Genomic DNA, 288358 nt, shown 5'->3' with positions numbered 1-288358 from the left:
AAAAAGATGACATCATTTGCAGCTGACACCACAAGCCCTCTCAAGGATTAAAAGCAATTAGCATGTACCGTAATTATGTTCATGACAAAATGTGGCCAAAAAACCCCTGAGGTGATCAGTATTTGGAATGTGGCAAAGCACAGAAACCACCATATTAAAACATGAGGTCACTGCCTGACCAAACCCCAGGGTTTTAATTGAGTTACACACAGAACACATGGACTGCCCCCACCCTGTGCAGCATGAACCCCTTGGCCTGGCAACAGAGAGCCTCAAGAGAAAGAAAAACAGCCGAAGAAGGGCACAGGGAAATACCGGTGAACTAATTACAGTAATTTTATTTTGTTTGGCGTGAAAACCTTGCGCCTTTGTTAATTGCAAGTATAATTCGAGACATAAATGTCAATGGTAATGAAAGTGCTTTAAGCAGATTAGTGCAGCGCAGCCTAGTAGAGCTGACACTATGTAGAGAATGATTGTGTGTGTGTGTGCGTGCGTGTGTGTGTGTGTGTGTGTGTGTGTGTGTGTGTGTGTGTGTGTGTGTGTGTGTGTGTGTGTGTGTGTGTGTGTGTGAGGGGTGGGTGTATTTGTGTGGGGGAGAGGAGGGTTCATGGCCAATCTAAGCTTGCACACAGATAACTTCCATTACTTCAGGGCGTCACGTCTGTACTTGTTTAAAAACATTAAAAACAGCTCCGCTCACAGCCCAGGGAGAGGAATTTGGAGCTGGGACAACACGCAAGGTCTCACTGCCCCTGGGTCAAACAAGTATGTTTGCAAGAGTTGCAGACGTGGACAAAAAAAAATTTCTTGTGTTTTAACTTGTGTTTCAGGGGTTTTGGAAAATCTGAGCATGAGAGGACGAGAAAAAAAGAGACAGAAACAGGAAGAGAACAGAAACAGAAGATATCGTGTGTTATTGTGTTCACGCAACAAAATACAATGGAACTACTACGGAGCTTGATATAGCTTGTTATTTCAAAAATGGTAATGGATTAACACAGCCTGTTCTCTTGATTGCAGTGATATGATGCAGTTCAAAGAGTGAGACTGGGAAGTACTACAGAGTGGGTACATATTGTGACCGGAAGTAACCCTCCCCACCCCACACCCCCCCAACCCCCTACACGCCCCCATCCCCAAGTATAACGTTGGCCCTGTACTGTTATTGAAACAACAATGAGAACAGGGCATAAAGGATCAGAGAGATAAATACTTAACATTCTCTGTGAGCGACAAAATTGACCAAACTAATTTGAAATCTCAATTCTGAAAATCAGACCACTGTATCTGAACACCTGAAAAACAAACCACATCCAGTCTCTTGCAACGCCCACACAAACGAGTACTCTCCAGTGTAATTGCTGAGGAACGCCCACCTATTCTCAATTTTGTGGGAACACCACAGGTAACAATACAGGTACTGTGTGCGAAAGCACCCCCTGGCTATCACACATTTGTCTCTATTGTGTGATGTGCATGCTTTGGCAGCCTAGGAAATGCAATTCTGCAATAACAAAAATGACATACATCATTAAACCTTTATTATGACAGAGCAAATACTCATTTACAAATACACCCTTATCTGTATATGTATGAAGCTATGCAGATATGTATCTATAGATGTATAGATACATTACATTACATTACAATCATTTAGCACATGCTCTTATCCTGAGCGACTTCCAGCACAATAGAACATCCATTCAACTTAAATGAGCATATGTATCTCTACAGTATAAGCCTTTATGTGTGTGTGTGGGTGTGCGTTTGTTACTGCAGTGGGTGGGTGAGTCGCTACTTACTCATTTCCCTGTCTCTCCTGCTCTCTCTTTTTCTGGTCCTCTCTTTAGCAATTGTGACATCATTCTCCAGGTGGGTCATGACCCCCACATCTGTCTCCACCTTGAGGCTGCTCCTTGGCCAGGTGTTTTCCATGGCAACCTGTGACTTTCCAAGGTCACCTTTCCGTAGGGGGGGGGGGGGGGGGTTGGGGGGATGAGGCCTCGGAGAGTATTTACAACTGCTGACAAACGGCAAAAGCCCAGAACCGAATGAGCAGCTATCGAGCAGGCATGTTTTTATTAGTTCGGTGAAAAACGCATGTGATCTGGTCCATAATTGAAACAATAAATCTCCAAGCTCTTTCCCTGAAAAAGTGCCACCGTCAGCGAAAAACACAAGTGGGGAATAACTCACTGTGTGCGCGATTTATTTTATTGGAGGAACGGAGCCAGTCAAGCTGAAATTATGTCTCGCATTATTCTACCTTTATGGGTGTGGCAACTGTTAATCAATAAAATCGATAACGAAGATGTACAATAAATATACATTTCGTTCTAATACAAACCCACGGCACGTGCCCAAACATAAAAGAAATTACAAAATGACCACAATGACCTCAAAGAAGCAAACTGGAAGCACAAACTAGCCACCGAGATCGGGGAAACGGGAGAGAGGGCGAAAAGCTCATCGTATCTCCGATTAGTCTTTTCAAGCCTGGCCCGAAGTCAGACACGCACATATGCGCGCTGACGCGGAGGCGCATACGCAAGCTGTGTGAGGGTGCTGCAATTCGGAGACAGCCTTTTCATGCCGTGTGCGCTTACGCCGGGCGAAGCGCTAGCCTCGCTTAAAGGTCTCCTTGCGCTACGAGGCACCCCGGCACTTGACTGGCAGCGACGCGACGGGGAAGCTGACTAAGTCGTTCATTAAAACGATTACACGCGCGACGTGCCCCCTTTACCTCCGGGCGGTGGAATAACGAAGCGGGCAGAGCGGAGCGGACGGAGCAGTAAAAGCAAAACAACGCGAAGTAACCGTCGCCGTCCCGCCGGCGCAGAATTTTGGCGACCCGCACCTGTGGCTGATTAATGAGGCTTCTCTGTGCGCCGCGGCGGAGCGGGGGGAGCTGTCTCCCCTGGCGACCGCAGCAGCCTCGCGCGGCTACCTGACTCACGGGTCCCGACGGGCTCCTTCGGGTTCACTGGCCTTTGAGCGCGCGGGACCTTGCCAAAGAGGCAGCTGGGAGATTTGCTCCGCTCCATTAGTCACAATGGGCCGCGTTAAGTGCGCTGGCAGAGGGGCGCTTTGTCAAAGGTTGCGAGCGAGAGGTTGTGACAGTCGCTGAACGGGGGACGGAGAGGCTACGTGTCTCTGGGGCGCGGATTGTTCTGTCCTCATCCAGCTGACGACTTTAACCTTACAGCTGAACTAATTGCACAGGACATCCGAAGAAATAGGGACAATTGAATCGCATTGTCACATAGATGCGCATGTAAGCACCTCCATCAAATGCTAAAAACGGTGCAGACCAGTGAAAACATATTCATAAATGATGATTCTTTAGGAGGTAAAGTGGGGATTAAAAGAAAAGTACCACGTCTGTTTGGACTCCCAACTTCATAACGACCTTTTGCATCATGTAATGACCCACATGTGGGTAAATGTATGAAGGCTAAGGGCACATCAGCCCCAAACAGCAGTTCAAAGTGATGATTCAAAAGGGAACCCAGGGCAGTCATCTGGAAAAGAAATGACATTACAGTTATCCTTGCAGTAATTTGATTGGACCTCTAAATTGTGAGTTTTTCAAAAAAAAAAAAAAAGATTTGCAAGTGAACACCCAAGAAGGTTGACTATAGCTGCATGCTTAAACTCATCCACGTTTTCTCTTCGTCTTTGTTTGTTTATTTATTTATTATTTGGCAAGTGCTCTTATCCAGAGCTGCTTTCTGTGCAAGGCCATTGTGATGACATACATTAAATACACATCACAGGAGCATCAAGAACAGCACCATCACAGGTACATAACAGTCAGTAATGCAGTGATTAAGCATCAAACAGAAAACAGTGCTAAAGGTTGAGTGAGCAACAACAATACGTCTGCAGTGGCTGTGAATCAACCTTAAGAGGATCCTGAATGCATCACAACGACAACACCGTAGATCCTATCAGTGATCCATGAGCGTAATCTTACGTAAAACAGAACCCACTCTGAACACCTTCTTAATGCGTAAAGCCTTTAGGGGACCTTCAGTGAACCTTCAAGAAGTAGTGTCTCCTTTTTACTCTTGCACCAGTTAAAAACCTCAGCTTCTTAATGTGAGTCTTTCAGTGGTGCCTGTGGTTTAAGACGACTGTGTGAATTTTTTTTAGTCTTTCTTGGGAAACAGAGGTTAACCAAGTGGGAGATAACATCAAATTCCCCTGAGAAGGAAAAAACAACATCTGTTGTGGAAACAAAATGCTTCCAGAGAAACTTTGAACACTCCCTTTTAATACCCCCCCCCCCCCCCCCCATACACACACACTTTGCATTGGCAGTGTTGCTGCTGTGTGGAAAACTTGTTTTATGAGCATTTACCTTGCCTTGAATAACCAGAATTCCAATCAGTTTGTGGTCATGAATGTGTGCTTAAGTTTGATTTATACAGAGACCCTTCTGCAAGTTTGCTGACATAGCTCAAAACTGTATATATAATCCATTTAGACAGCTGAAGCTTTGCTGAAGTTCACCAGGGTACAACAGCTGTGCAAGTGGTCTCACAAGGCTTTGAAACCTGGAACCCTCTCATTTCAAGTCTGTAAGCCCTTAACCACTGTCATACTGCTGCCATTGTGTGTGTGTGTGTGTGCTGTAGTGTAACATAATTGTGATTGGCCCTGGTGCAAATATTTTTTTTGCCCCCCCCCCTTGCCCCAAACACAAGCGCATACTCGTGCACACACACACACACAGCCACTCCAGACGATTGCAAAGCAGGCAATTGCTATGTCACCATGGACAGAAGGTGGTATATAGGCTATAGCTATCACAATTACAAGTAATTTTAGTGATATCATTGAATGGTTACTTTGAAGACTGCATGAAATGAGCAATGTGCGAGAGGGCCCACCTACAATAGTAAACAGCAAAAAATTGCCTTCCTACATGGGCCCCTGACAGCTTCTGGGCCCAGTGCACTTCACCAGCTGCACTATTGATATTTATGCCAGTGTGTGTGTCTTGGGGGGTGGGTTGGTAAATAAGAAACCATACCATGCCTCTACCTCATCCTTATTTCCATACCTCTCTCTCTACTCTCACAATGTGTCCCTGCTCAGTTGAGCAGTTTGTTGTGGGTCTTCACGTACTAATGGGTAATAAATGGATTTAACGGGAGCTCCAAAAACACTGCCATAGGATTTTTCTCATAGCGAATTTCCTTCTATGTGTTTCATTAGTTTTGTGTGTTCTGTGTAGTGCCTGTTCAATGTTACAGTCCCTAAGCTATTTGAGTGCCCCCCCAAAATCTTTTTACACCAAACTACACGGGAATGACATTGAAATACCGCAAACAGGATAACTGGGCGAATTGCATGGCGGGTGTCATGTTTAGTGTCCCGGCTGAGCAGGGGGCCTCTCCCTGAGGACCCCTGTGCAAGCCGCTCTTTAAAAATCTTCCAATACACACATAAGCTAATGTCGTAACTTTTCACACAACAAGGGCACCAGGAGGATAGATGCATGCCCCTGATGATATCCGAGTAGCCCACAGGCACCCAAGCAAGTCACCAAAGGCACCAGTGGTGTGACAAGCAAACCCTGGCTGACCTATGTACCTGTGTCCTTGACAGAGCCACCATTGCTGGCAGACAGTTACAGCCAGTTTTGAACCCAGCCTGTAGAGTGAGCACTAAGGACAAGTACCTTGACTGTTGAGCTGCCTGAGAGCTCATCTGAGGTCCTCTTGAGAGGGACACTTGAACACCATTCAGAGGCTCACTAAATTTACTCATCTCTCTCTTTAAGGGCCATATTCTTTCCTTCTGGTTGTCTTTGGCCATTTTTAGAGGCCTCTGTTTCTCCACTGCTCATTGGCCTCCCACCATCCCAGGCTTCAAATCGTTTTTCCTTCTTTATCTTCTCCGTAGCCATTAATCATTGTTTTTTTTTCCTCCACGTGTCTATCTCCACAAAGACCACCACTCTGTCGGCCCATATCATCATCTTGCTTAGAAAAATGCCACGTTTAGCCTGTATGGACCATGTAAGAGACTGAGGCAGGGGCTTTGACAGCATAGATATGACAGACCCAGAAGAATCTTCTTCTACAGTATGAAACAGACCACTCTAGACAGTCCTGGCTTACACAGGCCCATCAATCAAAGAGAATCAATGTGCATCTTCTCATTGGCCTGTTTTTGAGATGTTGTATTTCTCATTTCTGCTTGATCGTATTGGATGGCAACATGCAGCCAGGCCCACACATTGTATTTGAGCTGTGGTGATTTCCACCATCCAGTCCAAAAGTGCAGCACAGAGTATATTTTGGTAGGACCCTGGGACCCATGTCCCTAAACTAGAGTAATATGAGAGGTATAGATGGGGCTGTCAAATGGAATGGAAAATGTGACCAATGACTGTGTAAAATATCCACATCAACTGCACCAATCAATCATCCATGGCACAGTACAGTGCATACTTTCTCCAAACTACTAATATCCAGGGCATCAAACAAAGCCCATTCAAGCCAGAATCATGGGAGCATGACTCCTCAATTGTAGGTCAGCTCAATAGAAGCCACACTATACCACGCAAGGCAGCAAATATATATATAAAAGCCGCCCATTGTTTCTAGATGATGACATTAGGTCAAGAGTGCTAGTGGAGTGGGTGCCCTCTTGAACTCTGGTTACAAATGACAACAATAGGTCTAGACTTATGTATTTTGCTCTCTGAAGCTGGTTTCTTTCTCTTTCTGACTCTCCTAATCTGAAGTTTCTCTCTGTTTGTTCCTCTTTATCTCTTTCTGTTAAGCTTCTCTCTCGCTTTCTTTCTCCGAAGTTTCTCTCTCTTCAGGGTTTCTTGTTGTCCTTTCTCTCTCGCTCTCACATTCAGAGGCCCCTTCTGAAATTTAATGACTAATCCTGCTGTTTGGAGTTTGGAGGGCAGCTGGAGATCCTCTGCCTTGGGCCCAAGACTTTGACCTCTTGAGTTATGGTCCCCTGACCATGGGCAGGTGGAGGTGGGCAGGCAAGAAGATTTGAGCAAGTAGGACACAATGACATTATTTACATCAAGCAACTTACCTCTTTCCTTCTACCCACCCTCATTCAACCTGTTTTGGAATTACCAATTCTACGTGATGCTTGTGTCACCAGGGCAACCTCTAAACTCGTACAGAGGAGCAGAGGCAAGGGCAGTGCAATCCTCTAATACAATCACACACAGCCAACAGGTTTTTTTCACAGTGTACAACAGTAGTGTAGGTGCTCAATGAAGGACAGACTGCACTCTACTGACATCATCCAAGCAATTCATAGGCACCTGATGAATGTCTGTGAGTAGTAAGATGAGGAAGCCATGGCCAGCCTGTTCTGCTGCTATGATATCTCCGTCACTTGTGACAAATGGCGCAGCTGGTATCAAATCTAGGCCATGGGGCTCAACCTCTGCCCATAGCAAATGCCTTGCTGACTAAGCCACTTGGAGCCTCCGTGCTGTTTACTTTTACAAGCTAACAGTCATACAGTGCTGATGTGGTAAGTCTATGTGATTTATTTTGAAAGGAGAACAATGCACACAAAAATCTCCATGCCCAGCTAATGGTGACGTTAAACGTGGTAACATAGAAGATGTGTAGATGATAAGCTGACAAAATAAAATGGCCATCCCAAAACGATTGATTTCTGGAATTATGTTGCAGACTTGTCACTGTCAATTCAGAACAAATACGTGCAAACATGCACACACACACGTGCCCATACAGACAAACACACACACATGCATGCACATCCAGACAAACACACACAGACACACACACATGCATGCACATCCAGACAAACACACACAGACACACGCACATGCATGCACATACAGAGAAACACACACACACACACACACACACACACACACACACACACACACACAGACACACACACACACACACACATGCATGCACATACAGAGAAACACACACACACACACACACACACACACACACACACACACACACACACACACACACACACACACACACACACACACATTTTTTTCAGTTTCTTACCGTAAATGACTGCTACCCCTGAGGCCTGTCTTTCCCAAACGTATCAAGGAGCAGGAGCAGGCTACACTTCATTGTTTTTGGCACAGACTCCTGTAAACCTTTGGGTGAAAAAGGTGTCTTGTGCCAAACGTGCCAAAACACACTCCTTCCTCTGCACACACAGTAGATATGGACAGAACTTTCTGAAAAAAATCTTCTCAGAAAAAGATTTTAGCCAACGACATTGTGAAACTGTCCATATTTCCGAAGAAATGAAGTTGGCTCAATAATGGTAACACTAACTGGAACTGAGGATTGAGTTACAGTTTGTGAACACAACCAGCACAATTTGCCCGTAAGTCACTGTATTTTTATTCCAAAGTTAAAGCTGCAAAGGTCTATTTGAACTCGCCTGGATTTTGGTATGAGGTTTGTACCCCATTAACTGCTCAAGATAAATGTCAGCCCCTGTTCATCAGTCAAAGAGTGTGTTATTAGTGTGCTTGAGACTATACAGGATTCATCGACTGTGCAGTTATTGCTTTTCAAGGTCAGGTTCACAACCTGACAAGGCTGACAGGTTCACAAATTTGTCCCGTGAGGTGATGAATGAACAGGATTCATTTTTAGTTATCGGTTAGTTCACAGTCAGAAGTAAGGGCAAAAATAAATGGTGGTGGCATTTCTCTACCACACACTGACACACAAACACACACGTGCGTGTGCGAACACACACACACACACACACACACGCACACAAGCACTGCCCACACTTGGGTAAATTTATGATGTGGTCGTGGCACTGTTCCCTGGCGTCACGCCAGCTCTGATGAGTGTTACAGTAAATACTCACATGTTGCACCCCGCCGAGCAACAGTGCCAACTGAGAGAGGCACTGTGACGTCAATGTTTCAAACCAAAAACCACACGGAGCAGACCGCAAAGGCGACGTACAGCGACCTTCATAGGTGGCATTCTGGGGGTGTCATATTGCCGGTAACTGCTGTTCTCCCTCAGGCCCGGTTCCATGGATCGAAGCCAAAATGCAAAAAACCCAAGCCGGATCAAGGGGGAGGAAGTGGTGCACAGTGGCTAAGGAGTGGAGGTTGTAACCAGAAGGTTGTGGGTTCATAAACCTGCTTCAGTAAATATCCAGCTACAGAAATGTGTGGCACATAAAATGTGAAACCTGGAAGATAATCAACAACCATTCATAATTAACCCTGAATTTTGGTGACCACTGAACTCACCAAACGGTGTTTGTGAAAGATAAAAATCTCACACGTACCTTCAAATGTGAGTAAGAGTTATGGAAAAATGCTGACCGAAGCCAGACCTAAACTTGAGTCCCCTGTGGATGAGGGCATCTCACAAGAATATGAATTAAATATAAATAACAGCACCAAATATGACCACAAACGAAACACCACTGGGTGTATTAAGACAAGGTAGCTCCTGCAGCTAAAGCTCAGTATTAATGGAAGACGGGAGATTGTGTGCTCTTGCTTTATATTCTGGACAACTTGGCAGTGTTTACAAAGCAATACACTGATCGCAACTGCATTAATTGTAGGCATAATTATGGGTCATTTTGTTATTGTATACATGTCATATGCTATTCATATGTTATCATGGAATAGAATGCTGGATGTGTATGTTTTGTCTTAATTTCCATGTTAATGTCAACCACTTCAACTGCAGTGGCCAGCGAAGGTCTGTAAATGTTGAAAAATAATGACAATGTGGTGCTAGTGGCAACCACATCAGAGGGTGACAGAGAGTTACAGTCTAGAAAGTGAAAACCCATGGGAGGTAGACATACGGATAAACCAAAATTGCATGACTAACATTGGGGGAACAGGATACCACAGGAGAGATGATGTCAGTGCAACACAGTAAGGTCCACTGGACCAGATAAAACAGGATAAGAGGTTCATGTTCTTTCTGATAGACAAAAAAGATGTGCAGTGTCGACAGTCTGGGGGAAATATTTAAATGTTAGATTTACAGACAGCAGTGGGGTCATGTCATACCTTGTTATTGGGTTGGAATCATGCAATGAGTGACACCTGGATGTTGTAATAAAAATATCGGTCTTGGGCAGGTTTCTGGGTGTGACTCAGAGCTCATTACCTTACCTTTGAGACAGGAGCACTTTTATTTTAAAACAGGTGTTCTGTATAAGAAGTAATAGCCTGTTTGTCTGTGTGCACGGGGGGAGTGCCGGGTAGCACCTGCTTGAATTCCCATCAGATGTTTTTCGTGATTAAATTCAACTTGAAACTAAGAATAATTAACACAAAGGAAAAGACTGCCATTGGAAATAAAATGAAAGTATCTCCAGTTTAAGTACTTGACACTGACAACCACCTTGACTTTGGATACAGCTGTCCTCTGCGGTTTCTTTCATTTAATTAACCCAGACCTTTCCAGTGATCTTCAGGCAACACTCTCGGAACTAACCAATGTCTGATAATGAATCAGAGAGGCCTAGCCACAGACAACAGCTAAGTTGTGGTATGGATAGAAGAGGGTATCATATTCCAGGTGAAAACACTTTGGTTTAAACAGAACTAGGACTGGTATCTGGGAGTACAAAAAATGAGAAAAAATGTAATTTAATCCAAACATTGTTTTCTTTTCTGGCAAATTATTACTGTGTCTTCACCTGGGATATACCATGCTCACAAAAAAGAGAAGAGTGGTGGAGTATAATATAATATAGCATAACATTTTGTGGGCTTTTGGGAGGGAAGCAGGAGGGAAGCTATTTGCAAATTAAACAGAACCCATAACTCTTATCTAGGCACTCCAGACCTGGGTCCAGATTTCAGCTGACATGATTAAAATGTCACTTAAGGAACGGCAGCAGTTTACAACGTGTCTGTGCGGTGCCAGACTCATCACACTGGCCTGACCACATATTTTCGAAACAACTTAAATTGTGAACAAAAAAAAACATTGATACGGGCAATTGGGAGGGGATTATGTGGTTAAGAGAGGCAGCGATCTCATTGTTTTAAAATGCACGCCTTTGTGTAACACGTTCCCAGTCGTTAAAGGGCTTTGGCTGGTGATACATTCATGTGACCTGTCAGGAGGCCTTGCCGTTCAGGTTCACAGGAAAGACGCGGCCGCTCCCTCTCTGTGATGGATTTTTTTTTTTTAAGTCATCAGTGGGGACCCTGTGCAAGCACCACGCAGTCACATGGGTTGGCTTCTGTCCTCGCCGCCCTGTTTGCGCAGTTTATTGCCACCGCCCATCTTTAAATGTGTGTTTCATTTCTATTCACACTGATGTTACAAATGATGGCCAAAATTTTCCCTCAGTGCTCAGCGCATGCATGCATGCGCACACACACACACAGCAGACATGGCAACATTGTCCAAAAACTGCTCTCTCAAAGATAAAAGGGCAAAAGATCATTTTCCTTGTTTCATTTTTTTAAGAACAACACTTTAATAATAGAGTGTATGTATTATAAAGAATGAGTCAGATAAGCCAGCACAAGTCTCTGATCAGTCAAAATATTGAAAAAAAACATAGAGATTTCACGTAATGTAGCACATAATTGGCTAGCTAGTTTGCCAAGTTGGAGGACTGCTGGCCCTTGACAAGTATCTTGTCATTCTGAGCAATTTATTGGCTGTAACAAATGTCCTTCAAATTATTATCGTTTTAGTCTAATGTTCAAAGGAATATGTTCTTGCTATCATAACCTTTGTCACCTAAAACATTTACATTCAATAAATACTTTTGTCATTTAAGCTTTTGATTTTCAAATCATAGCCTATCGACAAGGCCTTTTTCTGGGTCCAAGCCACCACAGTGCCGTGGTGGCTGGCAGGGAATAGGGCGGAACCAGCGAATGCCGGTCTAAAAGGGTGGGACAATCTTCCCGGTTTTTCCTCACACAGAGGAAATGATGCCCATATAAGGATCGCGAGCTTCCTCCACTCAAAAAAACGCTCCTGGGATAACTTCAGTGATAGGGTCCAATCGCGAGTGCGCGCGGTTGTCTCACAAAAGTTACAGGGGTTTGGCTTTTTAGACTTTTTTGTATTAAATGAGAAAAGGAAAATACGGGTGGGTTGGACTAGCGAATTACAAAACCAAATTACAGGTGGGTATGGATAAAAGCAACGTTTAACCTTTCAACTCGATTCTGATGTATAGTTGCTGTACTACTGACAGGATACCTCAGCGCACGTGCCCCTAGCAAAGGACACACCCTTTTCTTAAACGAATAGCCCGGCGAAATAACAAACGATATGGTGGTAGTCAGCTTTGAACCCAAACCATGAGCGACAATCGGTTCAAGTTGCTCGCCTAAACCCTAGCTAATCAATCTAACCATACCTATCCAGCGAACTCACAAATCCTAGAGCCCATCCGAAAATCAGTACTATCCGAACCTCACGAAAGAAACGAATTTAACAGTGGTGAGATCGGAGCCAGTTCTTATAAATTACCCTATGCCAAGCAGCACCAACCTGAAAGGCGTGCAGTCTGATTCAAGATAAAATTCATATCAATATCTCAATATGAATATACCAGGAGGCAATTGTCGAGACTGTTACCGCATCCAGAGAGCTAATGGATCTCGCGACCGTTAAATGTAGCCTTAAATCCCTGTGCTAACATTCCACATCGCGATTCAAACGATAACAGTTATCTTACGTTAGACAGTTGCTGATAGTAACTGACACATTTTCAGACCACCTGTGTGTATCGGAAAGGACGAAACTTTGAAAATACATGCTATTTTTACCTTGCTAACCCGTATCGTACGATTATCCTGGTTAGCCCGCTGCCTCCACAGATCAACAGTAACAAAGCATTTCAATAAACTACGGCGCGATTAAACCTGGTTGTGCGTTACTCTGCACTTTAGAAAAAAAATGAGCATAACAGCTGGCCCGGGTGTTTTAATCCCCTCACTTCAAAAAAGAGCATTTCATCTGTGATGCCGCTAGCCTCAAGCCAAGCTTGTTTACAATCCAAAAGTTACTGGCAATAACGTCACCGATTGTCTGACGTTTCGTAGTGTGGGGGGTGTGGAACGAAGCATTTACGCCCTACACTCTGAATTCTAACCAATCAGTGGGCGCTACCAATCCTGGCAGTGTGCGTGCTGTCAGTCTGTATATAATGGCATGTGGTAACCAGACAGAAACAGAGAAAACATGCTCCTCTGAGTAGAAGGAACAATCAACCTTTCCAATACAGATCTGTATGCTATACATATAGCCTACTCCAGACGAGAAGAGGATTCAAGAATCAAACAGTGGACACTTTGATACGACTGTAAGAAAAACTACATCTCTTCAACTAATCTGATGCAGTCGTCTTCAACTTGCTAGCTGGAAGTATTGGCGTTGCGGGACATTTGTAAGGAGACATTCAAGAAGATTGTTGTTTGCACTTGTTCAGCGAAGTTCTGAGACCAAAGACTGGTTCCGTTGGACTTTTATCGCTGTAAGGTATTCGTGTTATTTTCAGGTTTCCAGATACATCTTAGAAGCCACTACTTTCTCTGCTTCCACCAAAGCACTCATATTTGTGCTGGCAATTAGCTGTATGTCTACAAAAATGGAACAGCCGTTTTATCACGATGATTCGTTTCTTTCTCCGTACGGCCACTCGGACGCAGGTCTGCACGACTTCAAGCTCCTTAAGCAGAATATGACTATGAACTTGGCCGAACCTTATCGGAACCTCAAGTCCCAGCTGCGAGCCGAGGCTGACTTTTACCCGTCGGCCAACCCAGATGTCGGGTCCCTGAAACTTGCTTCTCCTGAGCTGGAGAGATTGATCATCCAGAACAGCAACGGCGTCATTACCACCACACCCACCCCGAGTCAATACTTTTACAATCGGGGAATCACAGATGAGCAGGAAGGATTCGCAGACGGTTTCGTGAAAGCACTGGACGAGCTCCACAAGATGAACCATATGCCTCCGCCCAACGTGTCTATTGGAGCCGGTGGTGTGACGACGTGTACGGCGGCGGCCTCTAGCGTCTTCGGCTCCTCCCTGCAGCCGGAACCTCCCGTTTACACAACACTGAACGCTTACTCTCCGAACACTACCCTGGCGTCCGTATCCAGCTATCCCACCGCCACGATCAGCTATTTACCGCCTCACCACCAGCAGCCGCAGCACCAGCAGACGACGGCGCCCGTCTCGCATCACTTCCAACATTCACTACCCGGCGCTGGGCTTCACACGCCGCGGCTTGTAGCCCTAAAAGAGGAACCGCAAACTGTTCCCGATCTGCACAGCAGCGACGGCTCGCCCCCGATGTCTCCCATCAACATGGAAAACCAGGAGCTCATAAAGGCCGAACGCAAGAGGCTGAGAAACCGACTAGCAGCGACGAAATGCCGACGACGCAAACTGGAGCGCATCGCCCGCCTGGAGGACAAGGTTAAAAGCCTAAAGTCGGACAATGCCGGGCTCTCCAGCACAGCTTCGCTCCTGCGTGAGCAAGTCGCTCAGCTTAAACAGAAAGTCATGACTCATGTCAGCAGCGGCTGTCAGCTAATGCTGACAAGCAAGATGGAGTCGTTTTAAGCAGAGAGACTGCCTATTGGACATTGATTTAAGTAAGAACACTGGAAGGTTATTCCTAATGTAATGTTGTTGTTTTTTAACAACTCGACAGCACTGGATTCTTATTGTTGATGATACATATCGAGCCATGTACATGTTTCATTTTGAAAATGAAAGTCATTTCATGTTTTATCGTTTGAAGTATGGGTAGCCTATCTTATGTATTTGTATGGATTATCAATGGTACTTCCGGTCGCAAAGCACTGGGACCATGTTGTGTAATACACAACCGTGGAGTAGCCTAGTATCCTGGACTCTTCAGAAACACTCGCAGAGATTATGTGTTAAAATGGGTATTCGGCTAATTTCAGTCGTGTTTGGATGATGGTGTGGGAGGGGGGGGAAGGTGTACTTCATGTGTATTTTGTTTGTCTTTTTTAATACTTTTGATATTGTCATGCAATGCTGCATCAAGAAATTTAAATTATTCTATATTTGTCAGGTTGATCCCGACGAACCTTTACAATGTCATATGTTTACGTTTTGTGCACGATATATTTAAGTAAAAACTTTTAAAATTACTTTATGCTTGTGTGTACGTCAGTCTTTTAAATCGAAATAGAAACAGGTTTGGATACAACCTTAATAGGCTATTGAATTTTAATTCGATCTTAAATTCAGAGGGCAACGATATCTTGATTGATATTGATCTATAATAAGAAGTGTTAAGATGTTAACTTAGGCTAATGCATTGATTTGTCATGGGATTATTCTAATATTTTGCCCACATATGGGTTGTCAATTGACCCTATTTCCTGAAAGATCTGGAAATAAATAATAGATAAGTACAGCAAAACAGAACGCGCAGAACTATACGGCGGTCCTGACGTTTGATTCGAGAGCGTCGGGGTCTTTTCCTATTGACGCACAGGAGTATGTCCATATATGGTCATTTATGGTGCTAAGACGTCACAGCGAGGGACGCTTTCCGGGAACCCCCGCCCACGCTGCCAGTTAGAGGGGTTCAAAGTTTTTTTTTTTTTTTTTTTTTTTTTTTTCTTGTACCTCGCTGTCTCCGTGTCGGCGAAGTGAGTGTTAAATGGCAGTCAAAATAGCAACGGGGGAGTTTCCCACATTATACACGGGTACTGCTGTTGTCCAGTTCCCAAAACAACCGCTTCGAAAAACAGAACTGTGATAGATATGTAATACCGAGCAAATTTCCAGCCACTGTTTAGAAAGTAAATAAACAACCGCGAATGCTGTACAAAATGAAGAAAGAAATGCCGAAATATACACACTCAAATATGACGAAAATATTCCAAGCGGTAGCATGAATTCAGGTGCAGCTGTTATTTATATATTAGGTTTCAACTTTACACAAAAGGCCGACAGTTGTGATGCCCTTAAATTACCGTTTTATAGGTATGTAGCCTACATTTGATTTATCCAATATCCAATATCCAACTACTGCCATTGTTACATATTCCCTTATCCAGAGCGTCCATCCAGGGAAGGTCTACACGACATATATACACGTTTTCACGATATCCATTTATACAGCTGGACATTCACTGAATAAATTCAAGTTAAGCACCTTGCTGAAGGCTACAACACCACTGCCCCACCTGAGAATTTAACAGTTGGAACTCCTAAAAGCCCACTGGGATTTTAGTAGCTCTTTGGTAATATGCCAACATGCATCATTCATTTATGTTCTTAGTAACTGAGAAGTAAAACTAACCAGATTGGCTGGTAGAGAACTTAGAGAGGGCAAACAAGGTTTAGACTTTATCAAGGCCAGTAACTATTTGGAGCCAACTAACACCTGAAGCAATCTGTAAAGCACAAAGGATTGTGCACAAGGATTGTGAGTCTACTGCAGATTTGGAGGTAGGCCTATCAGATCAGAAATCACATTACTACAGTGAACATCCCGGTTGATCAAAAATAACAGAAATGAATATCATGTACACAACATACAGGTACGTACACACTTGTGGCAAATGTCCAAGACACCGGATGGACAAACATACACGGGGTGTAATGCCAAAAATGTTGCAGAGGGTAAAGTCGTGAAGTATGCGTTTGTTTGGCTAAAACGAGGCCTCGATATTTATAACATTGCACCCAGAACATTTGGAGGGAAGTGACAGTTCCGCGAGGAATGCTGGGGATTTCTGCTCTGCCAAGCCGCTCGCGGGGCAGCGTGCGAGTGGGCGTCTGGTATGCATGTGCGCATCTTCAGAGGGTGGTGGGATCGGATAGAACTTTGTGCCAGCAACATTCTGGCGGTGCGTCGACCCGCAAAAATGCACATATACTTTCCCTTCATCCGGCAGCAGGAAAGTAGCGTCTCTCTAAGAAAAAAAAAAAAAAAAAACAGTCTTCCAGCATCCCCCTTTCCACATGTAGCCTTACAGTGCACCAAGTCCCTCGAGCTGTCGTGAAATCGCAATGAAACGTCTCACTAAGATGTGTAAATACAGTTTACTAATTTGTGTATCTGAGGGTCAAAGACTTCAAAGAAGTGTTGAAAATACGGCATATCCCAGAAACGGCGAGACGCATTCCGCCTTCCCGCCTAGCTATTACAGACACATAGCTGTGCAGCTTCGCACAGATGTTTGGCCTCTAACGTCGTTGTACTCGACATGGAAATCAAAGCAGAACCCACTTCAAAAGACCGCTGAAATCTGGCGCGTGTACACTTTCACACCTTTTCTGTACCGTTTTGGAGCGAGAGTAGTTATAGATGTAACGCTGTCATCTGACACGTATTCACGAAGCGTACAATTTCCAACAACGTCTTTTGTGTTTTTTTTTTTTTCTCTGGCGGAAAATAATCTATCTCACCTATTTGGTTACGTCACGTAAGGTAGGTTTCTGGCGCTAACAACAGATTTGTCTCCATATCCTGGTGAATGCGCGCGTCAGAAATTTTGCGCGGTTGAAGTATGCACCGTTGCAGCTCCTGGAGCGTTCACAGTAACGAAGATTCTTAATATTACCGAGTAGAAAGCAAAGACAATCTGCCAGTCCTTCATTTGTTAGATTTTCTCTTCATTTCCTCCAGGGTCATATTCACTCAAGTCCCACCACTCTATTTTAACATTTTCGCCGAAGCACAAAAATAACAGAGCAAATAATGTGCAACAGCCACTGCTTTAGCGAATAATTCGTCTTTGTAGAGCCACATTGCACAGTGTAGTAATTCTGCTGTATGTCTGGACACAAACCACTAGTGCAGGAAAAACATGTACATTTTTTGTTATATCATTTAATTTGTCCCTGTCTTAAATGTTGATCTTTTAAGTGTATGAGATATAACTTTGTCCCCTTCCAGTGTATGAGATATAACTTTGCCCCCTTCCTTCATATGTGTATGTCCTTACTGTATGTTTGTAAATCTTTTGCAAGTCTACCAATGCAATAAAACAAATCCCCCTTCCAAGGGATAATTACATATTCTTTTCTGTTTAAATGTGTTCCATACCTTCATGGTACCCTATGTCACACTCTAATATCCCATCTGAGCGGAAGACACTCACACAAACACAGCCTGCCCCTGCATACAGGCACACACGTACACACACATACACACATGCCGCGCGCACTCTACCCACAACCCACATGGAAAAGCGTCTGTGATGTTAGTAATGACGTTTGAAGAAGGGGTGGGGGTGGGTTTTATTCTTCTCGCCCGTCTGCTGTCGCCCCCCCAACCCACCCCGCGAGCCATACGACTGTTCCTCCCACTCGACCCTCAAAGCTGCCTCATCATCACGACCCCCTCCATGACCTTTTGACCATTACGTCATCTGCACTCAGAGAGCCCCCTGTTTTGGGTCACCCACAGGAAGTTACTGCGTATCACACAGACCACGCACGTCCCATGCACCTGAACACGTAATCCTTTCATCTTAAAAGAGTGAAGTGTTTTTGACCAGGATAAGTGCTGTCACAATTTCTGCTGATGTAAAATAACCTGCTAATGCAACCTCAGTAACTAACTGGGCCATCACTCAGCAGTGTCTTCAGAAATAGGATTTTTTTCAGTTGATTTTTTAAAGATTGTATTATTTTGCCTGTGGTGTTTTGGCTATCAGTTTGTGCAATCAAAAATTTATCCACCACTTTGCAGAACTGATTCGATCATTTCCAGTCCTTGAATAAATCGTATGTAAGAGAAATCCATGAGATGCAGTAAGGTTTGTGAGGGTATAGTGGGATGAGGGTGGGTTACAATGTATTTGCCAAACACACAATACACCAGCATGAATGATACTCAGCAAAGTGCATGTGTTATATTTGCTTAGCAGATGCTCTTATCCAGAGCAGACTCTACCATTTTCTTTTTTTACTTTGTCCATTTATATAGCTGGGTATTTGCTGAGGGAATATGGGCACCATATAGCACAGCCACAGTAGTCCAGGGAATTGAACAAGCAGCCTTTGCATTATGGGTCCTGTTCCTTACCACTGCATCACAAATGTCTGAGTTTCTTAAATTAGGGAACCTGGCAACGAAGTCTAATCATTTCTTTCCTTTTTTCCAAAGGAAAATCATTTCACAAAATTTCATCAAAAGCTATTTATGACCTTTTGAGGTACCTTGCAGATACATTAAGCAATCACACGACCTGTGCTCCAGTAATCACTGGCAGAGGTAATTAAAGACCGAGTCCCTCAATAATACAAATTGCTCTAGGAGACCAGGAGCAGCCAACAAGACTGCTCCCCAGTTTCCATGACAAGTTCAGAAGTGCAAGCTTGTAGTCCGGAGGCCAGTCTCCATGGGAAGTATATGTAGAATGTAGAAAATAGCATACATAGTTAATGAGCATCATAAATAATTTGCCATAGTGTCAATATGAAAACAGACACTGAACTGCACAGCACACACTATGGTGCATAGACCTGCATATATATTTTTTGATATTATTGCTATTTTACGCTTACCGTTGGAGTCATTTTCCAGTGAAGTGATAAAATCAGCAATACACCCTGTTTCTTGGAAAGTAATTAATTATCTATCGCTGTCGGAACATCTTGTTCATTGAGGTTAATTGTAACCAACGTCCGAAGTATCCCATTAATGTGCGTGCGGCGCCATCTAGTGGTTAAAAAAGAAAATAATTTCCATCCCTGCAAATCATTAGAAATGGTTAGCTTGCTATCACACAAGTTCATAAGCGCACCTCAAGATATTTTTCAGGAGATTTTACTTAAAATAACTGAAGATAATGCGGCACTCATGATAGCTATCTATATAGGGGTTGTATGTGCAGGACGTATGCTTTAACCATTATATTCGCCCCATCTGATGATAGCATGTATGATCAAGTGAAAGCAACAGGAAGTATGCAATCTGGCCTGTACCAGAATTTGTGTCCTCCTGTGCAGGAGCCTCGAAGGGATGAAAGAAAGACTAATGTTTCAAAACTACTAGTATCAGTGGAGGAGACGAGTGCAACAAACCCATGCAAATCACACATAATTACACGAACTATCAACGAGTCTCTAATGCAGGCTTGGCGCAAGGAGAAAACACAGAAGGGTGCAATTACAATCCACGGGGGGGGGGGGGACACAAAAAGTCATGAATACTATGTAGACGTCGGGATATAAGGAGAAATCTGGGGGTTCACCGAGTTCCGTCTGGGGGTGCAATGCATCCCCTAAGCACCCCCATAACACCGGCCTGACGTAAGGTTTTTCAGAGTTGGCATTCGCATGCGGCTTTCGACAGTCAGCGAATCCTTCAATAAACCAAACGCCTATGTGTGCATAATTGTGTAACCGTGGCTCCCTCTAGTGGCCATGGACAAATCTCACCAATCGGTATAGCTGGTGTAATGCCGCATCCTTCAAATTTACAGCTAATACCCATGCTCAATGGTGAAAAATTTGATAGCTCCCCGTTTATGCTTGAGACAAACTGGCAAACATGTCAACAATTTTCCATTTGTAGGATTGAAAAACACACCCTTTCAGATCCAACACAACCTTTTTTTCCCAATAGTGGAAACAGTCATATTTGTGTTTTTTTTTCATGACTAGTTTGTGGTAAACCACTGCTTGGTCATTGAAAAGAAAAGAAGAAGACCAAATTGAATTTTGGTCATCTACAGAATTCTGATCTGAATGGCATTTTTGATCAGTGTGGCAGATGTCGTTTTTGTTCAGTAAAAAATAAGCAAAGGAACTTCTGCTTATTCACTTGGCTGCGTTTCTACTGCAGTTATTTGATGAAAGCACCAAATAAAGGAAAAACTAAAGCACAGCATATAGGGAGTCCATTTTACACCAGACCTACAAGACTGTAACATACACTGAAAGCTATGTTGCTCTGAATAACAGCATCTGCTAAAAAGATGTACGGTAATGTTCAAAATGTATACAGCATGTTCTGCACAGATCTTCAGATGTGGGGAAACTACAAGTGAACTGAGCCTAATTGAAGCTGCAATGTGAAACCAATATTATTCTGGTCTGTGTGACATCATTTACAAATAAATTCATTCTGGGCCACACTTTGCAGTCATAGTCTGAAACAAAGCAACCCTAAACTGAAGAACAATCAGACAATTCATTCGAGAGCGCAGCCAAGAGTGCAGATGAGCAGTGGTGAATTTGAGGTGACAGAGACGGTGATGAGGCCAGAAAAATGGCCTCATCACTGCCACCTGGAGGACACAACAGCACATCACCTGCTTTCTACTCAGAAGAGACAGGACTCCTCCGTATAAACATGATCACCCCAGCCTGCAGCTGATCACCATTTTGGTCTTGTGGCTTTCTTTGCTACAAGATGGATTTGAGGCAGGATCCATTATGTTACTTTACACCATACTGGATCCACAACTACAGGACCTACTCCTGGGGACAAGTTGACATTTTGTTGTAACTGACCTTTCTTTTGATTAACACACACACTACTCCAATCACACATTTCACAGAAGATAAAGGACATAACTACATGTTAAATCCAGAACAGCATGCAATTAGCAGCTTAATCACATTAATTAAGACTAACAGCTAATTATTCTGAACCGAAGCATCCCAATCTGAGACCAGAAATGGGAGGAACATCATTCAGTACCCTATTTTCACTTTGCCGTAATGGAACCCCTCCTAATAAGTTATGCCCGAGAGCTCCACTAACATCCACAGTATGTTTCATAGACAGGATTATCAGACAGTACACTTAAAATTCGGTTCCATTTATTTCTTAATCCACAATACACTGAAATTAGTTCAATCATAACTGTCAGTTATCTTGCCACAGCAGACTGATTCAAAGCTTGACAGGCTCAAAAATATTCTTTTTTGTACTTAGAAACTTCTAGAAGGGAACAAAATGACTCATACTATAACTCTCAGTGCCTTTGAGAATTCAAACACTGCCGGTTTATTCAGACAGGGGGCAGAGTTCTGCTAAAGGAAGGAAGTGCCTGGGACAAGTGCTCTGATGGTGGGGGAGGTCAGAACCAGACAGTGGTTCGGCGAGTCACTGAGGAACGGTAAGTGCTTAAGTTAACGGTAAGTTAATGTCAGGACAGGAGTATGGAGAGGGACGGCCTTCAGTTCTGCTTGGAGAAGAACTCCTTGCTCTTCTGGACATCTGGGACGATGGTGTCGCTGCCCGGTTTCCAACCGGCGGGGCACACTGCAGAGACAGAGAGGGAGGGACATCACTCGTTTTGATGACATTCATTAGGCACACGAACTTTCCCAGAAACAGAAGATGCTTTTCTTACATATCCTATAGAACGCTGGCACACCACAGTGGGGGGCCTACGCCTTTAATGGGCTGCAAAATTATGGATCGATGTGGGGGAGTCACGCCTTACAACAGACGTCACACAGTGGCTTGCACTTGATCCCCCAAAAAACCCGTAGGCAACCCCTCTGCACCCCCTGGGCCCACCCTCTCACCTTCCCCAAACTTGTCTGTGTGCTGGAAGGCCTGGACCAGGCGGAGGGTCTCGTCCACAGAGCGGCCCACCGGCAGGTCGTTGATGGTGATCTGTCTCAGCAGGCCCTTGTCGTCAATCACAAACAGGCCCCTGAGCAGTGAGACAGACAGACATTTCATTCAGACAGACACACAGCCCCAATATCTGCTACTCTGTCACACAGAAATATAGTGGCCACCTGAGGTCTATGTATGCATATACATATTGACTTGTATTGTAACCAATATACGTATTGGTTAGAATACTGAAAGTTCTTTTGTGGGATGGGATTCATAAAATGTTTTTTTTTTGATCCGGTCAAACTGAAAGAATAAAATGTTGGAGATTTTTTTCAGCGACCACACTGATCGCTGTACAGGCCTGCGCCCGATCTCCTCGTCCTCCACTCCTGCTTACACTGATCTCAGTGCACACCTTTATGCGATCCGGAAATGAGCTACTGTGACACCAGACTGATCTCAGTACATACCTGTATGCGATCCCCTCATCCTCCTTCAGCACTCCGTAGTCGCGGGAGATGGACTGGGTCAGATCTGCCAGCAGTGGGATCTGCATTGGGCCCAGCCCCCCCTGCTTCCTGGCTGTGTTGATCCTACAAGAGGACAGGACAGCGATTTCAAGTCACATGACACAGGGGTCACATCAGTCACACATCACAAACTGGTTACTAGGGGTGCAACGAATAATCGACGTAGTCGACTAAAATCGATGACCAAATTAGTTGCCAACGAATTTAATTTTTGATTAGTTGGTGACGCCATCGCATGCGTTTTTTGTGCTGACTCAGAACGCTCAGACATGTAGCCTAAGCTATGTTGCTTTACTGGAGTGAACAATAGAGATGGCAACACCTTCACGACCAAAGACCTCAAAATATCAAAATATTTTGATGTTAAATCGTTGTTTCCTTAAAGCTAAAATTAGCTACAATCTAGTTTTCTAATTGCACCGGTTTTAGCATACGCGCTAAACGGCAAATCACACCAGTGTGACCGTACACGCAAAGGGTTAACTCTGCCAAGAAGGTTGTGAACATGTGCAACATTTGCAAACCTGACTTTGCCTGGCATGGGAGCACATTAGTTATGCTTGAGCATCTGAAGAGGTGGCACGTTGGCTCTCTGGATGATGAAGACTCATCTCGTTAAGTTAGTTAGCTAGCTAGCATAGCTAATGTTAATGTTAAAAACCATGTTACTTCATGTTATGAGCTGTAACACTTTCTATTTTGAAATACATTTTCTCTTGATCAATAAATTATTAATGACGCTGAACATACAGCGTAGCAAATAACCTATTATTCACAAAGATCCTGTTCACATTCCAAATGTGCCCTAACTTTGTTAAACCAGAGCCCGTCTGCCATTTAGAAATTGTCTGCTTAAACGTTGCATCGTTGTCATGGCGACGTTTATGGCTGGAGATAGTGTTGCTACTGAGTGCACAAGGTTAGAGAACACCGGAGAATTTGATACTTTCTAAATCGCGAAAGATTTCTACAACTCGTGTCTATGTGTGTGTGCCCAATGTGGGGTGCATTCAAATTAATTTGAATGAGTTATGGTTTGTTGGATCTCGTAATGTTACCATGGATGGCTTTCTTCAAAGGAAGCAGACTTGTACTCCCCAGCAAGCAACTGCCCTCACTGAATTAGTCCTAGTAACCATTCATTAAAATACTTATTTTTGAATGAAGATCTCAAGTTCTCACAACCTCAAGCTAAATTTAAAAGCTGATAGATAACAAGCCATTGAGTGTGCGATTCATAATCCGAATAGTTGATCATTTGTTTCAATAATGGATAGCTTATTCAACTATCAAAATAGTCGTTAGTTGCAGCCTAACTGGTTACACTTACTATTGGATGGAAAAGTCATGTTTACAATTGTTTATCAACATCACAGTGGTGTGTGGGTAGGATTCTGGCAATTAGAAGTAGTTCCTTCTTTGTAAATCTCTGGGTAAGCACTTCCCAGCATTAAGGAACTTTTTTTCCCCTCTCTGCATTCATTTTTGTGGTCAATGAAAGAGCAATTTTTCAAAAAAAAAAAAACAAAAACATGTTGCAACCATAAACACAGGTCAAATGTCGTTGTTCATCGACATACTTTTAAACATCATTGTAATAAACAAACCCATTTCTGACACAAAACATCTACTGTTATCAGTTGTCAAACTGAAAATAATAGAAACAATAACTCAAAAATAATTTGAGTAATAGTAAGCGTCTGATTAGCACTAGTTGTAGTTTAAATAAGCAGGCAATGCGCAGTCTGACTGATGGGACAGGGAAGAGAAAAACTTACAACTCAGTTTAACACAACTCAACAACACATCACAGGGGTACACAGCCCTGCCCTGAAAAGTGACCGTTATTGTTTCTCCGTATCTGTGAGGCCCAGTCACATTCCAGAGCTCTGATCAGCGCCCCCGAGGACTACTGGGCCAGGGGAGATAACAGCTAGGTGGAATGACACACAGAAACACACATACACATGCACGCACCCACATATGCATTCAAAAACGCGCACATGTGCAAACACTCGCACACACACAGGTGGTGCTTAAGTACATATGCACCCACACACACACTTTCTTCTGTATTCTATCAAATCTGCAGCTTGAACGCGGCACCCTCTGGGCAGTTGGCACTTGGCAAAGCCTGCACCCCCGTGCCCTTACCAGGCCAGGTGGCTGAAGTGCGAGTCAGTGGAGGCAGCAATAACCTCACAGCCGATCTGACGGAACTCCTCCACCCGATCACTGAAGGCTATGATCTCAGTGGGGCAGACGAAGGTGAAGTCCAGCGGATAGAAGAACAGCACCACATACTTCCCTAAAAAAGGATCAAAGAGGGAGGCAGGGAATGCTTTATTCTGCTCCATCTCACACAAAGCAAGAATTCTGAAAGCCTTCAATAGAGGAACTCAAAATTCACAATTTCCTGCACTGTTACTTCTAGTTTGTTCCAGAAACAGACAAGCATATGCAGACTGTTTTATCTGCACATCAGTTGAAGAAGTATCATCTGAACATTCACACACTGCATCTTGCAAAGTATGACTACTTCTAAGCCACTACAGTCTTACAGACTTTGCCAGAGTATGCTACATGACAGGACCTATGGTCACATCCCAAGCAAGGTGGCATTTCTAGTCAGTCAAACAGAATTTGTGTTGTTCTGGGACAGTGCGTACCATGTAAAAATGGGGACAGTAAGGCTCTATGAACTTTGTGCTGAGGCTCACTAATTCTAACCAATCACAGTGTTTTACCGTGAAGAGCAAAGTCTCCATTGGTTCTGACCTTTTTTAACAGCTTTTGCTTTTAGGTGAGCTAAAACAGTGAACTGAGCATGCACTACATTCCAGCCCTAATGTGGACTAAATGCTCATGCATACTTTAGTGTGTGTGTGTGTGTGTACATACTCAGATTTGAAAGCCAGGAAAAGGCCTCTGTTCGCTAAGGACAAAATGTGTGTCATTACCTCTGTAGTCGGAGAGCTTGATCTCTTTAAATTCGCCGTCAACTACCGCCGTGGCTTTAAACTGAGGGGCCGGCTGTCCGATCCTGGCGTTGCCCGCAGACATGGTTAAGACGGATTACTGCAATGGAGGGGGTGAGCAAATAATAAGACTTTGGACTTGGAGGGAAAATAAAGGGGTAGAGTTAATGAATGCACAGCCCTGCTGGCTCTCTGGGTGACGCAAGTCAGAGAATGTCACCAGTACGCGACACTGCATTATGAGGTAGTTATTAACTGAATATTTCCGAGTATTTGTTTAAACCCTCGCTGATGTTTTAGCGACCATATGTCTAAAAAGCTATGAGCCATCAGTTCGGTTTCAAGCATCACTAGCAGCGTGGATGACAGAGCAGAAAAGCCCGCACAAACAACTCATTGTTCCAAGTTCACATAAGACACAAGAACCAGAAATAATCTCCTTTGGAATTTCCTATACAGCTTTAGGCGGTAAATGTGGCCATGAAATTTGCTCGCCAATTAGTGTACATAAACTACATGGGTAGCTAGTCTAGATTACCTAAAAAGATAAAGCAGTTAGATAGCTAAGTCTGCTAGCAAGAATTACAAATGCACACTTCTAGACGTGGCAACTACATGTGCAGCTATTTGCAAGACTATTTCAAAATGTGTACTACCATCCTATTCTCATCAATTGCTTAGATGTAACGAACACATTTGCTCGTGCTAGTCTAAAATTAGCCATCTGCGTCAGATGGTGAAGGCATTGTTCCTGCGCAATGCCGGTTTCATAGCTAAGACACTTTGCTAGTTACTAAGCTAGCTCGACATGCAAAGACATGAGCGCTCGGACAGTCCTGAGCTTAAAAATGGTAGCGTAGATGACCCTAACCATCAACGCAAAAAGGCATACCATTGGCATTACCAAAACTGCAGCACAGCGCTAGATCGCCAACTTATTTCAAAGAACTAGACCGAGAAGCGTCTCGATTCGAGATGCAGAGCGCAAGCGAGCTAACTCGATTCGAATCCAACTAGCGTACGTACACCTAGCTAGCTATATATTAAAATAAAATAAATGAAAATATCAAACAGACTTCACATTTGGCACCTCAATCGGTAAAGGCACAATACATCCTTGCATCGCAGTACTAGACTAGATAGGAAAGTTAAGGATCGTCTTGCGACTTGTCTTTGCACTAATTCAGGGGCTTCAGTTAGCACGCCAACGCTAGTTAACAAGCGAACTCTATACATTAAAGTACTGCTCATGTGAGAATAGAAAGCTAATACTCATATCGGGAAACACACTTGCAGATACCGGCACCTTTTCACTACCAGCATAAAACTCACGTGTATTTTGGGTAGACTGCAGCAGCCCGGTGTGGTCTGTGTGTGTGAGCCACTGAACGCGGGAGCTCCCCTTGTTCACAGTTTCTCACGCCATCGGTAGAAAAAAATTCTGCATATTAGCGCCTCCTAGTGGTGGGAGGATCAGAGAGGGGCAGCCGGCATACCCATAACCCCCTGCGCGGATGGCCGAACGGAGCTGCCGAGCGCAGTCTGATGTGATGCAGTCAATGTGTGTAGAATACACCTCTACTGGACACAAGAAAAGATGATTAAGTTAGATTTAGAATTTTTCCATCGATGTGTTAAATTTTCACAGAAGCATTGACAGAGTTCACAAAATTGAATGTATGAACTTTCAGCAGTTATTGGCCTTTCTCAAAACAGTATTGACAGGTAATCAATTTCAATTGAAAACCGACCGGGTGGCAACCCTAGAGGTGCTAGCCTTTTAAATAATTCAATGGCGTCATATGATATATCCAAAAGTAGAATGTGAGCGTTGATGAGTTTCATGAATTCCTGGCACTGATTTACCATGTACGTGTAAAACGCATGTTTAAGAAATGAGCTTTTGGATCAAAAACTATTTTTTTATGTTTTAACCATTAGCTTTGATTGTTTTGAAAGTCATCTCTTTGTTTCTAGAGCAAAGTTATTTTGACCTGACGCCGAATTAATTAACATCGGTGCAAGTGTGCTGTTTCTTTTATTTGTTGTGATGTCACTGTGCACGTTCTTGTTATTAATTTCACTTTTTCACACACAGAATGGAATGGAACCTTCAACAGGATTGACCTCCAGTGAACTCAGCCCCAAGGCCTCGCCCGACTCGGCCAGCGTGACCCTCGCCTCCAACAAGGACAACGCTGCGCCCGTTCCTCGCCCAATCCGCAGGCCCAGGGCTGGCACTTCCACCCAGCCTGGAAGGGCGAGTGTCTGGTTGGCTTCTAGGGGCACAAGGACATTGCTCCGAGGGACCTCCACAGTCACAGGGACTGCTACTTAACCAGTGTGCTCGCGCGGTGCGCCACAGAACATTTAAAACCAGTGTTTGCTTCTCAAAGCTACACCCAGTGGATCTGGGCCTAGCACCAGGGGTGCTGCAGCGATCCCTCCTGCACACGGGCCAGGAGCAGGGGTGGCGTCGGTGGAAGCCTTCTGTTCCTGCCTCCCAGCCGCAGCCAGCAGTACCTCCACTCCCACACAATCACTGCCTCCTTTATATTTCTCGCCTGCTTGCTCATAGCATCACCCAGTCAGGAGAAAACAGTGCAGCGCATGTCAAAGTAGCTTTTACTGTGGCGCAGCATATTTTCAATGCCTCCTGTCTGCCTTGAACCTATTTCATATATATACACTTATGTTTTGCTTACCAGGAGCTCTTACCCAAATGAACTGACATAACTTGCAATTTTGTATGTCTATATATAATATCTATTCATACAGCTAGATATTTACTGAGAAATTCAGGTTAGGTACCTTGCCTCAGGGAACAACAAAAGTGGCTAATCAACCAGGAAACCTTTGGGTTACAAGCCCTGCCTCCCAGCCACAACACTAAAGTGCCCCTTTCTTTTAGCCCCGTAATTCAAGCTGATTAATAAGAACAATGATGATAGTAATAAATATAAATAATTTGCCATCATCATAATCCGGAGTTAAATTCTTCTGTTATCTGTAATTCGTTTCAGTGTCTCTGTTTCACTCGCTCCTGGCCCCGTCCCAGCAGGTCCCTCCCACGCCCACCCACTCGCTCCTGACAGCTGAACCGGCAGAGCAGCCAGCGTTGGAGCAGAAAGGGCCTGACGGAGCGTGCTTGCTCTGCCTCGCCACCCACCCCTCTGGCGCTCTTTTTTTCACGTCAGGTAAATAATTACTTATTTATGTTTTTCCATCTCCCCGTCCTTTGTCTCTCCACGCAGGTGCCCGGGGGCCGGAGGCCGACAGGAGCGGGCAGGATGCCTCCTGGGCCCCTGAAGGATGGCAGCCGTCTCCCCTAGGCCGCAAGCGTCCCCCCCCGGGGGGGAGATCGGGACGTGAGCGCGCAACCAGCGACAGCTTTCCGCTCCGAGTGAAGGAGACATTAACTTTCAGGAGTGGTCGATTTTATCTGTCTGAGCGGAAGGCAGGCGAGCCTGCTCAACTTTTGGACGACCTCCCTGAAAGGGACAAACAGTGGCTCACCCGCCTCGCCTGTCACAAGGGCAAGCTGCCTTGCGGGCAGCTGAAAGCCTGCCGTGCCTGGACACCGAGAGCCTTGAGCTGTGAAATAGTAGAGTCCGACCGAACACGTTTAGAATGTACATGTGTTATCTCACAGCCTCTATATGTATGTATTTTGTGCTGTACCTGCACCCGCGTGTGTCCTGCCCAATATTTCTTATGTCCGCCGCCCCACGGAGGCCATCTGCCTTGAGCGCTGTCGCGCTGACCTCATGTTTTGGCCCTTCAGGCACGGCGCCTATGAGAGGGAGCAGCCCTGCGCCAGGGAACTGGCCGAAGTCCCCTTTCCGGAGCCCCCCGGCCCCTGTCCCAGCCCCAGCTACCGGAGTCGATCACATGACTTGGAATAAGTGTACTTTTCATTTTCGGCAACGCAAGAGGCAAAGAACCATTGTGTGATGACACAATGAAATAAGACTGAGAGTGTCGGTGTCCAGTAGAGCCCAACCAATCACGTGCAGACATTTTATTAGACAGTTATAATGATGAAAACAATTCCTCACCATGGATGTGTAAATTTGTGCATACTAAGTTAATTCTTAATTTGCTAAATTATCAGTGATTAGGCCAGTAGAGGGCACTCAAAGTGCACAAAGAGTGATCTGATGAAGTGGTGTAGCAAACAATGCTATGGCTAGCAGGGACATAGCTGGTGCATAGCTTCTTTAAAGTAAGGTCATTTGCTTCAGTAGCACTGTTGTAGTTCAGCTTGAAAAATTGAGTTTGCTTGCAAAGCTCCAGCATCTAGTGCTCTGAAAGTGTCAGTTTGTATTCATACAGTTTTGACATCAAGTTACTTGTTGTTTGAGGCCCGGAATCGAAACAACACGATTGCCGAGGGCATCTCCATGTGGATTCAGTTGACTTCCTGTGATCAAGCAGAAAAAGTAACAACTCTTCCCCTTTACATATCAGTGCATTCCCTCTGAACAGAAATCAAAAGTGTCTGTTTCATACATTTAACCTGACACGTATCAAGTGTTTTGCTCAACAGCTGTACAGGCCTATAGCACTGTAGCAACATAGTTCAGAAATACTGGTGCAACATTAAAGCTGTACATTAAAGTTGACTGAATCAGCTCATTCTTGGCTGTAAAATAATTATCTAATTAAATAAATTAATATGGAGAAATGCCTCATACTTCAGTAGCCATTGTGCAGTCTTACAAATGCCTCACAGTTTTCTCAGATGCTACTACTGCTAATTATCAATATTGTTAGTAATATTGGTAACTAATACTAATGGATTGCATATATATTGCACCTTTCAGTCTGTCAAGGTTCTCAAAGTGCTTTATGGGGCATGGGGGTGGGGTGGTGACTCATCTCGGACCACTGCTAATGTATAGCATCAACACGGGTGAAGCACGGCAGCCATTTCACCACACATCAGCTGAGTCAGGGAGGGAGAACAGTATTTAGTCAATTACATTAGGAGAGTATTAGATGGCCAGAATGAAAGGGCCTGATTGGGAGTTTAGCCAGGGCACTGAGGAACCCCCTGCTCTTTATGAGAAGTGCCATGGGATCTTTAAAAACCACAGAGTCAGGACCATGGTTTAATGTCTCATCCTAAAGATGGTGTCCCCAACAGCACAGTGTCCCCAGCACTGCAATCAAGCATTGGTCTCCTGTAAGGACCAGAGGGAAGACCCCAAACTGCCCCCTACTGATCCACCACCACCACTTCCAACAGCAAACTGGTTTTCATATGAGGTCTCCCATCAAAGTACTAACCAAGCCCAACCCTGGTTACCTTCAGCCAACAGGTATGGTGTGACTGTTGGCCAATAAGAATACTAGAAAAGAACAGAAAAACTGAACTCTACTGTGCTGGTTGCTGTTTCACCTACATATGATGGCACTCCAATACTTTAATTTACAAGTATTTGCTCTGATCATACTTCAAGTCATTTAATGAGTACAAAGTAGCTATTTATGTTGTTTTCTTTCTTATAAATTAAATGTTCAAAATGTTACACATTTAATAAATTTGAAATTTTAAGTTACACACACCCTCACACACATACATATTTAATGGTGTTTACCAAATGACAATATCAGCAGATACATCTATAATCAGTGGGCTTTGTGGAGACACAAATATCAATACTGGACCCAAAAATCTAGTATTGGTCAGGTTCTAGTGTCAAGAAGCAAATCAGTGCTTTTTTCAAGAAAAACATCCATTGTCTTGTATTCATTAACACTGCTATATCTGCACATCACAGAATATGCATGTGTTTCAGTATAATGCTGTTTATTAATTAAATATAGCAAGTCATCTTAAGGGTCTGCCTTTGTCAACGTATTTCATTGCTGGGGGTGCTCTGAGACAGCAGGTGGTCTAAACAGGACACTGTAAAGGAAAGGCAATGTACACAGCATAGAGTTACTGTAGCGAAGGGCAAGAGCAGTCACCCCACCGGGCCTCAAACCCAGGTCTATGGGGTACTAACCATGTGACTTTGACCGCGACGCCAAAGAGCCAGGCTCATTGGTATGGCAGTCAGAGCGCATACTCAACCGTAGTGACAGCACTCACGTTACATTCAGGAATGTGTTCACTGAATGCTTAATATACAATTAATTCACACTTTTTGCACACTTTACACACTTAAAACACACTGTTCGTCTTCAATTCTACTGAAACCTTAAACCCGTAAGAGTTTTAGTAAAATATCTGTTGTTCCTAAGACAATCTTAATATGAAAATGTTTTAATTTAGATGCAGAGGATGCTGCAGTGAGGTCACAGTTCCACTTCCAAGGCCAAGGAGCAAACAAGAATGGAGAACGCTACAGTTTTTAAAAAGTTATCAGGAGGGTTTAACAAAAGTATTTAACAAAACATAGGCCACTGCACTTTCTTAAAAACTGTCTTTAAAAAGTACTCAAAATTACAAAATATCTTTTTTCTTGAATCTTGTTTGCACCTTTGGGCCACAATATTTATAACACACTTTTAAAGATGAAAAACAGATCTTAAACACAAGTTTTTTGAGGATTTCCGGCATTAATTGTGTGACATCTCTTCAGCAACACATGGCAAGTCTCCAGGAGTTTGGGAACACAAAGTAACAAAGGAAAAGACAGAAGAAATCTGTGGGTGAATATTGGCCTCTCAGGAGTATGGCGAGGCAGTCAGGCAGCAGTGAAGCATGATGGGTAGGGAGCATGTCCTGTAAACCAAGGTTCAGGTTGCTGATTCAGGTCTCTGGGGGAAAAGTACTATTGTACCCTGGTGCAACATACCTAATTCATATTTCACTCTGGACAAGGGTGTCTGACAGGCAACTAGTGCCCTGTTCTGAAACAGCAAAAGCTTTTGCAGAGTACGTCACCACAAAAAAGCACATCACCAACACTGACAGCAACATTGGTGCCCCCATCTGGGGAACATTCACAATGAAGGTTTCACTTCTGGATAATGTGCATATAGTCATTTGCAGCAGTTTTCCTTATTTTATACATTGGGGAAACTCAAAATCTCCAACTGACATCACAACAGTTTTGAATAACTGCTTCCAGCAGCATCCATTTCCATAGAGTGACTCAACCTGAAGCCTGGAGGCTTGTTCCAGATGGTCTAAGGGGTGGAGGAAAAGAACACGGTAAATGGATTTTTTTTTCATTTAAAGACAATGGTACTATTGAGCCTGAAGGCAAAAGTGGAGTAATACATTTTAAAAAATTATGAGGTTAATGGGTTGTATCAATATACCTTGTGAAAAAATGAAATATTCAATTTTAAATCTGCTTTGTTTATTTTGTCTACTGATGCTTACTACACAATCAATTGTGTCTGCAATTTCTGTCTCAAATCTTTCTGATATAGTTATACATCTTGAAGTATATATTTATCTCGGTATATGTGTTTGTGTGTGTGTGTGTCTTTATTTGTTGTTAATTTCTCATGAACAAGTTTCACATTATGTGTATTAGTTTCATATTATGTGCATTTAGTAAGGTTATTATTTAACAGAGGTTTTATGTTGTTGCCTGAGACAATGACTCAGGCTCTTTTTTGCACAAAGGGACTGGATTACCCGTAGTCCTCTGTCATTTCAATAGATCTTAATATATCCCATGATCTTGCGGAGGACCTGAAAACCATGAATCTAAACTTAACAGTTACAGGCATTGAATGATTCATAGTCCCTGGGGCCGTCATTTGCATGTATGCATCAGCAGCAATCATGCATGTCCCAGGGATATGGAATGGAAGACCAGGTCTTACTTTACACAAGAAAAGGCAATATTAATTCACGTCATAACTTTTCCACAAAAGTGTTTTTCTTTCTTGGAAATAAGCAATTTAACTATGAGATAGTGGGAGGCATATTTGAAAAGTTGCCAGAATATGTTTGAGCATTTTAAATAGGATAGTAAAATGATATGACCCCATAAAAAGATAATCTTAACCCTAAAACTAACTCACTTTGCTATCGCCAAGGGGCTCATGGTTTTCTGCAGCCTAGACCCTAAGATGCAATAGTCCAATGACTGCTTGGGGAATGAGAATGGGTCTTTCTTGCCTCCTTGCTGTCCTTCCTCAGCCTTGCCTCCTTTTCCTTCATCTAAAAAAATACCCATGTTTGAGTTGAGATGCATCTTTCTTGGGCAGTACGACATGGGTTAATTTCACACACAAGACACATTCACATAGTTAATTTAGCTTACTTACCCAGAACAACTGGCATGGTTTAAACATCATACATTTATGAAGTTGAATATTTAGTTAAGTAATTTTGGTGAAGTACCTTGCTCAAGGGTTTAGCAGCAGTGCCCTGCCAAGAATTTGAAAAAGCAACTGCATTTCCAGCACCCTGAATCTGAACTCCCGTCAGGGGGCAGTGGTGTAGGCCTCCCCAGCTAAGATGCACCCTTTCTAGGCAGCAGGCAGCGGGCAGTGGCAGGATAATGGCCCTCTGTGTTGTGGCCCTAAGGAAGGGCAGCTGCAGCCAGGGCCTGAGCAGTGGCAGCTGTCTGTCTGCTGCTAGTGGATGTATCAACTGAGTGGCAGGTATCTTTTGCTGACTCTCTCCTACATATTGACACTTTGAGGTGTCACAAAGTCTGAAAGACAACGTTCTCTTTCAGATCGACTTACACGAAAAATAAACACTTTACATGAAAGAAATAAGCTATCGTTAGGTAGGTTTGTTTTGGAATAGTGCTTGTTCAGTTTGTGTGAGATAATGTGGCCCAAATAGTCTAGTGTAACTTGGCCTCATTTTGATATGAATCACTTTAATGGCAGACCTATTTTTGCAAATGTCTCTACTGACATACAGAAAAGTGCTTTGTATCTGTTGAGCAACTTGGCATTTTTGTATGCTGAAAGCAATTTTATAGAGCTTCTCTATATAGTTTCTCTTCTTTATATAAGCATTAAATTTTTGCAAGGGCTTGAGATTTTTCAGCCAACTAGGAATATTTCCACACAGGCTATCATGTGTTTTGACAGATCAAACCTCAGTATATGCAAATGTTAATCTCTCCCAAGGATGCTCAACTACCAGTTGATGTTTCTGCAAAGGATTTTGTAATATTTGTGTCTTTGAAAAGCTTGTGTCTGGCCCCAAATCTCACACTCCAGGCATGTAATGATAAAAATTGGAGGGTAGTTGAGACACGCTGTGTTCTTTTTGGATTTTGAAAAAGTTTTCCAGCTCTGGCTGGCATACACCTTCTCTGTGATAGGGCACGGAATGTCTCTGGAACCAGTTGTTGAATGTTATTCTTTTTTGTTACAGAGAGGGTCTGCATTCTGACTTTCTTCCTTCACTGTTTTCTCTTCTCCAGACTCACTGGCCTCCCAACTAAGCACTAGTAGCTAAGCACATCATCTGGATTGGAATGGTCATTTGAGCATCACTGGAACGATATTGTCGTTCGGTTTTCATTATAGCTCTCTTTAAGCTGAAGCCTGCTTGGTAAGTGCAGTTTGTTTACTATCCAATCAACTTGAACCAATCAGTTCAGAGTTTTCAAATGCCAGCTGCGGGCATCATAAGCTACAGCAACCAAGTCCATCGTGCGTAACTTACCAATACATCTTGAAAGCAAGGTCTCTTAAGTCTGCAACAACTAATGATATAGCATTATTTACTATTAGCATCACAGCTCTGTAACATGACAATAACTGATGCATACGTATCTTTGGCTTCCTCTCTTTTTTAATGCTGTTATCGTAAGAGGTCTGAGGGCATTGAAATAAGATAATCTGCCGTTATTATGACAAATAGTATGACTGAAGGAGGCTGTAAACAAACACTGTCAATGGAAGATCTTCACAGTATAGTATTACCAGCACATTCTCCATTTTCATGGACACTATTAAGCCGCTTCCTGATACAAGCATATATGGAAAACTGATGCCTATATCCCTCTTGAGCAAAAAAACCAATCAAAATTTTGTTCCTAGAAGGTCCCCATGCTCTATTCTAAAATATGTTAGGAATAAAAGGTGTGCAGTTCCTGGCAGTTAAAACACTGCAACATGTTTTATCCCAGATATGCTCGTGAAATTGGATCGCATCACTATCGTGCTACTTCTGAGAATCAGTCTTCCACTGATAACTTAGACAGCTTCTAGAATTAGCCTTGGAATTACACTCCTCGTAATGGCTCTATTTACCTTTGGATCAGGGGCAACAGTGTGGGGAAGTGGAAAGGACAGGGGCTTGTACCCCAACAGTTTCCAGTTTGATTCTCTGGTGAGCCCCTGCTGTTGTAACCCTGGGCAGGTAACCGAAACCAGAATTGCCTCAGTAAATATCCAGCTGCATTATATGTAATAGGTATAAGCTACATAACTCATTCTAGATAAGGGTGTCTGCTAAGAAAGATGTAATGAAACAGTAAGGTATCCATCTCCTCAGGATCATAAATATGTTCCACCAAAGTTTCAATTTAAGGAAAATCCTGTATTTTAAGTACTATATTCACAGCAGGGTAGCCTCTTCCATGACATCATCATTCCAACATTGTAAATGGATGTAGAATTTTCACTTAGCCCTTCAGGTAAATCAGATCTGTGAGAGATAGGAAGACACACAGAGCATACAGTTCTTTCTTTTTTGGGGTGGTAAAACATTCTGATCTAACAGTTACATTCATATCAATGTGAAACATTTTGTCTCAATGAGTATAAATGTCAACAAACAGAGCTTAAATTCCCACCCCTTAAAAATCGAGTTATTTTAAACTGGCAAAAATTCAAGACACCTCCCTGCACTTCTGTCACATTGTCCAGCAACACGTTCATTATCTGTCTCCCAGGGCAGCCGAACTGTGAGCCTGTCCTCGAGTATTTCTCTCCTTCAGGGGTGCACTGCCAAATTTTTGGACCATCTAAAGTCAGACCAGTTATGGAGGCAAAAATTCAACTTCAAGAGGGAACAGAAAGACATTATAACAAAAAACAGATGTCACAGTACCTGTTCTGCTTCTGTCTCCTCATTGCCAAAGGAGATATGAATGCAAGAGTTTACATTTCCCACAGCTCCTTGCACTGAAAACATCCCTGTTGTTATTAATCTTTGTATTTGGTGCTGAAGACAATCTGCAGACCATTTTGAAGTGAGTCTATTAATTCCTACTAATTTCAGTTTGATGATGATCCACACATGCGGTACCGCATCAAACACTTTTTAAAACTCCAAACTCCATGTAATAAGCCCGATTTGAGGCGACACATTTAGTAATGTCCTCAAAGACGTCCAGGAGCTTTTTAAAGGATGGTCTCCCTCTGTGAAAGCCATTTGACTCTCCCTATGGTACATTTTTTTCCAGAAATGAATGTAACATATCCCTTGTGGTACCTTTCAAAATCTCACATGAGATGAAAGTTAGGATAACTGGCCTTTAATTCCCTGAATCAGAATGTTCCCCTTTCTATATGTGGGTATTCCTGTATGTACCATCAGGTCTGCTGACTTTTTTTGCTTTAAGGTTTTTTAATTTAATTTTCAGTACTTCCCAGTCCCATATGAGTTCCTTATTTTGATATTAGCTAATAAGTGCTGGTTATCTGACATATATTTATAACTACTTGTTTACAATTGGAAGATATTTTACAATATGCTAACTTTTCACTCTTTGGGCCTTTTTTACTCTTTTTTGCATGTTCTATACAGTTTCTTCTTCTGTATTAATCTGTTCCGCAAGGATTTATTTGTGGGGGTTGTTTGTTTAATTTATTTTACCTTAAGTTTTGGAATTAATTTATACTGCATGTGAAGAGTATTTTTTTACAATTTGTGCTCAGTTTTTATTCACTGTTCTATAGTCTAAACATGTACCCAGTAAATGTTGCTTAAACATTTTATTCAAATTAAGTCACCTAAAACTGACACTCTACACCAGATGTGGCACTGACTTGCCTATATACACGAAACAATGTGGTCACTTGACGCCAGTAAGTCAACTACACCAGCAATGAAAATTCACACTGTAAACAGGGTGTGGTACCAGCAGAGATCCTACGCATACCCTTTGTTGCTAAAATCGACAAATTTGTCCTGCAGAGCCTCACACCTCCCCCTACTGTGTCATTAGCTCTTTTGTGACCCCTGACCTCTGATTTCCACCCCCACTCTTGCCAGCAGCTTGTCCACATGCTCTGGGAGGTCTCTTCCTCCAGGCAGGCAACACACTGCACAAGGCTCCTTTTCACATGCACACCACGTGCTGTCTGCACCTTTAATAATACCTTTAACAGAGTCTCCCACTATCACTAACTCAATTTTCTTGGATGATGTGACCTCCTGGGTGCCCTGAGGCTCATCAGTCTTCCTGCTCTCAGAATTGTGGCCCAGGTACTCCGTCAGTTAGGACTAAACATGCCTGGACACCACAATTTCTGGAGTTGTTGCCCCCCTAACGGTGTGCCTCCTTTACTACGATTTTGTCCTGCAACCACCCAACTCTCCAGAGTAATCTAGCTCCAATGACTCCCCCTTCCCCCTTGTGGCTTCCACACAATAGCCCTAAAAGGCATACTAACCACTTCCTGGAACTGTATTAATTTCTTATTACAGTGGAGGACCCCAAGATCAACAGTCTTGTTATCCAGGTGCTCAACCAAATTAAACAGGGAAAGAATGTTTTGTGTCATTTAGCTTAGCTAGCTAGGTGCCTGAGTATGAATCATTTCCTTCCAACGTGACAAAACACTTTTTAATCATACTTTTAAAAATTTTTAATAACTTGTGCAAGGAAACCTGTAATTATCTGACTACATTGAATGATATTGCCCTGACATTAGCTTGTTTGATATCCAGGTTAGTAACTAGCTAGCAAGCAAGTCAAAATAACAATAAGTAATATTTCTGTAATGTAATTAAGACCTAAGATTTGCTCAAGAGCCCCAAAAACTCCTGTCCAGAAAAAAGTTGACCCGTTGAAAAAAATCCTGTCTATCCCTTAAATGGCAAAAGTATAACTTTCATAGCAAATGTGGCCTACCCTCCTGTAAATTGAACAGCCCAGCTAACCTGCTCCAAAGCAAACCAATTTGTATTTGAAGGGCAAAAAAGCACAGAAGTACATGCCTTGCTAAAGCAATGAGTTAATCAGTGTCAGCTAATGATGGCAGAAGTAATCAGGCAGTCAAGTAATGAGACTCTTTACAACGCAAATCAAATCAAAATGTCTTTTAAATGGTAGGAAAACAAACTGTTATAGAGCTAGCTAGCTAACTGAAACTACATAAGAAAAACGGTTAAATAAATCAACAGTAATAGCTATCTAATTTTCTAGTTTGCTAGCTGAACAGAAACAGAAAGTAGCAAACTAGCTAGCAAAAAGCTAATGTTTGTGCATCATAAGCCATTCATATGAAACAATGAGTGAATCTGTTCAGTGTCTGCTGTAAATTGATTCTAAAATTCATCGCATTTGTTTGTATTTCATCTATTCAGAGCGTTGGACCAGCCTGTATGGGGTTCACCTTCAGTGCTAGATGCAGATCACGTCTGGAAATTTGTTGTTAATGCTAAAAAGCATCCAAATAAACATGCCAGCTTGCTTCATAGCTTTAGTACCAATCATACATTTCCTAAATGTCAGTGTAGTCACATCAATAAAATGCTAACTCACAAGCAACAAATAGGCAGGGCTCCTGGCTGGATCAGACAATTAAAGTGTTTATTCCCAGCTCAGGATGAGCCCTATTGCCTAGGTTTCAATTAAGCAGTGTCATATGCTGACAAAGAGCAGGAGCCAGGAGGAGGCCAGGAGGAAAACAAGATGGCTTGGTTCTGCTGGAATAGGGGTGGGTAGATTAGCCAGGGTGTCCTTATCAAACCACTCTCAGCACCTTGTGACTTCATTGTGGCTCAGATTCACCTGTCTTCCATTTGGCTGCTACCTGGTGCACTGTGGGACTTATAGTATGAAAAAATAGATGCGATAGGCATGTGTTTCAGAGGATTGCATTGACTAGACTCCACAGTCCTATTTGACTGCAGAAGTTGTCACAGTGAGATGAGCCTTATATACAACAGACAGTATTCGACATGAATGCTATCCAATTCTTCCTCTTTACTTTCAATTAATTTATTAAGTTTGTGTGCTGCTGTTAGAGACATCAAAACTTTGAGTGCTAGATCTGGTTTTTTAAATGTGTATTTACTGACTTACCATTTGTGCTTGTGCCTAAATTGGCCTTTTGTATGCAGAGAGCCTTTTTGTTACAGATCTAAAAGACAGCTCAGAAAGTATCAGGTTAGCATGTGGTAAATTGCGCACCACTGTTAAAAAATAAATAAGCGTGCCTTAAAGGCTTTTTGAGGAGCAAATCACCAAAGATGCAAAAAAGTGATCCTAAGTGCTTTGTACAGCCTTGTAGTGGAAACAGGAAAGTGAAAGCGAGTGAGGAAAGGGTGAAAGTGAGGAAAGAGGTTAGGTTAGAGGAGGTTAGGTGTATCAAAAATAGGGAAAGGTTTTGCTTCCTAACAATAAAGGTATTGCAGATTCACTCCACAGCTGTTTGGCAGAGAGCCTCACCAGGGAATAGACTATATATATGGCTACAGCTGCATGTGATTCCCAGGAAGTACTAGATAATATTGACATAAGTGACAGTATAGTAGTGGGAGAATGACAAAACCTTAAGTCAAACAAGTCAGCAAGCCTTCATGGTATATTCCCAAGAGTACTTAAAGAAGGAGAGATTATACATCATTTATGTTTATGCTATATCTAGAAGCTGGAGAAATTCCCAAAGAGTGGAAACAAAAGAGTATATTGCCTACACTATATGAAAAGGGATCTCTCTGATCCAGGTAGCTATTGGCCAGGAATCTATCGTAAAGGATAGGTTAGAGCTGTTCCTGGAAAAGAGCTACCACAGAGGACAGTTGAAACTCTTTTCACAGAGGGAGAATGTTCTTAACAAAACTCCTTTAAGGAGATAATATAATTTGAAAATAAAAAGACTGAAGCTATAGACAAAACAAGAAGCTATATTTCATCAGAGCAAGGAGTCATGAGAAGTGGAGGCCGTAAGTGACTGGTTTGCTGTTATTTACAAAATGACCTTGATAAAAACATAAGAAGTAGATAGATTTGCCAATAGCTTTAAGCTCAGGGGAGAAGCAGTTTAGACGTACTTAAGTTATTCAAACATATTTAAATACATTTCAGAATTCTGCAGACATTTGGCAAATTAATGTATAATGTTGCCATATGTAAAGTTCTAGATGTTGGCAATAAAATGTAAGGTAGGATTATTTCAAAAGATATACTGAATCAGAGCATGTGCAAATAGAAAAAGACTTGGATGTAGTACCTGACCTATGACTATGAGGATGTAGATATTACAGAGGCCATAGAGGTAAATAGTGTGCTGTGATATGTAGTAAAATGTATGGATTACAAAGGAGTTTATACTGGTGTCATACAATGTCTTTATCATACTACACTGTGTGAGTCAGGACCTAGTTATTGTAGGTATGTGTTGTACTGTGGCTAGCTATCGCAATGATGCATACTGCTGTGAAAATTTAGCCCAATAATGCCACTGTTATCCTTTTAGCGGTACAGTACTACATAAGCAGACTGATAAGTCTTCACATGCAGAAAGACCAACAAATATTTATATTTGCCATTATTTAGCCTTTCTTATTTTTGTTGTCTTTCTATTGAAATTCAATTCAAATTCAAATTATTAAAACTAAGTCTTATTCTAATGCACATCATTCACTACAGATATAAATCATTTTATTACTCAGATAACGCGTTTGTGTGAGTGCATCTGTGTGTCTGTTTGCTAGATTTACTTAAAATACTACTGTTCCTTCACCGAGTGGTGTATTTCAATACTGTTTTCTATTTAGTCTTTCCACAGAGAAGTAAGTGGTTAACAGGAAAATATATTCAGTAGGGGAAATAACACCACGTCCCTGCATTGGTCTCAGTTTGTTCTCCCCAACAGGCCGTTTTGGGCTCCTTTATAAAGTCCTACCTTCGGGCGATGTGGGTTCAGCCACTCCAGCGTGTCATACATGTACTTAAAACCATCCTGTTTATCATTCACCTAAAACAAACTACAGCTCCCTGGTTGGCATGGAAAGCGCCGACTGATTACGCTCTGCGGAGAGACATTGAAGCGAAAAGGGCGGAGGGGGAGGGGCAGCAGGTAAAGTGATAGAGATGGAGCGAAGAGGAGCGCGCGTGCGCAGGAGAGTCTCATCCCTCTGCATCGCTTCTTTTTTCATCTTTTTTTTTTTTTTTTGCAGCATCAGTACCGCGCTCGTATCACATTCATTCGCTGAACACGGAGCGCGCTGCGGGGCGACACTGCACCGCTTCGGAGGACACACAAACATCGTATAAGGGGGAATAGAGGAAGAAAAAAGGACAGCGAGATAGTGCATTGGGGAAAAAACCCCAAAGTCAAACATCAGCCGAAAATATAACAGACGGACACTAGGAAAAAGGAGAAACGGACAAGGCAGCAAAATCCAGGCGATAACATTTTAGCCGACACGGCGGGGAAACAATGAAGGACCGTACGCAGGAACTACGAAGTGTAAGCTTACATATTTCTCCCATCCGTGCCCTCCTCCCATAATCTCCATTTTCCTCCTCCCTTTCCTCCCGAATCTTCACCGCAATCGGGCGTCCACATCTGACATCTAACTGCTAGCTCACGGTTTATAACATGTATGCATTCGATTGTCGACGTTTACAGAGAGCGGCTAACCCAGATGTCATATCCAGTGCCATTTTACGCATTTTGCTGCGTGTTTCCATGCACGTATGTATTAGAATTACCGGGTTTGGGTGCCCATTGTTACACAGATTACATGGGCGAAATAATTGCATTCGTTGTGGATGATCAGTCAAAATGCAGTGATTTAAGGAACATGCATCCCAGCCACACGCGCCGAAACACCATTGCTTTACAAATCATGGTGGAAATAACGCTATTTATAATAACAGCTGTATGCACAGTCACATTCATTTGATTGTGAAGGATTAACGGTACAGATGTGATCCCCACTTGCCATCAATTCCCCCGTCAGCCGGTAAAATCTCACGGCAAGATACAGAATGAAATTATCGTACAAATAAATATACTGCCAGCATTATTTCAGTCCTTGCATGTCTGTTACCGACTAGTTGGTTATCGTGAGTGTGCTAAAGGAGTGGGACGGGGTCGACAGCGGAAAGGGAGGGGGTCACAAATTGAGACTGTGGATTTTAATTAAAGACAGTCTATTCCAACGAGAGCGAGGAAGAATGTAAAGGTACTATATTTTCCGGTGTGCATATATATGTACATACATATGTTAAACGGTCATAAGGGTATAAGTATGTTTTATAATAATGATTGCTACTTTTCATGCCCAAATACTAACGTGAAAGAATTTTGAGGATACGCGCACGTCTACAAATAAATGGTGACTCTTCCATTTACTCACGGCAATAATCGCCAATGTAAGGCCCGATGACTCTTTTGCGTTACCCAACCTCAATCTGTGAACGTTGATCAATAAAAGATTCGCGTAGAAACGCCTGGAACGGTTCTTCTGCAGCTTTATTTTAAGATGTGTGAATTGTCCTGCAACGTTGTATGGCGAATGTAGGATATTGCTAACTACGCTGCGATGTTTGCAAATATAATGATTACTGTTATCCTCATTATAACCGTTGGTAAGTGGATGGACCCCAGGGAATTTTTGAGCATTTGGAATAAAACGTACAGCGTCACTCTCAGTCTGACACTGTAAGGCGCTTGCCTCGGCGTTCACTGCAGATTCATCGACTAAAATACAGCTATGGCGTTTGCGTGTATAATGCAGCACACAGCGATTTCCCTTTACGCGTGTTAATTCGGTGCGGTTAGACAGATTCTATATTCGACTTTAAGTGAAGATAAGTCTGGTGTCAGTACAGCAGCCCCCACGTCATTTTCCTTTGATAATGTGTCAAATGTATGTGCAAACGAAACTGAAATTTATACGAGGTTAAAAAATCGCTGTAGGTTTGTCACTATTAACGAGATTAAAACTATAAAGACGATAATACAATTTCTAGTTGTAATTCTTGCAGTAATGGCTGTACAATTGGCTGGTAATTACATATAATCATATAATCATCAGCCTTGTGACGTATTTATCGTCCCTCTGTGTGCGAACCTTAATTGAGGATGGATGCGTATATGTTACTGCGAGGGCAACTGACTGTACGCAGTGTGTGTTTCTGTGCAAGTCGAGGAGACGGATGTTACACAGTCGTGTGCGAGTGCGGGTGTGCATTGCAGCACAAATTCTGCCGTCTGTTCCAATCTCATTGATTACAAGATGGGTGGGGGTTGTTTGGAGAGCAACGGCAGAGACCAGAACTCAAACTCGATCGCACACACGAACAGACACTTAAAATGCATACAGCCGAAGCCTCACAAGCAAAAGAATACTTTGCAAGCATATTTATGGAACACTCCAATCTCAAACGCACAACTAATATTGATTAATTGCGCATAGATGCCTGAAATGGGTCCCAATGCATACACACATCAAGTATTTCCCAGTCTGTGAACGATGAATCAATATACTTTATTTTAATAGTTCACCTGTAGAAAAAGGGCTCAGTATTGCTTATTACCATTGCTGAGATGGACGTGCTCTTGACTTAATGTGACAGCAGGAACACAGAACCAACCAACGGTCTATAAAGGGAAGAGAACTGACTGCTCTGTAGGAAAGCCACTCATGTCGTATTTAAATATTCAGTGGCTAATTCAATAATTCTGTGGTGCAGGCAGGCATATGCCATTTAGTAGAAGACATTGCTGTTATAAGAAAATGGCAAGTATAACAGAAATGTTCATATGCAAGGACAGGGTTACCAGCAAAACTTCTTTCTCTGTAGCTTGAAGGCCAGTGTGCGGCATAGGCTGTGAGTCGGTTGCAGACCTGTCAAGAGCCTCTTTTATGTGTTGCCAAGGTCTTGCTCTTCCCTTGGTCCTCTGACACATCTGCAGTGTTCTGGTAGCTAGCTAGCTACCCATTGACGCCTGCATTCCAGTTAAGCGACAGTGCCAGAACTGTGAGAGCTTTCCACATGTGTTTAAAAAAGAATGGTCTATTCTGCAATTGAACAACTTTCTTCCTTTTATCAGTCTTTTGAATCTAGGGATGGATTGCATTTATTATGTATTTTTCTGCAAGAGTGTAGCTTGGACAATCCTTCTTTTTTCCCGTGTTAATTTCCCCAACCAAAGTGATGTGTTGCTAATTTACATTGAAACAGTTATAGAGAAGAATGTCTAAGGAACATACGTCTGCCATTTATTTTTGTTTGGTTTTCCCATAATAATGCTTTATCTCTGACAAGACTCCGTTAAGAAGTAAATTATTGCCAGGGAAAGGCACCTGTCTGAAATTTTATTGGATAAAACTTTGTTTGGCAGCCAGCTCCAGAGAGAACAGAGATTAAGGCATGCAAGATGTTGTGGAGCCTGCAATACCAGGCAGAGGAGTCTCATATTTTTTCAGTCCCAGTATTACAATCAGTACCTATAGCTAAGTATTTGCTGAATATGACTATAAATGTGAATAATTTGTAGCTATAACATACAATCATACTAGCTATGGTGAGTATTTAGCCAGTCTACACTTTGTTTACTGTTTTTTGCTGTAACCATAGTTTCACCATGTACCTAGATGTTATGTGTTGAATGTCTTGAATTTAAACCATGTTTTCTTTAATAGTTCTACATAAAATTTGGTATACAATTTAATGGCTAGCCCGCAAGCTAGCTACTACTGAGCATTAGTTCTTGCTACTGTAGATAGCTGTATCTGGTGGTGTATCTGCCTGGCACTGTACCAGTTGTGTAATATTAGCCACTGGGGGTTCCTGAGTGGATCTGTTGGCAAGGCTCTTGTCTCGAGTGCAGGCTGAGCTCTACTGCCAGGGCTCTAGCACAGCCATGCCATCAGCTGGCAATGACTGGGAGCACACAATAGCGAATTTGGCTTTGTTCTTCAGGGGTAGCAGTGGGGTTATTAGAATACTCTTAAGACAACCTTGTGATTTATAAAGCACCTTAAAGTTGCTTACTGGAGAAATGACTATCCTTCACATTGTGCCCACTTCACTGTGGTGCACTCTGTGATTTGTAGTGTGAAAAAGAGGCATTGGTTGCATGCGAGTGTATTAGAAGATTAAATTTGTCTTGCTTAAGTGCTTCTTTATGATTGCAAAGATTGTTATGGGATTAGCTAGTTAATAATGTTAGTTATTAGAACAACCAGTAAGTTACAGTAGTCTCATTCAAGGAAACTGAAGAGAAGAGACAGCATAACAGTTGACTGACAAGGGAGTTTAGCAATTAGAGTTTAGAGTTTAGTAATTAGACTTTTTGTAAGGGAATTTAAACCAAGGGGCAGCAGTGTGACAGAGGGGTAAGGAAGCAAAAGGGTGCCCTGCTGGGGCACTGCTGTTATATCCTTGCGCAAGCTACTTAACCCACAGTTGCCTCAGTTACTATCCAACTGTATAAATGGAAAAAAATATATAATCTATGGAAGTCACTCTGGATAAGAGCATCTGCAAAATGTAATGTAATGTGATGCCCTGACAAGGGCATGTAATACCTCTGACCTCAGCAACATCATTTTTGGGATTAAACTCAACAACAATAAGGGTAATGACACTAACACAGGTATTGAGATAGCAAGCTACCAGTACGATATGAGGCCAGGCTTTCACTAACAAGCAGATCTGGTGTGGCAAAACAAGCTAACTGCCTAAGTACAACTTCCAGTTAGCTTGCTAGACTTTTTGATAATTTCCGTGATGCCCATTGGGTAAGCTAGGTTTGCTACTTATCAGTAGTGTGACAGATAGTTGCTGTAATTAGCTACTATCTGGAAAATGAGGTAGCTACCAAACAGTATTTGTATGTTCAGTGTTTTTAAGAATTATAATAATAAACATATTATTATTACTTATTATGAACCTTTTTTGTCCTCTACCTTTAAATAAAAGAAGCTGTGAAGCCTTCAGTAGTCTTCAATAGCCTTCTGTCTTAATGCTGCAGAATTACTGTAAGTCGCAGCATATTGGCTGTATTGACTGTGGGGACATTTTCTGGGAATGCCTTGCCTTCTTTAAGAGGGATGATCGCACCCTAATAGAAAAGGTATGGCCATTCTTGCCAAGCATATTGGCAGCGTGTACACCTTGTCAATATTTCATTACCTGATTATCTTATCCTTTTCCCAAATTAGATGAAAATTTAAAATGTCTTTTAGACATGTTTTTGGATTTGGGAGCCAGGATGAAAGATGACTGCAGTGACATCATCAGCATTGCTGAAATTTGTCATAGCAAAGAGGAATGGGATGAGTACAGTATAGTTGGTTACAAAATGCTCAGAAAGGTACAGTTCACACAAAAGAGGAGCCTCATACCTGAAGGAAAGACTCAGCATGCAGGAATTTGTAGTTTGTGATCCTCTGAACCGCTGCAAGGATACTTGGATCAAAGTACTGCAGCAAAAAGGGCAGGGTCTTATTGTTGGAGTGTGCTGTAGGACTGCAGTAATATTCATACTAATTTTCATGACATCAAAGAGGATAATGTGTTTGGCAGCACAGGCCAGCCAAACAGTTGTTTGTGCGTATTATTAGTGGTCATCATGTTTTTATAGGTGTTTTTTTCATTATTGCATTTTTTGTTGAATTGTTCAGATGTAACAAATACTGGTACAAATCTCATACTAATTATTTACTCTTTCAAAAATTAATTAGTGGTGTGGCACAAGATGGGGACTCAGGGATAATAGTATTTTAGCCAGGGCTAGCAAAAATTACAGTCTATTTGGGCATTGGCCAAAATCCCTAATTTCAGTCCATGTCTCCATTTCTTAATTGGTGCTGTGTATGCTGCAATGCCTTGGTGCAGTGTCTGTTAGATTGCAGACTTGTCCAGTGTGACTTGCACCACCTCAGTCATAGGTGCTTTGCTGATGTGCTTTCTTTATCTGTCTCCTTCATTCTTCATGATGCTCTCCCTGTCTTTTAGAATAAACTGGAATGCCCAATTGCTCAGCTGCATCCCTTTGGTTGTCATAACGAAGGATATTATAAGGCTCAGGAAGGTTGCATTTTTGATTGCACGTGATGCCTAAATGCACTGATGCATTTTGAGTCCACTTCATTTGTGACAGCCAGCCATTTGAAATTTCAATCAATTTGTTTTTCACAATTGTTGAAACATTTTTAATTGATTTGTTTGAATAGTTTGAATTGGCATTGCTGAATTACTCCATTGATGATAATCTGTACAAATGCAGCCATCACTAGCCTTCCATACAGGAAAACTGCCGTACAGCCATTTCGGATAAGATGGATTGATCTGCTGGTTACTATTCACACCAGGGACTGTGCTCCACCAATAAGCCAGCTCTGTGCTGGTGTGGCAACTTTCAGAATGCAATGAGCAAAGCAGCCTCTAACCAACTCTTGAACAGGGTGTGATGTAATGCACTGCTGTGCACTGCCAAACATACTGGTGAATATGTGGCACCAAGTTGATGGTAAGGTTGGAGATCAGTTAATTGTTATTAAACACAAGGCTCTGATTTATGACAAGACATAAGAGAATTGGGAATGAGAATGAGAAAAGTAAAAAAGGAACATTCCTCCCCATTAGTCTTTGTGTTTTTTTCTTTCTCATTTTAGTTTGTTTTTTTTTTTTCATTCAGTGAATTTGTGAGGTGAGGCTCAGGAAGATTCATTTATTTGAATCTGAGTGTGTTCACGGTCTTGTCAGCCCTGTAAATAAACAGCTATGATTATTTGTCTAGCCATTCTCCTTGTCCTGTCACTTGCGAATAGTCTCACCATGTGTCACAATACTTATTTGTGCTGTACTTCATGTGTGAGTATATTTAAATGTGCAAATATTTATACAGGATTATAGAGCATTAATATCTTATCGGGGTGGAGCCGATGGCTCATTGCAGAGGGGGCGAGGACCTGAGGTGGGCCCTTATACAGCCTTTGCTGTATGGAGCTGTATGGAGATGCAAGACAGATCCAAGGGGAAACTTACGGAGACGGAAGGGCGGAACGGAGGGAAATGTGGATTACGTGAGACCATTTTTAAATACTGCAGCTCCGTCAGCAGTGATGGCGATGAAATAGAACAAGATAGCCGGCGATCGCTTAGTTCCTACTTTGGGACTCGAGCAGAGGGTGTAATTTTTTTGTTTGTATACTTACACAAGGACACGGACGGGGAATAAAGTTTTCTGTAACTCTATTGTGTCTCTGCTCATTCAGAATAAATATCGTTGTGAGAAACTTAGCTAGGGGTCGGTCGAAACCATTGCGCCCTCAGTCTGAATTTTTTTTTTTGCCGCAATCAAGACACACAAACAAACTTTATTCAAAATATTCAACTACACAAAAAAATGCTTATTCAGTCAGGCAGATTGGGCCCAAGGTGGGTCCCTTTGTAACTGGAAGAACCGTGGGCCCGGGACAGCTGCACCCTCTGCCCCTCCTCGCTCCGCTACAGTGTCCTATTGATATTTGACTTAATCCCATATTTATCAAGGCTTTTAATTTTTTGACACCTAGCCTGTCTTCAGAAATATAACCCCTACTTTATTACGCTTCTGTGGGGAAAATGACATCCAATTCCTAGCAGTCCAATTTTACATACAGGCTGTAGGTATACATTTTACTGTGAATAGGGGGGAGGGGAGGGGAGTAGAGGTGGGAGGGAACTGGTTAAATCCACTGGTGTACTTCACGCATAATTTTATGCTGAGTGTGCATGCCATAATTGACCTCATACATCCCCCTGCCTCATTCACACCACAGCCAATCCAGTTTATCTCTGGCCGTACAGCACTTAGGTAATGGAACCTGCTAGGTTCTCAGTGGTGCTGCTGGTTTGGTTCCACAGTGCAGTGAAGGCAGCTGGATTGGTGGGGGTAATGCAGTGACTTACTCTGCAGAGTGAAAGAGATTGCTGTGTGTAGAACTCTTTGCTTACGCCAGGTCTGTCAGCACCCACTATCAACCCTTGGTCAGCTGAGGGTTTTCAATTCATGAACCGATAATTAATCTGCTTGGGACTCAAACTGAGGACTGGATGCATGCATTATGGGACTGAGGGAGATCTTGCATTCGCATTGGTGCGCAGGTTACAGGATAGAGCCATGTCATTAATAACAATGTCATGTTATCTTCTAAATGGGATGTGACATGCTAAAAGCCCCAAATGCTATGGCCGCAGGATGATGCAAGCACTCAGTTGTCTGACACACATGTGTAGTTACTCCTTTCACTAAGGCTCCTTTTAAATGCACAATTATGGCAGTATTCATCGTGTTTTTTTTTTCCTGGAACAGTCATATAACACAGGCCATTTTCTCAACGAATTTATAGAGGTCCATAGTAACCCTTCTGTTGACCTTGTTTGTTTTCATTCCACCCAAAATGAGTTTCAACCTTCCTACCATTTCTAAATGCCTGCTGCGAGCTATCTGCATGACTTTATCGGCCTTTCTGTTTTGTTTTGCTCGTTCGTTCATCACTGCACCTAGTTCTTTATCAGCCTGATGAGAAGGAATAGTAATAAGACTGTTCTGCAGATTTGACAGACTGTCCTCTGTCGCGTTGAGTCACTGGTGTGCAGAGTACACAGGAGCGGTCGCGGGAGCACAGGTTTCTGGAAGAGAAAAGCTCATTCAGCTATAAACTACCCCGAAAGGACAGAGAAGCCTCGCTGTCTTTAAAGATTATACTGGGACTTTTTGCAAGAAAGAAACTATGTTTCATACACATTAGCAGCGGCAGTTTGCAGTGCTGGCCTTGACCTTCCCTTCGATTCCCAGAGATGCGAAAAGTACAGTAACATGTACATGTGTAAGTGGTACAGCAGTTTGGTGAGATTTTGATGAATGTGCCACATCTCCCAACAAAGGCCAACTGAAATGGTGCATGTAATTCTTTTCCAGACTCTGACTAGCCTCCTTCAGACAAAGTAAAAAAACAAAAAAAGAAAGAAAAGCATAATCAAACCCAAACATAACTCAGTAGTCCATGCTTCAGATTTACAGGTTTAGATCTGGTGGTAAAGTGGTTATGCTGTGACTACTTCTCTGAAGACAGAGGAGAGTGCTGGAGAGTGACATTCCTGTCAAACCAGTTTACAGTGTCGATTTTTCAGTTAGCACTACATTGTGCACAGCACCTGAACGAAGCAGAGTCATAAGTTAACTGGGCTCCCTGTGTATTTTTACAGGACAGCAAGTTAATATTAACTATCAATAAAGAAGTTAATGGGTTCCACTCAAATTGCTGAAAAAGGATGGGACATCCCTGCCCTTGATAGTTTCCAAATTGTTTCCCTGAAATTCCTGTAAACGTTTTCTCATTCGCCTTCCTTGCATCCTTATATTACTCACCACTGTATGGCTTGAGTCATGTCTATTATTCACCTAATACGAAGCCAGAAGTTTCTCGTCAATTTCTCCCCAGTTCCAGTCTTAGTATGGTGATTATATGACTCAGCAACGCTGATGTCAGCCAATCATGCACCTGCAAGAGCTGGAGGGGTTTCTGGAGGGGGGGGGGGCGTTGTATACTGAAAGACCTTGCCATTGTTCATTTCGTTCAGCTTGTCAATCAATCTCGGTTCCTATTGGCTGTTGGGAGTGTCTGTAGGGTGATCTCTTCATAGGTTGTCCCACAGTTCACAATCACATGCAGACAGACCCTGAGTTACCTAAGGGTTTTTTCTGAAACTCGCTACATAAGTTGGGTTTTAAGAAACGTGTATTTAACTTTTAAGCCATATGTTTATCAAAGCATCCCCTACCAATCTTACGCTGGTGTTCTGTGCGTTCATACAGCACCTTTCATATTGTGTTTTTTATCCACTGCCTATATCATGAATAGAGAAAGTAGTGCTGCAGTAAATTTTACTCCTGGTCATTTATGCATGGTTATATTTTATGGGGGCTGGTGTGAGGCCTGTCAAGTGATCCTTAACCTGGGGACTGTCTGCATAGTGGTCAGAGATTGAAAATTTTGGACCCACTCATACCAACTGACTCGAGATAATCCCATACTGTGCAGTGATGTCCAGATTTCATCCTGATCTTGAAAATTGGTCAGTGGGTCGCAGAGGTTGAGAACCATGGTTAAATCATGCAGTGAAGACTTGGCATTTTACGAAGAGTGACCTAAACCTGTATTTCTCCCTGTCTCTCAGCACAGGAAGGCTCATGGGATGCTTCACTGAAGTGTTTCTGATTTAAAAGGGGTTAATAAGGTGTACCACAGAATCTATTTTAAGCATTAAGCTACTTTTTCAGCTTTAAAACCTGTGAAATAGACAGAGGGCACAATCGGAATTTAGCTAAAAGTACATTTCACACTAGCATGAGAAAGAATGTCTTCACACAGGGAATTATTAACATATGGAACAGATTACCAGCATATATAGTGGAGACTAAGATTTTATGATCATTCAGGAGCAAATTGGACACCTTTGAAGCCTTTCCTGTTGTTGTATAGTCCTTTTACTTCATTATTAATTGTATTTCTCATTGCTTTGTGGTTGTCTTTATGTTTTTTTCTTAATACAGCAATTGTATAGGCTGTATTTGTTACCATTAGTTTTAATTGTTTTTGATACATGGGCAGCACCATGAATAAAGTGTAATATTATTATCGTAGATATAGGGAACATAACTTGCTAAGATGGGCTGGATGGCTTGATGGCCATCAGTAAAACTGTCTCATATTTACAGCCATGACCAGGCGTGATTACATGGCTTCATGTCTGGATCCACTGCACGTGCCGGCTGGAGTATGGCTTCCCAGAAAACAAATAAACACTCTTGTGCTGTTGATGCAACATCAGGTGCCAATGTAGCCATAAAATGGAGGACACAAGAGACATTGAACTCACCCATAAAAGAACAGACCCCTTTGAGTGCTTCTCCTCCTTTGATTTGATAAAAGGTTTGAACATCGATGTGTCAGAACAGCCCCAGCATTCAGCATTAAGTTCAGTCTGTTATCTTCTGCCTAATGAATAAACCAGTCTGTAAGGTGTTGGTGTTCAGGTAAAAAAAGGCCAAATTATTTTTTGCAGTTTTAATCATTTGGTACAGTTTTAATGCCTCTCAGCAGATTACACATGATGCTGCATTTATGAATGTGCTCTGTGTTTGTTTGATATTCCAGGTAGACGGTGCTTCATGAGCCTGTGTCAGAAAGGCCCAAAATAGTGCTAGCTAATGCGGATGAAGCAGTTTTTCCACTATCACGCTAAGATATGCGATAGGGTTCAGAAATGTGGGAATGTCACAAGGCGGACATCGGGACACCAGGGTTCACCTCAGTCCACAGGAACATTCTGTTAAAGCTTTCAGTAGAGGAGCAAATGCAGGCTGCCTCAAGGACTTCATTACACGCACTGGAGAGAAGGCAAATTATTTATTAAAAGGACACAATTGTTGACAGTCTGTGTATAGATCTATTAGCTTTTGTTTAGATATGATTTCAAAAAACATGAAATCTATTTGATTTCTATGTTTCTTCATTGTGAAAGGGGACTGGATTATTTATACTGGTCACCCTGCAGTAACATGGGTCCAGCGGGATACCTGCAGTGTGTAAGGCCTGGATCTACAGTGAAACGGCTGGGAGTCACCACTCTCACCAGTCATGCAGGGGGTGTCTGAAAATGGAGGGGAATCTCCATGAGTGCACAACTGGTGTCATACACATGACACATTATGTGGCTGAGGCACAAATTACCATTCATGCATTTCAGGATTTTGTCTTAACCTCTTAGTTTCTGGGTGGTTGAAGTGCTGTCAGGGGCCCAAACACTGCAGGGCTAGAGGGCTGGATTTTTGTTTAGAATTATTTTTCTGTTTGCAGTTTTTAAGCATGTACTTTAATAGATTGATCAAAAATTACTTTGATTTTTCATTTCATAGAAGCCAGTGGATCGCATCTCATCCTCTTCTGGATACAGGTTCTGTGATTTATTTTCTCAATATTATATTTTCTCAGTATTTCTCAACTCAATATGGCAGCAACATTTTGATTTTAAAGTTGAAGGAAACAGATATCCAATCCAGTTAATCAATTGTGAGTAAGTTCTCTTTTTCATTATTTAAGCTAATATCATATCCAATCCAGTTAATCAATTGTAAGTTCTGTTTTTCATTATTTAAGATAATATTGATCGCTAGCTAGCTATGCACTGGATTAGCTATTCAGCTAGCTAGTAGGCTAGTAGGTAAAGGTTAAAGCTAACTAGCTAATGAGTAGATACAGTGTCAAAACAAGTGAAATGTCACATGTTCAAAACTGGAGTTGGATTACTCCAAGAGTTTTACACTACACATATTATACATTAAATTAAGCTACTCCTTTCTTACTCACAATGGGGTGAGTTTGGGGGGCTTAGGGTGGCTAGTGCCTTTTCTTACTCATATTTTCGTGTAATGTACACTTTTTGAATTAACATTTACAATTCTGAAGAAACTGTGATGAAATGCCCATAGACTTAACATGGGGGTGCCAAAATGTTATCCACAACAATGCTAAGTGAACATTCTAAAAATAACTGTTCAGAACCTTAGGCAGATGAACATTCTTTAAAAAAACCGTTAAGAATGTTCTTCGGATTCCATCCATGGCTTCTGTATTTCAGTAATGAGAGAAATTTTATTTAAAAAGTATATTAAAATATTTTGAAAACTACTTTTAATGTACTGTTGTGATCATTTCATGCACCTGTTTGTGTAAATGTGAAAAGTTCAGTAAAATAGACTTTTTAATTAGTCTTTGTCCTTCATCATAAAACATATTGGTAATGAGAATTATACTGGTGCACATCCTTATAAAACTTTCATAAAACGCTTTAAATGTTTTTTTTTTTCATGTGAAATGTTATCATAATTAAAAATATAGACTGTATTTTATGTATTGCAGTAAAAAAATCACTCAAGTTTAGCTATTTAGATTTTGACATCACTTGAACATAGTTTGTGAGAATCACCCAACCAGTATATGCCACATTCACACTTTTACTTATATACTTTTAAAAATTAAAAACACAGTGTTCAGAAAGTAATCCAAAGAATTTACATTACGTTACTTACTTGGAGTGATCTAACAGAATACGTTACAAACTACGTGTTAGGGCAAGTATTCTGTAATCTGTAGTGGCATAGGCCTACATATTAAAAGTAACGCTCCCAACCCTGCTGGTGAATATCTGCTCAATACCGTAAACAAAGCCTGTCCGTTTAAAATAAAATATGTATATTCAGATATATATCATATGTAGGTATTTATTTACTTAATGGTTTGTTTCTTATGTTTGCTGGGGTGAAATACATTTGGTTGATGAACTTGACATGTTGTCATATTATATTTCTTTCCCAATCAAAGTCTGGGAAATAACCAGATCATTTTGACAACTGTTTAATACTTGAAGCTAGTGAGTTTGTGCACAGTGGTTTCAATAGAAACCTCTTAGTTATAGCATTGGGAGACTCATTAATACCATTGAACATCTCCTAGATGAATTTGAATGACCTTCTTATGACTTTGGTTTTAATTGCCATTTTACTTTTTTATTAACTCAAATCAGTTCATTTAGGTATTTTTAATGATATTTGAGTATTTTAGTATGTTTTATTAATTTTTGTGTCATGTAAATGACTATGACATGTATCATGTGAAATGTTGATAATAATTATTCTTGCTCTGCTTTAGCATTGTTATTCTTAGTCTTTTAGCAAATAAATCAGTGCTCAGTAGAAGTCATCTGAGTGTTCCAGCATTTGATAATATTGTTTTTTCATAGATGAACTATTTTTTGTTTAGTGAATATAGTAAACCATAAGAGTCAACATTCAGAATCAGAAATGAACTGTTCATATGTTTCCTAGGAGACTAGTTTATCCTTTTGAATTAGGATCTACATTTTGACCCTGTGGGACTTGACTTTGCTATGTTAAGAGAAGAGAAAGCAGAAAGCCTTAGGGATGTTATGTTCTCTGGAATTTTTATGCTTGAGTTGTTTCAAGTTTCCATACATATTGTTACCAATCTATTGAAATAATCGGATTTAAAAGGTTACCAATCCACATTAATTGATTAATTCGTTTTTTATTCAATTTTTTTTCTTTACACTTTTCTCCCTGCTTTCACCCTGACTTTGGAATCAGCGAATATACATTAAGGTTGGCCCCACTGCAGCATCCTCTATTCCTGTGTGGGAGTCCAGGGGCACATGAACATGGCGAACACAATACTCCAATATATTTGCCCGAAGCCAACGGCTGTTATTCGCACTGCAGCTCCCAGAGTGCACCACAGCGGAGCAAACGGCAATAGGCGACCGCGCCATTCTCTGACGGACCTGCACCACTTCAGTCTTCTCCTATTGACACCTAGTGTAGTCATCTGTTTCCTGCACAGCCCAGTGTTTTATCTGATACAGTCATAAATGGAAATGGCTTTCTGAAGTGCCCATATTCACCTCGGCTCCAGCAATCAGAAATATTCTTGGCAGAAGCTGTTCCCGCGCTGAGCTGTAGCCATTTTGCAAAGAATCAGAATTACCAGGCTTCACACAAAAATCTAATATGACTTGTTTTTTGTGTTTCTGTGTTTTTTTTTTCCATAATGATTACATGGGACTAAAATAAATATAAGACATAAAAGATATACTCAGCAACTTGCTTGAGAATTGTTAATGCCATCTGGCTTCTGCAAAGGCATAACAAATGCGTCTAGCACTTTTAGCTGTCATATTAAAAACATTCAAGGGATTTAAAACATTAAGTTTTAAATCCCTTGAAAGGTACTGCATAAATGTACCTCTTCCCATTCTTATATTTATTCTTCCAATTAAATGGTTATAAATGAATTTTTTTCTTATTTTGTGGTCAGATGTCAAGATTTTAACTAAATTAAGTGAGGCCTAACAATTTTGGCAGAACTAGCATAGAATGATGTTTGGAGGACATGAGATTACACAGAGGGCAAAAGTCCTCATCCTGTTCTCTCCTGAGCCCCAGTGCAGCACAGCCTCCCATCAGGGCAGGCTGGTGGAAACAGGTGTGTAGGTGTGAAAAATAGATTAGCATCTGCTTAGGAAAGCCATGCTTGGTTGCCAGGGATGTCCATCCATGATATCCGAAAGGCAAAATTTTAACAAATATATGTAAAATATACATAATCACAAAGGGAGTCTCAGATGATTACAACCGTCCACAAAAAAGATAGAAAGTAAGAATGGACTGTTGCTACTGGGAAAAGAGGCATATCGATTCTAACGTAGCGTTCAAAGGAAGAGCTTTCAAAGGGACACAGCTTCACACATACTGCAAGGAGCCTTAGATTATTGGGGAAGCAGTATAAGCTGTGTTTAACACATCAGATGACACTGTGCCAGTCCTGTGCCACACATTCAGCCAGGACTGAAAGTGTGTCAATGGAGAAGATGAACAGATCGGTGATTCAGCATGCAACGACGCCAAGGTCACAGAGAGAGAGAGACAGAGAGAGAGAGAGAGAGAGAGAGAGAGAATGGACTGTTGAGAACCACCATTCAGTTGTGTTCAATACCGCCGCCTGTCCCCGTCAGAACTCAAAAACGCACCATAGACCAGCAATTCAACGTGACATTGTGAGTCAGAAGACACCCAACAGCACACAATCCGTGAACTTTTCACAGTTGCCCTGTAGACTAGACTTGGAAAAGACCATGAAGACTGGGTTTCATTTTAAGATAGAACATGAGAGAGTGTGGGAGACAGATAAACACAGCTGACAGCATGTGCTATCATGGTAGATAAAGGAAATACAAAAATGGAGAATGTTCTCTGTATTCTTTGGCATAACTCTTTCCTCATTTGAAAATATATAGTTGGCATAAAATATAATGAAGAAAAACTAGGCTTACTAAACAACATACGTGCAAGTCTTCATCAAGCCTCAAGTCCAGTATTAACAGTTGCAGCAGTAAGTCTCAAGTTATACTGGTCACATCATGTTGTAAAACAAGTTAGATACAGTAGGACCATAGCTGATGGTCAATTAATCTTCATATGCTTTTCTCTGAATACACACTTTGTGATCAAAGAGCATCTCTGTAAAATGGTGTTTAATGCAAAAGATGTGGGATTGAGAGACCATTGTGGGCATAGCCTGAGCACAGCATGGGTGGCTTGTCTGCAAGAGTGAATTTAGCATTTGATTTGGAATTGCATTCTAAAATGACTAAACCATAAGCTGTCTAAATGGATTCTTTAGTTTAGAACTACTTTATTTTCATTACAAACTACTGTAGGTAAATCCAGTTAGTTAGGGTGCATATTGATTTTAGAATGTATTCTATCATAAGGGACAGGTTATTATTATTCCTGAAACATATTGTGCCAAGAGGAATAGTTAACATAGTTTCTCAGGAGGTAGATCATGCTTAGCAAATCTCCTGCACTACTTTGAAGAAGCTACTGAATGGGAATACTGAATTGATTCCAAGCTGTCTGACGATATTACGATTGTAGATTTTTAAAAAGCGTTAGACAAAATACTGCATCAGCACCTCTTTATCAAACTGAAGTCAGTGGGGTCTAATGGAGTTATGTCCAAGTTGATTAAAAATGGCTTTAGCTTGGAAGAGAAATGATGCAAGGAGTAATGATAAGAGGTGAAGAGATTCTGCCTTTGCAAGGAGTTGTGAGTCCCTCAGGGATCAGTGTTGGGAGGGATGTTAGAAGCAGAATATTTAACTTTGCAGATGACACTAAACTCAGAGGTGTGGCAAGCAGTTTGGAAGTTACTGAAGTAATTCATGAAGAGTTAAATATAAATTAAACAGAATTGGGCAGATACTTATCAGATTTAACATCATCAAATATAAAGTTCTGTAACCTTACAACAGAGGCGATAACAATGTAAGATAGCAGTATTTTATTGGAGTTACTAAACTGTAGTGCGTGCAGATTGAAGAAGGGTGTAACAGCTGAGCCAAATCCATCTGCATCTAGGTATTGTGCTGAAGCGGTAAAAAAGGCAAATAATGTATTGACTGCAGGTCCAAGCAGGTTATATTAATGTTAGGCATTGTCTATTTCACATAGCATTTACTGTGTCCAGCTCTGGGCACCACATAATAAGAAACACATAGAAGCTTCTTGCAGAGTACAGAGGAGGGCAACAAGACTGATTCCAGGTATAAAAAATACAAGCGATGAAGAGGCACTGAAAACACCAAGGGCCGCATTTAGGCAGCGTAAGCATCACTTGAGTCTCATTTTTTTGTAGAATATCTTCATTACCAGCATGTAAATGAAGGAGATGAAATGTCTGCTGTGTTTCTAACATCATAGGGTGCTGAGTTGATAATAAGATCTTAAAGGTGATTTTTAATGTCTTAAAAACCAAAGCAGCACCGGCCGTATTGTGCATCATGAGCGCAGCACAAAGAAATGCTCTGTGATTTATTGTTTTGCCGTTTGTGTGTGTGTGTGTGTGTGTGGGGGGGGGGATACTTCTCCAACGATCTAGAGAATTTAAAATATTGATGTGCTCACCGTGTCGCAGTAGTTGTAAATATGTGTCTTGATATTGATGACTGACTCACTCCTGCACCAAGTCCTGCAGACTGCTGAAATGAGGCAGGCAAATGAAAAAAGGTTGAACGCCTGTTTCTTGGATGAGGAGAGGGATGCTACAGCTGAATTCAGAAGGACACTATAATCCTTTCATTCAGAATCTGGATACTGGTTCCATGACCCCCCTCCTCATTTTACAGGCTACGGTAATGTTGGCCATTATAAGGGTGCAATACACAAAACTGATGCGCTGTTCTTAAATACATATTTCATAGCGGCGTAATATTAACTTGCCTAATCTGAGCATGCGGGGGAAAAAAAAAAAACTCATCTTTGGGCAGGTATTCCCAGGCAGTATGATTAACAATTAGAAACCGCCCTGCAGTCTGTTAGCCACGTTTTCAATCGCGCCGCACAAAAAGGTACGTTTTGACATTGATTCATGAAATGGCGGCAGTATCCCCGCCTGCCTTAAACCACAGAGGAGCAGGTGGCATTTTCCCCCCATCGTCTTTCCCTTTAATGAATCACCTTAATGATATGGAAATGGTAAAAAATGGGCAGCTCCCGAGGTAATAGTTGTGGTCACAGTAATGATAAAAAGCCCACGGTAATGAGTCAGAAAAGGCCTACATGGGATGGTGTCACAGCCCCTATCATCGTGGAGAAATTTATGGTGACTGTTGTGACCACCCCCACCTCAATATATTATAGGAGATTCTTGGGTTTGGAGCCTATGAGGGTACTGTCAGCCTGTAGTTTAATTTATTTTTTTTTATGTTTGTGCTTCAGCTATTTATGGTACGTAAAGGCCTTTCGGCCTTTCAGCTTTGTTGAAGCATATGTTTCCTACATATTCCTAATAAGACGATATTAAAATATTGATATTGATTTTAAAAAGCTAGACAAAAATATAAAAACCTCCTCCAATGTCTGTCAGTGACTTAACCACATAAAAGTAATATTTTTCCTAACATTATAACAGTAAGCTTACCTGGTTCAGACTACCCAAACAAGGCTGCAGATACCTGTGACTTTCTACAATAGGCATCTGTCGTATCCATGTGGAATCAAACTGCTGCCTGTGTTTCTGCTTCTGACACCCCCCCCCCCCCCTCTTAATTCTAGCTATTTCATACTAAAAGAGAGTGGTAGTTTTGTTTCCAAATGATGTACTGGTACCTTCCATCAATTGAATCATGAAAAAAACACATCTGTTCTTTGCCTTTAGCCAAGCTTTGAAACGTACATGTAAAACTCCCAAACAGGTACGTCTCCACAGCGTATATCACTCTACGTTTTCCCAGAACGGTGACTGGCGCTTAGCACGCTGTTGTTTCCCCAGCGCTCGGCACACTGGGCTCAGTTGCAGTTGAGCTCCTCCTGCACAGATGGAGTCAGGCTAAGGTTGCATGCTTGTGGCATTCGCGCTCACCTCCAGCACCTGACGGTTTTTCCATCTTACGTAACGCTGCTCAGCGGAGCCTCCGGCGCATGCGCGCAGGCCCTGACGCGGTTCAGACTGCCATGCAGTGAATTTTTGATCCCATTCGCTGATGTGGAAATTAGAGGAACGTGTGTAGGGGGGCTTTTGTTTTTTTTGTAACAGATGCCATTTAACCTGCATGCTTGTTACACTCTGCCAGTCACTCACTCAGTCTCTCTCTCTCTCCCTGTTCACCCCTCCCCCTCCCTCTGTCTCGGCACTCTCTGTCAGTCTTTTTATCTTCACCCCATATCTCCCTCTTTTCCTCCCTCCCTCTCTTTCTCTGTCTCTCTCTTCCTTCCTTCCCCATGGGGCTTTTGCAGTCGAAGTGCAGTCAGCTAAATTAATCAAATTAATATGCACACAAACACACACGCACACGTAGCTACACACATGCACATGTAGCTACATGACAAAGCACATGTACATAAGCATGTGTAACCGTTACCGTGCTTTGCTGTTCGGGACTCAGACATTTTAGAAGGACCTGGTGCTGCTGGTGTAGTGAGAGTGCAGTGCTGTGCACCTGGATATCAGTGATGGACTTTCTAGGCTTCTATCAGGGAGCCTGCTTTAAAATGGGCTGCATGAGATAAGTCTGTTTGGAATGGATAACACTGCCTGCAGATGTTGTGTAAGCAATGAGCAAGTTCATCCCACACTGCTCCAGTTACAGTGTTGGTGCTATTTAAATCTATGAGCTCTGTACCTGTTGCCAGTCTGTGCTACATTATGCCAAAGTGAGCCCAGGTTTAGGGTTGGGAACAGCCTTATGTTTAAGAATTTGCTCGATATCCACTCCATATTCATCCTAATAGAAGGTCGCGGAGAATCTGATTCATGTTACCACTCAGAACAACAGTGACAATGGATGTGTGTCAAAATATGTAATATTGACAATAATCATCATAATAATTGTAAGAATTACCAATATCACAGTAACCTTTGTTGTTTGATGACCATTCATAATAACTAACTTGCTAGAGATCTATGCAGCATGATGCCACTCAAGAGCTAAGAAAAACAATAATCTGGTTTTATTAAATAAAATCATGACGTATAATATACTCAGAAGTATACCCCAGGTACTATTGGTGGTGAAAAGACCTCCTTGTAAAACAAAATTAAGCCAATTCTGACCACTTTCTGCCATGTACTACCCTTTAGTACAGTATGTGTATGCATTTTCAAATCCCCTTCAAATTCAAAACCACAGTAATATTGTTTTGCAGCACTGTCCTTATTTGGGAAATTCAGTGTATTTCCTGTCCTGTCACGGGTTTTGGCTACTGTAGGATCTTCTGATTGGAAATGGTCTTGTTTTGTTCAAGCTGCCATTTCAATTTTCATGAGGGAGGCAGCCTTATAGCCTCCAAGGTGAGCTGTATCTGCATATGTGCAGAAGACTTGCATAACAGCATGCCTGTTCATATAGTCATACGTAAGTCGTAAACTGGGGAAGTAATAAAGAGCAAAAAACGGAATGTGAATGGGTGAAATCTACCCCTCGGTCTAACAGCACTTCAGGCATATAGCATACCTTACTAGGGACCAGTCGAGGGTTCTCCCCAGGTCACTCTGCGTTTATTGAAATCCAATGACCAACTTGCCTTCCAGCTTTCTTTAACCTTGCTCGTTCCTCACTTGCTGTTTTTCTTTCTCTGCCAAAGCCGATAGCGGTGGGTTTTTTTTTTTTTTTCTTTCCACAGGCCTCTAACAATGCCATTAATGCATTCTGTGCTCTGTTTTCCTCTGCTTGCAATGTCCTTTCCCAGCTGGGGCTGTGACTGCAGAGCTCACTGGCAGCAGATAATCTCTAGATGTGTGTTTTGAAAAAACCCTCGGCACTTTTTGGCCACAGCTTCCAGCTAAGGCTGGAACTGTACTGTAAGCCCTTTTTGTGTCGTTGGCGTATTGTCTAATGCTGCCGATAAAAAAATATCGATCGTGTTTATAAACGTAAATAGTCAAGGTCAAGCGTGTAGGTGATTGCGTGGGCTTTTGTGCCAATTTATGTGTAATTTTAAGTTATGTGGAATGTGTTTGGTTACACACCAAACACATTCCGCATAACTTAAAATTACACATAAATTCTCAATTTTTTATAAAGATATATTTAAAATCTAACCTTGTGGGGTGTCATTTTGGGGGAGCAGTACAGTGTAGTGGTTGAGGAGCCAGGCTTGTAACCTAAAGGTTACTGGTTTAGAGCTTATAAATATTGTTGTTGTCCTCGACTTACAGTTCTGTACTTCTTCATGGGTTTTCACGTTGCTATAGCATGCAAGGTAACATTATATGGCAATTATTTTTTCCCTTAGGTATATGTTACAGGGGTGTAGATTTTCAGTTGGCAGTGATCCAATACCCACATCCATGTACAGCATATAAGCTGCCAGAGACATCTTCTCTGTTGATTTTTTCACTCATATTCAAGTTAAAAAAAATTAATAATCAAATCACCCAAGTATTTACTGTAGAGTACAAAAAGCTGTGGAAGATCCTGACTGATTCACCTGACCGTAAGTGTCAACAAAGCCGAAAAAGTGGGGAATATAAAGGACTGAGAGCCCCAGTACTCTCACTTGAGTTACGCCACAGCAACTACTTAACAACACACACACTGCTTTTAAAAGCAATACTGTACTGTGCATTTAAATCCTCAGCCACCGACCCCACTGACCTGACCTGCTGAGCGGTAAACACATTCTGTCTGAAGCAAAGCAACAAAACCGTGTACGTTGCCAGCTGCAGGCTCAGGTTCCTGCAAACCAGCAATGCATTCAGCTCCCTGTTGAATAACAATCTGTGTAATGTGTGCATCTGTGTCTGTGTGTAATGTGGTCGCTTTTATATTTAAGAGAGAAAGAATTAATATCGGCAATGTTAACACACATTAAGAAGTGTCTTCTTGGAGTTTGGAAGCCATATGATCCTGTAATATGGTAATTATCTATGCAGGGCCAGATTTGCTTAAACATTAGGCAGCACACAGTTAACAAACACTCTGACTCCTGTAAGAGGTTATGTTTTAAGATAGCTAGCTGCATAAACAGACTTTGGAGGCACAGACATCAGGTAGACAGATATAAAAATGTCTTTGGTTATTTGGATGTGATGAACCTTGAATTTCAATCGATTAACCTCAGCTCCTAAGTATTTGTACTCCATTGCTCTTTGTAGCCATTCAGCCCTGAATACTGTTGGCAGAAATCCATCTCTACTGAAATGTATTATCATGTCAGTGGTTTTCTTTGTGTTTAATCATGGGTAGTTTTGATCAGAATATTAGGCAAACCAGAACCTGTCTTATTCTGATTATCGTATTGATCTTATTGATCTTATTTATGAAACTGCATGACAATGGAGTACTGGGTCCATTTCAGCAGTTACAAAATCTTCAGCATGCAGTAAACTGTTTAGCTCATTCTAGTACTTTTAAAATGTAGATGTAATACACTGGTATGCTCAGGTATTTTTTGGATGAATAAAGCAGAATCGTTTTCATCCTCAAGTTGTTGATGCAAAGATTCTTGGCCATTTAACATATGAACTGTATCCTCTATGCATCTTTAAAGACAGTATGCAAACTGTAAATTGGCCACCAGAAAGTAGTAATACAAACCATTTCAATTCTACTATAAACACATTGCAGGATTTGAGTAACATAACTTTTATACACATTATCCATGTTGTCTTTCTGACTTTTTAATCAACTTTGAAAGCTTAAAAATTGTCATCAGTATTTGACAGCATGTTTATTAAATTTCCTCAGTGATAGCTAGGTGTGTAGCTGTGAATATAATCGCATTACCACTCATGTATTTATCAATATCAGTATCATTAACATTTGTTTGAAGTCCATCCTTTTGGATCATAAATTGGCAGCCCCTCTGACCATCCGCCCTGAAGCCATACACCATCTCAAGCTCCAAGTATAACCTTATAATGAAAATAAAATGATAAATACTGGCTGCAATCCCAAAGTGGCTACCATGTTTCATTACTTATTTTTTCAATAATGTGTGAACTAATTGTTTTGCATCCATTTCATTATTTTCAGGAATGAATTTGTGCAGGGCATGTGAAATATTTGCAAGAAATACAGGTTAATCAGCACAGCAGTATATATTGCTTTACAGCACCCAAAAGATTTTTTTTTATCTCACCAGGAGATCAGAGTACACAAGCTAAATCCAGGTTAAAAATGGACAGTCGAAATATTATAAAATCTTTACGTACTACACAAATTTGACGATTACAAAGTATTATAAAATGATGAAATTATAATTCAATTTTTATGGAAGCACACTGATCAGCTTCTGCCAAAATATACTTATATGCAGTGTCCGATCAGTTGAAAAAAATATGTTGTGTTAACCTTCTCCGTCTCTTTCTCTTTCAGGCTAAGGACAGTGATGATGATGAGGAAGTTGTCCACGTTGATAGGGACCATTTTATGGATGAGTTCTTTGAACAGGTGAGTGAAGTGTTTACAGTGGTGGCCATACAGCAATGGTGGTAAACAGGTTACTATTGTTGAATTAAATAACAGCTCAGTCCATGACGCTGAAAAACTGTGACGCATTTTTACTCAAGGCCAAGGACAAAGTGCATGGCTGTTAGATTAAACAGAAGCCTAAAAAATCTGAGAGAAAAATATGCTAGAGATGTGTTATAAAAAGATTAATTAAATAAAGACAATTGTGCAAATAGAACAGTGTGATGTGATAGGGCAGGGTAGTATGATATATGGTGCCACTGGTAGAAACAGAAGATTGTTATTATTAAGGTAATATTTCAGTGAACTAGCATCATCCTGAGGACAAGGAAAACTACATTTCAAATGATGTAACCAGATACCATGACAGCATGACAGCAAATGACAGTTTGACTGAGTCAAACTGAATAAAATCATTGCAAGGTCATACATGGTAATTAAAGGCTAGCTGCAGTTCAGCAACACTATGACATTGAGTTGGTGGAATCACATTATGTCCAATTAATAAGTGAGAGCAGATAGCGAAGCCCTGTGGTGACGAAACCTCAGATGTTCCTGAAAGAAAGGAAGGAAGAGGTGACAGAGTCAAAGAGGAAGAAGCCTCCGGGCGTCGGGGGGGTCAGGCCGCTAATCCCCGCCGTCCAAAAGACGATCGCCATGAAGCGGTTAATGTAAGCTGCACGCGTGGGATCCCATGGAGTGACGGTCGAAACTGAGCTGGTGTGCGGGGCGGTGGCACATGTAGGGCAGAGAGAATTAAGTGACGTTAGGGAGGACGTGCCCATGGAAGAGAACAGCACGTCCTTTGGAGGTGCACGGAGCTGGATGCATGGGCGCTTTCTGGAAATGGCGCTCACTGACTCTCCGCAATTAAAACAGAATTTAATGAAGTGGGTGACAGCTCTTCTGCCAAAGGAATGGTAATGGGGTTAAGAAATGGCTGCTTTAGTACTCAGTCGCTAAATGATTGCAGCACAAACGCATTGCTAATACTTTAATACAGTAAATGCAGTATTACCAAAAAATCTCAGAAACTTGTTAAAATGCCAGGGCTCCATACTCAGTTGAATCAAACAGTTATATCAGGAATATAGAGCCTCAGGAAAGCTAAGGGTAAGATTAAGCTTCATAGCTCAACATAGGTAGAGGAAAGACAACAGTTTTAAGCAATTAAGATTCAAAGTGTTTAAAAGGTCTCATCAAATTCTATAATTTCATGTGTTTAACAACTGTAGCATATTGACACTGAGTGGCACTTACATTTCAACATTTGGCAGGCGCTCTTAACCAGACCGACTTGTAATAAGACCCTATGATCAACAGTACATATGGAAAAGACAGACTGTGTGTTGTGAGCATGTGTTGGTCTGTCACATAGTGCTACGGGGGACTCAAGTTGAAACATTCAGAGAAATTGATACGGAGCCACTCCTAATCGCCTGGTATGAACACTCAAATGTGGATATGGATGTGATCTAGCTGAGGGGAGTACCTGAGATGCCTGTTGCTGTCTAGATAGACAGGAGGACGTGCTGGTCAGCTACATGAAATTCCTGGTCCAGAAGGATCATGGCAGAGGAGAGGGAAGAACACTTATGGAGTGATGGGCATTTCTGATGAAGGGGAGAGCTTTTACAGCAGAATGACCATCCTTGAAGACAAACTGGTTCAGGTCATGCAGATCATTCTGACCAGGTGATAGTTCCAAATATCGGGTCCATAGTTGCCTTCTGGAGCAGGCATGTGACATGGACATGCTCGAAGGCAGAGGGAACACACTCCAATGTCCTGGTGATGACTTTTATCAGGTAAATGTATGTGAAGAGGTGGAGAAGGAGACATTATAAGAAGTTTTGGCTTCTGAAAGGGGAGAGAATGCGGTGAGCAAATAGGCAAGGGTGGCCATCAGTGGGCAGGAGGCTTAGGAACTGGAGTGTAGTTTGCTTGAAGGAGCAGTGAACATTAGCAATGAACCTGTCACAGTACGGTGTAAAGTCGCCTGTGATGAGAGAAGAAGGAAGTGGCGGTGGGTTTAGGAGGAAGGAGAAGGTAGAGAAGACCTTATCTGAGTAAGAGGATAGTGCCTGAATTTTGGTGGTCTTGGTGAATAGATACTCTAGCAGAGAGTGGACAGGTCAGTGGGGAAGCTGGATTTCCTCCACTTTCTTTCTCCTGCTGTTAGCTCTCTGAGCATTGAATGTGTAAAGCAGCCACAGACTAATGGTTGCTCAGTGTCTAGGGGGTGAGAGGGAGAGCTAAGGAGTGGATGCTGCAAAGTCTATCTGAGGATTGTGTATCTGAGAATTGCTCAATAGATGGGAGGAAAGAAACAACCATGAAAGAAAGAGTAGAGGAATAGACTTTGTGAGGGTTACGGCTGCACATGACGGTAGGGGCGGACATGGGGGGGGAAAGAACAAAATGAAGTAGCAGTGGTCAGGGAGCTGGAGGGTGGTAACTATGAGACTGGAGGTAGTAAAATTTCACAGGAAAAGAAGGTCCAGCTGGTTGTCTGCCTGTGTGTGTGGGATGACTGTGGCAGGACTGTAAGGTCCTAGTAGTGGAGTGGGGGGTGGGGAGCAAGTAGATTTGGAGTTTTGTAGCTGGATGTTGTGGTCGAGCCAGCAGAATCGGCTCTCATCCTCTGGGAAGGAGGATCCCATCCTCTGGGACGGAGCTGAGCTGAACAGGAAGTCCCACTCAGACAGAAAGCTCATCAAGGGACCCAGTGGGTAATAGAGAGAAATAATAAATAATGTAAGGGGGTTAGCAACTGTGAAAGAATGGTGCTCAAAAGAGGCCATAGGGCTGAGGAGAGAGAGGAATAACAGAGAATTCACATGCAGAGTCAGCCTGTTTCACCACCGCAGCTAGAAGGCAGCTTGGACGAAGGTTTAGGGAAAAGAGAGGGCAGTCAGAGTAGCGGTGTTGTCTGGGATGATCCATGCCTCCGTTAGAGCAAGGAGCTGGAGGGAGAGTAGGGAGGCAGAGGCCGAGATGAAATGGGCCTCTCAGATGGCAGACCGGCAGCTCCGGAGGCCTCCAGTGACGGTGAGATGGCCGCTCTGAGGCTGCTGTGAGTAGATCAGGTAGGAGGGGGTTCGGCACTGCTGCGGGGGACTGCGTCCTGCAGCAGACAGAAGAGCAGACTGGGATAAGGAGAAGGCACATTTTTAATGAAGCTGCACAGAGCAAAATATGTAAACGTCTAGCATGCAGCGAGTGATTGGTTCACCCCAGACAGACTCAACTGTCTTTGTATGACAAGGCTCTCGCTACCACTGCTGGTTTAGCACATGTGTACCCTATACATGCAAAAGCCATATTTCCAGCAGCTGAGCAGCCAGCCAAGACAAGAAACATTAAAATGAAAACTAATTAGCAATTAAGTAGACACCAAGCCACCTACTGATATTAACCACGCTAGAGAAGTCATGTGATTACAGTAAAATGTACACATCTAGTAAATAATGTCACGCATCTCAGCTACAGTATTATATAAGTCACTTTCTCACTCTGTCAGTTTCAGCAGTTTTAACAGTTAACATCAACTTCTAAAAATGCCATATTTAGCTCAGTTCTGTATCTAACACTGAATGTCATGCTACCGAAGACATGTTTTAACTCACACAAAAAACTCACTAAGAAAAAAAACTATATTGCAGATGCAGTGCTATTTCGCAGCCCAGTGATGTTAATGGATCATTGCACACAATGAGAACCTGTATGTCTTTTTTCAACAGTGGTTCTGCATTTTATACAGTGGTTTATTCCGGCACAAATATGCAAGATTTATAAATATTTATAAATCATCGAACTCAAGTGACTGATTTTGAAATCGAATTCAGATGCAATGGCATGTTGCTGTTCTATTCAATAGCAAAAAAAAATTCCGTTATACTTCTCATATTTCTGCATTTTCAATTGGACAACTTTTACCATAACTATTCATGTAGCTCTTAATAAATGTTAATGAGTTTTAATGATGCATCAGAAAACAGATTAGATTTTGTACATTTAGTCCACCTCATTCTAAAAACGTTGTTACCTTTCAGTGAAGCCCTGTTCGCGTGCCGTTTACCTCTAAGGGAAGCTCTCTGGGGAATATACAGGTCTGACAGAGTACAGGCTCCCTGTTCACTGTGATGCTGCTTTGTCTTTGTGTTATTTGGTGCTCTCGCTAATTGCTCTGCAGTAGAAATGGAACATGGAAAAAGCGTTTGTGTTTCTCTGCCTCATCGTTTGGGGAATGAGCAGCACAGGGCTGGCAGCTGAAGCAAAGGCAAAAACGTCACCTCACGAGATCGCAGTTTGGTGCCCTTGTCGAGGGGTACGTTCCCCGTCGAGCCCGGAAGCGTGCCTGCTTTCATAACGCGCTAGCGTTTGTGTGCCAAAAGCGTAAGCGCTTTGATTTCCCTTCCAAATGGTCCAGAGGGGAGGTTTTCTGCTTGATTTTATCGTTCTGGTTTTGATTGCATCGCTATCAAGGTTTTCACATTTTGCTAAAAAAAAAAAAAAAAAAAAAGAATGAAATGTTCAAATGAACCAGGTGTGAAAGTGACCTGACAGGTTAGCATGTTGCTTTAGCACTGCAGCAGAATAGATGTATGAAGGGTAGTTCTGCTGAGTCTTCTATTATTTCACTTGTGGATAGAATCTCTGGAATGGAACACTCTTGCAATAGGGCTGAACATGAGAAAACAAGCCTTTCAAACCCTTCATAAAGAAAATTTTTATTTTTACGTAACATTATTTTTTTCTTTCTGGAACATGTACAGTAACTAACAGATTCTATAAACAAAAATAATAAGAGGAATGAATTGCAGGTATTTCCCTTTCTCTTACAGTGATTGTAGCTGCTGTGGAAGACAGAAGGGTTTTTCACCCTTTAATTGCAAATTGCATGCATTTTAAAATGCAAAATAACAAATAAAAAGACATATGTGTTACCATAATTCTAACAATTAATGCCATTTGTTTTTGAAAATTGATCTGAAATGCCCATATAGCCTTTCTCATACATAAAGTAACAATGTCACTAATCAGTCAGAAAAAAGGTCCATCAGTAAATGTTGTTTGAATTTAAATGTCACCAGCCCATACGATCAAAAAAAAAAAAAGTCACATGGGCATTAAATGTAAAGAGCTAAAACCTCAATGGGTGAACACTGTCCAGGCTAATGCAGACTACCTACTGATAATCAGCTGAGTAGTATGGCACCCAACATAGCTGAGACCGGAGACAGATGAGTCATTATAAAACATGCGAATTACAAACATACAACCATCTGCCAAAGCTGGGGATGGACTGTGGGCTAGCTTGACCATCACTTAGCGAAAGTGGTTTCCCAACGTGAAAATGTCTGTTTGGGAATTGAATGGGGCCATCAAAGTGTCAGCATCGGCTGGTGAACGATGAGCAACTGTTAGGCAAATGTCCTGTGGCATTAGTGGAACAGCACTGCCCACCGATAGATTAGCGAGAGCTGATATGACGCAGCTTAGTTGCCAGAGTTAGCCTCCGATGGTGACCGTCACTAATCACTAGTATCTACATTGCTCCAAATGGGTCATGTTTACTGGGGAGGTATAATGGAATTGGAACAGATTGTGGATAGTTTTCAAAACTCATTGTCATGGAAATATGAACAGTACGGTTATGGAACAATTCTTCTGTTCATGGCTGGTTGCCATTGAAGAAAAAATATCAGCTTACTTCATGCAGTGGACATGCTGGATTTTGTTTTTTAAAAAATCTGCTGTACCAGATATCTAATTGGTGAGAAATTTTTGGAAAAAAATACATTCTCTTTAAAAAAGACATATAAATATAGGTTTTTGCTTCATCTCATCCTGGCAACTGTAAACCAATCGATGAGCAGCTTTTCCAAACATATTTCCTATAATGTGGCCAGATACTGTTTCATTAAAATAGGCAAACAGTTGTCAAACAATGTCAGTTGCCAATATTGGTTTGCTGACGGTTCATGACAGTTGCTCTACAATCACTCATCTTTCAGCTGCCAACATTGCCATGGTGACAGTATGTTCAAAATGACCCACTGTCTGCTGCTGGTATTGGTACACAATCGTGTGTTCTATAATTCACAAACAAGCACTTATCTGTCTCTAGTCAATGTTGAATACACAACACTAGCTATCAGTAGGCAGCTAATATTGAACCACTAAAGGGGTATTACAAAAGCACAACTCCTGGTGACTTTGTAGGAGCCAGTGTTGGCTCGTTGATAGCCGATGACAATTACCCATCACATCCTTCATTAGTTATTAGTCTAAACCAAAAAAATCAGTGAAACCACATGACATATCCTCATTCATTGGGCTATTTCAGTGCAACATTCCCTCTGATAAGCAACTGATGGGAACCATGACAGCATCCAGCACAGGACTAGTATTGTAATGAACGCAGGGCGATTTTGAACCACACTTGGCTCACAAAGCAAGACTGTGTGTTGGAGAATCAACTGGGACAGTCGGAATGGCAACATTGGCAAATGTTGTGCCAAAGTAATGGGACATTAGCGGACCAGCATTTGCTGCTGATTGATTGGTAGATTACAACACAGCCAGCAGTGAACAAGAGGACCTCTGGACCATTGGTCAATCGACCAATATCCAATACCCAACAAAGTCATGCTTACAGGGAAAGTAACTATAACAATTAAAAGAAGTCAATACATATTTACATCTTGCTCCTCCTTCCTTGTGATTCACATTTCCATGCCAGTGAGACCTCTAATGCAGTTTTCCTGTTTGATTTTATTTTTCTTTCTGATTGTTTATCAGGTGGAGGAGATTCGAGGTTGTATAGAGAAGCTGTCAGAGGACGTGGAGCAGGTGAAGAAGCAGCACAGCGCCATCCTGGCAGCGCCCAACCCTGATGAGAGTGAGTGCCTGGCAGCCTGTGCACCTCCCAGTCTGCGTGACCCAGTTAGGCCACGCTCAGTTCGCACAGGCCGCTGTCACAGCCTTACAGTGATCTCACTGCTGCACTCTCCGCTAGCACACCCCACAGTGGCCTTACTGGCTATGCTCAACAAACACAATGCCACTCTCACAGGTTCTTCTGTGATCTCACTGGCTGCCTGGATGCTGGATGCCTGGCTAACAGCCACCCTTGAATTGTTTCTGTGATCTTACTGCTACGTGCTCAGTTAACGCATTCTGCTCTCACAATGTTTCTGTGACGCCACAGTTTGGGGATACATTTTGGGAAAATGGGTTACAAAAAGAGTGCTGCTCAGATTCTCTAAATTCAGTTTACAGGAACAATGACAACCACGGAATTCATTTTCTTGAATCCAAGTTATGGTGTTTTCTATGATCTGAAAACTTAGGACAGATTTATTCACAGTGTTTTCATTAAATCATACCATCTTATACCTTTGTTTAATTAGACTCTTAAATGACGAAGATGATCATGTGACTTTCAGGCTGGTTAATGGATTCATGAAAGAAACGGAGCCTCAGTCTCTCTATCGATAATTGTTGCTTGCAATAATGTGTTCAGAAAATGAAACCAAAGCATTTTTTCTTAAAAGTGATTTAAAGAAATTTGTTCAGGTACATTAACTTGATTGAACAATGATTTAAAGAAAAAAAATTTGGCCAGCTATCAGGAATATGGAAATGGTTCTGCAGAATGAGATTGAGCAGGGGGCTGTTTTTCATGCGACTGGCAAACGCAGCACTTGGCTGTCTATCGCTGACACTAGTGCAAAACCCTGGCACGATGCAGAAAGGGGGTTGGACGCTGCTGGAAATCAAGATGGAGGCGTGAGAAAGGTGAGGTTATTGACCAGGCCTCGTATAGAATGCAGAATTATCGATTGGTAGTGTTTTACAAGCTCAGGTTCAACCATTTGTTTTCTATTTATTATTGAGTAAGGGACATGGACATCTGAAATATGTAAACAACTTTAAGGGTGGTCCTCTTAAACCTACCGGGGACCCCGCAACTGAAGATTCTTGGTAAGAAGACAATATATGGTATTGGCAGGGGGGTTTCCCCTTTACAGCCAGGTTTACCAGGTTCGTTTCGTTCATACAAACTTTATATCAACATATTGAATTTGCATCAGCATGAACAATTCTTGCACATTCCCAGCTACCATTTTGCCTCAACAAGAGCAACTGTTTGACTGAGGCAAATCCCACACCTCATTACAAAGTTACTGCCTCATTGTCGGACCACTTAAAAACCATGCCTGATTGTACAACACCCAGTTTGCATACATTATGAACAGTGGCCTTGGCATTTATTCATACCCCTGATTAAATAGGAGCAAAAACATGATATAACAGATAAAGGTACATGAATTGGAAATTTTTTTCTGTGTAAACATTGCACAGAGGAAGGTCTGGATTACACCATCATGATACTTCCCGCAGTGTTTTATGAGATTCTGGCACCCCTGAAGTTTTTTTTTTTTTAAATCATTGCTCCAGATCTTTTGGTTTTTGTCTGTGAACTGCTTTTTTGAGTTTGAACCTCAGTTGTTCGATTGGATTGGGATCTGGGGGTAAACAGAGCCAGCTGAGAACATTTATTTTGCATTCAGTTAACTATTTCTGTGAGGATTTAGATGGCTGCTTTGGGTCTTTGCCATGCTAGAGTGTACGTTTATGGGCAACCCTGAGCCTCTTGGCAGATCAAACCTGGTTTTTGGCCAAAAGGTCTTGGTTTATGTTGGAGTTCAAATCTACCTCTATCTTAAAAAGGGTTCCAGGGCCAACAGATGCAGAATAACCCCAGAACATAATAGACCCAGTGCCATATTTTACAGTTTTTTTTCTGTAAAATGTTAACATTCTTTATGGCAAAGATAATGCTGATGAACATGTCAACAAGCTCAAATTTCACCTCGTCTGACCATGAAACATGCTTCCCTTCAAACGTTGTTTGCTAAATTCAAGGTTCCCCTCTTTGTGGTCTGTCCCCAGAAGAGGGTTCATCCTTGTAACCTGGCCATGAGTACCACATTCATTCCATTGACTTTGAATGGTAATTTTGAAGACTTGATGTCCCCAAAGATGCCAGTTTGTGTCAGAGATGTCTAAGCATTGCCTTCAGATTTGCTTTTAAATCATGAGCTGCCACATATCCCATGATGGCAAGATTGCACCTGCATGCCCTCTTTGCATCAGGGCTGCAACTATTGCACTAGCTTGGGTAGATTCAGCAGTAGATTCACATTTTTGTGAATTCTTTTGCAGTGATCTCCCAACTTGTGCTGATGAATGACCATCAACCTTAACCATGACAATGCACGTTACTAATGAATTTCTTCTGCGTGCTACTTCCTTGTATACCCTGTGGACACAGCAGCCCTTTATGGTCCCAGAACTTTCCATTGGACTTCCAAAAAGCAGAACATTGGTTTCGATTTGTTATTGATTTTTATATAAAAGATTACTTGAAAGTTAGAACAAATGCGACCCTCATGTTTTCTGGAATGAAATGTATTTTTGTGAACAATATGAATTTGTTGTCTTTAATTTTATTGAGGTGGAAAAAATACTGAGCATAAAAAACATCCAGCACATACTTCTACTTCTTTTATTATTTTATTTTCTCCTTCTTGGTCAGGGATAGTAGGGCACAGCATGATGACTAAAAAATGACTAAACTGAAAAATTACTACACGCTAGCTCGTAAGGCTAATTTTCTCTCAGACAAAAATGCTTCTATCACGGTCAGTTGGAGAAAAGACCATTGCAATGATGATCACAAATGTCCTCCCACCTTTATTTGTATGAGGTGAGAGTTTTGCAGCCATTTAACCACACAGACCTTTGATAAGTCTCTTAAAGACATAAAGATAAAAGATACATAAAGACTGTATTTGACACAGTTACCTTTAGATTGCAGACGGATAATGGACCAAATGCCTGTTCTAAATAATGTACCTTTTCATGCTTATGCCTATTTGGACAGAATGGCCTGTCACTTATTAAACTTCTTATACTTTTGTATTCTTATGTTCTTAAATTGTGTGAATGATGTTTTGTGAACTAGGAAAGCCTACCTCTGCAGATTCTAATCTTTGTTCAGTAACATCCTGGTCTTTATTAGTCTCTGTGCTCATTTTAGTTAGCTCATTTTTAGGTTAGTCTCTATATTTGCCATTTCTCTTCTGTCTAAATTCAGTCTAAACATGATGGCAGTTTAATCTTCACTGTGGTTCATTTATTTAAGCATTGTGTTTTGAGATTCTTATGTGTAAGACGACCACTGGCAGACATACAAAAATGTCATGCCATTGCCAATATAGGACTGCAACGCGACTTTCCTCCCATCTCCTGCAAAAGACTATAGACTGCATCAACCCACAAGATCTGTGGATCTTGATAAATTCATTGTGAGAGTGCAGCTGCACCTGCTGATATATGATGACTCTGCAAAAAACACACACACACATAGACACACACACAAAACAGTGTCACGAGCCTGCTTTTCAGGAGTTTCTTAATAAATGAAAGTGCTGGATATGCGAGTTCACAGACCACAGGTCTCGATGGCTGTTGGTATATCCTCTCAACCTCAGCTTTTACATCTTTTAACAGCACAAAACAGACTGAAATTCAGGCATTGCTGAGTTAGTTTAGGAAACACAAGGGAAACGAGAAAGTGGCGCGTCAGGCCAGGGGTAGGAGGTGTTACACATCTTGGTGATTCATAAAACTTTGAATTCCAACTTTTGATTGACACAATACATGATGCAATCAAGCCTGAACGACTTCCTCTGTCTCCCCTCTGCGTCTCAGCTAGAGAGAGGTCTGACAGTGCTCAGATGCTCCCGCAGTCGGCTCGGTTTTGTAGTGATTCCGCAAATGTTATCTTCGCTAATCTGCCGCCTGAAGGCGTCGGATGACTTTGTTTGAAGTTCATCAGAGAGCATCAGATTTCACGTGACACTCTTTGCATCCAGTATGTCATTTCTGTCTTTTTTAGTATTTTTTTTTGACTGTCCACATTCTTCATACATGTCGCCATGTTGTCTCCAGTTTTATATGAGTTTGTGGTTTTTAAGTTTGCATGAGTTCATGTGTTGTGATATTTTGTGGGACTGTCCCTTTTTCTTTCTTTCTTTCTTGTTTTTTGCCATGCCTCATGAAGGAGCACTCCAGTGGACTTAAGTTTCTGAGTGAGCTGAGTGAACTGGTTAATGGTTAACAGCTCTCAAGAGGTTAACTGGTAAAATAAGACATCTTTTTTTGCAGTGGTGTTTGTGCATTTGTGCTTTTCTCATTGTGTTGTGTGTTGAACAACCCCTTTCATATCAGGGTGGAAATGTGCTTTTCTTTTTTTAATTACTCTTCACATCATATGTTACAAAAACATACAATAAGTATTTTCAAAGTATAAACCAAGCAATTATAACAAAATTATTTTATGTTTGACCTCTTCCAAGCATCCCAGACGCTTTTATGTTTAGTGTACTCATCTTCAGTGCAATTAATATTAGCATTCTAAACAAAAAATGCACTGTTTTTTCTTACCAATTATAACAATTACCCTCTCATTGAGAATCTGTGCCATGTTACATTATGCAAGAATCGGTTGTCCCCTTGCATGTACAAAGCAACATAAAAATGCTACATGGACTATGAATACATAGCAAGAACGTGTGCAATGAAAACACCCAGGAGTGTTGTCCTCTGATGTTCTCATTTAACTTTAGTTACACTTCAGTGCAGCAAGTCAGGGAGGAGTCAGGGTATATAAAGCTGTTACTGGTGTATTGTATATTGTAAAGCAGTGAAAATTGAGTTGAACTCTGCAGTAAAACCAAGCAAGGGCCTTGGAGCGCTGAGCATTTGTTTCAGCCTCTTCATTTAGAGAGAAAGCCGAATTTTGCATAATTTAACAAACTGGTAAGGAGCACACAGCCATGTTGACCTACAACTGTGGTGAGCTCCATGGGTCAGCAGCTCCTTATCATATGCCAAACAAAACACGATTGCAACACACAAATGTTTCACCCTCTCTCTCTCTCTCTCTCTCTCTATATATATATATATATATATATATATATATATACACATATATATTTATATATATATACATATATATAGTTACATATGTAGTTACTCTTCATTCTGTTTTACACAAACACACACACAGTGTATATATAATATATATCTAGGTAGATAGATAGATAGATAGATAGACAGATAGATGGATGAATAAAGATATAATGGCACAGGTAAGAGCATTTCATGGTGGGGAAACAGAAAAAGGGTGGGAGAGGAAAGAATCAGAAAGGAGGGAGCAAGAAAGTTCATCCCATTTCAGCTGACAAAGCAGTGCAGCATGTAGCTAACATGGAGGACACATTCACATACCAGAATTTACAACGGCACCTCACAGAACCGCTCACTCACTCTGTCACTCATTTGTGTTTTTTCTTATATACAGCATCTCTATCAGTGTGGTATCAATGCTTCTTTTTTCATCTGTTGATCTCAATAACTAGGTTAAATAATAATAGTTGTACAGTTATTTTACAACTTACATGTGTTGTAGTTCTATGACTTAGGTGAAGAAGCTATGTTCACTATTACAGCATATCTTTAATAAGATCCTTTTCTGCTTTCCCATTGTTCTTTCTCTCTCTTTCTCTCTCTCAGAGACTAAGCAGGAGTTGGAGGACCTTACTGCTGACATCAAGAAGACGGCCAATAAAGTGCGCTCAAAATTAAAAGGTAGAATGAAAGATTATGCAGAAGCAAGAATATAACATAATAATATAATATGTGCTGAACTCACTGTAAGTTCTATGCCTGCAATTGTTCAATGCTGGGTGCTAAAATGCCTCCTTAATTCCTTCCTTGCAAGGTACCCAACCTCTGCAAGAGCAGGGTGTAGCAAAACACAAAAGTGTTGGGAAGTCCAAAACATGCATCTGACTGAAAATTAGACAGAATAGTTTGAAAATACAACCAAGCTTAATAATTCCCAGACACCCTCTTTACCCTTTGGGCAGCAGTGTACTGTAGCGTACTGCTGCTGTACCCTCGGAAAAGGTACTTAACCCACAATTTTTTCAGTAAAAAAAAAAATCCAACTGTATAAATGGATAACACTGTTAAAAAAACTGACATAAGATGCTCTCGATAAAAGCGTCTGCTAAACACCAGTAATGTAAAAAGAAAGGTTTTGATATTATGTGGCACATTGAAACAAGACACTGCACTGGGATAGAAAGCTATCTTAACCTGTCTAACTTACTGTAGTTTGTAATTGGCATTCTAACATGGCTTTACTAGCTAGCAAACAAACCCAAATCATGACCACTCAGTGTTTTAAGTCTTTTTTGTACTCACTCAAGAATGGCTAGCTGTGATAGTTTTTAGCTAACTATTGACTTCATCATAACTGAAGTTAGTTTGCAGTTGGATCATTTTGCTAGTGGTTTGGTATACCTGTTGTGCTACTTCTGCAGTCTGTTTTAAAACTGTTAAAAATGGGCAGGAATCTGCAATTGACAGTTACTAGGATAATGCATGAGATACACCACCTTAGAAAAGACTACTAAAAAATTGTATGGATGTGTGACTCATACAGACTGGGTCTTTTCCACATTTCACTATCTCAGGAATAAAGTCACAAATACAGTAGCTCCTGCTTTTCCATTTTTTCATACATTATTTGGAAAGGATCTTTTTTCATTCTCTTTTTTTAGTATTCTAATCAGGTTTGTCTCAACTTTATCGTGAAATTGGAAGTACAAAGTTCCTGGCATTCCTATAGGCCAATTTGATATTCAGGTTAACAATTTCAGTTTTATTGACATTCTTAACCTTTAAATAATAGTTATATGCATGGATACAAAGTATTGTTAAAAGCCTTCAAGATTTGAGATGGTTTAGTAACCCCTGGTCTAATCACGGAATGAAATCATTTCTCTCCCGCTCCCAGCAATCGAGCAGAGTATTGAACAGGAGGAGGGGCTGAACAGATCGTCTGCAGACTTGCGGATTCGTAAGACACAGGTGTGGCCTCCTCATCCTACAGTTTTCATTTGGCATGTGGCTCCTTAGATTGTCTATATAATGCCTACTGCAGAAGAAGTAGCACTTAGGTCCTGTGTTTGTCCACCATGAACAGCTATTGACTTCCTTCTTTTAAAATGTGTATTCCTTTTAGCCTTAATTCAAAGCACAGTGTTATCTTAAGCCCCTTCTGTGATGGGAAGAGGGGGAGTAGGCAAGCTTTGAAGTGTGTGCATGTAGGGTGGTGTATGTTTCTTGTATGTGTGTGGGAGTGCGTGTATGTGTGTGTGTGTACTGTTATGTATTTATCAATAATTTCAGTTTCACCATTCAGTGTTTCAATAGAGATGAATGTCCTCTTGGTTATTAATCTCATAATGAAGTGCATCCTCCTACATCACGTGTGGGGACACATGTCTCTCCCCCTCATTGTCCTTTCTTAGCATTCCACGCTGTCACGCAAGTTTGTGGAGGTGATGACCGAGTACAACACCACGCAGTCTAAGTATAGGGACCGCTGCAAGGACCGCATCCAGAGACAACTGGAAATCAGTAAGTAGCCTGCGTTCTCCGGCTCTCTCAGAAGCAGAGATGTGGCTGTGCACAGTAATGTTAACGCATACACATCAGCATGCATGCCAGCCTGCTTCTGCCGCTGACTCATGGGAATTGAAGTTCTGGCACTGCAGACAGTTCGACCGTCAAGCCCACCATTATGCCAAGGTATGTGCTAAAAGACAAACGGAGCGGACACAGTTACAGTTCTTTTTGCAGGGCAAACACCGGATGACCACTGTCAATAGTGTCCAGACAGAAGTGATGAGAAAGTGACTACATTACCAAAGAGGTTTTTACTGACACTAGGCTATATTTTTCACACATAGAGTTATTAAATCATGGAATTCCTCTACACTTCAAACGTCAGTTAAGCATTTGCTTAATTCTATAGTTGACAAGAAACAAAACTTTTCTCAGCACCACATCAATAAAAAAATTTTGGGGGGTGGGAGTGAGTCTCATTTAATTAATGGGCTAAGTTTTGCTGCTTTTGATAGGATATACCTGAGATGCGGGAGAGCTGAAGTCTCGTACTAGGCTCTGCCTTTAGTGTGTCTCATTTTGTTTTTAAACCCTACAAGTACTGAAAATCCCAGTTTTCAGTTGTTGCTGCAGCAGCTCAGTAAGCCCAAGGTACTGTACATGAAAACAAAGTTCAACAAACTTTTCTTCCTGAAAATCATTACTCCAACCATATTACAGGTACTTAACTACTTACTGCATTATTCTAACTTAGCCACCTTTGAACGGCAAAATGTATGGTATAAAAAGTGAAAAGAGTCAAGAGGGTGGGGAGAACAATTTGAGGATAAAATAAGTATAGATTTATAGTGGATATATGTTTGGAAAATGGTATAAGTGGTTGGTTCTTAAACAAATAGATAAAATGGACATGTTTTATGTTTTATATTACTTTTATATGTTTATGTTTTATACTACTTTTCTTTTATTCCATTTAGAAATGTCCACAAATGCCCATTCTTCAAATATGGCACAAAGTCTGTTTGGGTATATGGTATTTTTGTCAACCCCTTAATTATATAAAATAAAAATATGACTCTCCTTTCATTGTCATTGTGCAAATTGCTGGCATTATGTAAGCTACAATGCCATAGTACTGTCAATGTCCTTAACTTAATTCTTTCCAGAATAAAATAATAAAATTTGACATGCTTTAATTATTTTAAGTAATTCATTGATATACACTTCATAGTGACTCCAGGATATTTAGCACTATGTAGACTGCAATGTCATAGTACAGTCACAGTGTCGTCTAGAGTGTAAAGCACTGCCTCAGTAAGAGCTGCTGAATGGGTCTAATGGGTCTACATTAGGTTCCTCCTTGCTTATTCATGTTCATCACCTAAAGAGTGACTGACATCCAAGCACTTAACTAAACTGCACAACCTTTTCTCAATATTTCATGTGCTTGGGCTAATTAAAGTGCATGGTAATTAATGCCAAATATGAGATTCACATTCAGAGCTTTTAAACTCTTTTTTTTGCACTGTTGCACTTGATTGAGAATCATAGTACATGTGAGTGAACACAAAATTATTCTCATAAGAGGATTGCTTGAATCTTTCATAAAGAGCGTTTAATTAGTGTCAGAATTGGAGCGATTCTGTCCCAGCGTTTTTGATCGCTATGTGCAGTTGATTTTTTTATTCTTATATCAATAATTCTTATAAGTGCAGTGCACTGTGCTTTTTGGCAAAAAAGGGGATGTTTTTGTTTTTTTTTTTTACTCTGCTGCTTTGTCTTACAAGATCCTTTTCTTGCCCTGGTTCTCAATGCCCAGCCTGTCTCATCACAAAGCTGGATTTTGTGATGCAAAACACTCAATGGTGGTCTGTTTATAAACTTTGTGGTTTGTGGTAAACTGGATCCTTCTGAAATAAGGACTGACTGTACAGTGCCACTCTCTGCAGATAGGTTAGCAACATACTTTTAAAAGTTAAACACGCTTTGAGCTGATAGATTAAACAGATAGATTATAGACAAGATAAAGGGAGGATAAGCAAGTATTGCAATGCATAAAATAAAGCTAAGAACTGGTGTATCGGTGGCATCTTTGATCCCAAATTGGTCTGAGATCAATAATTGTTTTATACAATGTTATATGCAGGTGTACACCTCTATATCAGATGAAAATATATGTGAAATAATGCCAATTTCTTAGTTCCTTAAACCTCTCAAGAGTGTACAATGTAGCCAGGAACTACCCAAATTCAAGTTTCACAAACAAGGAAATACTTTCCAAAATGGTAAACCTGCTAAACTGGCCATGACAGTTTTGAATTGAATTTTACAAATTATGTAGTAATATAATATCCCATTGTTATTACACATGATCAAACATTTGATTGACAACAGGAAACTCCTACCATCACTGAATGAAGTAAATATCTTCCTTCTCTAAAAGGAGCACAAAAACCAATCAGATTATTCTTCACGTCGCCCAGTAAGATTACTGAATTCAGATCTGAAGGTATTTATTACTTAGCAAACAGGGATATGCCATGCATCATTCATTCTGAGCATGACCACTTTAATCCCAATAGACTCTCTTTTTTAAAGTTAGACCACTGCTGAACAGACTGTACACAAAGTACAGTTTTCAATGCTGTTCCTCTCTCTTTGTGCCCTGTCAAAGCTTTCAAATGATCTGAATGGGGTTACATCATAACTGGTAACTGTATGGCATATCATACATTTTTACTAATTGAATTACAGGTCATACCTACATACTGCACCGTTTCTATTTACACCCCATTATACTTACTGTAATTTCGAAAGACTTATCTTGACTTATTAACTTTGCCTTGGTCTTTCAGGATTTTGATGTGCTAAGAGAAAAGATTTGACAGCAGGGACATTATCTGTGTTTTTTTTCCGAGATTTTATTGCTCATTTAATTAGAGTTGCAGTTCTCAGAGTGATTTATAGCATAAATCCACAGAGACTCAGAGAGAGGCCCCCACCTGCATGATCTCCAGCAGTGCTCATCCCGTTGGCTTGCAATAGTATTAATAGTTACAGAATGTGTGCAATTCATACATGCAAACAGATCTATTTTTGCTCCAACATAAACATAAATAAACATAATAAAAAGTGAGTATCACTAAGATGGACTGTAGCACCTGGTACAGTATGCAATTCTGGACAATTTCAGTATGCTGATAAATAACTAATTCTGGATACAATACAGTATCAGTGTAGTGATACAATATCTAGTGCTGGGTACAGTACACTTTCAGTGGTGAAAAACAGCTTATTTGTCTGTGTTTTGCAGCTGGGAGAACAACCACCAATGAAGAGCTAGAAGATATGTTGGAGAGTGGCAAGCTTGCCATCTTCACTGATGATGTGAGTGCCCAGACAGCCCAAAATCACCGGCTCACTTGTATTTTGAGAGAAAAAACCTAAGTGGTTGTGTTAAGTAATAAACGGATAAAACAAACCTCGATCCACACCATTGCCTCCCTCTCTCACCCGACCCCTGCAATGCCCTTTCTTCTGTCCATCTGAACCATAGATCAAGATGGACTCCCAGATGACCAAGCAGGCCCTGAACGAGATTGAGACCCGACACACTGAGATCATCAAACTGGAGAACAGCATCCGCGAGCTCCACGACATGTTTGTGGATATGGCCATGCTGGTGGAGAGCCAGGTGATGAAGCCGTCCAATCGATCAAGGGGCAGAATTAAGGATGACAATAATGATGAATCACAAATAAATAAATGCTGTGTTATTGGCCATATGCCCTTATTTGGGGTGGACTTATAGCGCATCAGAAAATACAATACAGAATCAATAGCAAGTAGTAATTGTGCCACAGAAAATTCAATACAGGCAGGGCAATACATGCAGTATTTACATTCAATTTAAAAGGCAGCCAAGAGATATAGATATAATCTTAAACAGGTTTGTGAACAGCTACAAAATTCCTGAGTTCAGGAAGTAAAACTGAAATTTGAGATTTAAGATTGCAAGGCTGGGTCCCAATAGCAACAGCGGTAAGTGGCGAATTGGTGGAGAACTTTAAATAAACCTAAAGAGAAATGTAATTGCTGAAGCTGATACCATGCCAAAGAATATAAGAAGTTTAATGACAATATCAGGCCATGACCATTCAGCCAAGCTCATTCTGGTGTGAGTCTAGAGCAGTGGTGTTGAACAGGCTAGCCGCTAGATGAATACCACAAATTAGCTATCTATTGTTCTATGTTCTGTTGCTTTTTGGTAGCGGATGCCAATACACAATCTGTAAAGAAGAAAAAAGAAATGATATTTTGTGGCAGAGTTGTTGCAACTGTTCTAAAGTGTATCTGGCACTGCGTCAAGCCTGGTCTTGAACTAGCAGTCTGCTTCCACTACAGATCCTGTTAAGGTATTCTATGCATTTATAATTTTCTGAGTGAGTGATTTTCTAGTGTGTGTAAAACTCACTTCCTACAAATTTTCTCCTGTGTCTTCTTATCCTGCAGACAAAACTCATCCCAAAATAGCCTCTGTAGTCCACTTGCCTTGTATAGCCTCCTTCCTTTCTTTTTGAACCTTTTTCAGACATTTTACAGGGTGCTAACTTATTTCTCTCGTAATTGCCCTTTTTACATACAGCGCATGTGTAAGATATATTGATGTAAAAATCAAAAGAATATATTTTCTATGCTAACGTTTAAAAAGTCCACTAGTAAAATCAAGCAATCCACTTCAAAGAATGTGCTTGGGCTCACTTAAAACAGTTATTACGGTACTCAGTAGAGTGTAAAAGCATCTAATTAATGAAAAAATCCATTAGAATTTGAATAGAGTGTATTTTTTATCTTACTCTTGGTTACCAAAGCACCTAGCATGTAAAATATTTTTATAAAACAGGTGTGCAGTTCAGCTTAGTGCCTAGATGCCAGTCCCCATGACAATGATAAAAAGGTGCTTTTAATAGCTAGGGAACGCTGCATTCTTAAGCCACAGTCTTTAGACCAGTCAAAGAAATGCAGCTGAGAAACTGTGTGTTCCACTGCCCACACTGTCTATGATTCTGCTTAACCATGTATCTACCTAAGATGTTTTCACGTAATAAAGACAAATAGTGAAGACATCACAGTAAAAATTATGATGAAGATATTCAAAAATAAATGTGAGTCAAACTATGATTGTATTTCTTAATTTACTTATAGAAAATATGCTCCACCGCAGTGCATTGTGGTCGTCAAATAATGTTATTTTTATCTTCTTTTACAAAGGATTCTTTAGAAAAACTGAACACTTCAAATATGTTTTGTTCCATGTTGAAGAACATGGCTGAGGTCATCCCTTATTTAATTAAGAAAATATTTACATTAACATCCATTTTGTTTGGAAATCCTTTTTGAATAATCTACCTATAAAAATAAAATCCTAGATGGAGTGTGCTATATTTTAACATTTTAACATTTAGATCAATTAGATCAATTCTCTTCTCCTGTATTAAACTCCTCATTTCATTTAACTAATTTTTTCTTTTGGAATTCTCACATAAATTCAAACTGTATGTGGAGAATAATTTCTGGGAGAACAATATGTCTGTATGTGGAGAATAATATGTCAGATCTCAAAATATATGAAACAATGATTTGATTTATGTAGCTTTTGGCTGGAAACACACTTCAGGGCTTTATCTGTGCACAGATAAAGCTCAGTATGTGCTATGTTTGGGATATGTGCTATTTACCAAAAATGTATTTGATCAATGTATTTATCTACGGTTCTAAAGAGAAATGAAGTGATTGGCTTATAGCTCATATACATACATATATATCATGTTTTACATGTTGACTGTTTTGTTGAATGGGTGTTCTGCTTTTGTACTTGTATATACAGTTTGTAGTTACATAGTAATTAATGAGTAATCTGTGAGTTGTTCATTTAAAATGTAGAAACACTTCTTTGATGGCAGTGAATTTTGTGTTTCTGACAGGGTGAAATGATTGACAGAATTGAGTACAACGTGGAACATTCAGTGGACTATGTGGAGCGGGCTGTGTCTGACACCAAGAAGGCTGTGAAATACCAGAGCCAGGCCCGCAAAGTAATTTATACACTCTCTCTGACACAAACACAGACACACACACACACACACACATACACACATGCACACACTTACACATATATACACAAACACACATGCATACTCATGCACTCACATACCACACATCTACATACACATTCACACACATATGCACAAACACACGCACACACACTCACACACACACAGTTTCAAGATTCACATTGACAAAATGGCACACTGGCGTACACACAGACACTTGTATGCATGAGCTTTTTGTACATTCCCACTGCTGTTCGGTCGCGCTGTAAACGTACCCCTCACACGACTGCCTATTTTTCTGTGCCTCTGCAGAAGAAGATTATGATCATTATCTGCTGTGTGGTGTTGGGAGTCATCTTGGCGTCCAGTATTGGAGGAACGCTTGGCTTTTAGAGATGACCGGAAGAAGACCACCAACAAGAACACCAGACAGAAAACCATAACAAACCAAGATAAGAAAACAATAACAAAACAGGGGTGGGTGGGATCCAAACGCAGAGACAAAAAAAAAAAACAAAAAAACAAAACAAAACAAAAAAAAACAGACGTAACATAATAGCTGACAAATAACAAACAAAAAGAGGGTACAAATAAATGCAAAACTTATAATGTACATGTAAATGTATTGAACATAAGAAACAGCACATGGTTTAGCTATCTGTAAAAATATTACAGAAAGAAAAAAACTTTTTTTTCTTATTTTTTAATAATTTCTCTCTTTTGGGGGGATCTCCAGGACAGTGCTAGTTACTCTGCTAAATGTGTGTTCCAGAAAAGTCTTCAGGTCTGTAGTTTAGATTAAGGCACAAAACTGTACAGGAAAGATGGATGGAATAAATTCTATGATTCCATAAATTTCAAGATCACGTTTCGTTTGGAGGAGATTTGACTTTGGTTATGACTGATTGGATTCTGTAGCGAGTATTTTTAAAGCTGGTAAATTGTGTAAGTCGAGTAAACTTATCAAGCAGCTGACTTAGCCTCTTGGGCAGATGTTGTTCAGAGAGAAACCAGGCCTTGACAAGCTCTTGACTTGAATTGCATCATTCTTCATCCACCAAAAAGCTCAGGCTAACGAGCACACACCCATGGAACTGCTGGAAGAGCAGCGTAGGCCCGAGGTTACCGATTGAAATCTCTGATGGGCGGGGCTAGCTGTCTTCTTTAGTAAGTCTTGCCCCTTTGCTCTGTATGTTCCAATGAACCTTCAGACGTAGGAAAAACAGAACCTGGCACACCAGGAAACGGGTGAGACCAATCAGAGAGCATCAGCTTTCTCCATAGGGCTGCAGTAGGAAAGGACAACAAAGGTGGAAAGGGGAAATGCATCAACGGTAAAACTATGCAGTTTCGCCAAAAGAACGGCAACAAGGAAAACATCTATCAGTGATGACTAAAGTGGGTAAAAGAGGGAAACGGTTTCACTTGAAGGAAGGAAGGGAAAAAATGACAAAAAACAAACTTTATTTTGCTGGTAACACTGTTCTACAGATTTTTCTAAAAATGTAGAAAAAAATAAAAAACAAGAAAAAAAACAAGAACATCAAAATCTGAAATGCTAGCAAGCTTGGAGGTGTATATTCCCATGTTTTTTGGAAGTGAAAGTTAGTTTTTCAGTGGTGTTATAGTGTGTGATTTGTCCTGTGATAAATATTCTCTCCTCAGTTTGGCCTAGAAATACTGTTTCTGTCACCTCTCTGTAACTTCAGCTTTTGTTGCTTTTTAACCTTTCCTTTGTTTGAGACACAAACTAACTAGAAAATAATGTAAAGTGTAGCCACAAAATATTTTTAAAAAGCTAAACTTTTTTTCCAGAATGAGGAAACATATGAATTACAAGCCAGGTAGATTTCAGGTCAGATTATCTTGGCTTGTTTTTGGTTCGTTTCAGAGCAGACTAATTTAAAAGTAATCCCAATTTTTACCCTCAAAAGGCACTGTGAAAAATGTTGTGTGCTGTATCCTCTATCCATGATAAGTGTATATATGTGCACAAATAATGAAATGATAGGATCCTTTTCCATTACGGACATAATTATCAACATGGGCAATATTACCTATACTGTTCCCCAGTGTTAAAGTAGGTTTCATACTCATAGCTGACTTACATTAAAAGAGACAGGCAATATCAATTTAAATGCTTCCAGTATTTGGATGTAGACAACAATGTTTTTGTACAAATATTAGAGCATCAATGTCATATATCTATACAGTATATAACAAACTATCCTTATAATTGTCATTTGTTTTTCTTTGATGTATCTAAACGACTTTGTTTTTATATAGCCATCACTTAGTATTTGAGATAAACATACACATTATTGCAAGTCTGCCGTGCTTGCAATTGTGCACATGAATTATTTATAATTATTTATAAATTATGAATTATATATGTCTGAGAGTAGACATTCAAATTTGTGTTAGGAGGACACTTTATTCTTGCTATGAAATGTCACTTGCAGGACTGGAATACGGTGTCAACACTGAACCACAAGTCATAAACGTATGAAATTTAGCAGAGTTACCTGAATATGCCTGGCCTGAGTTAATACATCAATAACATCAATTACTAACTGCATTCTGGACAGCATGTTACTGTTAACTTTAAAAACATGAAAACTTAAACAACATTATTTATAAATGCCCGCCTTAATGAGCTTGTGAGCGATCGTCCCGTCGAGACACAGGAGTTTTCCGACTTAACATGATCGCCTGCCACGAGTTCAGCAGCCATGTTGGCATTGAGGTTACGTTCACAGAGTAGACAGCGAGGATATGGGAGCCGCACATTCTGCATGCAGAAGTTGATAGTTTGCTTAATTATTCAGTGTTGTGTTAACAGTAACCATTGTCTTTTTGTGTTGCACCCCCCCCCCCCCATGTAGTAAATGTGAAATACTGTGTTATACCTCCTAAGTACAAGAAGTGGCATGATGGATATAAAGGAATGGAACCAGTGTAGATGTTAATGGTTTCAGTTTGAACCCCTTAAACTGTCAACCGCTTAGATATTATACAACACAGGCTGGCCCCTCACAGTGCTTACGGTCTGTCCAGCGAATACACTTTGAAAGACAGAGATGCAGCAAAACTTAAGCTAAATGTTGTGAAGAAATTCTTGCACTTTGAATTTTCCAAGCCAAATTGTGTCAATGCTACTTGTTTAGAGCCAAAGGGGCATCCCACTGTGAGCCCTGATAGGGTGTCCAGCCAGTGTACCACTTTATATAAGAACACAATCCCCATGCAGTTTACTTCAGTATGGCCTCCAGATCACTGGAGTGTGATGCTTGGCATTCGTTGCAAGGGGCCAAGGTCCAGGTTTATGTAATGAAGACAGAACCTTTTCATAATTCAATTCAGTGTAGAATTAATTGTAGCAAGGCTAAATAAATGCTTCGTGTTAGCTTTGCCTTTCACCGGTGCTTGCTATTATTAAATTGTATTTCACTCTGCTTTCACACAACCAGTACCTAGAATTAATGCAAATGTTAGCTACATTAAAAACATTAAAACACACATTCTATTGAATGCCTGTGTCTATAAATATTTATCTAGTTGGGCATATAGCTATATGCTTACAGGATGTGAGATCACTTCATTCAAAATGTTATATTACAAAGTACTCCATACACAACTGTGCAAACTGCAGAGACAGATTTTACAGATGTTACTGAAGCATGGTGAAACAAGTTCACTAATTCATTTTGGACCAAGGTCAAAATGGAACCAGGGAGGTACCACTGACTTATTTTGGCTCCTGGTTGGATATAATAACCATGACACTTGTTGCATAAACCTTCAGCCTAAATTTGGAGACAGAAAAACACTGCATGCCAGAGCTACTTTACTAACCTTGATTGTAGGGATGTCATAATTACAGCTAATACAAATGTGTCATTACAGTTACTGTCCTCTTGCATAGTGGTATCAGAAATTATTCCTAAAACCAGAAACTGAAAATGCTTGTTGCTCACTGCGAAACATTTTCAGGTGTGTGCATGAGGGCGAGAGAAGCACCACATATGAGAAAGAGGCACCCACGCTCCCAATTCAGACCCACACCTTCACTGTATCTTACAATCTATGCCAGAGCCTGGGAGAGTGCACCCACTGTATCTAAGAGGAGTTTCTTCACCAGATGAAGTACAGATGAGAGATGCAGATGTACAAATTAGAAATCTTATTTAAGTATTTATTTGTGTAGTTGCTTGAGGAACGCCAAATGCTAAATACAACTGGTTTCCTCCTTTACATTAGTTCAACACTGACTTTCACATTGTGAGAAGAAGCCAGTAAGTAGTTTGTAGGCTTCAATGAGGATGAATGAATTTTTGCGAGGAGTATATACAGAGCAGTGGCTATGCGTTAAAGTCATGGAATTTTTGTCTGCTGTGAGTTTGCATGATTTTCTTTACTCTTAGTCATGCTTGCACTTTCCACTCTAGAATACACTACTTTACTTTGATTGCTGGAGTTCATAACTGTTGGCACGTATATTATAACATATGTTTCTCCGTGAGCCTAGAAGCATGACAGTTTACCAAGGTCCCCCAAAAAGAGGGGATTTAGTCTGTTGAATCATGGGTGTCCTTATAGTGCATATAAAGAGCTCTGTGGGATTATCACAGAGGGCCACTGGCAACCCATTCTAGCTCTCATTTATACATTTATACCCTTCTAACTCCTCCAAAACATCCAATCATATTCCTTTTTTGGCCCTTCCCACAGCTCCTCCACATTTTTCACATTTACAGTGATGTGCTAGTGTTTCTTGATGAATTTTTCATTTCCGAATCTCAGACTGCAGCTGAGACTACAAACCCCAGGGCTCTGTGTGATGCTGGTAACTGTGAGCCAGAGCACTGATAAACAGTGAAAACTGGGATTTGTAGTCAGCAGGTCCATGGATTGTAGGCGTCTAGTTCAGTCTTTCTTATGAAAAAAGCCAAAGCATTGTGCCTGTGTTCTCTCCACGTCAATTGACAAAATAAAGAGCACAAAGCCAATTACCCAGTTTACAAGAAACTCAAAACTCTCCTCCCTTACAAAAAGGCTAGCAAATAAGTAGGTAATAATTATGGTCAGTGAACAATTGCCCCTCAACATTAGTGCTGGTTGTGGTAAATTAAACTGCATGTTGGACTAGTAATCATTCCAATTTTAAACTTTTGAATGGCTTGCTGTATAGAATTGGTGTTTCTTTCCCTCTCATCTGTAGTATGTAGTATTAATAGTAATGACAATAATAGTCTATTCACACCTCATACTTGTGTTCCGCCTACTCCTTCGTCATATAAAGATGACAGTGATTATTATTGTTATAATTTCTATTGTTATGAGCTGAGGTGCATTTCCCTTTCCACAGTATGCATATCCTGGTCTTGACACGCATGAGCACCATTGTATTTTGGCCACAGTTTGCACTCATTTACATTCACAATGCAGAGGGCATCAGTGTCCCATTATAGCGACACTGGTATATAGAAGGGTACGATTACAGTGGTCCTACACATACTGACCTGGAATAACCAAAGTATTCAAGGTTCAAGGGGTGTACTCTTTAACACAGTGACATAAGGAGAAACAACATGATAACGAGGTTAGAATGACTGAATGAAAATTTGAATTGACAGTGCTATAGGCTCTCCTTGTAAACCACACCATGAGAGTTGTGGTCTGGGTTGGTCTCAAGCCCTATAAGTGCAACACTCAAAAATTAAGTTGGGGACTCTGTGGAAAAAGTTTAAATATTAACTGCTGCCTGTGAATTGTATGGCAGTGTGCTCTTCCAGATGTTTCAAAAAAGGCTACTCTCTAGCTTTCGCTCAAATTTCCATTGAAGTTGGAGCCCTTACAAGTTGTTTGTTATTGGTAATGAAGTTTGTTTACCTTTCCCTACATGTTGTCGGGTGGTGTCTGTCAAAAAGAAAAAGGATATGTGTGTGTGCGTGTGCAAAGCCATCATGTTAACTGACCAAGGGCGGTTGATTGGCACTACCTCTCAAAGCCAAACTTGCTTCAAGCTTGAGTCTCTTGGATCTAAGGCTTTAAGGAGACACTATCAAAGATAGGACTGAATGGGATTGGTTGTTCCCTGAATTCTCTGTTAACCATCTTACCCTCTAGTATTAATATTCAAATTGTTTCCACAGTAGGAATTCTCCTATTTTCTGTCAGGTGTCATTTCTCTTTAGATATATTACACTGTTATGACTTATATGACTCAATAGCCCTGACATAACCTTTATTTTATCGTGTGCTAGAAAGGACCATGAGATTAAACCAGATTCCTCAACAGTATTCCTTTTCTTTGGTATCAGAATATGATGGGGGTGGGGGGTTAGGAATGGTGCTATGATGTGATTTAATAAGTACTATTATGATCATTAAGATTACTATCATAAATAATAAAATATATTATTACAATAAAATGCAAACTGGAGAGAAAATTACAAATGATCAAATAAAGAGTATTGATTATATAAAGGCAATGATTTAAAGAATTCTAAGGACTTATGTGAACAAAAATAATAGTAGTACTACTGAATATTGAATGCTCGCAATTTTGTCAAACTGAACTGGATCTTTGTGTCCTGTAATTATTGTAAATATTTAAAGAGAGAAAAATGAATTGCATGTCCATGTATAAAACTACTGAGAAACTCGTTCCTGTCAAAGCTGTGAGAGTGTTCGATATTGGCTGTCGTCCGACAGCCCCCTCATCTCAGTGCTTTTTCATATAACCTTATGCTCAGATATTCTTTATCAACGTCAACAGTTTTTTTACACCTTCTGCTTTCTTAATGAGTTTCAATTAGTTTTATGGCTTGGGCAAAAGAAAGGAAATGCATCCCTCAAAACAGCAAGAATATTTAAATATTTTTTTGTTGGAAGGTGCCTCTTGTTTCTGAACACTGATAAAAGTGCTTCCCTCCACCCTTGATCAAAGGAACGATCAAAGAAAAATCTTATGTTACATTTTTGGAGTTTATCTGTGGCAGATCTAGCTTCCTGACAGTGTTTGAAATCCGAGGGTGAGTTTCTTTGACTTTGAGTTTCTCTTGTAAAATGACCATGTCTGGCCTTGTCATATTGACATGATTCCTTGTTGCTCTGAGACAGATTTTTTTCAATACAACAGATGGATCTGCCTCCTGTAATGTGTGTGTCTGGCTGTTTCCAGCCATTATTTCAGTCTTGGTTACCCTATGTCTGTGATGCAAAAGTAATGCCCATTTCATGTAAAAAATGCAATAACTACAGTACCAGAAATCTACAGACAATCAGTGCTGTTCAGCACTGTGTTAACTCCATGTTTAAGATTTGGAAAATATTTAAACTGACCTAGCTAATTTAATTTACTGTTTTCACCGGTTACTCTTTCTAAAATTAACACATTATATGCAAATAGTACACTTGATTCCTTGTTCTCTGCATTTTAAAATGACATTTATGTCACGTGGTAGTAAAATTAATACAAGTTGTAAACAAAGCTCCCTGTGGTTTAAGGAATGCTTAATAAAGTGTGGGACAACACAGAGGTCCGAAAATTGAAATTGACATTGAAAGTACTTAACATTGGCTGAATGACACAGAACTTGAACTTGAAATGGATTCTGCTAATCTGTGCAATACAACGAAAAGGGCTTTCTCAGTTGGACCTCGACCACAATCGTTTCATCATTAATTGAAACCACAGCTGGCAAAAGCCATTTTAAAAGTAATTGAACATGTTTTTTTTAGCTTTCTGACAACACCAGCTTTTTTTTTCCTTTTGGTTCCACATGTTGACAGAGATGGGGTGGGCGGGGACTACTATTGGAGATGTGATGAACAAGCAATCGACTGAATCAGTGGAGAAAAAAAGGAATAACATAATCGCAACTTTGACAGGAATTGCAACTTTTTGTGTCCCTTTTTTTTTGTGTGTGTGTGTATGTGTGCGTACCGTAATGTAAAAAAAAGATCTGTCCCTCTCCTTCTCTTGTACTGCTGTTTGCTGTTTTGTTTAGTTAGTGTGATGTGCCAGTATTCCCCCCACTCTCGCTCTCTCTTTTTCTCCATTGGTCTTTAAGATGACAACTCTATGCAGATGCTGTCTTTTATAAGTGTGTCAACTTTTAATTTAAAATAAAAAAAAAAAACAAAACAAACAAAAGACCCAGACAAACAGACATAATGAAATGAAATAATAAATGAATAAAGAAAAAAGATTGTTCAGTGTACCTCTGAAGTTGGTATTCTCTGTTGTGCGACCTCTCTTATACATTTCTTTCTGTTCCTGCCACTTTCTCTCTGACCCTCCATCCACAGACTTTGACCAATATGTATGAAGTGTCTGTTCTGCTACGTTCTGCTACTCATACAGATGGTCGTCTTCCTTCATTTTCAGTCTAGTTTCTTATTTATAGCTTTTCAAAAACAAAGAAGAACTGAAAAAGGTAAATCATTTAGTAGAGAAGGGTGCAGTAGAATATTAGCCACAAGCTAACATTCTACTACCTTCATGTCAGCTCATTCGAGCAATATCACCCTGCAACTTTCTCCCACTTTAAAGTCAAGTAAGGCTGTGAGGAGTAACTCAGGGAGGTGACCTCCTGTGAAAACCAGGTAACTGCCGATATTGCTGTTGATGGGGAAGTAAAGGGCAGTTACCCCTCTGGGTTTCCTCTGTACCTTGGCTAAGGTGTGGCAAGTGTTCTTGCACAAAATGGATGCCCTGTATCACTGAGGTGTTTGCTACACATTGGTGTGAGTTGAGGTGAGTCATGCTGATTTGAGGTCCCGGAAAGATATGAATACCTTCATCTAGTCTTAAAAACAGGTACTGTTTGTTCACATCTAATCTTCAGAAGCAGCTAAGGCACTTCTGTACTGCAAATCTCATTTACTTTAACCTTACTGAAGACATTCAGGAATTTCCTTGGCCTAGTCAAACAAAGAAACTGTTTGAAAACCCACCTGAGTTGGTAATTTGTGATATAACATTAAGGAGTTGCAAGGACTTCACTGGGCAAGAGATAGGGATTACAGGATGTTGGGGCATAGGTAGACTCTTTTGAGGGTCCCTACAGAAATAACCACAATAACCCCAAGGTCTGATTTTTTTACCATCCAACCTGATTGAAACAAATGTAATTTGGACGCAGTCTCATACAGATACACACGTTTTCTTGCATCATCATAATTGCTCCAGCAGCATCCCAGTCCATACGTCTCGCCATTGGTATATCCTCACAGTCAGTGGTCTTCCCTCAATAGTAGTCAATGACAAATCATGTTCTGCTCTTGGTAGAGAACAGATGGCTCTTGCTAGGTAACTATAGCTCTTAACCAAAACATTAATGATTCTAATAATATAGCAATATAATATAGCCACATATATATAACCACAATAAGACATTTGTTAAACACACTCCCTATTGTTTCTAGTTTAATTTAATTTTAACCATTTTACTAGCTAGCTAATTCTATTTGAGCCAACAGGCTTGCTAGCCAACTCCCTAGCAAGTTAGCTAGACTTAGCCATTTTCATTTGCTAAAGTGCCGACTCTCTGACAATAGAATTAGTTAGCTAGCTATTGCACAGGCCATCTGTGTCGCTAACTAGCTAATTCTCTCAGAGAGTTGGCTCATTAGCTAATTCATTAGGTAGGCATTAATTTGTTGTATTTATTAGCTAATTTCCTAGCTACCCCATTCAGATATATTATACACTGTGATGACTTTGATTAAAAACAGAGAGTAAAGCCATTATACAGTATTGTATGTTTGAAGCTAGCTAGATAGCTCATTATTTTCTGCCAGTTAGCTGCTTAGCAAGATTGCTAGCAAGTTGCATAAAAACATTGGAATCAGACTCACTAGCTACACTTGCTGGCTTTACAATAACATGAGAAATGCACAACATTCCAAGTCTGAGGAGCAAACATTCTTCATTTATAAATACTTGTTCTCTATGAGTCAGTAGAAACACTTGTAAAAATAGGTCTGCCATCAATACCAAAATGAAGCCATGTTACACTACACAATTTGGGGCACAATACTGTCACAAAAGCTGGACAAGCACTGTTCCAAAGCAAACCTAGCTATGCTCCTTTCATTCTTTCAGCTGTACATACTTTGCATGATCCTCTTACAGTAACTATTTTAATACAATTCATTCAATTTAGCATCTTACCTTTAGATACTCCATTTACCCTCTGGGACACATAGGTTTGGAGAATAAACACCCGCTTGGATGCGGTATTACTCCTCAGAATGGCTGATTGCAATCCATGTTTTAATGCAAATCTGATTTCACCATCCGCAGCAGGGTGGATCTTTTGGTGTATGGCTCCGAGTTTCATCTCTCAATGGTACAATTATTGCATGGCTGTTCAGCCCATGTCACTTCACAGTGTATGTAAAATAATTGAAGAAATACTGTTGCATTTGTTTGGAATAATTGTTTGTAGTGCAAGGTAACGTTTCAGCTGGCCATTTTTTCATTCTTCATATTGATTGATGCTTATATTGATATCCATACTAGCACATCCATTTGTCAACTGCCCACTTTATTTCAAAAACTTATTGCAGGACATTTCACTTAGTGACTTTAAGACTATTAGTTACTGTGGTATTTTCCCCTTCTGATACAGGACACCCTTCTCTGTTCTTCAAGAGCCTGCCTTTACAGTGTGGTGCTTAGAACTGGCCACAATACTCCAAATGTGATCTCACAAAAGAGCTGTCTAAAATTAATAAAACCTTTGATTTGTACTTGTTGCTTTTTATCAGAGCATGCCATTTTTCACTACTTTGGCAACATGCCCAGATAAACTTGGGTTAACGATTGTACCCAAGTCTTGTGCATATTGCACACCTTTTAATTCAGTGCCTCCCATAAAACTGAATGTTTGGAAGATGAACACTTAACTCGTGCAGCAAACTAAGGCTACTGAGGTCAGCAAGACAAACACCATTCTCCAAGAAGTTAAGGCTCGATTTTAATGCAGTTTAAAATGAAGGACATTTTAAGGTTCAATGCTTTATTGACAAGTGCTCATCATTCACAAAGCAGACAGTACAAATTATTCGGTCCAAATCCACAAGGAGAGAGATCAAGCTGAACGAAGGACAACTGGGGATGAATGGCACAGGACATTTACTCATAGATCCAGTCATGGGCACAGCTCTTGTAGGACACCAGCTCTTCGGGTTTAAACCACAGGTTGATCTCAGTCTTGGCACTTTCTACAGCATCGCTGCCATGGATGATGTTCCTGAAATGGAGAAGATGCTCAAGCCAGTCCGTGTAAGACTAAACCCCCCCGTTTACACATTAGTGAGAGTGTTCGACTCCCATTTAACTGCTCTTCAGCAGGCCTGTAATTTGCCACTAATGGTCTCACCTGCCAACCTGGATGCAGAAGTCCCCACGGATTGTACCAGGTTTGGAGTCTGCGGGATTGGTCTCTCCCAGCATTACTCTACCAGTCTTTACAACATTAAGGCCTTCCCACACCTAGGTGAAGGAACACAAAGTTATTGTCTTTCAATACAGAGACCCTATTCCCTCACGCTAAAGGTGCTTTTCCACAGAAACCCCCCTCCAAATTAGATGCCCACGTCAAAAGAATAAGACCATTGGGGGAGGGGTACCCTGGCTGTGGCAATCCCTCCATCAGCATCAACAGGGATCAATAAAATCAAAGAGGTTACACAAATCAATACTTGTCTAATGACAATATAACAGCTAGCAATACAACAGCTGACTCCAGCACCTTCCAATAAAGTGGCATTGATGTAGGCCTCCAAAGAAATTTACCATGGCAACAACAGGACCAGATTTCATGTACTGGACCAGCCCATTGTAGAACGGCCTGTCCTTCAGGTCGATGTAGTGCTGCTTCAAGAGTTCTTCAGAGGCCTGGACGTGAAATAAGAAGTCAAGTTTAGTGATAGATCCACAGAGCAGAAATGTCTTCAATTCAATAACTCACTACTCTTCAAAACTTTGAACAGCCAGTGCCACAACACAGAGAATGACCGTTTTCATGCAAGACTGGGAATTTGGGCCAAACCAATCAAACCATCCTGATTAATGACATCCACAAACTGATTTTTTGAAGGTAAAGATCCTGTTTTTTTTGTTTTTAAAGAAAGCAATGAAATGGATGGTAGGGGTTAGGTTATGCAAGCTGTAAGCTGATGTGCCTACCAGGCAAGGTGGAGAAAAGCAGCATTTGGGTCAATTCACATACCTGGATGAATTTCATGGCAACCAGCCTGAATCCCTTCTGCTCAAAGCGCTTGATGATCTCCCCGATGAGTCCCCTCTGCACACCGTCGGGCTTGATGGCAATAAATGTGCGTTCATCGGTCATTGTGCTGATGAAAAGGGAAGGGATCGTAAGTGCACCCAGAAAGCACACACAAACTCACTTAGACTGTGCAAGCCTTACACAGTTTACTCTTGCTACTTTGCAATGAGAGTACAGCTTCTCTCATTACAAAGAAGCCATTCACACTCCATTCACTGCAAAACTCATGCTTTCAGGTGCCTTCTCACCAGCTCACAAAAAAGTAAATCTGATTGTTTTGGTCCACTGACTCGCCACCAGGTGAGAACGACCGCTGGTTCTGGCCGTACACCAAGCTTCACATATTCCATTATCTCCATAAGTCACACAGTGGAATCAGATGATTAGATACACCCGTCCAGAAAACATCAGAATATTGCATCTGCCCCTGTGCAAGTGTATCATGTACTGCAGGACAATAAACGACATGATTGTTTAAAGTCAGATTGTCTCCCCATGCAGTGCCAACCGCACCACCTTTTCCATGCACAAACTGACTCCCCATAAAGAGCAACCTTACTGACTGAGCCACTTGGGAGCCAAGAAATCAGCAGATGGTTTTTTTTTTTTTTTTTTTGCCGGTGGTCGGCTGATGGCGTAGAATGAAATTTCTACAAACTCTACCAAAATACTACCTGCCAAATAGTCTTTACCCTGCAATGCCAAAAGCAAAAATCTGAAATGGAATAAAATTCAAATTATTTGTGCAAGATTGGTACAGAGTAACTTGGTTAATATCACAGATTAGTCCCTGTAACGCAAGGTAGTTCGCAAGGATAGCTCATATATAAAGCCACCTACACACATGGATAGATATTGGTTATGCTTACATAATGTGTTTGGGTACAGACATTGAATATAAATAAGCCGTGCCTGTCGGATGTGCCTTCTAACCACGACTGTTGGGATGGGCTGCTATTCACTCACGCCAATGAACACACCTGGAACATCATACTGTCCTACATTTCACAAATGCTGCACGTTTACATCTTGTGCCACTCGGTGTGGTCTTCAGGAGAAAATGGAAGAAAGGAGGCAAACCACATTCAATTCACTCCAACTATTTATAAAAATAACGTCACTTCAGCTGATGTGCTAGTAACGCCCAATTGATACTTGGCAATGTCCACAAATACTTGACCTCGGCACTTGCAATTTCCATTCGTGTATGCTTGTCTGTTCATGAGGTGGCATCACAATTTTCGCAATTAATAAAATACAAGTAGTGTCTTATCATTCAAACCTTTGCTCCTATTTGTTGGGGTTTGACTGATATGCAATTCAATTGAAATCACAAGTTTCCAAACTAAGCAACATTATACGTAATACAAGTTAAAAACTACACTTAATGACATTCCACAGAAACACACTTGAATTGTTATTCTGAATCAGCTGAGCCGTCTGTACACGACAGACGATGAGCCAATGCTAACCACGTCAGAAAATAAGCGAGACGGAGAATTCATCCCATTTTCGCTCACAGCAAGATGACCTGCCAGCAAGTTCGCTTGCCGAGGGCATGAGACGACCATATCAGCTGCAACCCGTTCTACAATCTCAATTCCTAGCACGACAAATCACGTCATATGTCGTGGTCCGCATATTAATATTCATGATATAACCAATCGGAGAACTAATGCATTGCGTTACTGGTTTGAAAAAAAATCCCCTGCTCAATTTATTCTCCTAACGATTAAAGCAGCATAGTGAACGTTAATAATAAATGATTTCTCGATACAGGATAGCATCTTTGGCCCTGTAACGCCATATTAAACCCTCATAGATCAAATTTCCAGCCCGGCCCGATAGACGTCATTGTTCCCGTCGGCAAATTTGGTCACCAATCCGCTACATACAATGTCTTTAAAATGGACTACTTCTGCCATCGGGAAGACGTGTTCAGAGGGAATACAGTTCACCTGTGACCGTACATACGTCTAAATGCAAGATAAAGACTTAAAAATTCCGATGTCGTGGCGATACTCATCGACGAAACCGCTACAATACACGGAAGTCTTACTCAATGCAGGAAGACCAACAGTTTGGGGACGTAAACGTAGACAACTGTTAATAAGACTTTAACTATCCAGACATTCGTGCAGAGCCCCAATCATCAGATTACCAAGATAAATTAGAGTTAACCCGGACAATACCAATGACGTTCACACGCCGCCGGCCATATTTGATTGACTCTGCCTGTGCTAGCACATGGCCCTTTTCATTTAGTCAATTGTTAGTATCTGATGTACATCCAAATAAAGCAAAACGCAACGTGTTAGCCACATATAATAAAATAAACCGATAATATGCGCGAATTTTACGGAGTTAGCAAGCTAGCAATAAACAGGGTTTGGCTATATAGACTTGCAAACGACAGCTAACAGATAGCTGTGCTCACCATTTACCGAATTAGCCAGTTAGTTATGCATTTTACTACAGCTAGCAAGCCAAATACTAAAATAGCTTATTTTTACATACGATTTGCTAACCAACTTCTCACAGTAAACTGAGTCAGATTTGAGCATTTATTCTATCGTACCTTGGTATTTGGACCTCCGAAAAACTCTACGTGAACTTGAGGACAGCACAGACTGACAAAGGGGCCTACCACTACGGAGAATCCGTATATAAAGATTGGGTGAGTAGGCGGGGACTAGACGAATGGGGCGGCTAGAAGAACCTGAAAAGATGTCTGACATATTTGCTCCGCATCGCATATATCCTTTCCCACAGACTGGGAGGGACTATGCGGACTTTTTCGAGGAGGATCCCGCTGCAGCATGCGTCTTATGGGCGTTCTTATGTAAAGAAACTCCCCTCGGTGTTTTTATTGGCCAGAAAAGAGACGCTACTTTGATTTGCATCGGCTTCATCTGAAGGCGGAACCACGGAACGCGTCATGAAAGAGGATTCACAGAAGTGAGAGCCCCAGGTCACCGGTACTTCCGGGCTGCAGGCAGAGTGGATTCAGAAACCACGACATGTAAAATGTTAACTTGTCAGTTGGTAAACCACCGTTCACAAAATTAATATATATTGAGAGGAGACCACTGGCGCGCTTCATCGACTCATGCCATTCCCTCACTGAAACGATGCCTGTGCAAGTGCTGTGCGTCTCCGCCATCTTTGTAGACTCGCACAACAATCTTGTGTGTATTGCATAGTCTTTGTTGAAAACTCGTCGAAGTTGAAAGGTCATTGAACCGGATATCCCGTTAAGACAGCTACCATGTGAGAACGGTTTTGCTCTCTCGTGATGTTCAGAATACAGCTGGAGTGAAGACTTTTGCAGGACACTGACTTGTTCAGGGAGCTCATAATATTTTCACTTCGCAAAGGTCAAGAGTGAGAACCGTACCGTTAACAGATAACTGTCGAGCCAACCTTAAAAGTGCAATCAGTCAATCAATACTGTATATTTCGAACAGTAGAGAGCTCGCTGAACAATTTCTGTCGAAAGCCATCAAGTCGGGCTGCCATGGCCACAGTCAGTCCGAGAGGGAAATCCGAAGTAAAAGCTTTGAAAAGATCATTGGGTGCTGAGGTGGACGATGATCAGCTCGCTCAGGAAGAAGCCAGGAGACAGAAAAATCTTAAAAAAGTGAAGGTGCTGGGTGAGAAGGATGAATCCGAAAAGCTGCTGGAAGATCTGGTTTTTGGTGCTGACGACGAGCTGGTGGACAGGCTAACCTGGGAGGTAATGCTAACCTGGCACCCATGATTCCGGCTCATCGATTGGAGGCATGCGTCCTGAAATGATTGCTAGTGAACGGTCTTTAGCTGGCAAGCTGTTTCATCGCATTACGTTTACATTCAGTTGCTTAGCAGATGTTCTTACACACAGTGGTTTGCACAGGTTACAATTGTTGCAAGTTACTTACTGGATGTATACTGAGGCAATTCTGGGTTAGGTACCTTGCCCAAGAGTTCAACAACAGTGCCCAGCGGGAAAATTTCGATGCTCGCTACTGAGCTAGTGCTCTTATGTAGGCGTTGCATGATTTGTGGACTTGTGGAGTATACCTAGCTGGCTTGCAAAGCAGCACAACTAACTGTAATTGTATGGTAAAATGTTAATAAATCTCCTTTCAGCATACAAAAACGCCACACGACTCATGTCGCATAATATCCGCTCTGTCCCACAAACTTGTGCAGCCTGGCAGACAGGATATCAAGGGATTACAGATCATACAATTTGTAATAGCAATTGTGTCATAATGCATTGTGTCTGAATGTTTTGTGTCACTATCATCATTTAGACTAACTTGAAACTATGATGGAAAATTACGTTTGTTTGAAGAATGTTTTTTTTTTTTTTTGTCTTGGAACACATGGTTTAGTCCTAAACATGATGATGTGTTCTCTACATTCCGCTCCTCAATGGTCTTCTCCAGAGTGGTTCAGCGTTACTTTGTGCAGCCACTCGTGATTGCCTTTATCCACCATCACCCCTTGCAACACTTACAACCTGTCAATCAAAGCCTTGTGTTGTGGCATAATTGCATACTGCTGACGCCACCGCCATCACGCCTTAACAATGCGTTCCCTCTCTCAGGATGAAGAAAACGTCGGGAGCAGTTTGATTGAGGAGGAGTCCAGCGAGTCCGAAGTTGAGAATGAAGCAAGGCTTCCGGTTCAGCCAGCGCGGAAAGCCGCGTGGGAGGATGAGGATGAGGATGAAGGCGAGGATGAGTATGTACCTTTTACTGAAAGAGTCTCCTGTGTTAAGATCAGTGGCAGTATAGTGTAAAGTATTCTGCATTTCACTGTCTAGCACACCTCCCCATGAGGGTCATTACAAAATTAGGGCTCTGTAGTGGCTCTGGCAGCAAAGGTGCTGGTTTTGAGTGCGGGCTGAGCTCAATGGCACAGGTTCAGTCCCAGCCGTGTCATTAGCCGACAATGGCCCGGAACAAACTGGGTTCATTCCACTGGGGTAGGGTTGGGTTTATTGCAGAGCGTCCCTGTTCTCAGGTACCATGTGACGCATTAGATGCTTACGAGTTGGATGAAATCAGTAGACATGGGCGTGTCCTCCAGTCGACACTGGCTACATTTTGGTGCCGTGGGGAACTTGCAGTGTGAATAATGGTCACTGCAAGTGCACAATCATATTGGAGGATATCTTCAAGAATCTCTTGAAGACTCACCTCTTCCGAACTCACCTTCTCGCCTAACATAGTAACATTTCTAACCCTCAGCTTATTCTGTTGCACTTTATCTTATAGCACTTATCGGTTCACCTTTCTGTCTGCATTGTCTTGCTTTATCCCGTACAGCTCCCTTAGCACTTCGCGCCTACTACAAGGCCTCCTTTCATACTGTAGCTTGAATGTATTCCTGGTGTTGTAAGTCGCTTTGGATAAAAGCGTCTGCTAAATGAGTAAATGTAAATGTAAAATGTAGGATTGTATTCGCTATCCCCAACACGCTTGCGTGAATACAGAGGTGGCCAATTGCTGATTCCAAAACAGGGTACAAAAAGGGGTTTAAAAAGCCCACGTAAGAAGTAACGATCCACAAAATGTCGCGCTGGCCGTCTGTCGTCCTTCATTCACTGACGCATCTTCCCTCTGCTCGTTAGAGTGGACATGACTCACCGGTACCGCAGAGACTTCATGAAGGGTGACGCGGAGAAGAGGCTCCCGAAGCAGAAGCTGCAGCAGAGGCTTCAGGAGCAGTGAGTAGTCAGTACCACGGAGGGCAGCGGGGTCACATTCATATTCCCGGGAGGAAAACACTTCCATCCGTCTGGTTTTTCTAATCTTTTTTTAACTCTTTATTTTGCCAGGTTCAAGAGAGCGATGGGCGGAACTCCATCGTGGGCAGAGAGGGCAGAGAAAAGTAAGAAAAAAGGCAAGAAACATTCCAATGGTAGGCATTTCAACTTTTTGCTCCATAACGCACAATATTCCTTTTGTCAGGAATATTTTGGGGACGTGCTTTTAACTTCAGTGAAGCTAGTTAATCGAAATAGTTATATTCTTATAACCTATTTGTTGAGTCATTTCTGCATGCATGTTTTGTGAAACAAGAAATTTATTGCAACAGTTCTGTAGAGGTGATGCCCCTGTCACAGAGAGAGAGTAGTGGACTGCATTTTTAATTCATTTACTCATGGCTTCTTGCCTACTGTAACTAAAATTTCAATCAGTATGCATACCCCTCTCTCTTTATTGGATAAAATGATTATACAGTTCTTTCTGATTACTCGCCAGGTGGTGTGGCCATTGCAGCTGTTTTCTGTTATTTTCAAATGACCAATCCCATTTGAATATAGAATTATGGCATTTTCTTCCAGAAATATTTTGATTGTGTAATTATCCAAGATTTGTGGGCTTACATTTGTAAAAGTCAAAATAGGGTGTTCCTTACTTTTGAAAAGGCTTTACTGGGGAGTGTGTGCCAGTCAAGGAAATGGGAAGGGGGTGAAAAGTTTTGTTCTTGGTGGGGTTAAGAGGCTACCGATATAATTTCATGCAATGGGGCATACTCATATCCAGTGGAACTTCACAGGTGCTGGGATACAATCTGAGAGAAAAATTATGAGTATCTGAAAGTATATTGATGATAAGACATTTCTGCTTCAGAGGCTGGTTTTTGTGTTACCCACAGCAGCAGCCTGTATGAAAAAGAATTTGTAATTATGTACATGTACAGATATGAGACTAATAACAGAACATTAAAAATGTCTCAATATGTTTCATCAGCCTTTGCTGCGGTTGTTTCTAAGGGGGTCCACACCCTCGATTTTGCCTAAAAGATTAAAAGGATGCTTGTTCTTTCTGGCACCGTTCGCTCTGTTGTCATGAGCTCAAATTATGCGTTGCTCTGAATCTTTTAATTTTGAAGGACTGCACGTCTTTTTATGAAAAGATAACTGAGTGCCGTCCCCTACTTTTATGGCTTTAAAGCAGATGAAGATGAGGACCACACTGACGATGAGGACGACGACCTGCTGCGTAAGACTGGAAACTTTGTGGCCTCGTCCGAAAGCCTTCCCAAAGGAATCATACAGGTGGGTTTATAATTTCTTTCCACTGCAACAAAATATGTATGCAACAAAATATGTATGTAACTATGTATCAAACACTGTATGAACTTTTCATATTGTGAAGGTTGCAACTTAATACTGTTTAACCATGGGCATACCTGCTTTGTAATTTACTTTTCAGTGTATGTTCATGTGGTCATTATTAGTGTGTCAGAAATATTTATCGTTGGTAGAATCCTGTCCTGTTTTTATGCTTGCTCCCAGATAAAGAACTGCCTGAATGCTAACAATGACCGTCCCTCGGAGGGCAGACTGACCACGGTCCAGTTTCACCCCTCGGCGCAGGTTGTCATGACCGCAGGGATGGACCAGTCTGTCAGTTTTTTCCAGGCAAGTAGAGAAAATTTGGGGGAATATCACCATTTCTCTTCTCTGTTTCCATTTCAGTCTTTAACCCTTTATAGCTGGTGTTCAGTAACTCCATCCTCATGGAATGAAATAAGATAGTGAAGTCAATGAAATGAATCATTATTTCAGTATGGCTTCTCAGAAATTAATTATGAGTATTGTGGCCCTCACAGATTACCACTGAGTGTTTTATAATGTTCTGTTCCAGAGTAAATTAAAAAATACAAAAAACATGACACTGACACTGGTTTGTGACTGATCATTAAGGTATGTGAGCTCCAACACAATGTCAGCACACAGCAATAAAAAACTATCAAACATACTGAAGATGTCCTCCATCTGATGAAGAAAGAAAAAAATCAAAGTATGGGATTAATTAGTCTAACTAGCATTACAATCGCTAAAAGGATTTCTTGTACCATATTGGATGATGACCTGAATTGCCCTGTCTTTCTGCTCCAAGGTTGATGGGAAGACCAACCCCAAGATCCAGAGCATCCACCTGGAGAAGTTCCCCGTGCACAAGGCCCAGTTCAGCGCTGACGGGGAGCAGGTGGTTGCCACCAGCATCCACAATAAACTGTTCTACGTCTACGACATGATGGAGGGCAAGATCATCCCGGTTTACACAGTCAGAGGTGAGGACAAATGAAAAACAGTTTTGGGGGCTGAAGTGGGGGTTTCTTTAGCAGTTGTGTCATTGAACCCGTTGACATTTACTGACCACTAAATATTTGTAGATTTCAAGTACAAGTTTGACGTTTACTCTCATTGCTGTGGGGATTTGCTTATGTTATAGTCTTATGTTGCACTTTGCCAAGCGCAGTTGGCTTTAAGATGAAATTCCAAAGGATTTAGATTTTTCAGAGCTCAATCATGCCATGTCTTGGTGCTCCACAGGCTTAAGTGAGAAAAAGGTCAAAGACTTCGAGGTGTCCCCTGATGGAGGGTTTCTTCTGCTCAGCGGGACCTCTGGATATCTACACTTAGTGACGATGAAGGTGAGCAACTGGAGGTTCACAGTCTCCTCGTGTGCAATGCAGTTGGAAGGAACAACCTACACACAGCTATGACAGAGTACAGACAGGCAGAGGCTGACAGAGGTTGAGTAAACTGGGAGCAATCATTCAGATGTTTCTTCTCAGCTGTGTTAGTTACTTTAAAATGGTATGGTTTTCGTCCTTCAGATTAATAGCACTGAGGCCTTAAAGGGCCCCAGGGATAACTCATTGCGTCCAGGCAGACAAAACAATACCAATACTGATCTGTCTAGAGCTCACAAAATATTCATGGGAAGAAGTAGAAGTTGGCCCTTTGTATGGTGCAAAGATGAATAGTTACTGTTGCTATGGTCATTGGTCCTCCCCTACACATTGTACATAGCAAATCCCTTTTTTGTGTCAGCAGCTCCTAAAAAAGCAACATGCTGTAAGCTCAAAAGCACTGTGAGCTTTCCTTGCATGTATTAGTATGATCACAATTTTTTTTGCATGTGCTCAGTAATGTTCAGAATTAACAAAAGATTAAAGAACAACGAACATACAAGTTTATGTATGAATTCCGCAAACTCTGATAGACCGGTGTACAAGGTGCGCCACCTGTCAGGAGACAGCGGGGAGAGCTGGAAGCGCAGTGTAGCTGACACCGCGGCATTGAAGTGCAGTTTTCCGTGGTCACTGGGACTCACGGGAGTCCTGTTCTTAAATGTGTGCGGTTGTGAACGTTTCAGACCAAAGAGCTGGTCCGAAGCCTGAAGATAAATGGAGAAGTCACAGGAGCAGCCTTCTCATCTGACGGCGGAAGAGTCTACACCAGCTCAGGTGAGAGGAGCTCCTCTCCACCCCTCACTTAGCTGCCCACCTGCAGCTTGAAGTAAATTAAAATACCACAAAACCTTGACGGCATTAATTCTGACACAGTAGCTACGGGCGGCAGTGTAGCATAGTGGATAAGGAGCAGGACTCGTAACCGAAAGGCTGCCGGTTCGATTCCCGCTGGGACACTGATGCTGTACTTGGGCAAAGTACTTAACCCACATTAGCCTCAATAAATACCCAGCTGTATAAATGGAAAACATTGTAAAGAATTGTAACCTATGTAAGTTGCTTTGGATAAAAGCGTCTGCCAAATGAATAAATGTAAATAAATGTAAATTTCCAGCGCAGTAGACGTAATAATACTGATTTGACCCTCTGAACATAAGAACAGAAGTATAAGTGTGAGAACAGAAATATAGCTGCAAGCCATGGTTGTTGGGCGGCACTGTAAAAATATGGCTTCCATATCATAATCTGTAGCTGTTATATTTGATTGCACACATCTGCCTACAGGTCTATGCAGTATTAATTCATTTTGTGGTTGTGGCTCAAACCATTTAGACTTTGAATTGATTTGAGACTTTATTGGTACATTGTGTCCACTTTTTTAAATGTAGGTTTAACCTAATTTTCTGAAGACTTGTATGAAGATGACGTTAACAAAATATCAGGCTGCTCCTGCCAGTGGTTCAGGAGAAGATGGCGTGGGCTGCACATATCACCTATGTGCACAAATTGATGAAATTCAAAGGGTACCATGTCACTTCATATCACATTGAATTTGGAGACTCCTTTGGATGCGTGGCGCGGTATGTGTGCAGCAAATTTAATTTCATTGGTTTACTTTTCGTTTAATTTTCGCTGGATGCCCGGCTTTTTATCATTTTACACTGCATTTGCGGACTGTTAATAAGCACTGCAGGTTGATTGGCTTATAGTGGCTATGATTTGAAAAATTGAACCTTTTGAATAAAGGCGTCTAAAGAACAGGAGATGGTAAAAGTTTTTGCGAACAATAAAAAAGCAAGAGAACTGCATATCTTTCTTATCGTTGTGATATGATAAACATATGTACCGTGTTTCAGGATTTCTGCATGATAGCGGCGAATATTGGTAAATCTTTGATGAAATTTAAAGAAAGGTTGCTACAAAAATCCATTATGGTGTCTACATGTGACTGATAGCAACATCCTTTAACCCTAGTGTAGAAGCTTTAGCCGTATTTCTAATACAGGATGGAAGATGAATAAATATTGCTGTGAGCGTTTTAGGTGGGGGGTGGGGCAAAGCTGATGTCAAAAGTGCAAAGAGTAAAACACGTCTCCTGAGTGTCAGGATTCTTGTGGGTTTCCTGTTTTTCTATAGTAGCGTGAGCTGCATGCATTTGCGGCTCTCTTGATTGCGTTGCGTGTGACAGCAGTAAGGGGTTTCTCCGAGCGTGTCGTGCGCTCGCAGCACACGCCATTGTCATGTAGCGTCACACAGATGCACGGTGCGCATTCGGTGCCGCCGACTAAATGGCCCGAGCGCAGCCTGATCCGGGTCCTCGTAAAATGTCACCGCGAATAGAGAGCCCCGTCTGCGGATCGGGCCTTTCGTGTCCTTGGCTCCGGCGATGAAGTCGCCCCCGGCTCAACTGGGGCGTGAAGATTGCCCCGCTGGCAGGCTGTCCTCAGATGTACCGGGGCGGCCGGGAGCTTGTAAGGGCTGCGCGGGGCCGTCGCTCCCCTTTCCATAGATGCGAACTGACAGCGGGCCTCTCGGACGCTTCCTTGTTTGCTGAGGCTTGCCGCCGTTGCCGTGCAACAGGAGAGTGACGTCGTCACTGTGTCTGCAGCAGGCTTCAGCGTGCAGAGAATTTTTTTTTGCTTGGCGTTAATTTCCGCTCGATAACCTGGACTGTCTTTAATCAGAGGTATGTGTGGATATGGCAGCAGTGACAGCAGTGTGGCATAGTGATAAGGATCGGGGCTCGTAAACCAAAAGGTTGCCGGTTGACTTCCCTGCTGGAGCACTGCTGTTGTACCCTTTGGCAAGGTGCTTAGCCCACAATTACCTCAGTAAATATCCAGCTTTTTAACTGGATAAAACTGTAACACATGTAAGTTGCTCTGGATAAGAGCATATACAGAATGACAATAGTGTGTGTATGTATGAAGAATGTCTCAAAATTCACCCCATGCCACCCCAGACATAGAGATGGTGGTTTGTTCCTTTACAGTGATATGTCAGAACAGCTGTTAACACTTCGTTTACTGGTTTACCAGGAAGGAAATTCGATGGCCTGCAGCAGGTTTAAAACACTAACTGCATTGTTCGCTAAGTCACAACTGTGAACACATTGTGCCTGCTTTAAGGCTGCCTGTGAAACATATTAATTACAAAGTAGCACCCCCAACACATGCAGCCTTAGGGCAAAATTTTGTGCTGTCAGAACTTATATGATGGAACATGTTTGTCTGACTCACAGAAAAAGGGAATGCACTAAAGTGACCCACTGTATATACATGACACTGTATATACTGACTCTATGTCCCATCCTTGTATCCTTAGTGGATAACTACACTGTCAATCAGGTGAAGCAAAATGGTCTACTGAAACAGTAGTTGCCCATTTGTCAGTGAATGAATAAGTGATGTGAAGTTACCTCATTAGGTAGATTAAATGTTTATTAATAATCTCCCAAATCAGGCTGAACGCAGATGGGCCAGTTGAGAATGCTTTGGCAGTACAGACTGCACACTGCTAGTTTCATAGTCTACCTATGTGAATGGATGGAGTGGGTTCTTACTGGCTACATATGGGGATGGAAGGAGTAGCATTACTTTATGAGCTGGTTGTGTGAATACTTTGAGATGATCCTGTATTCTTGTAAATCACCGTAACTTGTGCATTTTTCCCTTATTCCAATACCTGTAAGAGGGGCAGCCATTCTAAAATGTCCTTTGGTCTATATCAACACACGAGTACACAACATTATTTCACGAGTTATTGTATTCTTTCCCAATTACTTTCCATTACAGTTGCTTGCAGCAGTGTGGTGTGGTGGTAAGGACTAACACTGGAGATGCAAAGGTTGCCAGTTCCATTCCCTGGTGGAAAATTGCTGCTGTACACTTGGGCAAGGAGCTATATAAAAAGATTGTGTCCAAATATTGTAAGGGATGTAATTTGCTCTGGTTAAGAGTGCCTGCTGAGCATGTGTTATGTAATTGAGGATCAAAAATGAATAACTGTCAGTTACTTACATATTCCATATATATATATGTGTGTGGGTCTGGTGATGATCGGTAATGGGAATAGTCTGAATGAATTCCCTTTGCACGCATATTGCAGATGAAGGAGAGGTGTTCATCTGGGACTTGAAAAGCAGCAGATGTATGAACAGATTCGCAGATGACGGCTCCTTGAGGGGAACTTCCATTGCCGTCTCCAGAAACGGACAGTATCTTGCTTGTGGGTGAGTGGACTGTTACGTGTACAGCCGCTTCTTGTGGCTTGGATGTATATTGCCGTGTCTGAATGTGTAAGTCGAAACTAGCTGGCTACTTAACCATTTGTCAATTTCAGCACAATAGCCATTTCAGTTATGTGGAAAATACAGTAGATACCAAGCTACATTATATATTATATATTATATAATATATATTATGTATATATATATATATATATATATATATATATATATATATATATATATATATATATATATATATGTATATATGTATATATGTATATATATATATATATATATATATATATATATACATATATACATATATACATATATATATATATATATATATATGTATATGTGTTTCTGTGTATGTACATGGTGATGTGGGTAAGTATTCCTGTATTTATGTTGTCATATAAATTTTGAGCTGCTGTTGTCTTTCTTTTGGATGGTTTATATTGCTAAGCCACTGAATAATCCATTCACATCACACATGCTGCTTACAGCAGTGGCTGCTTACAAGAGATTAGCTTCATTCTACTAGGGAAAGGGTGGGTAGATCGGCAGGGTCTCTCCACTTTCAGGCACCCCACGACTTGTCCAGTGTCTTTAAGGAGTGCAGTTGACAGCAGGCACACGGTGTCTGCTTTCCTCGTGCACTGTGGGAGTTGTAGTTTGGAATATAGCTGCTGGTTTCATGCAAGTGTATTGGAGGATAGCACTCGTGCTTCAGCGTTCCTGCATGACAGAAATCCTGCTGTGTGCGATTGCTGATTCCAAAGTGAGAGTGCTTACATAAAGGGAGGAGAAGGTGGCTGTCCTTGAAAATATCACTTCTGTAAAGTGGGCTGACTTTTGTACACAAAATTGCATTACTTCTCAAGTTGTGGGAAGGGAATTGATAGTGTAGTATTGGATGTGATGTGACAATATGATCCACACCCTTCAGGAGCAATTGTATATTGATCCAGAACAGCTGACAGGCTGGATGTCTTTTTATAATTTATCATTTTTCATCATTTCAAAGTGGCTCAGTAAATTATTGAAATTCCTCCTGGCAGTAGGACATGATGCTCTCTCTATCTTATAGCCCATTTGCTCAAAACTGCATTATGTGTTTGAGTGCCTTTCACATTACAGCCAAATATAGTAAGGAAGCAATCTATGGTGCCATAAGGTTTTGTGTTTATGATACCGTGTCAAGAAACGGTCATTATTTCCTGTCAGAATTACAGCATTTAAGTGTACAGTCTGACTGTCTCAGAGAATATGATGCATCACTTTGTGTGACTCATTTTGAGCTCTGCCAAGATGAATCTGTGTGTGTGTGTGTGTGTGTGTGTGTGTGTGTGAGAGTGAGAGAGAGAGAGCGAGAGAGAGAGAGATTTTGAGCTCTGACATAGTAAATGTGAATGTGAGTCTGTGTTTGTCTCCGTTGGAGCTCTTGTGATGAATTTAAATCTGTATCTCAGGTCAAGCTCCGGCGTGGTGAACGTGTACAGCCATGACACATGCCTACAGGAGTCCAACCCCAAGCCCCTGAAGGCCATCATGAACCTGCTGACCCCTGCCACTTCCCTCCGGTTCAATCCCAGCACCGAGATCCTCGCTATAGCTTCCAGCGCTGCAGACGAAGCAGTTCGGCTGGTCAGTGACGCTCACACAGTCTCATTCTGTCACTGGTGATGTGGTTAGAGGACAAAGAAGTAATTCTCCAGTTAAAGACCCCTCTCAGGATAGCAGCTGAACATTCTGATTGGCTGAGGAATATTTGCACTAGGAATGTTTAATTTCTAAAATTCTTTAGAACATTTTACATTCATTTACTCAGCAGGCGTTCTTATGCAGAGCGACTTATCATTGTCAACTTTTCCCCCCTTAGAATGAAACTGGGAACCTTTGAGTTAGGACCCCTATTCCTTACCACTTCACCACATTGGTAACCATGGTTATTATTCCACGGTGTTAATTGATCAAACCATACACAAAACCTATAGAATAAAAGTATGCAAATAATTGTGTAGGCATCAATATACTGGAATAACCTCAAATATTTACAGATGATAATACTGAGGATTTGATCATCTGTAATTCCTGATAAACACTGATTGTGCTAAAACATTTACAATTTTTTTATTTGAAAGATTACAGTGCTCCAGTAGTGTAAACTGTGTTCTCTGTAGATTCTTATTTCCCATTTCTCGTGAAATTGCAGTTGGTGGATTCAGTTATTGTGAAAAGGCCACAATTTCCTTTATGTATTTTCCAAGGATACTTGGAGTGCAGTGTTTTTCTGAAAAATAAAAGCTTTGAATAACATCAGAGATGTGGTGAAAAATTAATAAAAAAAAAATTACCCCTGGCAAGCCTAACTAGGGTACGTGTCTCAGAACCGACTTAGTGCTGAAGACATGGGTAAAGCACATGAATGAAGAAATGTCCTTCTGGTTGTGTTTTCGCCTGTCTCGAGTTGGTTTTTCCTGGTGTCTCCGGGTCTCAGGTGCACATCCCCAGCTTCACCGTGTTCTCCAACTTCCCCGTGTCCCGGCGGAAGAACATCCTTCTCCCACAGAGCCTGGACTTCTCCCCCCGCAGCGGCTTCTTCTCTGTGGCCAACAACAAGGGCAGGGCCGTCCTTTATAGGTGCGGATGCTCGCCAGTGAAATATCACATCGACTGTAGCCACTGGCCGCTGCTTCATAATTCCTCTCAGTAACGCTTTCTCTTTTCTTCCCATTGATCAGGTTGAAACATTATACCGACTTTTAAAGACGTTCTTCAGGTGCGTATTTTTAGATGTTTTTACACTCTCATTCAAAATGCACAACTTACAGCAAATGCATTTAAATTAGGTGAATGTGACATAATTAGGTGGCAGTATATAAGAAATATAAGATGTTCTTTAATATTTTTTTATATTATATTTTGAATTCCAGGATAGTATGATATTCAAGATAAGTAAACAATAAAACGATACGTAAGGATGATGAAATATTGCTTTTTTTAGCAGCGGTTTTCAATTGCAGAATGGTTGTACAAGAAATCAAATTGCTTAATGTTCCTCAGATCAACCTAAAATTTGTGTGAGCAGGTGGTCACATAGCCTGGGTGCAACGTATACAATAGCCTGCACCCGTTCTGTGATCTGGATTTGTAATTTTGAGGATGAGATGCAGCCATTTCCACGGTTAACGGTGTTGTAATCTATCCCTCTGCTCTAGCAGGCCGAGCAGTGTTCAGCCACAAGGTGGCAGTGCAGCAGAGCAAGACTCCAGACCTCAGCATGTACAGGGCTGTTCTCCCTGTAGCTGCACTGTGCCGTGAGATCACTGTGAATTATACAGGACTATAACCCTTCCAGCTATTTATTTGAATTTTTGTAAGGTGTATGAGGTGGATTAGTCCACATACACAGCCATATTTTGGGGGATTTTGCAAATGTTTACATGCAAAATAAAACTGGCATATCTTATGTTCTTACAAAGAGGTGTTTGTTTTTGGTGCAAAAACGTGTATTTTTATATCACGAAGAGATTTGAATTGGATTTGCAACACAGATTTACAGTGTTGTTAGACCTTCTGAAAAGGGTTTTTTTTATTTGATGTGCTGGCTTTTATTTCAACCACTTTACTTTCGTCATTCAAATCAAGGAGAACTCATACAAGAAAAAAATGCAGAAAATTAGTTCTAATTGTTCAAACACTGCCTTTTCAAAGTCAGTGGGTATTATAGTAAGTATATAATATCATAACATTTTCTAGATTGCAAAATCTGGAATCTTTAATTCATTGAAAATGTATTTTGTTCTTAACAAATCTAAACCACTGTAACTAGCTTGTTATGTAAACATAACCCCAGAAAGACACAGCGGCAAGAGACGCATAAAGAATATATAGAAGAATGTCTGTGAAAAAGAAGATCAGTGTCAGGAATGTTGACAAGTGGAATAGTTTGTATTTTGATACTCATCAAATGCCTGTAAATAAAGAAAATGTTCAGATGTACGTTTTTGTCCTTTTTAAGATGAAATATTGTGTAGGGGTAAAAACGTTGAGCGGCAGATAATGGTGAAAATCCCCTCTGCTGACAGGAAAATACTGCAGCATGACAGCCCTGAGAGTCAGTACCTCACCAGATGGTCCACCATTTTATTTTCAGAGATAGAAAAGGAATAGCACAAAAATAAACTGCTGTATAAGCATGCTATGCAACCATATCCCTGCACATTTCTCCAAACAGAAAAAAATCAATTCATAGCATCCCTAAGGGTGATGAAGAAGCCCAGCATCTCCCTGACAGATTGACACCAACCAGTGTCACTTATTTAGGGAATCTTATCTAGGGAAAGACAAGTGGTGTAAGATCCTCTAGGTTGGCTTCATATTCAGAACTAAAATGGACATTCCTCATACTTGGTCTTCCTTACTTCCTGCTGTATCAGTCTGCTGAAAAGTCTGACACATCTTAAAATATCCAATACTGAGACAGGATTCAAAATACCCAATACTTCTTGGAACACCGGATGAACACTTAAGTTGTAGCTGGAGGCTATAGTTGAGAGAACCAGGACCTCAAATATATCATTTCTAGACATTAACACACACCAAAAACCACTTGTAACAAAGTAACCAATAACCCAGAATAATAAAATTAGAGCCAAGGCTTTAGAGCTTAGGGGACAAAGGAGTCCAATGCAATACATCAGTTAGGAGCTGTTTAGAGAATGAAAGGTATATCTGTCAACACTCAACAAATAATACTCAGTTATTGACAGGACAACTAGCAAGGTCAGAATTGGTATCAAATGTCTGTCTTCGCCAGCGTAACATGCACAGTGCTCTACAAAATTACTTTGAATACAGTATGACTTTCCTCTGTGCAATGCCATTGAGAACTGATGGTAAGACCTTTTTAACATTTTTTGATGTATAAAACTCCTGTTTAATTGGGTATATGAATAAATATGGAGGAAAGTGTATTTTTCTGTTTACTGGAATTGTGTACATTTTACAATGACACAGTTCTGCATTTTTAAATATTTTACCAACTGTACCTCATTTTCTGTGTTGACCTTTACCACCCAAACAAAAATGAATATGAAAAATTTGACTCCAACACTTTTATAAAGTACACTAAGAGGAATCCTGTAGGCTTACCAAGCCCGAGAAGACAAACTCACAGTACTTGCACACTGATATGGTTTAAAGGTTTATTTTTAAAATATATTCTCTTATAAGACAGTACAATCCAATGAGATCAACAGTACTTATTATACATAGAACATTTATAGAACAAACATTTACATCAGCAAAACACAGTCTGACGCCATGTTGGAACTGAGAACCCAAAAACGTATCTGATACGCTGCAGTACACATCTGTCAGACCTTAATCGTATTTCCTGAGCACACTGAGATTCCGCTTAGCCTTGGCTGATTAAACCTGGAATTAACTGGAATTACAGATGACAAATTGAGTACAAAAATTAAACCACATTGATATTTAAAAGTTAAAAAAAACGTGACAGGTGAAATTGGAACGTTTACATTGTCGAGACTTGCATGACATTTTTTGCTCAGCAGACATTCTTGTGTGGAGTGACATATACAGGTGACAGGCGTCTGTGTATTCAACGGTAACATTTGTACCCCCCCCCCTTTCTGTCTCCCTGCTTCGTGGTGGAAAATACCACAGACGTTAGGCAGGTGCAGACATTAGAACATGCATCCATTACAAAATTAGGTGAAGGTGGTGTATATGTAGTGTATATGTAACGGTGAGTCTAAAAAAAAAAAAAAAGCCTACTCGTGATGGAGTGAGAAAAGGTGCTGACAGTAGACACATTGGATGCAGTGCCCTTCTAATTTCAGCCTCTCGATACTCCCCTCCCAGTACTGGCCTGAAATGAACACGCTCGTTCTCTCACCCTCCCTGACCCTCACACCTTCAGTCATCTCCCTCTCACTCCGGGATGCTGTACTGGGCTGAAAGGAGCACCAATGGGACCTCCTTGTCTCCGGTCCCCAGGAAGGGCATCATCTTCTCTGCGAATTCGTCCATGCTGAATGAGTACACCTCTGAGCCCGTCTTGGCGTTGTAGAAGGCCACCAGGCCCTCCTCGCAGTCCAGGAACACCCCTACCCTTCGCAGGCGGCTCGAGATCTTGATCTTGACGAGGGGCGGCGCCGTCAGGGCGCGCAGCTGGGACCCCCCCCACCACAATCCAAAGTAGCCGTTGGCGGGGCTCATGTCAAACAGGCCTTTCCGCTGGGCAGACTCCCGGACAACACCTACCTTCCAGTCCTTATTTTCCCCCACCTGCAGCTGAGGATGAGATTATGGATTACCAGAAATACATGTCATTACACTACATTGTGTTATTGTCATTTAGCAGATGCTAACATAGGTTACAGTTTTACATGTTATCCACTTATACAGTTGGATCCTTACTGAGGCATTTTTGGGTTAAGTATCTAGCCCAAACGAACAGCAGCAGCACCCCAGTGGGGAATCGAACCAGCAACCTTTAGGTTACCAGCCCTGCTCCTTACATGAATGGATTACAGGATTACTGCAAAGGAATCTGTTTCACTGCCCTGTGGAGGAGAGGTGAATCACAACAAATAGTGCTTACATCCAAAACAGTTCCCCCTCTCCCCTGCTCCCTTACCTCCCAATAGTGTCTCCCGGAGCTGAAGCCTTCTTTGGCGAGCACACAGGACCAGACATCATAGCGCTGAGCGCTGTTCCTGTAGAACTGCAGCTTCTCCCCTCTCTTTACCTGCTTCCGGTCATCAGACAGGATCAGAAAGGGGTACGCAGTCACTGGGTTCAAATTGATGTCATCTGGAAACAATGAGACTGCATCTTAGGGGTGGGTTCCTGGGTTATAAACAGCAACGGCAGTAGCAGCAAGGACAAGCAATATCTTGGAAGAGGAGAAATTGGAGATTGAAGAGTGTGACTTGTGAGAAACTCACCTGCATAGGCACGAAGCTTCTTGATTCCTGAAAGACAAGTTGTCATTTCAACACACAGCTCCAATTTCACTGAGCCTCATCCCCAGCCAACACAGTACACATGATCCTTCTCCTGCGGTGCTGAAGACTATGTCTTTCATTTTCTGTTCTGACTGGAAATACCTCAAATGTAAACAGACCATCCATCAGAAATCTTAGGCCCCTGTATTTTTTACTCTCAGGGGTTCAGGCCTAATGCACTCACATACCTGATCCTGAGCGTATCCTTCTGAGATCTGTAATAAAATGAACAGAAAAGCACAAGAATGATTTCTCACTGAACAGGAGAAATGAATGCTTCTGCAAAATGTTAAGGACCATACGATCTAATGGTTTAGCGTTTCGATCACAACATTTTGTGGTTTAGCATCTGTTAGGATTATACTGTATGATGATTTAGCTCACGTCAATGGAGGCATTTTGTCCATATGAGCTCTGCTGGCTGCTCACCTCTCAGTGACCACTCCCTCCTCCTCATTCCCTGAAGACTCATCATGCTCTCACTCTCGGGCAAGGACACTAACGTAGAGGTACACCACATGGTTAGCACTTACGCTTGTGAGGTCACACACTGAAGCACAGGTACACCACATCATTAACACATTCTTATGAGGTCAAGAACTAAAGCACTCAGTCACACCACACTGTGAATACCACTTCTCATGAGGCCAAGCTGTTTAACCCTCTTTGAATTCTCTGAACTCTGACTCGCCTGGAGCTCAACTTTTTGAATCAATACAATGTAGAATCAGGTGCTCAGACATTTGGCTGGAATGAACACAAAAAGTACAGGCACTGTGGCCCTCCAGAACCAGGGTTGAGTGTCATGTCAGAAGCTGTGCTTGTTTTAAGGTTCACTGGAAACGGTGCTTGTTAAAAGGACAGTATCAATATGTTGTTTTTACATCCGGAGAGCAAAAGCAAATGCAGAAGGCAGTTTTGATTGTTTGCGAATTTGCTAGTGGTGAGACTTACCGGAGCGCTGAGAGCGGATCTCCCCCATGTGGATCTCCTCTAGCCGATCCCTCAGCTCCGCCAGGGCCCTCTTCACCTCTCCCAGGGGCAAGTGCAGCTCCAGGCCGTCCGGCTCCGGTTCCTCTGGGTCCATGGGCAGGAGGTTGTTTGCCGCCTCGAAACTCTTAAGTGGGCACAGGGAAGGAAACTCACAGGCACCCATCATTCCGGGACCACGGCATTCCAGGCAATGTTTTCATACGCAACATAAAGAGATCTGGCCTTACGGGGCTCTGACATGCTCTTCTCCAGTGATACAAGCTTTGACAAGTCGCATCCCCGGTAACACTTAATTATAAGGAATTCCAAACATTTTTATCCAGTGCCATTGGTAAGTGACTCAGTCAGTTAGAATCCAGTGCCACCGGGGTGAATGACTCAGTTATAATCATTTACTCACTTTCACACAGTGCCATTGGGGTGAGTGACTCATGCAGTCCTAATAACATACACTCACTTTTACCTAATACTGCTGAGTGAGTCATTCAATTATCACATTGGTGAGTGACTTTGTCAGTTAAAATCACATATACTCATTTTTGTCAGTTAAAATCACATATACTCATTTTCACCTAGTCCCACTGGACTGACTGACTCACTCAGTTCTAAACACATATACTCATTTTAACCCAGTACCATTATTAAGTGGGTCACTAAGCTGTTACATTTACTCATCTTCCCCCACCGCCACTAGTGAGTGACTCAACCAGTTCAAACCGCAATCAGTCATTTTTAACTCAGTGACAATGGTCTGTGAGGGACAGCTCAGTACCTTTAGGAAGCCGATGTGGTCCTCAGAGGACGCCTGCATCTCAAGATTGGCTCGCTGGGTTTGCAGCTGCCCGAGCTCCCCCTCCAGCCGGGAGATCAGCCCGTGCCCCCTGGCCTCCATGGTGGCCTGTTTCTCCTGTATTCCACCCACCAGCTCCCCACGGATCCTCTCCACCGCCTGGCTCATATCCACCAGGATCTGCTCCACCTCTGACACCTCACCCTGGGCAAAGTTCTGAGCACGGACAGCAGAGCAAGGAGGGAGAGTGACTGTAAATGAGGCCCTCGGAATCAGCACAGGTGCTGGCTCACCACGGCCAAGTTTTCTTGGGTGCAACATAGGCAAGATGCCAAAAGATATCCTTGGTACTATCAAAAGTTGTGTTTTTTTGTCGAAGTTGTTAGAAACAATGTAAACATATTATAATCGCATTATGAAAACAGGAACATAAGAGCAACAAGTGGTGTGTCCAGAGATGCCCAGAGATGGCATGCCTGCATAGTTCTGTCATGGGTATACCCACCCTGAGAGAGTCCACTTTGCTTTTGAGTTCAGTCAGTCTGACCGTCTTCTCCTTGATCCTGCTTTGAATCTCCAGCTCAGTCTTTCCAAGGAGTTTCTTTGAAACACACAGACACACACACACATACTGATTAATACAGTGTGAGACTATGGTGACATTAGGGAGACTTGATGAAATGATGTTCTAAGACAGAGTTTTCTAAACTGTGGGTCTTGACCCCATGTGGGGTCACAAACTGCTCTAAATTACAAGATGAAGTAACTAAGGGCCTCCAATAAATGTTGAATGTCCACTGGCAATATCCAACAACAACAACTATGTAAGGCAATTTCTTACTTTTCTTATGCCCATAAACTATAGACATTACACCTGTGCAAAACTGAGATATTTGATGCTGGTTATCTTGCCAGCAACTGGAGATACTGTTTGTAAGCTAAGTGAAAGTTGAACCTTGTCATTTTCTTCTACATCCAGCAGTAAGCCTTAAAAATAGAAAGACTGAGAAACATGTAGGAAACAGGTCCTTACATGTGATGACTTTTTTCTTGATTATGGCTTCACAGGTGTTTTAATCAGAGGAAAAGCCAAAATGCCAAATTTTCCTTGGTGTACAGCGATAGCATGAAGCCAAACCAGCTGGAGAAAAACTTGGAAATGTCACAGGGTGTGCATTGAAAAGAACAAGATGAACTTTGGTTAGCATTTTCTTACCAATTGCTGTTTCTCCACCAAATACTTTCCCTTTTCATCAGATACAATCTAACTGATTGGTAAAACGAGCCAGCCAATGACAGCACAGCAGCGCCTTTTAGAAAGCAGGTTGCTATCTTGGTTGCTAGGCATGTGTGCAGAAAATCTGAGCGAGCAGACCAGTTGAAGTATGAGAGGACAAAAAAAAAGGGAAAATTTAAGAGTGCTGACTGGATTGAGCATGCAGAGAAAATAGCCTGTATGTTTTGTGTGAGAACAGAATACAGCTTCAGATCCATAGTTTCATCCATCAGTGAAATAGAGCAACAGCTGTCAGTACACAGTCTTGTAGACATCTCTCTCTGGAATGCAAATGCTCACATGATTCCTCCATCTGTTTGGATAAAACCACTAATTAAAGCAGCAAACTATGGAATTTAACACCTCCCACTACTGTCCCCTCATTCCTTGGAGTTGCCATGTCTGAGATTATCCCACATCACTATGAGCACGCGGACAGCGGCTGCTCCCTTTGGAAGTACATACTGGTGTACAGCTGGCCTTGGTCTGTATCAAACCTCGTTATCACTCAGTGTTGGATGTCACTTGAAAAATGAGATGTGCCTTTTCAAACATGACGACAGACTTTGGCAGACTCTCATGAACACACACACACATATACACACATACATACACACACACACACACACACACACACACACACACACACATACAGCAAAACCATGTTCCTCATTAGAGCTCATAAGTACATAAAGATTCTACATTATCAAAATATTTTACTTACATGTTTTTACAGAAGAGTAAGCCTGTATGCAAATCTTGATTATAATGCCTCTGCAGTGGCAGTTGTCTTGCATCTTTTCACATTTGTGCAAAAATGGGGTCATGGCGGAAAAGTTATGTAATCACTATTTCTTTACTATTATCATAGGGGAGAGCACAATTCCTTTTTTATGCAGACAACAAAAAAGTTGCCCCCATACCCATCAGCCACCTCTACAGGGAGGCCAAGCTTGGAGTGGAAAAAAACACAAAGACTGTCAAAGACAGTCAAAGAATGAAATAAGCCTACCTAACATGCCTTATATCTGTGAGCAGCTGCTCTGGAATGGACACAGTATTTAAGGAACACAGACAGCTGAAGAATTCTTGGAGCTGACTGACTTGCACTGTGTGTGAAGACACACTGGTGATAACGACGGATATTACCAGGTATTAATGCCACCACAAAGCCTCGGGGCGACACTCTGCACTGCGGGGATGACACCCCAACCCCCTCACGCTCACGCTTACCTGCTTGTTGGCCCTCTCCGTCTGCACGGACACCGTCCTGTGGGTGCGGTGCTCCTCCAGCACGCAGATGGCGCAGATGCACCGCTCGTCGGTGCGGCAGTACACCTCCAGCAGGCGGTTGTGGGTGCTGCAGGTGCGGCCGCGCAGCGCCTCGTGGGGCTCCATGAGCTGGTGGTGCGAGTAGCACGGCGTCTCCAGGTGGGGCTGGACGTGCGCCTCGCAGTAGGACGCCGTGCAGGTGAGGCAGGACTTCACCGCCGGCTGCTTCCGCCCCGTGCAGACATCGCAGGCGATCCCGGCCGCCGCCGCCACCCCGTCGCCCGCCTTCTCGGGGTCCGGGGCCACGGCCCCGTAGCGGGACTCTTTATACTTGTCGGCGATCATGGCGAAGACCTTGTTCACGCTCAGCTCCGGCCGCTCGTTGAATTGCCGCTTGCACAGCGGGCAGCTGCAGGCAGCGCTGGTGGCCCAGTAGCTCCCGATGCAGCGTTGGCAGAAGTTGTGTCCGCACGGCGTGGACACGGGGTCGCTGAACAGGTCCAGGCAGATGGAGCAGGTCAGCTCCTGCTCGGAGAACATCAGCAGGTTGGCAGACTCTGCCATTTTGAGCGGCGTCTCGAAGATCTACAACAGGAAAAGAGCATCATGACATTTTTGTACAAGTTGTCTCTTTTGAGTCTTTTTTTTCCCCCTTTTCTTCCTGTGCTGACTAATGACTGCGTCTGCTGTCACAGTGAGTGCCAAAGTTTGAGCTAAAGCCGACAGAGGCATTTCTCAGAAAGCATTTGGAATACAGCAGCTAAACTTGAGATTTTTTAGTGGCAGGTGAAATGACACATTTGTCCCATTAAAGTACTTCAATAAGTGAGGTAACTGCTTTTAGTATTCTCTTTCTGTGCTTGCCCATTTCACCAAGGTTTTGGAATTGCCAATTGTACTGTACTAGGCTTGCCTCTCTGAAATACCTTTTACTCATGCAGGAGCACTGAAGTGAGACAAATGCAATCCTCCAATACACTTGAGATGCCAATGGCTATTTTACATACTACAAGGTCCACGGTGCAGCAAAGTGGAGTGAACACCGTTTGGAGAATATCTGCATCTCCACAGACATCATCTGAACAACTGACTGGCTCCTTGTGAGCAACTAGAGGGCGACACAGCAGCGGGACTAGTGGCTGCTGGCTGATGTATCCCACCCTAAACTGAAGCCAGTGTACCATCGTTATGGACACCTGATCATTGCAGTTAAACCCACACCTGAGCTGCAGGACTGTAGCCTGAGGGGAACTAGAGCCTTAACCAGCTCAGCCAATCAGGAGCCCTGAGGTAACTGGTTCATTAAATTAAATATTTCAATTATATAAATGTAATTGAGCATTAGGAAGTGAACAATATTATTTCTATTGATAGCTTGTGAACACACTTTCAAGGGAAATTTTGGGAACTAAAATAATTTGTTGCATTTTTAATCACCTCTCAGTATATTTACTGGTATGTTCCACTATTATAAATTGTCATTGTGAGTCCTAGTTTGTGTGTCCATTTTACTTGTTCTTCTGCCTAGCCTGAGAGAAGTGCAGTGAGGACAGCCCTAAGCCTGTGCATCTAACTTCCCATGACTGTGTGCAACTGGTAAGCAAGTTTACATGCCAGATGATTAACATATGTTCTACTTCTCATAAAATGCCCTCACCCTCCAGTCCTGTATGTTATAAGGCTATGTTCTTATGTCATTGCGCACCCCGCCTCCACTTCACGTCTCTCCAGTTGAGCTGCATTTGTGCGGAGGAGAATTCAAATCACACATGTGCAGCTTTGTCCATGCATGCTGTACAGCTAAAACCCATTAAAACTCAGTTACTTCAACAGTTTTAACACTTATAAGAGTGCTTTTGTATATTTAAGTAGGATGACAAGATACATTACGCCATTAACAGTCCCATTAACAGGACTTATTAATCACACTAGCAATGTGTATTCTTACCCCTAAAAAAGAATCATCTATATACTTCATGTCATCGATATCCACAATAATACACAAATGGCACTTACACGTACCACTTAGAATGTTAAATAATGTTATTAGTTAAAAATAAAGAAAGAACTTTCAGAACATCTTGGAAGGTCCCAGCTCTAAACACACTTACAAAGCTAGCTGTAAACCAAACCAAAGTGTCACACACCTCATCATACTGTTATGAGATGAAGAGGAACCGCAAACAGCAGTCTCTGACATGCTAACGCACACCAATGCATGCCAATTTTGACTCCAGGATCCATCTCAGATTTCAAAATCAGGAAATCATTACTCCAAACACAATTAGGGAGACACTTAACAGAATTCTTGAACAAAGCAGGGACAATTACGGGAAGGTATTAAGATCTCATATTTGATAACCCTTGGCCTCACCACACATTGTGTTCTGAGGTGACTAACCCTTCATTCTTAAGCCCAGGAGAGAAGCTTTTTCATTTCAATAAAATCACAGTTTGCTTGGCAAAATTAGTCTAGATTCTGTATGCAAAACTATACTGCAATAAAATGCTGGGCAAAGACTAAAATATCATCACTCATGTTTAATTCTAGCAAAGATGATCAAAAATCTTAGACTGCCTGTGGCCAACTAAGGGAAGAGAAAAAAAATTATAAACACTGGGAGTTTGATGCCATAATATTTGCTCTAAACGCTCTTGGTGTACAAAAATCTCAACAGAAAGTTGAGATACCAGAATCTTAATTTGTCAATGACTATGGTGTCCATTGAGCTAGCCTTTTGAAAAACCTGACTTCACAGCCTCTGATGAAATTGGACACATTTCATTTAATTAGGTCTTTCCAATTCCTGCTCCAGAGGCTACAGGATTTTCACTTAATACCTGGTAAATTACCTGGCAGAAATGAGGAAGTACGCTCACTGTAGCCCTCTAAGTCCAGGGTTGAAACACACTGGAATAGTTTTCCAGAGGCTTTTGTGTTATTTTACCTGATATCTGAATCCCAACACTTAATTGCATTTCTCTCCATATTGGCATTTAGTAGACTATGGCAACGTTTTTAAACACTACTTTGATCACCTGATAATCCAGTGATTTAGTCTTACATTTTAAATAGCAAGTTAAATGATCCCCATCATCGCCACTACTTAATAATGTGATTGCCTTCTAATCACTATGATATTGCTAAATTCTGTTATTATAGGCATATGACAACATAACCACAGAGAGATTTTGTTTTTTACTTTAAATTTTCAAAATGTGGTTACATTTTTTTGACAAGCCTCTTTTAACATTTTCTGTTTGATGAAAATGTGGAGCCATTTTCCAAGCAATTAGCATCAAAATGCATGGCATGCAGTGATCTTCTACGAATATGCAAAAGTAAACAAGAACCCCAGGGTGTTTCTTGAGATGCACTGAATGACAGTGGATGAAAAGAGCAGGAAAAATAAGAATTTACCCACAATTCTCTGGGGTATTGTCAGGAAACATTCCTGACAGGTATATTCAAGGCACATTCACATGACCCTTCACTCACAGAGGTGGGTGAGCACAAGCATTCATCAGCAAAACGAGTCTAGTACAGATGGGACTATGGAACCACCTCTTAACCCTAACTACTATCCTTTCAACACATTAAATAGTTCAGCCACCTAAAGAGGTCCAAAACATCAATAAAAATTGGGTCCGTTGGATACAGTTTAAGTCAGTGTCAGATTCAGGACATGGAAGGGGCTCGTACATGTTTTGGGCTGAACTCTAAATTATAATATTGGACTGAACACAAAGCATTTCAAAGTGTGCATAACTTCATCCTGCAGATACATTCTAGACTTGACCACCAGAGGCACTTTAAAATCATCATGGTTCATGGGAACGGGTTATAAATATCAACAAAATGGCTTCCAGGTCTACTCTAAACTGTTCACAGTGCAACATGTTCACTTTTAGCTCTGTCAACACTAATTGCACGGATAAAATTGTGTGTAAATGTCAAAGGCTGCTTGAGTCTGTCAAAGCTACTTAATAACAACACTGTTTTGATGTTGCAACATCATAAACATTGAGTCAGTTCATAAATTTCCCAGGCCCCACTTCAATTTTTAGAGTCATCGATACCAACAGTAGATTCCTGCTCTGAAATCCCAGCTGGACTGGCTGGCTGGTGCACACCAAACAACTATGGGCATTATGGGTAATTTCCGCATTTCCCTCAGACTGGTTTTCCCAAGGTGACCTGCCTGGGCAAGAAACCCAACTGCCTTGGCAAAAGGTCTGCATTTTTTTCTAATTGAATAATGTGCAAAACTAATTTAAAAAATAATGAAAATCAAGAATATGGGCAACCCAGCACAATGTAAACTGTCACTCTGAGTGGCTCTGAGCAGCTTTGAGCAAAGGCTCTCAGCCAATAAAAGCTGATGGAGTTGAGTGCTGCTTACATAATGTGAGAGGGCGTACTACACCAAAGCTAGACCCCTGCTGGCTTTGCAAAATCACAGTGCTGGCAGTTTATCAGATACAATAAGACTGTTACACAACAATACAATAAAATTGTTACAATAAGTGCCAGATCTTTTTGGTCATTTGGTTTTGACAGACATGAATTTTTCAGATGATCACAATGACCTTGTAAAATAAGCATATTCATTTAAGTCAGGAAAAAAATTAAACAGAGAACCAATGCTTCATGTTGCTCCTGCTTTTCAGATGGTACAACGACTATTTAAAAGAGCATTCTGACAATGTAAAAAAAAAAAAGAAAAAGACAACCTCAGTTCTTTCATATCTTTAGTGACTGCTATGTCTTGGCAATTCTTGTACTAAAGGATGAAGCTACACAAATTCAATTTTTGATTTAAAAATTAAATTATGTCTACAAACTATTGTTAATGTCAAGTAGCCTACCGCTAATCCTCCTTAGTTGTCACTACACAAACCGCTATCAGGGTCATGTGGTTCATCATCAAATGAAAACTAAGCCTGATTGCCAAATAAACCTGCACGCTTTTATTGGCAGTAGATACCAAGGGGAGGAGAGAGATGGCTGAACAGTAAATCTGAATTGAAACTCAAGATACCCAAGCACATCTCATCATAACTGTGCCAAAAACACAGTACCAACTGCCAGGTACAATCTACTGCCAAATGTGGGAAAAGTAGACCATAAAACACATGGCAAATAATTAATGCATATTTTGACCTATTACTACAGTTTTGGGTATTTAAACGGAGTCAGTATGTCTGCTCATTTAAAATGTACTATATGTGTATGATACAGTTATCAGCGAATTCATACAACACAACGGTACCACTGTTCAAACATATTTCTATGTAACTGCATAATGTTAATTTTGCACATATACCTACAATAAGTGTTCTTTGTGAGACTGTTACTGTCACGTCATATACTCTTGTGTACAGCACAACAGTGGCGCAATCCGAGATATGAAAGCATCCAAATAATATCCTGTGCTAGAGCATTTAGTCATAAGGTTAAATGTTCTGAACACATCAAAGCTGTCCTCACTATCCTCCAACCCACGGGAACGCTATCAAGTGACGTCAGCAAGAACATACCTGGCTTCGTTCTGCCAGAGTGCGTCCCATGACTGCTAAATCAGCGCCCCCTAGCAACTCGTCAGTGCCCTATAGGTTGCTAAACCATGCGCAGTAAAAGATGAGCTAGCCATCCCTTGCAGCCTTGGTAGCGTCCTCATAAGACATGCAGGACAAGCTCCACAACCACGTTAAAACCCGTAAAACCAGTAAAGGTTTCCATTTGCGTCTGTTAGTTCATGTGTGAGTGGGTTGGTGTTGCATCTTTGTAGGTCAGAAAATGTTCAATATACCATCTATTAACCACAAAAAACCATTACTGTCATAACTTGTTCTCTTACTTACAATTCTGCTTGCTTTTATATATTTTTAAAATACACCTACACCCTTGCATGCATACATGTTGAATACTGGGAGACTTTACCCTACCAATATTTTTAATCTCTCCTAATTTGTGTGTTTTACCTCCCTGTGCTTTCTGAACTTGCGTCTCACGTTTCCACTTTGAACCGCCAAAAAACGCTAACTCTACAGCATACAAACACAAACGAAGTCAAGTGATTCTTCCATCAGATTATTCTACAGATCAAGCCTCAGTACTTTTTGCTGTCAACCAGTCAAACAACCCACGTGAATAAGTTAAGCAAATACGTTAGCACTAACACGATTACTGTTTTGGTACTACAAAGAAAAAAATAAGATGAAACCTATCAACAGTTTACTGGCAATGTGGTCATGGTATTTAGGTACTGGGAAAACAAACTTTCCATATATTGTAGCGTTTGTTTCATAAACAACGAATAAACCACAAATGATATGTTTTTTTTATTATCTTGTTTAAGGACAACGCTGTAGCGCAGTTTGAGAAGTTACTGAATATGGTGGTTAAAGTGTTTACTATCGCAAATTCAGTGAGCTGAAAATGAACTACTGTTTCATATCATAATTGCCCAAACTAAAGGGGTTTGCAGACACAATCACTTTGACAATCAGCTAGGGCAGCATGCATGAAGACGCGCAGCCAATTACACTTAGCCGTTCACTTTTTCCTTACTTTAAGTAACTAATGAACAGACTCCATAACTGCTAACCACCATTGTTTTATAAGCGAACTGAAATGACTTACCTTTTCTGAGTTTTTCAGATGACTTCAGTCACAAACCTTTGCGTATGCTCAAACTTATACAGCTGAGTCAACTGACCAGTATGATAAGCAAGCATCAACACAGTCGCACAATTGACGTGCTAAGGAGCGCCACGCAGCGGTGGGCAGTTTAAGTCTTATTTTATTTAATTAATTTGTTTCTCTCACTCTTGACGTTCCTTCCACGACCCAACACTGCACTCGAAGCATTCAATTCGTCCAAGGAAGTTCATAAGCTTCGTGTGTTCATCAGATTTATTGCTTCTTTCAGAACGTCATACACGTCATCTGTGGTTATTTTCATGTGTATGCTGTGGCCATTTTATACAATGTACAAATAATAACACTGAATGCAGACTGAAGAAGTACCCCAAAGAGAAAATGTGTGGAAATTATATGCCATCACATCAAGAGTCTAGGTGGAAATATAGAGCACTGTAAGTAAGAAACACCCATACTAATCACCAAAATGGGTAAAATGCAAAGTCATGTGGTGAATATGTTTCTTTTTGTATCATCCTGAAATCTAGAAATTTGCTTCTACTGTAGTAAAGTACATATGTACCAAATTCTATTCCAAGTAGCCTAGCAGCTGTCATTTTAGACCTAATTTGCATATCATACCCTAAGGCAAATCTAATTGTGGCAGCCATTTTGTTCTAATCCGTTGGACGTGGAACCAAAACATCACCTGCTCCACTATTGCAGAACTGGGGTCAATTCTGTTTAGTTCAACAAATTTAGGGAATTAATTCATATTCAGTCAATGAATTTCAATTCAATCTCTGACATGATTCAGCTGAAATGGAATTGACCTCAACTGTGAAATATTGTATTTAAAAAAAATACAAATGCCAGCCTAATTGACCATTAACGCATGCCACTGTTCACTTAGCTGGCAGCCAGCTGGGGTTTCTTTATACAGCCATGATATGACTCAGCAGCACTGCAGTCAAACAGACCTTCTTGCTCATGCCGGTTCAGAGAACCTTCCTTCAAAGGAAGGAGAAAAGGAAGCATATCTGAGGCAAGAAAGAATGAACCAATTGTTGAATGTCTTGTGTTAGTAAAAGGAAGGAAACAAAGATTGTGCTGAGAGATTTTGTTACACCTGTGAAGTGACCCCACACAAATATGTGTATATATAGGTATGCGTGTGTTTGTTCACATTGTGCTGTCACTGTGCATTGATGTAAATATGTAACAAAAAATGGCAGCTTTGTGGATGAAAATGCTCTATAATTAGGGTGAATAACAGAGTTTTTAAGTGATGCTCTGAACCTGCTTGTTTTATAAAATGTATATTCTCCATTATCTTTAATTATTTTTGTCACTAATTCAATGATTTTGTTTGGTAATTTACCCTACTAACAAGGAAGAGCAGACACAGTGCTAAGGATTTAAGCAAAGGATCCACAGTTAGAAAGGTTAACTATAGTAACACATCTTCTGCTTTCCAAAAGTTTGCTCAATTAGGCTGCATCAGTCTGTCACAAGTGACACAAATGACTGTGGAAAGCAATGTGGTGGCAAGAATGAGCTGAGAGTTGTGAGCTGATCCAGGATAGTGAGCATAAACACATGTTGGTACAGCTGGCACTGCTAACCGCCAGGATGTTGACACACAGTTCTTAGGAATCATAATTTTAGAAAGCTGGAGTTTCCATCATTGCTACTCAAGAGGAAATCATTCCAAGCTTTATACCTTTTCTGCTGTAACCTTCTCGGTCCCCTATACTGAAATGCTACATTACCACAGAAGCAGTAAAGGATCAGTTGAGGGTAACATGACAGCCTTCAATGTGTCGTAAGCCGCACTTATTGATAACATGGTTGTCTGTTGCATGCAGTTTATGTGTAGCTGTGTTCCCTCTGTTCTTTTTTTTTCTATATTTCTATATTAATATGGTTGTCAGACAGTCTGCCATTCATTTCATGATGTTATGGCCCATTGTTACTGGAGATTGATGTGTCTTCATTACCACATTTTTACCAAGGTACGTGTTGTGAATTGCATAAATAATGATTTACGTAGTTCTAACCTGCTGTAGTTAGCACAGTGCATACCTTTAAGTGCTTTCGCATTTTTCTGTGCACTCCTGGTGGCTCAATGAGTGCAAACCCACTCATCATGGAAAGATGCTGTGTACAGCACTCAGAATCAGACCTGGCCAATGACAGCCAATGTTGAAGGGACCTGACCTCAGACCTGCCCTGGCCTGCTTCTGTAGCCTTTCTATGGGCAAACCCCTTATGACCCTGAGGACACAACAGTCCCCATGCCCCTCTCATTCTCATGGCAGGTCAGCAGCTACACATGTCATAACAGGGACATACAGACTCAGTTATGTAACTTGTATCTTTTCACACTAGAGTTATCTAGATTTATTCTGAATTTTTTTTGTTTTTTTCACATGCAGTCTCACTTGTGGATTTTTTTTTGTTTGTTTTGTTTTTATATTCCCTCTGGAAATAGGTCACTGTGAAGCAACTGCGATTAGAACCGCCCTTTTGCAGCAGTGCACAGAATAACATTTTGCAGCAGTGCACCAGTGTGTCCACGCAGTGAGCCCCCAGCTGTGAGCATCGCCTCACTCAAATAAACTCACTCCTATACCAGAACCCGTGCAGCGCGATGTAGGCTGTGTGCTAGATGTGCCCTTCCATCTCCTGTGGAAATCAGCTTTTGCATGACGGCAACATATTTGAAATATCCAAACTAAATTTATGGAGTGATTAGTGACATCTGTTGAAGGTTGAACATTTTTAGGTATTCCTATCATCTTGATGCAGAGATTTTTGTGTGACAGTGTCACAGTGACTAAGGTTCATGTTTAGGTTAAATAAAACACACAGAGAAACTACATGAAGACTGTCATTGAAATATGCATCATTTTTGGTTCAGAATACAATGACCTCCAGTTTTTGTAAATTACTACCTGGTAACCACGTCTATTTCAAGTTCAATGAAACAGGTACAGACACAGATACCTCAGTGACAGAACAGATAATGCTTTCCCTGTACACTGTACACCCTCAGTACCACCCCCAAAAACACTTTCTCTTATTATGCCTGTCATGTTTTTCCTCTTAGCAAGACCTGGATACCTGACACTTGCCAACCTAAAGAGATCTAAGATTTAAGAGCTCTAACCAATGTGGCTGTTTTGTGGAGCATAAATTGCTATTTGTGGCTGGGAATGCTTGCAAATCTGGCACAAGAAACAAAGACTGTGTCAGTGAACATTAATCTCCATGCACGCAACAAACACTGAAAAAAATGGTTCTTATGCTCCACCTATAGCTCCACCATGTCCTATTTTCCCAGAATGCCAAAGGTCCACCCCCAAAAATCTTTCGGGTCTGACTGCATTCCATGTCTGTTTATCTGTTTAGTGTCAGTCTGTAGCAGGATTACACAATTCCATTCCAGAGAGGCTCCACATGTCATGACATTGTGGTGCGTGCGTGGTAATGCCCAACATTACCATTGCATTTAATGAATGAATCTACATTTGCAGTGATTTCAAGTGATTTATATATAAACATCTGGAACTCCCATCCACAGGTAGCCACCTGTCCATATAGAGCATCAGCACTCTCACTATGGAATATAGCAACAGAGCCAGGAGCATTTTCAAGTAAATGAGAATTGTTCAGTGTGCCTTTCAGTATTATTCAGTGTACTTTTGAGTATCTAATTATTGCTTGAGAATACAAAACATTGTAGCTTTCTCATGTTTACATTTACAAGAAGGTCATATATATGATTTTCTGGGTCTTGGAGTTTTTAAAAGTCTGGCCCCCCTTCAGTGTTATTCCATCCACCAACATACCAAACCCCCCCCCCGGAACTCTATGTATGCATTCATGTGCCTGTGCACCGGACCACTTTATCACCAGGACAAACAGGTTTCTTTTTTCATGACTCTGAATGGGATGGGCACCTATCTTTGGTGTGGTCTTCTGAGGGGTGGGGTGGGAGTGGCTGTGGGGGTGGGGGTGTTGGGGGGTACTTTATTCACTGGGGACATCCAAGGCCTCTTCCTCAGACAGCTTATTGCACCTGGTGTGTTGAAGGATCAGACAGTTACAAAGAGGGTTACCAAACGGATCCATCTTTGATAACCAGTATAATTAGATGCATGCACAAAACTAGCTGTGCAGCATAATACTGGTTCAATCTGGACCTGTTAGGCCAGTTCAGCAGTGCTGCTGAAAAACTCCTTTTGCTCACATTGTTGTACCACTTTGTCATCTTGCTGTAATGCATGATATGTTTTGATGTTGTAATTTGTAAATTTTGGCATGGTTTTTAAACATGGTTTTTATCAATTATTTTTCAGCAGTTTTGTTAGTCATGTTATCATCCAACATCATCTAACCATATTTCTACAATATTATTTTGGCTTTCATTGCTGTCATTTATTATCATGGTTTTGTAATGTTTAACATTTTTCAAATGCATGTGTTTCACTTAACTTTTGTTACTCAGCTGATACAATACTGTTGCTACATTAGAAATAGATTACTTGATTAATTGACTGACTCATTTGGTTTTACCATTTCAATGTTAATGTCACTTGTAAATATGAGCCCTTTCAAATGGACCAAAGAAGACGTCTGTTGACCTCAAATGGTCTTGTTTAAACAGAAGTATGTTCTGAAAGAGTATTGAAAAGACATGTTCATTCCCTTTGCCAGTGAATACAGTTGTTGATGTGCCAGTTCAATCCACCGCCATTATTATCAAAAGATACAAATTTATGTGTGACATAAAATATTGATGTAGTTTCCTTAAATATTTAAATTCATGGGCAAAACTCTTCTTTGTAATATATTTTTAGATATCAAATCTTTGTTGAAACTCCTACAAGTCATACCACTCCTAAAAGTACTGTAGATGCTTTTTTATCATTAACAGCAAAGCACCACTGCAGAGCATGGATGACATGATTGTTCAACTTAGGTAAACTTCAGTAATTAAATGCTAATATTGTGTTATTCGATATTATTATTATTATGATTATTATTATTATTATGCAATCAGTTAAACTAGCCCACAATCATACCAATAATGTTGCAACATATTCATGACGTGCAATTCATCACATTCATCACATTAACATCAATGTTAATGGAAAACGTGTTCTGAACTATTTCTGCTATTGAGAAGGTTTCAGTCTCAGTATAACAATATATATAAAACTAATCAAAATAAAATGTGCAGTCTTATTTACAAGAAAGCAAGTAAATTATTTCATGACTTATTTCATTACATTATGTGGAACACTCAAACTAGTGAATTGTAAATCAATAAACTAATTACTGTATATTGTCTGGTCAGATGTATTAAATATGTCGAATGTTATTGGAAAAAGAAACGGCAATCTCTCAGAAGTGCCCGATGTCTCGTTCATAGCAAAGGACATATTGTACAGGAGGTCCTCTCCCAACCCACTCTGTCTGGTTGTGCAGTTCTGAAATGGTTATGACACTGTACTATCAGTACGGCACACCCTCAGTGGAACTGGAATAAGGAACCAGTTTTGCCAAACAGGATTCTCTGCTACTTTAAACTGCGCTGACTCTTAAGTGAGTTCGGCTCCACACTGAAGAAGCATTAACAAGCTCACTAATCTCTCAGACTTAATTATGGCACTAAGGGCCTATCATTTTTGTTGTAGCTGTTATGATCATGATTGTTTTTCAAATGCCTGCAGTGAAGCTTAAAGTGAGCCACATTCATGATTTTTTTACAGATTGCAGATGGCCATCTGTGATTGTGTCAGAGCAAAAAATAGCAAAAATACCATCATTATGTCACATGGCACAGTTGCCACCTTGAACTTTAATAAAATAAAAAAAATGAAAAATGACAATTAAGTCCCAGAATTATGGAGCTCTGGTGATATGTTCCACATATCATTCTGAATGTTTACTAATTTATGTCTGCTGTGTTGGATTTTCCACATCTGACCAAATTTTCAGTCAGGGAGCATGTGTTATAAAAACCAATCCCAATTAACTACAGCCATGAATGTCAGATAGATTGTGTAGGGCCATGGGGTGTTCTGTTTGAGAAAAGAAAAATCATGACATTAGGTTCCATGGTGTGGCCACCATCTTGGAATTTGTGTTAAAAGCATCTTATTACGCTCCAATTGCCAACAGCCACTTTCATGTCTTTGGCCACATCACTTTAGTCTCTGTAAACTCACAATCAAAATACTTTTGCAGGTTATTGTGTTCTTTACCAAGACATGTTAATACTTGACCTGATTACAATTGCATGCAACTATGGATTTAAATGTCATAGATCTGGAGACACTCACAGTGAAAACCAGGCTTTAATGTAATAAACGTAATAAATGTAATAAATGTTATGGTTAAGAGCGGATTTGTCACACTGTAATAAATCACATTTTGGACACTAGGTAGCCAGTACCTATCTTGGGAAATGACAGGATGAAAAAGAGGCCATAAAAAAGGCTACAGTCAATGATAAAACATAAAGCAGCACTCTTAGTGAAAATAAATTTCAGCTGTATCTTTAACTCAAAGCATCAAAATAGCACATTTTCTGTAAATGTCACGTTTGTGTACTGTTGATAGATACGCTTAGAAGTAGAGACATGTTTGTGATATCATTGTGCAATAACAACGTAAGCATCGTGCAAGAATGTTGTTTGTTGTACAATTGGCACAGTGTGGTATGCAGGACACTAAAGTACATAAAGCCTGATGACAAGAACAGGTCGTTCAGCTTATCTAGCATTGCTATTTTGCCAACAGTCTAATATCTAGCACTGTGTGACACCTTATCCCCTTCTGAGTTAACTGTCTCTGCTTCCATTGCAAGTCCAGGTAAAATCTGCCATGCATTAATATGTCTGTGTGAAAAAATAACCAAGTATATATAAATAGTATTAACTAGTTTTTACCAATGCCCCCTAGTTCTGCTGACAGAGCTCTAATTAAAATAGCTTCTGTAATCTATTTAATGGATTCCTAAATTTTTTTTTAAGTTTAGCTGACAGCATAGAGGTCCCAGCACAAATCCCTGGGGGACTCCACTTTTCACAACTCCCTGCCCAGACATTGTTCCTCTTACTGGAGCTGTATGTGTTCTACACAGAAGCCAAAAGTGAATCCGCTCTGATTGATCCTTTTGAGAATGAATTGACATTGATTTACAGATGATCTCACGTAATTCTTCATGTGCTCTTTGGTATAGCTTCAGGGCCTTCTGATATCTTTGTGGTCAGTTTTTGTCATTTAAATGTTGTCAAATATTTCCTGGGTATCACAAGTAACTGAATATATATGTGTTCCTAGTGAAGCTCCTGAAAAAGTAACTGTTGTGTGGATTACATTTATTATTTGTATTTACAGCTACATGACTGTAAATAACTTTACAGTCATGTAGCAAAACCCCACTCTTATTTTTAAAGTATTTAATTTTTTAATTTTTTATTTTTACTGTTTTTTGCTAATTGAAATAAATACATTTTCTTTTATAGAGTGTCTGAATCTATATTTAATGGTCCATGTGTGAGAAAACAGCAATGCAATAAATATCAAGAAAAATTGTAAGGTCTGGAAGCTCTGAAGCTGATTTTTCTTTAAGAAAAATAGATTTTGAAAATTTCTACTTATGACCACTTTTACAGGAATGTGTCAAAAATGTTACAAAAACTGTCAACATGACAAAAGAAAAGTAATATTTAAAGAAAAGTAGCATTTTCAATTACATATATCATTGTGAAAATATGATACCCATCTACCAGTCTGGCAGTATCAATTTAAATGACTTCTTTTTATTAAATGCCAAAATGAATGGTTTTTAAAAGCAAATTGAAGCTCCTGTAATTATAACCAATTCTGGTAAAATGATTTAACATAGCTACCCTGATGTAAGTGCTGTAAATTATTAAAATGTTATGATGTAATCATAATTCAAAGACCATAACGTTAATACACAACATCTTTGAAACCACGTAACTGCAGGTCATTCAAACTAAATCCAGATAATCACAACTAATCAACACTCATTTAAGATAAATTAGCACCCAGGTGGCAGATGTGATTCACTTGGATGAGGTTTATCCCTCAGGCTCCACACTAGTTAGAAATCCACAAGCTTCAAAAAAAGAACCCATCATCTTTGAGTTTTTGCGTATTGAAGGGTTCAGCTGGAGCGTAGAGGGTAGGCCAGGACCAGGATGTAAGAAGCACAAACACACAGTGTAATCGGCCACTGTTTCCCACACAACCATTTATTTTGGCGCTAGAGACCAAGAAATATTGTATTAACTTACCAAATTTTGTCTTGTTTCCGGCTTCCTCTGTGAATCTGCTTCTATTCTGAGAGCATTATGATTCTGAAATCTTCCAGCTGTGTTTGTGCTGATACGGTCTGCGTACAGGTGCACACAGGTATGTGTGTAAGCTATGTGGGTGGGTATGCAGGTGAAGGCTGGCTACAGTGTGAAAAGTGGCAGAGTGAGTCTGGCGAGTTTGTGACATTACTTGCTATTCATCAAGATGACACAGAGACTAACTGAACATCCCTTAACCTCTTCTAATAGGACACTTGCATTCCATTGCTCATGAGCAGTACCTCCATACACTCAGATGATCCTCAAAACTGCACTAAGTTCTGTTGCTACACACCAACATTACACTATGCTATTATAGTCCTGAGAGAAGGCAAATCAATCAATCCATCAGTCAAAAAAGCAAGTGAGAGTAGATGGTGAAACATAAGTATTTCCTGGCCCCTCGTGATCAAGATAAACATGTGAAAAGAAATGTATGATGTATCAGCTGGCACAAATAAAGGGTGAAAATGACTTTGCCTGATATGTAGTGGTGTTCATACTTAGCTACAGTGCAAATGATAACAAACACCACAAGTGTTAAAACCTGAATTGAGCAACTGTGCAAGATGTTATATAGTCAACAATTCTAGATACAGCTAATATAGACAGATGCAGATCTAGAACACAGATTCCAATGGCCACTCTGCTAAACTCCTTGAGGAGGCTGGTTAAGGAAATTCAGTGGACTTTAGGGCTCTGAGCGCTTTGCATTCTAAAAAATAACTTCAAAAAAGCTCACTGTAACATCTGCTTAATCCCATTCAACTCAACAAAAATAACTGTACAATCTCACACAATAAGAAAAAGAAAACAAATTGTGGTGTGACAGAAAATGCATGTGGTAATTCCAGGACAATCAAAGTTTAACAGAAACCCCAGGATGTGTTCCACCATTGTATGCTCTACCTTTCCCCCTCTCTCTCTCTCTCTCTCTCTCTGTCTGGATTGAACAGTCTCTCTGTCGATGGTGGGGACTGGAGACAGACATCTGAAGCAACTGCTGTCTGTGTCAACTGAGATCAAATTTTGTTTGTTATGGATCATTTTTACAATCGCAATTGTCAAAAAGCAGTAAGCATATTACATTTACCTGAGAGAAGTTAAAACATGAAAATTCTGGCCCAGACTCTGACAAAAAAAGGAAAATTATTCCCTGACCCCTCATGAGGGCAGTCGAGTGACTCCTGGAAAAGTTAAGTGTTAACAGTGGAATAGCATGAAATGGCCGTCAGTTCAATTTATCAGCTGGAGTTTAGAGGCAGTTTGGTTGGTAAAAGGTGCCATGGTGAACTCAGATGGCTATGGGGGGGGGCTTCCATACAACAGTGACCAGGGAAGGGGTGGCATGAGTTTTACAATAAAGTAATGGTCTGTGCATCTTGTCTGTTGAGGCAAGTAAGTTCTAATCAGCAGGGGATGGGAGTACAGGAGCAATTTTTTCTTGGATGGCAAGAGAAACTAAAAGGGAGCAAGGGAGAGAGAGAAAATAGGGGGTAATGGTTACAACAGTATGAAAACACAATTTGGATGCAATATGTAATGTGAACCTTTACCCAATTTTAGCAAAGCATCTATAGAAGCAAACGTAGATGAATAGTAAGGTTAGGACCCATGGCCATGAAAGTGATTTGAGTGTGTCCATTCAGAACAGGATATATTATAACATCCCTGTAAAAACAAAAATGGCTGCATTGTGGTTAGGAATGTATTACTACTGACTTGTTAGGAGTCTAAAATCAGCATTCATCAACCTCCATTCAATTACAAAATGATTTAACAAATCATTAAGCAAGAAAGGAAATAAATAATGACTTGATGATGGTTACATTATAACATTGGCTTGCTGACAGAAGATTTCACAAATGATGTAAGAAATGTGCAATAAACTCAATTATTTTCCAAGAAAATATTTTAAAATTATTTACAATACAGATCTTTTAGGAACGTTCTGACAGTTCTTTCAATCTAATGACTGACTACATTTAAAAGTATGTTATTATATACTATAAAGTATATGTTATTATATATTATAAACTGCAACTGCAAATGTGTTTCCAAAGTTTGTGAAAATTTGGCAATTTTTTCCATAGTGTTACCTATTTATGTGAACATTGCATGTTTCAAATTATGAGGTAATTTGTGAGGTGAGAATGAACAGTATTCTGAAAGTATATAGAATAATCTCAAAGGAGTAACTGCAGAACGTGTTCTTAAAGAAATAGATCCTTCCTTACTCTTCACATGCATGATCTTACAGGGAGTATGGACAATGAACTGAAGCTGCTTCATTGATGCTGTTTTTTCCTCCTGCCCCTGCTCTTCTCATCCCAAATAGGTGACATACTAATCTTGCATCCACAAACACAGAGTCTAGATAATAAATACTGATCAGATACTGATAAGATACTGTTTTTAGATTGTTTTTGGTGTATGTGTGTAAGTGTGTGTGTGTGTGTATGTGTGCCACCATGGAACAATGGTTTGGTTTGGTTAACATTCGACCGTGTAACTGAATGAAAAATGTATCTGAACTGAATGTAAAACGGAAGCCTAGTATGGCCCTCGGATAAAGGTGTCAGCCAGGTAAATAAAGAATAATGCTAGGTATGAACATGAGCTACTTCATAAGTAAAAATGAGCCAGCAACGTATCACCAGATCAATAACTAATCGGCTAAACCTGTAAAGGTATATTAAGTTAATTTGACCGACAGCCTTAGCCGATAATTAAGATAATCTATAAATCTAAAACAATATTCCCCGGCGTGACTTTAGGAAATATGGGTTTAGTGAACGCTGTGTTGCTTAGCATCGTTAAACATTAGAATACATATGAATCGGTGAAATATGCTTTCTGTAGTACATTTTTATGAAATATACCCGCTGAAGAAGATTGAATTAAATTAGAATTTAGCAGGCTATACTACTTACTAAACTATATCAATAAAAGTGTAGGTTACTGCCGTAACGTTTCTTTATAGACGTCGGTAGAAATCTCGATCATATTAGTCTAGTCCTTCTCTCCTATTAGGTGCCTCTGACGCATAATATCATATTTGTACTACATGAAATTTTCTGATCTAAACTGATATTTCTGATCTGCTCACTCTTCATTCATTTCATCGGTCAATTCATAATTTTTTGTATTCTACAGCGCCCTTCAGAATGGCGTTATCACGATCCGCAGCCTAAGACTTTTGTAGCCAAATGCTTATAAACCCATGATGCCATTGGTAGCTACCGCATGGTGGGGGCGGGGCGAGAGAGGGGCTGGGAGTCAAGGGTCGGGTTACTGCCTTTTTTTTTTGTTTGTAGTCCTCCAAACCTCTTCATCATTTCTACTGGCGCGGCGGAAAATTGGACAAGTGGACACAAGATACTACGTTTCCCAAAACTCTAGGCTCCGCAACTGACGAGGTGAAAGGGAGGGGGCGACCCCGTGGCGGCCATAGTGTTTTTTCCTCCCATTTTTTATTTACTAGCTAGCTATCTGTATTTATTTATTTCATTTTTATTCAAGAAAAAATGGAGAACACGAGCCATCAAGATGTTACCCAGAGCGCATGAACGATTAAACCTGTCTTTGGATTGCAGTAGCTAGGTAGCTAGCTAGTCATATAAAAACCACAAAACACACAATAGAAACGAGAACAATAGCCACGTTCATCCGTCTGCTGAGTTTTTTTGTTTCATTTTGACCATTTCTCCTGGAATGATGATGCATCAGCCGCTGAAGCATTAGCTGTAGACTGTCGATATTTTACGATACACTGTCTTTAAACCATGTTCAGCTTTTCTCTCTCCAGACACACAAGAACATGCTGAGACTGAGAAAGAAACAGAAGCAGAGAAAACAGTTCGCTAATGGCACAAAATATCACCCTGTCTTGCGCACAGCTAGCTTAGTAGCTAGCTAAATACATCCGCCTTGCTAACATCGTCCAGCTAGCTGGCTGCGCAGCTAGCTACTAGCCAGCCACCTCTGTACCAACATGGAGCGCATGTGAACGGTACACACGGGACCGACCATTTTCAGCAAGGAAAGGCTACCGGAGAAAGGAACGAGGAAACGACCTAGCTACAATCCCAACAACACATTGTACAGCTAGCTAGCTCGCTCGCTAGCTAGCCAGCTAATATTTCTAATGCGCGACCAAGGACTATGCGACTCGGCACCAAGAGGTTAGTAGCTAACGTTAGCTAAATGACCAGTTTCTCTGTTGTTTTACTCATTCTCCTTGGTAATTCATAATTTATACTTTCTGTGGGGGTGCGGTGTGACTGGACAGACCTAATGGGAAGAGACTGCATTTGAGGAAGAGAATGGTGGGGAGATGACGGGTAGGTAGGTAGCTGCATGGCTAGCTGGCTAGCTACATGTGTAAATTGCTAGCTAGCTTAGTTCTCGGTTGATGCATGTTTGGTATAGAGATGGCTGTAGCTAGCCAACGTTAGCTATCTTGCACACAGCTACTGCGTTCTTCTGTTAAGTTAAAACACCAGGGTGCAGTAATCGCGTGTGGAAACTATCAGCAAATAAATGGTATGCAACAGTGTTGCTGGGGTAATTTTGCATTTACGCTGTTTCAAATGCATTGATTATCTAAACTGCATTGGCGAGAGCATGTAATTACGTGTGTGGTATGTGGATGCCTAAATAGCCATCTCGCCACCGCTCTCAGAATAGCAGTCTGAATGACTGGCGGTTTAGCCTATAGATCAGAAAAAGGATAATTGATCTGATTTAATAACAACCCGACGCTGAATCTAAGGAGCTAGCTAGTCTCAATACTAGACCACATTGAGCCAACGCTTATTAGTCAGTGCCCGTACGCTGAATTAAGGCCGCCAAATTCCGACAGAAATGCTGAATTTAGTTGTGGTTTTTGGTAGGCCGAGTGATATGATTCCATCTCAGTTCAGTGTTCTGGAATCTCCGTCATCTCTGTCTTTGTCTCTCCTTCACTCTCTGGTACTCTCTTACTCTGCAATGAACACTATCATTCTTGATAACCTTCTCATGTCTCTCAACTCCCTCTTCTACCTCGCACCCTGTATCAGTTTAATACCTCTCACTGAATGTTCCTGTGTTTGTATTGTTGCTATCATGTACCCTACCAGACCGTCTCATATAACATCACCATCTGTCTCACAAACACTACTCTCGGGTTCCAGGACAAAACCATGCAACTTTTGTGAAGTTTGATGAGACACATTGTTGTCTGTGTTATACCGGCTTCACACAGTCGTAGATCTCTATAGATATGCTGATAAAATGACCCTGCCTAGTCCAGCATTGTAAATTTGTCAGCGCTTTTTGGTTTAGCCGGCCTCTAAGTCAAGTCCAAAAGACACAACGGTTCACAAAACCCTGTGGTTGGGGCCGATATGTGTTCATCAGAAACATATTTCAACGCTGTGCATGTATTCAGTTTGTACAGATGTAACTGAAGTGATTGATTATTGTTACTGAATTACAGTTGTTGATTTTCTGCCACTAGCATCCTGTGTCTCCCTTGTGTTTTTATCAGATGGCTTCATGCAGGGTTGTATACAAAATTATCTCTTTTTTTGCATCTGAAGGGCTCATTGCAGAAAATCTATAAAGAGGAAATGGTTAAGTCACCCTGCGATCTGATTGGTGTCTGGTGGCGCATGGGTTTACAGCTGTAGTTACTGCCCGAGACTGAAGGCATCACTCTGGAACCCACCTCCAGCTGCCTTCTGCTGTGATGCTCGCCACAAATCCTCAGGAAGCGCATCCATTAAAAACAAATCAAGACAATTGTTATTGCCCAGTTTGCCGTCCCCCCATCTTGCGCTGCCTCTGTGCAGAAGGCTTTTTTTTTTTTTTTCTGACATTCTGCAACCCATTTATACAGCTGGATATTTATTAGAGCAACTGAGTCAGCAGTAGTGTCCCAATAGTGACACCACATGCTGCCCTGCGGAGTGTAGCCATTTTGAAGTCATTTGTTCTGCTGATGCTGTTCTCATGATATCTCTCCCCTCTCTCCGCACGGCTCTTTAAAGTCTCCCCTGCTTTACCGTGCCGTGGCACGTGACGCAGCTGGCTCACTTTTTTCATTCAAAGGAGCATCGCGAATGACAAAGTTGGTAGGCAGATTCCTATGTTCTTTATGGCAACTGTACAATCTGGTGGGGTTTTTTTTTTTGCTTACATAAAGGCTGAGGAAACATTTTGAATGAAAAAAGCACTGCACATGAGTGTAGGGTAATAACATTAAATGTGTAAGAGCGTTCTTGCCTGTTCGGTGATTTCCAGTGTGCGGCATTATAGTACTCAGTTGCAGTGCGTAATATATCTTTGCTCTGTGTCAGTCTCCGGCCTCTTTTTGTGTCGTAACAGTATCCTAAAATGTAATTTTGTCTTTCTGTTGCTGTGTTCAGGATTTAATAACCTGTAGACTGGCAGCAATGGCATACAATGACCATTATTCAACATCTGTTAAATATAGATGTCTGAAATGTAACTTCACCCTCGCATTGCATATAAACAAGCACATGTCTAGCACAATCTCTTCTCATTTATCTACTGGGTTTTTATGCATTTTGTCAGCTCTTCAGTATTTCAGATAGCTGAAAATGTATGGGTGGCTAGCACATTTAGCGCATAATTCAACAGTGTCTAAAAGGAACACAGAGTGAGTCAAAACAATACTTTGTCTTTTTCAAAATTATTTATTTTTTAATGATTTCAAATCTCATCCTGATTTCCATGTAAGAGTCAAAGTGGTGCTTAAGAATTAGGGAGGTATTTCGCTGAAAGATGGTCTCTCTTTGTTTATAGTGGTTTCTCTGGGTTTCCAGTTGTTGCTGGCATATCCATCTTATGTTGTTAGTAAACTTGTCTAATGAGGTGCTAATTAATTACTTTTTGTTTGTGATAGTTCTAGTTAAGTTGTGTTGTTAATTAATTCTCTAAATGTAGCAGTTTTCTGTGTTTCTTGGATGTTCGCTTCTGTCTGGTTAATGTTTGTTTGTTTCAGACTGTGTAACTGGTCGCTTACAAGTTGGATCTCTGCTTGTGAATTGTGTTCTCTCCCTTTAGGATTGTCTTAGCCTGCTACGGGTGTAGCTTTTCTGAGGAGGTTGTTGATATTCAAGGAGCGGTGTCCGATCTAATCCTGCCGGTCAGATAGTTTATATGACCTCAATTCAGTAATCGTCAGTATCTGGAATAGGCTCTCAGGTGCCCCTGTTAAGTGATATTCAATGCAGTCTGGTTGTGTGGTCATTTGGGCCACAGAAAGGGAACAGTGCTGTCACTCAAGGAATTGGGCTGCTGAAACGTTAACAGGACCACTTTAAATTGTTTGATTTTTATTTGGAATGCCCCCCCCCCCCTTTTCTCTCTGTTTGGAATGTCCAGCTCTGTGCCAAAGATGCTCATCACTACACCCCTTGTTAAGAATCCGAGAGAGTGTGGACGAGTGCGTGCTCACCTCCAAAACGCGTGATGCCAAAGGCTGCTTCTTATCACACCGCAGTCCCTGTGCCAAGCTTGCGCATCCATGAGTCGGAGGAAGACACTTCATGCATATCATCATATGTCAAGAGACACCCCTGCCTGATCAGCTCACCCCTGTCCCCTGGTAGACACACCCAGGACATACTCGGTTTTAGACTGGGGGCTACTTGATAGTTCAGTGGTTAGGGCTATTGTCTTGATGGCAAATTGAGCTGTATGGTCCGAGTTGGATCCCAGCTGAGCCCACAACGGAGCCCAAATTGTCTTCGTTCCGCCAGGATATGGTTGCTTTTGTCAGTCAGGGTTTCCTCATCTCACCACTGTCAGGCACACTGCAGTTCACCAGGGGCTTGCATGATGCTTGGATGACATCAGTGGAGTAGCACCTGTCCTCCAATGAGTGTCCACTCCACCAGGTGTTGGCTACATTCGAATGTATCTCGCATTGCTGTGGTAACTGTTGCTACCGTGAATGCATACACAATACAATAAATTCATGAGCACAGCATAACAATACAGTGTATACAAAAGATGAAGAATGTACAAATAAGGGAAAGATTAAGATTGGGAAGTGGGAGCCAAGAGGCAGTCTGAGGAGGTTGGTATTCAGTCTATGATACAACATGGCCAGTGATTCTGGCATCCAGACTGCTCATTCCACCACTTCAGGGCCAGAACAGGCCGAGAACATGAACCGTGACTACGTACACATGGATGACCAGGTGCCAGGAAGCTGTAGGGTGGAGTGGTCCGACCTTTGTGAAGAGTGTGATGATAATCAGTAACCTGGTAACCAGTGGATGGAGATCAGGTGGAGTAAGACGTAGGAGCACATTAGGAGACCGGGACAGTTTCTGCATTCTGTATGAACTGCAGGGGTCTGATTGCACATGCAGGGAGACTAGTGAGTAGTACTAGTAGTCTCAGAAGAGTGGAGGAAAAAACAAGGTTCTGGTCCTTGGTAGGAGGTAGGTCAAGTAAGTGGCGAGGAAAGGGTGGATTCTTCAGATGTTGAGTAAGAATCCGCAAGACCTACTGACCGATGCTGTGTGGTCAGCAAAGGTCAGTCTGCTATCGAGTGTCACCCTGAGGCACTTAGCAGTCCAGGAGGCTCATGCCGTACCATTTCCAGGGTGAGGGCGAAGTCTTGGAGGAGAGAGGACGTGGCTAAAGTGAAGCTTTGCTTTTCTGCATTGCTTTGCCTCTGGCGGTGGCTACACTTTGAAAATGAGACATCTAGGCAAGCTGAGGTGCATGACAAGATCTGTGCATTGAAAGGGGGCAAAGGAGAGAAGCGATCAGTTGATCTGTTCTGGCATGACTGAGGTATTGTCTTTGTGGTATTGCGCAAGTGAAATGGTTCAGAGGTGGAGTGTGATTTGTATTGGCTGCAATACAGTATGGATGGGAAACAGCAGTTATATATGGCTCTCTGACTATGCAATGCCGATGGCAATCTCCTTGCTGTATGTTAGTTTGAAACATACAAAATTGTGACTGCGTATTTATTCATGTTAAGGCTCAGCTGCAAGTCACACACAGTGTTCAAGTTTCTTTCCAGGAACCTTGTACATGTGATGGACTCTATGATTGAAAACTTTAGTGCCTCTGCTGGAAGAGATTCTCTTACCATCTTAAAACCTTAAAAAATTAGAATTGTGGTTTAACATTATGGAAAAGGGAAATTTTGCTCAGCGCAAATGATTTCATGATGTTGTTTTGACACCATTGGACACTTGCATGGCAACGAGGTAAGGAGCATCTGGACTTGACCTTGCAGATGGTGTTTCTCATCTGACAGGATGTGCAGTGTTTATTTGAAACGCTGATATTTTAGATTTGGGTTAGGCCAGGTTGCTGCCCCACTGTATTGCCTACATAACTGTTCTCTGTAGCAGGTTTATGTGTACAGTACTCAAATTTCCACACAGACTCCAAGTAAGTGGCACAAAAAGTAAAACTACTTTCCATAGCCCTGTGGCGTGGACATTGATAATTTGAGTCTGAGCTATGGCATTAGCTGGCTGTAACCTGGAGTCTTCACTTCAGGGACATCCTTCCAGGTTAGGGTACACTTACATTCACCAGACTTCCTCAGTTTGCCCCTGGATCCACGCCTCCTTGTGACACATCAAGTGCCTAAAGGGTTACCAGCTTTCCTGCCTTGAAAAACGTGCTGCTCCTCCCATCAGCGCAAGTCTTCCTGTAGTACACTGTGTGGTTTATAGAGTAAAAAATAGGCGTTGGCCATGGGTGTGTGTGTCAGAGGGGTTTGCACACCTCACTCCGGCACTTCCTGTTTGAAGGAGTTTAGCGGTGAGTTAAACTTCACACTCAGTTGCCTGATCCAAAGTCTGGATGAAAAAGGGAAGGAGGGGGGAAAAAAAAAAGTTAAATTCTCTCATCAAAAGGATGGCTCAGTCCACGTTACAGTAATACAGTCTTCTTAATTAGAAGCCTCTATGGGATGCTCTGGGTCAGTGTGTCTGTGTCTTAAGAGTCTGTGACCATGAGCATTTGTTGCATCACACCCAGAAAACCTCAATAAGTGGGAGTTGAATTAATAGGCTTCTAACGTTGATGTGTCAAGTTTGAGTGTTGATAGTGGCACAGTATCGAACCTCCATTGCTCTGATAACAGGTTTCAACATTAAGCTGTCATCACTGACCTGGCATTGTACAGTCTTTTTTTTCCCCCCTGCCTAAGAAGTGAATCCTTGCTGCATTTTTAATGCATCTCGGTATAGGTCTGCTTCAGTATTTTGTGCTTCTTTATCACTGCTTTCACCCTCTCCAAAAATGAATAGCAAAACCTACTTGAGGAGATTACTCTGAGCTGAGACCGGGCTGCTAAAAGCATAAGCGTGTTCCTTTCAACCGTGTCATGCTTTTTGCACAGATTTGTATATGAAATGTTTTGCTTGCATGCTCTGATTGCATCACGTTGGCGTCTGTGTTGTACAGTAGCCTTAAAATATATCATTTTAGTAAACAGAAAAAATACTACCCTGAAGTGAAAAAAAGTGCATTTTTGTTACTGCATGTTACAAGTAGCAATTAAAGTCAATCTTCTGCCAAATGCATGAATCATTCTTAGGAATGTCCTGAAATTTGCTTCATACTTAAAAGTATGGCTACCATGTACACATTTTGATATTGCTATAAAATCTAGATTGTTTGAGCTGAAGACATTAATAGTTATTTCCCCACAGATGTATACGTGGCTGTGTTCATTGAATATGGTGGCTGATGGTCAGGTAGCACAGAAGCGGTTCAGGCGGATGCAGCTGGTTTGTCTACAGAGATTTCCAAGGCTAGTATGAGAGGACGCATTAAGTGCTCATGAGTCTGATCATATTTTAGGTGCAAGGCAGAAAAGAGGTCTAAGCACTCGAAACCAAGGAGAAATCTGAACAGGTTTGTTTCTAGTTGCCATGGTGAGCGATAAATGTAGATGGTGAGCAGTTCTGTACTTCTGATTACAGGTAATTCAACCCCCCTGAGTCCCACCACTGAGTTATAGTTTTCATCCACAGACATAGTTAACATTAGGTATGGGGTTTGACATTGTCTGTACTTAATAATGAGCATGCATAGGTTTTTCACATAAGCACGGTAGAGGTATAGAATTGGTGGGATCACAGTTGCATGTCCTGTGGGTTTCTGTTGGGCCTTGTCTCTAGCTCATCTGTGTGTAAGGCAGAGGATTTCTGTCTGCTAAAAGGCACAAAGGGTTGATAAAGTAAAATCGCATCAGAAGCATTTGGCTGAATGTGCTAAAGGTATACCAGTCAGCTGTGTCTTCCCATTCCGGTTGGATGCATGAGGCACCAGACACCTGACACCTGAGGTTTAATGTTGCCTGTACATGTGGGCAAGTCATTTTGGCAGGATTCTTTTATGGGAGGTGCTAGTTATACTGAAGCGGTATAAAAGGTAAATAGGATGTTGGGATATGCAGCAAACAGCCTTGATTCCAAATCGGTGGTGATTATATTAATTGTGTACAGTGTCTTTTTCAAACCACATTGAGGCTGCTGTATTCAGTTCTGTGAGCCGCATTATAGAAGGGTAATTAGCAGCTCTTGGAAAAAGTACAGAGAAGGGCAACAAGACTGGGTTTTGGTTTCATAAGTTAGGAAGAGTCAGAAGACCTTCAGTCTCTGTAATCTCAGAAGAAAGAAAATCCGTTTGAGGTTTTTCACTTTTGAAAAGGGGATTAATACGAGCTCTTTCAAGATGACTTCCGTAAATAAGACAAAAGAGCATACGTAGCATGACATGCATGTAAATTTCACACTGACACTAGGAAGTGTTTTTTTTTTTTTCTTGTTCCTTCTCAAATAATGAGTCATCATTGCTCAGAACAGCTGTCTAGGACTCCTTGCGAGCAGAGGCCCATGAAGCATTAAAGACCAGCCTTGAAGTAGGCGACGCTCTGGGCAGAACGACTCCAGGAAACTGAACCCAGATCAATACTTTAAACACTCAGTGTCAGATGTTAATCATAATGTAAATAAATTGGTGATTGAGATGCAGTGTGTGTGTTTTTATGTGTGTGTGTGTGTGTGTGTGTCTAAGTCTCTGCTTCCTCTTCGCAGTTGATTGCAGAAGGGATGTCAGGCAGTAAGGCTCTAGGGGGAGCGCGGCGGCGGCGGACCCGGTGTCGCCGCTGTCAGGCCTGCATGCGGACCGAGTGCGGCGAGTGCCACTTCTGCAAGGACATGAAGAAGTTCGGGGGCCCCGGGAGGATGAAGCAGTCCTGCCTGCTCCGACAGTGCACCGCGGTGAGGGTCCTGCGCGCATACCCGCCATGATGACAACGAATCAGCGAATTAGCCGCTGCATATCATAGGCGCTGTAAAAGTTTTGCACTCACCTTGTTGTTGCATGGAACTCAAAAATTGTCTCTTAAGCTGCAGGGCCATTCTGAATGGGATTTGTCATATTTGAGTAGCCTTTCTCAGGTTTGCTCGTTACAGATATGAGGGTGAAATATGAAAGGTGACACGAGCCAATGGATTAAATGACTAAAGCATGATTGGGTCTAATGGCATAAATCTGGCCAGTTGTATAGAATGATAAGGAACATGACTACAGGTATAGTGTCTGCATGGTGTGGTTGCCATGTTGGATGATGGGTCCTGCAATGATTTCTGTTTGCCACTGATGGTTTGAACCTCCGGTCGTTGAACACGCCCGATCCTGTTATACCGCTGCAGTCGCCAGGCACATCCATTTGTCCCCCTTAATAACGTTTCAGCAGTGAGCTTCATGAAGGACACTTGGAGCCCAGATGAGTCTCTGATGTCCATCTTTACTTCAGCCGCAAAGAGAATTGATGTAGATTTCAAATCGCAAAAAAAAAAAAAAAAAACAGTTGAGTGAAATGCCCAGCAGCTCAGTTACAGCTGGGGCCATTTCAGTTATGTTTTACATCTCTGTCACATGCAGACACGCAGGCATCTTCTCCCCCTGCTGAAATGCATTCAGATGCTAAATTGCTTAGAGAATGTTGCAAAATGAATAAATGAGATCCTACAGAACGGATCCTTGAAGTGCAATCAGTTCATGCGGTCGATGTTATTCTTTTGTTATTTTTGGCTGGTATAATTATTCTTGCGTCTCTCATATCTGTTTGCTTATACTGTGCCAGCTGATCCACTTAAATGAACTGCTAATGAAATGACTAGGGAGCTGAAAGTACAGATCATAGAAATGTTTTAATTTGAAGCTTAATGAAGGATTTTATACCTCATAATATCTTGCATAGATTGTTTTCTGCACCCGTTTAGGTGACGTGTGTGTTGCCTGGAAGAATTGCAAAGCTCTTGGGGAATTTAAATTGCCCAAAGACTTGCATATGAAACAAAACCATCTGAAGTATTCAGTGCCCGAATTGGCAGATATCTTTGAAGGAACATCGGCTGTTGCCTTCAGCCCTGAGAATCTGTATCAGTGCACAACCATTTTAAAATTTCATTTGATGAGGAGTTCTGAAATGAAGACCTGAACCAGACCTCAGCCAGCCTGTAAGAAATACTGCTGAATCATTCTGATTTTCTCACCAGAACCTCTAGGACAAAATCAGCCCAGTGCAAACAGAAGCTTAACGCTTCATTTTTTTAAAAGAACTGTCTGGCAAGCTGTTTCTGATTTACTATGGCTTTTAATTCAGGGCAATTTAAATGTAATTAAAATGTAAATCTTTAAGTGTTTACCACACAAATAAATTCCACTAAATCAGTAATACAGCACGAGTGGTACCAAGACTAGCACCATACTTAAACTTATGCTTGCAGCTACTTCACTGGCAACGATACTGAAGGCATTCTATTATGACCAGATATTCAGGTCCTGCGTTCCTTACGTTGTCCTCTAGAAGGTCCTGGTGGGTAACAGACAGCCCCAGTGCTGTCTGCCTTCCTGTACGTTGCCATGGATCTTGTTTTATACCACACCCCTTCAAAAATGTTTGTAATGAGCCAAGCAGTCAGAACACGTGGGCAACAGTAGCAGAGACAGTGTTTTCATAGGGAGGCGTGAGAACCTGAATATCTGGTAATGAAAAATTAAATATCTGTGCTTGTACTGCAGTTTCCACTCTGATGGTGTTGCACATGTGTTGCAAAGCTCCTTAAAATTACCTTCTCAAACAATGCACATGCTCAACAAACGGTGAACAAACCGAAGTAAGTGAAGGAGCAGGAAGTGACACACGCTGGTTGGTTGATGCGTGCTCTCCCCCCTCCTGCAGCCGGTGCTGCCCCACACGGCCGTGTGTCTGTCCTGTGGAGAGGCAGGCAAGGAGGACACAGTGGACAGCGAGGAAGAGAAGTTCAGCCTGTCTCTCATGGAGTGCACCATCTGCAATGAGATCATCCATCCGGGCTGTCTAAAGGTGTGTGCGCGCGTGTGTGTGTGTGTGTGTGTGTGTGTGTGCGCGTGTGTGTGTGCGTGCGTGCGTGCAGGGGCAGAAGTCTGTCCTGGTGGTGTCTTTGGGTTTATTCAAGTTCATGCACTGACTGTGTATGGGGTTTAAATGGTGATTGTCTGTGGGGTTTAATGGTGTATATCTGTGGGGTTTTGTGTCATGTATGGATCTGTGTCGGACTCTGTGAGAAAGATAGTTAGAGACTGTAGTGGAAGTTATTTTTGGGGGCATTCACATTCTGATACATACCTTTGTTTGTAGGCCAGGGTTCACGTTGTACTTCAGGAAACTGTTACATGTAAAAAGTGAAAAAAGGACACGATCAAAGTTGGTCAGAGGGCTTGATCAAAGCATTTTGAAATGAAAGTCATACCTTGTCTGCCTGCAAAACAGATTTCTCTCTACACCAGAGCTGAAATATAATTCAGAAATGGACTGGACCATACTGATTACAGGGAATAATATACCTTTTTACTGTCACCTGCAAAATTGCAGCTTCCCAAAAATATTTCCTGTAATCTTACAAATTTGCCAACAAGGCCTGAAACTCATTATTCAGCCACGTCACACACCTCCTGATACTCTCTTAAAGACTGCTTTTCCACCCAAAACCAATGGTAGTCATTCTGTTACTCGTGAATAAATACTGGCACCACTGTAACTTCAGCTCTGTATTTCCACCTGCAAATTGCAGAGAAAATGGCACGTCAGCCAGTTCTTTTAATTACAGCACACTGTATGCATAATGTGTAACTGAAATAAAGGGCGTTCGGTATGGGTCCCTTGTACAAATATGCACAGTTGTACCTCTGGTGATTTTGGGTGGTGGAGTGAGGGTGTCATCCAGGAGGTTATTGTGTGACCGGGTTAAGAGTACTGGAGAGGCTTCTGCTGCCACTTCCTTCACTCTCCGGATGAGGATATTGTGACAATCTTGTGTTGAATGCTTTGGTTTCATATCCATGCCTGTTAATCCTTACGTGTCCCCCATGGCCCTGCAGATGGGTAAAGCCGAGGGGATCATTAACGATGAAATCCCAAACTGCTGGGAATGTCCCAAGTGTCACAAGGAAGGCAAGACCAGCAAGGTGAGCTATGAGGTTTCTACCCTGCCAGTTTTTTATCTTTTTATATGTGTAAACCTGAAGGAGCGTTTAGTTGCTGCCTTAAACAGAGCTTTGATGCCACGTTTCCTTCCTCCAGGACCAGGGCGACGGCTCAGGGAAGAGGCGCATGGATAATGGGGAGGTGGGGAGGTGGAAGCTGACTGACGACCCCCCTCCCAGCAGGAAAAAGGCCCTGTCTCTGGAGGATGGGGTCAAGCAGGAGGGCCACAAACGCAAGAAGGAGAGGGAGATTCCTCAGGACAGCGGACCCAAAAAGAAGGTCAGCTGCGTGACCGTATAGGTGTTTACGCTTTTGGCAGGAAAAGGAGAATCTATCAACATCAGCGTGATCAGCTTGTAATAACAGGCAGCTATACAAACACAGACAGTTAGGTAGCAAATAACTGTCTGTTGGTTGAAGCCACACAGAATTACCTAGCTTCTTAAACTAAGAAGAAAGTGGAAAAAATGATACATACTCCATCATGCTAATGCTGTTACACAATATAAGTATAAGACAACTTGACATTGTCACATTGCAAACAAAGCATTAGCTACTTTGCAGCGTGCTAGCCACGTTTTCTGCTCATACCAGCTCCGCGAAAATCCCTGGTTATGATTTCCCTCCCTTTGTAGATACTTAAATGTTTTAGATGTTTAAATTCGGTCTAGGTGGTCCTAATTCTTAGGTTGCCAGTTTATCCTGATTACTACGATGACTGAACGGTATGAGTTGCTCTGAGTTGAGGTAACATTAGCCATGTTGACCTTGAATGTGACAAGATCGCTGGCTGCCCTGGCGATCCCTACACCAGGTTACGTATGATGAAAGCACGTTAGTGCAAGCCCACCCGGAACCCATACAGATTGCATTGCAGTGCTTGCAGTTTGAAAAAAAATTGCCTCAACATGAAAGCCTATCTGGGCGATTTTCAACCAGACTGAAATCGCCCGAAAGGGGCGGTACTCCACGAAACACGACTTGACACTGATTGGACTATGATAATCAGAGGCGGGACAAACTGTCTAGAACAGTCACAGCTAGCGTAACACTGTGGTAGAATGTGATAGAAAAATTCCCTCCCTTTCCCCCTTTGGTGGTACGTCGCCCGACCGCCCTAAGGAACAAACCACCCCTGGTCCAATTGCAAAACAAAAACAATACAATTTTGACAAGGAGAGACAGTAGAACGCAGCTATACTAGCAATCACTGACTTGCTGCATTGGGGTCAGAACATGAGAAGCCGCTCACTTCTCCCTTCCTGATAACAACTAACACAGATAGATAGTTCAACAGAGAGTGAGAAATGTTGTTGTACCTTTTATGAATCGGAGGATATGAAAGATACCTTGTCAGCTGACACAAGGTAAATTAGCGGTCTAGCTAACCTTACTTGGTAAAAGTGTATTCCTCCTCGATGAACATAGTTAGCTGACAGGATGAGAAGGAATGTTGCTAGCTATATTGACAACATTCCAGTGGTCAGTCCTCTCTCTTTCTGACCACCAGTCTAGCTTAAACTGTGCTACCTACCAAGTACATGCGATTCAGAGTTACATTTCTAAAATGAACAGCTAACAAGCTATAACTTTACTGTAAATTAAATCTACTTAAATAGCTACACAATACTTTAAGTCTGGTTAGCTTGCTAGCAAACAGTGTTTTCAAGTTACTATCCCTGATTAAGCATTATTTAATTTTTGTTCATTTACACTGATCATTCTATTAACAGAATTGTAATGATAAATGGTATGTAATGGTGAATGTAAGTGGTCAATCTTGTCAACCTGATGCCACAGACGCAAAGCCTATTGGGAAACATACAAACAGCCAGCATTGAATATATACATCTTTTGTGTTCCATGGGACTCTATGTAGTACCAGGCATTGCAGTTTCCTAAATCATCTCTCTCAGTGAGTCACTGGAACAGGTCTTAAAGGGTGTATAACTTGAAAAGCACAAGCTTTATTAACAAAGAAGGGGCAATCAACATTAGGTAGAGGAGTACGTCATGGGGGGTCACTAGCATATGTAACTCCGCAGCTGTTCTCGTGTATGGAATAAACCGAAACAAACCAAAAGGCGAATATCCTGACACCTAGTAATAGCACTACTCTGACTAATAGCAGTATGTACTAATACTACTGCTAGTGACTAACCCTAATGTAAACAAAAAAAACTTCAGTAGCAATTTCATGCAATCTTAGCATTGAACTGGATAAACTGTTTGCTCCCGTCTAGTTCTGTCTGCTGTGAATATGGAGACGGCTTAAACTCCTATTTTGCCTCTGGCAGATACAGCGTAATATATGATTGTTGATTAAGGTGAGGGGGTTCTCATAGGGCGTGTTTACCTGATTCCCCTTTGCACTGTGTCATCTGCATTGCCCCGCCTGCATTTTAACTTGCAAGTTGCGGTATGGTCGCCTTTAAGGTTGAGCTGCCCGGATACATCAGTCTGGGCTGTTCATTTAAACCTCAAAGTTGCAATCTCCATCACCAAAGAATGTGCACGCACCTTCACTGGAATAAGTAGGTCAGTTTATTCTCTGCAAATGCATTTAATGGAAATAAGTTATGACCGCTTCTTGGGCTGACTTGCTCAGGTGCGGGGGAAAAAAAACCTGGCTGCAAAAATTTTTTATCTGTTAATGTAACGAATGTCAGTAACTCCATCCATCTGACGGATCTCTGTGGCCCTGATTTCAGTGATCGTAAAAGGACGGTAGTCCCATAGATCAGAATAATGCCTGTGGCCCTGATTTTAGTGATTTCCAAGGACAGTAACTGTACCAATCAGACTAATATCTGTGGCCCTGATTTCTTCCTCTCTCTCTCCCTCAGATGAAAGGAGGCAGAGAAAAACACTTGAAAAAGGTACTTCTGTCATTCATGTCCAATCAAAAAGCTTTTGGACATTTTATATATATATACACACATGCACACACACTGTCCTCATTTTCATACCCCTGACTCAAAAAGAACAAAGAATTATTGAAAAGATTATGTAAAGGTTTGAACCTTTAAGACCCTCATTTTCTGGAATAAACTTAATTATTTGTGAACATATCAATTCTCTCTCTGAGTATGCTGTTAAGATTCAAGTGTAGCATTTAAAATTGTTAAAGCATAAAAAAGATCTAGTACATAGATTTTTGTTTTCTGATATCTTGTTTTTCGATTTTTGTGAGAAATGCGTCAGACCATTAAAAAGACATCGAAAGAAGCAGGCGAAACTACCAGCCAGTCTGAAAATTATAATCATTTTCACCAAGAAAGATCTAGAATTTTTTTTTTTTGTACTGATGTATTGCGTAATCTCTCCTCTCTCTTGTAGAAACAGAAACTCAACTCTTCAGATGCGGGCGTGTTCATTGGGTCCAACTCCTCCTCCAGCTCAGGCCAGGGGTCAGGGGGCCCCGCCAGCGGCCCCTCCCACGCCCTGGCGGCGCCGGCCAGCCAGCCCGCGGACCAGCGCTCGCACCAGCGGGAGAAGCTGGAGCGCTTCAAGCGCATGTGCCAGCTGTTGGAGCGCGTGCAGGAGTCCAGCTCGTCCAGCTCGTCCAGCTCGGAGTCGGACTCGGCCTCCGACTCACACTCCAGCTCGGAGGGCTGCGGCAGCTCGGAGCCCGGCTCCCCCGCCGCCTACGGCAACAACAGCAACAGCCTGGCAGGCCGCACGCGGGACCGCAACCGCGAGCGCTACCGGCGGCTGGCGGAGCTGGGCTTCAGCGCCAGCGAGGACTCGGAGGGGGAGGGGGAGAGGGGCGCGGAGGAGGGCCGGGACGCCGAGGACGCGGCCGAGGGCGACAGGCCCCGGCGGAGGAGCGACGGCGGCGCCGCCCCGCGGGGGCGCAAGCCGGTGACTGTCGAGGAGGGCGGGGAGGAGAAGGAGGAGGAGAGAGGCCGGAAGCAGCCCCTTTCGCCCCCGCCCTCCCCGCTCTCCTCCACCCAGGCCTCCCCTTCCTCGGTCCACACCCCCCTCATCACGCCCGAGGGGGGCTCCGGCAAGCACAGCAACGGCTCGGAGACGCGCAACGGGCGGACACGGGCGGGCGTGCGGGACCGGGCGGCCCAGGAGAGGAACGCCGTCGGCGGCTCCAACCACCGGCGCAGCAAGGGGGCCAGCCGGGGCAACAAGGTCCACAGCGGCCGGCAGCAGGGCCCGCCCGGCCTCAACCAGCAAAAGAACAGCACCAACGGGGGCAGCTCGGTGGGCCCCACCACCGGCTCCTCCAACTCGTCCGCGGGGAGCCCGGCCGCCGCCTCGTCCCCCAGCCTGCAGCCGTCCCGGCTGGCGCGCCGCTCCCAGCTGCTCAAGCGCAGCCCTCCCGCCGTGCCCTCGCCCCCCCGGCCCATGCAGATGGAGAGGCACCTGGTACGCCCCCCCCCGGCCTGCCCCGAACCCCACTGCCTGCCCCTGGACTGCGGCGAGTCACACGTCATGCAGCGGGACGTGTGGCTCAGAGTCTTCCAGCACCTCAGCCAGCGGGAGCTCTGTGTCTGCATGAGGGTGTGCCGAACCTGGAGCCGGTGGTGAGTTCCGGAGCGTTGGGGGGGGGGGGGGGCAGAATGAGGCGGCGGAGTTTGAACCCGGTGTGCTTCTGTCTTTCAAAGTTCTTTTTGTTCTACAGATTCTTTGAAGAATTGTTGGTTGAAGAGACGAACAGAATATTGAGACAGAACTAGAGAGCAGCATTAAAAACTAGGAATTAAACTTAAAGACTTTCCCCGCTTGTGAGAGCTCTTGTTGTGGCGTACAAGTGACACTGAAATCATGAATTGTATGGAAAATGTTAGGACAGGTTGAGACCTTGAGAATGCGAAAAGCACTATTAAATGCTGCTTTATGGCTTGAGGCATTACCATCATCAAAAGTAGTGGTCTCGCTGACAGATATCTGAATTGCACGGGGTCTGCAGTTCCAAAGTAAGTGCCTGAACTATCCTCTACCACTAGGAAAAGTACCTTTCCTTCAGATAATGACTGGGTATTATGATGCTATCAACATCTAGCAGAACACTGTGCTCTCTGGGTTGTGCAGAGGCAAGGGTAATTCTCACTGCACTCTCTCTGCATTAATGACGATGCCTTGTATGGTGTATGCCTGCCGTACAGTGGCTGTGGAAACGGGAGCTAAAACTGCTCCTGATGGTAATGCCCCATTAATATCTGACTCGCTGAAAGCCTCGGCAATTAGCAATTAGCAGTTAGTTTCCCCACAGTAATGAAAAGATGGGGCCTTTTATGCCCACATGTCACAACAGCCGCCTGTTTAGCGTGCTCAGCGGTTTTTCTCTTCCCAACATCACAGCTGTCCGCCGAATTTGGATTATTATGTGTGCGCCACGCCAGAAAGGACTCGCACCCTGTAACGTTTCCTGCAACACGTGTCGCTGATGTGCCGTCACCTCACACAGCGTGCGCATCTGTGTCATACTTGTGTTCTCCACACAAGACACTCACTTTGCTAGCTGACTAGCTGAAAAGCTATCATTGCATTCATCGCTCTTTTTCCCCCACTCTGTGAAGTACACCGAGTTCTCTTTTCATGCTGTTCAAAAGTGAAAGTAGAACCCCGATTGCCACAGTTGCTCTTCACAAACACTTTTATGAATGTTTACTGATGTTAACGTCCGTTGGGTGTGACAGCTGTTTGTTTGACCCAGAGTATTTTCCCTGGCCTCAGTGGGTGTACAGTCACATCACTTGGATTCCCTTTTGCTGCCATTCATTTTATTTAATGCATGTGTTCATATCGGCCTGCTTGCTTTGTCTAATATCATTGCAAAGCGCAACCTTCATTACCGTGAAAACATTCTCAACTAAAGCCATGACAGCTAAAAAAGCTAGCTATCATTTACAAATGAATCGATTACAAAAAACTAGCTATCATGACAAAACAATTGCAGCATTGTTAAGCCATAGCCGTATTTACCATAAAGTGGTCTCACAGCACACAGCAGTGATGTTGGGGTGTTTGTGGTTCACAGTGTGTTTCACATTTGATGTGAAATGTTACAGAATAGCTAGCTGCTATAGCTAGGAATCGCTGGAATGCAAACCTGCCATCCCTCTTGTGGCACAAAAAGCACTTGTAGGACTTTGGATATGATTAAGGGAGCCCAGGAGTGTGAACATCCTGGCAGAGTGTGTTGTATCATGGTGTCTCCCTAGTTGCAACTCGGAAGGATACCTGACCGTTTATAGATGCTGTTCTGATTGCTGGTCTGTGTGGGATTTTTCACAGACATTTCCCTTGTTGCAGTGTATTTGTGTAAAGTTGTTAGCTCATAAGTTTTAAAGGACAACTTTATCCTGGAACATTCAAAATCAGATTTTGTTTCAATGCCTGGATTTTGCTTCTCAGAATATTTTGTTCATTTTGGGCATTAGTTTCCGATTCCCAAAATGGTTCATTCCCTGACACAAACAGAATGAAAGTTTTTACTTTGTAATGCCCAGCCATTACATGGGCATATACTGAAAGGTTATTATCTACTTTAATTATCTGACACTGTGGGTGAAAATATAGTGTTTCTTTTGCACTTCTGTAAATGGGTGTGCTGTGACCTGTTCCTCATTTCTCCATCTAGTGGAAGAAAGGGAGAACTGACTTGGCTCCACAATGTTACGATGATGTTGAGGAATAGTATCAACTGTCTTTGCAATGTGCAGTTGAAATGGGCACATCTGTAATTGTGCATAAAACACTTAAAACTCTACTCCTCGTGGAAATTTGGGCCAACTGACAAAAATTCAAATGAATTATTCCTCCACGGCCCTCTAACTGAACTCCGAGCGGAATCTCTTTTGTCAAACAAGATTGGTATCACGAGCCAGTCAGAGTGGTTTTTAAAGCCATCAAATGCAAAATGAGACAGAGCAACACTGGATCTTCTTCTGGGTCGTTCCTTGAGAGGATTTTTTTTTTTTTTTTTTTTTTTACTCTGAGGTGCTTTTCTTTTTGGACATATTTTTTGAGAAGAATCTGTCATGATTACTCAGGCAGCAAGATATTATGAGCTTTGCGTTTGACAGATGACACATACCAGATGTAAAATGTCAAGATACTCAAATAATTTGGTTTAATTTTCATGGGATTGCTTTCTGGATGTGTCTGATTACACTGGACTTTTACATGTAGGCTGTATGCACAGGCATAAAGGAACACAAATTAAATGATTGAATTGTAGTATTCTGGTGATAGGTGGCAGTTAAGACTAGTTAAGGGTCTGGACCGGAAGTCAGTTACAGAGAAAAAAAAAGATTGGTGTTGCCAATCATCAATAATGATGACTATTTTGGGGATTGTTTAGTTTTATTTTCGCTTTACTGTTGCGTCTCTCATTGGCTTGTGTGCTCTAACAGAGATACAGCAACAGAACAAATGAGCTCTGATATTTGAGGAGGCATGATCCATCAAAGCATCTGTGCCCTCTCCAACAGCTTACACTGTTACCACAGTTTTGCTTCAGTTTTTTTGAGGCATCTTGTTACTGACTGGCTGTTATTGATCACTGTTATTTTTGAAATAATTCACACTCGACAAGTCTGTGACTAACACTTCCCCTATTTTATTTCTTTTGACCTAAACTTAGTAAAAATGCTGAGTTTCTCTTTTTAGAGAGGTTAATACGAGTCATGGAGGAGGGGGTAAAACCAAAAGTGTTTGGTAACTTTTGGAAGACTGGTGCCTCAGGTATAATTTGCAGTACTCATTGAGGATCAGCACCCCACACAGGGTCGAAGGTGTGGCTGAAGTGGGTTGATCCATTGTCTGGCAACCTGTCGTATGAATTAGGGACTCCATATGTTCATATATTTTTTACCATTTTTAGCAGTGTGGCATTGTTATACAGAGCAGGGCTTGTAAAGGTTACTGGTTTGATTGTGTTCGGGACTGCTGTTGTACCATTGCACTACACCCAAATTGCCTTAGTAAATATCCAATTTTATAAATGGATGGCATGTAAACTGTGAAGTCTGTAGTGTAATTTTTTAGTGTACTGTAATTTTTCTAACAATCAAGGTATGTGTATCACGTTTGAGTGGTTGTCATGCTGAAGTCAGCAGGGCCAACAACTTGTCATTGATTTTGGTTTGAAAAATATGAGACTAATTGGCTGCCAACCTGGTACAGCAGGTATGGGATAATGTAGGTCTGTGACCATTTCTTAGTTGTGGTATACATTCAATAGAAAATGAATGGGAAAAATACTTTACGGGCGACATCTTTGGGAATGACCAGTTTTTCCAGTGCTTCAAAGCTGACATTGAAACTTGTATTTTTATTCAAGATTCAATGGTTCATGTAATAAGAAGAGGATTTTTGAATGTTTTTTCCATAAGCCACTAGTGACTGTTGTCTATGTATACATGTGTACATTCTTTTTTCCCAGTCTGGGAAGATTTTAGTTCATTTCTGAGCTGTCTCTGAAGTTCAGAAATGAAGTTGATTTCTCATTGTGCTCCCGCAATACTGAGACTTTTAAGCGTATGTAATAAAATGTTACTCTAAGTTCATCTCACTGATTTGCAGCTAAATAAATGAAGTAAGGTCATCATTTATTTTTTACGATAAAGAACTGAGACCAGGAACCACATTCTGCATACATATCAGAGTGATTTTTCAGGTTGCCCCACCCATTCCAGGTTTCAGTTAGAAACAAACAAAAGCTTGAATTCAGGTCACAGTAAAAACAATAATGCATATGAAAATATTTCATTCATTTTCCCCCAAGAATGTCTCATTTAATTACAACTGTTAATTACAACTTACACCATTTGAAGATAGTGGAGAGTGTAAAATGGATGTTTATGTCTGAATTGAGAAATATCTTTATCTGGTTTCCTAAAACATGGAGCAAACCTAATTCAGTATTTTTATACAGTCTCTTATGAAATAAGTAAAAATCACAATGTGTTAATTATTTGAACGTTACGATGTGAATTATAGGGGACATTTTGATCTTTGCAGAGGCCCAGTCAGTGTCTCCAAATAAATGAAAACCTAAAATCATAGGTGAACCCATTTCATTTTTCAGTGTCTCCTTGGTAATTGGAGCTGCAATGCCTTGCCTCTATGCATTTGGTTTTATGATGTGACTTCTTCTTAGTTCTTCAGAGAATCGTAGACAGCATTAGCTATGGAATACCCACTTTCTGCTGCGTTTCTTATTTTGGCCTCAGAGTATCCTAAGATGCAAGAAGGCATCATTTCAGAAGTGGTGTCTGATATCTTAGCTGGCATGGAATCCTGGCAAAGTGTGTGCACTTTATGTTCTAGGTGCTTTGGTAACTGACATGATGTAAGGGAGACACTGTATTCAAACTGCAACTGATTTCTTTTCAGTTATGCGCCATTGCGCTCCTTTGAGTATCATATTACTTGTCGTAAGTGAGCCCAGATTGATTCTGCTGTGCAAATGGATTTTATTTTTACAGTAGAGTTTTTAAACCACGTTAGTACAGGAATGATTCTGTTTCGCTGTTTTTGATGACAATATGCACTTGATTGATACATCAGTATTTCTTACAAGCAGAGGGCACCCTAATAACCAATACGCTGAAAAGCGAATACACAGAATTTTTTTTTGCTTGAATTTAAGAGGTGGTTCAGGGAAGGATTTTCTGTCTCACGTACCACTGAAGATGGCTTTTCTGATGCCCTAAATTCTGTACATGCTTTGCAATTCTCGTTTTCTTCAGTGAACAGTATATTTAAATTTTGCCTGATAAGTTGCAAACTTAAAGCCATTCTGCCGTTGGTACTTTTATTAATCAACCTGACCTTTGGTATGTTTTATAAAGGGCTTTAGGCATTTGGGAAAAGCTGTGTCCAGTTATTCCCAAAACATCACGCAGTGCATGCCATAACACTGGTTAACTATCCTGTACATCATGAGTTTGTGCATTTAAATGTACACACATTTAGATTAGTATTAGCCATGATTTTAGAAGAATTTTAATTCCAGCCCTTGTTAATGAACGTAACCTGTGTTTAACAGTTCCTCTGTGGGGAAAATTCAGTTCCTGACCTTCTGGTTTCTGGTTGGGTTTCCAGGTATGCATAGTGTTGCAGAGGCAAGGCCTGGCTGTTCGGTTAGTTAGGTTGAACAAATGCTGTTATGTGTTGTGAAATGTGTTTAATTTGAAGTTATACTGTTGGTAATGGTAGCTTCTGGAGAATAATGTTTGGAGCAGTGTTAAACCTATATATTTTTTTTTCCCAAGCAATCAACATTGTTTACAGCACTTACACTAGTTGTTTGCACTTAAATTTAAACTTCTCAGCCTACCACACTCCTGCTGAGCAAAACTGAAACTGTGTGTAGTATTAAATCTTTCAAAAGTATGTGTTTAGGTTGTGGAATGAAGAACTAATATAATTTTCTTTCATTTGGACTTGGGCTAGACAGAATATTCTGAACATTGCAGTGCAAATTCAACTCCCAATCATAATAAATTTATACCATTAAAAAAAAGTTCAGCGAGCAGTCTCCACAGATGGTGAATAAATCTTTTCATTGGATTTTAAGAGAGACTAAGCCATTTTACGAAATAGACCATATAAAAAACAGTTCAGAAAGTAATGAGTTGGCACATTGTAAAATGCACACCAAAAGAAATAAGAGTGACCAAAAGGCAGAGAAACGCATTATTAACAAACCTGTAATTGGTATTATGTAGATCCTCCTCTGGTATGAATTACGCTGACAAGACACTTCCTGTTCTGTTGTAAGAGGCTCTGGCACTTGTGAGAGGGCATTCTTGACCATTCTCCCAGTCGGATTTAGATTTGTGGTTGCCTCCCAAACCTCTCGTCTCACGGGTGGCAAGATACCCACGCATCCTCTTCTTGGCACGGTTGCCATTGTTACCAGTTGCCTTAAATTTTAAAAACAAGAATGGATCCTGCAGTAGAAAGCAGTAGATCCAGCTTTTTGTGAATAATTTTATCGTCATTTCCCAGCCTGTGGTGACCCTTTACCTACAGGTGGTGTGAATAAATAATCAATAATATCTATGAACAGTATGACTGGAGCGCTGCTCAGTGATATTAAGATTAAGGCATATCATTAATGTAATGTTGTGTTTGTATGTCATGCTTTTTGTGGTTTCAGCCAGGTGCATGAACAGATGTTTAGGGTGCTATATATGCCATGTGTTGATATACTAGTGTATTTTTTTTATTTTTTTTTTGCAGCATACGGGTATTGAGAACAGACTGAATAATTGGGGAATTGTATTTTGTTTTTTGGTTGTTTTTTTTTTTATTTTGTTTTGTTTTTTAAGCCAATATGTAAAAATGCCAACTCACTGCTAAGTAAATGTCCACATATTACATAAAAAGCTAAGTGCCTGTTGGCAGTTCAGTGATGGCTCTTGCTTTTATTTAATTTCTGTCATTGTTAGGGTGACGTTTGAACTCAAAATATGAATTTTCTGCATTCCTGTTCTCCTGCCATTCTGAATGATTTTTAATCATACTCCATGCTAAATGGACCATCTGACCTTGAACGCTAGTGCTCCTGCTCGGTCTCAAATAGGCCCTATAATAGAAAAGCACAGGTTTTACACAGAAAATGTACAAGACGTTGCAGGGTTGTTTGATTGATGGATAGTTTAGTGCAAATTACAGGCTGCTGGTTACACAAATCCTCTCTACAGACAAAAGTCACCCCAAAAAAAAAGTGAATTATGATTTTCGTTACTGTAGTATGTATGTTAATGCAGTGTTTGATATCAGTGCTAGAATCTTTAAAAAAAATGTGTTCGGTGTTATATGTAAAAATAACATGACCATGAATTGGAATGACTAGTTTTTGCAAAAATAAGGCAGGGTTGCATTTTTATATTATTCTTGCTTGTATAATGTAATCTTGAGAATGGATGTTGTGATGTAACATTTTCAGCACAGCTAAAGCAAATAATGCCATTCTAGCATTCTGACAAAGGTTTGTTTTCTTGTGGGGTTTCCATGTGTGAGCAGCTGAACAGTTTTTGATGCGGTGGTCTGGAGCAACGCTAAAATGCATTATTTTAATTTGCTTTCCTTGCCTAACGTTCGTCTGCTTTTCTTCTACTCACCTCCCTTCCCCTCTCTCCCTCCCTATCCCAGGTGTTGCGACAAAAGGCTGTGGACTCAGATTGACCTGAGTAGACAGCGCTCGATCACCCCCTCCATGCTGAGTGGTATAATCCGCCGGCAGCCCATTTCCCTGGACCTGGGCTATACCAACATCTCCAAGAAGCAGCTCATGTGGCTTATCAATCGTTTACAGGGTAGGCCACTCTCCAGCCTGCACACACTTTATTGAAAATTGCCTGGGTGAGTCGAATGGCCTGTTCTTGCCATTGACCCTCTGATGTTATGAAAACCCACCATGAAACACAGTGCTGAAGACTAAAACACATTCACTCCTAGCAGTGTGTGTGATGATAACTTTCATCTTGTGTAATTCTGTGTAGTGTGTGTCAGTGGTGCAGTGTATCAGCAGTTAGTAGTATGGCATGTCAGTAGTCAGTAAGGTGTGTGTTAGAAGTATAGTATGTCAGTAGTCAGCAGTGGTCAGGTGTAACACTCAATAGACAGTAGTGTGGTGTGTATCATGTGTAGTGTCTCGGTAGTTAGTAGTGTGTGCCTGTAATAAGTAGTGTGGAGAGTTGTGGTGTGTATCAGTAGTTAGCAGTGTGGAGAGTGCCACTGGTGTAGTGTGTTAGCAGTGTGGAGAGTGCGTGAGGTGTGGTGTTTATCAGTAGTTAGCAGTGTGGGGAATGAAAGTAGTATCAGTAGTTAGTAGTGTGGAGAGTGCCAGTAGTGTGGTGTGTGTCAGTAGTTAGCAGTGTGGAGAATGCCAGTAGTGTGGTGTGTGTCAGTAGTTAGCAGTGTGGAGAATGCCAGTAGTGTAGTGTGTGTCAGTAGTTAGCAGTGTGGAGAATGCCAGTAGTGTGGTGTGTGTCAGTAGTTAGCAGTGTGGAGAATGCCAGTAGTGTGGTGTGTGTCAGTAGTTAGCAGTGTGGAGAATGCCAGTAGTGTGGTGTGTGTCAGTAGTTAGCAGTGTGGAGAATGCCAGTAGTGTGGTGTGTGTCAGTAGTTCGCAGTGTGGAGAGTGCGTGTAGTATCAGTAGTTAGCAGTGTGGAGAGTGCCACTAGTGTGGTGTGTGTCAGTACTAAGCAGTGTTGAGTATGAGTGAATACGAGCGCTCGCTCCTCTCCTCAGGTCTGGAAGAGCTGATCGTGTCGGGCTGTTCCTGGTCCTGCGTGTCTGCACTGTGCCAAGCGGCATGCCCCTGCCTGCGTCTCCTGGACCTCAGCAGGGTGGAGGACCTGAAGGACTCGCACCTGAGGGAGCTGCTGGCGCCCCCTGCTGATGCACGTGCAGGTCTGTGATGCTGCGTTTGTCTGCACGCTGCTTCAACATGCTGCACACACAAAAGCTTGTCTGAACACCAGCCATGCATGCAACCATACGCTCACAGTACGTGACACGGCATTGTGATTTAATTAGCTGTTAGTGTTCTATATGGGTTCTAGTTACCAAATTTCAGATTTTCTTTTTTTCAGGAAAAATAAAATCAGCTTTGAATTCCTAAAAGTGCTTTTTTATGACATCATGATTCAGTTACTGCTGCTACTGGTTCCTCATCTGTTTTGAGGCATTGGAGAGGGAATAATAAGCTATTGATAGCTGATCGGTGTGCTATCAGTTAGCCTAAAATTTTATCCAAACGCCAATTCCTGTTAGGACATTTGGACACTTGAAATCAGTTGTGTTACAGCAGCAAGCTACTTGAGGTAGGGTTACAAATTTGCTGCGGCCTTAAATGTATATTATTCATGCTCTAATTTCTCATTTAATGCCCAATTTAATGCTCAGTATTAAACATTTAGCAATTTGTGTGTCACGTAACATGTCACGATATGAGTTATATTTAAGAAAATACCTCAGATAGTTATCATGCCATGACAAGGAAAATATGTCACCCTTTTTGCCCTTAGAAGGCCATAGAGGGTTTTGTCTTTGCGGCAGTGTATTGCTAAATTCTTTGGTAAGATGGCGGATGACGGCAGCGGAGGAGGCCTACGCTCGGCCAGATGGGCACACACAGGAGAGGGGAGCTGCAAGTGCAGCTGTGTGCAGGCAGCTCCTGCTTTTCCCCTTCACAAGAACACGGCAGCTGAACACAGCTAAGTTAGCACTAGAAAACCGCAAACTAATATTTCCCCTTTCAGGGGACGCCAAGAAGGAACTAAAATGGTTTTGTTATGAGTTGAAGCGGCCATTTTTTTTTTTTTGCCAGGCACAAAGGGACTTGCCTACAGTCATGACTGTTATAACTGGGGAAAAAAATTTTGCACACCAGTGACTGAAGTGCATGGTTCATTTTACAAGACGCGTACAATATTCCATCGCATATGATCCCACAGCTAACTAGCAAATCCATTCTTGTATCGGATGCCAGGATGTTTTAAACATGTGGATGTGACCGAAGGGTAGAGACTCATTTTGTTGAATTCCACTGGCTGATGGAGAGGATGAGCACTGAACTCATAACAAACCACCCTCCGCTCACTTGGTTTACAGGGCTTCATTAAACATTAAGCACAGTTGTCTGAAGCACAAATTAACATTTCTCTGCAACATTTTGATGTTGGGCCTGGAGTATTTTTGAGTGCCACAGACCGGTTCAGCATGGGTCACTGCATGACAGATGACAGGGTCAGTCACATCACATCATGCAGGCAAGAAAATTGGGATGTTGAAAAATGTATTGATCCATGGATGCATCAGATTTTAAAAACAATAAAGGCAAGAGCGATAAATGATAAAGGATAAACTTTCTATTATTTTCACTTTGTTTGAGCCTTGACTATGTCAGTGAGGGGAAAAATAAAAGAACAGTGACTGGATATGCACCTGTTAGAACACTGCACAGATGTGACTGTATTTGGACCCTGGACAAAACACTGGGCAAAACTAAATATGTGCCTTTGAGATTACTGGAAAAGTGGGGGGTCGGCGACATGTTTCTGTGACCCTAGGAAAATGCAGTCACAAGAAACTCCAGGAAAATGGTGGAACAGAAAACAAACAGCTGAATGGAACCAAATGGAATCCAGTCATTCAAAATATCCATTAGTTCTGTGCACAAATCAGACAACCACTTTGGTGGCATATGGGGGTCTGTGGTGGGCCGGTGTGACTGCCATGCTCATATAGAGGCTATAAAAAAGTCCAAAGGAAACGCCTCCTCATTGTGGATGGGTTCAGTAGGAGGAACCTTGGCCAATGTAAGCCTGCCATATTCCAGCAGGAGGAAGCCAGTTGTGTCCCACTGCTGGATACTCCAGATCACATCTGCAAACAGCAGGCCTCTAATGTGAATTCATTCTGTAACGGATTGTATGAGCTAATTTTTTCCTCCCTCTTCCCCTTCTCCCGATCTCAGGTCACAGCGAGAACCGTGGGCGTTTCCAGAATGTGACGGAGCTGCGATTGGCCGGGCTGGACGTGACGGACAGCTCGTCCCGCCTGCTTGTACGCTACCTGCCCCACTTGACCAAGCTGGACCTGAGTCAGTGCTGTAATATCACTGACCAGACCATCCAAATGCTGACCTCTCCCATCTCCCCAATAAGGGATAGTCTCACTCACATCAATCTGGCAGGTGAGAGCTGACAACATGGGGAAAAAAAACGTACTTAACAATATCAGGTGTTTCCATTATCACAGATGATTATCCTCAGTTACTTGTTCTTTATCACAGGTTTGTCAGTGTTTTCACCAGACATCATCTCCTTCCTGGTGAAGTTATACTTAATTCTTCTCAGGCATTCTGAGTTTAGGCTGAGAGCTGAAAGCACAAAATTGCAAAACTGTCAAATCAGAAGTTGCAGACCACAAAATCCTATAGCAGTGATTCCGGCATGAATTACTTGCAGCCCGTGGGTTTGTAGAGAAGCCTGGGTGCTTATATCGTGGCTTAGTCACAACATCTCTATCTCCCATTTCCCTGGAAATTCTTTGTAAGCAGATGTCACAGAATCCAATATGGCCACCAAGCTGTGTGAAATATGGGTTTCTTGTCTTCTGTGCGCAAAACTGTGAGGTGCCCACCTAATCTAAATTACTGTGGGGAAGAAACAGTATCATAAGGCATGGTCAAAAGCAGTTGGGCAGAGGGAGATTGCTCCTAGACTTCTTGGAGGAATGTACAAAATGTGCCAACTCTGATATTAAATATTTGGATTTTCAAAAAAAAAAAAAAGCGTTTGATAAAGTACTGCATGAGTGACTCATTATGAGACTGAAATCAGGAGGAATTAAAGGAGTTATCTCAAAGTGGATTCAGAATTAGCCTCCACACAGAGTACAAAAGCTGCGCTCCAAAATTACCCCTAAAGCGCTGAATTTGGAGTTTGGAAAATATACCATCTGCATTAAGGTCTGTTCCAGTCGGCAGTCACTAAGGTGAAGTAGGTCAGAAGCAGCCCTGAAATATGCTCTCAGCAAATGTGTAGGCATGTATCGTATGTCTCTGTGCAATACAGAAAACGCCAACTTTAGCCTGGGAAACAATGATTATAATGCGTTAGCATGGTAACTCACTGAACACAAGCACATTAGGTGAAAGAGAAACCCTGCTGGAACACTTTCATTTTTAGCATACATAGATTCAATGTGTCACTGGCTCTGAGAATTCTTTATGACCAGCGGGGAGTCACTGTTCCATTTTATTTTAAGGGTTTGCTGTGTTCCGAACAGAAGCTTGTACATGCATTGTTTAATATGACTGCACACAGGGAGTCACAGATCTTGCGTGTGAGTGCTCCAAATTCTTTTTAAGGAGCAGTGTCTGAACATTAACACTCTGCAAAAAAACAATGAGTCATTTAGAATGTTCTCTTCCTCAGTTGGGGAGTTTTTTTTATCGTCTCAAACAAGCATTTGGACTGTTTTCAATTACTGAATCATTCTCAATTGAAAAATGTTGCCCTCCTCCCAACAAACTGTAGTCCCAAACAGCATTCAACTGTAGTCAGTCTGAGACGTGTTTTTAAGCGTAGAACAACACAGACCAACATTTCGTGAAATGTAACGCATAGCATTACTTGTCCTTTCTGAATAGGTTTGCGGATTTATGTATGCTTTTACAAAATTAGGCTCATTGTAGCAACTACGGCATATGTACCTGTAGGTATATGGCGACACAGTAGCAATTTCTGGCTTGTATTAAAGGTGCAAGCCAGCGGTGTTAGGCTGTTTTAGCAGCTGGCTACCTAGTGTTGGTTAATAAAAATGCTCTCCGTGTAGATGAAGAGACAGACCCGATAGTTTAATTACACAACCGGCCATGGGAAGCCAGGCATGTAGCAAAGTGTTCAACAGGTACAAAGTTTGGTTCGCTTTTAGTCAGAGAAGATACATTTACATTTAATTAGGCCCGGTGGGGTGTCTCTGCCTGATTGGACCTGTGGAGCTCTGGGGTGCTGCCTTTACAGTCTGTAATACACATGCAAATGTAGCAACACTATCTGTGCATTCACAGATCGAGTGTCCTCCTCCCTCTGTGGAGTCTGTTTCCCACACCAGCGTGAATACATACATGCCCTGCCTCATTGCACTCACTAATGTCCTACCTTTTGAATTTAACCGGATACGTTAGGTTTTGGGGCGGGCGCGGTGAAGCTCCCTCTCTTAGGGCGTGTACGCAGCCCGCTGCAGTTCCAGCTGTGACCGTGTGGTGTTTTTGTGGTCGTCCCCCATGCAGGCTGTGTGAAGGTGACAGAGCAGTGCCTGCCCCTGCTGCGCCGCTGTGCCTCTCTGCAGAGCGTGGACCTGCGCTCCTGCTGCCTGCTCGCCCCCGAGGTCTGCCAGCTGCTCACCTTCTCCTGCCCCGAGGACAGACTTCTGCTCAAGAACAGCTAACGGCTCCGCCCACGCGCGAGCGCGCGCACAACCCCCACCCCGATCCCCCTCCCCTCCACCGCACCCCCCCAAATCCCCCCCCCAGACGCTGGCACTGAGAGGACGGCCCTCAGGGAGAGAGAGACAGGGAAAGAACCACAGGCACTTGCTGGGAGAGAGAGTGAGAGTGACAGAGAGAGAAGAAAGAGAGCCTGGTCCATCGCAACAGTTTCCTGGTTGAACATTGTGGATGGGCTTTGAGAGAAAGCATGTACATATTCAGTATCTGTACACCAGGTGTGTATATAAATGTAGTTTACTGTAAATGGCCATACTACACCCCCCTCCTCCTGGTCGCCCTCCATCAGATCTTTATAATAATGATATTCAGCTGTCTTGAACTTGCATATTTGCACTCCATTTGAGAAACATCCCTCTGATGTAAGCCACAAAAGAATGTACTGAATAACAGGCTGTATACATCCAATCCTGGTGCACGGATGCTGGGCAGGTTGTGTGTGTGTGTTTGTTTGTGTGTGTGTGTGTATGTGTGAGAGAGAAATCAAGTGTACAAGGGTGACAGTGTTTCTGATACACTGAGAGAGAGCGGGAGGTCTGTCCCCCTCCATAATCATCAATCCCACTGCCCCTCCATCACCCCCCTCCCCACGACCGAGGGGAGAACCTGGACAGTGGAACCCCAGCACAGTCAAGTCCAGCTCAGGAGAGGCCGCCAAACAGCCGACGGACCAAGCCAAGCCAAGCCTCAACACACTACTGCAATCACAGCCTCTGTCCTTAGCTCCAGGAGAGTGTGTGGTCATTTCTGAACAATGCTGGAGACCCCCTATTTCACCCACCCCACCCCCACCCCCCCTTTTCTCTCTTTGGGGTCCCCCCCACCTTACCACCACCACCTTCTGCCTGCTGCCCCCCCTCCCCCCATGCCCCACACGCCATTATCAGGGATCTGACACTCTGTCACTCTCTTCAGCACTCTTGCTCTCCTTTGTGGACTCTCACCCAGTCGCTTCCCCCCTGTCTTTATCTCTCTCTCTTGCAGCCTGCACTGTCAGTGTTTTGTGTGTCCGTAACACAGAGGAAAAACCAATTTGACAATGCACTGAACTGGACCGTACTTGACTGTACACACTGTACTTGGCCACTGGACCGGACTAGACTGGACCGGACTGGAGAGGACCGAAGGGGACTGGACGAGATACTCAGAGGCCAAACTGTGCTGGACCGTTTCAGGCGATAATACACAAGACTGAACGGAGCTGTAGGAGCTATCCTGTATTTAAAAAAAAAAAAAAAAAAAAAAAAGGAGGGGAGGCTGAACTGCACTAGCTTGAAATAGGATCGTGCAGGTCTGTAAGATCATAGACTGGACTTTTTAACGTCTCAGCCTCCCGGCGCGCACGGTGTTTTTGAATGGTTGAGCGGGACACTGTTGGACTGAACTGTTATGTAATTTTACTGTACTGGTGACAATTTGAACTGAAACAACTCTCCTGAACTGAGTTTTTGAAGAGCTGGTTCAGGGCTGCACTGAAAAGTATTCTACTGGTCAAGAATGTCTTGTCTGGGTTTAGATCAGTTTGTATTGTATGGGACTGGTTTGATTAGCATGGGACTGGTTTGGGGTTCATTTGCGCTCTTGGACAAAGGTTACAGTGGTCCAGACCGGGTTGGGATGTGGTTCTCCTCTGGGTTGTTCTTGTGGAACTGTGTTGCTCTTAACTCCTCTGAACTGTGCAAATCCATTTTTGTGGGCTGCACTGGTGCTGACCATGTTAGACTGAGGTGGATCTCCATAGCCTGGAGTGTATCCCAGCTGTGCTGAATTCCCTTTATTCAGTTCCAAATCAGTTTTTCTTTTCCCAGTTCAGCTCCAGTGCAGTTCCATTCTTATCAATTCCATTTCAGTTCCAGTCGCATTATTCTCACTCTCAAAATTCCAGTATAGATTACCATGGCAACATCACTTGACCAATCGCAGTGCAAGTGAATTCTCTCTCGAAGCTCTGACGAACCGACAGGCACCGAGAAGGCATTAAAGCTGTGGTCATCAAAAGCCTATTTCACACACAATAAAAAAAAACCATCACATGCACAAAGCTCGCATTTAAGCGGTTATCTTGGAAAATGAATGTCTGAGACAAATGCCGTTCTGGATTACTTTTGCAAATGAAATCCGCAAATGACATTTGTTCGCAAACTAAAAGTGCAGCAGTAATACTTGGAAAACTTAGAATGGCAGTTGGTCAGATCAGGGCAATAGCTTGGTTTAAGTGAGTTTTATTTTAAAACGTTTTCTCACTTTTATTCAGCTGGGCCTGTTAGACACTGCATAGCTCATCCAGACTGTTGTCTGTCGTATAAGACAAATCAGAAGTAATCGTTATAAAACAGAATTCATGGCTATCCTAAGTGTTTCTTTAAGTTTGCTTTATTTTTTTTCAATGAGAGAAGTTCAACAATAGCCCTTGTTAGTGAAAATTTAAGTAGGTCACATGTTCCCATTGTGCAAGCTAAAACCAGTGCAAAAGTAAGAGATGCATCAAAATGTTTCATTTAAATACCTTAATTTCCACAAGTTATATGTGCAACTAATCCCTAATCCCAACTCACTCCATGTAGTTGGACGTTACACAAACTTCTCACCTAATGCCCTTGCTTGCACTCTTAATGACCGAAATACTGCCATTGGTTGGCACTGGTTTCTATTATTCCAGCATACAGTCTGGTTTCTGTCCTGATCTCCCTGTGCCGGAATTATCAAAGTAAATTGCAGCTTTGGTCACCATTTGGAGTTGGAGTTTTGGAGCTTTGGAGTTTGCCATTATCTTCTTAATAGGTCCCGGAATTGTATCAAGAGGGAAAGGACTTTCTTGTATTTTCAAAATGTGGGACATTGAGACTTAAAACGAGAGAAATGTCGGGAATGCTTGTCAAAATGGTCTTCATCATTTTGCCATTTGTTTACATTTTGTGTTTCGGACAAAGCTCCTCAGACCGAGCAGCAGTACTCATGGGAGGGGAGACCTCTTAGTAAGGTAACTTTAGTGTAACCTGGCGAAATTCTTCCAATATTCCAATCCAATCAGATGAAATTCTTACAACAGCTGTAAAATGAATTGCAGTTCTCAGTTTGTCTTTTATAATAACCCCACGTGTATTATGCAGTACAATACATGTATCAAGTAAATGATGAAATATGAAGAGTTTTCAAGCAATTCACTGCCAACTACTTTCATTGCGGAAATCTGGGAATGGCACTAAAGTGGACATAAATGGAATTGATAACTTGCAGGTCACAGTATCAGATTCTGTTCAAACTGAATTCCAATCCATGCAATTCCAATTCAATGTTCAATTCTGCTCGTGGTCATACTTGAACTGGCCCCATCTTTCCAATGCAGAATGGATCCCAACCCTGGACAGTATTGTATTTTCCTGTGTTACACCCTACTGAAACCTGTTGAACCAGACGAATGCACTGGACTGGACCAATATTTTTTGAACTCTTGCCAAATTCCAGCAGTCTTTAATCAGGGGCATTTTATCCATTTCTTTTTTTATCATTTGTTCATAATTTCTTCCATTGTGTTGATCAAAATGAGGAAGAAACGAAAAATAAAAAAATAACTGGATGAAGAGTAGATATTCAACTCTAAAAGATTCAAGGAATGAACTGAATGAAAAAATAGTTTGACTGTAAAAAGAAGAATCAAGGCAGCTACTTAAAAGAATGACCACTGTAAAATGACAAACTAAATAAAGACAATGGGTTGTTTTTACTATATTTGAGTTTCACTGGTTCATTGTTGTTTGTATAATTCAATTGCAATTTTTGCTTTGCATGTGCTGTGAATAAAATGCTGTGCCTTTTCCTATAGGGAGATCCAGGGTTGATTCTCTCTTGATAAGAATCAAAAAGCCTGTTCATTGAACAGAGCCATTTTAAGGACTTCAAGGAGTAATGAATAAGGTTGTGATCAATTATTTAGACAGTGTGCAGCAATATGCAAAGTATCATATTTAAAAGTTTTCATTAAGTATAGCACACAGGTGTGAACGTTTTTTTTTTTTTTTTTTAATTCTTGTGTTCAGATTCAGATTCATGTAAGAATTTCCCAAACAAGAGCAACCTAAAGGTATTATCCCTGAAAGAAGTCAGGCTGAATGGTATCTTTAGAAAACTGCTGGCTTCCAGGAGCAATTGACATATTATTGATAGTCACTTAAACATTACTTGCATATATCTCATAATATGATAAAATTATAATTATTAATAAAAGAGAAGTGGAATGAGAAGTTGCAGCTGGACTTGCAACTGGAGCACTGGAATAATATGTTGAAACAATGTTTTCGGGCATGACAAAGAACCAAAGCATTCATCCTAATCTGCTACAAATGGTCAACTGAGCACAAAATAAATGTTTTCAAATGGTCTTTTCAGTCTTCAGACCTCGGTCCAATTGACCGTTTTTAGTCTGAATTTAAGAAACGGAACCAAAACGAGGACCCACAGCAATTCGGCCAGGAGGAACGGTAAAAAATCACCTCAAAGGTTCCCGAACTCCATGAAATGCAACAGTAAGTGTCTTGTCAGTGTGTGCTGCCTCCTACACCACCTCCTCCCTGCAGCCCCCTGCCATGCCTCCTCCTCCCTGTAACCCCCTGCCATGCCTCCTCCTCCCTGTAACCCCCTGCCATGCCTCCTCCTCCTTTCTGGACCCCCCCTGCCATGCCTCCACCTCCCTGCAGCCCCCCTGCCATGCCTCCACCTCCCTGCAGCCCCCCTGCCATGCCTCCTCCTCCTTTCTGGACCCCCCCTGCCATGCCGCCTCCTCCCTGCACCCCCCCTGCCATGCCTCCACCTCCCTGTAACCCCCTGCCATGCCTCCTCCTCCCTGTAACCCCCTGCCATGCCTCCACCTCCCTGCAGCCCCCCTGCCATGCCTCCACCTCCCTGCAGCCCCCCTGCCATGCCTCCACCTCCCTGTAACCCCCTGCCATGCCTCCTCCTCCCTGTAACCCCCTGCCATGCCTCCACCTCCCTGCAGCCCCCCTGCCATGCCTCCTCCTCCCTGCAGCCCCCCTGCCATGCCTCCACCTCCCTGTAACCCCCTGCCATGCCTCCACCTCCCTGTAACCCCCTGCCATGCCTCCTCCTCCCTGTAACCCCCTGCCATGCCTCCTCCTCCTTCCTGCACCCCCCCGCCATGCCTTCTCCTCCCTGTAATCCTCTGCCATGCCTCCACCTCCCTGTAACCCCCTGCCATGCCTCCACCTCCCTGCAGCCCCCCTGCCATGCCTCCTCCTCCCTGTAACCCCCTGCCATGCCTCCACCTCCCTGTAACCCTCTGCCACACCCCATCTCCCAACGACGTCCCTCCTACACCTCCATCTCCCTAAAATCCCCTCGCTACATTTCCATTACCAAACTCCACATGATCTCCCTCTGCCACCTCTGTATTCACAAAGAAACACAATTTTAATTTGTTCAATAAAACATTTTAATAAAGAGACTTTTACAGTTTTCAGTTTTGATGAAAACACTGGTTTTGATTGACAGTAAAGGTTTTTTTTTTTTGTTCAAAGTTCACACACACAGTTTGTTTCTGAACAGTAATTAGTATCTGGAATTAATTTTCAGAGTAAAGTTGGCTATTTTCCATCAAACTGGTGATGGAGTGTATTTTGGTAATTAACCAAGAAATTTTAAGATGAAACTGAAGGGTTTAATCAATGCTGCAAGAGACTGCAATATCCTTTCAACTTAACAGAAGTTGAGCAAATTAGATGTTAATTGCAAACGCCCATTTGTATTAAAAATGTTATCACATCCGCAGAAGCATACATTGATAGAGTGCAAACTATGTTCTGTATTCAGGTATGCTCTTGTCCTGCACCAACTGCCAAGATTGGGATGTGAATGTGATTATTTATATTAATTAATATTAATAGGTGCATTAAGTCTCTTCCTTTTGTCTTTGTCAATTAAGAATAATGAAATCTTTATTAAGAAATAAAAGCACATGGCAATTCAAACATTGCAGAAGGCCATGTTGAAATGCTTGAAAGCAGTTAAAGCATACTTGAAGACTTGGGTAATTCACAGTTACGCTCTGCAATCTCCAAATGAATATTCGCCCCGTCTTGCCCCCATTCTAGCAGTCAGCCTTGGCCATACACTCAAGCCAGTTTGTTCATTAATGTTAAGTATAAACACACAGAAATATTTTACTCCACGGAACATCAGTGTTTTGTTTATTAATGGTAAGTATACTGTATATGCACTGAAAAATCTTCATCATATAGAATGCTGACATTTTGTTCCTGTTTAGTTTTGGTAGTCACTAGTAATCAGTGGTATTCAAATAATGTTTTTTTCCTCTTTCTGCCTCTTTGAGTTTTGTTTCTGTTAGCCATGATAAAAGGAAACACTAAAGCAGAAATTCACCATGTCTGGCTGCCTTCTGCTGCCACACCCAAGACACTGACACAATTCACTTGGGAGCCCAGGGGAGCAAACTACCCGCTTAGAGAAGGCCAAAACTGGAAGAAAAGGCGGATGGGAGGGGTTGCAGAGAGGCTGTGTTGCTAGTAGCAGCTTTCAAACTTAAAAATTTAACACAATCTGTCCAATGGGTATAATCTGATTCTTTTGGGTGCAATCCCCCTCTAAGCCAACTTAACTTTGCAAGACAAACCGAGGCTGGAAGATGGGACTATGCAACTTAAAAACATCAGAAGTTGCTTCTTGTGCTGGAAGTTACTCTGAATAGGAGCATCTGCGAAAGGTATGTTACGTAATGTAATGTAAGGAAGGTTAATGAAAATTAACAGGTCTTTCAGATCAATTAACTGATTTAAATATATTTGGCCAAGATGGATACTCTGGACAAGAGTGTTTCAAAGAGCAATAAAAAGAATGAAATAACCAGGGGCCAAGTCCAAAATGGCTGCCATATACTACAAAATATATAGATATATGTAGATCAGTCTTATGATTTCATAAATTTGGATTCTTAAAAAGTGTTTGGAAAAAGTACTGCACGAGTGGTTCATTATCACACTGAAATCAGGAGGAATGAATGGAGCTGTAGAAACGACAGGACACACCAGCAGAGGAATCTCATCTGAGTAAGGGGTTGTGGGGGGTGACATCTGCTGTTCTTTTTTTTATATAATTGACCCTGAATACAAAATGAGGAGCAAAACTGTTCCATTCTTAGATGATGTCAAACTTGGGATGAAGTGAACAGTTTTGAAATTGCCACACTAATTCAACAAGAAATAAATTAAATCCAGACCTGGTCAGACACATGGCAAATGAAAGAGCTCATTTCCAAACAATTAAGAGATTGTTTTATGGGAGGTACTGAATTTAAAATTTATGCAATTTGACATTTCAGACATTGTGCCAAAGCAGTAAAAATGCCTACCCTCCTGTGGGGTATTGTGACTTTACCATGTTATCCACAATAGCAACATATGACATAATTACCCATAATCCTTTGAAAACGGAGGGAGGCAGCAAATTTGTAGTTTGTAGTCATAGGTTCAGTGAGTTGACTAATATGCCATTCAAATAGGATGTTTCAATGGTCAGCAATATTATTTGGATTTCAACATAACATCTTGAAGCAGGAAGCCGTAACATTTCATTAACCCATATTTTTTTCAACTGTCATAATGCAACACATATTGGTTTTTACATGTGTAGGTCATTTTCTTCCACAGAAATCAGCCAAAATGCTATCTTATTTACCTGACAAAGTGGTTTGCAACGGGCATTAACAAATTGATAACGCTACAGGGTAAATATGATGAATCAGGCTGCCCAGACAGAACTAACAACTGGTGAAAAGAGTTACTGGAGCAGTTTAGGATATGCGATGCTGTAATGCAGCAAAATACAACATAAAGGAGAAGAATTAGCAGAAACGTTGCAATCAGAACAGCAGAGATGCTGGTCATCTTCCATCTCAGACTGAAGACCCTGAAGTGTGATCTTTCATTCCCCTTATAAGTATTTATGTATGTAGAAATTTACTTCAGGGTTATGAATAATTATATATTTGAAGGTTTACTTCAGGGTATGTGTTGGCGTTGTACTTGGAATGGCACTGTTTTGCATATATTATGTGGCACTTGCATGTTGATGTAGGCACACACTTCTCAGCACTATGTTTGGCACTAATGCTTGTTCACATGTGGTTAGTGGTGTTCTGTCTGTGCAATTTTTCATGCCACTTAGTTTGATGCATTTTATAAGTCTCTGGATAAGAGCATCTGTAAAATGGCCATAACAACGAGAAGAAGTAGAACATAAGGTAGAAAGTGCAAAATGATACATGTTTTATCATTTTTGATATGTCCACATAGATATACATCTGCAATTTTGTGTGTTTAAATTAACTTAGATGAAAAAGTAGTAAATGTCTGCAAGGAATACAGCGATTATTTTTGTAGGAATCCCACAAAAAGGGCCTACCTCTCAGTGCTGTATTGATGTTCCAAATAGTCCTTGCAGCTTCTTCCTGCAGTCTTGGCAAGTCTTGACACACATCAAAGATGAAACCGATTACAGACACAGAGGTTAGATGAGGTGTTTTTCTCAAAAATATGAATTTTCAAGTAGCCCAAAGCAACCTGTCTTGCCTTGGTATTGTAGGTCATATCTCTACTTCTCTCTTCACTCTGCAGTCACACAAAACAGGTTTAAACTGATTTGAAATCCATCACAGCCAGCTGTTTAAAAAAATGCTTTTCAAAGCATTCACAGCTGAGTCTGTGGCCCAGAGATACTGAACTCCAGATAGCTATGTGATTGCACCACAAGTATCCTCAAACCTGGGTAAATACTGTAGCCTAATATACCATGAACAATGTAAAGGAAGCCCTGATTTTGAAACAATTATATTTACTTCACAATTATTTTTTTTAAAATGTATGAAAATACCACTATTATTTGTTTTACACCATGGCATCCTTATGGTGAATCAGCTGGGGCCTGAGAAGAAATCTTGTAAGCAAAGATGCTACCCATTAGACACTACCCATTATGGTGATGTTAAGAAATTGCAGACTGAACAGCAAGTTCAGCTGGCTAGCTTAAACAACATCATCTTTAGTGACCTTTTCACCAAATGTATTTATCTTAGCTAGTTACCTGTCATTGAACATCATGGTCATGTGCATGGTGTTTTTTTTTTTCCCATTAAAGCACCTATGTGGAGCAGCAGCTTGTCATATTAAGAGGCAAGGCTCAATGCCCATGTGTGCCACTGCTGTTGTACCCATTGGGCATGGTACTTTATCTGAATTGCCTCACTACATATCAAGCTGTATCAATGAATAACGTAAAAATGGCAAGATATGTAGGCTGTTCTAGATAAGAGTGCTAAGTGTATTGTAACGACTGGTGGAAACTGGTTTGAAATCGCAGCAGGTATACAGAGTGGAGCTTTCCCTCTGAACCCTTATTTTAACATCTACAGCGGATGTCACGCTGAACTTGTGTGTGTATAATCTTTAGAACATCATACAGTGTTTTGGAAAGATTTTGCAACACACTAAAGATCACACCCCATACACACCCCACCTCCCCTCCATCATACAACACTCAGCTGTTTGATGGCTAACTCAATAGTTGCTGATCATAATTCTGAAGAATACATAATTGATTTTATTTCTGAAATCGTCATGTTTTAAAAAGAACAACGACAAACATAAATCCTCAATGACCCTCCAATGTAATACAACACAAGATGAAATTCAGTTCTCCTAGTTTTGCCATTTTGGTTTTTTCTTTGGTATAAAGAATTTCTTTGGTATAACATTGGCAAATTTGTCACCCGGCGCTCTAATAGCTTAATGTTGCCATCGGGCTTGACTTGCTAAATACGTAGCTACTGTTAATGACCTCACTTCATATTAAGAAAATCAAAACCAAGTCTGAACGGAAAAAAAAGTCTATAACGTCACTTGAGTTTACCGTCTAACGTTAAACGATTAACGCCTATACTAAAAATGGGAAATTTGTCTCCGATCTTTTATTAACAGAAGAGAATTGTCCTAACTTTCTAGAATATCTCAGATGGTTATGAATCACACGGAAAGACGCACATGCACTCTCCCCTCTCCCCCTTCGCTTCCTCTGCCTGGCTGCCCAGTCTCATCTAGCCAGCTGGCTAGCTGCTAGTCTAATTTCAACTCAGCTGCACCGGTCGCCCAGAGCAGTACGGTCCTGTACAGTTTATTACGCTGACGGACTATTGATATAAATCAAACAATTTTTCTAGTTAGGGAATTGAAATATAATAGAAAAGGCACTGAAGATGATTAAGCTCTTTTCTCTTAAGCAGCAGAAAAAAGACGAAGAGTCTGCAGGAGGAAACAGAACAGGAGCCGGTGGTAAAAAAGCAAGTGCGGCCCAGCTTCGAATACAGAAAGGTACGTGTGTGCTCCTCCTTAAAATGCGTTAGCTAGCTAACTGTAGAAAAAAATCAGCTAAGTTAGTTTACATGGTAGATAAAATGGGAGCCCCTTTGCCATCTATCCACTTGGCTAGTTTTTTAACGATTAAAAAAGGGCTAAATGAAACCAAAACAAACGTCGCCAGAGACTGAAAAAACCTCGGACTCGATTAGGCAGCCAGTCCGGTTTTTGCTGCAGAATGAATCGCATCGCGGTGTGTCCTGTTGTTTTGTTGTCTCGAAGCTGGTAAAACGCCTATACATCTAGCTGTAAAGTATTTTAAAAACGAAACTAAATCTAATACGATATATTCTGGATGTTAGCTAGCTAGTTAGCTATTTAGCTAGCTAGCTACTCAGCCAACGAAACATGGGCCAGGTTATTCACTGCTAACGAGGAAGAAAGAAATGCAGTTTGCTATGACATGCCATTACATTAACACCTCGTGCATTTTAGACTGCAATTTGACTCACTCTATAAAATACTTATGGCCTAAGTTTTAGTCAACAACTCCTGGATGCTGAATCTGAAATGCTATGCATGTAAACAGAAGTGGGAGAAATTTAGAATTGTCCTTCAATAGAAGAATGCTAAATGTAAAGGACATGCACTATTACAAATTTACCTTACCACAGGCCTTATTTTTTGAATATTAAAAATATTTACAAATATATAAATGTATCATTCCATCTAGCAATTTAATATAACAGAAATTGTATTGTGCCTAACATGTCAAGGACTATGCAAGTATAGGTATAATAAAAATGGAAAGTGTGCCAAATTAAAATACTACAGTAAGAGGAAGGGTCAGTTGCGTATTTATGATCATGTAAATAAAAATAATGTTTTTGAGTGATTGCAGGTGTCCTGTTGAAACAGGTGAGGTAGGTGGAGATGTTGGAAGGATGATCTCGTTTCCTGGAATTTTGGAGGGTCGTTTCTTTGTCAACATCGTTATGGAAAAGGCCTCCACCTCAACTGCACAGGAAGGGTCCCAGTCTTCAAATGTAGTGTGAAGCATTTAGCCAGTAGTTGCAAGTGCAGCACAGACTTCACAAATATGGAAAGGCCCAAAGCTGATTTTTCCAGTAGGATTCTATAGGGCAATTTACATTTCATTAAATTTTGTTTAGTGTTGGGCTTGGCTGACATGTCCTCAGAATTATTAAATTTTCTTGAAGATTGGCATATGCCCCCATTGTGGTACACGTATATTCTTTGTTATACTGACAGTCACTAACAAATAATTTTGGCCTTAGTTTTCCATGGCTGTGATAATAGATATTAGTTATGAAAAAAAAATATTGTTTTTTTTCCTCCTCACAATCAATTAACCAATCTTGAAAAACTCACCTTAGTCACTTGCGTATTTGTAGCACACCACATAGGGTGAAATGATTTGCTGATTTGCAAGTGTGGATGTAATACTAGCGTTTTTTTATGTTTGTGTTTTCATGCAACTGTGTCCATGGGTTCAAAAAGCATGAACTCACTCACAGTAATTATGACGGACAATAATGCTGCAGCCGCCACAAGGAGGACAATTCAGGGACAGAAGTGGACGGTATTGCGCTGCAAATCACAAGTCAAATAAGGGTGTCAGATTTGCGTCACTAAAGTGTGACCCGGTGGAATTTCACTTCCATACATTTCTGTACATGAAGCTAGATGTGACTACGTGTAAACAGAATGCTCTGCTCCATTCATCAGCTGGCTGGTTCAGCTGTGTCCTGGAAGCACAAGAAAAGGCTCTGGGAACAGATCGGAATAAAGTATGGGTATTGGTTTAGCTGAATTTGTTGACTCTGAATCAGGGAGCCGCAAAAAGTTGCACAGCAGTGTGTAAGCAAAGTCATCCGTTAGCTATTTAGCATTGTCAGTCTGGCAGTGTTTTTCACAGGTTACAGCAAATTATCTAGATGAGTATTACCACACCTCACTTTAGCTAGGTAGGTACACTTTGTTTTTTTACAAATTGTTTTTTTCCTCTTTGCATCTAAAAATGGCCATCTTGGGTGAAAAATGACCATTTCTTCCCGTGTGACAAAATTGGTAACATAAGATGGTTGTACTTGTAAATGGATCATATAGACAAGTTCTGACGGGAAATATATTGATACTTTATGTTAAGCGAACTTTCCTCAGAATGAAAGGACAGCGGATTGTAAGCATTTTTCACGTTATTGGCATCCGCAAGAGCCTGAGATGCTGCTCCTCTCCCTTGATACCATTGGGCGATAGTGACCTCATGAGCAGGGAGGGTCTACCAACAGGCAGTGAAAAATCACAATTCCATGAACCAGCCAGAAAAACAACATTTCTGTTAGCTGTCAGAACCACAGCAAAAGGCAGTGAAAACACTGCCATACGAAAGATAAAATACAGAAGACATGAGCAGCAAGCCAAAAAATACATGCTTGACAGAAGTTGACGTCTAGGAATGTATTGAGCTGTGGCAGGAGCCATGCAGTTTATTTAATCCATCTGCAAACGGCTAACATGGCAAACGGCAGAAATGCACTGTAAGTGGGAAAGCACTGGCAGTTAGATAGAAATAGTCTGTGACTTTGTGTGTCCTGGAGCTATCATAAGTGCTTCATAACCTTATAGGGCAATGAGCGGCACCGCATGGTAAAATTCCCTGATTTCAAAATTTGTGTGGTGCGTTAGCTGTGCCCCCCCCCCCCCCCCCAAAATTCTCCACCTCCTTTCTGCAGTTGCCCTGTCATTATATGCGTCAGATTCACTGACAGTGTACTCGCTTGTAATTTTCAAAAATCGTAATGTCTGATGTCTGTACTAGGCTTCACTGAGCTAGGCAGCTCTTCCTGCTGAGTGGAGTGTAATGAAACACTTCTGTAGCATAGTGCAGTAAACGGAGACACATGACATTGTACTCATTCACTGAAAAAACAGACATCCTTGTTTGAATATTGGTTCTTGAATTGATGTGCCTTGTCATTATTTAAAGTCCATCACAACTTTACTGAATATTAAAAATGCATCAGCACACACACAAGATATCACTGAATCTTTTGTAGATAAATATTACGGAATCGTAAAGGATACTTTTGCAGGCGTAAAAATGGCAAAATAAAAACATGAAAAAGAATAAATTTGAGAGTATATCAATCCAAGTATCCACATGACAAATGTATGAGCCACCTGAAGAATTTGAGATGTTTTAGTGCCAGTGTTGGTCCCATTTCACACAGATTATCAAAAGCAAAGATGTTCTTAACATTGAGCTTTCCCTTCTTGGGATCAATAAGCATGTCTATAATGGGCCATTTTTGTATCATCAGAACATAAAATGTGAGCCCAAGTATCATTAAGATGGAGTCTGAAAAAAGAGTGCCGCTATTCTTTGTACTGTAGTTTATGTAACCGTATTGTATGAGACATCGTATTTGGAAGATGCCAGACTATCTTGAGGAAAGATATGATTTCCGATAGTTGCTCTTGGATATAAATTTGCCTCCTAAGCCACTTTCCTCTCTGTATTCTGAGGAAAAATTGACTTCTGCGCAAGGTAACACCCATTCAGGTGGCCTTGAGAGCCTTTTTGTAATGGATGCTATGGTGTAAATTGGCCAATTCGGCTTCGTGGTGATACTTTTGTAGCCATAACCCAACATATATATCCAAAACCATGAAATTTACAGGCAGCTCTGTGATATTAAAGCTGTACTGAGACGCCACATCTCCCAGAATGCCAGGGTACTGGCTGTAGATCTCCAGCGTTCTGTACACCATCTGTGATGTCACATATGGTTGTACAACAGAGAGTGAAGTTAGATGGAGATGCGGAGTCACAGGAATTCTTGAAGCTAGCCAGCTAGCTTTGACTGTAAAAGGGGAGAGATCAAAATGTAGCTGACATGTAATCGTGTATGTGCAATTTGTTATGCCACTAACTTGTTAGAGATGCAGAACACTCATTTCACAATGTTTCTACTGAGCTAACCAAGATACTGTGGTGGTTGCCTCCATAGCTAGCTCGGGTTAGGGTAGCTAGCTTGGTAGCTAACTAGCTGTTTTATATGGAGAGCAGTCATATAGTGAAGGTCCTCAAACAAATTTTAAAAGAACTGTATTCAGAAAAGATTATAGCTAGCTAGGCGAATGTAATTACATACATGAAATCTTACTAGTCCTACTGGTCTACTGGAATGGCACTCAGATGCTGGATTCAGCATGATCACATTTTGTGTCTGGGTGTGTTTTCATTTGTACATTCATCTGTACAATTAAAAACATGGGAAAATGTTCACACAGGTGTTGGAAGCTTTTGTAAAGTTCCAGAAGCTTCCTGTGAAAGTTAAGCCAACAGAATTTTGAAGCAGGATTAATTTGTGCACCACTTTGTTTTTTGAAACTTAAGGGAGTGATTAAAGTGGACCATTATAGGGTCCACAGTATCTTTTGGATACTGTCCTTCTTGGAGTAGAGATGTAGTTACAGGGATATTGCTGTTGACTGGTGGGATAATTCCACTGATTTATCGGTTTGACTTTTATTCAATCAGAAGCAAATGGGAATGCATCAAGAGCAGCTATCATAAATATCACTATTAATGTTTAAAGGTGAGACTTCAGCCCCTTCTTAATGCCCATGAACCACCCCCTTCATATTAGTGCTAATCTGCATCTGACTTTTTGAACCAGCATTTTTTTACATTATGTTTTTTATTATTAATAAAAAACATTATTATTATTATTATTATTATTATTATTATTATGTTTTTATTTCATTATTTGTTTGACTTGACTGTCCACTGTCTCAGTTGTGCACCTTACAGTAGATCATGTGTAGGTCATTTTTATATCCATTGGGTCAGAAAATTGATGTACAGACTAGAATTCCTTATGTCACATCTCATGTCATTTGATTAAAATGCCCCTGTGAGTTAATGTGCTTTGGGAAGACAAACAATACGACTGAAAATGTTTGGAATCACATCTCTAAGTCCTAAGTCCTAGGAAATACTCCTTGTCTCCAGAGGCTAGATAGTTAATCAAAGGCAAGCACATGGTTTATTGTACTCAAAGGGGGGCAAACATGAACGTTTGCTCCTTTAACTGGAAGCAAGCTGGATTTATCAGTAAAGTAGGGTGGGACCATGGAGACGTAATAAAGAATTGGGTCTGTGCCCCTCTCTAGTCTAAATTATCTCCATAGTTGGCCTGTATTTATACCTTTGTTGTTTTCTTTATCTTTATTTCATATACAATATGCTCAACAGACCCATTAGCCTGAACTGTTCCTATGTTACTTCACCATTGTGGATAAGTTGCAAAAGGCTTATTTCTCTGTTTTTTTAACATTACCTGTGTTGGGATTTTCGCACCTAGTGGTGAAACAGTTCTTGTTATTCTATTGGGGTGTTGTCACACCTTTGAATTTAACCTTTTGATTGCCCATGTATCTTTCCACCCAGTTCTTGTCCCTTGGGTATAAAATATTGTCAATGTCACCTGTGTGTTTGTCTGCTGTTTTTGTTACAGGTTCAAGTTGGAATTTCGCACATCTCTGACATCATTATTGAGATTTGCACAGAATTGTCATTTCTTTTTTCCCTTCTCTCTCTTAGATATCAATGAGCTCAACCTCCCAAAGACATGTGAGATCGTCTTTCCAGACCAGGATGATTTACTGAACTTCAAACTCATCATCTCACCCGATGAGGTTTGTGCCGTCTCCAGCTGTGCTATATATCACACCCAATTCATTGAGCAGCTCAGAGAGTACTTCAGCTCGCTGCTTCTAGCACCTGAATGGGTTTATGTATCTCTTCCTGCATTATGATGAGTTTGTTCAACTCCCCAACTTTTAATGTATTTCTGAACCTCCTGTGATGCACGCTCCATAAATGGTTATGTTCTTTGTCCAACACGTTGTCATCAACATGTATGAGCCATATGCATTCATTTTGAATTTGTAATATGAGCTTGCCTCCTTCAAGGGATTCAGGGTTAATTCCATGTTTGGAGGCTGGTAGCCCATCCATCTTAGATTTTGCTGTAAATATTTTTACTTGGGGGTGGGGGGTGTGAGGGGTGTGAGGGGTTTGAACCGTAGCTAGATAAGGTACAGAATGAGCAGCAAGGATGGGATCTGTGGCCATGAAAGTGCCCCAAGGCTACCCATTTTCCATTAAAGGCAGAGCCCTACTAAAAGCATGAGGCAGGCCCCTTAACAAGGAGATGACACATAGAACAATTTCTTGGCTCCATAATTTTCTATAGCCACAGTCCATCATCTCTCTCAGAGCCAAGTGTGGTTATAGGACATTTTTAGTCAAGATACCAAGAGGCTACAGATAGAGTGGGTCACTGGTTTCTGGACTGTGTGGAACTGTATAGGCTATTCCATTTTATAGTGGCCCAGACCTAGAGAGCTCTAAGAGCAGATTTTGTTTTTTCTATTTGTGGCACAACCAAAAAGCCAGCCATCTAGAGGGGGGGAGGGGTTGAAGGGGGTTAGGAGGTCACATAGGTGGGCCCAAACCCATTTACAGCCTTATGGGTCAAAAGCAGCAGAAATCTATCGGGCATTTTGTTGGTAGCCAGGGCAGCAAAGCCTGAACTGGTATGATATGATACAAACTTATTTGTCTGGCAGTAGTGAATCATAGGGAATTTGTACTGATTTGGACTGATGTACTGAACAATATGATAGAAGGACATTACAGCATGGATCCATTTTTGGCATCTGTTGGGGAAAGGATGTGCTTAATTTTGACAGTATTTCTGAGGTGAAAATGTCAGTTTTATTTGTATTCAGCAGTACATTTGACTAGCTGTATATCCTTGGGATTGTCATGGAACTAGCTAGCCACATTAACTAGCTAAAATTTGAAGAAATTTTCAAAATTTCCTGCCAGGTAAGTCATCCAATTACCTCAGAAGCTAATTAGCTAACTCATTGGCTCGTTGGTTGTCTAGATCACTTGCTATCAAGCTAATTTTATTTATAGTTCACAGATCACTCTGGTCATTGTGTCTGGTAAAATTTCATTCACCCTTTCAAAATTAGTTTAATAAATTAATCTACGCTTTTGGCCCAGACTTATCATTGGTTGAAAAAAACTGCAAATGGGTTTTAATACACTACATTTACGTAAAAATCATGTCCATGGTGCAGTAACACTTCTATTGACAAGTGCGGTTTAGATTTCGGTAGGACAGTCATTTGACAGGGCAGTAGTGGGCTAGTAGCAGACTAGGATCTTTGGAGTGGTAGGAATTCTAGTCTAGCCTATCTTTGTCAGGGGGGAGTAGTAGCAGTTTTTTTTTTTTTAATTTGAAATATTGACAGATTTTGCTAGCCAACTGATACAGACAAGGGAGTAAATGCTGGCTGTCTAGCCCTTGAATTCTCACTCAGAAGTCTTGGTTTGTCACTTTGGACATGAAATTGCAGAAGGGATGTCTGGAGTAGTGTTACCACAGTCCCTGTGAATCTGATATCAGTCCCTCCAGTCAGAGACACTCGTGAGACATGTTTTGCTCATCAAACTTATGACAACAGTTGTGGCTGGGGGCAGCCATTTTGTGCTTGGTGCTTGGTCATTGCTCCTTGCAGTTGTCGTCACCTTCTGGTTGGCTTGCACCAGTATTTTCTATGAAAGTTTTGTCCATTTTCTCAGTGCCTTCTGCCATGATGTTTCCAACTCCATCACATACAGTGAAGAACTCTGCAGGGTCTAACGGGCCCAATGCCAAAAGTATTTGTGGTAGATTGTTTTTAAAGCTGAATGTGCTGTTTTTGTGTGCAATGCAGAGCATTTGTTTCTGAGGTGGGTCTGTATGAGCTTTTTGTGAGCAGTATACTTTTGATATGTATATGAGTTTGTGCGTAGTATAGATATTTATGATGTATGAACAATGTTGCTATTTTGGACCAAGTAACCATTTGCTGTGCCTTTTTTGCAGGGATTTTACAAAGGAGGAAAGTTTGTCTTCAGCTTTAAGGTGAGACACTTTGGACTTTTGTTTACAGGGTTGAAGTAAGATTTTTCCACATGCCTTCCAGTAGTTTTTATTGGTTATATAAATTTATTTGATATTAATTTTTTTGAAAAGGTTGTGGGGTGCATATAGAAACTATATTCAAGAGAGAGAAAATGTGTTTTTCCACAGACGTTACTCTCTCCTTTTACTCCTGTGGGCTTTTATAAACCTAACATGGTATGGTATGTTTTGATATCATCTGGTAATCTGGTATGTTTTGTGGACAGACTATTCATAAGCACTAAACTAACCAGAAATGTTGTGTGCAACAGTCATAACGAAATGTACAAGGCAAACTGTTTTAGTACAGTGGCGTTAACAAACTGGGTAACTTGATATCATCCTCCTGTTTTTTCCCATGTATTTTGCATAATGTCTCTAACATTGAAAATACTGGGGAGCAATATAGTTGCTCTGTATACAGTGATGTATAATGTATAATCTTTAGCTAAGAATGAAAAGCATAGAGATGAAAGGAAGCTGGTCTGAGCAGGAAGAGAAGTCCATCAGGGAACAGTATGGGACCAATATATGGATAAGGAAGGAAGCAATTTGATAGCAGTTTGAATTCGGACAGTGAAAGTAAATTTGTAAGTGAAGAAGGCGGCTTGAAAGTTACTAAAGTAATTCAAACAAATTTAATAGAATCCAAAATTCACCTGGCAAATTTATTGGAAATCTAAAGTTCTACATGTTGGCAGTAACAATGTAAAAATTTCAAGGACTTCAAAGCATGCGCTTCGCTTGACACTGTGTGCCTGCACTGTATGTGCTATTAAATTCGGCATTCAATTCATATCACGGCCACCTTGAAGGTTTTACCTCTTTTTGAGTATGAGTACCTTGTGTAGCTCATTGAATTTTTTGCTACTTCTGCACCTTTATACTACATTTCATCCAAGGCAAGTCATCTCTTTACTTTTCCAACAACAACGTAAGACAGGCACTAATTTTGAGGGTATGCAGTATGAAAAAGACTTGGGTATAGGAGTTGACCAAGACCCGGTTGGATGTAGGCATTGTGCCGAAGCAATGAAAAAAGCACAGAGGATGCTGAGGTGTATCAAAAAGCCTTGATTACAAACCACAGGAAGTTATACACGTTCTACAATGGCCATGTCAGACCACATTCAGAGGAATGTGTCCACCACCCTATAAGAAGGATGTAAATGTTCTTGAAAAAAGTATGGAGCAAGGCAAAAGCAGGTTTCCTATACAGTAGTTATCAAAAATTTCAGCTATGAAGAGGGCCTCGCAACACAGTGTATTTGGTCTGAACAGAATGAAAGTCAGTGGATATGTGGTTTTCAATTTAATATTAAATGCATTAATAAAGTGCACTAAAGAAGCTATTTTAAGATTAGCTCTGTCAGAGGACACAAGTTGAAATTATTTAAAAAGAAGCACACAAAGACAGATACTGACATTAGAGAGAGTCACACTTACAGGCCTGTAATACAGCCTGCTGCTTTGTTGTCCCACTGGTCTCTCCTGTAATACAAACTACTGCTTTATTACCCTCTGTCCTGCAGTTCAGCCTTCCCCCTTTTATTTTTCTAGTAGTCGCAACCATATTTGATTGTAATTTGTTTCTGTCTCAGTGTGTCCGGGTTTTGATTTGATCTGCCTGTATGTAGTAGGACCTCAGTGGTCCAGTCAAAAATGCAGGAGGTAATTCTCTCTTTTATCTGACTGTTTCCTGAGCCTCACTTCAGTCTTTATTGTTCAGGTTGGACAGGGCTATCCCCATGACCCCCCGAAGGTGAAGTGTGAGACAATGGTTTACCATCCCAACATTGACCTGGAGGGCAATGTCTGCCTGAACATCCTGAGGTAACCCACAAAGTGATTGGTACTGCGTGTTATTAATATGTGTGTTACTCTTGTTTCACATACCAGGATCACCAGTAAACCGTACTCATTTAAACCTCACACAAACCAGAAAATCAAAGCTTTAACGATCACGTCATTACAAGACATATATTAAAAGCTGGATTACATAGAGTAGAACAACCTAAGTCATGGACAACCCCAAGAATGTATTAGTAATATTTATAGTAGTAGTATTTATGTTGACACATCCATTGATAGTAGTATCAGCTCCATTTTGTTATTAGTAAACTTTTATATAGGCCAAGCAAATTAAATCAGTTTATCATTCCAATTGACCACAGTAATAAATGGAGTGTAATCTGTTGTATTTTTGGAACTCCTGTTGGCTGTTTGACTGATAACAAAGTGGTTATCCTACCCAATTTTCTACCCATTAACAGCGTAGGACTGCTTGAAAATTCAGAACTTACGAGATAAGTTATAAGTTGAAAGCAACACTTAGTATCAGAGTACTTACCTAATTTACATAACATATATATTATATATAACCTGATTTTCATGTTTTTCTTTTCTTCCACAACTTTCTTCCAACATTCATATCCCCATGCCATTCAGGAGGCACAGTCAGAATTTAGCCTGTTGGTTAAAAGGGGAAAAAAAGTCTTCAGAAGCTGTAATGTCCATGTTGGCCTTTAGCTTTGCATTTGATGAGTGGCTTTTACAGGTTTATTTTTAGTCATGCATACGGCTTAGGAAAAACACTGTATCTGCAGCTAACTCTGCATGTGCATACCAGTTTAGGGACCATCGGTTCAAAAAAGCTGCTTTCCACCCAGATAGACAAATGTCAAATATCATCCTTTCTCCACGGGAAATCTGTTCAGTCTTTGCCAAACCCCAGTGCTAACATGTTGGTCTGCAGGTTTAAAATTAAAAAGTACTTGAAATGGTGCAGTCTGTTATACTTAGTAACTACAGAGGAAATGGCATGAATGGCACCATTTATTTTGTTAAATGCAGATTAATTGACAGTTTATTTAGTTAAAGTCAGGATAATTAGCACAGTTGATATTGCATACCGCATGAATTTGCAGTTGTTTATGTTAGTAAATGCTGCAGTTTGTGTTAAATATGGAGTAAATGTTGCAGTTTATTATGTTAAATATGGAGTAAATGCTGCGGTTTATTATGTTAGTAAATATAGTAGATTATTGTGTTTATTTTGTCGGTAAATGCTGCGGTTTATTATGTCAAATATGGAGTGGTGTGGTTTATCATATGTGCCAGTGTAAATGGCACAGTTAAAGTTTTAAATGCAAAGTAAATGTTACAATTTGTTATGTAAAAAAGGGTGAATGGCACAGTCTGTCATGTTGAATACACGGTAAATGCCAAAGTTTAATATATTGATAAATACAGAGTAAATGCCACAGCTCAATATCTTAATGTGTGTCATGTACATACTATTTAACAAAAACTAGCATTATTTACCAGCACAATAACTGTGCAGTTTACTCTGTATTTGTCTGACATTTTCTCTGTTGAAGTGTTATCCATTCTATCCCTTCTTTTTTTTTATACACTATAGAGAGGACTGGAAGCCTGTGTTGACAATAAACTCCATCATATATGGATTACAATATCTATTTTTGGTGAGTAGACACCGTCTCTTTTCCTCACTTGAATGTTCCTGCTCAGTTCTGACATCATTTCCTCCCATCTCACGCCCTCCTCTCCCCCCTTCTCATGCAGGAGCCCAACCCTGAGGACCCGCTGAACAAAGAGGCCGCAGAGGTCTTGCAGACAAACAGACGGCTGTTTGAGCAGAATGTACAGAGATCACTAAGAGGCGGCTATGTGGGGGCGACTTACTTCGAGCGGTGTCTCAAATAATTCGGAAAACGCTCCCACTACATACCTTTACATCCAACACAGACTGACACACAGAGGGAGTAGACAGATAGCTGTGGGGTGGTGGGGCTGGAGGACAGGCAACACAAAGCTCAGCGGTCAGAGAATGTTTTCTCAGAAAAAAAATCGAATTGGTAAACGCCACTACACCGATGCCCACAGTTTCTGCAGAGATTGACACACTGACTGATTCTTACTCAGACACACGGACCGACACACTTCTGCAAACATTTGCCTATATTGTACGATAGACACAGCGACACACATCCAAACATCCCGGCAGGTCTCTCATACTTAGACTTCCAAACCCCAACCTTATGGATTACACTCAGACTGCATGGACATCATCAGACGGCGGATATTGCAGTATAGATACATGGGCGTACACGCACAGACACAAACAAAAATACACACACACTGTACAGATACATTGGCACGCACATGCACACACACACACACACACACACACACACACACACACACACACACACACACACACACACACACACACACACACACACACACACACACACACACTGTACAGACACATACTGGAGTGCTTGCAGATGCATAGACCGGTAAGCAAATGACAAACACAGTAATGCATACAGGGCTTGTGTGGGATTGGGAGATCTATGGTTTTTTTTTTTTTTTTTTTTTTTTTGTTTTTTGTTTTTTTGTTTTTTTTGGAGGGATGGCATACTTCGATTTGGGGGTGGGGGGAGGGGTACTTAAAATGTTATTGTTGTTGCGTATATTGAATTCCCAGCTGTTCACAATGACTGCAATATGAATAATATAAAATAAAATATGAACATGAATGATTCTAATTATATTGTTTAATACAAACCCATGACATATATTTGAAGCTGGATAAATAAAAATAGTTTGTTTTTTTTTACAGATTGTGTCAATGAATTCAGTGTATTGACTATAATTCAGCGGCAGTTTATCTTGTGTTTAAATACAGTGCACTTTGTGCATAAGAAAAGGTGTTTTCTGTTCATAGGAATGGAGCAACAATTTCCTCATACAGTAATAATTCCGGACTGAATGACCATTGCAGTACAATACTCAACAGAGTGCAGTATGTGTGCAGTGTATCTGTCCTTGATTACAACAGAACCTAGCATGTAAAATACTTTGATTGAAATAAGAATGGCATCTTAGCAAAGCCACAAAAGTGACAGTCAACATGGTTGTAAAGCACTTTCTGTCAATGAAAAATGCCATTAGAGTTTTGCATGGTTTGTGAAAAACAACCGAAGAGATGTTGCTGACAAATTGGGCTTTCTACAGTCTACATTGTCTAAGAATCTATAAGACAGGAAGAGCATCGTGAAGAGAGGGATGTGCATCTAAAAGGCATCAATGACTTCTAGCCTGCAGCAAGTTATTACAGAGACACTTGAAAATAATTAATGGAAATTATAATGTGAAATTATTTTACATATTTAGCCCATTAAGCACCATGACATTGTCACCACCACCATTTGCATGGTGACACTGTACAATAATTAAGAAGTTTATTTAATTTAATAAATGTTTGTATAAAATTTATGTAGATTTAAATACATTTTTCCATGGTTACAAATTTCGCCAAGGACACTTCTGGGTGAAATAAGACAATGTAAAACATAAACATCCATTCCTTTGTAATCATTGGCCTTTAAGAATTGACCATCTTTAAAAAATATAGCACCCTGGAACGATGTGATTCTTGTATGCAAAGTGCACTGCAATGTAGTTGCTTTTGTGATTACAATTGTACTGTCTTCAAGGTATAAAAGCTAGTATGCAGCTGTTATGTTAGTGAGCAACATGGCTGAGAGTGATTTGGTGAGTTGCTATTACTAAATGGAAAAAATGCATTTGAAGCCTCCAGTGTATTCCCAGGACACTACTTCACCCACTGTCAGCACTGACCAGCTTACCAGGACAACATATGTTCACCGCTAAACATGTCAGTTCCCTGCTGACAATACACGTGCTCTCTTATAGACAGCCCAGATATATTTTGTGTTTTGGTGAAGGGTTGCTTTGTTATGAATCCTCTATATCTCCTCCAGAAGGATAGAAGCTGATTTAAGAATGACTTCTGACCTTTCCAAATTGAAAGACACGATTTCTCATATCAAACACTAGCAATAGGAGGCGTCTGTTTCATACTATTTCATCTAATTATGAGGTAACTGATTTTCCCAAAAACATTAAGTTGTTTAAGGTTTTTTTATTTCCAATATGAAGATAAAGACCAATCATTTTACAACAGAAAGTCAGACTGCCTGAAACATCAGAAGGGGTACCAGTCCCCCAAATACCACCCTCTGAAAAGTTGTGCAGGCACCTCATTGTATTGTGCGTACAAACATGGTACATTGTGTACACCTATCTTTCTTTGAGTTTCTGGTTCTCATATGTAAATTAAGATATTTTTCCCATACTTCACACAAAATGGTGTCTAAAGTTGGAGTACTGCTTACAGCATTTGTGTGGAAGCCAGTGATGGTTCCTGTATATGCAAAGCAAGCTTACAGTGGCATGTGCTGCTGACACAGAAGAACAAGGTTGGGGACTGACTGACATAGGGGAAGCAAAGGAAAGATCACAGACCTTTGTGGCCCTAACACAATATGCCTTCAGGCAATGGCATATTGAATCCAAATGACTTTGTCATTTCCTGTGAGAGCTTGTGAGCTCTTGAAGACAAACTGGTGTAAGGCACTGCGCCATCTGTTGGAAGGCAGTGGCAGGTACCTGTTTTTGTCAAGGGGCTGATGGGTCAAGATGGTGTCTTGAGAACAAAGATGGATGTTGATCGGCTCCTACGTGGAGGTTTGTGTGTGTTGACAGGCAATCCCACTGTCCATTACCCCACCCTCAGAACAGAAGAAAGAGACAAATATACAGGTATGAGAAATAAAGCTGACCTAAACAGTAAGAAGGTAAATTCCCTCACCATTTTACAGTTGTGATTATGTAAGGGACACAGTAGCACTTGGCTTTTGGTCCCATCCAAAAGGGATTTTTTTCTCCAGGAATTGGCTATGGGACAGTTGTAATAATCCTCTGACTGTGAAACAAAAATCCAATAATAATTCAGAATTTCTAAATTATTTATTAACTTATCAAATAATTATATTAGTCACATAATTATAAAACACAATATACGGTAGAATGGTGTGCAGATCTGAAAATGTGAATGCAATCATAAATGTCAAGGTGATCATAGTGATTTTCCCGTTTACAGTTTAGCAGGATCAATGTATGCGAATGTGATATCTCCAGGACTGGCATCTTCCTGAATCCCAGTGTGAGACTAGACACCATGGCTGGATCAGCTCCCATACACTAAGATACTAAGATAAGGCCTCAAAGCCTACTGTTCAGCTTGAGGCTGAATAGGAGGTCCAGGGAAACAAGTCATACCTGGGCACACAGATATTAAAAAAGAAACTGTCTAAAAGACAATTGGCATAACGTTCTGTCCAATGATAAGCTATGGATCAGTTTGTTCTGGTACAGCAGTTGACACCACAGGGGAGAACGAAAGTACCGCCCATGCAGCACTGGGCAAGTGGACCAGTTTGTGGGTGCAAGTGTAATGAGATGGACTATGACACTGTGTGGACAGAGATCACAGTTGGCACCTATTGATGACTGCTTCAATGTGCAACTCTACAGAGACAGTGCTCTAGCAAGACACGCTACTTAGGACTTTACCTTGCTTATGACATGCATGTATGACTATAAGCTTTGCAACAACCCGTGCTCAAGATACCCAAGGTATGAGGTACAGAAGTCGCTTATAAAACACTTGGCAGTTATTTTTTGAAAAATGAAATGTGGAGTCACGCAAAGCCACATCTTCAAGACAAGGCAAAGATTCATGCTTGAGGGTCAAGGTGGTGTTTCATGTAAGCAAGATTGTCTGAGACACCAAGCTTGAAAGCGGGGCTAGCTTGCGTGGTACAATATATAGCTAGATAGATATGTATCTAAAAATTCATCAGCAAATATAGTGCTGACATCGCAAATATATTCCTCAATAGACATATAAATGACTGAAAAACTGTACCATTCCAAATATAATGCTAGCACACATCACACGCATGCACGTAAACCTCCACATACCCAGTTTCATAAAACTCTGAACTACATTTCCCCATATACAATTGCACATAAAAGGGACAAAAGATCTAGACTAAAATCTGGACAAAAATGTAGATTAAAAATGTATCTTTATAGAACAAAAGACTACAAAGCATCACACTGCCAGTTTACACACTGCACCAAAAATGCCTGGTCATCCTCTCTCTGCCAGAGCCATCTGAGCAGCAGGTGCTCTTGCAAGTACACTAGCATTTGCTTTGCTCAGAAGACAAAATGCATGGACCACCACTGCATTATGAAACCCATGATGTCCCATTCCTGCCACTGTTAGGGAGGGGGGGTCCCTTCATAGCTCACCTGAGCTGACTATGCCATCTCTCAGACACCAGACTGACTCTAGATTTGAACTGATGCAGTGAACAGATGGAGTTTTCATGCCGGTCCACTGTTTTCCGAGAGTCACTCAACCAGTGTTTCCCTGAGACTTTTAAGGAGGCGATTAAGACTTTAGAGACCAGCTTATCTGAGCACACTTCATTCAGGGACATAGAAAATATAAGATCAAATGTGTGCCATATAAAAATGCCCTGGACATTTAAAGGTCAGGTCAAATAAGGCCATGACATGAACACATGCTGTTCTCTTCATTTTAGTCAATGTCAATTCATTGGTGAAACCTTAAGACAGCTCCACTTCTGACTTTGTATCCATGATCACAGAACTGCAGAGAGAGGACATCTTATTTCCTGCAGTTAGGCACAACATTCTTTAAGACTAATTTTTTGGAATGCAAAAGTAGAACCTACATTCAGTTTCTAATAAAGTCTGGCTGTAGTAAATGTAACCCTGGCAGCTTAGAGACACACTCTGACAAGGGCTGACAGCAAGGAGTCTATACTACTCTTAAAATAAGAGTTTCTTATGTCATTTTATTATCCTAAGATAGTTCTTCCCTACTATCTCTGCACATTTTGTGATATGAACCGCACACCGCAGCCAAGATTGAGGAGAGCACCCACGTACAGGCCGAGCTCATGGTTTGACAAAGTAGATCTGAGGTATTCATTGAATAAAATATGAATTGGGAATTCAGACTACTGAGAAAATATGATGTCTCATTTGTGTCATTGTAGTGATGTGGCAGTGGCGGGAGCTGATGGGTGGCAGTGATGACTGCAGTGAAGATGGTAAAGCCAGTCATCTCTTCTTGTTAAAGGAGATTAGCCAGCTGACAGATAGCTCTCCAGTTAAGCAGCTGTATGTTCACAGTGTTACCATTAAACACAAGGAAAAGCCACTTTCTTCTGCTTTGGCTTCTTACGTTGATGCTATAGTAATACAGGCTACTTTTCTGCTCGGTTAATGGGATGACTGGAAATCAAAGACCTAGCAGCAACAAAGTTTTTTCTTTCTGTCTCTCTACCTTCTGTCATTTAAGAAACATGGGCAGGTTTGGCTCTGCCTTGGCATAGTAAGAGATTACGATGACTACCACTCACTCTGAGACATTATAAAGTAAGCCTGGACCCATATCCCTCTCCCAGGCAAAGCTGTAAGAGAAGACCCCATTGGTAGCCCATCATATCCTATTAACAGTCTGTGCGCACGTAATGAACTGATGTGTACATTCATTAACGAGGCACCAACTGTCTTTTCTGTTGTTTATCTCCTTTGTTTTCTCACTGGGGTCAAGAAATCATTTTCCAGTTTTTCCCCAGCTGGCTCTGGGTTTTCTGGTTTTTCAGTTCCATCTGGAAAACACTCACTGCCACAGCTTGTGATAATACATTTTTAAGAACATTTTTGAGAATCACCCCCCCCCCCCCCCCCCCACACACACACACACACACACACCTTCCCCCTTCCTCATCCCCCCAAACCAGCCCTGCCCCCCTCTTTCTCATAGGGATGAAACAAAAGCTTCGTTCGGCTCTAATAAAATTTAATTATTTTTTTCAAATGAATACGTAATAATTGGGATAATCAGAGAACTCATTTAAGTTGTGCGTTTTAATGTAAGTGTGTAAGTAAATGTTAATGTGCAGAGCATCGAGGGCGTATAAAGACAAGATATGCATCGGTTATTTTGTTTAACCATAGCACAGCCAGATCTCACCCGGATCCCCCAGGAATCCGCCGCTCCGGTGAGATGAAAAGCACCACTAAAAAGATCCCCCCCCCACCCCACCCGACCCCATCTCAGAGACCGGGGTAGTCGCCGCCACCACTGAGCGAGAGCCGACGCGAGCGCCACTTGATCGGCTGAGCGCTCCGTACGCTGCGCGCGTGAAAGGGCTGGGCTACGGGAGCGTGCGCGAGGGGAGGAGGGCTTTGCAGCTGCGGCGGCGCGTGATATTCTTCCGCGGGACAGTGACGCGGCCTTTTCCTTCCGACAACACTGGCCGAGTGCGGGCAGCCGTGCTGCTCAGGAACATCAGCTAATTCGTGTACAGTACGTTAAAAAAAGCGCTGTATTCGCAGTACCGCGGTGAGCTAGGGAGCATCCGGGCGCGTCTGTTCTCCTCTCCCAACTTTATTTTTTTTTTTTTTGCTTCCGCACGTTTCCGTTTGCTCTCTCGCCTTGAACGCTGAAGAAATATAATCCGGTTTGTGTTGCGCGCTGCGAAGCTAGCTAGCTACTTCTGGAGTGAGGCTCGGGCAGAATGGAGCTGATCGCAATCCTCGAAAAAACGGTCTCTCCAGGTGATTATACGCCGTCAAATGCTTTTGCGTTGTCAGTATATTGCATATTTTGTGTGGAATCGGGATATCGTATGACTATAACTGGCTCGATTTGTATTGAACTGGGTTAAGTTGTACAAAGTTGGGGGGAAAAGGAGGGAGGTGGGTAGGTACGTTACGGCCTGCTTGGCTAGCTGGCTAACTAGCCGACCACTCCGCGGAACCGGCTTCTCTGAGTGAGGATGCACATGCTCGCAAGCCTTACGGTTCGCGGAAACCAGCAGTTTTCATTAACTGTGTAAGAATAATTTCGCAGTCTGTGTGTTTGCCAAGATGTGTTGATAGCAATACTTAATTTGACCCGATTAGCCACCCAACGTTGGGTAGTTTGGTCTACAGACCCGTGTGTCGGCCTAGCTAGCAGACATGCAGTTAGCTGTAGCTACTGGGGTGTAACTGCCTGGCTAGCTAACATTGGGAAGGCCGAGTTGTGTTCGTGGGAAAAAACTTCGTTTCAGTGGCTGGATAGCTAAATCATTTTGTTGTAGAACGGCGAACTGTATATACATTTTCAGGTGGCTGAGTCATTTTAATTCAGGTTTGCTTGCTAATGTAGCTAGCTAGCGAAATAAGTGAGCTAGCCAGCTATCTGGTTGATGTAGCTAGCCACCCAAACGGATGTTGGCTAGCTACCAGGAATGCTAGTGTGGCACCGGGTGGCTAACAGTACTAGGTAGCTAGTTACAATAAATTGTGTTAGAAGTAGCTATTTCCCGGCCTGTGAGGATGGGACCTGGCTAACTACTACCTCATGGGGAAATGTCGAAGACCAGGAAAATGAATGAAGCCAGACCGTGCGGCTAACCGGCTATGCGTTTAGCCGTGAGTCACTTAAAAGCGGGAACCGGGTCTTTTGTTGAACGATTAAGACGTAGAGTTTTTATGCTAACTTTGGCGACGCTAGCCAGCTGCAATCAAATTAACGTTTCACTTATTTCCTTCTAGATCGAAATGAACTGGAGGCTGCGCAGAAGTTTCTGGAGCAGGCGGCGATCGAAAACTTGGTTTGTAGCTACATTTGTTTTCTGCTAAGAATAAGGATGTTCACCACGCCTTTCCAGTAGCTAGCTAGCTAGCTAAGTTACTAGCCAGCTGAATGATTTATGTAAGCTACGCTACTGAAAACCCGCCATGCCTGTGGAATCCACGCAATTGTGCTGTTTTAGCTAGCTAGGTAACTGCCGGTTCTGGTAAGGGGGGGAAGGTCATTCTTGAAGAAATAAGCCGGATGCTTGTCCTGCAGTGCACTGTCTCCCGGCTCTTGAAACGCATCCTTGCTGATTCTGAGGTCACAAATTAGAGCGGTTAGCCGGGGCTTTGAAGAGGTTAGGTTATGCAGTCAAACGCGACCTCCCTTTCTGCGCGCTACGTGTTTCTATCACTTTCACTTCCCATGTGTGACTACATTGCACTGTTATAAGGTGAAGGTTCAGAGAATCGCTAATAAACGGCTCAAACTTCCCGACGGTTTTTTTTCTTTCGTTTTAATAAAGCTGAAAGTATGACCCAGTTCAAACGCAATGTGTTTGCCACAAACGAACTTTCAAACAGCGTTTGAATCAAAATATCAAAGGCAGTAAAAGCATCGTTTCGATTTAACGGTAAAAAAGTAACCAAGTGAGATAACATTTGGAACATGTGCTGTACGACAGATGCCATAACCGTATGTCGGATGATATTTTACTGCGTTATTTCTTGCATTACAGAGCAGCTGTTAGTCAAATTAGAGTAGTGGTATTTGCAGAAAAACGGGCATTGGTTATTGATTTGCTCAACTGCTAGTCTGATGTGAGCTAGCTGGTAAGGCATTCCCCTTAATGAGTGGAATGTCAGTTGAGTGAAGTATCTAGCGTAATGGAATTTGTCTTCAGTAGCTGTACTGTGTATATTTCACTATGTACAGTTTGTCAGCAAATGTAAAGTAACAAATTTACGTTGCAGAACAAAAATGACAGAAATCCATTAGCTGAACAGACGTTTAGTAAAGTTGCTTACCTCGGAATCCCTGTAGATTGTCGAAAGGACGTTTACCATTTTAATTTTGGTCCAAATGGTGCCCAGTACAGTGCTAAAGCCACAATCAGTCTCTCCCATTTTCTGCCTTTTAAGTACAACACAATCAAGATATGTGCACCTGCTGGCACTGGTGTCTGAAGTTCACCTCTCAAGCACCTTTGTGCTAGATGCTGCTCCCACATCACTCTGGGTGAATGGAAATGTGTTAATGTGGTATAATGAGATGCAAATATAATGTGTGTATAAATAATTCCTGAAGTCCTTGAACACAGCATCTGAATGTTCCAAGTTGAAGTGCGTGCTCTGTGCTTGAAGCAGTAGTAATGAATGGAAACCAGGTCCAAAGTCTTTGTCGGTGGTTGTTTGTATTTATTGGTTGGTCATCCTGTCCAAGAAGTCTTTGGCGTTAGTTACTCTTGTATGGCTAGATGTAGTACTTGGCTAGCGAATTCAACATAATTTAGCAATTGTCGAATTAATGCACTTGATGGCTATTTTGCATAGTGTGGTTGTAAGCAAAGAGGAATCATTGATTGCATAACTACACGTTTACTGACAGAGGGATCAGTTTTTGGTTGAAGTTTGTGGTACACTCCATTTTCATCAGTCTTTGCATGTTTGCTTGTTATATTACATCTTTGTGTGGGTTGTACATTCGTAAAAACAGGTGTGCGTAAAGTTTTTTGAGCGCCCCCTAGTGCGGTGGATGGCTGTCTTTGGGTATATTTTGATGTATTTTTGTGGTTAAGAAGGTTCGGATGCTACAGAGCCAGTGTAGGCGTTTGCTGTCCACATACGTACACTCTGAAAAGATCAGTATTTGACAGTACTTTTGACTGTCTGCATGATGGTTGTTATATTCATCATGCTCAGGTAGATTTTATAGACCTTGTACATCTAGCCAAATATAGACTCCCAATCCAATTTAGTAGTATTTTCATATTCTACCTTAGTATTAATATATGCCTGATGCGTTCCCTCGCCAGCAGTCACATAACAAGGTTGAATATTCAATAAAGCCAAAAATGGCCTAATCTCAAAGAGCGTGAATTTGTTTTGCATGCATTTTTTTGATTACTTGAACACATTTGTCTGCAAGCCCCTTTTAATCTTGCAACCAGTGATTGTGACACCAAAATGGAGGTTTCTGAGTATTTGAGTCTGTTCTATAGGACATACGCACTAGTGCACACTCCTTTCAGTCAAAGCCCTTACAACTACTTGCTCTTTCTAATTATAAAGCAAGAATTCTTTTCCAACAGGTTGCTCATTACTGGTGAGTAATAGACTAAAGTATGGCATGGCTCCAGTCATTTTAGTACCCTTCCCCTTTATGTCTATAATGAAGGGAAAACTTCAGATTACATGAAAATGGATTTTGAGCTGTATGCTGAGGAGAAACGGACAAAAAATGACAGGAGCATATTTCACAGATGGAGAAATGGCCAAATCCCGTGCAGGTGGGCCCACCTAATTATCTCTGTAATGGGCACAAATGTAACCAAGCATATATTCAGACCTGAAAGAGGTAATTCGTAGATGAAGTATTTTCAACTCTATCAGTTTTGAGTGGGTCGAAAGTCTCTTGAGTGGGCATGTATAACGGTTAGGGAAACCCAGTTCCTTTGTCAAGGACACATGTAAAGATTGCCACTAGCTAATTGAAAAGGTGTTCTATAATCTTGTTTATTGGACTTAATTTCATGAGGCAAAAAATTGGGCGTAACTCAATACCCCAGCAAACTGGAATGTGTTATACTGTGAGGCAGAATAATGTTGCATTCTGCCATCTAAGAAAATGGAGGTATGTTAAGGTGTTCAGGATTTATATAGGAGTACACTAATTACCTTTAGAATATATAGTTATTGTAATGTTTATATAAATTTTTTGCATTATTAGAAATATTTGGTAGCAGATATCAGATTATTGGAATATCCCAAGAACAGATGAACAAATACACACAGAAGTGCGGATCATTTTACAAGAAAACTAAACTAGTTGCAAGGCAAAATAAGTAGTTTTTGCATTTCCAATAGAAACTGTTGTGGTTATTCTTTGTGTGATGATTAGTAGTGCTTTTTGGACGAGTTTGAACTTGAGGTGGTTGGTAAACTTAAACAGGATGAATTCACTTTTACATAAAATGATGTATTTGGTACTTATGTATTCAAACAATTTGACAGTTTTGAACAATTGATTTTGCTAATATGGCTATGTACTGCTAGCTAAGGCTAGCTATTATATTTTTATAGCAAGAAGCCAAACTGCCTGCTACTTGGCTGACTAGGTGTGTTATAGGTGTAACCAGTGGTAACTACAGTGTACTATTTAAATTGAAATGAAACAATGTTCTAATAAGTTTTATCCAAAAGGCTCACATTGATAAGAATTTCTATTTGATGGGTAAAATGTATGACTCATGTTCTAACTTGCTAACTACTGTAGTTTTGGCTTGGTGACTTTACCTTAGCTAGCTACAATCAGCTCTTTCAAAACTCCGCCACACAAACAAATCACACAAGGACAAAAATTTTTATTACTGATTTTTGGAACATAATTAAGAAGCAGGACAAGATCTTGTTGAATTGCCAAAGGGAAAATTATTAGCTAGCTAGCGAATGTCAGCTTGCTATCTAGTAATATGACAGTTATGACAAATATGACAATACGACAAACAGTTACTGCTTTGGCAGTTGTCTCTGAATTGGCATGGTCTGAATGGGTTATCCAGCCGTTTATTTCAGTCGCTGCTACCTTTAAAACCCCTCCATCTTTGTTTCCACTTACGGCTACCAGTGTGGGGAAAAGGTCCTTACCCTTTTTATTTCTCCCCCTTGCCAAGAGACGTGTGAGAGAGAGACCCAAGACAGTTAGTTAGCTTGTAGAACAAAAGCACACAAAGCATACCAGCACAGGTATTTCCAGACAGAGGTATCTTTGCACATATAGCCAGCCGGACAGACTAACCTCATCCCTACTGCAGTAACCACTTCCATACCCTTAAAACAGTAAGGTCCATCTTTTGAAACATCTACTGTGCATGTGTGGATGTAGATTTGTCTTGCTTTCATGTGGCGGACTGGTGTGGTGAATTGCAGTCGCCTCTTCGTGTTTATTGCCATTAGTGTCCGTGACCTGCGGATGGTTTGCAGAAGGGGGTTAACAGGGGTCTGACTCCTCGTCGCTCACCGCTGTGCTCTGATTTGCAGCCAACGTTCCTGGTGGAGCTGTCCAAGGTACTGGCCAACCCTGGGAACAGCCAGGTGGCACGCGTTGCAGCAGGGCTCCAGGTCAAAAACTCCCTCACCTCCAAGGACCCAGACGTGAAGACCCAGTACCAGCAGAGATGGCTGGCCATCGACAGCAACGCCCGTCGGGAGATCAAGAACTACGTGAGTCTACGCGTCTTGTTCTTATACACTTTTTAATGCAGGTACACAGTGATCGACTGGGTCATCATGCACCCCACTGAACACTCCTGGACCACTCAACTAAATGATCAGATTTTGAATGACATGGTCGTAAACATTAAAGCCATATTTAACATTGTCTGTGTGTTGCCTTAAACGTATCCAAATATGTATCAGTCAGATGGGAATCTGTCATGTGTGGTAAATGAGGAAATGATTGATACACTTCTGTAAATCATAGATGCTGAGTGGAAATGGTATGAACATAACTTTACAACACAATTACTGTCAAAAATGGATGCAGTATAAATGTGGTGAAGAGTGACAGATACATGGAGGTCCAAGGTGGTATCAGGCTGTTTTGCCAGTAACAGCTGATCCAAACAAGGCTGGCATCAGTTCACGACCAGTAAAATCAGGCCTGGCACCAATGAATGAGTGGATGAGTGGCCTGTTTTTTTTTAAATTATATATATATACCCACACACACCCGAGAAAGCACATCTGTTTACAGGTTCTTAATATGCCTGCTAAGCTTATTATCTATTATATTTTGCCCCACAAACCATACACAACTTTTATACTCAAATTGACATGAATAAGCATGATTTTAGTTGACTGAACACATCGCTGGATTCATCAGGAATAAATATGCTTGAAATGTAGTAGTGATGTGGTTAAAACTGTTGTCTTGCACCATTAAAGTGGAGCTGAGGTCTGATGAGTGGGGACGTTTTTATTAGTCATAGCATCCCAATCTAAATTGGCCAAAGGATGTAATTTTGAAAGAGTTCTCTGTAGACTGGCTTTATGTTCAAGACAGCACAAAGCAGCATTCCTTTTGACCAGTGTGGAACATTGGAAAATTCTGGAATAAAAAGCAATTGGGTTTGTGTTTTCCCACAGAGCCCCCTCAGCACCTTCATCTCTGGGGCCTGAATTAGAATAGCGTTTTGTCCATCGCTGCCTTTAACTGGTGATGCATGTCAAAGCACTTGCTGTTGTCATTGGTCGATGGAGAATCATGGGACCTTGCCCTAACGCCGCCACCTCCTCCCCTTGTCTCCAGGTCCTGCAGACCCTGGGCACAGAGACGTACCGGCCCAGCTCAGCCTCTCAGTGCGTGGCCGGCATCGCCTGCGCCGAGATCCCCGTCAACCAGTGGCCGGAGCTCATTCCCCAGCTGGTGGCCAACGTCACAGACCCCAGCAGCACGGAGCACATGAAGGAGTCCACCCTAGAGGCCATCGGTTACATCTGCCAGGACATTGTGAGTAGGCCTGAGCCAGTGTTTCGGTTTCAGCAGACCGTTGTGGCGCGAGAACAGTATCACTGTAGGCTTTTCCCATGTAAATAAACCGTTGGTTTATAAAATGTAAATTTTACGGCATTTAACAGCATTCCTTCTAACTTAAACATCAGAGCCTAAGAGTTACTGCTTGTTTCAAAACTACCCACAGGTGTCCGGAACTTTGACCTCGGCCGTAGATCCCTTTTCATTAAGCATAAACTTTTGCTATTTTTTTGTCTACATTGCATTCGTTTTGCACCACTTGAATTAGTTTTCAGTGAATGAATGAATTGTGCTCCATCCTGTCTGAAATGGTCCATCTTAACATGGTTCCAGAGTGTGCCTTGAGGGAAAACTTCCTTCATCCACTGATATTCTCTGTGCTCCTTTTTTCCCCCCCTCTACTGTAGGTTCCTATACTGTGTTCACTGCACAGCTGATACCCATACTGTTGATACTACACATTTTATGACCTGTTGAATATTAGTCCATATTGTTGTCTTTGAACCTTAGTGAATTGAACTGACCACTTCAGATTCACTTTTGCTTCCATTCATTAGGTCTTTTACTGTCCCCGATGGACAAGTTGTTTGGTGTAGCTACAGCAATGTAAAGAACGTTGGACGTGGAACAAAAACCCATTAACATGGAGGTGTCTGCGTACGTGTAATTCTCTCAAGCACTCATAAAAATGCAGTCGGACTAGATTAAAAGTGAGTACAGTGCAGGTCATGAATTAGTAAGATGGTTATAATAAATACAGCACTGTTGGAATAATTTATTGTATGAAAAGCTGATGAGGGTGATCATGCGTTGCATGACTGCTTGCAGTTGTGCTTTTCTGCAGTGATTACTGAGATTGCTTTAGGGACATGTGCTAAATTTACCCTATTGCTTTTTAAGACACTGAGTTGCCCAAATGGGAGCAGCTGAAGGTCCTTGTACAGGAGCTCCCAGTCATTTAAAAATGATTTGGATTCCCAGAGCATGTGCTTCTCATGTACTGTGGAGATCCTGACTCCTCACACCCACCCCAATAAATTTTGTGTCCCTTAAAGTATTTTCACCAGTGCGATCTGACCATTGACATTCAAGCAGGTAAATCTGCAAGGCAATGAAAATGTCTAAATGGACTCAGGGAATGAAGACCAAGGGTCACCATGGTTTTGACAATATGAAAATGGTTTCCTTCAGAAAAACTACCCTTTGGAATTTATTGTTGTGATGTATTGTGTGTGTTCAATGCTCCTAGGTATTTATAGGTCTCTTCAGACTCAAACTTTCCCGTAAATAATTCTGAAGAGGAGCTTTTTCTTAATTTGTTTTAAGAAACGCCATGTATTGAAATTATAAATCTACAAGCCTTGTTTACTTTGTTTCATGGAGAAGTCTGAATCACCAGCAGTACTTGAGGATATGTCTGCTGTCATGTTGATTTTTGTACAGTAACGTGTATAACAGAGGGGATGAATCACATGCCTAACGTGTGTAATAGTTGTTTAACCCTGTGCCCAGTTCATATATATATATATATATATATATATATATATATATTAAGATACAAAGTTGCAACCACCCATTTTTGCTTCTTCGGGTGATCTAATATTTGGCTATTTATGTTTAGCTAATATGGTATTACCAAAGATTCAGACGAAGTGGCATATTTACTGTCGTGGTTGATTTTTATCAAGGTATGAGACCTATGGGCCCAAAAATTAGTTTTGCAGTGGATACAGCTACACCTGTTAGAACACATGAAGTATTTCCCAAGACCAAGACAGCTGAAAATTAAAACGAAGGACGCCATGGAACTACACAGCACAGAATTATCGGACAGGCCCAATAATTTTTGCCGAGGCCTGAAGTACTGCTGTCCTTTTACCTGTCCCCGTGGCAACCCCTCTGTCTGCACATGCAGCTCTGGATGGTGGATATGAAAATCATGGCACCCTGCCGCACGTTTATCAGATTTCAGATCTTCATTTGCCATTGTCCCCCGGCTCACTCTATTCTGCAGCGCCGCCACGGTTTTAATCCCCGTCCACGCTGGGCCGAGGTGTCCCACGCTCCCGCTTCTCCCCGGCGTCGCCCTCCTAATCTCGCATTTCACCACCCCGCGTGCCTCTCCCGTCCTTTCTATTCCCGTGATAAACCTCTGATTTAACGAGGCTTTCACAGACACCAGTGCCCAAGGCCCTGCCTTTTTCACTTTTCCAGTTGTGCCGCTCTGTCCTCAAACCCAAATGCGGGGTGCTTTTTTTTCGATCGTGCTTCTCTCGGTTAGGTTGAAGCATAAGTGTAAACACAAGTGTGACGGGCTGGGATCAAGCTTTTGATCAAGCGTCTTGTGATGATGCTTTGACCTCAGTTGTCTTGCCGTACTAGTAAAAAGATGTGATTTCCCAAGACCTCGTTTGGAACTCGCCCATTAAAGGGTTAATTGTTATCCCGGGTGTCATGGATGAACCCAGTAACGGTATAGTCCTGAGTCTGACCCAGAAGGATGTTCCCCCTTGAATGGTGGAACACTGCTTTCACCTTGTAAGCCTGCGTGTCCGTTTCCCCTCAGGACCCAGAGCAGCTGCAAGAGAACGCCAACCAGATCCTGACCGCCATCATCCAGGGCATGCGAAAGGAGGAGCCCAGCAACAACGTCAAGCTGGCCGCCACCAACGCACTGCTCAACTCCCTGGAGTTCACCAAAGCAAACTTCGACAAAGAGGTGTGTGCCCCGATATCGGTGGGAGCTCGCCCCCCATGCCTCTGTGGCCACAGTGTGCTGTTTTAAGGAACAGGGCTCGTAACCCAAATTTCGTTGGTTCCGTTCCCCGTTGGACCAGTGCTGTACCCTTGGGCAAAGCACTTGACCTGAACTGGCCTCAGTAAATACCCAGCTGTGCAAGTGGACAGCATTTGTAAGCTTTGCGAGTCTGCTAAACAGATGTAATATAATGTTTTATTCAGTTTATTGATGAAGTCCAATGCTGATTCATTCTGTAAGTATGTCAGGTTGCATTCAGTTTCAGAATGAAGTCAGGCTCAGACTGAATATTGGCACATGGGAGTTTGCATGGTAAATAAAGATGAGCTTCCTGGTACATGAAGATGTTGGTCATGGCGAGCAGATACATCATAGTTTTTATCATCTTTGTAGTGTTTCTCTAACCACATGCTTTGGGGTGACGGTTTCTGGATGGTGTTATTGCCAACACCATATGCTTGCTTTATTAAATGTTTAATTTTAATAATTTGTATTTAAGCTGCATTCGAAGTACTGCAAGCCTGCTGGGAATATCAGATCTGATGTATTGAATATGATGTTGAACTTCCTAACCTGTCTGGTCTATGATGAGAGATCATGCACCACTCTGAAGGCTGATGTACAACCCAACCACATGATCTGAGACCCCAATAAAAGACAGTTACGGATGTACCTGTAGATGGCGCATGTACTTAAGTGTGTCGTGACAGTTTCTCATTCTGTTTTTTCCCCCCCCTCCACAGACCGAAAGACACTTTATAATGCAGGTAGTCTGTGAAGCAACGCAGTGCCCGGACACCAGAGTAAGTTCCCGCCGCCTCACTGTCCGCCCTCGTTTTCATCCAGAGGGAATGATATGCGCATGCCAGCGGCCTTACCTAAGCAGGAGCACAGTGCCAGGGCCGCACGGCGCGGCACACACCAGCACAGAGCTAGCAGAGTAGCAGCTATGCGCCGCTCGCAAATGAAAGCATCAAAACCTGCGCACTTGTCTTTTATTGTGTGGGTATCTGTAAACATTTGAGAGGTTTGCCACAAGATAATACACACATAATGTGTACGACGGAGTGTGACGTTAACGAACCGAAAGATTATTAAACTTTCATTAATGAAAGCAGATTTTCATTATACGTGGAAGGAGAATGTATTTAAAAAGTGTCCTGTCAAGCCAGTTATGGCTCGGCTCCTCTGCAGAAGTTATCTGACACTTGGTGGTTTGTATTACCTTCCTGTAGGTATTTTAGACTTTTCAATCTATGTCTTACAACATTTATTGTAAACACATCTACAAGTGAACAACAGTGCTTTTGTGGTGGGGGGGTGGGGTGTACTATGGGATTAAATGCTCTCAGCTTTAATGCTTCCATAGATTAAATGGTCTGTGCAAGATCGCTTTACAGACTGTATTTGTTGGCAGATTATCTCCAAGTTTACTTAAGCTTTTGACAAATTCCTACAAAATGGTGCCGTCTGTAGTAACTAGCCAGTTAGAATGTCGCTCATATGTTTCCGCAGGTACGAGTTGCTGCCTTACAGAATCTGGTGAAGATAATGTCACTGTATTATCAGTACATGGAGACGTACATGGGGCCTGCTCTGTTCGCAGTGAGTATCACGAGCTATGGATCTGTCCCCGTTTGCCACAACTGGCCTGTTTGAAAGTGAACTTCATATTTTTCTCTCCTCTCCCTTTTCAGATCACAATAGAAGCCATGAAAAGTGACATTGATGAAGTCGCCTTACAAGGAATCGAGTTCTGGTCCAACGTTTGTGACGAAGAGATGGACCTGGCTATAGAGGCGTCTGAAGTAAGGCCCTATATTAAACAGAACCAAATGTTGAAGTGCCCTGCTACCTGTTCAAAAGCACGGCCATTAGATATGCTAAGCCAGACCACATAAGATCCAATGGTTGCCATTTGTTAGCCACGTAGGTGAGGCTAATGGTACCTTTCTAGAGAAGTAGTTTACTTTTTGCTGCATTTACTCTTACGCATCCTACAGTTGGGCTTCCAGTGATTATTCTTGCTATGGCGTGTTATTGAATTACTGCATTCCAGCTGTTTGACTAACTTATTGCTGACACTGTGCGCTTAGCTGAAATGTTAAATTTCATAATCAGTTGTTTTTTCAAGCTATGTTCAAAGTACTTCAAGCCTGCTGAGAACGAGTATTGAATATGTACTTCCTAACCTGTCTGGTCTATGATGAGAGATCATGCACCACTCTGAAGGCTGATGCACACCCCAACCACATGATCTGAGACCCAAAAAAAGACGGTTATGGATGTACCTGGAGATGGCGCATGTACTTTGAAGTGTGTCACGAGTTTCACATTGCGGGTTTTTTCCCCTCCCCAGGCTGAAAAAAATGTATTAAGCAGGTAGTCTGAAGCTATGGGGCGTTACTGAATTATCTCATCTGTTTAGCTCCACTTCTGATTCTTTATTTCCCAGAGTGAGGCAGCGCCAGCACCATTCAACAAATGAAACCAGTTAGGCACCGATGCTCTGGTGCACACAGGGAGTTTGAGGATAATGTTTGATATGTGGGGATATCGGGTTGACCTGTGTTCGTTCCCCCAGGCATCTGAGCAGGGTAGACCTCCAGAACACACCAGCAAGTTCTATGCCAAAGGAGCCCTGCAGTACCTGGTGCCCATCCTTACTCAGACGCTCACCAAGCAGGTAAGGACAATGACGGTGTGTGAGCACAGGGTGTTGTGGGATGTGAAGTCCCCCAGTCATCCATGTTTGGAAATGCCTACTGTTCTTTAATTACGTAACTTAAATAAAGAGGTATGTGCCCTGATATTGATAGAGGCACATCCGTCCCCTTGTGGCCACAGTGTGCCGTCTGGTAACCCAAAGGTTGTCGCTTCCATTCCCCGCTGGGCCACCGCTGAACCCGTGGGCAGAGTACTAGACCCAAATTGACCTCAGTAAATACCCACCTGTGTAAATGGATTGCGTTCAGATGTAAGCTTTGCAAGTCTGCTGAACAGCTGTAATGTAATATAATCCGTTTTATTCCGTTTATTGATAAAGTCCAGTGCTGATTCATTCCCTAAGTATGTCAGGTTGCATTCTGTTTCAGAATGAAGTCAGGCTCAGACTAAATTTTGGCACATGGGAGTTTGCCTGGTACATGGTTGAGCTTGCAGATACATGAAGACGTTGGTCACGGCAAGCAGTGGATACATTAGTTATTAGTTTTTGCAGTTTTCATCTTTGTATTGTTCCTTTGTGTACCTGTTTTCAATCCCATCTAATGGAGTCACTTTAACTGTTAATGAATGGCTTTATTGCTGACACCATGTGTTTAGCTGAAATTTTAAATTTCATAATTGTAGTTTTAAGCAGTATTCAAAGTACTTCAAGCCTGCTGAGAACGAGTATTGAATATGTACTTCCTGACCTGTCTGGTCTATGATGAGAGATCATGCACCACTCTGAAAGCTGATGTACAACCCAACCACATGATCTGAGACCCACAAAAGACATGGTTATGGATGTACCTGTAGATAGCACGTGTACTTTGTAGTTGCCACAGTGAAGGATATTAGAAGCAACAAAATTGCTAAAGACACACAGCTTGCAGATCAAGCTGTTTAGAAAAAACTGAAGTAATTCAAGATTTAAGGTCTGTATGTAGGAAAAAAATTTGACACTTGTTTTGCACCTCATTCAGTATTGTAGTATGTGGTGGCAGCAGTAGTCAAAATAAATGTTTATTGTGATACAGACTTTGCTGAGGCATTAAAAAAGGTGAATGGGATGCTGGGAAATGTATCATGAGCATAGATCAGAGGGAATGAAATTACTGGAATCATGGCATGAAGGGATTCTCCCATGGGGAGTTTTTCATGTCGCAGATTCATATCAGTGGCCCACCTCCAATTTTAAAAAACTGAGGAAGTTTAATAAGAACTGGCTATTCAGCTCAGGTAGACTTACTGTCCTGCTTAGTCTAGTGCAGCTACCACTGTTAAAGCGCCTTTATCTCATTTTCTATGTCCTGTCCTGCCGACAGATCTCATCTTGAAGTCGCATCTGTTTTCCCCTTTATTAATCCTTTTTAAAAATTAAAACCTCAGTCAAAGCCCCTCTGACTCTCCTTTCACTGAGACGAAGCAGATCAGGTGTCTGGACTTCGCTTCATAACTCCTGTGTTTGATACCTGCAGCCACTTTTTCCCAGAGCTTCTGTATGTAATGTGTCCAGAACTGGAGACAGCGGACTAGATGTGCTGCAGATAAGTGCACAGACCTAAATTGTGTACGGTAGCACTTCTGATGAATGTGCGATACCGTGGGATCTCAGTCCTGTTCTTCCTGCCCCTTCAGCAATAGTAGCATTCCACCGGTGCTTTAGTAAATCCTGCTGCCTAGTAAGCTACTGACAGGTGCAGCACTGTGTGCCCTGTTGGAAAATGAGAGGCCGTGAGGGTGAGACGCTGCTGTGTTTGGGCGCAGGACGAGAACGACGACGATGACGACTGGAACCCCTGCAAGGCGGCCGGCGTGTGCCTGATGCTGCTGGCCACCTGCTGCGAAGACGACGTGGTGCCGCACGTGCTGCCCTTCATCAAGGAGCACATCAAGCACCCGGACTGGCGCTACCGCGACGCCTCCGTCATGGCCTTCGGCTCCATCCTGGAGGGCCCCGAGCTCAACCAGCTCAAACCGCTCGTCATCCAGGTAACTCGCTCGCATCACGCGTCATTCAGGTAACTCGCTCAAACCGCTCGTCATTCAGGTAACTCGCTCAAACCGCTCGTCCAGTTAACGCTCAAACCGGATGCCGTGCAAGTAACACTCCAACCTCTTGATGTCTAGGTAATGCTCAAACTGCTTGTTATGTAGGTAGCACTGTCACACTGCTCCTCTAGGTGTCAGGCCGTTTGTCATCCATGTTACTCACTCAAACATTTGTCGTCTCCGTAATCAGGTCGGGTAACTGTGTGTGTGTGTGTGTGTGTCTCGCAGGCGATGCCCACGCTCATCGAGCTGATGAAGGACCCCAGCGTGGTGGTGAGGGACACCACGGCCTGGACGGTGGGCCGCATCTGCGAGCTGCTCCCCGAGGCCGCCATCAACGAGGTTTACCTGGCGCCGCTGCTGCAGTGCCTGATCGAGGGCCTGGGAGCAGAGCCGCGCGTGGCCTCCAACGTGTGCTGGGTAATCTCCCCCGCCTCTCATAGCCAAACACGCGGCCCCTCCTCACACCTGCGTCTCACCGGCTGCTCATAGCCAAACACACGGTCTCTCCTCACACCTGCGTCTCACCGGCTGCTCATAGCCAAACACACAGTGTCCTGCTAGTATCCGGGACAGAATGAGTGCTGCCATAAGTGCCACTCAGGTGGTGGTGTGGAAACACTCTGTGGAGGCAGTAGATAAACTGTATGTTGTCATTGTATCATTCCTGTAACCGCATGCCAGTTTTCACTACCATATAATGTGGTCACAGTTTGTGTGGCTTTATTGTTGACACCAGCTACTGAGAATAACTATGGAATATGATGAACTTCCTAACCTGTCTGGTCTGTGATGAGAGATCATGCACCACTCTGAAGGCTGATGTACAACCCAACCACATGATCTGAGACCCACAAGACACGGTTATGGACATATCTGGAGATGCCATATGTACTTTTGAGTTGCCTTAATGAGGGACATTAGAAGCAACAAAGTTGTAGATCAAGCTGTTTAGAAATAACTGTTTTTTATTAGTATTTCAAAATTTAAGGACTGTATCCAGGAAATTTGAACTTGTTTTATACTGCATTCAGTATTATAGTATGCGGTGGCAGCAGTAGTCTTAATGATGATCAGGATCCAGATATTGCTGAAGCATTAAAAAGGGCAAATGGGATGCTGGGAGATGTAGCATGAGGCATAGATCAGAGGAAGTGAAATGAATGGAATGAAAGCGTGAAGGGATGCTCCCAGGGGGAGTTTCTCATGTCGCAGATTCGTATCAGTGGCCGTCCCCCGTTTTAAAAGCTGAGGACGGAACGAGTGCTGCCGTAAGTTCTACTCAGGCGAGGGTGTGGAAGCCCTCTGGGTGAAGCTTCATGAACGGTTTACCTGCGGCGTGCTGCATGTGACTCATGGCTTTACACTGCGCATCTCTCACCCTGGCTGCTCCGCGCTGCGTTTCAGGCCTTCTCCAGCCTGGCAGAGGCCGCCTACGAAGCAGCTGATGCTGCTGAGGACCAGGAGGAGCCCAGCACCTACTGCTTGTCGTCGTCTTTTGAGATTATCGTACAGAAGCTGCTGGAGACCACAGACAGGTACGCAGGACCACCTTCCTCTGGACCAGCTCCGCCTCACACTGCGCCGTCTACATAGGATGAGTGATGAAAGTGAAGTGATGCTCTTAAGTGTTCAGTCAGTACAAAGAGAAACCGTAGTGTACATATTTCTGTAATTCTTCGGAGTTCGACCCAAAAGAAACAGAATTTTTTTAACCATCTGGTAATAAAAGTATTTTACTGTGTGGATGCCATCCAAGGTAGTTCCATTACATTCCTCAGAAGCAGGACCAAAATATGGAAAACTATCAAATTTTAAAATGTGTGCCTTTTGAGTCCCTTTTGAAGGTGCTCATTGGCATAAATGAATCAGTTGCAATGTCTAGGATCGAGAACCTTAACTTGCACATTCCCCATTTCATTTTAGCCAGTTGGGATTTTCCACCATATAGGCAAAAAATTTTATGGATGAAAGGTCTCTCTCCCCTCTGCAAAATTTTTTACAAGAAAATGTACACCCCTTCTGTCAACTTGCAGAAATCAAGTCCCTTCTCCTCAACAGTGGTTGCCATGGGCCAGTCTGTCAGCGTTTGTGCATAATGTGCAAATGAGTAGACATTGTTTACAGTTTGGTCTGTTGCTGACAGATTGGGCATGTAGATATTGGAGGCCGTCAGTACACAGTAGTTTACTGCAGTCTGTTAAATGCGGCTGCCACCAGCAAGGGTGCGTCATTCTCCCCACAGTCATTGTCATGTTCTTATCATGAATTGCTGAACCGATGTGTGCAAAATCTGGCATGCATAATTGATGGGCGGGCCTTTATCAGTTAGCTTGTAGGTGAGCCAATCAAATTGCTGCGGCAGTTGCAAGGCGGTAAATCCTTCAGTATTGTGAAGGACTTAGCGAAATATCTCCTCAGCGAATTTTATGTCACAGGCTTCTTTGTGGCAAGTCCTGTTTGGTTTTCCACTGACTCTGACTCGCGGACATGGGATGCCTGCATTATCAGCATATGAAGAATTGAATAAACCTTCTGCTGAACCCAGTTTGAGCTCCCACCGATAGATTACTCTAACCAGTCTTAATTACGGTTAAAACTAGGTTTTACTTAATTGTCCTTTTGTTGCAATTGTTAAATATCACTTGCTTTTGTATACAAGAGATAGATATAGATAGATATATGTAGAATGATATACTAATGCTAGGCTTCAGGCACAATGATTTTTTTCTGGGGCTATGGAGAGATAAGACTTATTCCTGACTGTTTAGGTCAGCGATTCTCAAACCTCTCTTGGTGTACCCCCTTGTTGATCATTTGAATCAGCTGCGTTGGAGCAGGGAAGGATCTAAAACATGCAGGACAGGGGTCCTCCAGGAGAGGTCTGGGAAACGCTGGTCTAGGTGCAGTCTTCCTAGATGTAGACACTGCTCCTAAAAACAAGTCTTAACACACCCTGTTAAGGTCAATACCAATGTTTTCCACAAGGGGGACCCCATGATCTACTGAGCTCACTGCTTTAGAGTCCATGTAGATCCACCGTCTTTATACTGTTTTCAGCATTTTTTATTTAATCTGTAAAGTTTAACACATGAGCACCTATATTTGTCATCAGCATGCACTCCCTAGTTCTGTATACTGTACACATTTGTTTAAAAAATAGAAAAGGCGTTTGTAGTGACCTCGGATCCCATGTGCATCATTCAGGCCCGACGGGCACCAGAATAACCTGAGGAGTGCAGCATATGAAGCCTTAATGGAGATTGTGAAGAACAGCGCCAAGGACTGCTACCCCGCCGTACAGAAGACCACGCTGGTGATCATGGAGCGGTTACAGCAAGTGCTGCAGATGGAGGTGGGTGTCTGCAGGCCAGGTGTGCGCACACCGCTAAAGTTTAAATCTGTGCAGTGCGGACCCGGAGCCTTTGTGCTGGCTAACACATCTGCTGTTTAATTGGTATGAAGAAAAGAACGTCCAGCCCAGTAACGACGCGCCAACAGATCTTTGGATTCGGAGATGAGTTTCGCTTCGGCGCCGACCTTCTCCATCTGTGGTCGTTGGGCGTATCAGATTGTCCCAGTACGTTTTTAGCTTTCCAGAACGCCTGGAAGCCTGTTTGTTTGCCCTCTGGTTGTCTCCCTCGCAGACAGACATAGTCCAGTTTGGATGTCACTGTGTGAGCGCTCATGATGTTTTCCAAACAGTCAACCTTGCGCCACACCCAGGATAGGTGAAAGTGTTTTGTGAAGCCTCGAAGTTTGGTCAGAGCTATGTTGGCTGTTAATTTGTGATCTGTATGTAGTGCCAGAATGTAATGGGGCAGCAATACACACAATGTCTGTCCCCCACAGCTGTATTTATACATACACCTTGGGGGGGGCTGTCCAGTTAAAGTGAAGGGACAGTATCTGTGCAGCTTGATTTGTCAGCTACATGCCTTGGAATTGTAGTGGTGCATTCCCATACACTGTTAATGCAGCTTTTTTTCCTGAGCTGTTCTCTTGTGTCTGCACTTCACTATGTGAAATTGGCAGCTTCGCATGCATTCTGAATGTACATGTGTGGCTAAGGTTCATAATGACATTACTTAGGTCATTACACCACAGTCTCACATAAGTGGGTCATATGTGTTAGCTGCTGTATTGCATTTGAATATATTAGAATGTATGAAAAGTCAGTTGAGATGAATTTCTCCCCATCTGTTACTCGTATGCCCTTCAAATCTTGTGTACTGGCTCATGATTTTACATCCCGTTGTCTGCTGAAATGTGCATTCTCAGGCACTCTGGTGGCCATGTTGTGAATGGGTAGTATATTTGTACCTTGAAAAAGGCCATCTTTGCTGATCCGTCATTTGCAGCACCATCAGTTACCACTGCTTTCAGAATGTGATGTTTTTCATGTACATCAAATGTAACCTGGATTGGGTATCCATATTGTGCCACACAAGACACAAATGTGGGAATAAAATGCAGCATTTTTTATTCTGACACTCGTGTAACCTTCCGAGCTTATAAATTCATAATGTGACATCACTTTGACTGCACTAGATTTGGCACTTTTGGGTCATTCTGCCTTGGCAGCCATATTTTGTGTGGTGAATATCAGTGACTGAAAACTCTCCTGCTCCTTTTATGCCTGCTACCTTCAGATCTTGCATATAAGTCCATATTTTGACATCCCTTTGCTATGTTAATACGAACGTGCTCGGTGCAAAGGCAAGGTGGTTATGCTGAATAGTAGGTATGCTAAGTTGCCTCCACACAGCAGTAAGTCTCTTGCCTTGGTTATTCTGTCAGATTCTTTTCTTGCTTCCTCCAATGTTGCAAATTTAGGTCTGCAGATTGAAATGTACAGTGGCATAGTCAGTCAGTTAAGAGAGTTGCAAATGAATGTTCTCTAATCCCTAATCCTCCCCCCCAAACAGTCTCACATCCAGAGCACATCAGACCGAATCCAGTTCAACGACCTGCAGTCTTTGCTGTGCGCAACTCTGCAGGTAAGAGACACGTGTTTGCTCCTGATCTGCGAATATGCGAGGCGCTCAGGTGAACTGTGAAGTCTGGAAGCCGGCACTCCAAAAGAAAATGTCCGCACCCCTGACTGAATCCATCCCTGTCCCTTGTAGCCAGAGAGGAACGACAGGATCATCAGTTCACACGGCCCTTCAGCCATTTTGTCAGTGAAAGATTAGATTTAGCTAATCAAATATTCCAATTTGAGCGAGTGGTCTTGGAGGAAATGTGAGGCTGCCTGATTGCTGTTGAAAGTGTGTGTAAAACTAGAACTTTTTACATGTGGTCCGTGATCTTTATTCAGCCAGTTGATATTTAAAGTGGTTATGTGCCATTTACAGTTACATGTATGTACGTAAAATGCTACTTTTGATTTGCAATTCCTGCATCCAGCATAGAATTGTTACATACTCACAGTGATGGGTCTCAATGCAGACAGTGAAGTGTGTGTGTGTGTGTGTGTGCGTGCGTGCGTGAGAGGAGGGGGCTCCTAACACTGACAGTGATGGGTGTGGCTGTTCTGACCGCCGCCTCTCCCCCCTCTGCGCAGAACGTGCTGCGGAAGGTGCAGCACCAGGACGCGCTGCAGATTTCGGACGTGGTGATGGCCTCGCTGCTGCGCATGTTCCAGAGCACGGCTGGGTCCGGGGGTGTGCAGGAGGACGCCCTCATGGCCGTCAGCACCCTCGTGGAAGGTGGGCAGCGGGGGCACGCTCGCGTCTCCCACCCCTACAGGGGGGAGCTAGACTGGCTAAACCATCGCACTCACCTGCTTAAATCGCCTTAATGCTAAAGAACACCGCTGCCCTGATGGGCCTGTGTTAGTCCTCATCCAGAGATCGACTTAACTCGTCAGTTTCTGTCCTCACTTAATCCGCTTGGTAGGGTGATCAGCGTGTTATTGAATAGCAGGGGTTTGCACCATGACGTTAGTATAATCTTTACATTTTTACTCTCTTCCAGTTCTGGGAAGTGATTTCTTAAAATACATGGATGCATTCAAACCTTTCCTTGGTATTGGACTGAAGAATTACGCCGAGTATCAGGTGGGTCTCTTTCACTTGAGTCCACTGTTACTGGTATGTAGTTTCTGGGATAACTGGAGAATTTGTTGTGGGAGGAGAGGGTAGAGGATTACTTAGGCTTAAGGATAGCCAGCTAATTAAGACTGTATGTTAGTTTAATCAGGAGAGTACATGTTTAGACATCTGTACCTTGACTGTCACCTGACAGGTCAAACATGTACATGTTTGTCTTCACGGGCAGCATTTCCTTTCTCCAAATACTGCTGTATTGCTGTCACCTTGTGTTTTACCAGGGCATTTTCATTGAGGGCACATGACTTATATGCTGAAGTTTGCAGTGGAATTGGAGTTGTCCACAAAGACGTGCACCCATAGTTAGGTCTTTATGAGCGTATTGTAGAAGCCTTTCCTTCCTGGCTGACACTTTGCGCTCTCTGCCCAGGTGTGTCTGGCGGCCGTGGGCCTGGTGTGTGACCTGTGCCGAGCGCTGATGACCAACATCCTGCCTTACTGTGACGAGATCATGCAGCTGCTGCTGGAGAACCTGGGCGTAAGTCTGCACCTGCAGCCCGAACTCCCTCGTGACCCAGGGGTCCCGCATGGCTCATGACACAGGGGCGGTGAATTGGTTTGCTCTGTGAATGAGCTGTTGCCAGCATTAAAGACCCAAAGCTGGAGATCAGATGCGGCCTTATTACGATGGCTGTCTGCCCTGATTGAACAGCACTGTGGGACCACTGCAACTTTATGAATGTTGGGTAATTTTCTCTGTTGCTGTAATGTTCATCCCTGTTCTCCTTAAGTGCAGGCAAGGTGCTTTGCAAATAAAATTTAATAGTAACCCTGACAGCTGTTCCTCCTACTGTTGGAAGCCCTAGCATGTGGGATTTTAGGCTGTCATAGATTATAGCCGGTGTTCACTTATGTGAAAGTAGCAGGGCTCCTTCCCATGAGTCCTGCCCTTTGAGACCCGACATGCATGCAGTTTGTGCTCTGGTTCAGCGCTGAAGGTCGCCTGCGGCTTTGTGCGGTCACATCTGGGGCACTGAGTCTGTTCCCCTCCCTCTCCGCAGAACGAGAATGTACACAGGTCTGTGAAGCCCCAGATTCTGTCTGCATTCGGAGACATCGCTCTTGCCATCGGGGGCGAGTTCAAGAAGTACCTGGAGATTGTGCTGGACACCCTGCAGCAGGCATCGCAGGCCCAGGTGGATAAGGTCAGTCCACCGGGCCCAGTCCATCACCCTGTTTGCCGTACCTCCTCCCCCTAGTCCCCTCACCCTGCACCAGTCCCCATTCTCACCTATTCCCTCACTCTCACCCTCCCATTTTGTAGCCCTATCCCATTTCCCTCTTTCTCTCACACTCTCTCTCTCCCCCTCTCCCCCCTGCTCTACCCCTAATCCTTCATGTTGTCTCTCTTTCTCCCTTAACTCAGATTCAGGCTTACATTACTGACCTTAAAAATGTTGCTTGGTTTGGCACCTCGTTGCATCACCTTTAGGTCTAGTACAGTCCCCCCGCACAGTCTCTACTCCATGTTTGGTTCAAGCCATGAAGCAGTGCTTTAGTGAGACCGATATATTGTCAGGAGGTGATTAATGCCCTTTTAAACTTCATAATCTTTACTGCTTCCTACAGAGCTGTAGCAAATTGTATTGCATATGAACTGTTCTCTACCCCTTCCCACTTTGAGGATATTAATTCAGGATAGAATGGTAGAAGTATTATTGTTGCATTTTATGCTTAGTGCCCAGACAGAGGCCCAAAATACAGACTTATTGTACTTGAGCAGTGGTGGAATTTTATGTATTGAAATTTTTTTCCATTTATCAACAATGTCCTTGCTCCTCGCAGACTGACTATGACATGGTGGACTACTTGAATGAGCTACGGGAAGGTTGCCTGGAGGCCTACACTGGGATTATTCAGGGCCTGAAAGGGGACCAGGAAAACGTGCATCGTAAGTGCCGTGCGCTCAATCTCTGCTGTTGGGGTGTTCATTTACATCTGGGGGAAAAATGACTTCTCCCCGACAACCGTTCCTCCTACTGCTCCGAGCCCTAGCACTTGGGATTTTAGGTTGTCGCAGATTATAGCGGGTCTTCTTCACTCAGTGTTCATGAGGTAGCGGGGCTGCCACTTTGGACACTGGATTTTGCGGGACCCAACACTGCGTCGTATGGATGTACATGCATACGTGTGTGTGGTGGTAACTAACAGTTTCTGTGAGCGTTAGTGAGGATGGGCCTGTGATGCGTCTTGTCTCCCCAGCGGACGTGATGCTGGTGCAGCCGCGTGTGGAGTTCATCCTGTCCTTCATCCACCACATCGCTGAGGATGAGGACCATTCTGACGGAGTCGTAGCCAACGCTGCTGGACTTATAGGGTGACTCTTTGTCTATATTTCGTAAGGTGACCAGTAAGACTGTTCGATTTGCTCTCTGTTCCATTGATTTGGATCAGATTTATTCGCTTTGATAATGATGACCATCACCTGTACTTGGCAGGTTTTGAGCTCATACTGTATTCATAATGGATTTGTCTGCAACACACTTCATGGCTTGCGGATTACCCTGACACTGCAGTGTGGTGAAAGGAAGTGAAGGGAGTCAAACATCAGCCTGTAGCTGCTTGTGTGTTGAAAATAGTCACTGATATGAAGGGCTCCCGATGCAGATTATGACCTGAGCATATCTCTCTGCTGCCGTCAGCATTTTACTGTGACGTTTATTCCCAGCATAGATGTGGTTTTGCCACTGTTGTGCTTGGCCCAGTTTTGCTGAAGCGTGCATGGGGTTAGCTCACTGCTCTTGCATGGGTGGAGTGAGTTGCTGTGTGTGCGTGGGTGAAGTTGGGCTCTAATGAATGTGCAGGCGCAAAAGGTCTGTCCTCCTTTCAGTTTGCAAGAATACCATTTCAAACACTAAAAATCTGAGCCGAAACTTGAACCTGAACCATTTCTCCTGCATACATATTTGTCCTGTCCAGTCTGGCTGTGAGTGGTGTGTCTGAGACTCACTCTGGCCCGCTCTCCATCGCAGAGACCTGTGTACGGCCTTTGGGAAGGACGTCATGAAGCTGGTGGAGGTACGGCCCCTCATCAACGAGCTGCTGACTGAGGGCAGGAGATCGAAGACCAGCAAAACCAAGACCCTGGCCACCTGGGCCACCAAGGAGCTGCGCAAGCTAAAGAACCAGGCCTGGTGAGCCCCCGCCGGCACAGGGAGGGAGCTTTAGGACAGCACTTGAGCACTTGGTTTGAGAATAGTTGTTGCCCTTAACATCTTCGCTTTGCTAATAAATGACAGTAGCTTTTCCTTGCTCTTCAGATGGCTAACTAGCTCCATCTCAAGCTAAAGGCGTCAGTTTTTCCTGAAGTGCATAATGTTGGTGGCATACTCGAACATGGTGGATCTGAAAGTTCAGCAGACTTTATGGCAAGGAAGATACTTAAAAAAGAGAAGGAAATGGGTGACAGTCTTGCATCTGGTTTGTTCTGGTCGTGCATCCCATAATTTATGGTCCTACACTGAAAAAGCAAGGTCACCCACTATGGGCATCTAAGATCTGTGTGGCATGTGCAAGGTCAGTGGCGCTGAAATATACCCTGGGCTGAGGGTATGTGAAGTCTTCAGTAATGAGGAGAGTTGCAGACTTCTAAGAACAACCGGTAGCCAAAACTAGAGAAGCCAAAGCTCTAATGTGTTCTGTGTCTTTTAGGAGTGTAGCAGCTGTATTCTCTGTGGGTTTCAGCAGGGACAAATCATAGCTGTGTAGGCAAGAAGAAAGGGCATCGCAATGGTGCAGCCTGCAGGAGATAAAGGAATGGATGACTGCTTCAGTGTCTCCTAAGGATAAAAACGGACTAATTTTAGATACGTTTTGAAGCTGATAATGGCAGTCTGATACCTTGCTGATGTGTTTTTGAAAGGACAAATTACTATCAAAAATGACACCTGGGTACTTTCCTTTTGGATTCTGGGCAAAGGGGGGGGGGGGGTGCAGATTTAACTGAAGTATTTATCATTCGAGCTTTCAAATCTTTCAAGAGTGCTTAAGTTGACTATTTCATTGAAATATATTTGACATCCAGTGCTTCATATCAGAGACGACTATGTAGAGGAGGGACACCACTTGATTTAAGACAGCTGGGTATCATCTGCACTGCAGTGAATTGAGATACTGTTTATAGATCGTATAACCTAGGGGCAGCTTGTAGCTGGACAGCGGGACTGCCCTGAAATAGAACCCTGAGGGACTCCCAAAAAAGGCATCTGGGCAGGAACTGTATTCAGTATTAATAGAAAAGGAGGAAAATTCTCCAGATTCAAAGGTGGTCAGCTGTTTAAAAATTCTCAAGATTTTAGAAGTGAAAGGAGGAGTAAAAATAAATATTGAGATGGCTCTGTAATTTAGACCAAAGACAGCAAGGCTTTTTTCATAGTTCATACCCTAGCAAATTTAACAAAGGCCCTTTGCTATTGACAATAGTGGGACAAGGGACACAAAGTCATGAGGATGTCATTGCATACTGATTGTTCCTTCAGCAGTATTGTGGGGACGGGTTGGGTTAACCTTGTTAGCTGTCGTGGGTTAACATGCAACAAGATGCTGTTTTTAAACTGGAAATGATAGGAAATGGATTTTAATGGGTTTGTTCCCACAGTGATTATATAGTGATTTTAGTCTTTGCTGTGCATAAAAAGTTGATGAAATAGCTGAGATGGTGACTTTCTTCTTTGTCCTGTCGGGTAAAGTATCATTACGTAAACATCTTTATTTTGTTTTACACTTGGAAGTGTGAGGACAAGTGTTGTCTTATGCCTCTCAATAAATGAACAGATGTATGTTGATGGAGCAAATACCAGAGAGGCCGATGTTAAGAAGTGCTGTAAGTGGTACGGGAGGATCCTTTGATGCCTTTTGGGCTTGCCAGTAGCACGCTAGGCTTGTCTCACCATAGCAGCCTCAGTGTAGTGGTGGTTTCGCACCAGCGTTGGTGATCTGCGGCAGTGACTCCGGGCTGGCCGGGGCATCGGATCACAAAGCGTACGTTCCTGCATTATTAACGCCTGCTTCTCCCTCTCCCTCCCCGCAGATTGCACCCTGGTCAGGAGAACATGCTGAGAATGCCCCACTGGAATTTCTTCTGTCTTTTCGCAAAACGAGTTAAAGCAGAAGTGAAGAGTGTGCTGAGATGTGAGTGTCTGAGAATGTAAGAGTGAGTGAGTGAGGCTTTATACCATACCACCTTCTGAGTACAATTCCAGCCGTTGCCGCTCCGCAGCGTCCACTCGGCCACCACCAGACTGAATCAGACACGACGACATGGACACCACAATCTGGACAGCTGTAGCCAGCTAGTTCAGGAGCTCTTAAACCAAGATCAGTCAGCGACAGGGAAAAAAAAGGATTACCAGAGTAGACAAAAAAAAAACTGCCAAACATGGAGTTTCTTTTCCGCAAAACAAAAGGACTTGACTTTTTTGCTCTTTGACTGGTCTGTGGGAAGACTTTTTACAAGCACTTCAGGGTGCGGACTTCAAATGGAGAAACGAGAATTTAAACAGATGCATTTTAATTGAGAAATGATTTTGGATAGCAAAATTGGTTGCGCTGCTGGAGTTGAAGAAGGCTTAAATGGGGGAAACGAGAAAAGACTACAATTGGATGTGGTGGCCCGTCTCCTTTGACATGTCTGTGTAAGCCGTTTGCCTTGTTCTTGCATGGGAGACCTGCTGAACTTGGCCTGGCCATGAGAAGCAAGTGTGTTTGTGTGAGTGAGAGAGAGGAATCCACTCTCTTCACTTCCCAGTAATAGAGAAAAAACTCAATGCAAATACAGTGAACACATTGTGTGGGGGTGGGCGGGGGGGGTGGAGTTAAGGCAGCACATGAGAAATTGCTTTTTTTGTTTTTTTTTTCCTTTTTTCTGTGAGAAAATCGCTAACGTTCAGACCTTCATTTAGGAAGAAAAAGGTTAAGGGGGGGGGGGGGGGGGGGGGTCTGGTCCTCAGTGTAGGCTTCTAAAAAATCGATTTTTTTCTGGCCTGTCTGAAAAAACTGTTCCAAACTGTGAACATAAAAGCAAATGTTCAACTTTCACTTTACGTGCTTGGTTCTCAAGGCAAAGGAACATATTTGCAGCTGATGTGGAAGGCATTAAATTTGACAGGTAACACTTTGGAAGTTTCCCCATTTTAATGCTCCAATTGCAAGAGTAGTGTGCCAAAGAATTTATATTCAAACTGAAATAAAGTGGGTCCTATTTTGGAGAGATGTGATGTTAGACATGAAGAATAAGCAGTTCAAAATAGACCTAAAAAGGAGACTTTTTCAACTCAAAAGTAGTCTGGGCCTTTTTATGCTTTCATTAAAATCTCTCCATTTGTTCGTTTCTCGCTGCACTTAGTTGGACAAAGTACTTAACAGAGCTTGTTTAAAATAAAAGAAATGGAAGCATTTGTAAAAGGTTGTATTTTTCCACTGCAATGAAAAAAAAATAATAAAATGGTATCAAACGTTCCCCTGCCCCTTTTTTTGTACTCCTGGTCTTTTTTGGGGGACGGGTTGTAAGGATGTGGCAGGTGGGCTCGGGCATAGCTCTGGCGTGTTCGATAAGATCGGCACCTCTGACTGGTAACTGGGTACAGTGGTGTTCAAGCGGGACTCTTCTCTCCCCTCTCCATATCGAAATTGGGCTGGATACTTCCTCATATTGTAGTGACCCAGTGCACTGAGACACGTTTTTAGATGGTTCTTTACGAGTTGTTGGCCAAGGATATCTTCCCCCCATCCCCACACCCCCTTCTCTAAGAAAATGTATTTCAATTGCGGGTGATTGCTGTGTTTACATATTCTTTCTATAGCCATATTTATGCAACTGAAATTACAGGAGTGAAATGTAGGCAACTTGTGTGGCTGATACTCCGGAGCAGTTGGCTTGAAAGAGTAGCCCGAGGGCGAGGTGAGGGGCTTTACCCCCCCCCACCCTGTCCCGCTGCAGCCTGGTAGCCTCTTCGTGTCTCATGGGTTACTGCTTTTTTGGAAACGCGCCGGGCATTGTTCTTCCAGACATTCACCAGGGCTTCTTGTATTCCCTTAGTGTACGAGAAGACAAAAAAGCTTTGCTGATTCACAAGAAATTTATGCTGATTTCTTTGTGTAGAATGTTAATATGTTCTATAGACACTTGTAGGGACAAGAGGCAAAGTTATACACAAATTAAAAAAAAAAAAGAGAAAAAGGTCTGTTTTAAGATCTTGCGGCAAAACCCGGTGTTTAAGTCTCAAAGCTGACCAGTTGCTTCTGTCAGCAACTGCTTGTGGAAGTTTTCCATACTGCTGGAGGGGTGTGTGGGTTACCGGTTACCAGTCCCAATGTGTCGGCTCCCCGCCCTGCCCCGCCCCGCCCCGCCCCACGCTCCCTGATCCTACCTGCCATGTCCAGTCAGGTCGTAGAGCATGTGCCTTCCTGAGCTAAGCAGGTCATAACCATGTCATGGGGGTTAAACCACTGTGACCCACCGAAGAGGAAGCACTGGCACCATCAGAATAGTCTTTCCAGCTGCCTAAAATCTGGCTGTTTTGATCACAATGTTTTTTTTTTCTTTTTCTTATTTTAACTGAATTCTTGCCTTTGTGATTATTTTGTACACCCTGAGGGAAATTATGGGTAGAAATGTTGTGTAGATGGGGGGAAACTGTGCCCATTCCTCAGTGCTACCTGTTTCTGTAATGTGTGTGCTTGCAGCTTTAGAGAACGGGAGAATAAAGTACACTGAGTTACCGTTTGCCTCTTCTCATTTTTGTGTCATTGTGCCAGTTTCTTTGCTACAAATTTGAAGGAACTTCCCTTAATTTCTCTTGCATGTGTGTGTAGGAGCTTCCCTGAATTGTCAGCAGAGATTAGACCATGAACATGTATGTCCTTTTATTTTGAGTTGTGAAGGTGACACAAGGTAGTTGTATGCTGCGCACACATTTCCGTAACCAATAAAAATTCACAGGTGTGGGCTGCTTCTGTGAAGTGTGTACAATTACACTACAATGTGCCCTGCAGCAGCTGAATTTGTACAAGGGAAACTATTTTCTCTTTTGAAACAAAGTGCCAACATGTTAACTTAAAATGGAAATATTTGTAATATCAGTGACAAGCCCACGCTGCCAGACCCCAAACTTTATTGAATCAAGCCACAACATGATACGAAACAAATAATCCTTAAATGTAGTTCATGTAGTACCATCTCAGGCTAGTGGGTGCAAGGAATTGAGGGCAAAATCTTTTTAATAATTATAACCTTTAATACACTGGCAATAATGTGAGAGGAATAAAATGTGCTTAAGATAGCCCCGGTCTACTGTAGTGGTGTGTTGTGTTTCAATCACAACCCAAATAACATTGGTTTTGCAAAAAAGCATGGTGGTCTTGTCTGAGGTGGCCAGCTTCAAATGAGCTATTAATGGCAATGAAAAAATGAGCACCATTGCTGCCTTTAATCACATGAGATTGCCTCATAATTTGATCTGAACATGCATATATTCACAAATATACATATATGTACTGTAGCAAAGTGAACATCTGAGGGTGGAATACAGGAAAACAGATCTCAGCCTTACCTGATTAGGAGGAAACTCCTTTTTTTGTAAACTGAACCCTCGACAAAGACATTGATCAACTGTAGTTCTGTAGTTAAAGTTCAGTCAGTCTATACATTAAAACACTAATGCCAAAAAGCCAGAAGAGAGGGTAGTATTGCCAGACCTGGGCCCTGGCAGTAGATACTGGGATAATCAGTATTAAACTGAGTTAATGTGGCGTGCCCCATACATATACATCTCCCAGAGTTAGGCATTTGGAATTTTGAGAAAGACAAAATGTGATAAAGATGAAAATGTCCATTGAACTCCCTATAAAAATTTGGCTAGTTCCATTTGAATCCATCACTGAAACAACTGCCATATACTGCTAGTGAAGTGTTGGGGTTTGCTTACAGGGCAAAATTTTGCTCAATAGGACAAACACTCAATTGAAACCCTTCATGCAGGGTTTTGTACAGAGGAAAATTCTAAACAATGCGTGCAGGGCAGAATCAGGCCAGCATGCATTATTAATCACAATCCAGAAAAGGGCAGTATTTAAAGCACAGTGACCCCCACCCGTATTATTACAAAACCCCACATTACCAAAGGTTGAGCCCAGAAAAGAGCTTAAATGGTCCTGATGCTTAGATAACTTTCCTTTTGTTGCACCACACAGCCACAGAAGTACACCAGACTATATGGCAACACAAAAAAAAATAAAATCCATTTCAACAGCACAAAGCAAATATGAGCGCTATCTGACTCTAATACAAGGATACACTGTATCTGGCCATGGTGAAAGATTTCAAAGACAAATTCTGAGAAATTAGACTCTGGACAGAGCCTGGTCACTCTGACCGGCGGACATGGGCAGATAGGGCTGCCTAAAGAAGACAGGCTTTGTTCGCGCTGCCAATTCCAGGCTCTTCACAGAGCTGAACTTCCTAACAACAGATGAAGCACATACTGAGACACAACAACATCATTTTCCTACGCTAAATAAGATCTGCCCTCTGAGTCGTATGAGAGGAGAGATGGTGCAACAGTGTTGGCACAGCATATCGCTGCCCACCACAGTGTGAAATACTGTGAATAACACAATTTTATATATGTGTATACCATGTATATATCATATATCAGTATGTATCTGGATTCATGATTAGATATGACCAAGTGATATAACAGAAATATAATCATCTATTGGATTTTTTTCTTCTTAAAATATAAATGTTATGCTTTACAGTAGTATTGCAGAGTAAAATAATTTTGTTGACAAATAATTCATTTACTCCAGAAAACACAAGGGTTACATTTAGTTTAGTAGTAATTTAGTAGTTTGTAAATTGTCATAGAAGTGACAAAATATAGTGGCAAAATGCTTGCTCTAGTGTTTTATGGATTAGTGGCACTGCTGAAGGGTGATTCTGACCATTTACCCAGCTATAATTGCTCAGAGTCCTTCAGATTTTTTGTCTTCATTTGTCATGTACAATATTTTATGTTACATTGTATTTTTATCCCTGTTCAGCAGGACATATAAATAACTATGTACGGCACTGATTGTAGTGGATTCTCCTTTGTTTGCTTATATACTGTTTGTTCTGTGAAATATGCTTTGGCAATGTAAGTATAATCTTTGTCATGCCAGTAAGGCTAGTTCAATGTAATTGAATTGAATAAGACAGAGATGTCAGCACAGAACCAAGCAGAAGAAAAGCTTCAAAAACTGGAATTGGCAGTCCAAGGCACCTAAACCCCCTTGGACAGAATTTCCTATTAGTGATCGAGAAGTAGGGGAGAAAATAGAAGCCTTCCAACCTCACAAAGCCTTTGGGCCATTGTGACTGACATGTCGAAATACACCCACACATAGATGCTGCGATTGTTCGGTTTATTTGAGTGTGGGTTTCATCGCTGACATGGGGAAGCAAGCACCAATTACCCCCATCTTTTTAAGGTGGAGATAATTTGACCCTGAAAACTAAAAAAACATTTATGTAAGCTGTAATCTGGGGGACGATTATAAATACAAACCTAATCGGATTCCTTAACGAGCACATTGTCTTGGATAAGAGTTTGATTGGATTTTTACCAAATCACTGCACAACTAGTGCAGCGTAGAATGAGCCAAACTGTGACACAACAAAAGGAAAAGTATATCACCTATTGGGAAACAAGCACAACCGCACAAAGTAAAGGTATTTTCTGGCCCCAGACAGTGCACTGTGGATGAATATTTGACCGGAGTGACTGATCAAAAGCTAATGGAAAAAACATCACCAAGGTAACAATGGCTACTTTGCCACTGAGACCAGCTGACATGGCTGCCCAGCTACAAAATAGTTGTAACTATTGGCTCTCCAGTAAAGAAAAGGTATGCTCACATGGTGATTAACAGGACACTGAAACAGAGCTGTGTTGCATGACCAATGCAGATATATAAAGGACGTTTATTTTAACAAATCAATAAGAATAAATTTTGTACAGACTTCTTTAGACTGAGGGGCATTCGAAGGTGCCTCATCCTATGTGAAATGTGATTTGTAGTTTGCTATTCATGCGTTGTAGTCTTTTTTAGATCGGCTTCATATCATTTGTTGAAAATGTGATTTTGCTTTGACAACACAAACGTTTCTTTGTCATGCCAATGAATCCACTTGAATGAAATTGATGGGGGCGGGGGTTGGGGGAGGGAGGAACTTGGCAGTTGGAGTGAGAATTCACAGAGTTCCGGAAGGAAACTACAGCCAGCGTGAACAAAACCAGCAATGCACAGTGGCCCAGTGGTAACACACGCCCCATACGACAGCGTAGGGCTGAGCTACTCGAGCTTCTGGCTGCAGATACCTGGAAGGCGATAGCCAGGCCTTAAGGGCAGAGCTGCGCAGATGGACAGAGCCTCCAATGATAGACCAGCACAAAGTCTGCGGAGAGAAATGGAGGGACTGAGGGCACAGCATCTGTTTCCTACCCTGCACAGATGCACATACTGCCCTCACCCATGTGCCTGGTCTAACACACACACATGTCCCCTACACTGACACTAAAATACATACAAACATGAACACTTCACATCCTATGCAATATTTACATATTAAACACTGTAGCGAAGGGCGAGAGCAGTCACCCCACCCAACCTCAAACTCAGGTCTACGGGGTACCAACCCTGCAGGTTGACTGCAATGCCAAAGAGCCAGGCTCGTTGGCATGGCAGTCAGAGCGCATACTCAACCGTAGTGACGGCACTCTGTCACACTGCCCTCCCCTTCGGGAAGTGTGCCCATGCACTTCAATCACAAAGGCTCACCTCACGCATTCCCCCACCATACTTCTCCCATCCCAGGGTGCCCCACTTACGAGTGCTTCACCCATCTCTGGGGTCCCTCACACCAGGGTCCACCTTACCTGGGGGTCCCTCATACAGCTCACACACTGAGCACACCTCCAATGGCCTCACAGCAAGCCATCCCACTGCTAACACCAATGTAGCAAAGGGCAAGAGCAGACACCCCACCCGGCCTCAAACTTGAGTCTACGGGGTACCACACATGCAACTTGACCGCAATGCCAAAGAGCCAGGCTCGTTGGCATGGCAATGAGAGTCTGACTTAGACACTGATAGTAAATCTAAGAGAAAAAAGTCTTCCATTAAAGGCCAGATCTTATAGTGCAGCAGGTACCACTTCATAATTGGATCCAACACCATTTAGCACAGCACACTTGACCTGGGGCTGGTGATTAGTGCTTCAGTGAGCTCTAACATGACAAGGCATTGCATTGAGGGGTAAAGCATGCAGACTTGTCTATGCAATTAAAAACAATTTAGGGATACAATCACCCCATAAACATCTTGTACATTTGGTTGCATCTTGAAGGCCAGCCTTCTACATAGAAGTGAAATATGGGGACCTCAATTATTCACTAATATCAGACAGTGTAATGAAAGACATATTTATCATTCCTGCCTTGAATGTAGCAGTAAAGCATACTACATTCATAGAAATTCCCAAAATAAAGCATGCAGAATTAGACCGTTTAGCCATCATTCATTGAAAGAAAAAATAGCAGTGAAATGCATAAACCAGCCAGAATCACACTCCTGCTAGCACAAGACTATGTGGGGGTAATTAGTGCTTATTTGGGGGGAGGGAAATTCAATTGAAAACAGTACACCGAATGCCCATAAATTAGTTTAATATAACATTAACATTCAGATTTTAAAATATTAGTGTTTGTATTTACCAACCTTTTATTAAGGTTCTGATACCATTATAATTTTAATATAATTGTATTTATTCGTGTCTTTATTGTGTGTACCGTGTTGCTATTTACGCAGTCTTTTTGTTTTCACTTCTCGTTTGCTTTTGCCACACTATACAATGCACGGCCGTTCTACCAAAGCAGGAGAGAGCGAGCGAGAGAGAGAGGGAGACAGAGAGGGAGAGGGAGAGAGAGAGGGAGAGAGAGAGAGGGAGAGAGAGAATTGAATTCAAAAGCACTGACTTCGCGGAAGCAGCGGAGCGGGTGGGGCTTCCGAGGGAACCAGAAATGAGAAAGGAGGCTATTTTTTAGCAGGAAGCGTTTAATGTGAAAGTCGACTCCAAGGCCTACTATATTATCAGAAGAAGCAAAATATTGATGTCGCCGCGCAGTCGTGGTACAAATAACCCGTCAAATTCGTCCGCTAAGACGGTCTCAGTAATAGCGATGCTGAAGGAACGTTTTAAATAGTTTTTTTGTTTTAAATATATGTTAATGCTATTTCAAAATAGGAAATGGGGCACTTGAAAGGATTGCTGTATGTATAGTGTGTTGTATTTAAATCCTTATTGTGCTAGCTATTGTCTTTAATGTCAATACACGCAAGACGGAATAGCAGAGATACCCTGAACTAGTTCCTTTTCTCGATTCGAATAATGAATAACGCGAAAGATATGTCTCCCGATTTTGTCTTGATGCGCTTGGTTTCGGGGGCAGAAGATGACCGCCTGGACGAAGAGAATGGGAATTTGTCGTCGGGCAGCGGAGTAATGGCTGGATTCGGGAAAGCGGTCTTGGGTCATCGTGGCAACAACATCAAGAACGGGTTTGAATTAGATCTACATAACACAACAGGCCCGGTGCGCCAGGGTCCCTCCCCGATGTATAGTTCACAGCAAGACAGCGGAACCGTAGCACCTGACAGTGGCGTGATGGTGACTCGACCCCCGATGCCTGAGCCTTCTCCTCCCGAATTCACCGCGGCCCAGGGCTTTCAGCACAGAGGGGCTAGAGGCGCCCGACCTCAGCTTATGGTCTTTCGGAATCTTCTTAAGGCTGGGGACGGGATTTTGGAATGCGGACCGGAGCAACCCGCGTTGCAGAGCGGCGAGACCGAGGGACAGGATTCCGGCTCTGCCACAGTCACGCGAAGCGGTGTCAATAACGGCGTAAATTGTGGTGCCGACGTGCAACAGCAGAACCATCTGTCACAGCGGCCGACGTGGGGTTCGCATCCTCGGGTGAAATTGACGGACGCAGCTGCGGATAGCGGTGATCTGGAAGGCGGCGGAGGATTCTGCCCCCGGCATCGCGTCGCAGACCCCACTGACTGGCCCCCGTTATTGAATTTTGGCATTCTAAATCCGAGGTGGGCCTGCACGGCAGGAGAACCTAACTCCCATATAGATGATCCTGTGTTCGATCTGGCGAGGAAATTCGGAGAACTTGGGGTCGACCAGGCCTCCAAGATACTGTTCAAGGACGGGGAATTGCCGCAATGCCCGTGTCAGACAATACTTGCGTCGGCAGCTGCGGGCATGGCACACGGGGATGACCCGGCAGAGACCAGCGACGCTTTACTGGTGCTGGAAGGGCTGGGGACGGAGGACGTAGACGGGCTAGGCATGAACAATTGCCCGGCGGAGGAATTTAACGACACCCCTTGCCCGTCTTTCGCGTTAAACGGAAAGGAGGACGTGGTGCAGAAAATGACAGGCGCTTTCTCCACCAGCACTCTGACGGGGCTGGTGAAGCAGGCGCAGAGATTGGTGGGGGAAAGCTACTCGCCTGCATTCCGTGATCAGCAGGTGTGTTGCCCGCGCACGGAGGTGCTTAGCCCGAGACCCAAACTCCAGGCTGGCGCAGATCTCTCGGAACAACGTCCTGAGCTATCATCTCCAGTCGGGGTCTCCCCTCGGGGATCAGCATCGGACCTCCACACGTCCGCCCACGCTCAGGGCCAGACCGCCGCCTCAAAGTTGCTGGTGGACAGGTCGCCCGTGGCTCTAGCCGCACGGGGCATCGGAGAAGAGGGCGAAAAGGCAGCCAGGGTACCGGGGAAGTCTCGGAAGGGGTCTTTTAAAATTCGCCTGGGTAAACTCTTCAGAACTAAAAATAGCAGCGTCTCGATCAACCTGCTTGACAAGAGGCCATCACTGGCATCATCAACGTCTTCAACAGGAAGTCTGATGGACGTATGGAGTTCGACCGGTGGGGAGCCAGACGCGGGGAGGTAAGACTATGTGTCGTGTTTCATTTGCTGAAAATATTGTCAGTTCTTGGCTAGTTCAGATTGAAATTGTGCACTGTCAAAGGATAACATCGTTACATATGACTGACTGAAAATTGCCTTATTTTATTTTCCATGTTTTAATTTGCCTCACTTACTACATAACTGCCTCCTGCACAGGCTTATTATGAACCGTATATACATTGCTCAAAGTCTCGATAATAACATGTTGGAGACTTCTGGAACAGCTCGTCTTGCCTCAGTTACCACTGTGTAGGCGGGAGCGTGAAAGGATGACTTAATTTGTGCTAAATCGGAATTGGGGGCAAGTTTCGTGACAGGTCAGCTGTTTACGTCTATCCATGAGAACTATGCGTTCTAGGTACATCTGACAGGATCCTCTACACCCCCCGTGAGCTCGGTCAGAAAGTTCATAAGGATATCTGTCGGCGAAATCATCACCCCCAGGCCTAGAGAGAGGACCACTATTTCTTGGGGAAAACCTGTGTGTTACGGACGTCGTGCTTTTGTTTCGAGACCCCTGGCACCGTTGCTTTGTGGTGTTGTCTGGTGGTGCTGGGCTCTGCAGTTTAACATGTGGGGTTAGTTCTCCTTAAAGGCCGTTGTGTCGAGTGACCCAGCTTATTGTTTTGGTATACATGCATTTTTGCAATGGAGTTTCGATTTAAAATAAACTAGATTTTTTTTTACAGCATGCTCAAACAAAACAGACAAAAAATCAGCTAGTTGGGGTGACCAATAACCTTTATGTTATAATAGCCTTTCTGTAGTTATTACATCCTCATGCATGATACATTATTTGTCCCTAACTGGATACCATACATTTTTGTATGTAGGGTTTTGCTGTTTTATCTTTGAAATATCTAGCTTTTTTTCTTATTTCAAATGCAAGAATATTACAAAGCCAAATTTTCATATAGTTGTTTTTGTACATGTGGATACATGTACCATGTTGCCTGTAGTGTTTTGTACTATATTGACAGTTAATTCTCTCTAATATTTTGATTTGCACAAATGCTTATTTGGTTATTCATTCGGTTTCTGAATGGACGATATACATCAAGGAAACACACCTGCAAACAATCGTCTCTGCACCCTACACAGGAAGGAGTGTTTTGCTGTTCATTGCAAGCGCACGCAGCGCCTATTCAGGTATCGTTTTGTCTTCTGGATTTAAAAGTTAGATCACTGCAGGGGTTGCAAGGAAGAAGCCTGTTCTGAAGAAAAGCAACAAAAAGGCACAGCTTGAATTTGCCAGACTGTGTCTGAATGACATACGGCGTCATGCGTAAAGGGCAGACGAAATGCAAATGACTTTTTTTTTTTTTTTTTTTTTTGGAGGTTCTCATCACTGTTATACTTGGAATAAAAAAAGGTGAATCTTAGGAAACTTCCTTTGTGAAGTATGATGGGGGGGGGGGGGGGGGGTCAGATATTGTGTTGTTAAGATTGTTGTGCATGTACATGTCTCAAATCCTCTAAGATGTAGGGAGTCATGAACTCCAAAATGTACCAGGCATTTGTGGCCAAAAACCTGGCTCTTTCTGCCAAGATTCTCAAGCTTGGCTGAAAGTGAACATGCTGGCTTGACAATGGTTCAGTGCATTCATCCAGATCTACAAAGAAATGGCTATGGGGGTACAAACTAAATGTTCTCAACTGACTCTTTGTCTTAAGACCACAACCCAATTGAACATTTAAGGTTTGAGATCAAGAAAGCAGTTCACAAATGAAAACCGAAATGTTTGAAGAACCTATGGGGAATTCTGCTAGCTGAACCAGTAAAAGAATCCACCCTCAGGAGTGCCAGAACATCGTAAAATACTACTATGGGAAGGGTCTCTTCAGAGTAATCCATGCCAGGGCAACATTCACAAAATGCGAACAACTGGACTGTGAATGAATATTACCCTCATGATTTCTGGAAGTGGCTTTGTTCTGTGCAGTGCTCTTAAGGTTAAATTTAAGCATAAAATACATCCATTACATTTTTTGTTATGATCCTATTTAATATATGTGTATACACACACACAGATGATACTCACTGAAGTAATTCAATTTCTGTACTTTTCCCGGAAGTCAAGTCTACAGTCTTGTGCTTCGTTATGTGCGTATGACTCTTACATAAAGGGAAATCTTACAGCACTGAAAAGGAAATCGTTCTGTACTAGACATTTGATTGTTGTCCTGTGGAAATAGTTTTTAAAGGTGTGGCATTATTCCACGGGTGACCCTGGTGCATTGCATGTCAATCTGTCAAATTGTATTTTGCATTTTTCATTTTTGCAGGGGGGGGGGGGGGGGGAGATGTGTGGTGGGTGAGGGGGCCGAGACTTTGAATCCTGGGTGGCCCCTGTACCACTGAAAGGTGTTTTACTCAGTTGCTCACGTACCCGTGGATTCTGGGACAGGAAGGCCTGCCAAGGAATTGTGCAATTATGTAATTTCTAATGATGTCATAGCGTGTGACATTGCCCTCTCTCTGTCTCTCCCTCCCTTGCAGCGCTCCCCAGCCAACCAGGACCCAAAGTGCCTTCTCTCCGGTTCCCTTCAGCCCCGTCTTTACCGGTAAGCAGCCACAAGTGTACGTGCCGGTGCCACGGCAGACAGGATGGGCGGCAGAGTCCAACAAATCTCAAAAGAACTGTTTCGCAGTCAGTTCCCAAACTGGCTGGTAATGCCCTGCGGGGGCCCCGACGTCACAGATTACCAGCGTATTCAGCTGTCGAATTAGTAATCAACAATTGCAGTTTGCACTGTGCAGGAAATGGAGTTTCTCAAGCCTTTACGGGAAACCGAATTTCTCAATCCAGTCTCGGGTCCACCCATGTTTTTGGCCTGATGGGGTTCATTGAATTGGTGGAGGTTAAATGGCAAATCAATTTTTATTGGGTTCTGCATTTGTTGTCGCCATACATCTCCAAAGTCCGGGGTTCTGGTCTGCCTGTGTCTGCATGGAGTGTGCATTTTCACCCTGTGTTCGGGCCTCTGCCTGTGTTTGAGCCTGTGTCTGTGTTTACGTTGTCTCCGTGTGTTCTGTCTGTGCCTGTGTTTACATTGTCTCGTTGTGTTCTGCCTGTGGCTGTGTACCTTTTCTACCTGTGTTCTGCCTGTGTCTCTGTACCTTTTCTACCTGTGTTCTGCCTGTGTCTATGTACCTTTTCTACCTATGTTCTGCCTGTGTCTGTGTACCTTTTCTCCCTGTGTTCTGCCTGTGTCTGTGCAGAGTTTTCCCAAAGGAGTTTTCTCTTGGTTGTCTGGCTTCCACTTAGAGCTCATTGATGTTGCACCTTTAAGAGCCCTTTCACATTCCGCATCTGAATTCACCTCTGTCACCTGGTGACGTATGATTTCCATGCATAACGAGGTGCGAAATAACGCTTCCGTACAGAAGTAGTCTTCAACACTTGCATACGCTGCCCGGAATCATGTAGTTCTAACAAGAATTCAGCTGACTACAGGCAGATCAATGAGAAGTGGAACCAACGCACCTGCATTCTGAGTGCAAACAGATGTGAAAGGGCTAGAAACTGTTCATGTGTGTGTTTGTGTGTCCTGTGTATATGTGCGCGTGTTCACATTGTGTGTGCATGCGTGTATGTGCGTGTGCACCTGTGTGTTTGTGTGTGGGCGAGCATGCCTGCATATGTGTGTGTGCGTGCCCTGCCTTTGTGTCGGTGGCGTGGTCCTGCCTTCTGCTTTGTGCGTTCTGCATCTGTCTCACTGTAATGAATGGATGTGAATTGGGTAATGCAGTGGTAAAGAGCTCTGATATTCCAAAACAGGCATCTGGAGCTGCATGCAGATGTGCTCAGTTTCGGTGTGTAATACTGCTCTGATGGCATGTAGATGAGGTTACGAACAGCGAACCTCTTTCAGATCACTTGCATTTCCACAGATTAATTGCTCCCTGGTCTCCTGTCGTGGGAGTAAGTTTCTGTGACAATATGGAAGAAGTCACAGAGCTGGGTCACTCCGATCGTAGTGTCTTGGCGATAGAAAGGAAGGCGGAATTTGTACAACATACATGCAGGAACAGGCGTTGTTAAAGGTGGTTGTGTCTTTACTTTCAGATTTAAACGATAACAGATACTGTTTCAATATGATGCTGAGTGACAGATTCTTGGTGTCTTGAAATGATCAAAGATAGATTCAGAGTGAAATTGAGAAAATGCAATGCAAAATCAAATTGCTAGCAAGGTAGCTAATAAATTATAATCGGATTATAACAATTATAGTCAAAGTGTAGCAGCTTTCTTTGTCCATCTTATGCCTTGTGTTTGCTAGCCAACCGTGGGTAAGATGCTCTGACATACTCAGTCAAGTCCCCCAAAAGCTAGCTAGCAGACTAGCTTGAGAGCACACCTGATAGCACAATTTTATGCTTTAGCCTCTATAGATGCTAAATATATAATTTAGGACTTGAGGAGGTCACCAGCTACTGATAAACATCGGGATACAGGAGCTTGGAGCTGCTTGCTCATCGTTGGCTGGCGGTCCATATGGACGCTTATAGTCCGGTCTGATTTATCTTGGCCACTGTGTCTTGCCAGTGACTCTCTTGAAAGACCGCCACGGTAACATTTGCATAGTATCCAGTGAAATTTGAACTGCCCTGTGGGGGCAATATGTTCTACATTTATTAAAATATAATTATGTGCCATTTGCGTCTGTGGTATTTTGCCTGTCTCTAGGGGAGCCGCAGTCCTCGACTCGACTGAGGCTTAGTCACGGCGGTCTTGGCCAGTGCCGGAGTAATATGTTAGCCGCTGATATGCTAATGCGAAAGCCACTCAGGTTTGTCTGAGTTAAACATGGCGCTAGAACCCGGGGTGTGCTTGTCAGTGCGAGATACACGGAGCAAGGAACTGACTGCCAGAAGGGGAGAAGGACAGAAATGTTTTCAGCGTGGGGAGGAGCACGTGGGGAGCAACCTCTTTTTCCTTGCTCTCTTTCCCTCAGTCTCTCTTTTTCTCTCTCTCTCTCTCTCTCCCTTTACCGCCTGTTCATCACTCCTTTCCTTCTCTCCTGCTGCGTCTCTTCCCTCCAGGTGAGACTGTGTCTCTGGTGGACGTGGACATTTCTCGTAGAGGGGTGAACTCTCCGCACCCCCCCACACCTCCGCCCCCTCCAAGACGAAGCCTCAGCCTGCTAGGTATTTTTCCTCCCTTTTTTTCCCTTCCTTCTCTCTCTCTCTCTCTCAATCTGTGACGTGGCATGCAGGTGTACGTTACCTGCGGTTTTGCCTGTGTCACAGGGGTGTTCACATCTGCGGTGGTGTGGTTTGATCACGAATCTCATCTCTGTGTCTGCTCCATCCTGGGTGTGGTGAATTAGTCTGTCTGGACCGTTTGTTTTGTCTGTTAAGGTCTGTCCCCGATTCTCTGACCACATCTTGGCAAAAAGCTTCCTTGAGGCCTTGTGTTATTGTTATTATTAGCAAATGTGTTGCGTTCAACTTTACTCCCAGCCAGTTTAAGGATGTTTCAAGTGTGAACAAGTTTAGACAAATAATCCGTTTCTTTACATAAATGGAGAGTTGGAATGAGCTGATGTTTAAGGATCTGCCCACTTGACAAGGTGCATAGCTAGAACTGTAAAAGGTGTCCTGTTTGTGGCTGATTGCATGTCTGTGAGTTGTTAATGTGCCGTGAAGTTGTGAAATATGTGATGTCTGACATGTGGTCATGAAGGTCATGTTCTTGACTATGCAGTTGTGTAGGTTGTGCTGTTGATCATACAGTTGTGGCAGTTGTGGTGTTTTGAGGGTGACATTAGGGAAAGTGGCTGCGAGGGGTTGTCTAAGTCTTGGTAAGTGGTTTTTGGGGTAGGTGCCAAAACTGATTTTATAGAAGAGATAAGACAGGCATCATAATGACCATAATGGGAACATTGTAAGTAAAAACATGCAAAATACTTGATGCGATTCGCTGATTTAATTAAACATACTGTTATGTAACATTATATAACACAAAGCATGAGCATTTGATAGTCTTTACACTTTTGCTGATTCATTCATTTGCTATTTCCTTAGATTTGCACAAACAATATTGCATTTATGTGTTTTTATAACAAATTATTTATTTCAATGTTAATATTGTTATTATAATAATTATTGGAAGGCCAAGCATCAAAGATGTTGGAAAAAATGTTGCATTTTCTGTTTATAATTTTTCCAGCACTTACGTCTCTCATCTCTTACAACATCACGTTAGACCTCTTAATCATTTAACATCAGCCACAGGACGCTAATATGTTTTTTCCACCCTCCAGTTTCAAATGTATTCAGACTGAAATATTCTGATTCAGATTTGTCACTGCCGTGAGCCAGTCAGTTTGCACATAACACGTGAGATTCCCCATGGCATTTGGCCACCCTCAAACTTGTCTGCACCTTCTTGCTGTTGTCATTATTTTTGACTATTTACTATTGTTGTCATTTAGAATTTTGTACAGCAGACATTTCAGGGCCAGGCGGTGAGTGACAGACCTCTAATGTGGGGTTGGCGAAGGCCTGTTAATGGCTGTTTACCTGAATAAAAAGGCAGTTGCTTATTTTTCTGAGTCTAGTTTCACCCCTCGTTCACCTTTTCATTTTATAAAGCTCCATCAATGGTGTAAGTAAATGCATTTCTGTGTGTTTTACTGAGGACCGTGTCAGACTGACACAAAATTCGTAGCAGGCCCTGCTACTAGAATGCTGCAGACTTAACCAGGCTAATCAAGATGAAGGCTAAACTTTGGTCCATCAATACAGACCTGCAGTTAAACCAATTTTTTTTTTTTTTTGGGGGGGGGGGGGGGGATGTGGGTCAATGTCTTGAGTGAAAACAACATCTAAAACAACTGCGTTGCTGGATGTTACGGGAGACAGAGTTTCACCCTGGACCTATCCTTGGGGACTTGAGATCTTTCTAATAGCAGCCCATTTAGTTGTTGTGCTGGAAAAAAAGTGGTAGCTCCTTGTTTTTAATCAAAAAGGCCACAATGGGTATTGAATTTGATGGGAATGAACACATTTCCCAATGCCAGGAAGTGTGGTAACAATCATGAAAACGATTAATTTTCTAGATGGAATCCCAAAATGTTTCCTGGTGGTATTCTCTTAGCTAACTGGATACACAGAGTGTTTGGCTACTTTGATTATTTCTCTGAAACCGCTGCACTAAAGGTAGAAAGCTGTAAAGAAGCACACTCCATTTGTTTGCTTTTAAATGCCAATACTACCTGGCACAGAAGGATTACTGTTCAGGAGGATTTTAAAGCACGTGTTTGAGCACGTGAAATCTTGAAAAATGAAATGAGCATGCTAAAATGATGCTTATTTTTAATTACTGTATTATTATTACTAATCTTTCTGTCCCATGTAGGCCAGCTATTACGTTTCCATGTGTTGAAAATTTAATGATGGTTAGCTAGCTATAAGTGCTAACGTGTCTACTTTTCTGGCTACCAAGTAACTATTAATATCAACATACTCTACCAAATGAGCTTATCATTGGGCAAGCTTGGTAGAAACATGAATACATTTTACAGGTTTAATACATGGACAGCAGTCCTGCCCTCATACTGAAAGTTTGACCGTACTGAAACAGCCACATTGACAAAGACTACCATAAGGATACTTCTGACAATGGATACTTCTTACATTATGTGAATTCTTCTGCATAGTATCCTTTGTACCCATAACATGCATTGCAAGCAACAATGTATCCTAGCAATAAAACCATTTTCAGCACAGAAAAAGGCATTACTGTCCAAGCACAGGTTCTGTGGACAAACAGTTTTGCCCACATTATCTGACAAAAACTACTCAGCCATTATTCCTAAGCAGTTCTGCCTGATGTTTCCTAAATTCCTTCCTGAAACTTGTCCCTGTGTTTTTTCTTTGTGCAAACAGAAGTGTGAAGTCAAGTGTGAAATACAATGACGCTCTTAAATGCAAGTGTGCAGTTATTTGTAGTAATGAGAATTCAATCCTTATGGGGTGCTAACACATTGTCTACAGTCCTCCGCTGTGAGGCACAGGGCCTTGTCACAGACAGTCTATCGTGGACAGATATCCGGTTCCTGAATTCCTTCTGTCCTCCATCTAGGAGCTTCCAGTTGGTAATAGGAGGTTCCGATGCTGGCTGCGTTCCTATATGCTCTGATGGATGTCCTGTTTTAGACACGCCCCCTCGAAGAAAGTTCATAGTGTGCCAGCAAATCAGAAGACTTGTTGCTTCAACAATGGCAGAGAGGATTGTCAATGTGGAACACAGCAGAGTCTGACTGCCTGGTTGATGTAAAAACGTGTATTTACTCTCTCACACACAGTTTGACTGCTGCCTGCAGGTCTCTATGCAGTGAGTCGGGTGATGGAATGTTAAGCCGCAAACATATAACCTAAATGTAAAAAGCACTCGGATGTTTTGGAATTTTTTCTTGTTATTAATGTTTGATCTTCCTGTGGTTTCGTAAACACGCGCAATGGGAGCTACGTCACCTGCTTAACCAGCTTGCGTTGGTTTTGAAGTGAGTGAAATGGACCCCAAACAACATAGCTGAACGCTAATTATCGTTTGAGTTCGCCTTTGTAATTTGGCACGTAAGCCTGCAATCAGATGGCTACGTCAGTATCTGCTCGTTTGCAGAAACATGCAACTCCCACTCCTTCATCGTGGCTCAGATCTCTTGGCTGCGCGCTGCTTGGGGTGTATGTTTTGCACCTGGTGCTGCTATATTTGGTGTGGTTTGATTCCAAGATTACAGCTGTCTGCCTACACAGCAACACTGCTTCCTCTTACGCTAGGCGCTATTGCGACGTTGCCCTGACCTAGAAAGACACCTCTTATCTCTCGCCACTAAGCAAGAATTATAGCATCTCATTTATCCTCTGCTTAATTGTGTGTCTCCTGCGCTGCTGTCAAAATGTATTTTTGCTAAAACTGGAATGGAGTACAGTTTACACATTGCACGCACCGCATATGCAGAAATTTGAGTTGTAAGTTGTAAGGACAAGGACAACTCCTTGTACCAATGACTAGTGTACCCTTATTTACAATTTGTATGTATACCTGAGCACTATTTTTAATAGTGTTTAAAATATTAAAGTTAAAGTGAATTAGTATTAAAATAATCTTTTAATAATGCAGAGGCTTTCAGACAGGCCCTTTTGTGCTGGCATGCAATAATGTGGTCACCCAACAGGAAGAGGACTGCCAGTGGAAATATTGCCTTTTTGGATGTAACCAGGGTTTGCAGGAATGTTTGCAGCATGCCGAATCTGGACCCAATTGGCTTCCCATTCAGGAAGTTCAGATGGTCAGAGCTGTTTGGGACCCTATTTGGGACCCTTATTGTACCTTAAGATTCATTTTGATATATAACCTAAAAGGAAAATGGACTATAAAGAGAAAATATTTTTTTGAGTCTGTCCCTTTCCTGTTCCCCCTTGTCAACCTGCACCTATTTTGCTATTTTTTCCTTTTTCTTTCTTACATTTACGAACGAAATGACCTCTTTGACATCTCCTGTGAATTTCATGATGTACCTGTCATTGAGTGAGGCTGCAGCCAACTGTGCCTTTAGCTGTATTATAGTGAGCAACAGTGACACATACACACACACACACATTGTAGTTTGATGACAATGAAATACCGGCCACTGTTGCCAATGACTGTATTCTCTGGACTAAAAATGCAGTGTTTAGCTTGTCATGATTGCCACTGTGATAGCCTGACCCCCAATAATTTGGGTATGTAATGTAGTTATGTATAGCTTATGACTTATGTGTAGGAGCTGGAGTTTTTTTTTTTGACATTGTGACTTGCAGAGACTGTTAATGGTAATCCTGTAGGTGTCCCTGTAAATACTCCAGGCTAAACAACCTTGGAGCAATCAGCACAGGAATGTGAGTAATAATACAATAAGTGACTACTTATGAGGAGTCCATCAATGCAATACCGTAAATGGATGCAGTTTAGGGTGAGGAAGGAGGAAACGAAACATGGGCACATAAAGTCAAGAAGCATTTTGGTGAGCAAGAGAGTGCCACAGTATCCGCCTGCATACTAACGGATGTAATTCAGTTTGCAAAACAATATTAAACCACGCACAAAAGATAAAGATAGATCGGCATCACAAATCATGAAAATGCAAAAAAAAAAAAAAAAAAGACACTAGTCAGACATCCGCTGTCAAAAAAATGCAGGGGAAAAGAGAGCCTAGGGCAGTGGCAGAAAGCTGTTCATGATCTGACAGACACGTTAGTCAGTGCAAATATTCCCTGTGAAAAAATGGATCATCCAAAATTACTCGTGTGTTTAAACAAGTAGGTAACAAACTACGGGGCATTTCCCTTTGCCACAACGTGCTGGCTTGAATATAGTCTAAATCAAATAGCTGATCAAAAACATCTAACAGCATATTCTTAGCCACTGATGAATTATTATATGTTAACGATTATCTTTCACATATTTAGTTTATTTTGTTTGTTTTGGATGTGGAAACCCTCCTGTTAGACTCCTGTTCCTGGTTTTGATGAGTACAATGGGAGAACTAGACAAATACAAACTGTATACAAAAGAAAATGGCAACGAAATGTCTTTGGATGAATTGTGAAGCGATTTCCCAGTGTAACATGGGGGTCCACGCAGTACTTGCAAGCTGTTAATAATAATGTCAATGCTGACAGAAGTGTGTATTCATATGAGCAAGTTTACATGCAGTATCGTCAGTCCATTACAGAAGAGGCTGTGAAGCAACTGACATTTAACCACAAAATGTATAAATAACATTTGCCTTTTTTCTCTGTAAACTGTATATGTGACATTCACATGTTTTAATGTGCTTTATATGTTTAGTTCCACTGCCACCCACAACTTGTCTAAAGATTGGTTTGTTCTACTTCTTATGTGGTAGCGCAGGTTAAAATGTTACTATGCTCCATTTTTCCTTTTGAACTAAGAAAAACTGCTCTGTGTGCACGGTCCTGGTGAACTTTTTTAAGTTATTGCTGCATCGTCTGCGTCACTAAAGAATAAGGCTGAGTCCGTCATGTGGTGGCATCAAAGGACATGAGAACGCTGTCAATCATGACTCCTGTGCTCCCAGTTTGTGGTGATTAAATGATTAATTTGATGATTGGGTGCTGCGGGGAGATATTTATTTAACAAGTAGCTTGGAATGGGACTATTGGTGCTGGAGGTAAAGTCAGGAAAAACTCTGGGTTATGTGCAGTACGTGACTGGATAGCAGCAGTTGATTCAGAATATCAGTGTGTCATCTCTTCATATTTCTGCTTCCTCTCAGGAAAATGTTTCTCACTCTCGAGTGTAACTGTGAGCGTGCAGACACTGGCTGCCCACTGCCACATGCAGAGCGGGCTCACAGTGGTTTCAGCTGGTAGAATGTGACCTTTTGCTGACACATTAGAAGGAAGATTCGCTGTTTACAATGTGTAGGTGCACAGCGATAACCATAGCAACTGAAACCATTTACTTTTGTGTAATACCATATTGAGGCTGAACTGCTTCTTTCCATGAATACTTTGTAAACTCTCAGACAGATCACTACTTCTCCATCTTCGTTTCTCTGGTGTGTAACACCATACCAAGTGTTGCATTACAGTTTTATGCTTCTCACAGTTGGTCTTGTCTCATATTCAACCAATAGACTGATCTTTTAATAGTAGTCAATTGCAAGTCACATTTTGTCCCTAGCTAATTCTATTTTCAGCCAGTTGTATGACTAGCTAACACATTGGGCAGCTAACTCCCTCCCCAGGTAGTTACCTTGCTATATTGAAACAATTTGGGGCCAAATTACCTCACGCAAACTGAACAAGCACTATTCCAAAGGAAACCTATCCAGTGCTTTCTTAATTCTTTCCTGCAGCTTGGCCTTATATGTTTCCTGTGTTTTGATCTCATTGTCTTTGCTATTTCTGTACTGTTTCTTAAGAATAAAATCCATCAGAGTATTACTGTAAAGAGATTTTTTTAATATCTGAGGTAGTCTTTTAAATCTTTGTTCCTGTTACAGTGTCAAAACAGGAGAGTAAATAAAACTTGTTTTGATAATATTTTTATTAGTTGTTTTTTTAACAATAATAAATAAAAGATGCAACTTTGCCTGCAAATTAAATGCAAGACAAAGTTTGTGCAAATCAACACTTTGATCATGTGCTAGGGGTATTCTTGTGTAAACAAGCTCAAGATCATGCAAATTTGCTTTGGGAAGTTTTGAAAATGATGAGTCTCTTAAATCAAAATTTAAATGTTCGAGACCGTGTTACTGAAACCAAATCAAAAGGTTTGTGCGAATGACACCATTCACTTGGTCATAAATGTTTCATTCTTGACCAGGGTACTAATTTAATGGGTTCTACGACGGCTGGTTTCTTTGCCACAGGGAGATATCGCTCTGAATCATTTATTACTTTTGTGCCAGTGAAGCAGCAGCAAAAAAAGGTGGTTTTGTTCAAGTAATTTTAATTGTATGCAATGGCCGAGGCTAATCTGTGACCTTTATGTTTCCCTGGAGTCGTGTTTGGGGTCATTTCGCATTTGTGCTGTGTGTGCGAGCGTGCTGAAAGCGGCGGGTCGGAACCAGCGTTCTGACCCAGCGGTTCCGGTCCCTTAGCAGCAGTGACTGAACCTGTTCCCCTCTGTTCTGTTCCAGATGAAATTGGGGGGCCGCAGCCTGGTCCTTTCCTAGTGAGGGTTGTGGGGGCGTCCCTGCAGTCTCTGCCCCTGCCTCCTCTTCCCACGCATGCCACCATCCAGCACAGCCTCAGCCTCAATGGTAAGACCGCAGTCGGGGCGGGGTTCAAAGGCCAAAGCCGTGGACACACCGGGGACTGCCAAGGCTAGGGGAAATCCTTTCATGTGTGTGTGTTTTTTTTCTTTACCGGAGGATATGTAAAGAATACAATATCACCAGCAAAACACTGGGCTGCTGGCTGGAGAAATTGCCTTGAGAATGCGATTCACAGTGCAATATTTTGGCCCCTTTGTATACTGTAAGATGCAAAACTGTGGACAGAGGGGTCAGACAGTACACAGGTAAAGATACCCAAATGGGGAATGGATTTGAAGTGCTGGTGTTTGTAAGAACATACGAAGTATATGACAAGAAGAGGCCATTCAGCCCAACTTGGCTTGTCAGTTTGCCTGTGGTAAAGAGTATGTCTAGACCACAAAAGTTATGGAAAGTTACAGAAGATAACACGATGTTGACAGAGGTAGTGCAGGGTTCTTTTTTTTGTTGAGAGATTTTGGTGAGCGTCTTGAAAAGCTTCATGGCCATATGTTTTGCGCTTGGAACTGATCCTGGATCGTAGTCCATCATCGACTCAAAATGGTTGGGGTTCAGATTTTGGGGTTGGATGAGCTGCTATGGAACAGCTTCCAGGGGCAGAGAATACCAGCCAAGTGTTGTTTTGTCGTAGGATAGCAATTGGTGGTTGGTGAATAATTTCATTTTTGTCGTCTGCTGTTTCATCAGTCATGAAATAAGTGACCCACAGCCCCTAGGTTTCAGCCCAGCCAGCTGTTCAGTCTGGGCAGAAGTGCAGAGGAGATGTTGTTGCATCTTTGTATCAAATTTACAACCGTAAACCGGCCCCAAAATAAGCACTGACCCAGTGGCCCCAAGACATGTTCCAGCTTGTCGGGCATCTACTGCCCATTTAAATCAGTCTTTTTTATTTGCCCGTGTGGGAAAACAATCCAATATGCGCCCTTTTTAAATCCCCTCACCACATCAAAAGAAACTGCGACTCATTCATCTGAATATTCCCTTTCCGACCATTCAATGGCCGCATTGGTTAAATAAAACTCCATTAAAACAAATAAAATTCACGTAGAGACGTCTTGCGCAGCACTTTGCCTTCTGTAATAACATCGGCGTCCCCAGCTGCAAGCTATTAAACTGCTAGATTGGACAGGGAACATTATTAAAATGTTTTTTTTTTTAACTTTAAATAATGTCACCCCAAAATGTAGTCTTCAATATGAACTGTCAAAAAATGCCCTACCTCAAATCAAATAGATCGTGCAATTTAGCCTGCAGATGTACAAATAATAAGGTGCTGAGAAACCTCAGGGATTGCATGGCAGGGTTCTGCAGTACAGCATGGGGACACTGAGGTAGCATTTTTAGACCCTTTCCTCAGTCTGAGCACCCTCTGCCTCCCATATTAGCCCTTTCTGAAATGGAAGGAGACTCGCTGGTGTTATAAAAGAAGGGAGGGGAGAGTGGCTGGTCCGGCCTGTCCACCGAGGGGGAAGTAATGTGAAATTAGTTTGTAACCAAGGAGCAAACCTGCAGGCTATGACTATGGGATGTTAGGCGATGATGCATATGCTGGGTCAAGGCCATACTAATTAAACTGTGGATAATTCAGTGTGGCTGAATGCTTTTCCTGCACGTGAAGCTGGCAGTGTGTTCACTTTGGAGATAAACATTCTTGTACTTTTCATATATTTTATCAGAATCAGAGAAATGTTCCAGATCAGGATGGATTATAGTGGATGTAATGTATTCTGGTAAGGGAGCTTTTCTGATCTGTACAGATCAGGAAGTGATGTCAGATATGAGTGGTGCTACAGGTGGAGATTTCCCCTGGAAAACAAGAATTTAAATAGTCAAAACTGAAGTATAAAAGATGGAAAGGGAAAGAAGTGTGCACTACTTAGTGCTTCATTGGAAAAAAACTTTAAAGAGGTTTGGAAGATAGTTCAAGAATTGGCCTGCATGTTGTGAAAATGTGGATGGCAAGCTAAAGATGATGGTCTCTCAGCATACTGCCTACTTGCATATGCATACCATTATCCCTTTTTTCTCTACTGCCATATTTTTTTCTGCATTAGTTTCGGTCGTGTGCATGTTTGACCAGAAGGCTCGCATGGATACCATGAGCACCAGGGCCATAGTTTGGCCATCTCAGTTTCAGTCAAAAATGGACGTGATTGGACATGGATGTCTTCATGTGACTCATGTGTCAGTTTGAGCCTTAGAAGCCTGGGGTTCTTTGTAAAGTGTTGAACGGTGATGTCGGCCAGTTCACTAAGTTATTCTCCCCTAAATGAAAATGAAATGAAAATATCATACTGTTCTGCTTGGGACCACTTTAATAGACAAAGGGCATAGAATAGAATGCCAGTTGTATTGGGTCCTGGTGTGAGAAACACACCAGGGAGATATAGGTGCTGAATTATACAGTTTTAACATATACTCAGTATACTTATCTAACCACCTTACTGTTTATATGTAGCTAGTCCAACATCTTTTCCCTCTCTGCTCTGCAGGTGGTTGTATTTGGTTTTTCATGAACCAGAATGAATTTTGACCTGATGTTTTGTTTGTAAAAAGCTCAGTGTCATGATTTGGCAAGCCTGCAAGGTTGCTCATACCTGAATACTGTTCCAGATTCCAAACAAGGACACCACAATTGATTTAAAAAGTCATGTTTTTTAAGCAATTTTTAAATGTTTTAAAAAGTGATTAAAAGGTCAAGACCCATTTGGCATGCTTGATCCTTGTGCAGCTTTTAAACAAGTTTTCTCATTGGATATCTTGAAGTACAGATACAGCTGAAATAATATAAATCTCTGGTTCATTCTACATGGTTTGAACTTGACGGTATTCTAGAGGGCTAAGATACCTGCCTGATGAATTTGCTGTGAACAGATCGCATGGTCTTTCTTCATGGAAATCATTTGAGATGAGCACACAAGCCCAAACTTATCTACAGACATTTGACATCCCTAACTCATTTTGGGTAAATTTCCCTGGAGGCTTTGCCACATCTTAACCTGCCATGCTTCAGAATCAATAAACCAAGTGGTGGTGTATTATTAGCATTAGCAAGGTAGCTAACAAAGTCAGTTCAATGTAGCTGCCTAACTAAGCTCTGTATGATGATTGTTTTTTCTTTGCATCTACAATTCTGAGGAAAATATGGATGGTAGATACACAGATAAACCCTTTTGTAACTCACTGAGAAGATTTGAATATGCATAATTTGAATCTAATATGCCAAACCAAAACTATTCACATATTCTTGCAAATGAAAAAAACAAAAGACCTCTTTTAGGATGCCTTTAGGCTGCTGACTTGTCCTCAGTTAATGATGCGTTAAACACTCCAATTGGCTTTGAGGCTGTATTGTGTTAAATAGCCATTAGGGTGCAGGTGAGTGTGTCAGAGAATTGCATGTGCCTTACTTCAGTGCTTCCAACATAAGAGGAAAGTGGTTTCCTGGTGCAGCAGTGCTCAGCTGGCTATTTAACATCAGAGAGAAAAGGGGAGAACATTCAACTCATTCCTCTGGCTTCATTTTGTTTGCTGGTGCCAGTGTTTCCCACTTTGCATTGACTTCAGTGATTTTTCCGCTCGTCAGCACATACAGAATGAGCTGCATTTGTGAAATGTATACTTTGGATAAAAAAAAAAAAAAAAAAAAAAACCCTGCCATATATTAAGGCCAACATGGTACATGACTTGCACAACATTCCCTAAGTGCCTGGAATTTATGGTCTGTGCCGCATGCCCTAAATATGTGAAATGAATGATATGTATTTGCGTTCCCCCTCTGTTTCAGACACCTTCCTGCGGGCTCTCCCACGCCCTGCCCCCTTGCAGCCGGATGGCCCGCCCCCTTCCCAGCCGGGCCAGCCTCCTCTGCTGTGTCCTCTGAGCTGCCCGGATGCCAGCAGCTTCGCTACCAGTCTGAGAGAGCTGGAGAAGGTACATGCATACACCAGTGGGGCTTAGTGTGTATTTACTTGCTTTTACTGCATTACCTGGCTGTGAGCGCATGTAGCCCCTTGGGCTTTTTGTGACCTGTGCTGTGTGCTTCCTCACAGTGCGGATGGTACTGGGGCCCCATGAACTGGGAGGACGCAGAGATGAAGCTGAAGGGGAAGCCGGACGGGTCCTTCCTGGTGCGGGACAGTTCAGACCCCCGCTACATACTCAGCCTCAGCTTCCGCTCCCAGAACATCACCCACCACACCCGTATGGAGCACTACAGAGGTAAGGGGGAGGGGGATGTGTTTGGCGTGGGGAGGGGCATTCATAGGATGAGGAGGGTCATTGGTTGGAAAGGGGAGGGGCATTCATAGGAGGAGGAGGGTCATTGGTTGGAAAGGGGAGGGGGGAGGGGAATTTGAAATGGAGAGGGACATGTTTTCCATTCTTTTGGAGGAGAGTGGCATTACTTGTAAGGGAGTTGGTAGGTAGGTGAGATGAGGAAAATAGTGTTGTATAACTTATTTTTCAGTTTTAGGACACTGAGTCAGTATTCTTTTTTCTCCTGCAGCAGAACATTGTGAACATTATGATGTTATGATGCAAACACTGCACTTAGTGTCTTCGCCCAGAACTGCACATTTTAATGTGATAATGTATTTTGTCATATGAATGGAAATGTCATCAAAATTGTTCAGTACATTTGTTAATGAGTTAATGGTTTTGTTTTCAATGTTCTGTTAGTCCCCAAAAAAGTAAACCTGAATGGGTTCTTGCATGGCTGTAAACATGCTTTTTGGTTAGTATATTGTTATGTAATTGTCTGTGGTAATGATGTAGATATTGGTCTCATTGCAGTATTCATCTTTGGATGTCTTTAGTATTGTGTAAAACAATGTAAAATTTGTGATTTTTAAAGAAATAGTGGTCATCTTTTAAAGGGCAATTGTTTCTTTTGACTATGTCAGCCCCTTAGTCATCATTAGTTACACAATGCATTGATGTGTTGAGCCCCATAGAGTGGCAGCCTGAAACACAGGGATATATAAAGCATGTAACCCTGTACCCCATGTCCCGTTGTGATTGCAGGAACCTTCAGTCTGTGGTGCCATCCTAAATTTGAGGACCGCTGCCACTCAGTGGTGGAGTTCATCGAGCGTGCCATTATGCACTCCAAGAACGGCAAATTCCTCTACTTCCTGCGCTCCCGTGTGCCCGGTGAGTGAGTCAATCACGGAGCCCGACGCAGGAAGTGCGTGTGACTGTCTCGTATGTAAAAAAGATATAAACCGGCCATTCTCATTGGTCCTCATCTGGTGACATAGAAAGTCGGTAGCCACACCCATTATGTATCATACCAGCTGTTTCCCCAGGCCGAGACAGCCATTTCCGAGGAACACCCAAACAGGATTCCGTTCTTAAGCGTTTTAACTTGTTTTGTTCTCTCTGGGGGAAAAAATGGAAAAACCCCAGGATATGAATGTGTTCACCAATGTTTGCTGTAATCCCAGGGTACTGAATCCACCTTCATGCATTGGAACCACAGCGGTGTGGCTGGGTTTTATGAGTGTATCTGGGGTTATTATTATTTCGCATGTACAGTGCTGGCCAAAAGTATTGGCACCCCTGCAATTCTGTCAGATAATGCTCAATTTCTCCCAGAAAATGATTGCAATTACAAATGTTTTGGTAGTAATATCTTCATTTATTTTGCTTGCAATGAAAAAACACAAAAGACAATGAAAAAAAAATTAAATCAATTATCATTTTACACAAAACTCCAAAAATGGACCGGACAAAAGTATTGGCACCCTCAGCCTAATACTTGGTAGCACAACCTTTGGACAAAATAACTGCGAACAACCGCTTCCGGTATCCATCAATGAGTTTCTTACAATGCTCTGCTGGAATTTTAGACCATTCTTCTTTGGCAAACTGCTCCAACTCCCTGAGATTTGAAGGGTGCCTTCTCCAAACTGCCATTTTCAGATCTCTCCACAAGTGTTCTATGGGATTCAGGTCTGGACTCATTGCTGGCCACTTTAGAAGTCTCCAGTGCTTTCCCTCAAACCATTTTCTAGTGCTTTTTGAAGTGTGCTTTGGGTCATTGTCCTGCTGGAAGACCCATGACCTCTGAGGGAGACCCAGCTTTCTCACACTGGGCCCTACATTACGCTGCAAAATTTGTTGGTAGTCTTCAGACTTCATAATGCCATGCACACGGTCAAGCAGTCCAGTGCCAGAGGCAGCAAAGCAACCCCAAAACATCAGGGAACCTCCGCCATGTTTGACTGTGGGGACCGTGTTCTTTTCTTTGAAGGCCTCGTTTTTTTTCCTGTAAACTCTATGTTGATGCCTTTTCCCAAAAAGCTCTACTTTTGTCTCATCTGACCAGAGAACATTCTTCCAAAATGTTTTTGGCTTTCTCAGGTAAGTTTTAGCAAACTCCAGCCTGGCTTTTTTATGTCTCTGGGTCAGAAGTGGAGTCTTCCTGGGTATCCTACCATAGAGTCCCTTTTCATTCAGACACCGACGGATAGTACGGGTTGACACTGTTGTACCCTCGGACTGCAGGACAGCTTGAACTTGTCTGGATGTTAGTCGAGGTTCTTTATCCACCATCCGCACAATCTTTCGTTGAAATCTCTCGTCAATTTTTCTTTTCCGTCCACATCTAGGGAGGTTAGCCACAGTGCCATGGGCTTTAAACCTATTGATGACACTGCGCACGGTAGACACAGGAACATTCAGGTCTTTGGAGATGGACTTGTAGCCTTGAGATTGCCCATGCTTCCTCACAATTTTGCTTCTCAAGTCCTCAGACAGTTCTTTGGTCTTCTTTCTTTTCTCCATACTCAATGTGGTACACACAAGGACACAGGACAGAGGTTGAGTCAACTTTAATCCATTTTAACTGGCTGCAAGTGTGATTTAGTGATTGCCACCACCTGTTATGTGTCACAGGTAAGTAACAGGTGCTGTTAATTACCCAAATTAGAGAAGCATCACATGATTTTTCAAAGGGTGCCAATACTTTTGTCCGGCCCATTTTTGGAGTTTTGTGTAAATTGATACTTGATTTGACTTTTTTTTCTTTCTCTTTTGTGTTTTTTTATTGCAAGCAAAATAAATGAAGATATTACTACCAAAACATTTGTAATTGCAATCATTTTCTGGGAGAAATTGAGCATTATCTGACAGAATTGCAGGGGTGCCAATACTTTTGGCCAGCACTGTATGTCTCCTCTGAACTCCTAAAATATATCAAATGCATAAATAAATATCTATCTTTTATGAAATAAGAGACCTGGCATCCTCTCTGTGTTGAACACATTCAGTGTCAGCCTTCAAGCAAGCATGCTACCTGCCTCATAAAACTGATACTTTGTGAGACCTTATGAAAGCTTATGATTTCCATGACATACATAGCCATATACTGTAAGGTAAATCCATTTTCCTGTCAGAACAGGAAAGTTGTAATGATGACTGATGAGTATTGAGAGAGATGTTGAGTGGGGAATGGTGGAAGGTATGTGCTGAGATGGTGGCGTGTGTGTCCCCTGTGTTCCAGGCCTGCCCCCGACCCCAGTGCAGCTCCTCTACCCAGTGTCCCGCTTCAGCAACATCAAATCCCTGCAGCACCTGTGCCGCTTCCGCATCCGACAGCTGGTCCGCATTGACCACATCCAGGAGCTGCCGCTCCCCAAGTACAGCCACTTGTCTCTCTGTCATACTCTCTACCTGTCTTTCTCTGACTGTTTCTACTTGTCTCTCTGTCATACTCTCTCTGCCTGTCTCTCTCACTGTCTCTGCCTGTCTCTCTCACTGTCTCTGCCTGTCTCTCTCTCACTGTCTCTACCTGTCTCTCTCTCACTGTCTCTGTCATACTCTTTCTTATTTGTATCTCTCTCACCGCTCTGTCACTGTCTCTATCCCTTTCTCTTTTATTGACTCTCTGTGTCCAGCTGTCTCTGTTTTATTGTCTCCACCTCTTTCTGTCTGACTCTCTTTCTCTCTTTCAATTTCTGACTTTTTTATATGTATATTTCCTGTCACCGTTGCCGGCTCTTTCATTTTCTCTGTGCATGTCTTTCTTTCTCGCTCTTCCCTTATTTTACTTTCCAAATGGGAATTGATGATGAATTTTACTTTCAAATTATTCTTCGTGTTCATATTTTTTTCCAAATAATGAATGACCTGTCCTCACTCACCTCTCCTTCCCTCAGGTCCTTGATTGAGTACCTGAGGAAGTTCTACTACTATGACCCTGAGGAGGAGATGTACCTGTCCATGAAAGAGGCACGCAAGGACATGGGGGTGGAGCCAGGGGTGGAGTCTCAAACGTAGCTGTTGGAATCCCATTGGCTGAAGTAAGTGTCAAGGTGCGGTGTCAAGGGGGGGAGATGGCACAAGAAGGTTCATTAGGTGTGATATCCAGTAGATCACCCAGTTTTGTCACAGTTCTGCTACTCAGTTGGCTGTATGGTTACAGCTGTTCACATTGTAGTGCAGATGTCTCCGGAGGACTTTTGCTTGATGTGTCACAAATACCAGTGTCTGTAGTACTAGGGCTGTAATAATGCATTGATTTGTGTCAATGCATCAATGCAAAGGCAACGATACAGCAATACAGCTAGTGTCTGTACCAGACTGTATTTTAAGGGGTGGGGTTTCTCCCGTGTTTGCGGATCAAAGGCACTGAAATTTTGCGTCTCTTTATTGGGTCACGGACAGCTGAGATTTCATTAAAATCTGTTGGTTTGAAGATAGCAAAATGCCACATTTTTATGCACGCACGCACGTACGCACACACACACACACTCATGTTGAAATCCTATCAATCATAGCAGGATGTCATACAATATTAGTCACTTCCTTTTTCTGCAATTTAGATGTAGGCTTATGATTATTTTATGGTGAGCCTTTTCAATTCTTGAAGATTTTCTGTGATTTTGTGAATTGAGCCATTACAAATGCCTCCATTCAGACTTGGTACCATTTCAGCTAACCACTTACCAACACAGAATTGTGTCAAAGGAGCAACATGGACTTTTTCAGTGGCTAGCAAGCTGAATCTGTTGCTGCCAGCAGGTACAGACAGGTACAGGTAGTGTGAAGAGTCATGAGTGCAGTGAGTCACACCTTGGCAGTACGAGTAATGAGTGCAGTGAGTCACACCTTGGCAGTGCAGGTCAGTATGGACAGGTGCATCATAGTGGAATTCTGCCTCCCTGCATCTATGGAATGTGTCCTGAATCCCGCATTGGATTAACTCTTTATATCTGAGATGCGCATAGTCTTGTTGTATAGCATTTGACTGTTGCATGATAATAATTTTATCCACTGCAAGAACCAATCCAGCATTGTGGGTTTCTCGTTTTTTACATGCTGTTGAGTGTATTTTTTGTTCAGTATGTGTTCAGTTTAAGTGTTGTTTGTATTGTCTTGCATAGTGTTTGTTTTGGGTTTGTTGTTGTGTGTTGCTCAGGGTGTTTTTGTTTGTGATTGTGTGTTGTTCAGTGTATGTTGTGTTTGTTTAAATGTGACAAGTGTGTGACTTTAAGTGTGTTGTCTTGTAGGTGTTAAGCTTGTGTTTTGTGTGTTGAGTGTTTTCAGCACGTGTTTACGATGCGATGTTCTGCTGTAGGCTGATGGGTAATGTTTCTAATTCCTCCCCTGCTGCAGGGTTTCTCTCAACTGCAGCCTTGAAGACTGATTGGACAGTCTCACCCACAGCAGCCAATCAACACTCATGGTGGACTCCGTATCAAAATTGTGATGGTAACAGGGACCCACCCTCCTCCCTTTTGGACCAATGAGAAGAGAAGGGGTTGGAGGATGGCGCCAGAACAGAGCTGAGAGGCAAACTGGAAGTGAACTGGCTTCACTGGGGCAGACTGGAAGAGCTAACTTGACCTTGCACTGGACCACAAACTTAAGCTAAGACTGCATTCCCACAAAATTGCTGGAGCGTCGCTCTCCGAGGCCGTCCCTGAGTGTTGCAGCAATGTTGGGGAATGCCTACATGTTCGCTGTTACCACAATGGAAACTTGAAGCCGGACCCGCCCTCGTGGCAGACGACGGACACGCGATCGGTTGACTTGAAGCCAAACTGGAGTTTTTGACCGTGATGCACTCGTTCCATTTCGTCCAGTCCTCCCTTTTTCCTCCCCCTCCTCTTCCCACCTGCTGTCTACCTGGACAGGTGTCCCTCTTGAACTGTCGGCATCCTGGAGCGGAATGAGATTCTGCTGGGAACCCTGAACCTTTATTTATTTGTCTGTTTAGTTTGCTCCATGATAGAATGTAAACCCCCTTCCCCCTCATTCTGCTCCCTAATAAACCCAGCCTCTGTCTGTAATATTTGTTTTGAAGTACAGAAAAGAAACGGTGTTTTTGTGTTTCCTCGCCGTTGGTTGACACTTGTTAGATTCACACCTCCTGAGTCTTTGTCAGGGACTGCACAGCCTGTTGACTGAGAAAGTGTGTACGTATGTGTGTGTGTGTGTGTGTGTGTGTGTGTGTGTGTGTGTGTGTGTGTGTGTGTGTGTGTGTGTGTGTGTTTGTGTGTGTGTGTGTGTGTGTGTTTGTGTTGGGAGAATGGGTTAATGCTTAATGGTTGCTTGCAGGAGTAGTCAAAGATGTGGAACACATCTCCTATTCCTTCATTTCCAAGCTGGTGCATCCTCTTATTAAAAACCCCAGCAAAGTTCATAGACTGTTGTGGGTCAGAACAACAGAGGGGATAAAAAATGGGATTGCTTGTGCAGAAAGATCTTTTCTTTACTGTTTGCTCCCTTAAGCAAACTCGAGCCTTTCCACCAGAAGGATGTTATGTCCATTTCTTCATTAGGAACATTGAAGCAGATGGTAGTGTGGGTTAAAACATTTTGTGAAATATGTTACAGCATCAGCCCAGGGAACTGTTTCAGGCATTAATTTTCCACATCTCGTAGAAAACGAGAGTCTCACATACATAAGAGGCATGCATGTAGCTTGTTGCCAAGACATACATTTTATATTACATATCTTACCTTTCTTGTAGATATGTGACTATATTTTACATATATAGACAAAAGCTCTTAGCTTAAATGTTAAGTAAACACTTGAATTGTGAGACAAGTTTCTAAAACCAAAGTTTAAAAAATAAAGTAAAAAAAGAACACATGTAAACTTGCTTGTTAGTGTTATCAACAAAAAATGTTGGAGTTGAATCGAATGTCAAAGCAAAATATAGCCTGCAAGGACAGACAAGCAGAGATTCAGTTTTCTTATGAGCAGATACTCAGCTTAAACACATCTTCTGGTACTCTGTTCCTGTACTAACTATCAATATTCTGTTTCAGACCACGTCCACATTCTTCAATGTTCATGATCACAGCACTTGCAGTTTCAGCTATGGCAGACACAATTTTCAATGGAAAGCACTACCAAGCTGATCATCTGGTCCAAGTTGTGCTAACTGTGCATAGAGGGCAACAATATGGACATTACTGCAATGTAATGTAGCTGTGCGCAACCAATCCGCTGTCGCCTGTATTTGGATTGCCCACCATCTTTGCTTTACCGCCACCAACCTCCTCCAACAGGGAACAGAATGTTTGTCTGGCGCCAGACAATCAACCAATGAAATGGAAGTTCAACATTTTATTTACACTGTGTACACTGGAAATACCCTTTGAGAGCACTGTGATATCAAAGAATCATGACCAACTACAAAAAACTACCTTAGACTATAGCGTTGTCTTGGTGCAGCCTTACACAACATAAGAATGACTGTGGGACTCAGATTTACATCAGAATTACATCAGTATTTTGATGCAGAACTCCAATCTTGACTAAAAATGAGTCCTGCATCTAGTCAGGGATTGAGAAATATTATGACTTTGTGTTCTACAGTGCACTGGTGAGGTAGCAAACATTTCATCTACTCTCTACATAAGCCCCTTTTTTTAAAAAAAAAATGCATATTAACCAATGCATCCTTCAGCTTCATTGTTCATACCATTTGTTACATTATGGAAATCATATTACAAAACCACAGTCATATGGATCAGGAAGGAGTATTTTCATGAGTCTGTACTGTAAGGTTTAATGATGGGAATAAACCATTCAGCCCATTAAGGATTGTTCCTAGGCTAGAGCAGCAGGTCCTTGAAAGGTGGCCACGGGGTCCATGTTTGCTTGCATTAATGGTGCCCGTTCAGGGCAAGCTGTTCACTGGTGTTTGGAGTGTTTCTGAGAATGAATGCTGCGTGTTGCGCGGCTTATGCCCTGAACGTGAATTAAGGTGGGACCATAAATAAATGGGAATGATTGGTTCAGCAATCAGCATGTGAAGAATAACCAATCATGGCCCCAGTACTTGTGGCGAACACCGTAATGTTAGACAGTTATAGCTATTAGTGATAGCTATCATAGAACAGTTATAAATGTGCAAGAGCCTATTTAAAACAAAACATAACATCACTATCAATACATGTCTGAACCAACTATCTAGCTAGCAAACATAACCTTGGTCACTAGCTGCATATCAGTAGATTAGTTTGCTGCTAGCTAACATTGCCTTTATGGCCAGCCTAGGTGAGTTAACTGGATTGCTAGCTGTTTTCAGTTGCAAAGACTGAGTTCATATCATGTACACCTTTACTGAAACAGATGATGCAGACAGGCCAAACATATTGGGCTCAACAGTGAAACCTGATATGAGACTATATACTCTCAGATTCGGAGCTCAACATACTCTCACTCGTGTCTTCAAAAGCCGCACCTTTCGCCTGAATGGTGTGAGTACAGCTACAATTGTGTGGCTGCTTTTTAAAGTAAATATTTTTAGTTGGGTTTAGTCTAGTATTGTGAAATGAGTGAGTGTATTTATTTATTCATTCATTCATTCACTTATTTATTCATTCCTCAGAGTTGGCAGTGAGAGGGTGTAGTGAAGTTTTGCACCTGTTAAGTGGTCCACCACCCCAACAAGTTTGAGAGCCATTGGTATAGAGTTATCCAGGATGGCCTTGAATAAGGAATAAGGGTCTAAAGGTTTCTATTTGACCTGAGCCCTGATAAGCTATTCCATGCATTTATAAGTCTGGGAAAACAATAGCCTCTGCAAATCACTTTATTAATCTGTTTCAATCCCCCCCCCCCACACCACCATCATCATTCCACTTTTGCTGAGGCTGAAGTGATTAAGAATCTTTAAGTCACTTTGGTAAGTAAATTTTTCAAGAGATTCTCTGTGCTTTTTACAGAGTGGTGCACTGGAAAATGTATTCTAAATGTGGTTTTATGAAGGCATTATGTAACCTTTACATAACGTATTTATTTTTTTAATAGTGCCCGGTGCCTAGATGCAGACAGAGCTGAGTGATCTATTGCATCCAAGACTTTTTTCATATTGCATTCTCCCTAATTTAGTATTTCTGATTAAAAAAATCTAAGGTTAAATTATTATTGCCCACATGCAGAACCTTTACATTTGCAGATGTTACGTTTTATTTGGCAGGTGTTTTCCCCATCATGACACCCAGCAAATGTGGCGTGAGAGTTGAAGAATAAATATTCCATTTCAGTCTTCCAGACTGTTTGCTTCACCCCAAGTTTTGTCACTGACAAATTTAACAAATTTGCCAGTAGCATTCTTAGCAATGTAAATAAGGAAGATTATAGGAAGATTATGTAAATAAGTTCTAGCAGAGGTCCAAGCCCATCCCCAGGGAACTCCTCTTCCCACAATGTGATCTGTCTTACACTGAATCCCATTTTCTATCTATTTTGAGATATTTCCTTTAATTCCCACTGCCTTCAGTTCATGACAATGAGTTGCTTGTGTGTCTCAGCACTTTTTGAAAGGTCCGAATATAATGTTGTGAGTCCATTTTGAGTTGGATGTGATAAGCATGAATTCTCTGTGCAAAAAACTAATGATACAGTCCAGAATCACAAATTTCAGACCTCGCTGTCAGTCAAACTCACACCCACATTCAAATCCCGATGGCAAAGAAGCTTTGACAGGTGTGCTTTTTCCACCAACAACACTGACACCCACTGGCATTGTGATACAGCTTCCAGCCACAAATATTAATGCATTACGTCTAATGTTTGGTCCTTTGCCCACCGCATGTAACAGCTTAAGCTTTTGTCACGCTATAGTGCAGGTAACATTATAATCATTTAACGAATTAGCAAACTCTCTGAGTTTGTCTGAACATTAGAGAGGCAAGTTGTTAGGCTGAATAAACCCCCTTTTTGCTATACTTTGTCACTATATAGCAACTGATTTGTGGAAAAGTCCTTTCTCCTGTGTTAAAAAGCAACTTCAGGTCATGTTGCAAATGCCACTGGAAAAATTCCATGCTCAAGATCTGATTGGCTCCTGTACAGTGAAAGCCACATCTTACAGGAGAGTCTCTAACAGCTTGAAAAAGTAGAGATTTCATTTTTCAAAAAGCAATTTTTTCTAACTCTCTTTGTTAATTGGGTGCCAATGGAAATTGTGAAGCACAAGGATAGGATCATGATGATTTTACATGTGCTGCATGAGGCAGTGCCGATTTCTCCTGGGATACCAACTTGCTTTACTCCACGCCTTCCACAGAAAAAAAATGGCCAGGGTGTTTCAGCTGCTCCATGACCATTTATGCAGAGCAAGCAACATTGAACACAGCCGAACACCATAAGGAATTGGTCTGCACAGCATGCAGAAAATAAGGCGATCATATTTCATTACACACAACTCTGTCAGTACAATAAAAAATTATTTTAAGGCACTCAAGCCAAACAGTTTCTACTTTTCAGCATTTAGAAGGGCTGGAATTGGATTGTTTCTTGAAGCCAGTATTGTTTGACAGAGGAGGTGTCAATTAATAACGTAGGTTAAATGCTTGTACAAAGATGTTTACCCAGTTTTAGGCCGCCTACACTAACGTGAGAAGTCATTATTGTTTGGGCCTAGAGACCCCAGCTTGACAAGATGTTGTGGTGTTCAGAAGGCGTACTCAGCTGAAGGAGGCCTTGGAAATAAATGCGTGTGTTGGCTTTACATGCATGCCCCTGAAGAGCATAACACAGACAATCTGTCATGTACGTCAACAAACAGAATTGGAATATGCCTTTGCTTTGGGATCAGTGTGGGTTGAGTGTGGGTCTTTCTTCCAGGAAATAATCCTCTCAATCCACCGACCAGACTCCTACCATGTGAGTGTGGGATTTAGGCAGCTGATTGCGTGGATTTGAAAGGCCACTGCAGGGAGCCGGCAAAGGAGGGTGTGCTTGCACCAATCTCACATTGTTTGAGCATGACCAACGGACCGAGCTGAAACCAAAAATACAACTTAATCAGGTACCATGTTAAATGGCCGAGCCTCACTGACCTGTTGTCTTTTCACAACTGTCTTTTCGCAACTGCCATCAGGAACATTTTGCAGGACTATATACGTTTGGAGACTCCAGATCCTAGCGCATTCTTAAGTGTAACAGTGTGGTACTGAAACCACATCAACCCTGTTAAACCTCATTTACATAATCAGTCATAAACAATTTAAATATGGGTGGACTTTTTTAACATAGTGATTATTTCCAAACAACTGGATCTTACTATGAATATCATTTGTGGTGTGTTTGGATATGGGTTTTGATGAAGCTGAATTGTTCTTAAACTACTACTCCATTCACATCTTCAAATTAACATTAAAATGGCTTATTTTAGTAAGGCCACCCCTTCAAGGTTGTAACAGATACAATTTAAGTCTGGTTCTCTGAATGAGAGATTTTCTCCACCCAGATACATATACCGTATCATATATGGGGGTTATGACAACACTGGTTGTGTGAGACACACCAGCGTTGCTAAAGTATGTGTAGGGGGTTTGGCCTTACATTTGACCTTAGCTGTAACAAATTCAGCCTGTCTCCTTAGAGAACCAACTTTATTCTGTAACCATTACCACCTCCATCATGTTGAAACTGTCCTCCACCCTGCTAAAAATCAGATGTAAAAACTACTCAGTCTTTAAGACAGCACAAGGAGAAAGTCTCAGGTCACCAGTGCTCAAAAAGGGCACTGAACTGAACAGTAGCACCACAGTGTTCAAGAGCACAGAATCTGTGGAGGCTCTAAGTAGTTCCCCTTCATGCAGTTCTAATCTGTCCCAGAGGGCAAAGAAACCATACAACACCCTCTTGGCCACTGAGAATAGAGAGATGCTGTGCTGTGTGGTCCCCAGAAGGCCATGGAACCAGCTGCTACCAAGGCAAGCCTCTGCCTTTGGGAGACACTGGTTGCCAGAGTAACAAGGGGTGAGGCAGCGCACTGGCTCGAGTCAACCTGCCAGAGGCTTCGCCTTGTTGACTCAGGCATACATAAGGTGCCACCACAAATGGTCAACCCATTGCTTGTAGCTGGTACAGAGAAGCCCTGACGAGTGCCAGGCATCAGGCACTTTGAAGAGGCCCTAGCATCAGAGGCGATGACAGTGCTGTTAGTCAGTAGCATCTAGTAATTGTAGGTGATTGTACAGATATTGGTAAGTTATGCACCCTGAAATTCTTTTCATGGATTTGCAATGCTCCTAGCAGAGGGCTCACACTGCTGAAGGAGAATGTGCATCTGATCCAAAGTACACTTTCTGCTTAGTGTCCACTAACCAGTGGTAGAGTCTGGACTTGAACAGAGGCTGACCCAATTGATCAGCCACAAACCAGACAAACAGCTAGCCTATCTGTGAGGCCCTGTTTTTCATTTACTGACTCTCAGAACCCTGACAGGGCACTGAAGAGATGACCTTAGGTCCTCCTCTGTCACTCACGGTGGACCACAGGATGCATGTAGGTTTGGGTTCAACCCTTAGAAGTCTAGCTAGCCAGTTTTCCCTTAGAGAACTGTTACCTCCAGGTTATAACCCTGGGTAGCTGTATGGCCAAGCTTACATGGCACCACAACCTTCTTTGGTTAATCACTGGGGCAGCACAGGACAAAGGATCTGTCTGTCCTGCCATACATCAAGACTCCCAATTGCGTACAATTACCTGAAGCCACAAGTACAATCGAACTGGGTGCCTCGGCCTGAACTTCCTGAACGCACACTGCTGCATTTTCACAGGGATCTGTGCTGACATTTTACACTGTTTTTGTGAGTACACAAGCGCTTGTATTCCACAAAAGAGTCCATTGTTTTTAACAGGATTGGCGATGTTTTCAACCATTCATATTTAAAGGGAGAAATAAACCCATTTCAGATGTAAAACCAACCACAAAATGATAATGTATTGGGGTTTTGGAAATGTTTTAAAAAATTACTAGAAAAAAACTAAAAATACAGTATATCCAGAATCATGATAGATCACTGCCCCTAGTGTTAGCTTGAGGTACAGCTCAGCCGGCCTGAAGCAGATAAAGGAGTGGGTCAATGGGAAACAGAGGTACACTGACACATTGCAGGAAGAATAATCTGCTGCCAAACCGAATGTCAATGTTCCAGCCTCAATTCTATACACAGCAGTCATCAAAAATGCAGAAGTGGTTTGGATGATCAGGTGACAAGAACAGCATCAGTGAAAGGGAATATGCCTGGCAAAAATCTATCACACTGAGTTCTTAATGCAACAAAATGGAGGAGCTGAGAGGAATACAAGTGGCCTCTGAGTGCTGGTCGATGCTTACCGAGTATCGCCGCTCTCTTCCTGTTCCACTCAGCTATCTGAGTAAACTGTGCTCAGTCCTCACTGTTCCTGTCAAGGAGGACTCCTTCCATTCCTGGCTGTTTTATGAAGCCTGGCCCTGGTGTGTGAGTGCTTTGGAGGATTGCATTCACCGTGCCCTGTGCTCCTGCATGAGTACAGTGGTCATTGCAGTGACAGACAACAACATCCAACATCCTTCAAAAAATGAGTTCATCAAGGGGGAGAAAGCAAACAAAAAATAAGAAAGAAAGAAATATGGTTCTGGTCTTACCAACCAGCAGGCTTCCCAGTTCTCTTAACCCTTATTGACCTAAATGATGTTCTTATAGTGTTTATTGGATAATATCCAGCTGGTGAGTCCAAAGAGAGTCTTACCAACCAGCGGTTCTCTTAGCCCCAACTAATATGGTGCTGATCTTTGTTTTATCTCATTTAAGTGGTTACACTCAAGCCCCAGTTTATCTGTTTTCAGGAAACTGTGCTTTGGTGGCTCACTTTAATGAGGCACTTGTTTTCTGTGCAGGCCACACAGAACCACAGTACCACAACTCAGACCCAGGTTCCAGTCAGAGCTGTGTCATTCACCAGCAGGAGACCAGGAGCCCATAACAGCGGAAAGCAATCGGCCTCATTCTCTCAAGGCCGGGCAGGTTTCGACGTTCAGGGTTCCTTTGTCGCACCGCTCTTGGCACCCTGAGAGTGTTTGCTCCCCTGGAGCATTGTGGGACTTGTAGTGTGGAAAACAACATTTGTATTCCCTGTGACCTGGCACTCCCACACAAGTGCAGAGGATGTTGTTGTGAGCTTAACCTAATATACAATTGGCAAAGACAGGAAAAGGGGGCCATTTGCAAAGAAAGTGTGTTCTATTCCAAATTAGCATTACATACTTTCAGGACATGGTATGGAATTCTGATGTCCATTTTAATGCTGTTTGATGTTAGTATGAATTTTTGATGATTTTTAAAACATGATATGAGCTTGTGTCTTTGATGCAGAATATCTGCTGCTGTGTGTTCATCCAGAAATAAAAGGCTGCTTCATACACTGCTTTAGGTATGTTTACCTAGAGTAACACTGCAAGAAAAGCTTAATGAAACATACTTACAGCTTGTAAATGTATACAGAAATAAAATTGCATTATTATATTTCACAACATTTTTAATAGCAGTAACAGCAATGATAACGATCTAAGTTAAAAGTAATTGAAAAGCTAGTTCACTAGTTAAAAGATATTAAGTCTGTCATGTATATGTGTATAGAAATGCAGTGGTAAACAAATTGATGTCATTATTCAAATGAAACATCAGACCATAATTTCCTCGGTAAGTTCCAGACAGTATAACAACTGTCATTTCCATCTTCAAGCGGGAGCTGAGGGTTCTTATTTTCATTCGTTGGCTCACTGCTACTCCAGAGGGAAATATAAGAGGACAAGATGCACCTGGATGTGCTCTGATGTGCTGTGGAGGACTGTATCGTTTAGAATATCTCAATTTCAAAAAGGTTGTAATGTCCAAACATTAAAGGTTGGGGGGAGGCTGGGTTTGTAATATTAAGCAAAGGGATATTAAAAACCTTAGCAGATAGGTATGATTACTATCATTAACATTATTTACATAATTAAAACAAAACATTGATAAATTTGGAACAAGCAAAACATGCAAATGAACTATGAATACTCAGTAGTTTAAAATGCATTTGTATTTAGGGATAATTAAAAAGCAGAAAAAACAGACATATTTTGGTTTTTAAGAGCATGTTGACTATCATCTAGCAAACAGTAATTTTCTTTGTGAAATACTCTCTATATGAATGCCCTATAATCATTGTAAATATAATAAACCACAGTTTTGCTATTACACTGCAAAGCCAAAGGCTTTTACCAGCCATGAAGCTTGATTATTCCTTCTGTCAACTCAGAAAATAAACACAGGCCCAGTCTATTACTGTCAATCATGTTAAGCATTTACACTTTTTTTTTTTTTTTACATAACTCTGTGATGGTTTATTATGGATTGAGCTTTTACTGTATGAAAAGGTCACTGTAATAAAAACCAGTTTAACTGTAGCTACAAAATTAGATCTTAAGAATTTTGAATCAGAAGAGACTTGCTTAGTGTTACATCAAAAATATTTTTTAAAATTATGTTACATGATCCATTAGTTCATTAGTTGCCATTGCTTTAAATTGAGTTGTTCACAAATACGAATAACTTGAAACATATCACTACAGATGTATTTAAAATTTGAAAATACACCTTCTGAGGTCTCACATTACTACATAATTTATTTCCTGTGAGAATTATCCTAGTTTAAAGGCAGCAGAAGTAATAACAAACGTAAAAAGCTTTGACAATGGATACTGTCTGTCACAATGAATCAGAATGAAAGACGCATGCTTTGACTCACAAATGGGGCAAATCTGGATGTTTTAAAGAGATTTTAATTTCCAGGCATCCAAAACACAGGCAGAAGTGCTATTTAAGAAACGGGATGGTAAAAAATGCCAAATCAACCATCACTGATGAACAGCCATCACCAGTCCTGAGGGTCCAACCAAAAAAATCAGATCAGCCATATGATTAAGTGCTTAGGTGGACCCAAAACCTGCGGATACCATAGCTCTCCAGGGCCAAAGTCAAGTAAGGCTGAGACAAAACACACAGGAGGCAGAACCACTCAGACTACCAACCTGTGTTCAAGGGCAACTGCATTCCTTTGTCATATTTAGACACAGGATTTGTCTTTTTTCCTTTACTCACAACAATTTGGCAGAAGAGTAGAGACTGGTAATGAATTCACCTCAGAATATATGTCAGGTCATATGCCTGGTAACATCTGTCCTTTTAGCCATCATATTTAAGACACTTGGTCCTTCATTATAAATGGGCATGCTATTAAAAAGGCTGAATTTTCAGGCCATGCATTTTGTCTATTTTTTTGCCGGTAATGAGCTGTCAGCAAAATAGTGTTATTGGTGTCATAGTGGATTTTGAACCCTGTTCTTTGATTGTGAACATGAGCTCAGCTGGACTGCCGACACCATCGGCGGTGAGTGAGAAAATATTTGTTGCTTTGACGTATAGTGTGCGAAATAGCCACTGGCTGCCGGTAACTTTAGCGCTTTCGGCCAGCTTCGTGCCCAATCAAGAAAAGGGGAAAAACTGTGCCATCTTTGCTACTTAGCATTAGCGATTTTGACTAGTCTGTTAACATTGAGCAAAATTAATTTACAAAATATGTATTTGTTTGAGAAAAAACCCTTAAATTTCATCCAATGCAGTATGTGGGATTTTCTGAAATTCTAGAGTATACTTTTTGCAGGATTGCAGTCAGTTCAGACTGTTGTTCAATTGATTACCGAGGTATGTCAATTTAAGGTTACATACAATGCAACATTTCTGTGTAGGCTTCACATCAAGAAAAAAACTGCCACAATCGCATATGGAGGCAGAAATGACCAAAGACACATTTTGGCAAGTTTGTCTATCTTGGCTAACCTCAAAGCCCATGGTTCACCAGCTTGGGCCATGGAAAAACACATGTACGCATATATACAAATGCACACATTCTAACAGAAAGATGTATATACGTTTGCTTGTATATAGACACCCGCTTTCATGCATACATAGGGTATTTCTGTTCCTTCTGTCCAACCAATGCGCCCTATTCCAGAACAGTACAAGTATAAAATAAAAGCAGATACAAAAAAGGATACTGGACCTCTCCCAGGTTATCTGTCCATCAAGGATAGATTAAATAAAAGTCTGTTCAGATGTCCAGGCCGATGAGGGTCATCCAGGTGAGCGGCGGAGGCACTCAGGTAAGGGGAAGTGCACTTGTGGGTGCCGGTCCTCCAGTTCTCTTCACTCCTCCCGCGATGGCCGGCCCCTGGCCAGCGACATTGGCCGCCGGCTTATGGGAGCTCCGTGGTGGCTGGGGGCCATTCGGGGTGCCATTGGACGGGGTGGTGGGGGCGGGGCTGTGGGGGGCAGGGCTGGGCAGGGGGGAGGAGCTGGAGGGGAGAGTGGCGGGGCTGCTGGCTTTGTCACTGAGAGACTCGCTGTCGGAGGTGGGGCTGGTGTTCATCCCGTCGGAATGGGCCGACTCCATGGGCTGGGACAGCTTCAGCCGCTTCCTGGGGGGCTGGACACGGTAGCGCAGCGGCAGAGGTCCATTCTGTAATGGAGGGGCAGGCCAACCAATCAAGTTTACTGTAAACTCTCGCAAACGCCCAACAGAGCGTGTCTTCCAAAGGGAATCGAAAAGCCAGGAACCCTTAATAATGGGTTACCAGACTCTGGACAGAGTATGTCAGTGCCAGCCACTGTGATGCACTCACCCCTCTCCATGTGTAGCTGTAAGCAACGTCTAACAGCGTATAGTAGTCCTTCAGGGGCTCATCTTCGTACATCACCTCAATCTGTAGGACAGAGAGGTCAGACATCGAGTGCGCAGAATGAAGAATGCCCACTGGTCAACGGCAAATGACTTGATTGCATACAGCCAATATTAATGGACACTGACAATTTTCTCTCGCGTTACAGACAGGTGTCCATTTTAAAAAAAATCCTGAGGGGAAAAAAGAAAACTGAGAAACCAAAGGTTTCCAACAAAGGGAGTCCCACGGAGGTTTTGCCTAACTTATCTGACAATCCTGCAGGCTTAGCAGGAGCAATATCATTTAGCCATCTGACACTCACAAGGCAACTAACTGGTGACAGCTGTGCAGATGTTCAAAAGTGCAACTGTATGCGGTTTTACATGGTGGCTTTATTTGCTAGCTTCACTTGCTTGTAAATGGTAAGAATAAGCATTTTAAAAAGTTAACCATCTCCAGTGCTATTGGCACATTAATGAATGCTCTTAAAAAGAGAATTTCAGGCAATCATGCATTCAATGCAAATTTTTCAGGAGTGGTTTCTCTTACCCTTTCTTTATATTTCATATATATTATATATATTTTTTTGTTCATATATTTCATATATATCATATTTCATTATATCATAACAAAAAATACTAAATCCAAACCCATTATGAAAACAGTATTTCATGTAATCAATATTTAGATTTTGAAGGAAACATTCAAAATGCTTCAAATTCAAATTTCATGAAAAGCACAGTATACTGGATGGGACTTCAAATATTAAATGAAAAAATAAAACATATCAACAGGAATATATTACCAATATTTTGCGGTTTGAAGTAAAAAAAATACTCACTAGCAACCACACAATCAATAGGATGATAACAGACTATTTTACAAGACAGAATATGATGATAATGATAATGATAATGATGATGATAATCTATCTTTAGCTTTGCACTGTTTGATCTCCGGCCTTGCTGCATGGATTTTTCATTACTGACTGTAGCTATTCATATTAAGATGCCCAGTGGGATAACTAGCTGACTACATAGAGGATTTTTCTCCTTTCCCTGTTGTGCTTCTTGATGTTCAGAGCCACCTGGGTACAGTTTGCTCAGTAGACTCAGTATCTATCTGGGCAGTACAAAAGCTTCTGAAAAGCTTCAGGGAAAATCTGCTACAAAGAAACAGGGTTGAAAGACATGGCAAATGCAGAGTGCTGGGTGCAGGATGAAGGATGAAGACATTCTGTACGAATTCTATGACTGCAGCTGGTGCAGACTGACGGTGTAGAACAGATAACAGTGTTTTAGTGTGGAGCAGACAGCAGTGTTATAGTGTAGAACAGACAGCAGTGTGGCAGTGAGGAACAGACAGCAGTGTGACAGTGAGGAACAGACAGCAGTGTTATAGTGTAGAACAGACAGCAGTGTGACAGTGAGGAACAGACAGCAGTGTGACAGTGAGGAACAGACAGCAGTGAGGCAGTGAGGAACAGACAGCAGTGAGGCAGTGAGGAACAGACAGCAGTGTGGCAGTGAGGAACAGACAGCAGTGTGACAGTGAGGAACAGACAGCAGTGTGGCAGTGAGGAACAGACAGCAGTGTTATAGTGTAGAACAGACAGCAGTGTGGCAGTGAGGAACAGACAGCAGTGTGACAGTGAGGAACAGACAGCAGTGTGGCAGTGAGGAACAGACAGCAGTGTGGCAGTGAGGAACAGACAGCAGTGTTATAGTGTAGAGCAGACAGCAGTGTTATAGTGTAGAGCAGACAGCAGTGTTATAGTGTAGAACAGACAGCAGTGTGGCAGTGAGGAACAGACAGCAGTGTGACAGTGAGGAACAGACAGCAGTGTGGCAGTGAGGAACAGACAGCAGTGTGGCAGTGAGGAACAGACAGCAGTGTGGCAGTGAGGAACAGACAGCAGTGTTATAGTGTAGAGCAGACAGCAGTGTTATAGTGTAGAGCAGACAGCAGTGTTATAGTGTAGAGCAGACAGCAGTGTGGCAGTGAGGAACAGACAGCAGTGTGACAGTGAGGAACAGACAGCAGTGTTATAGTGTAGAGCAGACAGCAGTGTGGCAGTGAGGAACAGACAGCAGTGTGGCAGTGAGGAACAGACAGCAGCGTGGCAGTGAGGAACAGACAGCAGTGTTATAGTGTAGAACAGACAGCAGTGTTATAGTGTAGAGCAGACAGCAGTGTGGCAGTGAGGAACAGACAGCAGTGTGGCAGTGAGGAACAGACAGCAGTGTTATAGTGTAGAACAGACAGCAGTGTGGCAGTGAGGAACAGACAGCAGTGTGGCAGTGAGGAACAGACAGCAGTGTGGCAGTGAGGAACAGACAGCAGTGTTATAGTGTAGAACAGACAGCAGTGTGACAGTGAGGAACAGACAGCAGTGTGGCAGTGAAGAACAGACAGCAGTGTTATAGTGAGGAACAGACAGCAGTGTGACAGTGAGGAACAGACAGCAGTGTTATAGTGTAGAACAGACAGCAGTGTGACAGTGAAGAACAGACAGCAGTGTTATAGTGTAGAACAGACAGCAGTGTTATAGTGTAGAACAGACAGCAGTGTGGCAGTGAGGAACAGACAGCAGTGTGACAGTGAGGAACAGACAGCAGTGTGGCAGTGAGGAACAGACAGCAGTGTTATAGTGTAGAACAGACAGCAGTGTGACAGTGAGGAACAGACAGCAGTGTGACAGTGAGGAACAGACAGCAGTGTGGCAGTGAGGAACAGACAGCAGTGTGACAGTGAGGAACAGACAGCAGTGTTATAGTGTAGAACAGACAGCAGTGTGACAGTGAGGAACAGACAGCAGTGTGACAGTGAGGAACAGACAGCAGTGTGGCAGTGAGGAACAGACAGCAGTGTGACAGTGAGGAACAGACAGCAGTGTGACAGTGAGGAACAGACAGCAGTGTTATAGTGTAGAACAGACAGCAGTGTGGCAGTGAGGAACAGACAGCAGTGTGACAGTGAGGAACAGACAGCAGTGTGACAGTGAGGAACAGACAGCAGTGTTATAGTGTAGAACAGACAGCAGTGTGGCAGTGAGGAACAGACAGCAGTGTGGCAGTGAGGAACAGACAGCAGTGTGACAGTGAGGAACAGACAGCAGTGTTATAGTGTAGAGCAGACAGCAGTGTTATAGTGTAGAACAGACAGCAGTGTGACAGTGAGGAACAGACAGCAGTGTGACAGTGAGGAACAGACAGCAGTGTGACAGTGAGGAACAGACAGCAGTGTTATAGTGTAGAACAGACAGCAGTGTGACAGTGAGGAACAGACAGCAGTGTTATAGTGTAGAACAGACAGCAGTGTTTTAGTGTAGAACAGACAGCAGTGTTATAGTGTAGAGCAGACAGCAGTGTGACGGTATGGTTGTCCCAGTTACCCGGTAACTGCTCGGGATGTCCATCTTGCTGCGCAGGAACTTGGCCAAGTGCATGACTGTCATGGCTGCTGGACAGCGCAAAAAACGTTTGCTGCTGGGCTACACGAAGGAAGATGAGAGGGAGAAAGAGATGTCAGCAGGGAGACAATGCAGTGAAACAAGTGATCTAGAAGGGTATAAAGGGTCATTTACACAGGCTCTACAGGGTTATAAAAAACTACAAATTAGAAATACCCTCTCTCTGTCTGAAGCTCTTGGATCCAGGGGTTTCTTGTCATTTCTGTAATAATGAAAGGAAAGGTAAGACTGAAATGAAGACAAAGTCATCTCTGAGAAGTGGTTCTTATTTTGCCCAGTAGTAACACTCCTCATTTGGAAAGAAAACCTGAAGACATTACTGTAGTACAGAAACAACGGTCTTACTTCTTTTCTTCGTGAAACTGGATGGACAGGCTGAGGACTTCATCATCTGTGATCATCCTCTTCTCCCTCATCTCCTCCCGGTCCTCTCCGCTAGAGTTAGCTCCTGCATGAGGCCAGAGAGAGGCAGCATTGTGGAGGGATGGATCACTGAGACAATCAAGGGGACAGAGAGCCAGGAACGGGACACACGGCTCTCTCTGAAAGCTTCTACATTCAGTTTTATTTATTTCTCCAGTTCTGGCATCTCCGCAATTCAAAATTACATTGGACAGCATCTTAAAGTTGTAATACCATGCACAAGTTTAAGTTCACAGTTGGGAGTTAGGTATATTTGTAAGTGATGATTACACTGGGAATTACTGGGCAGTATGCCGCAAAGGAGTTGAACCACTTTAAACCTGAAGTTAAACTTATGTTTGGATACATTACAGGGAAAGAAAAGTGAAACTTCTCTGGAATTCTGTATGGGCAATTATCTAATGTGAAAAACCTTTCCTTTATGCAGGAATGACAGAAGGCAGGGGGAAGGGTGAGGAGGGAGGAGGAGAGATGGAGGACCAAATTTGCAATGCCTACCATCAGCTGCAGGGTTGTCTGCATAGAAATCCCGTCTCCTTTTCATCTCATCTGAGTCAAAGGTGGGAAGGAAGTTAAACGTCAGGAAGTCTTTCATTAAAGTTTGCTATTAGATGTAAGCTGAACCACAAAGCTCAAAATATCCACGATGAGGCCTTCTCAGGCCTTTTCACTTCATGAAAGCTGAGCTTTTTCCATTATGATCAAAACAATATATCCTGTTTCAAATCAACCAGGTCAATATAACCCTACTGCACCAAGAAAATCATATTCAGTGGCTCAAACTGAACCAATTCAAATGAATCACATTCAGCAGACCAATCTGAACCAACTAAAGTGAGTCACATTCAGATAAACTATTACAAAAAGACATGTTTTAGTATTCTACTTAAAATTAGTGAGGGAAATTACATGCTGTTCTAAAACATACCTGTAAATTTCATGGTTTGCTTCAAATTCTGACCATCACTCACTCATAGACAATTGCTCCCGCTGACCCAGAACTGTCTCTCAGATACTCAGATTTATAACTTATTATTAGTAGAGAGGGTCAAATGTATTATTTAATCCCATCAAAAAGGCATTTACTGGTTCAGATAGACACTGTGCCACTGCAATATGTTTCCTGTGACATACATACAGAAGAAAGAGTGGCACTGGTACTTTCAAATCAAATGACACTGCCTTGAGGTATCCAAGTTAGGCATCACTGGACTGGAGACATTGCACCATTCCATCACAGTCTGTCTTACCTTTGAACAGCCCAGGGACCAGCTTGTACACAATGTCCTGCAAGGTTTTGTCCGACCTGTGGGCGAGTAAGTACAGGTGAACCATAATGACCACCATGGAGTATGAACCCCCAACAACTCCTACCACTAAAATGGGAAAACCCATTTAATATAATTATTAGTGCAATAATTGATTTGGGTTTTGTGGTGAAATCATCTGTCCTTTACAGAAATATATGGGTATATTTTTGCAGTTGAATTCTGTCAAAACCCGTTTCAGCCAGCGTTGTCATGCTCTGCCATGATTTACAGAAGGCAAATGTATGCAACTGTCCCAGAGATCTTTTCAGACAAGAAAAAGAGGAAACAAGCCATCCCCATACATTTTAATAAGAAACTGTAATCCACAAGATGTTCAGCGTAAACGAAAAGAAAAGAGAAAAAAAAGACGACGACTAGCTTGCTACTCGTGCAAGTGAGCCCAGAAGTTTGCTGGCAAAAAACTGGTAAACTGGTAAGGAATGCACTTTCCCCATTGCACTGTCTTGTTTGAAAACAGCAAATTAGCTTGCTAGTGATGATGAGAACCCTAGAGGACGTTAGTGAGGTAGTTTAGCTATCTTGCTAAACTTTCGTTTCAGTAATGTAACTGCGAGACTGACAGTTGCTGAATTTGACTTGCCATTTCCGCATTATTCATTATTTTTATGTAGTTGGAATAGTTTGCTACTTTATGCTGTTGTATTTTAAACTCTTGTAACTATTGAGTCTAACATGCTACCTATCTGCCTTTGGTTATAAGGTCAAGGCATGCCAGGTTCCTTACACACTAGCTAGTGTATACGATATGTACCGAATCTTCAGAGGATCTATGGTGACTTGTGCGTCTTACTACGTATTTTTCTGTGCTTTCTGTGCTGTCTCGGATGGTGAACATGCATTCAGTAAGATGAAACTTACAAAAAACTATTTGCAATCTACTATGTGAAGACAGATTAAATGGTTTGGCACTGCTTTCAATAGAGAGCCAGTTGGAGTAGAATCTGGACTTTAAGGACAAAATACATGACTTTGCTACCAAAAAAGGTGCGGTGGATGACTCTCTGACATTTCATTCATAAAGCATGGTGTTGAATATTCCGTGCTGTCAAGCGTATTTTTATTTTAACTGGGGTGGGGCCGGGGGCCCGTTGAAATAATTTTGTCCCGGGCCCAGGCATCATGCATGCCGGCCCTGCTAGTGTGCACTGCTCAGCAAGGCCTCAGGATATTTGTCCATCTGTTTTTGCATCTTCCCTTTTCCTTGTTTTGTGGATTTCATTTGTTGTTGGACTGTATGGACCTCTGAAGATTGGTAATGTTTTTCATCATTTTTTGCTGGCCTGGGATTTGCATCTGTGGATTACTTCTCTTGCTCATGGGTTTGCTTTTTTCTTTTCATGCATATTTTTGGACTGAGAAGTGAAGGGCTTTCATCTTTTTTTTTTGTTTCCTTACATGTTACCGGTTGTGGGACAAAGTCTTTTGTGTATGCGTGTTGGATACATTTCCATTTGACAGCACTGGAAAATACAAACATTTATGGTCAGTATATAACATTTGTTCCCTACCTCCCTGCTTGATTAGCTCCATTAGCCAATGACTTAATCAGCCATTATGGTATCAGAGGGAATGTGTGTTGATGTTTTTGAAGTTACTGATCACACCATTTCAGTTCTAATTAAACAGCACACATGAAATGTGAGTTCATGAAAAAGATCTCGACAAAATAGATGGAAATGGCCTAATGGCTTCATTTTGCTATGTGCCAAAAAGTAAAATCACTCGCAAGGGAAGGATGACATTTTGTCACAGACAACAAATTATGTACATAAACACAACGGAAATCATTTCTGTTAGACTTTTCTTAACGCAGTGCATAATGTTTCACATTACATTAATGTGCTGCCATCACTCTAAAACAGAACACAGAGTCAGGAGAGAATAAGTTGTTACCAGCAGTCTATGGTCTGTGGAGGAATCTAAAAGTTTTATATTAAATTAAGGCAACTAAAATGACAACTGAATGCCACGCCTTGTCAGCAACTTCACCGTTTGATTGTAAATCAGTTAAACTGCTATTTTCAGTGTAAGAAAAAACATTACAGTAAATGACAAGCATGACATGTAGGGGTATTACTGGCTAACTGTCTACAGGGAAATGCAGTAATTACAGCTGAAGGACAAACCAAATTCCATTTGAAGGCCATGCCATTGACCGAACAGGATATTATCACTGCTGTTCTTAGAGTATTAAACATAAACTAAAAAGCTTGGCCCTGATCAATACAATATACAAAAATACAGATGTTTAAGAAAATAAACATCCAAGCAGGATGGAGCACTGACCTGCCGCAAAGCTGCTGTTAATGAATTAAATAATCTGTCTATTCGGATGACTGTTTGTGTGGACCTTTTCTGACTGATTTATATCATAGATGACATCAGACTAATTAAACAATCTAAATCACGTTTAACTGGTAAAATTCCATTATCTTTGCAGCAAAGAAAAAGAACTTTCGTTTCTACAGTAGCATGAAACCAGAGACAACACTGAGGAAAAACACAGGGACATGAAGGGAACTTCAAAGCAGTGGTGTAATGTAAATAAATGTAATGGAAGGTAAACTTAATGTAAAGAAGAATTACTTTCCTTCATTTCAAAATTGCACACAGCATACAAATGTTTACATATTATGCAAAGTACACTTCCATCTGCATCCTTCTATATATGTGCATGTTATTATCCCCTGCATAACTAATACAAGAAATGAAAGAACATGAATATGAATGTTGTATTTATATATAATTATCACCTTAACATCTTGCAATTCCTTCCTAACAAAAAAGGAATTCCAATGCCAGTATTTAAGTCTACCTGAAATGGAAGGTTGATGATCCTCCTGCATGTCTAATCTCTTCCAATTAAAATATACTATTCATAGGCTTTGTCTCAGAAAAGTCTGAAGACTGGGATGTTGGCATGCCTGCATCACATTGCATCACATTCAGATTTGGCTGTCGTCTTGGAACAATGAAGCCCTCTGCTACTCCTTTAACACATATTTTTTCACAGAAATTCAGTTTGAATATTTCAAACAATCCATCAAGTATCAGAAAATGAACTGAAATAAAAATGTTTAGCTGTGCATACACACATGCAGGCCATGGACCTTACAAGAATGTGATAGAAAACTGGTTATTTTCTAATAGAAGACACCCTCATTGCCTTTTAAACAATCCTCACTTTTCCTTTAATTTCATAAGCTTCCATTATAAAATAATGAACCTGAAACACTAGTTAAATATGACAAAATATGAATGCAAGGAATATGAGATTTGTAAATTTCATTAATTTTTTTGAAACAAAAGACATAGGATAACACCTCTAATGTTCCCCACTGTCTGCAGAACAATGAGGATATTAACAGGGTTCATCTGTTATAAAAATGAGTAAAAATGAGTGTTTTGTACCCCACCCATGTGTGCCAATACTGTACTGCAGGGGTGTTTTCTAAGCAAGTTTCTCTGTTTAAAATTTTGCAGGGTTCACAAGCTCTGCCTCCATCACACATCTGGACCCACAGTAGGTCCATCTCTCAACTAAGGCTGAGAAAAGGCAAATTTGCTGCATGACTGAATAAGGACTACTGTTGCGCTTACCTGATGCTAAGCAGTGGCCGTGTTTTGTGTACCTGTACTTCACACCTGGGACAGAACTTGTTAGTCTCAAGGAAGCTCACGATGCAGGTTTTACAGACTGCAGACAGAGGAGGGAAGGCCAGTTCAGATGCATGTGATTAATAATAAAAACAAAGTCAAAGACAAAAAAGACACACACATGTTAAACCTACTTTGTCAACTATATGAGGTAATCCACTACAAACAACTTAGTCCACATAATATCATATTCAAATTCAATTCATATTGTTCCAGTTTATTTTTACAATTATGCTGCACAAACAACTGGACAGATTAAAATTTTCAGAGGGATTCAAACAAGGATCTAAGCATTCCAAATTAAACCTACCCTTTATTTCCTCAATTTGGTCATGTAACTTGGCCCTTTTTTGCAGACATAACTAGCCTAACCCTATCAATTGCCAAATCAGGCCTACATAATTTATACTTCATTAACCTTGAAAACCTATCCAGCCTTACATTCAATGGCTACCCAACTTAGCTAAACCTATCCAAGCAACCCTATCATTTTAAGTTTACTATACAACATGCCATACCATGCAATTACTATAACAAGGAAAACATGTGGATGTATTTTAAACTTAACAATTGAACGTTAAAGCTGTAAGGAGTAGCTTCACAGTCAGTTTCCCCTGACACCAACATTTTAGAGTTCACCATACCCTGGGTGAAACTAGACACTGACAGCTTGGCTAACCTCTAATAGCTGCAAATCAACCAAGCTAAAATAAGACTTCAATGGAAAATGTAACTTGGCAAATACGACGCATCTTTGGTGACCCTTACAGGAGTGCAGACACTCAACGATAGTGGTGGCATCAATGAAATAGCCCACACACAGCGGGCACGTAAGGTTTGGATTCAGATCAGTGATTTTAATGCGGGTGGTTCTGTGCATCTTATCCAGGTTGCAGGTTCTGTAGAAGAAGGAGGGAAAAATGACAGGTTAGATCAGACAGCCTTAATTGAGCAAAAATATTAAAAGAGAGACGCAATACCCAACGCTGAACCTCAAATAAATGATATTATATATGCAGATTTTCAAAAGACATTTGAGAAAGTACCATGAGTGACTCATTATCTGAGTCTAATCAATAGGAGTTCCGTAAGAGTAGTTTAGTACCTGGCTTGAACAAAGACCAAAAAGCGTGATAGCAGCAGGGACCATGAGCAAGGTGATGTGGGAAGTGGAATTCCTTAGAAATCAATGCTGGACATTGGTAGCTTTGACACAGTGCTGCATACACTCCAGACTACATACTATATGTTCCAACTGTAAAAAACCATTCAGAAGCAAAAATATTTCAATTTGTTACTCAGTTTTCACAGATCCTGATGACATTCTGAGGTAACAAGAACACATAAGAAACACAGAGTGTGCAGCATATAAAAAACTAGACTTAATACAGGTCCAGGTCCAGCTCCATAGCTTTTTACAAAGCAAATGCTTTCCCAAAACACACAGGTGTGTGCCTATGTAAAGCTCCACTCCCTGCAACATGTCCAGGTTAAAGAATGTTTAAGTCCTCCCTGTTGCACTTGCACTTTTCTACAGTGCCACGCTGTTGCCAGGTGAAGTGTCATATCTGTAGTCAGGGGAAGAGCTCCTCCAAATTTGGGTGGTAGATGAGTGTTCTTCTAAGGAGCTCCTCCCTGGGTAAGGATATCCCGCTGGGTTGGGTGGTAACAAACCAAGTCTATCCTTCAATATCACCGGTTTCATGAACAAAAGAACTCATACTTTACTTCACAGCTCCATTCAGTATGACTCAATTACTCTAGATAGACAAAGAGCCAGAAGTGTGGCATGGCTATGCAGTCTTGTTTGAGTCATAGATATATGGGGAGATGGACAGAAAGGCTTTGCAAGAGACCTAAACATGTTCACTTCAAACTTGAGGCAGAAAGAGGTTACTAGGACTACTTCAAAGTGGGGAGCAGTAGCTAGCTAGCTACAGGTGGTAAAAGTAAGGGAGTAACTGGTTAACTGCAGCCATTAAAAGTAAGGGAATATCTAACTGGCTACAGGCAGTAACAGTAAGGGTGTAGCTAGGTACAGGCAGTCGTGGTCTGAGTAAACGGCTGGCAAAAGGCAGTAATGTTCAGGGAGTAGCAAGCTAGCATGATAAATCAAGGTCCTAACAGAGGTTGATAACAATCCCATAGCATTTACAAAGAGTACAGAGAGTTCAGTCTGGCCATCTAATAATGGCTCCCTTTAACTCATTAAAAAATTCTCTCCATTCTACACCTCAGCTGTGTGCTGAGTTTTCCTGTGCAAAACACCTGCACCCTGCACCACCCACGCAGGTGCTCCACATCAGTGGTGTTGAGATGCGCTACTCACCTTCACTGTAAAGCACTTTGAGATTCTTGAAGAGCGCTATACAAATGTAATCAATTATCATTACACATGATAGTTAAGATGAAATGCACATTATCTTGAAGTGGATTAAAAAAAAAAGACTCAAACTCCCCCAGTGTTTTTTTCTACCAACCTGGTTCACTTGACATGGAATGATCTATGAATAAAATACTTTAATGAATCAATTTCTCAAATTTGTTGTTACTAAATACAATGGGGGAATATTGCTTCTCTTTGTCTTGTGAATTGTCGCCGTCTATGCCTATTTGCTTATTATTAAGCCTGCAGAGAAATTCTGCAGATATCCCAATACATTTAAACGATCGTTTTAGAAGGTTACAGACGGTTTAGACATTACGTAAAGGTAAGTATAAATAATTGGGTGTGCATGCCACCTGCTGGTACAAAGAGTTTCGCAAGCGAACGGATATTTCTTAAAGCGTTTAACATGAAAATAGGTAGACTATATTTCCAGAAAAACACGAACTTTGCTTTACCGATAGCGACAACATTTTAAGTCCACGAGCAGTCTAGCACTACGTATTTTAATTAAGAAGCGACACGATTCAGCGATGTTTTAACAATTTTTGTTTAAATTCTATTCCTGGCATCATTTATGATAAAAATGTGCTATGAATCGCTGGACGCTCCGTTGTTCGTCCTGAGAAGTTATTCTTGTTTGCAGCCAACTCTACGAATAATGCTCAGCTCTCAAAACATCATGTCTAAACGTTAGCCTTACTGATAGCTCTGACATAGCTAACGTTAGCTAGCTACCGCAGCACGACTTCAAAACAATCTAGATTAGCTAGTATGACACAAACACACGTTAAATTAGTAGCTTGCGTTACATCTTATGTCGAATCCCAACTACGTCATTACAACGAGTCTCTTCCTATGCAAAATGCAAACAAAACGTGATATTGCTGAGCGGATTAGCTAGTTAGCTGGCCAGTTTACGAAGAGTCCACATAATAGCGACATTACCTGGAGCTTGCTAGGTAGTAAGGTAGACAGCTAGTTAATGTACATTGCCTATTTTTCCGGGCTACAAGTAACAGGCTACGTAATGCCTCACCATTTTCTACACTGCAATACAAGGGTAATAAACGCTCAAGATACAATCGTTACTTTGTCAGTAGGCTACTGTAGCGAGGGGGCAGGATGTCTTGCTAAAAACAATAGAGATCGGTAGCTATATAATATTGCTACGCTGAATCTGAGGCGGCCATCTTGAATTTCAATGATTTGATTGGATGTCAAAAAGGAGCGAGAAAAAGAGACGGAGAGGTGAAGTTAGCTAAATTCTGCGAGCTATTCAATGTCGTGACGGCGTATGAGCAGGCTATTTCAGTGCGCTGCGCCGTGAAGGCTCCGTTGCACTGCACCGACCTGATTTTGCAGGGGAGTCCAGTCCTTCGTGTATATCCCGGGCAGAAAGAGTAACTTTGCAAGGATCTGTAATGAAAACACGATACAAAATGGCCTTTTTCCCCCACATCCAGACGACAGACCGCCCTATTTTGTCACGTGGTTGCATTCTCATTAGCAACAACCGCTGGCTGTTCCACAGCAGCATGCAACCAAAACCTATTTCTAGCGAGCTGGTGGGTATTTCTCGAGCAAAAAAGCCGCAGTGCGAAAATATTAATCTAATGCGCATTTAATTGTACGAAATGGGTTTCCATCAAACGGATTCATTTTTGAACAAGCAAATTACAGCAAGCATTTCACAAACATAAAGTACAAGAGAAGATTTGGTTTCCACAGATCAACCAAATGCTAGCCTAATTGTCATAGCCTACATGAACTTTGGTCACTTTTAGGTCATTGTTGGTTTAAAAGTCTTCTGCCCGTGTCAAATAAACTACGAAGACACTTCTTTGGTTTTTCTAAGGCGATAAATATGTCAGTTACAAACGAACTAAATTTTGTTTCTGAAAAGCATTTCATCGTAGCCTATGTATCTGGTGTCTATGATACACTAAGCGATATTGTTCACTATACTGTAAATAATTAATTAAATGTATACTACTTTCCCATATGTTTCATTACTTTGAACGTAAGATAATGCACCCACACAAGCAACATTTAGCACTTTATCGGTCTTCCTTTCAACACAGTGCTCCAAACATTTTGCGAAAACACGCTGGTAGAAATAGTGAAATTGTATATTTTCTGATGCCACAGACTAAATTGTTCACGACATTTACCTTTCATTGTATCGATAATCCCTATGACATTCTATGTTCTCTCTTTTTTTAGAAGCCTATAAGAGGGGAAGATGTGCTATGCGCATTCAAATCCACGTTTGTAGACAATGGCAAGATTCACGGGAATTTAGGCTATTTTCATCGGCATTACATTTTTGTAGAAATTATAACTATATAATGTTAAAGATGCAGTTTGTGGTATAATGGGCTAAATAATTTGTAATCTTGATCTTATTTCTTACAAGTAGGCTAATCTCTTCACAAAATGTAGTTTACTTCCCCATATAAAATTGTATAAGGACTTAAGCTACCTACTTTTTGTGACTTTCACTGGCACCATATTGCCCATATAAGAGCTCAACAAACAATGATATTTTTATTTTTGATGATCACAGTAAAGTTGTTTTTGCACTTCTCGGCTTTCGATGTTTATAGGCCTATTGTAACTCCCATGTTACAAACTGTTTGTCTAACCACCTTTATGGGCAAATAATTCATTATCATACAATCATTTAATATCAAGCCTAAAATTAATTATGAGTGTTTTATGCACAGAACCAGCTTTCATAACTTAATTTCTATTGTACAAAAATATGATTGTATCACCTGCCGACATTTTCAGTGCCCTTTCCAAGGATTTATTTTACGAGACGTATCGTTATATCAAATATGGCAAACTTTCCCAAGTTACACTGGAGTCTTTTTTCTGTCTTACTGTGCCCGTAAACTGGTAGTAACACTGAAACCGGATTAATCCTGTGTCAAAAGAGCATTGGATCATGTTGCTTTAGTTTCCAATTGAGTTTCTCAACAAAAATAATTTAACATGGAATTTTGCAAATCATGTACATCCTTGCTCCGTAAAATGCGCTTCTAGGGTTGACATACACCAGAAGTGCTCATGACGTGTGTGAAGTCTGAAATAAAATAGAAAGAATATTATATATTTATCATGAGAGTAAGCTGGTTTACTATTTGTTGAAGTCGATAATACAAATGCCTTTTAAATGAGGTCTGATCCCCGCATTGATTTTGTATCCCTCTGTAAGCGGGTATTTTAACTGCTTGTTGTGCGATCAAACAGCTGACGGCTGTTTGACGGCTACTTTCCCACATCGCATAATCTGTTCTCACAAAATAATTAGAATATTTTTTTGCTTTCTCTTTTCAATAACATTATAATATTAGTTAAAATGTAGTCTAAATTATTAAAAGCAAAATGAATGAAAAATCTTGTACAAAATAATGTACAGAACTGGTTATTGGTGCCTGCACTTATCTAGAGCTTAATATGATCAGCGTTCTCCAAAAATATACCGTAGAAATGATACTAGAGGAGCCTTATTTTTTGCCCTTATATAGCTACCCCTGATCAATGAGCACGGCGACATCCCAAAACGACGTTTAATAGCAGGAAATTCATGAAGCTGAATTTGGATCTTGAAGAGTAGAAGCAGGCTAGCTGGTATCAACCTTAAATTTACCAAGGCGGTTGTTGGGTCTTATTCTCTACAGTCCACCAAAAGCTCGCAATTGTCTTTGATAAAATTTTATACTGCATATTTGTGTTGTGACATTACTTAGCTAGCCACCTATATTTCCTCCGCTTCATAAAACTGATTTTGCGGTGGTTTGTCTCATAGCTTCTTAGCGGCGTTAGCGAGGTCGCTACCCGTTACTTCCAGCTGTGGTGAGAAGCATGAATTCAAAAGAGTGAAACTTCAAAATTCGATCAGTCCGGGAAAACAAAATCAATATCGATAATCGCTAAATAAAGGATTCCACATTTTCTCGTTTATTTATTTATTTAATTTGCTCGTGCGGTGTTCAATTGACTACACGCGAGAATATGAGAGAATTGAACGCGCAGTGCTTTAGTACTCCTGCGCTAGCGCACAGGATGTTGGGGTAATTGTTCACAATTCGAGATTCCAAGAACCAGATTGAAAAAAGAGAAAAAGTCCCCAAAAAGATAGGCTAACATCATGCATATTATCTGGTGTTTTGGGAAGCTCTAAGAAACCTGGAGTTATAAGCGACCGATTATTCTAATTTATTGATATTAATAAATATTTCTAGAATATTACGGTTACAACTTTCTGTGCACTGTGTAGGAAAATATTTAGGTACAGCTCACTGTTGCTAAAATGAAGAAAAATGAGGACCGTGTTATTCACAAAAGCAAAAATTCAGTGAGCACAATGACGATCCAAAGGCTGTGGTTATGTTTGACTCCACAGAATACAGTATTATTATGTGTTCATAAATATTATTACTTTCTTAGTCCTACTACTACGACTGCAAATGCCCGCCTCTTTCTGCGGTTACCGCAAATTCTGGACCTTGTGTCGTGTAGCACAGGTCTCTCCTCCTTCTCTACATTCCTAGCTGTGACCCAGGCAGCGTCCATGTTTCAACTGTTCTGTCATCTGCGTAAATGCTCAGGGTCAGTGAGAGAGGCTGCGCAAAATGCCGGTGTCTCATAGGCCGAGCCGGCAGGGGTGTGTCACAAAGTGAGCGAATAACCGCGGCTCGTCAACCCTAGCGCAGACAGCGTGCAGAGACCTGACTAGACTGTGACACCAGATGCAGATGCGACAGCAGATCTGTAAAGCTGTGTCATAATGGTTCATCAAAGCCCTAGGAGTCAAAATATATTATTTCTGGCCATTTCTCCATGATCCCACCGTGGCCTTCATAAATATCTGCACTATGTGTGTGCACGCTGTACTTCGGCAGTTATAAACCACTAGTCGGTGGACAGGGAATATGGGTATTATTCTGTATGAAATACTGTATGAAATAGCTATTCACAATTACAATGGTACACATTGTATTTCTGTAGATTTTCGAGATTTTTGTACAAATTAAAAAACAGTAAAAAATATGGTACACATTTTTCTCTCTAAGCTGCATAACTACAATTGGATCATTTCTTTATTTCACCAATAGTAAGAAGAAAACAACCACACTGAAAATTAAAAGTTCCTTTATTGACAATCATATAAAAATTAATTTGAGGATAATATGCCCATAAGAGGGAATCCATACCACTCTATAAAAGATCACGATGCAGTCCATCTTCCTGCGTTTGCTGCTACGGCAGCACCACTCCTCCTGTCCTAATTGCAGGTTCCCAGTCCGTCAGCGTTCTGACCCGATTCTCTCCTTCAGCTCGAGTCTGCTCCCACCCTTCAGTGTCAGCCACCAGGGCTCTGGTTACTCTTGCCAGGCTGTCAATCACTCCTCCAACACCGGCGATATCGCCCTCAGCCACGGGCAGATCCACCCTCATACCACAGAGAGTCTACCTACAGACACCAGCCAAAGAACACTACCTCTGCACACCACCTGTTAACTGCCTCTCTGAATAAATACCTCTACATGCACTTTTTTGTTGTCATATTCCTCCTTGTGAATTTCTGCATGGAGGGTGGAGGAAGACCTATCTGTCTTTAATGCTCAGTGAAAGATGTAATCATTAAATTATATCTTTCACTGAGCATTGCAGACACAGCCTTTGTCAATTACGTCCCAAAGCTATGGAACACACTACCTATAGATATCGGGGAAGCCAGCTCACGAAATATTTTTAAAAGAAAGCTAAAAACTCTCACACCTCTTCACTGTCGCCTTTAACTAGCTATGGCTTTCTTGATACAGGCCTTAAATCCTTTTTTGCACTTTGCTTTGCACTTATGCACTGCTGCACTTCCTTTTTAAAAAAAAATTCACTTGATTTTATGCATTCTATGTATTCTGTTTTTTAACTTTATTTTTATTCTATTTTATTCTTATTTTACATTAATTATGGCATTCTTTCCCTATTTTTATGTTCATTCCATGTGAAGCACTCAGTGCATGTAATTTCTTTATTGTAAAGCACTTTGTGCATTTCTTGTATGAAAGGTGCTATACAAATGAAGTATTATTATTATTATTATTATCTTACTACATTCAAGAAAAAGAAAAAGGAGCAAATTGGGTGATTGACAAGAAGAGGATAACATTACACCCATGTACTTTCCTCTTTCCTCAAGAATAGTTTCTCCCACAACCATGATCTGCAAGGCTGCCCTAAATTAAAAAAAGAACAGAATATCCATACTTCAAACTGGCCTTTGGCCACTTAAAGAACAGAAAATCCTCACTCAAAACTGCTCCTCTACCCAGCATGTACATGAAAAGAAATTTTGTTGTTAAACAGAGAATGATCTCTGCTTCAAAATGCTACTTTTGATTAGTGTACATAATTATTATTGGCTACCTAAGTAGTTTAACATTAAGTCAGTAAACAAAGA

The 288358-nt window shown here is 41.8% G+C and overlaps 11 protein-coding genes and 1 non-coding gene across 16 annotated transcripts; 8 read left to right on the top strand and 4 right to left on the bottom strand.

Annotated features, from left to right (window-relative positions):
* Positions 1 to 13191: 13191 nt before the first annotated feature.
* Positions 13192 to 15167, top strand: LOC118795075 (transcription factor jun-B-like). Its single transcript, XM_036553432.1, has one exon. It carries the CDS (start codon positions 13612 to 13614, stop codon positions 14605 to 14607), a length of 996 nt encoding a protein of 331 aa, XP_036409325.1. The 5' UTR covers positions 13192 to 13611; the 3' UTR covers positions 14608 to 15167.
* A 6710-nt stretch (positions 15168 to 21877) lies between these two features.
* Positions 21878 to 27623, bottom strand: LOC118794598 (peroxiredoxin-like). Its single transcript, XM_036552855.1, has 6 exons — positions 27408 to 27623; positions 26058 to 26175; positions 25252 to 25405; positions 23038 to 23160; positions 22528 to 22658; positions 21878 to 22258 (listed from the first exon to the last, which is right to left on the bottom strand). The coding sequence occupies exons 2-6, from the start codon at positions 26158 to 26160 to the stop codon at positions 22173 to 22175; spliced, it is 597 nt and encodes a 198-aa protein (XP_036408748.1). The 5' UTR covers positions 26161 to 26175; positions 27408 to 27623; the 3' UTR covers positions 21878 to 22172.
* A 14735-nt stretch (positions 27624 to 42358) lies between these two features.
* Positions 42359 to 86965, top strand: stx1b (syntaxin 1B). Its single transcript, XM_036552239.1, has 10 exons — positions 42359 to 42671; positions 65666 to 65740; positions 72569 to 72668; positions 78416 to 78490; positions 79707 to 79780; positions 80224 to 80332; positions 83634 to 83707; positions 83877 to 84014; positions 86305 to 86415; positions 86746 to 86965. Exons 1-10 carry the CDS (start codon positions 42642 to 42644, stop codon positions 86824 to 86826), a joined length of 867 nt encoding a protein of 288 aa, XP_036408132.1. The 5' UTR covers positions 42359 to 42641; the 3' UTR covers positions 86827 to 86965.
* A 10437-nt stretch (positions 86966 to 97402) lies between these two features.
* Positions 97403 to 101501, bottom strand: LOC118794246 (nucleoside diphosphate kinase). The gene is made up of 5 exons (XM_036552460.1): positions 101320 to 101501; positions 98682 to 98808; positions 98246 to 98347; positions 97830 to 97942; positions 97403 to 97700 (listed from the first exon to the last, which is right to left on the bottom strand). Exons 2-5 carry the CDS (start codon positions 98802 to 98804, stop codon positions 97583 to 97585), a joined length of 456 nt encoding a protein of 151 aa, XP_036408353.1. The 5' UTR covers positions 98805 to 98808; positions 101320 to 101501; the 3' UTR covers positions 97403 to 97582.
* Positions 101502 to 101999: 498 nt separating this feature from the next.
* Positions 102000 to 114972, top strand: utp18 (UTP18 small subunit processome component). 3 transcript variants are annotated; one of them, XM_036552459.1, is made up of 14 exons: positions 102000 to 102477; positions 103336 to 103472; positions 104365 to 104460; positions 104572 to 104654; positions 105698 to 105798; positions 106039 to 106164; positions 106646 to 106820; positions 107083 to 107183; positions 107912 to 108002; positions 111336 to 111459; positions 112929 to 113103; positions 113957 to 114099; positions 114201 to 114238; positions 114681 to 114972. In XM_036552459.1, exons 1-13 carry the CDS (start codon positions 102259 to 102261, stop codon positions 114223 to 114225), a joined length of 1596 nt encoding a protein of 531 aa, XP_036408352.1. In that variant the 5' UTR covers positions 102000 to 102258; the 3' UTR covers positions 114226 to 114238; positions 114681 to 114972. The 3 variants fall into 3 exon arrangements, with proteins under 3 accessions (XP_036408352.1, XP_036408350.1, XP_036408351.1); XM_036552457.1 differs by having other exon boundaries at positions 105695 to 105798; XM_036552458.1 differs by having other exon boundaries at positions 105695 to 105798; positions 114678 to 114972.
* Positions 114973 to 116800: 1828 nt separating this feature from the next.
* LOC118794036 (E3 ubiquitin-protein ligase TRIM21) lies at positions 116801 to 137956 on the bottom strand. Its single transcript, XM_036552169.1, has 10 exons — positions 137813 to 137956; positions 122789 to 123412; positions 120785 to 120880; positions 120262 to 120495; positions 119451 to 119613; positions 118926 to 118994; positions 118685 to 118711; positions 118437 to 118463; positions 118127 to 118302; positions 116801 to 117780 (listed from the first exon to the last, which is right to left on the bottom strand). The coding sequence occupies exons 2-10, from the start codon at positions 123389 to 123391 to the stop codon at positions 117418 to 117420; spliced, it is 1758 nt and encodes a 585-aa protein (XP_036408062.1). The 5' UTR covers positions 123392 to 123412; positions 137813 to 137956; the 3' UTR covers positions 116801 to 117417.
* A 3401-nt stretch (positions 137957 to 141357) lies between these two features.
* On the top strand, positions 141358 to 171403 carry zgc:158376 (uncharacterized protein LOC100101643 homolog). The gene is made up of 11 exons (XM_036552650.1): positions 141358 to 142056; positions 149968 to 150153; positions 152124 to 152267; positions 153302 to 153388; positions 153504 to 153686; positions 156254 to 156286; positions 156747 to 157945; positions 165534 to 165697; positions 166636 to 166797; positions 168866 to 169084; positions 171188 to 171403. The coding sequence occupies exons 2-11, from the start codon at positions 149983 to 149985 to the stop codon at positions 171343 to 171345; spliced, it is 2520 nt and encodes an 839-aa protein (XP_036408543.1). The 5' UTR covers positions 141358 to 142056; positions 149968 to 149982; the 3' UTR covers positions 171346 to 171403.
* A 10111-nt stretch (positions 171404 to 181514) lies between these two features.
* On the top strand, positions 181515 to 194028 carry ube2m (ubiquitin conjugating enzyme E2 M). Its single transcript, XM_036553028.1, has 6 exons — positions 181515 to 181794; positions 187412 to 187506; positions 189756 to 189794; positions 191563 to 191666; positions 193255 to 193318; positions 193419 to 194028. The coding sequence occupies exons 1-6, from the start codon at positions 181680 to 181682 to the stop codon at positions 193557 to 193559; spliced, it is 558 nt and encodes a 185-aa protein (XP_036408921.1). The 5' UTR covers positions 181515 to 181679; the 3' UTR covers positions 193560 to 194028.
* A 6042-nt stretch (positions 194029 to 200070) lies between these two features.
* On the top strand, positions 200071 to 226557 carry kpnb1 (karyopherin (importin) beta 1). Its single transcript, XM_036553251.1, has 22 exons — positions 200071 to 200393; positions 201378 to 201436; positions 205659 to 205841; positions 206929 to 207129; positions 209720 to 209872; positions 210655 to 210714; positions 211427 to 211516; positions 211609 to 211719; positions 212496 to 212597; positions 214385 to 214609; positions 214898 to 215089; positions 216077 to 216207; positions 217877 to 218024; positions 219598 to 219669; positions 220236 to 220380; positions 220649 to 220731; positions 221153 to 221260; positions 221784 to 221927; positions 222568 to 222673; positions 222985 to 223099; positions 223755 to 223916; positions 225812 to 226557. Coding segments are annotated over exons 1-22 (2631 nt in total). The 5' UTR covers positions 200071 to 200353; the 3' UTR covers positions 225813 to 226557.
* LOC118795240 lies at positions 222744 to 222886 on the top strand. Its single transcript, XR_005005806.1, has one exon. It is a non-coding gene; the product is annotated as a small nucleolar RNA SNORA79 (small nucleolar RNA).
* A 7242-nt stretch (positions 226558 to 233799) lies between the features above and the next one.
* Positions 233800 to 258891, top strand: socs7 (suppressor of cytokine signaling 7). 3 transcript variants are annotated; one of them, XM_036553309.1, is made up of 10 exons: positions 233800 to 235788; positions 238310 to 238374; positions 240857 to 240961; positions 248473 to 248595; positions 252398 to 252543; positions 252663 to 252831; positions 253636 to 253764; positions 256118 to 256253; positions 256773 to 256916; positions 258232 to 258891. In XM_036553309.1, exons 1-9 carry the CDS (start codon positions 234212 to 234214, stop codon positions 256891 to 256893), a joined length of 2571 nt encoding a protein of 856 aa, XP_036409202.1. In that variant the 5' UTR covers positions 233800 to 234211; the 3' UTR covers positions 256894 to 256916; positions 258232 to 258891. The 3 variants fall into 3 exon arrangements, with proteins under 3 accessions (XP_036409202.1, XP_036409203.1, XP_036409204.1); XM_036553310.1 differs by lacking the exon at positions 240857 to 240961; XM_036553311.1 differs by lacking the exon at positions 248473 to 248595.
* Positions 258892 to 270052: 11161 nt separating this feature from the next.
* Positions 270053 to 283335, bottom strand: LOC118794678 (polycomb complex protein BMI-1-A-like). Its single transcript, XM_036552926.1, has 10 exons — positions 283237 to 283335; positions 280266 to 280396; positions 279441 to 279537; positions 275760 to 275815; positions 275008 to 275058; positions 274432 to 274534; positions 274243 to 274288; positions 274009 to 274107; positions 270576 to 270656; positions 270053 to 270412 (listed from the first exon to the last, which is right to left on the bottom strand). Exons 2-10 carry the CDS (start codon positions 280375 to 280377, stop codon positions 270053 to 270055), a joined length of 1005 nt encoding a protein of 334 aa, XP_036408819.1. The 5' UTR covers positions 280378 to 280396; positions 283237 to 283335.
* Positions 283336 to 288358: the final 5023 nt, after the last annotated feature.

This window comes from Megalops cyprinoides, chromosome 19 (assembly GCF_013368585.1).
Source record: "Megalops cyprinoides isolate fMegCyp1 chromosome 19, fMegCyp1.pri, whole genome shotgun sequence".
NCBI lineage: Eukaryota > Metazoa > Chordata > Actinopteri > Elopiformes > Megalopidae > Megalops > Megalops cyprinoides.
The sequence above is the reverse complement of the archived record's forward strand: the minus strand, read 5'-3'. Positions and strand labels throughout refer to the sequence as shown.

Excerpts from the sequence above, each read along its gene's own strand:
- LOC118794598 (XM_036552855.1), bottom strand. The coding sequence starts at position 26,160 with ATGTCTGCGGGCAACGCCAGGATCGGACAGCCGGCCCCTCAGTTTAAA. Across the intron at positions 22,659-23,037 it reads GATGAGGGGATCGCATACAG|GGGCCTGTTTGTGATTGACG; the intron begins GTATGTACTGAG and ends CTCACTGCTCAG. Across the intron at positions 22,259-22,527 it reads CACAGACAAGTTTGGGGAAG|TGTGCCCCGCCGGTTGGAAA; the intron begins GTGAGAGGGTGG and ends CTGTCTCTGCAG.
- LOC118794246 (XM_036552460.1), bottom strand. The coding sequence starts at position 98,804 with ATGACCGATGAACGCACATTTATTGCCATCAAGCCCGACGGTGTGCAG. Across the intron at positions 97,943-98,245 it reads CTGGTCCTGTTGTTGCCATG|GTGTGGGAAGGCCTTAATGT; the intron begins GTAAATTTCTTT and ends TCCTTCACCTAG. Across the intron at positions 97,701-97,829 it reads TTCTGCATCCAGGTTGGCAG|GAACATCATCCATGGCAGCG; the intron begins GTGAGACCATTA and ends TCTCCATTTCAG.
- ube2m (XM_036553028.1), top strand. The coding sequence starts at position 181,680 with ATGATTAAGCTCTTTTCTCTTAAGCAGCAGAAAAAAGACGAAGAGTCT. Across the intron at positions 181,795-187,411 it reads CCAGCTTCGAATACAGAAAG|ATATCAATGAGCTCAACCTC; the intron begins GTACGTGTGTGC and ends TCTCTCTCTTAG. Across the intron at positions 187,507-189,755 it reads TCATCATCTCACCCGATGAG|GGATTTTACAAAGGAGGAAA; the intron begins GTTTGTGCCGTC and ends CCTTTTTTGCAG.
- kpnb1 (XM_036553251.1), top strand. The coding sequence starts at position 200,354 with ATGGAGCTGATCGCAATCCTCGAAAAAACGGTCTCTCCAG. Across the intron at positions 218,025-219,597 it reads AGCAAGTGCTGCAGATGGAG|TCTCACATCCAGAGCACATC; the intron begins GTGGGTGTCTGC and ends CCCCCCAAACAG. Across the intron at positions 222,674-222,984 it reads GGACCAGGAAAACGTGCATC|CGGACGTGATGCTGGTGCAG; the intron begins GTAAGTGCCGTG and ends TTGTCTCCCCAG.
- utp18 (XM_036552457.1), top strand. The coding sequence starts at position 102,259 with ATGGCCACAGTCAGTCCGAGAGGGAAATCCGAAGTAAAAGCTTTGAAA. Across the intron at positions 105,799-106,038 it reads TTCCCAAAGGAATCATACAG|ATAAAGAACTGCCTGAATGC; the intron begins GTGGGTTTATAA and ends GCTTGCTCCCAG. Across the intron at positions 113,104-113,956 it reads CAGACGAAGCAGTTCGGCTG|GTGCACATCCCCAGCTTCAC; the intron begins GTCAGTGACGCT and ends TCCGGGTCTCAG.
- LOC118795075 (XM_036553432.1), top strand. The coding sequence starts at position 13,612 with ATGTCTACAAAAATGGAACAGCCGTTTTATCACGATGATTCGTTTCTT.
- zgc:158376 (XM_036552650.1), top strand. The coding sequence starts at position 149,983 with ATGTCAGGCAGTAAGGCTCTAGGGGGAGCGCGGCGGCGGCGGACCCGG. Across the intron at positions 165,698-166,635 it reads GCTTATCAATCGTTTACAGG|GTCTGGAAGAGCTGATCGTG; the intron begins GTAGGCCACTCT and ends TCCTCTCCTCAG. Across the intron at positions 166,798-168,865 it reads CCCTGCTGATGCACGTGCAG|GTCACAGCGAGAACCGTGGG; the intron begins GTCTGTGATGCT and ends TCCCGATCTCAG.
- stx1b (XM_036552239.1), top strand. The coding sequence starts at position 42,642 with ATGAAGGACCGTACGCAGGAACTACGAAGT. Across the intron at positions 72,669-78,415 it reads AGCGCCCAACCCTGATGAGA|AGACTAAGCAGGAGTTGGAG; the intron begins GTGAGTGCCTGG and ends TCTCTCTCTCAG. Across the intron at positions 78,491-79,706 it reads AGTGCGCTCAAAATTAAAAG|CAATCGAGCAGAGTATTGAA; the intron begins GTAGAATGAAAG and ends TCCCGCTCCCAG.
- LOC118794036 (XM_036552169.1), bottom strand. The coding sequence starts at position 123,391 with ATGGCAGAGTCTGCCAACCTGCTGATGTTCTCCGAGCAGGAGCTGACC. Across the intron at positions 120,881-122,788 it reads CGGAGAGGGCCAACAAGCAG|AAACTCCTTGGAAAGACTGA; the intron begins GTAAGCGTGAGC and ends TGTGTTTCAAAG. Across the intron at positions 118,303-118,436 it reads GAAGCTTCGTGCCTATGCAG|ATGACATCAATTTGAACCCA; the intron begins GTGAGTTTCTCA and ends CATTGTTTCCAG.
- socs7 (XM_036553309.1), top strand. The coding sequence starts at position 234,212 with ATGAATAACGCGAAAGATATGTCTCCCGATTTTGTCTTGATGCGCTTG. Across the intron at positions 240,962-248,472 it reads ACGAAGCCTCAGCCTGCTAG|ATGAAATTGGGGGGCCGCAG; the intron begins GTATTTTTCCTC and ends GTTCTGTTCCAG. Across the intron at positions 253,765-256,117 it reads CCTGCGCTCCCGTGTGCCCG|GCCTGCCCCCGACCCCAGTG; the intron begins GTGAGTGAGTCA and ends CCTGTGTTCCAG.
- LOC118794678 (XM_036552926.1), bottom strand. The coding sequence starts at position 280,377 with ATGCACAGAACCACCCGCATTAAAATCACTGATCTGAATCCAAACCTT. Across the intron at positions 279,538-280,265 it reads CGTTGAGTGTCTGCACTCCT|TCTGTAAAACCTGCATCGTG; the intron begins GTAAGGGTCACC and ends CTCTGTCTGCAG. Across the intron at positions 274,289-274,431 it reads CAGTTTCACGAAGAAAAGAA|AAATGACAAGAAACCCCTGG; the intron begins GTAAGACCGTTG and ends TCATTATTACAG.